Below are 288,358 nucleotides of genomic sequence, written 5' to 3'. Positions count from 1 at the left end.
TAGTGAAGGGCTTCTTTTACACTGCTGTATTCTGCAACAGCACTGTGTGTTAATTATTTTAGAATAACTGAAATAGGCATTATAATGTGGTGCCAACACATTACAAATTTCATATGTGTATCCTGACACATTTGATATGATGTATTGTCACTGTCCATTTTATTTATTTATATTTTATTTTATATTTGCTGTGTAGATAGATTCCTGCTTGCCCTCAATCATGCTCTGTGTTGCGGTCTCCTCTAAAAGAGGTGCAGGCCAGCTGAGGTTACCTACTGTTAAATTAAACCTATTCATGCATCCCCGTCGAGGTCAACCATAGTGCTGGCCACATTTGTGCTGCACCTCTCATATGTTTCCCAAGGTTCAACTCAACCAGACTGGAAAACTCAGTGTGTTGCAGAATCAAGATTGCTGAATCTTTACCCTGCTTTTGAAGTTTGGCCTCGTGAAGGTCGTGACCCTAAGACCCACTCGACCACTGTTCTCTAAGAACATATTTTTCCACCGCATGCCACAACATTCCAGCTGGAGCCACAAAAGGAGCGTGGCTTTACAGAAACACTGTTGTCCCAAGTGTTTTACGCCTTTTCAATGCCAATAACATTGGGCTGCTAAAATAAGACGTTCTGAGGAGTGTAAGTTGACAGTGCTCCAAAAAATCTCAGCCTTTATTGCGTGGGGATTACTGTGGCTGACAAACCTATGAGTCTGTGAGACGTTCACCATCGCATTAACAATGTAAGAGCTTTTCACTTAAAGTTCTTGTGGTGTAAAACATACTGGTATCATCTGTGAAAGTGGGTACAGGAGAGAGAAATTGGGGTCGGAGAGTAAGGGAGCAAGAAATTAGATTCTTCTGATAGGCAGCCATGTAAGCCAAAACAAAAGGTTCTCTCTTTCTTTTGTAAAATGTCACTGTTAAAAACAGTGAAAATGGCTCATTCTCATGTCTGACTTGTGTGTCGTTGTGTGTCGAACCTAAGAATGCTAAACATGGCTAAACCCCAGCAACTACGCTACTCAGAAAATGGGTTGGACTCCTTTATTCTGGTGCTTCCTTCTTTGCTGCTGCTGCTGTAGATTGTTTCTTTGGCCTGAATAAGAGGTGGACTCCCTCCTTGGAGAGATGAGAGGCAGAAAATCCCATTCATCAAAGTCCCCCCACCTCCACTAGCACCTCCACCCACATTAGAGGTGAAAGAAACTTGGCAGCTCCCCTCTCAGCGCTGCCTCTGCTGGTTACATCATCGGTGGCCCACAATACAGTGCTCACACAATCGGTTTGCCCTACACGATGCCCTCTTACGCGTACATGCTCACACATGGGCATTTTTTTTGGATTTAGGTGGATGGATCTGGTCGCAGAGTGGAAAAAGACCAGCCAGCTTTTGCTCTTTGAAGTACGACGGCCTTTTTAATACATTTACTCATTTATTTATATCACAGGCATTGTAATGTAATGTAATGTAATGTAATGTAACAGGCACATGGCCGCCATTCTCAGAGGCTATATCCATAGCCGCATCTTCAGTCAGTCACGTGGACTGTTTCAGATGCACATTAACCTGAAGGCTCAACCAAATCTCGCTTCCGATCCATTTTGTGCTCAGCGAGCAGAGAAGATGGAACTGCAGAGGCTGAAAAATCTGACCTTTATCACATACAGATCTTGGAGTTTGTTCTACACTGTTAGCACTGGATGGAAAACAAGAGTCATAGCTCACCCTTCTTTTGAACTTCTTGCCTGGTAATGTAAATCCTGACCTTTCTCAGACAGTTGTGCATGTGCGTGTGTGTGTTTTTGTTTTTCTGAAAAGGTTACCGATATAGCAGGAATGACAAGCAACTTCAATTCACAAACATAGTTTCATAAACATAGTTTGTTGAGTTAATTTTGTTGATTGCTAAACTTGGCAAACTGCTGGTGAAGTTCAGAACATACCCTTGCATTTAGTTGCAAATGCAAAGTTGATTTTATCCTGGCCAGTGTCTCTAATGTATCCACATTTTATGAGGCTGAAATGGGGCATTCAGGTACTGCGTACCCTTGGAAATGCATTACGTTTTTGAGCACAAAACGGTTGGAAAAATCCTAATTCTGCTCTGTGAGATCTGTGTCAGAACCAATGACCTCACTTCCTCAAAAACATTGCAGTGAGGCTGAGAAAGAGAAAGCCCTTGTTTCCTGTTGTAATGGCCCATAAAATGTCTAATATGCTATTGTCTGTGTCCCACCTCTACTGCCAGCAGTATTGTGCATTTTTGTTACTGCTGCAGGCTCTCTTCTGGAGATAAATGTTAATGGACTAAGCTGTTCTACTCCAGACGTGCTCCTGACACACTTTGCTAATCAAGTCCGCCACAGTGCCCAGGTGTGAATGGGTTCCACCTGAAATACATGGAGAAGCCACTGACATTGAACTGGTACTCAGTGAATAGTTAGTAATGGGAGAGTGAGGCTTCATTAACTCGTGTTGGTGGAGCTACCGTGCTCTGTGAATCACTTCACGTGAACCAATCAAATTACTGTAGCACAGAGGATTTGTTGAAGTTGGTGAGACACTGGAAAAACAGACAGCTCTGAACATTTAGGGGTTTATTTAGGTCTCACTAGTTTCTGATGCTAGTGGAGGCCATAGTATTCTCAGACCGAAAGAGGCGATATGCCATAGTCTCATTGGACCAGAGGATATATTTGCCTTCCCTTATTAGGGGAACCTTTTTCTCTGATCATCCTAATAATTGATGCTTGTTTTTAAAGGGGACATTAAGCAGTGGTAATATGACTCTGGTTCATTTGCTTTTTACTTTAGGTACTGTAAGATATGGCCCTGCATTCTAATCTGAAAGTGACTTGTATTTGCTAGAAAAGTAAACTAAGATTCTACCGGAGTCCGCAGTCAGCAGTGACCATTGTATCATTAAATCAGATGAAGCGCAGATGAAGGGGTCATTGATGAACATGATTTCTTTTTTGGACCACAGGTGGACTTTTCAGAGCAGCCAGCCAGTGGTGCAGAAGAGAGAATTTGTGAGAACTAATAAGCTTTGTTCAGTAATTCTCATTTGAGCATCCTGGAGCAATACAAAAGGACCCTCCTTGGGTTCTATGTTTTGTTGTTTCCTCATGATTCCTCGTTGAGCTCATTGAAAGTCAGCAATTCTGGTAAGAGGAATAGCTTGAGTGGCAGAGACAAACCATACTATATTTATCTTGCAAATACGGACCAATTTCAGATATGAATGCAGTGCCATATCTTACCTAAGGTAAAAAGGAAACTAACCAGAGTCATATGTCCCCTTTAAACCTCTGCAGTTGCAGCATATGCTACATTGTCTCCTTAATGTTGGTCTGGGTTTCTGTTTTCCCAGCCACAGGGGGCTTCAACATTTACCTTTTACCTGAAGCTTGCCACAGACTTGATCACCATGTCTAAAAGGCGGAGCCAAAAAAAAACAGAAATAAAAGAAGGGGAGTGATGGGCAAGTAACTGAATACGATTTGCAGTAGCCAAGATATGACTCCTACCCCCAAAAGAAACAAAATTCATGACGGGCACTTTAGTGCTGACTGTTAGCACAGTCTTGGCACACTATAGTATAGACATTGCAGGATTTAACCCGGGCAATGCCATAAGCCGCCTATTACCAGGAGTCTGCAGCAGTGGGCTATAACTGTCATGGTCCAGCCAGGTGTATATAAATGAGCAAAGGCTACTGCTGAATGAGCTCATCGCAGCAGCGTGCCAGGCATGCGCAGGATTCTCCCTGGCATCTCTCACTAAGTGTGAGACGTGCGTCTCCCATCACCAAAACCACTCCTGTAGTACTGTGTGGGAAATAGTCGCTAGTTTACAGAAATGCATCTGGGCAATGCCTGTGCTTTAGCTGAGGTGCTTCTTACATGGACGTGGGCAGCGCAACAGTGGGATGAGAAGGACACTTGAGAATGACAGTGGAATGGTCTATTTACTGTTTGAAAGTACAGTATTATCCAAGCATGGACACAAAAATTCAGTGACAGACAGCAGTAAAATAATAAAAATGTTCTTTCAATATTGATGTTCCTAGCTCCTTGCTGAGTTGCCTTCAAAGTGTCAAAACCAGCAGCCCCCTGTACAAAGATCGTACCCAACAAAAGAGAAACTCTTTGCGCCACCATGTTTTTCTTTCTGAAGTGTTACTGTGAAATATGACTCATCCTAATTGACTTTTAAATTAAACCCTTTCAGTGCCGCAACATGCTGTTTTCAATGTGGGCTGTTGATTTAATTGATTGCATAATGTAACAGAGAATACAAGCCAGCTTGTTTTACATTATCTCGACGTCTTCCTTTGATTTTCTAGTTATGGAGCACAAAGGGACAGTTTCAGCAATACACAGAAATGCTAATCATTGAGTATCTCCAAAGAGAGAATTTAGAAATTCTCTATTTTTCAGAGCATTCCACTTATGACTTTAAGAATGTTAAAGTGATGTTAAATGAAAAAATACGGAAGGTAATCTGGTTGTGTGTGACAACTGACAAGGCAAGGGGGTGAAACAATCCATGAATGAATCTGTCCTTGCCCCTCACTGCTTGGAAATCCTCTGTGGCTCTGCCTGTCTATTAATCTGAGCCTGAGCATGCTGGGATTTCAGGCCTCTGCAGGTGGAGGAGCTAGGCCTAAAAAATCAATTTTTACCATCTCCCACAGCAAGGCTTCTGAAAGCAGACCTCCACGCCGTTCTTTCTTCCCCATCAAGCTCAATATTTTCATTAGAGCAGAAGAAGCTTCCACTGTGACTAATGCGACTGGCGAGCATAAAAAATGTATAGATCCATTTCCGATATTCCACCGTTTAAGCGGAAATCAAATATTCAGACAGTGATGTTTCTCCAAGTGAAGTATTGTTTCTGGTCGCTTCAGCTTAAAATCCCTCACTGTTCTCCAAAGTGCATGGGGGTGAAGTCATTATTTTCATGGCCTAGAACAGCATTTTGGCTGTGTGTGCATTATTTCGCCATCCTACATGCAGCGCTCAGCGTGGCCCTGAAATGAGCTTCGTTTTCCCATGGAGAACACGGCACGTTTCCGTGGTACATGCATCACACATGCATTATGCAAAGTACCTGGGGATTCCTGTATTAACCTGTATAGCATGTGTATAGAAAATAGCCTATATCTATCATACTGTAAAGTATATTGAAGTAAATGGCTTGTTACATAAGGTATAGTGTTGGCAAACTCATTACAGTTTAATGATGAATTAATTAAATCCCAGCTTGGCTACTATATATCAAACAAATTAAATCAATTATTCTCTAAATGCAGAACTATACTATACTCAAGGGAATGATTTCAGATTGTAGAGTTGAAGTTTACTCTGAGTAACAGGGTCAAACATCAGATGTAAGCTTCAACTGCATGTTTGTAGACAATGTAAGTGCCTTGTCCTTGTTTAAAGTAGACTGAATTGAACTGGGCCTGTTTTTCAAGAGAATGTTGAAAAGCAGCATGCACGTTTTACTCCTGTGCACATACAAGGAGAAAAATGACCTGAAGTCATTTCTCTTTTGAGCGTCATTCAGAATTGAGGACCGTGCTCACACAGCATCTGACCTCCAAACCCCCACCTGCAAATCCTCACGTCACCCAGGCTGACCGCCCCCACCCCACACACCATCCTGCCAGGAAACGAGCTCTGATCTTCCCTCGGTCAGTCGGACAGAGGGAGGGAGCCAGAGAGGATAAAAGCAGTAGGGTGCAGAGGCCTGAATTCACCCTCTCCTCCGCACCCCCCACCGTCTCCCTTTCCCCGCCAGTTCCTTCCTGCCCGAGTCGCAGGTTCCGCCTCCTCCCCCAGAACAGGCACAGGCGGGTCATTGTGAGAGGGAGGGAGAGCCGGACTGGCACAGACTGACAGATTGATTCTGAGGCTGAAAACAAGCGGGGCTTTCTCTCCCCCTCTCCCTCTCTCCTCCTCTCCTCCGCTCTCCCTGCATTGAAATTCAGGAGTGTAGGGCGCGGGGGCCTGGTGCTGCGGAAGCGCGTAGCCTGCTCCGTGTGAAATGCCGTCGCTCCACGCTCTCTTTTCCCTGCTCGGTGAGGTGACAGCCCGTTAGACGGTACATGTTTATCCTGATAATGACAGCAAATGAGCACGAGGTTAAAGCAGTGAGTCATTGTTTATTTTTGAAATTATTTATGCCTTCGCACTCCTCAGTAAAGCTCATGTGAATGCCGGCTGAAGCAGAACATCACTGTCTTGGGGTGTCTTCATCTTGGCTACGTAAACCACTCTTTAGTGTTTTTTACCTTTGTCATCACAGACCATAACTGTAGCTGAAAATTGATTAATTTAACTACTGCTGGGAACTTTAATGTTGAAGGATAAAGAGAAGGTAACTCATCCCCTTCTGTGATTTGCAGAAATCTGAAGATTGGCAAAGTCCAATGTGTGTGATTTAGGGCCCTGGGGGAGGGGTGCACGTGGCAGTTAGCTGTTAGGTACAGGGGACTGTCGAATGGGCGTAAGAAGATATAACCTTAGTAGAGCCGTTAACTGTTTTAATCAATTAACTATAGAGTTCAGATCATATGTCTTGTATATGTCTCTGCTTTGGTATGTAAAACATATTTTTGCTTGGGAATACATTACGAAAAAATAAATTCGACTTCAAATGCATGACAATATCTAGTCAGGCGTGTTTCGTATTGCAAATAGCTACAGTGTTCTGGCTCCACTGCATTCATGCATGAAGCTGGTTCCTGTGTTCAGAGTGCGTTCACCAGAGAAAGTTTTTTTTGTAGTGTCAGCAGTCGTTTTTTGGGAGTGGAAGGAAGGCAAGCTAGCTTTGGAGGAGAGTGCATGCTGTCCGAAATTGTGAGTGGAACTAAAACAGTTGGACATCCCAAATTGAGAGAAAAGGGAGAGCTGGGGTCCTTGATGGTTATAAAGGAATGCTCTGATCTGGTTCAAGCAAAACAGGTGCTGTTAGGGGTGTATGACAGTGGATAGAATATCAGCAATAGGCCGGATATTTTACATAATTCATCTAACTATATGTCTTAAATCAATGCACTCATTTTATTTATGAAATGTAACAAATTAGAAAACAGAAAACTACATTTATGTACAGCTAAGCAAATTTCCTTTTCCTCGTTTTCTCCATCAAAATGTGATGACTCTAACCTATTTGTAAGTCACACATTTTAAATGGTACAGAAAATGCAAATTGGCATTCTAATGCCGTTTGTGCAAATCTGGTATTGTTACTGATAATTTGATATGCTAAATATTTCCTTAATAAAGTCGCTGTGGTATTGAAGCGTGAAATGGCCTTAAAACCCCAGGTTCCTCTTAGCCATTTCTGGTTTCCCCCTTCCTGTAATTAACTGGCAATTTGATTAATTCATTCATTTTTTTCCATACATTCCAGAGCCTCTCTTTAAAGAACAATGTCCAATTAAAAGGCATGTGTCTTCATACCATGCTGAGCGGTGCGTGTCGACAGATTCCGTTTCTCTTTTCCCTGGTGGTTAATAATATGGTGGTTTAAATTCATCTGTCCCCGCTGATGGATAGCGGAGTGGGCAAAAGAGCCGTGTTGAGAGAAGCAGAAAGGAGGTCGAGGAATGATGGAGGTTTCTCTTCTGGCTTAATATGAAAGAAATGGGATATGTTGCCTCTGTCAGAACCCTTTGCTGGCGTGGCGGGTTTGCAGATAGCCCATCTGCTGTTCTTGGCTGTAGGTGGGGACTGTGACCAAGGCCTTCTACAAGCTGCTGGATGTAGTTCATATATGAAAACAGGAAGGAGAGGAGTCTGTTTTTCCCTTCTAAAAAGAACACGACTAGATTACCCCAAACTCAGCAACACAGGGCATGACATCACAATTAACCTATAGGTAACATATGATGGGTAACTAGGGAAAATAGTTATAATAATAATACCCCCAAACAGATCTGGCATTACTTCCTACTTAGATTCTTAGGTGTTCCACAAAGACTGTTACTGACACAGAAGTAAAATGAAAATATGGGGCAGCGATAATGAATGCGTTTGCATCTGAAGCCGATTCATCTGACAATGCTTAGACCAGATGCTATTAGCCCCCCTTTGCTGCCCTCTCCTCCTGGTTTAATTACCAATCATCCCAAGGTGATCGTTTCAGTACATCCACAACTTGTGCTTATTTCAAACTCAAACTGCAGTCCCCTTGAGATGTCTATTAAAAGGAATTATGGGCTTCTGATCAGAGTAAGGTACAAATTGCCTCAGGAGAACAATGGGACCATCCAGACAAGTTTGTGTACTGCAGTGGAAAACTGAGGAGAGAGTGGATTATTTTGTGATATAAGGGGATTTCGTGGAAGGCTCTGCAAATTATTTTATGTTTTGCTGTATTGCTGAATTCCAAGGCCATGTGAAGACACCACTTTATTCTTAGATTTGAAGGTGCAGGTGAAAAGAGGGACAAAGCAAATAAAAGCCATAAATATATTTAATCATATACCAGGTATAACCAAAGGTATATGGACACCTGACATCCAACATATCATCCAAAATTATGGGCATTAATATGGAGTTGGTCCACCCTTATATAATATGGAGTTGGTCCGCCCTGCCATAACAACCTCTATTTTTCTGGAAAGGCTTTAATACTAGATGTTGGAGTGTTGCTGCCGGGATTTGCTTCCATTCAGCCAGAAGAGTATTAGCGAGGTCGGGCACTGATTGGGGAATTAGGCCTGGCTCGCAGTTGGCTTTCCAGCTGATCTCAAAGGTGTTGGATGGGGTTGAGGTCAGGGCTCTGTGTGGGCCAGTCAAGTTCTTCCACATTGTTCTCAACAAAACCATTTCTATATGGACATCGCTGTGTGCCTGGGGGCATTGTCATGCTGAAACAGGAAAAGGCCTTCCCCAGACTGTTGAGGAAGCACAGAATCATCTAGAATGTGGTTGCATCCTGTAGCATTAAGATTTGCCTTCACTGGTGCCTAGCGTAGACCATGAAGAAAAATCCTAGACTAAGGGGTGTCCAGATACTTTTGGTCATATAGTGTATTTAACCTTCAGAAAAAAATGGCACGATTGAAACAGCTGCGAAGGTTTTTATGAAGAGATCCGAACCATTCTGATTTATAAAGCAGAGCAGGGAAATCCTCCATGAGTGTTCTTGCGAAACACTGATACCCCCCCCCAAACTCCCTTGGAGAGCTAGTGATTGCTTGGTCTTCTCAGCATGGTGACAGCATGGCAGTGCCTGCTTTTTTTCCAATAGACAGGAGACTGGCAAAGGATTGTGGGAAAAAGGGCCCAGCCCTTGGGTGGGAGGGATAAGAGCAGCAGATGGGTTACCAGCAGCAGGTCCAGCGGCACCTCCCCACAATGCGAAGTGTGGACTTTAAAAAGCTGCCTTGCACAGCCCTGCTCAGCAGAGCTGACAGACTCTTTCACATCGTCAGGTTAAAATGGGGTTGATCTTGCAGAAATGAAGGAGCGATATCACAGCGCTCACACGTGAAACACGCGTGGTCCTCTCACATAGCTCCGCTTGCTGACAGGCCTCCACACAGCAGAGGTAAACAGACAGTGTTATCGAATACGTAGTGCTGTCCATATGTGTGTGTGTGTGTGTGTGCGCGTGCATGTGTGTGTCTGAGAGAGATAAAGAGAAAGAAACAGAGGTACATCAATAGGTACTGCCTTAGCAAATGCTAATGTTTTCATAAGTATATCATTTTAAAATGTATAAAAGATTCCGGAAAAACATTGAAATTATTAAAGTAATTTTGGACATTTAACAGGTGATTCGTATGAAGTATTTGCTATTGAATGCAGTCTGAAAAGTCACCTAAACCCCACAATTGCGCAACAGAAATTTCCATTTATCTGTAATCGTTCTTGAGTGAAGTTCTTCTCACACCAAAAGATTTGAATCAAGTTCAGCCACAGAACACTTTAGTCTTAAATGTTGAGCAACACATTTGAGTTACAAGTTACTTTTTTCACAATCCTTTTGGCTCTTATCGCCAACCAGTCTGTAGGACGGCCAAATTTGCCAAGGGTGACGCATGTTCTACGCCCACTGGTGAGACTGCACAGAGTGAGGGTGGTGGAAACAGGTGGGGGAAGCACTCACTGAACGCGTCCAACAGAAAACAACATCTCAGGCTCTGCTCTCACTCTCTCTCTGCGTTTTTTCTGGTATTGATTTGAATCATCAAAATGCCAACTCATTGTCAATCTCTGAATACAGCCAATACTATTACTAACTGTAGAGAAATACTGCTGCCTTTTGCAAGAAAATAAGCACACTGCTATTTTTAATAGCTTTAGTCCCACATTTTTTTCTATTCTGTGGCTATACCGTAAAGCAGGAAGTAGCATCCAGACTCCAAATCTCCCTCCCTAGGCAACCCAAAGGCCTGTCCCCCTATGGGACTCCCAGGCCACAGTGACCCCTGTCACAATCAGAATTCAATCATGGGCCGTGAGGTACGTCACTGTCCAGAGAGCCCATACAGACTTCCATCCATCCATCCATCATCCAACTCAGTTATTCCTGGTCAGGATCGCAGAGCGGCTGGAGCCTACCCCAGCATGCCTTGGGCAAGAGGCAGGAATACACCCTGGACAGGTCACCTATCCATCCCAGGGCACACACACACACCATTCACAGACACTCATACCTACAGGAAATTTAGTCTCCAGTTAGCCTAACCTGCATGCCTTTGGACTGTGGGAGGAAACCCACACGGAAACAAGGAGAACATGCAAACTTCACACAGAAAGGCCCCGGCCGGGGTGTGAACCTGGGCCCTTCTCCATACAGCACAGTGATGTATGCACAGGCACCTTTTAGCTTCTTTCTTTTGAGGCGCTGATTTTGAGCCAGAATAGCAAAGGAAAGACTGGTGTTACTGTGGCCCCCCGGGGAACGGAAGCACCTGGCCATTTTCCCTAAATCCCCAGGAGTGTGCCTCGCTGTTGTGTGAGCCCCTGGTGAGTTTGCATCCACGCGCGTGCAAGCTGTGCCTTGCCGCGTGCTTTTGCAAGCTCGGAATCAACTGACCTGCCACTCGGGGAGGGATCAGCGTTGGTTAGTGTGGAAACTCTGTGGTTCCGAGAGGTGTGAGGACCATCCTCAGCTCTCTCTGGAGCAGTTGGACGCAGTGGGCGTGAGTGAGAGTGCAGAGACTGTTGTCTAACTATGCTGTGCTTTTGACTTTTGTGCTGTGTTCTATTTTTTTATCCGCATGTATTTTACAGAGGTGTGCAGTTTAATGTTTTTGATGCTTGAACCTTTGGGTAGAACATGTAGCCACCAACCATTTTCAGTGTATTGCAAAAATGTTTTGATATTGTCCCATTTATTATTATTATTATCCCATTATTTGTGCCTCTGATAAATATAAGGCCATCTGTTCAACATACAACAGTTATAGAACAGGTCTTGCCACCCTATTCTTTTTTTCTAAACAGATTTTTTGAATGTTAACCAAATGAATCTGACCTGATTATATTCAGCAGTAAAGATCTATTATATAAAAGTTTATCTCAGGGTAAACACAAATGTGTTAATGTGAATAAAGAGATGTTTAGTATTTATCACCTTATGAACAGTAACTAAAACCCTTCCATTCAAGAAAGACCATCAGTCAAATCATGTGCTTTACAAGGTGTGAAAACGACTCATTTTATCAGGAGACCTGATGCTTACTGGCAGATGCTCTTAAAAAAGCCACAGGATTAACACCTGCCAGTTAACGGCCTCCATTGTGGCTCAGTACCGGCATGGAGCCCTACAGTTTCCCCTTCCTGTCCAGTTCCTGTCCTGCAGTATTCAAGAAAGGGAAGAAAAAACCCTATTTAACCTTGAATGCTGCAGTCTTGGACAAGAGGTTCCTCTTTATGCAAAGGAACAGCTGATTAAGAAAAATAAACAGAGCTGCATTCACAGTTACTTGCAGAGAGAGAGAGAGACAGATGCAATCAGATTTTGCATTATTTATTTAATTTGTTTATCAAATACCATCAATCACTTTGGCTTAGAGCTTACATGTCTAATATGTTATCCTTTCTGTGCAGTTGGCTGGCAACAAGACATTTTATTGATTTAAGTACTTGCAATGAGTGAGACAACTGCAGTGCCCCACACCTGATTTGAACCTGTAACCTTCTGGGCACAAATTCAGTTTTTTAAGTCAGTAGCTTTTACACTGCTTTTTTTTTTTTCTTTTTTTTTTTTTTACAGAATATAGACTAACTTCTGAATATTACTTAGAACAGGCAAGGAGATGGCAAATGCTAATTAGCATTGAGAACCATCCAAAAAGCCCCAAGTATTATTGCATCAATGTAACCAGCAACTTCATTAGGGCACAAGCGATATTTTCTTGGCCGAGAAATTGGATGCCAGCTTGTTCCCAGCACACACATCACTGATATTTCATGGTAGTTTCTCAGAAGTTACTCTTCTACAGTTCTCGCCTGTCTGAAGACATCTCAAATAGAGCTGTTGCGGACGGTTTATAATGGATCTGTAATGCATATTTTTCGTGAAACAAGAGTTTGGCAAGATTTTTGGTACAAAAAACATTGGAGGATATCTGCACATTATTTGCAGACAAAATGTAGACACACATGCAAAAGCCAGCATCTTTCCTTACCCTCAATCAGGTAAAAACATTTGTCTTCTTGTTCAGAAATCAGGGTTCATTCACTTAATTATTTATTTATTATGCACATACGTTTTGCCACAGGCATTTCTTTAGTCATATAAAGGAATTCTTGAGACCTTCGGTAAAATATGACAAAAGCACCTATGTGTTGGTGGGATTCTGTCAGCAGGAAGACTTTCATATAATTTTTCCATTTTCAAGAATGGAGTATTTGAGCCTAAGTGGGCCCAAAATGCAATCCCTAAAACATTCAACGTCTAGATTATGTATAGAATCTAACAGCTCTTTGCTCCTGACACAAATTCTAGAAGACTTGTAAAGAACAGTCTGGTTCTTGTGTTTGGTCCACAGAGTAACTGAATTGATATTATGTTTCCCTGGATATTCGGTGGCTGCACTGGAGAGAGGAGACGGCACATAATTCTATACCTTGTTGGTGGGGCAGCAGTGAGCTTCAGCAGAAGTTACCTAATATGCAACCTGGCTCAGAAATAGTTTTCACCAACTGATGGCAGTAAACCTTGATGTGAAGTCAAATGCTGCTCCATCCTTGCTAGTCTCAAGCTGCTTTCATAATTCTCCAGCACACACGCAACACCTATGTGAATATCACTGAAGGCCCTTTGAAAGGCAGGGCTGTTCATCGATGAAATGCTCTCTGGAGAGATTGCGGAAAGGCAGGCAGATGGCTCTCCCTGTTTTAAACATTTCAGCAGAGATGCTTTATGCTAAGTGAGGCCAATTAGTGCTGAGTCAGCTAATGGAACAGTGGCAGATAGAGGTCAAACTGTGGGCGTCGCATGTTTATGTATGTCTCCTGGCTGCTGCAGGAGATGACAAAAAAGGTTCTTGAATGCATTTTGGCAGTTCTCTTGGTTTGCATTCCTTACTATCAGGCGTGCTAGAACCTGGGTGAAATCTTGGACTTGTAGATTCACCATTCTTGTCAATTCATGGTACCACGTTGCCTGCATAGTGAGCATCAGTTAACCCCGATGGACGTCATAGAAATACCATCAAATTAAGTTTCTGAGAGTAACAAAATTTGATGTGCCCAGGCTGAATGTCCACATAAAAAAAAAAATCCTGTTTTTTAAGAGGAAGAATTGTGTGTTCCGAGGTAGGCTGGGGTTCTGGTCCACTCACATGGCAGAATCTCATCGTGCATGAAGAAGATGCTGTGACCTGGGAGCCTTCCAGATAATAACCTCTCAGAAAGCCCAGCACCGCTGGCAACAATAATAGAAAACTACAAGGAAATATAGCTAATTATATTGCTCCCATTTATCCCAGGTTTGAGTCTGAACAAATAAAACCCCTCTGATGCACCAGGGTGGCCACCTGAAAGGCCCAGGTGTCCGCTGAGTGCTTTGTGGGGTATTTATTCTCTCCCTGAGAAGCAGCGCTGCACGGCAGCGAGTGTAATGTGAATTTATGCCACCCCACGTGTGCCTGGCACCAAGGTCAGCCATAGCGCAGCTTGCGGGCCCCAGAACAACAGCAGCCTGTTGTGTTTTGCTTACCAGCATCATTTTCTTTTTCTTTTTTCTTGCTCGTCTTTGCACGTGAATTTCTGTACTTACAGTAGACAGGGGGGAGGGTATGTCATGAAGTAAAAAATGCTTTGCTTTAGTTTCTGCTGCTGATTTGGTTAACTTCCTGTTGAGGGCACACCCAGGCTGGCACTGAGAACAAGCAGCAGCAAATTGGCATTCCTGAAATCATAAGCTAACACCCTTGGTTTGTACATGTCGAGATTAAACATTAGTTAACTGAGCTGGTCATGGTTGAGGGGTTCAGGGTTTTAAAACTGCACTCAGAGAGTGCACTTGCTGATCTTTTTTTTCAGGAACTGATTGAATTGTGTTGAGGGAAACTGTGTGCAGAATGGCAAAGCCCCAGCCCCGCAGTCATAGTCAAGCTGGTAGTCAGAGTGAATGTCTCCCCTCAGAATGGCTGAGGTCACATGCTCAGAGCAAACCACATGACTGGATGAGAGAGTGTGAATTCTATATTAAGAATGCACTGTACAGATAATGGCTTTGAGTTTGAATCATTACCTATCTGATGTAATAATGTATTACATTATTACAGAATAATATTAATGCTTCCTGTGTCCCAGTGATTCACTCATAAGAGAAAGACAGAGAGAGGCCAGTTAAATGAGATATTTGATCCCAAAGAAAGAAATTACCCTAAACAATTCACCTCTAAAATGTGCTTTGTGCAGTTCTGTGAGCATGTAGGTTGCAATGATCACTTTCTTATGCTGCAGTCTGGAATGTTCCATCACAACTGTCTTGTTGTGATAACACCTGACTAACAGACGTTTTTTTCCCCCCCACTGAGTCACTGATGCTCATGTTACGTCACCAGAGGGTGACCTGTATACGTTTAGAAATTTGACTGGAAAGACAAGAAAGGATTCACTTCAAGGGCCCTAGCTGCAGCCTCTGCTCCACAAAGCATGCCATTTCCACTGCAGGTGGTCCTGCAAGACCACAGCCCGAGCAGAAACACCACTGCCATCGCAACGCTATCGCCAGCTGAAGAAACAAGCACCAGGGGGCCGCATAGTACAGAGAATCATGTACATTTACAGTAACCTGGTGATCGGTCAATGTAGATTCATAATGATTTTAGCCATTTCCGATGTACAAACAAACAGTGCATTTGGGGAGTTACAGCACTGTGAATGTAGTGGAATGAGGTCCTGCTGGGTGGGAAAGTTGTGATGGATGGCAAGGCTCTGGCCGCTGGTCACACAGCCCCAGCTGAGGCTTAATGAGGACGCGGTGTCTCTGCGTTTCGCTGATTTTGGGGCTTGCAGTGCATGAAGCCTGACGAGGTTTCAAGACAAGGCTACGTTCCAGCTCTCGGCTTTTCATAGCCCACAAAATACTCAGCTACTGCAAAGACAGAACCCTCTGGAGCATTGGGCACAAAATGTGTGTGTGTGTGTGTGTGCGCGTGTTTTTTATTAAACAGTACAGTGATGCTCGGTGATAGTAACCTTAAGGAGCGGCTCAGGGAGACAATACTCTCATAACATTTTGTTTGCTTGATCAAAATTGCTATAATTGGACCAGGTTATTTTACAGAGCATTTTCCTGTATCTTTCCCTTATATGGTTCCACCCTCCTGGTTTTTGCTGTCATTCTTTTCCCTGGACTACAGTGGCACAACACCACATACTGTATTTTTGCTTAGCCTGCACCACGGCTGTTGACCTCATTGTGAAAAAACTTTAGCATGCCCTGCCCTCAATATACAAAGTTGATATATTATTCATTTAAGACGGTGGCATTAATTTCCAGTTTACCCAATGGAAAAATGATGTGCACAGTTTAACATCTGTGACATTCTTGTTTCTTTCTCTGAATTATGAATAGGACCCAGAGGTGTTTTAAACATGGCTTATGAGGCTGTAACCCTGTCCCCGTTTCTACCAGCGCCCACGGCGTGTGGTTTGGAGGTAATCGTGTTTAGTCGGGCAGCGTGCATTGACCACTTCCTGCGACTTTACTTTAGTCTGGATGCTCGAGCGACAACTACTGACTAAAGTTTCCGTTCCACAGCTCCCCACTCCTCGCTCTGCCCACTCGCTGTTTCAATGGAGGCAGCCAATGAGCTTGCAGCCTCTGATAGTGGTGTTGTACTGGAAGGTCTTGCCCTCCTCTAGCATGATGACTGTCAGATAAATTGTACAGTAACCACCATTTCATTGATTTGGATTTAACTAACTCTTCACATTTTATCTTTGCTGGCTTCTATGCTGTAGTGAGATTATTATTATTAATAATGAATTGTTCATTTCGCAGTTCATTTTGTTGTCTGCAGAGACATTATCGTTTTTTCCTCTTGTATTTCAGGCCACACAGGGACAGTCCTCTGCACTGCATCGCCCTCATCTGCGGGACTATGGACTAGAGAGAGCGCCCTGACGTCAGAGACAGCCATGCCTGCGCGGAGGCAGCTCACAACCCCTCAGTGAATAAAGGGAACGTAAGTGCTCTGTCCTCTGTCCTCACAATCCCCATCAGCCCTGTGGGAGAAGAGTGACCTGGAAACCATGCTCCCAAAATCTGGAGAAGATAATGTTCTCCTTCATCACTTACTGTATATCAGTCAGCGTGGACTGTCTTTCAAATATGATATATATATATTATATTGTACTCTATGCTTGCTATATTTTATCTATTTTATTTCATTATGCTTGGAAAATGCTTTGAGTTCAACTAGCCTTCTTTTTAATTATTATTTTATTCGTTTTTTAATTTTTTGTTTTAATTATATGTTTTTATTATATTCTTTTTTTCACATTTTTAATGTTTTTTATATATTTTATTTTGTCACTATGCTTACTAAAGCTATTGTTATTAATATATCTAAAGCATTGATAGTAGTGGTGTAGTTCACTATAGTAAACATCTCTTCAAAAGCACACTGCTCTTTCAGGAGAGGGGGGGCTGACGTTTTGTTTTTGTGTTTTTACGGGGAAATCAGTAGGGGGTTCCCCACCACTGTCAGACCGTGTGAGGTGAACTGCAATGACTGTCTAATGCTGAATTAACTCATTTTAGGAGGGTCAGGAAGTCCTCAAATAAATAACACTTTTTTGACATTTATTTGGCAAAAAAAACATGTTGCAATACCCTTCCCTGGTTACTTTTTAAAAGTCACCACATGTCTCAGTGCATGCAAACGCCCAGCAGCGATCTTCCTAGCGGTTTCTTGCGTGGCCCGGGCTAGCCCGACCGCCCGCCCGCCCGCCCGCCCCGGACCGGTCAGCTTGCAGTTACGGCCCCGGTGATCAAGGCCAAATGAACGACCACAGCGCGCCCATTGATTGATGAGTGGGAACAGCGAGATGCTCAATTATGGATCAGCTCTGCACTGCAGACTCTAAGAACTTTTGTAATTGTTATCACATGGGGGGCTCTCCTGAGGCTTTCCAGCGCACGCGGCCGAGCGAACACAGCGCCAGCGCCTGCCCCTGACTCGCCCTTTTATCATCTTTTCTGTTGTGATCTTCTAATCTTCTTACGCATGCCTTTTCTCTTTTGGGCCGCTAGCTTTTTTTCTAGCTGACCAGGCGGAACAGGCAGCTTGTTATTGAGTTACTCTTCCTCGGCAGAGCCAGTTTCGACGCACCCCCCGCTCTGGTCTGTGCCGTTGACACTGCAAAGGTCTTGCCGTGGAAAACGGAAGAACTGCTTTCTTTGTCGCTGGTGTGCAGCCAGGCCATATTAAATGAGAGGAGGCCTGGCTTCCTTGGAAATTAACGCTAATACGTGGGACGCTGCTTTAGCCCGTTCTTAGCATATGCCATTGGCAATACGCACGACTCAAAGGAATCTCTGAGTCATGCCACTGCAACCTCTCACAAATGCACACCCTTTGGGCTACTGGAAAACGGCTTGAATTAAGCGCTGCCTTTGAGTGACTAACAGTTTCTGCAATGTTTGCCACCTCTGCTGCCATGGAACATGATTCAAATTAAGATGAGCCTTGCTAGCATTACATGGCTGGACCCAGACTTTTCTATGTCTATTTGATGAGAGATGTACCTGTTGTTAGGAAGAGCCAGGGGTAATAAATCTCTGTCTCATCCCTTTGCTATCTTCAAGAAATATGGGTAGGTCTCTGTGGGATTATACATTTGTGAGATCCCAAACCAGGGAAAATGTAATATTTTTTCCCATAATGCAAAGTCCCCATTTCAGACACTCATTAAGGAGTTATTTTTAGGGGAAAACGGGTTTTCCTGACACTGCTCTCTTGTTCCTGTAATGCTGCAGTGAGCTCTTCAAAAACTAGGTTAAAATATGATAAATGGGACAATAACTTTAAAAAACTCAACAAAAAAAAAAGAAAAGCAAAGCCATATTGAATCCCCTCTGACTCTAATCCTGTGACTTATCCCTGCAGCTTTACATAAAGTGTCGCTTTGACCATGTCTGTAATGGTCAGAGTGCGTCCACTCCTCCATTTCTTATGGCAAAGATACGATGCGCCCCAGCAACACAATGTTAACAAATGCTAACTACCTGCAGTATGTAGGTCACCTAAACCTGATTGGTGTTTTCATATGAAGAGAATTATACATGTAATATCTTTTTTGTTCAGAACAGAGATATTTATCTTGCTGCTAAATGAAGACAGAGTTTGCTTATAAATGATACTAGCCAATGTGTGATATGTGGCTTTGTCTTATGTTTTATTTATTTATTTATTTATTTGGGGGGTGTTTGATCTGATAGCTGTATGCTACAGAGTAATACAGTGGTACGCTTCCACTTTATAAAGACAGCTACAGGTAGCTGTGAATATTTGTGATCAGATCAAGCACATCAAAGTGGTCTCTTTTCTTGTCCGTTGGATTTGAGGAATGGGTCACCACAGTGTCTTGTCACGTTGGTTGTCCTCAGCAGACTGTCTCAGGATTTGACCCTGGAGTCTTACTGTTAGAAATGTTGTCCAGCTGTTGATTCCCTGATCCAGAGTCATCAAAAAGCCACATCTGACCTGAATCTCACTTGGGTCAAAACCAAGAGTAGTTTACACAAGCTTTTACTGGACCTTGTGTCCATTAGCACAGCTGGATATATACTCTAGCAATTTAGTTTATGTGCCATGTCAGAGGGTCCAACAGCTGTGCCTTCCCAGGGACTCAAACCTGCAGGCCCAGACCCACTGCACAGCGCTACTGCCCGCTTGGCCAATGTAAGTAACTGCAGTAATCAGTTCCCCCGCACGTATCGTCAGGCAGATAAATGTATCCGGCCCATCAGACTTCAAGGGATTCCTGCGATGGTGAGCACTCAGCTTGTGAGCGGGAACCGCTAATGTGCCAGTGATTAAATTTGTGCTGATTTGGATTGGAGTGCCAGAGAGATGTGCGTTTGGACGGGGAGAGCCCGGGCAGGACGGGGTGGTGGGGGGGGGATGCTGTGCCAGGATTCCAGGCCGGTTTGAGAGAGCTGTTTCGTGTCTGAGGGCAGTAAAGGCCTCCAGATCGCCGTGTACCCTGCCGAGCTGCGGCCCGCCAGCCGCCATCGCTCTGGTGCGGCGGAGCAGAAACCGCGGCTCCGGTCCTGCAGGAGCAGCCAGTGTGTTTCAGGCATTCCTCTCACGCCCCTGTTCCTTCTGGATAAGCGACGGCCAAACTGCAGGAACGGTTGCGTGACTCTGGAACAGAATTTGCGTGACCTTTTGTTTGTTAAAATGGGTCAGGCTTGGTCCGTAACGCATAGATAAGAGGCAGATATTCAGCCCTCATGCCCTCTGGGGGAAGGGTAGAGCGGACTGCACAGTCAGGGCGCGGGCAGTGCGAGACAGCACTGTGTGCCACCCAGGAAGTGAGACGAGCAGCGTGGCTGGTGGCTGCAGCTGATTGGAGGTCATTAGTGTGCCGGCGCTGTCGGCAGTATGCAAATGGGGAGAGGAACAGAGGCACGGGGGGGTGATAGGAGGTGTGCAAGGGCATGCTGCACTGCACTGTCTGCCTCCTGACTGGGCCTCCCAGTCACACTCTTTCTCTCTCTCTCTCTCTCACATAAATTTGTTTCGGTTTATCTGTCAGAGAATCTTTCATTCTCTCACTCTCTTTTTGCAGAATTATCAAGGTGCCTCTCTCTCTCGCTCTCCTTGCAGCTGTCTGTTTCTTCTCATTAATCTCACTCTCTTCCTCCCTTTCTCTCTCTCTCTCTCTTTGTTTTTTTTTCTCTGCGTGTCTGGTCAGCTCAGGTACATTCTGCATGCAGGTAAAAAATAGTCATTGTTGCCAGTGTTGTAAATGTGGATGAAACAGTGCACGTTTTGAACAATGTGAATGTGCTCAATTAGGTACACACGTGATATCTAGCCATTAATGGGCCTGTACTCATTTGTTTGGTGAGCGGGAGCTCTGCTGTTATAGCACACGAGGTGCCGCAGGAGACATCTTCATAGCGTTTCATGTTTATCCCATTCTTTGCATCCACAGAGGCTCCATTGACCTCTGGGCACAGTGGGCTGAGGGTGTCTTTGTGCATAAGGGACAATAACTGTCCTTTTCTTGGCGACATTGTAGTTTCAGCAGCCACAGAAACTGAACAGTACGGTTCTCCAGCCCTACCAGGAATACCAAATGGTTGCAAGCGGGTGTCAGAGGCCCCCGAGGGCAAGCTAAATCCAGGGCTGTAGCAGGCGGAGACCTGATTGGTGGAATACTGGCGGAGAACATTCTGAATGTGGGGTACGAGGGTGAAAGCCACTGGGGTTGACTATGGGAGGAAAATGAGTCATTTTCCAGCTCAAACTGACATGCTATATATTATAAGGTATGATTCATCAGTGAACAGCCCCGAATGCACTTGAGATAATCTAACAGTTTTCTTTGATATTTAGCTAGTGCATTGTGCTTTTCAGTCCCTTTTGTTGTGGATTGTGGTTTGCTGCGTGGGTGTGCGTGTGCATGTGTGTGTGTTTGTGTGCAGGTGTTGGTGTGTTTGACTGTTTAATTGCGCAGTTGACCATCTCTCCTGCCCTCCTCTCTTTGCAGATGATCCAGTAAAAGCCTGGCGACCACAGAGGCTACGGCTGCTCACTGGGCAGCATATCCACATGGTCACATGACTCTGGACATGGACGCGGTCCTGTCAGACTTTGTTCGGTCCACAGGGGCAGAACCTGGTCTGGCAAGAGACCTGCTGGAAGGTAAGAGTGAGAATCCGCCTCATCTCTCGATGTCCACTTCAGCCGATGTATGGTGAGCATTCTGGTGCATCACTCAGATGGGCGTTATGCATAGTGGCGGTATAGGCTAGGTTAGCCCCCTCCCCCCTTCACTGTGGTTAAAAATTGTGATAGGTTTATATATAAATTCAGTCTGTTGTTATCATGAATCCAGTCTGGGGTCCAGACAGATTGGACCAGTCATTTGCGGGAGTTCAATGTCTCCCCCCCACCCCATAATAACTCATGACAACGGCATAACCTGTCCTGTTTCCTGGCCAGCCGCAGTTTGTTTTCCATTGTTTGTTCGTATTACACCTCTGCCTTACAGTCTGATGTGGTGATTAGCATTCAATAAGATACAGCACCTCGGGGAGGTAGACATAAGAGTTTCGATGAGACCAATTAGGCGAGTAAGCGGGGGTGGGGCTTGAGCAAGGGGGCGAGGCTTACGTGTTAGCATGATCTCTCTTGCACCTCTCAGCCATTCACTGGCTTGTTTCACCGACACGCAGAATGAGGACTGTGCAGCACTCTCCATTTAAGAGCACGTTAGGGACAAGCGCAGCAGCGGACGAGCACGTCTGCACTCGCCGAGGGCCTCTAATCTCACGGCATTACCACATTAAGCTGACACCAGAGTCCAATTTAGTCTGGAAAACAGGCACGGGGGACCAAAGGGGCTCATATTTTTACTTGAAAATCGCCTGCTGTACATTGCCTCTCTCTCTGCCTGCAAACCGTCATCAGCTGTGCCTTCTAAGCTCTGTTGCAGGAGGAAGCGTGCACATGAGTATAATAGCCTGTTGTCTGCCTGTGCCAGGACACTCGTGACTCTTAATCCCAGTCTTTTATCAAATGCACCATAATAATGAAGAACAGGAAGAGGAAGTCCTTGTCTTGTCTGTACGAACTGTACCTACGTGTTGTCGTGTTTGACATTACATTGATGAGACAAATGGCAGAACAGAACAGCGTACCAGCTCATAAATACTGGTAGTCAGGGCCACCGTTGTCATGGCTGTGGGTAGGAAGTGGCTTTCCACAGCTCTTCCTGTGGTGCTAGGCTACGTCCGCCTGGGCCTGCCTGCACTTTGAGGGGCCTGCCTAGCTTACGCACGACCCTCCTCCGTCGCCAAGGGGCACCCCTGTTCCCAATTCCAGCACTAATTTAGGATCAGGGCCCCTCCCAGTACACTCATAAGGCCGCTCACCCCATAAAACACACAGAAAGCCTAACTGCGGGTGATTACAGTCACCAGTATTCCACTTTGCACATTCCTACATGTTGACCATATTCATTGGATTTACAGCAGCTTATGTTTTTCACATTGTCTTCCTACGTTGGGCAGCACGACGGCACAGTAGTTAGCAAGGGGGAGGTTTTGGGTTGGAGTCTCGACCAACCCCGATCCTCTCTACATGGAGTTTGCATGTTCTCCCCATGTTGCCATGGGTTTCCTCCCACAGATATGCAGCTTGGGACTATGCAGGGTGTCATTGTAAATGAGAATTTTTTTCTCAATTGACCCTCCTGGTTAAATAAAGGTCTATTACATTCGTAATAGTAAATACTGATTGAAGCAATTCCAGCTGGGTACCTGCTTTAGTGGGTATGTGGAAAGTGCCCTGCTGCCTGGCATTCAAAGTCCATAAGTACAATCACAGTCCTTTATAGCCACTGTTTCTGCATTGTGGGCCCAGCACCATCAGGCCTTTCAGCAGTGCTTTTACACAGCGGCCATTCCACGTGCTGCCCATACCCGTACCCGTACCCGTACCCGTACCCGCCCCCGGTCCGCGCGCGCGAGAGCTTCCCTGTAAATAGGCAAGCGCACAGAATGGCGGCGTGAAAGAGCTTTCACTGAACAGCTGCGCCAGCCGGACTGCTCCAGAGCAGTTATGGATGAGCACCGGTCGTCCACTAACGGGGTTTTAACGGGCCCTCTCCGCGGGCATGTCGCCGTGCGCTCTGCGGACATGTCGCCATACGCTCCGACACTCCATGCGCGAGGAAGAGGAGAGAGAGCCGCTTCTGCCTTAATGAAACCTGCTCGCTTACATTGTAAGGAGAGAATGAGCTCAAGATGGTGGACTTTGTCTCTAACGCCAAGCTGTGCTCACACATTAAGGGGTGAAGACACCATGCTTCCCAGCCCAGGCGGGTCTGGTGAAAATTCTGGTGCGCAAAACAGAAATAAGTGCAGATTAATTTATTTTATTTTTTTATTTTATTTTATTTTTTTAAACTGGAAATGTATTGTCCTTTCAATAAGGGGAAAAAAGAGATTTCAGAGCAATGCCTTTGTTGTTCAGCTGAAGACGCACACTGACGAGGCCATTATTTCAAACTTCATTCCCCTCTGCCATGCACCTTTCAAAATCAAAACAGGAATGTTTTTAATAAAGAGTACCCCGCAGACTGCTTTAAAAAATCTCGGCACCCTTAGATATCATATCCTTGGGATTCTAATTTAGATTCCATATGAAATACTCAACAGTTTTCACTTTGCGGTTATGTAACGTACTGTAGCCCACAAGGCTGGTGAAAAAAACAAGAACTAGGCTGCTTCCAGGAAAGCAAAAGCCGATTTATTGTTATCATCAAACGCACATGTTCATAAAGTCTGCAGAAGGGAAATATACTCCCAACATTCTGTTTCTTATTTTTCCCTCCTGAATTTTTACATGGGAGTTTTCTTTACATGTATGAGGCTGTGAAGTCTCTGGTAATAATGGCTGTGATGGGGCTCAAACCTGCAGTAGTAGTAGAAGCAGGCTGTGAACAAAGGACTGGAAGCTACGCTGGCAGCAACATTTGGGATGACAGACACATTTATGCAATAGAACTGAAATTGCTCATCAGACTGGGATTGTACTGTGCCTGCAGCAGGCAAGGTGCTTTTTCCTGACTGGTGTAAATCATGGCAGGCCGGGGGGGGGGGGGGACCGGCCACTGAGGGGCCTCTCCACGCGACGGGTCAAAATTCGGTGACCGGGCGGCTGCTTGTCCACCTCCCGCTGAGAAGAATTCTCAAGGTCGCGGAGCGGAGCTACGCCCCGCGGCTTTAACAGGGATTTATTTTGTTTGCATGACCGCTACGCGACCTCTGCTACACGCACGCCTGGTGTGCCCGGGGGAGGGCGGGTTCTTCATGAACCCCAACATGGGTGGAACTACCTTATCGGTGACTTGCCGTCTTGAACCAATTGCAAGCACTCCTGCTACGGACAGCACAACTCTTTTGATCGGTTGATCCGAGATGGTGCGCAGTTTCAAGAACCCGCAGTCGTCTCTCACCCCATGTGCTGTCTGTGTGCCTATGCAGGTCGGCACTCCCTTTCATAAAGCTGTGAGCCGCCCGGAGTCCACCAGCAGTGCTGTACTGACTCCACATTCACACAAAGCGCAGAACTGGTTGTGTATGCTGCACTGCTTCCTGTTGATGGCGCTCGCAGGCAGACGAGAGAACACTGGCTTCGCCCCAGCACATGATTCACTCCACTAGCCCCACCCACACCCCACTACACACCCCAATTACAGCCCCCTCACAGCGTCCCAAGTGGTCGGTGACCTGGTCCTAAATGTCTCACAGAGCCTTCAGAATGTGACGGGGAGGGGGGGCCGGGACGTGCAGGCTGGCTCGTTGCCAGGTGGGCGTGGAAGGTGTTTTGCTGCTCGCGTGCGGCGCTACAGCGGTTGAGCTCCCGGGCGGTTTTGGTCTCGTATCCAGGGCCGGCTGATTGATGAATGGTGTCTGTGGCTGGAGGGGCCGGGATCCCTTTGGCGTGGATCAGCATGGCGCTGTCTTCCCGCTGGGGTTTCTCCTCCTCAGGTTCGGAGCTCGGGCCCTGAGCCACACTGCTGGCTCTGCAGCTCGCTGCTGAACGCTGAACAGTGCTGCTTGACATCTGGGGTGTTACACTTCAAATGCACACGCTCGCACCATCAGTGCTAAGAAGCCTCATTCTCTGCTGATGCTCTTCAGAAAAAAATCAAGTTCATCTGTCCAGACGGTTCTCTCAGATAATTGTTCAGGGAACTGCCCTGGGAGCCCTCTTGTGGTTATAGAATGTAACTGACACAGGGGTTGACAAGCTCACTCATGGATTAGGCTATCTCCTGGAAAAGCACACACAGCCAAAACAGTGGGATTTGCATAGCAATCACAGAGGGCACTTGCAGGCAGGAAGCTACTTGGTTTTGAGTTTGTGCACCTCTGAAATCTATACGTACAGTGGCATCATTTTCCAAATCCCATTTGTAATGTCCATGCAAAAAAAGCAGGGTGGATATGATGTAAATCAGGTTCATAAGTACTCCAGCTGATTGACAAAAGGCCTTTTATAGCAATGCTATTAACAAAAAATCATGAGCTTCAAAACCTGTTGTTGATTCACAGCAGGTGGTGGCCTGTACAAAGCTAGCATACTGTGGAAATGTGCCGCTGACTGGGGCCGCTGCAAGTGCTGAAAGCACTGTCAACAAATCTGGGTGGGTTTAACAGACTCAAACCGGTGGGGGAATTAGAGCCACGCTCATTCCACAGACCTGTCAAGGACACTCATCACGGTGGCCATGGCAACTGCCACTGTGTCAGGCTCAGTACGAGGAAGAGATAGGGCCAGTTTGAATTCAGAAATCGACACCACATTCTCTTTTATTCATTTTTTTGTGCATAAGGATTCATTCAGATGAAATGATTCAATTATCCATCAGCATGACTGAGCAAGCATGGCTCAAGTGCTGTCCAACACACCTGGATCAGTGCTCTTTTTTTGCCCAGACAAAAATAAAAAGTATTTTCAGATAAAGGGGTTATAGTACAAAGTTCTATAATTTTAACTGACAAAAGCTTTGTATCGTTGGCTAGGTATTTGTGTAGCAATAAATAAAATAGTCAGAAAGAGCTTGTAATTGTCATTTTCAGTTTGGTGTGAGAGCCTTTGAATGTGTCAAAGTAAAATCGATGGACTAAGAAACTGTTCGTGCTGTGCATACTTGTGGACACTGATTGGAAATAGGAAATGCTTGCTTTAATCTGGCACAGATAGTGTGTGTCAGATTTGTACAGAGCAGCCATTGGATTAAAGCGTTAATTGCATTTCAGATTTGGCCCGCTAAATGACGCGGTAATCAATGTAGTGGATACGATTTGCATCGATTTGTTCAGAGGTACTGCCGCGCGTGATCTGAGGTTTCGCAGTCTGAGTGTGGTAGCATACGCTGCCTCTGGTGGGGGGGGGGGGGTGGATCTGATGTCGAACAAAGCAAGGACAGGATGAGAAAACTGGCACGAATGGCAAAAACAGGAGGGGAGGATAAGAGCTGTGTTCGCTCCCAGCTAAAGGGAGGGGGGCATTTCGAAAGTTCCTGAAAGTTCAGGACCTGTCGTCCATTTGTTCTGGCAGGATGATGCCGTGGTGATGCTCACCTCAGTCACATGATGCAGAGCGTGAAAACGCCAATTCAACACACATCCTATTTCCTCACTTCCTGTGATCCACCCACACAGTAGCCATTTAATTGTGACTTTTGATTCCATCATTTAATTTAGCAGCATTTACAGATAGTTGCTTTTCAGTAATTAGACTGCGCGCACACACACACACACACACACACAAAGTTGTCATTGTAATGCATAGGTGTTCGTGTGTGGGCGTTAATGTGCGTACTTGTGTCTGCAGTAAGTGTGGTACGTGTGAACATGTGTGTGTGTGTCTCTGTGTACTGTACAGTATGTCTCCCTCAGCTCTGATCCTACCAGTCTCAGTGGTGATATCCCCCATCATAACTCACCACTTAAAGAAGCAAACATACGTAAAAGCCCTAAATACAACAATGCACCGAGTGAGGCACTACGTCTGTACGCCCAGAGGTAATATTATTGTTGGGAAGCTGACATAATGTCTCAGCTCTTTTTTGTCTACGCTAGTTATACATCCAGCTTCCTGCCAACTGTGTACAGGAAAGCTGGCGACTGATAATTACTGCAGTCAGCAAACTGAGGAGCCTTTAGGGTAAGCCCCACTGATGGAGAGCTGGAGACAAACCAGACGCCACCCTCCCATTCTCCATTCACCAGCCAGCTCACACTCCGTCAACAGCACTGTGGAAATAAAGCGCGTCACCAACAGCCTAATCCCGCAAATCAATTCGATGTGAAGCAGAGTAAGGCTTTACCGTAAGTGTGACATTAGGAAAACATGCGTAACTGCCCCTTATTTAGCTTGATCGCCACTTTCGTCATCTGAAATGATGGCAGCCTTTTGTTCATTCAAATCTTATTGGCTAGTGCTTACCCACCTGTCAATCACATTTTATACTACTAATACTTTCAATGCGAATATATATCTTATTTCATTATACATGAAACTATTAATGGGAGTTTTGCCTGGTGCAGTGAGGGGAAGAGTGAGAATCTGGTGAACCAGGCTGATCTCAGGTCTCATGGACAGATAAAGAGGCTGATCTCTGGTCAGTGGTGATGGTGGGTCTCATGACCAGATGTAGTGGGGGTGGCTGATCTCAGGTCAGTGGTGATGGTGGATCTCATAGATAGATGCAGTGAGGGTGACTGATCTCAGGTCAGTGGTGAGGGAGAGCAGATGGCAGCTGGAGGAGCCCTGAGGCAGTGGTCATGTCCTGTTTGAGGAGCTGTCACTCTCCCAGAGCTCAGTGCAGTAATCTCCTCCCCCCTCACTGTGAATGATAAAGGCCAGGCTCATTAACTGTCTACAAGTGTGGTCATAAACACTTCTGCTTTAGACCTGTTGCCAGTGTGTGATTAGATGTGTGTGTGTGTATGTATTTGGGTATATGTACATATGTGCATGTGTAGACATGTGTGTATGCATAAATATGTTTGCATTTCCCAACGCAAAAGTATACACATGCACATACGAGTGTATACATGTGTGCATGTCTGCATGTGTGTATATCTTTATGTATTCCACTGTAACTGAGTGAATGTGTAAAGGCTTGTTGTCCGGATGCATGTGCGATGGGTGAATGTGTGAGCTTGTTTGTGTGCGAGTCGCAATATGACATAGTATATGAGTCATGGGTGGCTGCAGGCTCAAATCCTGGGTGAGGCACTGCTAATGCCATAGTGCCCGTCAGTGACACCCTTTACTCCAAACACTTTATTAAATATCCAGCTGTATAACTGAGTAATGTGTAAAAACAGTGGACTTAGTTTGGCTACCCTGGACGACAGTGCCGACTGAGCAAATAAGCAATGTGAAAGCTATAGGAAAGACATGCCATCTAGTGGCCGTAAACAGTGCTTGCATTCGCCCCAGTCTTCGGGCCCTTCACTGTGGGGATGTGGGACCCGCTTGTCATAAATGAATCGGAAATATCTGATAGAAACAGTTTTTCTATACTTCTGTCACTACCAACTCTTACAACCATCACATATGCCTAAATTTGGGGTCGAAAAAATCTCAAACTGCAGTGGAAGGATTCAGAATTTCATTCACATTTTTCCATACCATACAGATTTCAGATATTATTTTCTTCAAAGGGATTCACAGACATACGTGGTGCTTCACGGAAGATTTTATGCATTCTCACTGCACTTCAGGAAATCAATGGTTTGGCTACTGTTGTACTATATAGTGAATCTGTTTTCAGAATTCTCACTCTCCCTCTCTGTACAGATTAGATACAATCTATACAGCACGACAGAAAGCTGCATCTTTCCTCCTCACGCCTTTCCTTTGTGTCACTGTGGAATTGTATTTGGCTTAGTGTGTGGGAGGAGTGAAAAGGACAAGCACAGATGCTAGCATCCCATTTTTACAGCATAAAATGCAAAAAGTAAAATGGTTTCCTGGTGGTTCAATGGGAGAAGTTGTTGTTGGCTAATGATGTTCTGATATGAGTGTGCAAACGGGCAGCCAGAAAACAATCGCACCTCGCGAGGGTGACAGTGGCGAGGCCTGCTAGGCTTGCATTATGTGCTGACTGGGGGAGGAGCTGCTTTGTGGCCATTTTAGTCATATATGGGCCTACTTTTACCACCATGAGCAGGAAGTTTTTAACTCAGAAATATTGCAACTAATTGCCTGTTTGCTGGCTTGTCTTTTATATCTGTCTGTGAACAGCTTTTCTGCTTCAGCCAGAGTATCAACAACAGAAAGGATGTTATTTCACTGTTCAGTTTCCTGCTGTTTGTTTCTAATCAGATTGCTTCGCAGGTAGAATATCTCCTGACCACTTTCACAAGGTGTTTTAAACCAGGTTTACGCAGATCACCATGCAGCATGACTTAATGTTATACAATACGTGTGCTTAGCTGTGTTATAAATCCAGTTTTCATTTAGTCGACTTTTGTCAGAACTGAAAATGGATGGCATCCAGAGGCCAACCCTAAGCTTATTTGGGGTGTTCTTTTCTGTGAGCGTAGTGACGGCTTGGTAAAAGACTTCTGCAGTGCTCTGCTTCAGTCACATTCGGGGCAGTAGGCTAGCAGGGTGCTAGTTGCATAAGAGCACACCGCAAGCTCTGGACAGCTAATGGTGGTGAAGAAAGGTTTGCTGATCCTGACACCTTTTACCTGCATTTTACCTGTTCTGTCAGTGTCTTCATTGTTTTACCTGCGTTGTAACTGTTTTCATTGTTTTAGCTGTGTGTTACCTGTGTTTTAATAATTTTACCTGTATTTTACCTGTGTTACCTGTGTTTTTCTTGTGCAGGTAAAAACTGGGATGTGAGCGCGGCTCTCAGTGACTTTGAGCAGCTCCGGCAGGTTCATACAGCCAACCTGCCACAGGTCTTCAACGAGGGCCGCTACTACAAGCCCCCTGAGCGGGATACGCCCCAACACCTGGCCAAGGTGGAGCGTCCGTGCCAGAGGCAGGAGGACAATGCTCAAGGTAGTGCACCTGCGCTTCGGTCAGTTCCTTCCCCACAGCTCTGTATCCGCGTTTTATTTTCCTCCAATGATGACAACATGGTGTTATTGGGTCTGCTGACCGGTCGGTCGTTGCAATGTCCTCGATCAGCAGCAGAATGCATCTTTGCTGCTTCTGACGCGAGCATTTCGGCACGTTCCTCTCCTCCCTCCAGAGAAGCGCCTGTCGCGGGGCATCTCCCACGCCAGCTCGGCCATCGTGTCCCTGGCGCGCTCGCACGTGGCCAGCGAGTGCAACAGCGAGCAGCTGCCCCTGGAGATGCCCATCTACACCTTCCAGCTGCCCGACCTCAGCGTGTACAGCGAGGACTTCCGCTGCTTCATCGAGAGGGACCTCATCGAGCAGTCCACCATGGTGGCCCTGGAGCAGGCCGGTGAGCACCGACCGCTTCCGGAAGAATCGCTCTCCTCCTTCCCGTCTGTGCGCTGCCTCTGGGCCACGCCCATCCTCACCGTGTGCGGTGCACGTCACATTGCTGGTGACATCCACTGATTAACACAGCCATGATTGTGTCATGTGCTCATACATTTAAACAGTATGCTGAGACCATGAGCGCTCTAACCAACTGTGCAGGCGATGAATAAGGCATGGAAGCCAACCATACGGACACATTATATTTAATTACATTTTAATTTATGTTAAAAAGATTACAACAAATAAACAGATAAATAAATAAATGAATAAATAAAGCAGTAATAAAACAATTAAAACATTAATCAAAACAATTACATTCAAAATCAATACAATTTAATATTTGGGTCTGAAAGTGTTTTGAAGTCCAGTTTTACATTTATTTATTTTTTCCAAATTGTTCCAAATATGAGGGGCACAAAGCAGTCTGTCCTAGGTCAGACTTTTTCTTGGCGACCTGGAGTATAAGCCAGTCTTGTGAGCGTGTGTGATAATTTCAATTCAGAAATGAAGATAGATAAGCTGGTGGCCTACCCTGCAGGGCTTTATAGATGAAAACAGCAGTGCTGACAATGTCTCACAGACAGAGAGGGCCAGCCAACCTTTTCATAAAGACGACAGTGATGTGTGCCAGATTTATCACCTGTAATGAATCTTACAGCTGAGTGGTAAATGGTACCTAGAGGTTTAACGGTGGTAATGAATGCATGCCTGTAAATGTCTCCATATTCTAACACAGAGAGAAAAAACTGTCTCAATTACTCTCTTTCTGAAATGTGTGTTAACATGCAGCGCTTGTGTTTCCGCCTGCAGCAATCCTAGCATTTCTGTTATGAGAAACCAAAAGAGTGTGACAGACCAAACCAAGCTTCCCAGATTTCCTTTTGATATGATAATGGAGGCGAATAGCGCTTTCTCAAACCAAGGAGGTGTTGAGTGAATCCCGGCCAAGGTATTTTCTGTGGAGTTTTCTAGCTCACCCCATATCCACATGGGTTTCCTCCAGGTACTCCGTTACTCAATGTGTGAGTGAATGGTGTGTGGGCCCTACAATGGATTGGTGACCTGTCCAGGGTGTATTCCTTCCTTTTACCCAGTGCATACTGGGATAGGCTTCAGCCTTGACAAGGAGTAAGCAGTTTACAAAATGGATGGATGATAATGGAGCCCATTACACTAGCAGTATATCTGCATGGGTGCGGTCTCAGGGGTCTTTGAAGGCATTAGATGATGCTTAAGAGAGACTTTTAAACGTGGCCTTTGCAGAGCTTTTAGCACCCAGCGTCACATTTCCAGTCTCTTCTTGTTTGAACAGGCAGTTTAGGCCACAGGCTACATGACTGTTTCACATCCCTTCCCCAGGACTTCAGCAGTAAGCATCTGCTTCCATTTGTAAGAGGCATCGCTCCCTTTATGCGCTTCCATGTTCCATCAATCCCCCTCCGCAGAGGGACGTGGGGCTAATGTGACTCAGCTCACAAATAAGCTTAGGCCCAATCTCTTCATTTGTCAAAACAAGCAGTCAAAGCAGCAACACTCGGAGCTGGTTCTTCCAGTGACATTTCACAGATTAAGATGGGAATTAAAAAGGCTTTTCGATTGGGCATAAGGAATCACGTCAGTTAGCAAATAACAAACGCTCATTAGTTCAGCTGCGTTTTTGCAGCCAAGGGAGTTGCGTCTGCCCTACAGTGTACACAATCACATGTCTTGCATTCATGAAGGCCCTGCAAATTATTCCACCTTATTTTACCATGATTTAAAGTTTATTTGAAATATGCAGCACAAACTGTATTGAATATTTAAAGAATGATCTGAATGCACTGGATGAGGTTTGGCTACTTTATTGAACACAAAAAAATTTAATAAAATAAGGGGGTTGGGTCCAGAGTCAGAGTCTGACAGTACGCCACATCACCACAAAAATGGAAAAGTAAATTCATTTATTGAAGGTAGGCTACACTTGAGATATTTAACTTAACGGTAGCACCTTATGAGTTTGGGAAGAACATTCATGAGTTGTACCACATGAAGAACCAGTTCTAAACTCTACGAGAAGTGGAATCACAAGAAGGTTCCAGTCGACCAGAGGCTGGCCAAGTAGGCTACAGCATATTGAGTCTAATCAAACGCATGCGGTACATTATCCCTAAAATGTCACTCACCCCTCTAGCACACAGGGCATACCTGTAAGTGCATAACCCTTCATCACATGCAGCCAAAGTTATTACTTAGCCCATAACCCATAACAGCCACTCCACCCCAACAACCAAACATTACTTACACAATTACACTCAAAATACATTTCAGATTCACCACCCCATCCTCCCAGGTTACAATACCCTCTCGTGGGGCTCAGGTGTGTGTAAGTTCCACTACTGATGAGTACACCATCACAAATGCTTAATAGTCCATGCAAAGCAAGACATGCACTTCCATCAGTCAGAAGGGTAAACAGCTAAAGCACCAAGGAACATAAGTTACCTGAAATACCTATATATATATTTTTTTTTTTTAAACCCACTAACTGCATGTTAGTCTCCAGACTAGTCTTACAGCCCTTGAGAGGCCCTAGGCACCTCCTTCATTTATGCTGACTGTTGTTCAGGAGATTTGCAGAACTCCCACTGCACATATTTCTGCTCATCTTCCCCAGCTATATTCCTCCGTTAGACCCATCACCAGACCCACCAAAATCTCACCCCGCAGGTGTGTGTGAATAAGCGTCATAAGTCACATGCTCCCTCAAACTCGGGAGTATCATAAACGATAAAAACTGCTGCTTTACATTTGGAACAAACCATGTTTACGGTTACATGCTTCCCTATAACAAAGCATAGCATTTTCACAAATGTTAAGAAACTGAATATAAATGTGTTTCATTGTACCGAGCAGGTCGGTTTCACACAATATCTTCAAGATATCAGAGAATATCCTAGAGCTTGAAAAAAAAAGACATTAAGTTAAAACGAGAAAGGGGATCTTTGTCCCAGCAGACATCCAGAAGCATACAGCTGTCCTTTTGCGTTAACAGTAAGCTCATTAAGCTTCAATATGATTTTTCACTAAGCATTAGGTTTACAGTGTGTAAAACCGCTCTCCATAGGCAGGCACAGTTGGGGGGCAGTATTGGCTGTCTGAAGGCCCGCTTTGGTATTAACCTGGTGTGCCGACTATGACCCAGTGTCAGCAGTGTTCTGGCCCATAGCCCGCACAGTGCGAGGTGGCTGGTTTTCATGTTTGTGTGACGGGTTGGGCAGTTTGTGCTTTGTCCACCCCTGCTCTGTAACATGCCCAGGCTTTCCCGCTCCGCTGCATTCCCAGCATGCTCTCCCAGAGGCAGCCCCTCTCAGAGCACATGGGTAAATGATTAATAGCCTGGCAGATAGCTCCAGGAAGCAGGTTTTACATCAGCCTTAATAAAAGACCTTTTACTGGTCCAGTTCTTTCCCTGAAGGGCACTTTATCGTACAGAGGCAGAGCCTTGAGCACAAGGTACATCCTAACCCATTTCACGCTCATTCTTCTTTCTCTGAGCAGTGAGCAGCATACAGGGAGAGAGCAAATGCTGACAAAGCTCAATGCTTTCGCCCCATTTTCAGGTCGACTGAACTGGTGGTCCACCATGTGTACCAGCTGCAAGCGTCTTCTTCCACTGGCCACCACGGGGGACGGGAACTGCCTACTGCACGCTGCATCCTTGGGTGAGCCTCATCAGGCGCTGCAAACACCGGGCTGGACAGAGCAGAGCAGGGAGCCTGGTCCCAGAGGCAGACATAGGGAGAAACGGTCCCTCTAGTGCTGAGAGCAGCTTACTGAAGCCTGTCCTTCGTGATTATTCAGCTCAAGATGAATACCTCAAGATTAATGCTAAAAGGTGTATGAGGTTTTGGGAGACCAAATGCAACTGAACAGCGATTCTTTAAGCCATTCACCTGAGGTAGAATAACCACTAATTCTCGAAAGAGACAAGGACAGGGGGGGAAAAAAAGAACGAAAAGAAAAACAATACTCCTAAGGGAGAGTATCCCAAAGAAAAGCTCTAAACAACCCGCGTACTGGGTAAAAAACAAAAGCTTAAGGAGTATGAACTTTCTGAAAATAAAACAGCCTGTGCAGAAAACGGGGTAACTCAAAGAAAACAGACCTCGAACCGAGGCTGAAAAAGTAACACTAAAATAAGAATTCTGAGTTTAGGTTGTGGCACTAACTTGTTGCCAACAACCAATTAAGCTAAAGACTGTTGTGCTAATTTTATAGCCACAACAATCCAATATCGCAAACTTTTAATCCTATACCTTTACCACACTTGACAGATTACCGGCTCTCGTGTAACGTAGCACTGAAGCAAAGTTTATCGGCTTGCTGGGGGGTTTAAATAGAAACCCAACAGGTGCAAATTGTAAAAAGAGATTTGCACGCGTATAATTCAATCAAGGAAATGAAGAAAACTTAATCGACGTAATAACTGAAGAAAAGGCGCATAAAAAAACCAATGGCCGTAATAACTGAAGAAAAGGCGCATAAAAAAACCAATGGCCGTAATGAACGAAAGAATGACGCAGATGGAACAGAAATTGTGTTATCATCCAAAACCATGCGTGTGTGTGTGTGTGTGTGTTTGCAGGGATGTGGGGTTTCCATGACCGGGACCTGGTTCTGAGGAAGTCTCTGTATGCGATGATGAAGAGTGGGGCAGAGAGAGAGGCTCTGAAGAGGAGGTGGAGATGGCAGCAGACCCAGCAGAACAAGGAGGTCAGCATCCTTCCCCACCCACACAGCCTCTCACCTGCCTGCCAGACACCCACACTGCGCTTACACACCTACTGTAAACAAACACACCTACACAGCCCATTGCCCATCCACATCCCTGAAAAACAGCAGGCAGGAGCATCACGACAGACATTGCGGAGCGTAATACTCATGTTCTTGTAAGTCGTCACACCAGAAATTGTGGAGTCCAGTTAAAATCATTCCAAAGCAAGTTTTATAATTCATGCCACACTTACCACAGACATGTCAGGAGCTCAGCACCTTGGGCTCCGGGCTTCCTGAGTGTGAGTTCTGGAGAGGCTTTATGGCTGGGCGCTAATGGAGCTGTGAGACAGCCATTATGCTGCACGGGAGACAGTGAATGCAGCTTGTGAGGAGTTATGGCTTTGCGAGTGCTGTGATGCAAGCCAGGGTCAGCTTGGGGGAACGGTCCTCCCTCAGGAATGAAACCCTCTTCCCCTCACGCCCTGCTCTGCCGCGCCCTGTTTCGCCCTGCCCCGCTACGACGGACTCCCCTCCAGCCCCTGAGGCACCTGTGGAACAATCCAGCAGAGCAGCCAGGAACGCCACTCTGGCACCTGCAGTGGTGTGTGCATGAGAGCGAGAGAGGGGTCCATTCACGGGGATGCTCAGGAAGCATAGCATTCAGTTCAGCTGCTTGTGGAGCTGGCAGTCATATCAGTTGTCACAAGACACACTGCACCCGTACAGCAAGTGTGCACATCAGAAGACAAGCTCAGAGAGGTGGAAAAAATGGGGAAAAAGTGTTTCAGGCCATATGTGTGCAGATGCTACCATTGCTGTGGTGTGTACTGATTTCCTGTGTGTGTGTGTGTGTGTGTGTGTGTGTGTGTGTGTGTGAGTGAGTATAATGGCTGTCTGTGCAATGAAAGACAGTGTGTGTGAACCAGGGATAGGGATAGTGTGTTGATGTGTATGTGAGAGTGTAAGTGTGCAAGCCTGCAGACCTGTGTGAAAGTGCGTGTATATGTGTAACGTCTCTCTCTCTGTGCAGTCAGGGCTGGTGTACACGGAGGAGGAGTGGGAGAGGGAGTGGAACGACCTTCTGAAACTGGCGTCCAGTGAGCCACGCACACACTTCAGCAAGAACGGCAATGCCAGTGGGGGGTGAGTAACTCTTGTTTGTGTCCAACACAGCCACGCCACCAAAACAGCACACTTCAAATCCGCACTGCCTTCAGCAGCCAAGCCAATACTCACTCTTTGACTCTGGATACACCACGGGCCAGGCACAAAAGAAGGAAGAGAAGAACAGCAGTGGAAACACAAGGAGAGTAAGAAAGCTGTGCCGTGGAGGGGAGTGTGGGTGTGGGCTGGGCCTGGGTGACTTGGGGCCTGGGTATTTATTCAGCACTCTGTTTGAATTGAGAGAAAGATGAGGAGAGGGTTAAGGTTCGGAGCATGGTTGTGATCAATTGCTGCTTTTACAGTGTGTGTACGTAAGAGAGCGAGAGAGAAAATGACTCCTTTAGATCATGCCTGTGTTCAATAGCGTGCTTCTCTCAGTTGGGTTGTCAGAGGCAGAGTACAACCAGCCCCCAGCATCTGCTCCAGCACCACTAGGCTCCAGACTGGAGTGTATCACTGAGTTTATTTTAAGTCAATGGTGGCTAACAGCACAGGGCGAGGGGGTTAGGTGTTTGGAGTCAGAGAACTCAATTAATCCCCTGACCTTTTCATGGAACTCATTAATAACAGGGACCCTGTTGTCCTACTCAACCCCCACCTCCATCCCTTATGTTGCTCTAGCCAACTTTTCATGCAGAAAGGACTAGCACATTTGGTAAAATGGAGATTCACCTGTGTGAAAATAACCATGTGATCATTCTGATAACCTTGTCAGCGGTTTGGCGTTTGCTTGCAAGGATAGTGTGAAGAAGGCCAGCAGGTCAGCGAGTCTTGGGAGGAGTAGCAGTACTGTTTAAATTTCATTTCATGGACATGATATACAGGAGAGGTCTGTGTCAGTGTACATTCTGCCGCGCTTACAAATGACCTCATATCTCAGGTCAAAAGATAAAGGAATGGAAACCATAACCTCTTCCGCTGCAGTTTCCTCCACCTCGCTGCAAATCTCGAGCGCACTGCGAAACGTGCAGCGGTTACAGTCTTTCTGGCCTCTGTGGCAAAGCGCTCAACTGAATCTGCTTCTCAGAGGAAACAGCTGGGTGTGTCTATACCAGAACTGAGCTCACCACTGCAGTACGTTGCATTTGCTTCCTGTTTACTGGAAACGTCTAATTAATGCTGCGCTATGATTCGATAAACAGCCTAGCCCCAATGGTAACGATGTGATAAACTAGTCGTGATTTGTCAGAACAGCCCTCTGTGCCATTAGAGGGAAGTTTTCAGCAGAAGAAAATTACCGTTATAGCACACTTCCCTAAACTGTAACCGCATAAAGTGAAACCCAGTCGCCAGGCAACCCATTGACGATGTGTCTGTGTGTAACTGCTGTCTGCCAAACATCCTGGTGTGTCACATCTACTGGGACCACACCACCTAACACCCACACACTGTCTGAAGCCTGCATGTGCAAGCACAAACCCCCTTGTCACAGTAGTCTAATCAAATTCCACACTCACTTCAATGACTGAAGGCAGATGTATTCACACCAGAATTTATCCCCTACTCAAAAACAGCCCAGCAATTCACTGACCGTGGCCAGGGAATTTTCAATACCCTGTGCTTTCGGCATCGGCAGGTTTACACTGGAATCAAATCGAAACTCTGACCCACTTACTAATTACAAATGTTTGGGATTTGTAGTTGATCATTAGGGCACCAAGAGTTTCATCAAGCGTTTAATCTAAAAGTGGATTAAGATGCTCAACCTGAATTATTCAGTTGTACTGTGCTTACAGAGAGTTACCCAGCACATGACTGCAAATGTTTTCCCTCAAATCTTTCAGTTCTTCAAAGGCAGTCTTTTAAACAATAAATGTCTACTGGTATTAATTCATAGAAAATATTATAACTATATACTAGAAATTTTAGTACCATTTATTTAAATAAATATATTACATACGTATATGTAATTATTTTGCTGCTTTAATCTGATGGCCTTTTAAAACTATCCATTTAACTCCTTCCTAAGGTCATCTTGCCAGAGACAACATTCATTTGGGTTACCATGGATCACCATGGTGATTTTCACACTTTCTCGGTTTTATGTGCTATTTGCACAAGAGGCATTGAAGAAACACAATGAGCAAAGTATTAAATATGTCCGTTCTGTATTTTTGGAGAAATATGCGTTTTAAATTCATCGTCCTATTTTCAACCGGTTGAGAAAGTTGTCATTTTGCTACGTCACTAATACAGTAACCACTCCCATTTCCACGCCCCGTAAAGAAATCTGACAGGACACACCGTTCTGCTGTTCAGACAATGCAAATATTTGACTAACGTTAGGTTCACTTAAATTAGAGTGCCTTTAGATTATTTCTGGTTATATTCATTTAGCTAGCTAGCTAACGTTAGCTAGCTAGGAGGTTTGCTTTCATAAGGCAATGTTATCGATAACGTTAGCTTGCTAGTTTGCTTTTATGAGGACGTTAGAGTTGTGCTTTTATCTTAACTTGGCTAGCTAGATAGCAAAAATTATAATTGGATATAAGTCAACGTCCTTACCTTAGCTATCTACCGATACTTGATATACTAGGCCTACTAAGCTAGCTAGCTTGTGAAAATTCAGTCTCCCAAAGAGAGCGCGTATCATGAGAGTAGCTATGGTAACGGGGCACGGTCTGTCAATCATAGCTAACTGACAGTTCTCATTACCACGCCCTGACGGTTCGGGTGAATTTTTATCGTGGGAAATTTAGGCTTAGAAAAATACGTTTTTAAGTACATTGAAATGACTGAAGAATAAAAACATTATGCACATTTGTTTTGTTGTTGCCTGAAGACAACTGGGAAGTGTCACGTTCAACCACCATGGTACTCCTTTAAAAAGAATTGAGTGCTGTTGGTAGGGTGCTATGTTCCTCCTCTGTCCTCGGCCCCGTGCTATGCCCCTCCCTTGTGCTATGCTCGTTCCTTGTGTTATGCCCCTCCCTTGTGCTGTGCTCCTCCCCCTGTGCTATGTCCCTCGCCTGTGTTGTGCTCCTCCCTAGCACTGCTCATCCCCCTGTGCTATTCTTCTCCCCCATGCTCTCCTCCTCCTCTGTTCTAAGGTCTGCTCCCATTTTGTGCTCCTCCCCTTTGCAGGAGTTGAGTTGTCAGCGCTTTGTTGCATGGTCCTGGTCAGCGAAAAGCCCGTACACAGGGCTAAAGAAGAACTGGCATATTAAAAAGCTCTTAATTAGCATTGATTTGGCATGCAGGCTGTGTGCGTGAGAAGACTTCATTGTTGTATTTCCCTGGTGGGTAGGCAGCCCCGGCTGGGCTGTGGCACGCTCCACCGGCCTCCGGGAAAAAAGCGGCAAATTGCTTTTGTGCCTGGCACCGCGAGCCGGCAGAAATGACTGCACACATCTGCGGCTACGGTGCGAGCACAGCGGCACGCGGGGGGCTCACAAAGGCAGCGAGGGGAGCCTGAGTCAGACACGCGTATCCGCTCACCAGCCGTGAAAGGAACAGAGCTCCCTGCCCCCTCCCTGGCCATGAGGAGACGAGCCCCAGGGCCAGCCGTGGCTGAGAGGGTCCAGACAGAGCAGTCCTCAGTCAGTCAGCCTGAGGAGAGAAGGGCCGCATGGTGGTTCCTGCTACGCTAGCCGCGTTTCCACCGCAGGAACTATACCCCGGAACTAGGAACCTTTTGAGGAACTCGGTGCGTTTCCACCGCAGGAACTAGTGTCTAAATTTAGTTCTGGGGGCTTTGTTTTACCCCCCAAAACGTTCCTGCTCGGGGGGTAGTACTTTCCGAAAGTACAGGAACCTTTTGGGTGGAGCTTGCAGCGCTGAACATTTCTGATTGGTCGAGTACTCGTAGCATTTGTGTTGTATTTATTTTCCGCCATTACCCGCCATGTTTGAAAATATGCAGCGGCAAACCAATTTATTTTCATAATAACTTCAAATCAAACTTGTATGTTATGCGGCGCAGTAGCCTACTTTTGGTTATAGCCTGTCAACGTCTTGGAATTATAACGTGTGCTCTTCTGTTTTTTTCTTGCTTTAGTATTCGTTTTATAAAATGCTAAGCATTCGTGCTGGGACAGCATATTACGTAGGCTACCAAAACATTCATTAATTCGGTTGCTGAATATTTTCTTCCGGATTTTCTTTGTTAGCCCGTTGTAATTGACTCAAAACGTTTGATACAGTTATGTGAGGTATGCGGTAGTTCTGCATAATTAACATTGGTGATACAGTACAAGCAAACTGGAAATCACCTTCCGCACTTTTTATCCGGGTAAAATAACAGGTTAATTCTAGTAATCTTCTCTTTAGCTTTTTCAGACTGCCGTAATTTTACTCAATTTTACTGCCATTTGTCAATTCCACGAAAAGACCAGGAAGACTCATTTATGGTGCATGGTTCGCATCTGGAGGGCACACTTCGCTGCTCGGCTAGCAGTAACTTCGAAGGAAAGCAAACGGTGGCTGTACCAAATTTACATTTTCACGCAAGTCCGAGTTTTCGTTCTATTCTTGTCATTTTGCGATTAGCCTATATGGAATTGACGACGAGAAAGTAATAAAACAGCAAATTGTTTACAACGTGTGCATGTTTTCTGCTGTTAATGAATGTGTTTGAGAGGATATATGAAAATCAATAAATACAAAAGTAACCATATATAGTCATTGTTGGTAACCCGTTGTATATAAGTGGAATAAACCCCTCCGGGCTGTCCCGGTTATTAGAAAATAATGTAGGCTACTTCGGTGGTAGTATGGGGTTACAGAAGAAATCATATGACAGATGGACCGACGACAACATCAGTGGGCTAATTTGCCTAATCTTCGCGGTACTTTAGACCCCGGTGGAAACGCAGACAACCATTGGCTGAAGGAACCTTTTAGTTCCTGGTAAAGTAGTTCCTGGGACTGAAAGTTCCGGGTAATTTTGGTGGAAACGCGGCTTAAATAAATCTCAGAAAATCCTGCTTTTTGATCCACCCAAGCATTTATAAATCTGCTTCACAGCAAATCTGACTGTGTGTAAACATATGTACCTTTCCTGCAGTTTTCTTCTATACTAATGGAGCTAAATCAATGCCAGCTTTTATTTACTCTGGATAATTCTTCCCAGGCTGGGGGATATGCTGGATTTACAGGTGCTGTTGAAAAGTATTTGCCCCCTTCTTGATTGCCTCTATTATTGAAATTGTCATACTGAATGACTTCAGATCATTAAAAAATGTAATATTAGACAAAGGGAACCTAAATAAGTATAAAACACTAAAAACATAAAACACAATTTTATATCAGTCTTTCACATCGCTGTGGATAAATTTCTGCCCACTCTTCTTTGCACAACTGCTTCAGTCACTCAGATGTGGACTTTCTTCCAGCAATTCAGAAGTAGACATTCATATAGTTGTTGTCCAGGTCCTGAGGCAAAGCATCCCCACGCCATCTTACTACCACCACCATGTTTGACTGTTGGTGTGATGTCCATGCTGTGAAATTCTGTATTTGCTTTACACCCAACATAATTGGGCCCATGTTGTCCAAGAAGTTGAACTTTCGACTCACCTGTCCATGGAAAATAATCCCGAAAAGCTTTGGGATCATCTTGGTGCTTTTTTGCAAATGTGAGATGAGCATTGATGTTTCTCTTGGTTAGCAGTGGTTTCCACTTTGCTATTCTCCCAAGAATCCCTTTATTGCCCAGTCTCTTTCTTATTATTGAGTTATGAACACTGTCCTTAACTGAGGCTAGAGAGGCCTGCAGTTCTTTGGATGTTCTTCTGGGATCTTTTGTGACTTCCTGGATGAGTTGTCGCTGTGCACCTGGAGAGATTTTGGTAGGTCAGCCACTCTGGGGAAGATTCACCACTATTCCAGTTGTTCTCCATTTGGAGACTGTGGTTCGGTGGAGTCCCAAAGCCTCTAAAAAAGCTTTGTAATCCTTTCCAGACTGAAATCCTTTTTTTCTCATCTCTTCTGGAATCTCCTTTGATCGTGGTATAGTGTGCTTGTAGAAACTTTGTGGTGACTACATCACTCTGATGGTAAGGTTCAATATGAGTGAATATGTTTCCTACAGTGTGGATAACTCGGAGGACCCGGTTTATGAGAGCTTGGAGGAGTTCCATGTGTTCGTTCTGGCCCACGTCCTGCGCAGGCCCATTGTGGTGGTGGCTGACACCATGCTCCGAGACTCCGGTGGAGAGGGTAAGCACAGGCCAGCATCTCAGTACTCACCTACTGAGTGTGCTCCCTCTAGTGGTTTGGAGGAATAACAGATCTCTGTATACTCAGACTGGGGTACATGTTTAATTTAATGGTTGCCTGCACATGAACTGCCAGTGTAATTTACATTTTATGTTGAAGACTGAAACTGTACCCAGTCATTCCAAAGACACATAATCAACAATTGGCAGTGGTCAGTGCCAATAACAGTTGTTATTATTCCTGAATAGTGTGCTTGATGTGCATTGTTTTTGTTTTAAAGGAATGTACATATATATATTTACTATCTAAGAATTTTGGGAAACACTGTGTTGTGTCTCCTAATAATTCAATGGAAGCAGATATTAAAAGCACATCAGCTTGTAACTGCCTTCCCAAGTCCCATGATCAGAGTCATCATACTCCAGCTGGATGGCAGAAGGGTTCATCCTCGCCACACAATTTCAGCACAGCAGTTCCCACTAGATGGAGAAGGCAGCATTCGGAGCTGAGTTTTGTAGCTGGTATAATGGCTGTGGTGCAGGGTAATTCCCTTTCCTGCCCTACAGTCCCGCTCTAATCAGGCCAGCACAAGCTGGCGCCAGCCACAGCTATGGCCTGGTGCAGCGAGACCGCTTTCCCAAAGAGCCACACGTAGCGCATGGCGTCCCACTGAATGCTGCTGTCTGCCCAGATCCAGACGAGCGTCTGCGGACCGAGGCAGAGCTTGTCCCCCAGTCGCTAGGCTCTCCCCCTGGGTGCTCACTGTGAACAGTGATGGGGAGGGCCGGGTTCAGTTCCGGTCTTACCTTCTCAGTGTTTAGCAGCAGATGGAGTGTTGTTACACAGCTTGCCAACTTCACTAAAAAAGCCTCACTACGAATATCCACCTGGAACACAAAATCAAGGCTGTCTTGAGAATTGGGGTTGTTATTGTTCTTGTGCATTATTTTATTTAAGCTGCGTTTCATTCTTTATGTGTCATTTAAGAGGAGTTTGGTTTTTATACTGCAGCGTTTGCTCCTATACCATTTGGAGGCCTGTACCTGCCACTGGAGGTTCCCCCCAACCGCTGCCACTGCTCTCCTCTGGTCCTGGCCTATGACCAGGCCCACTTTTCCGCCTTGGTGTCCATGGAGCAGAAGGACCAGCAAAGAGAACAAGGTATGTACTGAACAATGAGAGCACAGGCCCAGGTACTCTTTCACCAATTGCAACACAGAACAAGCCAGGTACAAGCTGGACCCATTTCAGCAAAAAGAAAGGTACAGTCTGTACAGTCAAGGCACATTAGAGAGTATGAACAGGCTAATCACAGCACAGAGTAAATTACTGAGTGTGCCAAACAACAGCAAAGAACAAATTACTGAGTGTGCCCAACAACCCAAGAACAAGCTGTGGACTGACTAGTAAAAATATAGTGCTAAGTATAATGTATAACTGCCCAGTCAGAGCACAGAGAAAAATACCAACTGACTAATCAGAGCAGAGAGCAAAGTATAGAGTGCTCAATCAGAGTGAAAAGCTGGAGCCAGACAGAAGCAGATATACATGGCAGAGTGAAGTTTGAAAAGGACCAGTCTTGGCACAGATGTCCAGAATACTGCTGAAGCATATAGATCAGCTCTGTTTGTGTACAGGAGATGTGATGGAAACTAAAGATTCACAGGTCTAACAGACTCAGAGGGCTGAGAGTGGCACACAGACGCAGCTCAAACACACATCTACCAAAACCAGATTTTCAGATCTGTTCCCTAATTACCTAATAAGGTGATAATTTAGGAAAGGCAGTCAACGAACATGTGACTGGTAGTCCAGTCTCCATGTAGCCTAGAAACAGTTATCTAAAGGAGTTCCCGCTTTAAGCACGGTGAATGAGCAGAGGCTTTCTGGCACGCCTCTTCCTGCCGCTGGCCAATAGGAGTCCCCTGAGGTCAGCCCAGGGCCCCGGTTGCCAATGTGGGCAGTGCTCCAAACCCTCCACCCGGTGTTCTCAGGACAACCCGGTCTGGGTCGGCTCCATTCCCGATAGCGTCTGTCAAGTTACCGCCAAAGCCACAACGGCCAACAGCTTAAGGGCTATGAGAGGAAATCCGAAAGGGGCTGAAGAATGGATTTCCCTTACAGGCAAAGTCATCTGCATGCCATCATGTCACAGCACTTCGGGGACAAATGATAACCGCTTCATTCAACAGAGCGCGGCCCTCCCCGCATGACACAGCGTGGGTAATGTGAGCGCTTTGGGCACAGGCGCTGCCATCAAGGCCCAGATTAGCAGGCAGCATTGTCCATCCACTTCTTCTGGGTTTAAACAGAGACCTCCTGAACTGACGGCTGTCAGCTGCGACAGCACAACATTCTGACTCCTCTCTGAGGCGCAGGCAGCAGTGAGATTATTTCCCCAATATATATTAGCGTATCAGGAGCCACTGTGCTTTGGAATTAAGCGCCGATTGAATTATGAGCGTCAGAGTCAGCTTGCCTTGGCTCCATCAATAGATAACAGTGCAAAACAGACAGATTGGTTTGTTTCTCTGCGTACAGGGCAGCTATGTGTCACTGCAGTAAAGAAACTCATTTTTAACTAGAGTACAGATTCCCATCCCTGACACTGTGCTGCTGTGTTATTAAAAATGTTCTTCATATCTAACATGTCTGCATGGATGATATGTGAGCCATTGTGGAGAGTTTCTTCTTTTAAGTAATATAAAGTGATCTGTAGTCATCTCTCTGTTTAAGAGTTTGAGAGCCCGGGTTTTTTTCCATGGGATGGTGTTACACCCCCAGCTGTGCTGCTTCCAGGGGGCGTTTTGGAGGGGTGTGTAATAAACTGGATTGTCTCTTGGTGGTAGCACCTTAAAGCTAAGCAGCACAGCATCATACTGATTACAGGCCCTGAGTCAACTAGAACTCCTCCGTTAGGTGGGTGGAGATCTTGTGTATGCACACATGAACAAACACACGCACATGCACTTATACAAGTACACACTCACACACCCAACCACCCCCCCCCTCCCATTCTGAACAGGTTTCAGGGAAGTAGGCGCACTCTGCCACTGCTAATTACAGCTAACTGGGCACCGCCTGCTCTGTCAGGCCACAGCTGGGCCACACCCCTTCTCCTACCCCTGACCAGCCTGTTCCCCTTCTCTCTGTGCACCGGATGACCCGGAAGGTTCCGGAAGGCTCTAACTGTTTGTGCTTTCGCATGTGTGTGGGTTTGCGTGTCTGAGCCTATGCATGTGTGGGGTTTTATGTGCATGTGTGCACCTGTGTTTGTATGTGTGTATACAGTATGTGATTATGTGCCAACTACTGGGCTTAAAGATGCCGCCAGGTGTTTGATATATGGAACTTAAACCACAGTGACATCTCACTGCTGGAATCCACATTCCAGTTATATTAGCTCAGTTTATTTTATGTGGTAAAAACAGTATAACAGGAAAAAGGTTGGCTAGGTATAGAGTCAGGCGAACTGCAAAGTTTGCTTTAATAGCACACAGCTCGTTTGATGGAGCAAAAAGGTTTAAAATATAGATTATAGCTTTTTTCACTGGTATCACATTTCTACAGTCCCCCAGAGTATGTGCACTGTTTAGACTACGCACCTTCTTCCGCCTAACATACACACAAACGCAAACACACACACACACACAGACTGACGAACGCTCTCTCTACCTGAATGACCTGGCTTTCTGGTGGAACGGGAGGAGAGCTGGTTTCAGTATGCTTGTTTTTGCTGCTGTGGTTTAAGCATGAGGAGAGTTGGGCCAAGTAAATGTCTAGAATTATTTTTAGGTCTACTTCCACTTTTAAAAAGACCTCCGTGGGTTTTCACTGAGCTCACATAATGGCCCTTTCAACCTTGTATAAAAGAGCCATTTTTACACAGTAGCACTTCAACACTTACCAAATTTAGTAAAAAATGTAACTGTACGTTGTATTAAAACAGATGTTCCCAAACTTTCATCTCAAGGTCTCCTAACATGTGCACCCTGTGACCCATGATACTTTATGCAACACCCACAACAGGCTGCAATTCAGTGACTATTTAACGCACATATAAATGAATGCCATTATGTCATGGATCCATGTTTTGTACAATATAAATATTTAGTGACCACAATCATCGCAATATTAGAAAGGATGTGTAAACCCAGTATTTGTTAAAATTTTCTGAAAGTCGAAAACATAAAATACATACTATATGGAAATATAAACAAAATATGTTTACAAAAAGTTTTACCATTTTCAGGCATTACAGATATCTAGGGGTCCCTGGACTTCAATGTGAGAACCCCTGTTATAAAAACATGAAAATGTATTCAATTATGTTAAATACCCCTTTAAATACTGTGCATACATATGTGGACTCTCCTGGATATTAACCTTGATATCTTCCAAACAGACGAGGGCACTGGTACTAAACGAGTCATTATGTGTTCAAAGCAAGCCTTCAGGCTGCTTCAAGCTGAGGAGCTGAAGCTGAAGTAAACCCCTATCACTGAGGAGAATGTCATGTTGGCTGATATCCACCAGTGGGCGCCACTGTCTAGAGTTACATGAAACGGGCAGTGCCCGCCAATGTGCTCTGCCTTGGTGCAATGTCAAATCTAAAAAGATTTTTATAACATACATTTTCAATATTTTTTATTACCTGCTTAATATTAGTTAACTCCAAATGCATGTACAATTTATGGTTTATTAAGCAATGTCACGTTATTTAGCACTGCAAGGGGGAGCTGTGGATAGTGTAGTATGAAACAATGAGGATGTGCGAAATAACTGCCATCTGCATTATTGTCAGGGAGAAGAAGTGTTCTTTATTTTTAGGGCAGTTGCCAGTGCTAACAGGTTGTGGTGGTATCTGTACCTTTACCCTAATTTTAGCTTAGTTCTCCTTTTTAAAAGCCCCTGTGCAAAACTGTGGTGTGTACCATGGGTCAGTGGTATGTAAACCTTCAATACCAGAGCTGTAAGAGGATTAGAAAACTTCACGGTGATCAAAGCACATATAATCGTTTAAGGCTGCCTATGTATGAATTGTCTTTATCAAGAGAGTAATAAAGAGAAGCAAGGCTCAATAAATGAACCTTGTGTGCCTGGACAGTCTGTGTGCGTGTGTGTGTGTGTGTGTGTGTGTGTGTGTGATTGTGTTTGTGTGTGTGTGTGTGTGCCTGTCTGTTCTTATGTGGGTGTGTAAGTGCGTGTGTGTGGGTGCGGGTGCGGTCGCGCTGTGCGCCTGGGTCTTTTCCTCTGTGGAGTTATTGTGTATTGTCTAAGAAGCTTGCTATGGCAACTGCTCTTCAGGACTGGATGGCGTGTGAGTGTGCTGATCACTGCGCTGGCAGCCGCGCTTTGTTTTGTCTGTCTGGTCCTGTGACCAACACAATCAATCGACCAGGAATGCCTGAGTTCCTCCTGCCGTCTTTACCTCAGAAACTGGAAGTGGTGCTTGTGACGACATGCCAGAGCAAGATGAGACTGGTTTACCCCTATCAATTCAGCTCTGCCTTTTATTCCTCCTCAAAACCCCTCCCCCCACCACACAGAGTCCCCTCGCCTCCCTGTATCAGTTCTTCCTCAGTCCCACCCCCTGGCCTTTCCAAACAAGCCGTCCAAGTCACAACTGGCACCCCTGCCGCATTTCTGGGGGGGGCCTGTGATGTCACGGGCTATGCTAATTCCACTGGGGAAGGTCATCCGAGGACAGCAGCGCGTGTCTGCCAACGCGCAGCGCGAATGTGGAGCTCCCAGGTTCCCGCCAATCCGAGCGCGGGAGGCAGCCGGAGCGGGGCGTGCGCGGCGGGTTTGGGTCCGCGAGGAGCTCGAGACAGCTGCAGTGTGGGAGAGCGGTGTCTGATTCAGACCTCCGCCAGCGCAGCGCGGCGCGGCGCAGGGGGAAACACGCTCCCGTCAAACCCCCGCGGCCCTCGCTGCCACGCTCCCGCACACCTGTCTGAGGCTTTGTGTGCTCACACACCTCTGCCCGTCGCCTGGCGCTCCCCGGCGCCTTTGTTTGCTCAAGCCCAGCTTAGCTCCCTGCTGAAAGGCACAAGCCTGTACCCACCCCGGTGCTAGCACAGCACTTTCAGGATGCGATGTTAGGGTGGGGTGGGGGGGGTGTATTTTTGGTAGCGTAAGTTCTCATTTGTTCTCTGGACAGATAGATTCCAGGAAACCAAAATCAAAGTGCGGAAAGCAAGCAGGTATGTGACCTCTTCCCCTGGAGGACATTCGTGCCAGTGGCCAGACCTCTGTACTTTTATTGGTTACATGTATTGCCCACTTCAAAATGCATCTTCAGCAGAATGAAGTGAAAATGTGTTCCTTGTGTTGACTGCGTTTAGGCAGTAGGCATGTTTATTCACCTTTCCAGTCGAAGCCCGGGTCTTTTTTTTGTGGTTTAACTTACACAAACACGTAGAAAGGATTCCAGTCTTTGATTTTAACGGCTGGAGCTGGCATGTTTTTTTCTTTTTTATACTGGGTAGTAGTTAGGTTACCTTCTCAGTGCCTACCCTCTCTGCAACTCTGATGGCTTTTCTGTGTCTAGGATAGATGGAAAAGCACTGCGATCAGTTTAAATTTGTGGCAACGAGTTTTTAAAGATGGGCTCAACAGGGGGCTGGTGATGACATCACTGGTGCTGCAGTACCGCTGGGTATTCTATTGTTTTCCCTAAGGGCTTAGTTGCTGATTTTAAAGGAGATGCCAAGCCCTTTTTAATGAGTAGCCTCTCTGAAATCAGCTGGAGTGGGATGCTGGATAACCATCAATTGATCATTCAGTCGAATTCGACGCACTATTGTCCTCTAAACCAAGACATCACTTCAGAGCATGTATTACAGACAGAATGCTAAACGATACTAAATGGAAATAGAAAAGAAAGTACGCAGCAATACAGTGACTCACAGAACTAATCACAAAAGTGCTACATAGTGATTAAAAGGAACAGACGTGTCTAGAATAATCTGACCTTAGATTTTCCTGTTGGAGGTACATTATGACTTTGCATTATCAACACACACACACACACAGTTTAAGAAAACCACCACCTTGAACTTCATCTGTTGAAGTGTTCCCTTAGTTAAAGTATTATATAATAGTTAAACTATAATACAGTTAAAATGGCTTATTTCATTTGACTGCTCATCTCATTTGGCAAGACTGCAATTAGGTTTTAGTGCACACTCACACACACACACACACACACACACACATGCTCTCTCCCTCACACAGAGAAACAGTAATCATTAGAGCTCAGCATAGACTGTGAGCACACATTGAGTGCCTCGGTACATTGTGTACCCCGGAGAGAGCGGGTGCTGCTGGCAGGGCCCCGAGCAGCGAAGACTGCCTGTACCCACAGTTCCAGACAGCCAAGGCTGGATCGTCCCCCATTGTCTCCCAGCCCAGCTGACATGTGGGAGGCCCTCTCCTCTCTCTCTGTGAAAGAGTCTTTTAGTGGATTAAAGCAGCAGGTATTCTCATACTCTGTTTTGGAACGAGGATGTCAGCCAAACCACACAAGAAGCAACAACCCATATCATATCGTGTTGGGAGTTTTCTTTTACTTGTTTTGTTGTTGACTTATTTTGAGCTATCAGATTTGAGCTGTGTGTGCGTGCTGTATGTCTATGTGTGTCTGGGTGTGTGTTTGTTTGTGAGTGTATGTGTGTGTGTGTGTGAGTCTGTGTGTTAATGTGTGTACAAGTGTGTGTGAGACAGAGAGTGTGTGTGAGCGTGTGTGCATGTGTGCGTGTGTGTTTGTGAGGGTGTGAGTGTATGTGTGTATGCGTGAGTGTGTGCGTGTGTATGTGAGTGTGTGTGTGAGTGTGTGTGTATGTGTGAGCTCAGATTAATACAGATGATCCTGTCCCTTACATTGTATTCCAGCTGTCATCCCTCTGACTGACTCTGAACACAAGCTGCTGTCCCTTCACTTTGCTGTGGACCCAGGGAAGGACTGGGAGTGGGGGAGGGATGATAATGACAATGCCAAGCTTGCCAAGTAAGTCCTGCTGATCCTCTACACACTGTACCCACAACCCCCATCCACTCCCCTATCCTCCACTTTCCCCTATCATCTATTCACTATCCATTACCCCTATTCTCTATTCACTATCCACTACCCCTATCCTCTATTCACTATCCACTACCCCTATCCTCCACTATCCCCTATCCTCTATTCACCATCCACTACCCCTATCCTCCACTATCCCCTATCCTCTGTTCACTATCCACTACCCATATCCTCTCTTTACTATCCACTATCCCTATCCTCTATTTACTATCCACTACCCCTATCCTCTATTCACTATCCACTACCCCATCCTCTATTCACTATCCACTACCCCTATCCTCCACTATCATCTGTTCTCTTCCCACTATCCTCTGTTCACTATCCTCTATTCTCTACACACTGTACTCTACTCTCTGCCTGCTAGCCCTCAAGCCTGTCCCCTGCTCTGTGGATGGAGGGCAGCGTGCTGCTGTGTACTCTCTAACGTCAGGTGGTTCAGTCACACAGGGGACAGGACCAAAGAGCCCCATTCAGTGTCGACAGCAGATCCTCCTGAACCCCGTCTGCCTCCTAAACGCCCATAAACACCCACATGCTCACACAGGCAGAGGAAATGAGGGCCAGACGCCCAGATTCTGCATCCTTCAGTCCGTCTGTTACCCAAGTAGTTTGTGTAGAACACCTCCCCCAGACCCCCAATTAAAATGCTCACCCTTCAGACTATGCCAGTATGAGCCTACTGTGAGATGCCTGTATATGCCATGAGCAGACAGGGGTTTGGAGAGTCAGAGTTGCTTGGACACTTTGAAGAGTAGGTTTTTTGGCTTTTTTTTTTTTCAAAATTCTTAGTATTTCCAAGTGTTCTAGGAATCAACAGCAACAGTACTGATTGTTACATCAGCATTAGAACATTCTAATCACATATTTGGGATAAGGTGTGATACTTGCAAAGCTTTTTTTCTGTAATGAAATTAATAGAAAAGCTGAAGAGGAGGAAGGGGGAGGGTGTAGGAACAGTACACTCACTTGAGTGTCAGTGTTAAAACAAGGCCTGTAAAACCTCATCTGCCACGCACATTAGAGTAAAGCAGTTCTGCTCACATGACTCATGTGAAAGCCTCTGTACGTGGCAATTATGTGGGTTTAATTTTATTTTTAACTCTGAGACAAAAACAGCTGTATATGAGGGTATGTCAGATGCAAATGAGCAGGAAGACACCTGTAGAGTCACTCCTGCAGGGGGGTGGGGGGTGTGGGGGGGGATGTCTGGGGATGGACCTGTAGTGGATCTGTGTGTTCCAGAGTGTGTTCAGGCACAGGACACAGAAAGCACTGCATAGATTTTCTGCTGTTGGGAATGAAATCAAATTTCAATATTGTGGTGTGCTGATGCTCTCTCCCCTTTGTTTCAGTCTCATCCTGTCCTTGGAAGCCAAACTCAACCTTCTGCACAACTACATGAATGTAACATGGATTCGAATCCCATCGGAAACAAGGGTACATATTTTTTTTTACATCCCTTAAGGAAAAAGCTGTCTTGTGCTGGCTGTATTTGGCCTGTGTTACCCATTAGTCACAGTTTAACAATCTTGTAGTATGTATTTTTTGTTTGTTAGTGTGGGAATACTGTGAAATATCTGAAATTTATAATGGGAGAGATATTTTGAATATTTCATGACTAATTGCTCTTATAATTAGTCTGTACATGAATTCTTATTCTGTATTAAATATACCTCCCCACTACAGCGTATTTTAAAAACTTTATTTAGCTGTTTTCTTTAGAAGGGTAGATTTTAATGACTAGACAAAACCTACTTATAGATATTATATCACATATCACGAGTGAAAAGTCAACATACATAAAGATATATGAAGTGTGGCAAGCTCATTATAATAAATTACATATTACTTTAGAAACATTTATTTTTCTGCTGGGTTTGGCAGCTGAGTCTCTATACATGCGATTCAGGCAGCTGTATTATTTCTATTGCTCCCTTTCTTTCTTTCTTTCTTTCTTTCTCTCTCTTGCTCCCTCTTCCTCTCTCACTCTCTCTCACTCCCTCCCTCCCTCTCTCTCTCTCTCTCTCTCCGTCTCTCTCTCAGGCCCCTCTGGCTCAGCCTGAGTCTCCCACGGCGTCGGCAGGAGAGGACGTGCAGTCCCTGGCTGACTCCATGGACTCAGACCGTGAGTCCGTCTGCAGCAACTCCAATGTCAACGGCGGCAAGCCGGGCAAGGAGAAGGACAAGGACAAGCAGCGCAAGGACAAGAACCGCACGGACTCCGTGGCCAACAAGCTGGGGACCCTCAGCAAGTCCCTGGGGATCAAGCTGAAGAAGAACATGGGGGGCCTGGGGGGGCTGGTCCATGGGAAGATCAGCAGATCCAACTCGGGCAGCGGCGAGAAGGTCAAGAAGAAGGACTCCAAAACCCGCAAGGGGAGCAAGGAGGAGTCGGGGCAGTCTGCCAGCACGTCTTCATCGGAGAAGGCCACAAGCCCTTCCCCCACGGACAGGGCGTCAGGCTCCTCCCCCGTGGACAAGCAGGGCGGCTCGGGCAAGGCGTCGGGCGACAAGGCGACGGACCAGTGGAAATACAGCACGGACGTCAAGCTGAGCCTCAACATCCTGCGGGCGGCCATGCAGGGCGAGAGGAAGTTCATCTTCGCCGGTCTGCTGCTGACCAGCCACCGACACCAGTTCCACGAGGAGATGATCAGCTTCTACCTGAGCAGCGCCCAGGAGCGCTTCAGCGCAGAGCAGGACCAGAAGAGGAAGGAGGCGGAGAAGAAGCCCCCAGCCAATGGGACGACCCTGAAGAAGCCCGAGCAGGAGAGCGCCATCCAAAAGGAGCGGTCGGAGAGGTCAGACAGCTCCCCCAATGAGGGCTGCTCCCCGGTCCTGCACCAAAGCCATAACTCCCAGCTGGCCCTGAAGATCCAGGAGAGGCAGAGCCCCACGCCCGCCCCCTTCTCCTCCCCAAGCAATGGTGCTAAGAGGGCGGGGCCCGTCCCCGTGTCCGCCCACTATAGCCATACCCCGCCCATTCAGAGGCAGAGCGTCATTCACTTGCGAGACGTCAACCTGCAGTCGTCCAACTTCCAGGATGATCCCTACAAGCCCGCGGTGGGCACCCTAAAGACCTGCGCCACCTACCCCCAGCAGAACCGCTCCCTGTCCTCCCAGAGCTACAGCCCCGCCCGCATGTCGGGGGTCCGCACCGCCGAGACGGCCGAGTCCCTGTCCTACAACATGCCCGGGGAGCACAAGTCGCACACCTACACCAACGGCTTCAACGCCAGCGACGTCCGGGACTGCCTGGCGTTCGCCGACGAGGACTCCCCCCGGGGGTGGCTGAGCCACGACAAAACCAAAGGCCGCAGCGCCCTCTACTGCCCGCAGCAGAAGCGCTGCAGGAGGGAGAACTGCTCCTTCTACGGGCGGCCCGAAACGGAGAACTACTGCTCCTACTGCTACAGGGAGGAGCTGAAGCGCAGGGAGAGGGAGAGACCTGGATAGCCCACGCTGCCTTGCCAGCCGGAGAGAGGCTAACCAGCTGGCCCTCAGCAACCATCGCAGATGTCCTCGGAGAGAGAAACAAAAAGACGACCATCTTCGCTCCACGAATAACCAGATAACTGCAAAGCATAGACCAGAACAAATTTCCTACTCCTGTTTAAGAGCAGTTTTGCTTTTATTATTGTTACCTTTCTCTCAATATCGAAAGGTCAATGTTACTTGATAACAAGGGCGGGGCAGACTGAAATCAGCCCACAGCTTTGGCCACAGGTTTTTCACTACCCATCACCACATTTTTACCTGAATGCAGTTGTTTAAGTGGTTGGAGAGCTCAGTTCTTTGCTGGTTGCCCTTAAGCCATATTGCAAAATCATAACGTTGTAGGAAAGATCAAATGATGAAGCATATGCACGGCTTCTCACGGGTCAAAATAAAGAGAAAGTTCTAATCAAATGAAATGCAATACTGTACAGACCAGACCTTAAAGTCTCCAAATAGAAAAATATTGCTCCCCTGTTTGTCCAAAAAATGTTACACAGAGGCAAATGCACAGGCAATGAGTGACATTAAAAAAGCAATAAGTTTATCGATGTCAGCAAACTTTTTCTAAATTTGTCTATGCATTTGCGCAATTGGGTGTTTTTTCTCCTTGATTAAGGGATTTGAATCACAGCCTCTAACTGGCTTCGTTAAAATGTCTTATGAATCTTCTGCAGAAGATGCAAGTCTGTTGGAATGAAAGTCAAAGCCATTTAGTTTCTTGTTTGTGGGTTAACATCCCATAGCTCAGTACTGTGGGCCATATTCGAGTAGAGGACTTTGTGGTGAAAGGTATATGTGATGTAATAAGATGTCTTCCTCACTCACTAGCATTCACACGCTGGCATTAATCTACAATGGCACAGTTCCCGCTTATCAAGCCAAAATTATTTTGACAGGAAAAATATGATGTGCCAAAAACACCAACCAAAAATAAACAGGCAGACAAAAAGAATGTCCTCCATCGTTCTCAGGTACTCAAAACTGAGAAGCAGCTTCCTTGGAAAATGAATATAACTGACTGAATCAGTGAAGTCGGAATGACCACGGAAAGCCGAAATGATTAAATAAATAAAGATTTCCACCTCATTCCCTCTGCCCACTGTAGACACACCGTAGTACATTCCGTCCGCCATCGCTCGGACGTCAGAGTCAGGGATGATCGCCATTCATTGGCAGTCTTTCGCTGTGCCATTCACCGTTCACTGCTTTCGCTGACGTAAAAAACAAGGCCTGGGCCCAAACGGCATGCAGGGACGAGCAGCCGTTTCACCGGCCCCGACCTGTGATGAAATCTGTTCATCTCTTTCCCCGTTTCAGTTTTTCAGTCAGCTGAAGCCTGTGAATTATGTGGGTGCATTTCAGAGGAGATAAGTCTCCCAACACCACAAACTTGTCATATCACTTGCCTATCCTCAATGAAAAAGCGAACCGTGTTTGATTTGAATACCTTGTTGTTTATCAAAACAGTAATCACTGTAAAATAGCATTCCATATTTGCACTGTTGTGTTTGTACTTGTAATATGCTTGAGTGCCATGCTGCCCTTAACCGCCTGTCTTTTGGCCAAAGATGTGGGCTGTGTTTTCAGTTTGTTTCCATGTTTCTACTCGACAGGTCGTATGTAACAGGTTCATGGACTCTCACCATTAGAAATGTAAAATATTATTTTGTATTCATTTGACAGTTTTACACTACTTTAAATTATTAATTTGCACATTAGGTACCAATGTAAATAGCAAAAGGAAAAAGAACAAAAAAGATTAGTTTATTGTTAAAAAAAAAAGAGCGGTGTTGTGTGTTTTTGTTTGTGGACTACAGAATGTGACTCTACAGTGCATTTGGGAGTTTACAAGCCAAGGGTCAATTGTAACATAGAAAATTATTTTTATATTCTTTTCACAGAATTCCATGAGGCAATATTTAGTGTTTTTTTATTATGGACACATTTGCCACTTTGGTTGGTTCCTTTAATTGCTGGGTTTGTGAGGAAAAGAACCTTCAGGAAAACTGAGCTTTATGAAAGCTTAGAGTTTTCAGGTTTACTGTCTCAGTATGAATGCTGTTTAAGTTGCTGATAGACCTTCATACAATACATTTGCTTTTATTAGCTCTTTTCCCTATCCCTATTTTTTCCCTTTCTGCAACTGCAACTGTACTAAACATCATGTAGCAGATTATAAAAGAAATACTCAAGGTAGGAATTCAGCTATATCTGTGAGCACCTCTGGAAAAATGAGGCATGTGGTCAAAAATGTGATCATAGAACTTAATCCGGACTGTGATAGATCATTTATTGATATCAATTGATTATTCTTTTAAAACATTAAGAGCCGCTTTGTATATTACACGGCAAAATGTAAAATTGAGTAACAGCCGCAATCCACAGAATTAAGGCTTCAGGTGTTTCATATTTTCATCAGAAGTTAGATTTACCTTATCACACATTAAATATGGCCTTTCACATTCTTTCTTTAACAGGTCTTGTTAAGCGTACATTTCATGTAAGTTGGCTCACAATACCAGCCCACGATCCCCCTTTAATTGGCCTGTTCTCTTGCAGAATGTTCCCACGAACAGCATTTCCCAAAGTGCATTGGATTTCGACTGAGTTCAGGACAGACAACTTCACAACCTTCCCCACTATCCCATGTCTTTTTTTTATCAATCAAAGACTGAAAAACCTAACCAAAGGGTGAATGCCTTAACATAAAAAAACTTTTCAAAACTAACTTTCTTTATGACTCACTGACATGAAAAGGAATTTTATTCTGAACATTTTGGTACCATACATGGAAATATAAGGAACGTGGGAACCAACAATGTATCTTCTCACGGCTGTTGATATCTGGAATTTGTCATCTCAAAAATGCCATTTTTGATCAGAACTAGCTGCACCTCATTTTGCTGGAACTGGTCACAGTTATATATAGAACTAATTTAATCCGCTGAGATCCTCCAACATGGAGCAGTAGTGGTGGTATATCACATTATGTACAACTGCAGAGTCACTAAACACACAGCTAATTAACATAATTTCTACTGTACATTATATACAGCACAGTGCCTGCATTTCAATGTTAAAAGCAGATCAGGGTGGAAGTGCTTACTTTCTCTGAAGTGTTCCACATGAAAACTGCACAACACTGACAAAACCACTACATCAGCCTTCATAAATGCTTACACAAGCCAGTATCAACTGGAATACGATGCTGTACAGTATGACCCTATCCATATCATAAATTCCATCACTCCTATATTATGTTTCCTTCTGAAATGTTAAGGCTATATAAGTTTGCATTCATGTTTATAAACACTTGTATGCTGTGCTTATTCAGGTGTTTTTTGGTTCTAAGGTGTTGTGTATCTTTTATGTTGGACCTGTTATTGGTTGTGATGACTGTAGGTCTTTGCATTTTATGAGGAACACCTCAGAGCTCTCCCATGGGTCTCCTGTCCTCTCCAACAACTGGCTGCATTTCACATCAACCTTCAGGTCTTTGAGTCGCAATAAAATACCTTTGTACGAATCTGTGGCTATAGACTGCCATATATATGTAGCCTATGGATATATATAGTGTCTGTAGCCAAGCCTTCATGGTAGTAAAGTTGAGAGGCATCATTTTATAAGTCAAGGAAAGCACTTGTGGGATTTGCAAACTCTGCAAAAATTACCAACTGCAGTCTCCTGAATGATAAAATCAGCAACTGCAGGCTCCATGGTATATATCACTGAACCGCTCTTGTTGCAGTAATGTGCGCCCCTTTATTTGTCTCCTCTTATAGCCAAATACCGAATCCTCTGGACAATCTGCCAACACAGAAAAAAGTAGTGCTCCAATGATATGCTGATTGTTTCTGATAACTGTTTGTTATATTATTGGTTATTCGCTTACACTAGTTTTTATAGTTACGAAATAAGAGTAGCCTATTTTTAAAATGAGGCTACTGTAATTTAAATACATGACCACAATAAATAAAGGATTCTTAATTTCTTAAAATTTGTAGTTTCACATCACTTTTAAATTTCACAAGCAGTTCCAAGCTCGAAATAAGCATTCATACCACAGAGATTCTATAGTACTTTTACTTCTTCAAAACAAAACGTGATGCATCCCAGGTGCAATTTTAGTCCTCCAGTTCAAGGCCTTAAATAAATATGTCAATGCATTTATGAAAGAGTGCTCACTGTATGAAAGCATTTAAATAAGTGCAATGTATTAATGAGGTTGAGCCACACTCAAAACTGTCTTAGAGCCAGGCCATTCCAAGTGAAACAGTTAACTACAATACATAGTCACATCTGTATATTGTTGAATATAACTGGTTTTCCCAAATGGTATGACCCACACATACAGAGATAGCCAGAGAAAGATGTTCAAAAAATATGTGATCTGGTATATCTTTATAAACAAAATAGTATTTCTGGTCAAATTCATTTTTATTTTAGTTGCAATACTGCTGCTGACCAGGTATGAATGGACATGGTAGTTATTTGGCTGAAAAGCCCTAATAGTGTCATGAAAATCATTTCCTGTAATTGCATTTTTCCTTCCAGTAAAAACTCCAAGAATTTTCCTGTCATGCAATAGCCCGGCTCCAAGAATTATGGCTGTCGCGGGTAAGTTAACATATTCAGAGTTGCATTGCTGTGTATTTTGGGAATGAGTTCATAATTTGACAGAGGCCCTCCTAGTCCCACCCTCCGGCTATCCCTCCCTGCACCTCGTGGTACTCCCCAGCTGAGGAGATATCGGTTCAAGAGGCCTGTGGGCTTTCTCAGCGGAAAGGGAAGATAGTATCTCTATCCTGAGATTACCTCACAGCTAATGGATAAACCCCGAAAATCTGGGGTCCCAGGAGAGGGGGCAGTAAGAGAGAAATGCCCCTCAGGCACAGAATGATGTGAGCGAGTGAACAATTGAAAACGGCTGATGCTGCTGCAACCAAAGCAGCGCTTGGGAAGGTTGCCAAAGCGAAATGGATTGTTCTGTGACAAACTATTCACTTTTTCTCCTCCAGTCGTCTATTTTAACACATATCTAAATAATGCTTCAAATTTCATTTTGTGTTTCCAAAATGAAGCCCTGGGGGAAGCATTTTGGTTGGATGCAGCAAGTGTACTTCAAGTCCACAGCCTACGCAAGAGAGATCCATCAATGTTCCTTAAGGCCAGGTATATAGATTCCTGTATGTGACTGTTTGCTCTCTAGTAAAAATCTGCCAGCGCCTTTGGGTGTTGTTACACCATTCCTATGGATTAGTGTAAAGGGGCTGATAAATAATTCAGGGTCAAGAATCTCAATGAAGCACAATGCTGGATTGAGAGCACAGCCTATCTACACCTACTCAAACAGTGCATACAAGTTTTTGCGTGATTCATGAAGTTATAGCCTTTTCACAATGGGCTTTGCGGTATGAATGGTCTCAGACTGGCTTGTAAATTCTTAGAGCTAAAAACTGAAAAAAGGCCACGTGCCACTATATTAAGAACATATGTATACATTTAATGATTTCTCCTTGACCTGTGAACCTTACAGGGATGCAGTATTCACAAAAGTACATTACTTTGACAAGGAAGTGAGCTTCAAAAACGCAGCCTGGTTTAGGCTGCTTGGGTGTACACCAGCACAGCCATACCAGTGCAGAGCTGAGAGTCACCAAGTTCACAACCCAAACTCACTTTGTACAGCGGCTGCTGTCTCACCCAGCCTGAACCCTGACTCGAAACACGAGAGCACAGTGTAGCGGACACAAGGCTGCAGTTGCAACCCCCCCCACCAGCCCCCCCATCACCCCCCCCCCCAGCCCCCCTGGCTCGACCTCCCCTCCCTCAAAGACAATGGCTCCCATTCTGTCTGCACACAGAGCCCAGTCTCTGCTGCCAGGCAGCCGGTGCAATAGCAGCCCGTCCCACGCACTGCACCCCGCTGCATCCGCACCTTCGCCCACACAGGAGAGCTGCAGAGCACGCATCTCCAGTTCACGTCTCCACCACACAAAAACCTGGGATATAAATAATCAGTGAGTTCAGTACTTCAGTCCTAAGGCCTTTCAATGTCCTGCATAGTTGTCAGCGCATCTATGAAGGAAGTTCCCACACAGTCGTAATCATTTTTATGAGGTTCTGTCGCACTAAAACATCCTTAGGAGTCCCTTAGGAGTCAAGACATCTTCAAGTGAAACAGCTAAACTGCAGGTCATATTCTCCTATTGGTATGTTACCAGAAACTGTGATTGTCACAAAGGTAAAGACGCAGTGCTCACCCAGGGAGAGAGGGGGAGAAGGGAAGGTAAGACAAGGGGGAGACTAAAAGAAGTGGTAAAGGTGTTTAGCACAGGGGCTTAGCAGGTAGCGAGGCAGCAAGATAATGGATCAGGTAAATGCGCAACAGCAGTTTAGTTTTGTTGAACTGGACAGACCTACGATGAAAAAAGCAGGATCCCTCTAAGTGGGGTTTAGAGCTCTAAGTCACACACACACATGCAAACATACTCCTGTAAACGCATATAGGATGCATAAAATAAGCCCACACAGACACTTGCAAACTCTAGTACACACATAAATATATACAACATCTAACGTATATGTCCACAGGGAAAGAGGGAGGGAGAGAGAGAGGGAGGGAGGGAGAGAGATAGATGTGCAAGTACCTATGCGCTGAAATGACGTGCAGCCTTGCTTCCCTGTTCCGACTTGCATGTCAATAATTTCCCCGATGACGGCACTTTCTAAAAACCACTAATTAATGTCTCACCTTTCACGTAATTTCAACAGCAGCAGCTACAGCTCTCAATAGTACTTCTAGCTCTCAGTTTTACTAGCTCTCAGATTTGGAGAAACAGCAAACAGCAAAGTCTTTCGATTAATTTTTGCTTAGGTTTATGACTAATTTGTAGACACTTCCAGATTCGAATGAAATCTAGCACGAAACAGGACGTATAGATAAAATGCATCATGATTTGTATTAATATTCATATAAACAAAAACTAGGCCTACATGTAAGCAACCATATCTATCTACTGCAGAAAAAACTGATCATGACAATTCATAAATAATGTGATGCCATATTTAAAAACCCTACGTCATGGTAGCACACCATCTGAGAATGAAGCACGACATTGTCGGGGATAAACCACGTGTTGATTTTCAATAGGTTTAATTGAGGTTGTTAAAATTTGAGACCTCTAGCCAGGGTAAGGCCTAACCTCGGAGAGCGTGTTAGTGCTGAGACTGCTCTTTGTGGACCCGCGCTGGAGAGAGAAATCCCGTCTACAGAGACGAGCTTTGTTCCCTGGTGCCAGGCTCTACACTCGGAGCACATCCAGTTCCACAAGAGCGTGAAGCGTTCGCCTAACCGACGAAGAGTGGGAGGGGCTGGACAGCTTTCGCTGGGGAAACCAAGGGAGAAGGAATTGCACACGTTGTACCTGCCCGCGCCGCCTATTCCGTCTTGCTATTGCTATTTCCAGGAAAACCAGTATGCGCAATAGCAGTCAAGGGTCGAACCGCCTACAGATAGCGGCTCAGGAGCGGGTCAGAGAATACCGGCACTCAGCCCACGGAAAAGCACCCAGAACAGACGGTCACGACCACGGCTCCCTTGACATAATCCTCTGTCGTGCTGTTTGCATTTTCTGAGAAGTACTCTTTGTTCTACGTGGGCGTCTTGTTATCAACATGCGCGTGCACGCACGCACGCACGCATCCCCCCTTGTACAGTGTTCAGACACAAGTGAATACACAGACTCATGCGCAAAAAAAAATCTGTTTAATTATGTCCTCCTACAGAATAAAAAATAACTGACTTTTAATGAAACGTAGAGGCCGTTTGGAATGATACATTTTAGAAGTTATCATTGAAATATTCCTAACTGTAACCACCTCCCTCAAATAAATAAATAAATAAATAAATAATATCTCAATTAACAGCCAAAAATGCTTCCACCCACAAAAGTGAGGTAGTTCCAAGATGTTCTAAATTCTATAATGTTATTTCCCCTCCAGTTGCTGTCTGCAAATGCATCATTCATTTATCATTGATGACTGATATGATATTGGGTTTCACTTTGATTTGCATCAAGAGAAAGCATACATTTTTTTTTTACTGTGTGTGTCTGTAGATGAGTATGTCTGTGTGTGATAGATGCTTGGTGTGTATGTGTACATGCATGTGTGGTGTGGGTGTGTGTGTGTGTGTGTGTGTGTGTATTTCTTGGTGTGATGTGGAAAGGACAGAAAGGACAGAAGACATGTCCACAAGTTCTGCTCTATACGACTAACACCAACACCCTTTGTACGGTTCAATGTGTACTCTAAATTGTTTTAAAAAATACAACTGTTCCCAGTACACTACTTCTACACCATATCCCGTGAGTTTGAATTACTATGGCAACAAGACACAATTTATGCCTGCTGCTCTAAAGGCAATGCAGTCAGGTTTTTAAAAACACAGAGAGGATGCTCCACCCCAGAGGTATTTGTGTGTCTATATCAATGATTCATAGAATGATTACAGATACAGTATGTAAATCAATCATCTGAAAACAAATGGATATGGTCACAACACAATACCAATAAATCGGAATGACTGTGATACTGTACAACTGTCATGATGACATGACAACAGAATATGTCTTAATCAGTTTGTATCATTTGAAGTAAATGATGCCATTGTCATGAGAGATAGACTATTAGAAAGGACTCAATGAACAGACGATACAGTGAGATCTTTGTTTCAGCAAGTGATCTCATTGTATAGTTGAAGGGGGAAAGGTTATCTAGTGGGAGTGCCAGTGAACAAAAGATAGTTATCCTGGTGCTTTATAGATATTGTCATCACACTCTACACATTTTCACAGCAAGAGGGTGGTTCTGATGTTGCATCTTGAATAGCCGCCTAATGATTACATTTTAAGGCAAGCATTTAAAAGATGTTAGTGCTTGTTTTAAAAGACCCCAGAATGGTTGGTTCCATGTTATTAAAATAAAGGATTTTGAAACTATTAACATATAGATTTATACAGTAACAGTTTCATACAGTTTTAACAGCAGTGTCCAAAAATAGGGTTGTGAAAAATAACCAGTACCCACAACCATTCCTGACACCCTTTGTCACTTCTGAAGCCACCAGCTCTGTAATGAAGCAGAACTGCTATAGCAGAGCTTTTCCATTAAACAGTGCACAAAGATAGTGAGAAAATGTGCTTTAAGGGAAAAGTGACTGCTGGATGTGTGAAGTGTTCATGAAACTGTGAAAGCGTGTGCCCTGTGAAAGTACTAGGCTGGGTGTAGAGTGGTACTAAATGCCCACCTTGCAGGGTAGCGTCTAACTGGTTTCAGCATCACTCAGAGAGGGAGCGTTTCAGTTGGCAAGACTGCCCCCATATCATCTGCCATGAGCGACTTCTCCAATACGTCAATTAAAGAAGCGGGAACTGGCAGCCTGCTTCTGTTCTGGGGACTCATTTCTAAAAATGTCTGAACTTCACGGTGAGAAATCAGATCATATCCACGTAGTCTTTAGATAATTTTCCAAGTTGTAGTTGCATTTCATTAATAAGAACAACAGACCACAAAGCTTCTTAGATTGGTTTAAAGTGGCATATCTTACACACCTGCGATGTATACCTCTCAAATGAAATTATATTTCAAGTCATTTGAACTTGATTTACAATTAAAATTGTGAATGTAGCTAATAAAAGCCCTTTTTCTCGAAATATGATGATGATGTTGATGATGATGACGACGATGATGATTATTATTATTATTATTATTATTATTATTATTATTGTGGAGAGTAGCCCTGATGTGCTTCTTAAAAGGCGGTCTGTGCCAAAAAGCAGAGTGAAATTCTCTGAGGTGGTGAATAAGCAGCCCCGGTGCCACGCACGCCCTGGCAGTGCCAGCGCCGATAGTGTGCTTGACATGGACGCCTGGCATGTGGGCGGTTTGGACTGGCACAGAGGAGAGGCTGCGGACTGATAAGCAGCCAGAGTGTAGAGAACACCGGGCTTCTCTCGCTCTATTTATAGGGCCCTGTTCCTTCCTGCTTCACTCAGGAGCGAATGATTCAAGTTCAGGAAGGATGGGTCTGTCTGTAGGTGGTGAGGACAGAGACACTCTCTATCTTTAGCATGTAAAGAGGGAGAGGGGTATGTTTTTCATTTTTTAAGAGAAGCTGCTGTGCATAATTTTCATCCTGCGTGTATAAATTTTCTCTTTTGTGAGGTAAAACACTCCCTCTCTACTGAAAGGTAATAGAAAGGATAGTTCCCTTTCAAATTTAAATGAAGAGCTAACATCATCGCCTAATTCTCCCCCAGTTGTCGTATAAGAGCGGTACATAACGCTAAGGAGCTGTTCTCCAGGGTCTATGACATCATGCCTGATTGCTGCACACAGTGATTTTATCTGTAACCACCCAGTAACATAATAAGCACTGGGAAATCCTAGTAATGCTGGTGTGTTTTTGCATTTTAGAAATAACTGCTGATTCGAACGCTACAGAGAGTTCAAGCAATGCAACAGCTGCAATCAAACATTCCAAAGACATGTCACGCTGACATAGCACAGACAAGGCTGTCTGTATTTAAAGCCTTAAGCCCAATCGCAGACAGAACAACAAGGGAAATACCGAGAAAGGCTGGCTTTTCCACAGGAAAAAGATAAAGAACAAGATCAGTTCTAAAGCACTCGCACATGTACTGTCATTCCAGAAGTGACAAAACCTGAAATCTAGAAAGCATTAAAAAAAAGAAACCTGGAAGCCATTCAAATAGATTAGCAATGCATTTGTCATATGACAAAGTATTATGAGGTACAGACTACAAATAACAAATAAGCAAATTCAGTACAAATGCAGGACAGGGCCATCATAATTGCAGTTCCCAAGTATAACAATTTCTGTGCAATTCAAAATAACGTTACTGGCAAGAAGGTGTGCAAGGGGAACCTCAGATCTTAAGTCAGATTAGAGAAGACCCAAAGGGGATGAACTCAAGTGCACGAGAGGCCTCTACAAGGCACAAAATACGTGCGGCACAAATGTCATTAACCAGAGGTAACAGAGAATTTCTTCCAAAAGAATCAACAAATGCCCACTTTATTGTACTTGCTGTTTATGTTATCAGTTCCAGTGAATATTTGAGTTGGTGAATGAGAACAGTGCATACTTCCTACAGAAGACACAGGTGACGGGTGTGTCGTGCAGAGACTTGGGCCCAAGTCTGCCTCTCAGGTTCCCTGGAGAAGTTTAGGTCATTGGCTTTGTTAAAAGACACAGGATAGCTCAGATTATACAACCTTGTGGAGAACTGCCAGTGCTTGCTGATGGGTAGAGACTGGAGAACAGCCCTTTATCCCAGTGCAATATCAGTGGCAGAAGTAGTAACACTGCCAGTAGAAGTAACTGTATCAGTAACAATAACAGCAGCAATAACCATGGCGATACTGAATGTAGTAACAGTAAAACTGTAACAGTAGAGATGGCTAGCATATACAGTGCAGGTAGCTGCAGTAACAGTAACTAGAAACCACTGTAACACTGAGTAGCAGTAGAAATAGCGTTAGAGCAGAAGAGATGTAGTAATATAATAGTAGTGGTAACATCACCATTAGGAATCACTTCAATAGCAGCAGTAATATTGAATAACAGTAGTGGCAAGAGTAGCAACGGTGTAACAGTTGCAGCAGCAGTAGCAGGGGAAACTGATTTATACATTTGGTCCCATAAAATGGGGGCTGCACTGCAATTCCTATGTTTCATATGGATGTGAACACCATCAAATTAAAGCTGATATTCTGAACTTAATCCTCAAATAGTTTCATTCCAAATTCAAGGTGCTCGAGTACAGAGCCAAAACAACGTTTATTTTGTCACTGTCCAGATATTTATGGACTGCACTATATTATGATGCACCACTGCACCTGTTGCTGCTAGCCTTGGACAACGTGACAGACATTCTGTTTGCCCTGAGAACAAGCCGGTCTTTTCTGGTTGTGTGCAGACTGGCCCTGCTAATCACGGTGTATTGTGCAGTTGATAGTGTTCCTGTAAGGCAGTGAGTGTACGCAGAGTTCAAGCGGTGTGTGTTGTTGGAATAAAGAGTTCCAGCTCAGGATGGCCGGAGGGCTGCAGGTAGGAAATGCTTGGCAGATATGGGGGGGTGGGGGGGGGTGGGGGGGGGGGGGAGAACACTGCCCAGAAGTAATGGAGGGGCTTCCAGGGAGAGCGGGAGGCTGAGGCGGTGTGGGTTGCTGAGAAAAACTGCTTGCACGTCTTTTAAACCAGTGCATGGTGTTCTTCAGAGGGATCGCAACATTTCATCAAACACATCATTCCACAACATACTCTCTTTTTCATGTTGTGAAAGAAAATAGATTTTCTTGCACAACATAAAACCCAACACAATAAAATCGCATTCTAAACCCCTCCTTTTTAGTCACTAATTTTCCATCCCTCCACTACCATCCCAGGACAGCATGACTTTGCTCTACCCCAACACACACCCTGTAGACTTAAACACCGCCCACCATTCACCATACCTCAGTTTTGCACTAAAATGATCAACACCTACATCCGTGAATAATTGCTGTAATATTAAAGTGAAACCTAGTTAGTGGCCAAAGAATCAAACAAACGCAGTGAACCACAACACGATGAAAAATGAGTTGCTTATTTATGAATTTATTTCCAAATGTAAACTTCACTAATTCATGCATACAAGTTAAGACAACGTTCAATATTTTACAATTTTGTTAATTTTTGTATTTGCATAGGACATAGTCACAATATATTGTCTAAACGAGTAAAAAATAATGTCATAAAAAGACACAGCAGAGCAACAATAGACCAGCACATTAATATCTGCAGAATATATGGAACTGTACAACTGCAATACTTTGAACGTAGTGATTTGGTTGATTGTGAAAAATATGATACAACTGCACCTTTGATGTGGTTGTGGAAAAAATAAGGAACTGGCCAAAGTTCATCAAACGTTATCAAACAAAGCAGGTAACACAGGTGCTAACAGAGAGAGAGCAGCACCATCGAGTCACTGAAACAGGCATTGCATGGCGGTGTACAAAAAAGAGAGATTTAGTAGGAAGGCAAGTTTTGTTCACAAGGAGGACACATGTTTTTGTATCATTAAAAGTCTATGATGAAGGTAGTACGATTTAAACCAACCTCAACCCCCCAGTGCTGGAGAGCCACAGCGTCATCTCCAGTGCTTTCATATTAAACTGAACAAACTCAGCCGAACCAATGAACCAGGTGAGCTGACCTCACTATGTAATCACTCAATTTGATTTCAATCAAGTGTTGAGTAGCAATAAAAACCATCAGACCTTGTGGCTCTCCAAGACTGGGGCTGGGGAGCTCTGGTTCAAAGGTGACTGAAGGATAGATGATTCATACCTAAATAACTGAGGACATACTGCCATCAAAAATGTTTGCTACAAATGACTGCATGACATGTCCTATAGAAAAAGGACGGCATGTAGATGACAAAATGTAAATATGAAACCACTGAAAAAAAAACAGAAAGCAGAAGAACGTGTATACCTTGCCCTTTCTTTGAACAGATGAAAATGAGCTGTAAATCAGCATTAAGCCAAAAGTAAGGTTTAACTTGAGCAACACCTATATTTACTCAGTAAAGAATTTCTCATTTGTTTGGTACAGGGAATGGGAATCATAGAGGTTACTTTCAACAGGTCAAGCCAAGAAGTGAGAATTTGTTCACCTGCGTGCATTAGGCCATGCAGAGAATGAAACAACTGCGCAAAGGAGCGCAAGGGCCACAGGTCCCCAGCTATCTTCTGTGACAAAGGAACACAGTGCCTTCTGAATGAGGTGTGCAATGACCGCGTACACTCAATTACACTTGCGTGAACTCAATGAGGTAGAGGCCTATGCCTCAATGTATTTCTTTTATCACTGGACTAAAACCTGCAAGCCCTTCACTAATCTGTGAACAAATACATACTGATAATGAAAGCCACAAAATAGCTGAGGTCCAGTTTTAAGCAGAACATGGTGTTAAAAAGTAATTATGGGCATTCTTTTGCACAAAAGCACAGGACAGCATTCATATTTCCATTGAAATTTGGCCCATGGAGAAAATGTAGCTGCAGAACACAAGGCTATCCCCCTATCGGAAGAAAAACACCCGCATTATCAGAAAAGATGGGACAGAGTAGATAGCATGGGACATCAATCTACATGGAGAAGAGACAGGGTATCCAATTGCTGTGCAAAGTTTTGTGGCAATCATCAAGGGACAAACAGATATAAAGTCCTATTTCAACATTCATCCATTCCTGAAGCCTTTGGTAAAAACTCCTGACAGGGGCGAGGCCATGTGGCAAGTGCCAAGTGTGGCCTGTCACTCAGCCCGGCTACTGACGCACGGCATCCATTTCAGTCACTTTCACACCCGCAGAACAGGCTTCGCCTGATAGGTCCTGTTGTCACAGCGAGCCAGTGCGCCCTGTCACCATTCCTCTCACAACCATAAGCAACTGCGGTAATGCAAATTCTGATGGGAAGAAAGGTTTTCAAAGAAGTTTCATTCGATACACTGACATGTCAAACCAGAAAGCAGCTTTCCTAATTCCCTTTTTTGGCAGGATTTGGGGGTGGAGTTTGTTTGAACATGACAGTATGTCATATGGTTTGTTTGTACTGTATGTTTGCTTTTTTTTAGTCAAAGGACCAGCCTACAAATCATAAACAATGATATTTCTGGGAAATATACGTACATACAAGAAAGAAGCTACCTAACTGGAAAACAAATTAAAAAGAAAAAAAGCAGAACATGTAAAGGACTAGTACCCAGTCTATCTCTTATTCACAAGATGTTAAAATAAATGAATCACAGTCAAAATACAGTACAAGTAAAAAATAAATAGATAATATTCAAATGAAGGTCCAATACATTGGTTTGATGCAAAGCAGCAAATATGTCAAAAGCAACCGCAATCCTTTGGAGCAAAGTGGCCATTTTCTTGCAATATAGAGCGCATTTATATTTTATATGAAAGATTTGCTACACCTGACTGCATTACATATTATTCCTACACAAAATAAAAGTTTTCAAGATGACAAAAATAAAACACTAATACAAAGCATTTGGAAATGCAAGAATTAAAACTATACTTTCTTTAGTTAGATAACAATAAATCAGTTAATTAGCTAATATCAAGCCAATAGCAAAGAGTATGAACGTAAAAATACTTGCATATTCAATACACAAAAACTTAATTTTCATTCAATCCTGTACATATACATAGAAACATGTTATATATATATATATATATATAATCACACATACAAAACTATACATTTGTTTTGTAATGTCTTCAGATATATGGAATCTGTCTGTTCATTGTCACTTTAATGGAATGATCACTCTATGCCTTTATTGTCACACAAGTCAAAGTTCAATCACACAGAGCCTGTGTCCACACATCATTCGCAGTTCATCCCCAACATAGCCTTTATAAACAGTCATTAATAAGATTTCGTCAACATGGCTAATGACAAAAATCATAATAACACAACTTAACATCAAAAAACAGATCAACCCAGGGGACAGACAGACAGACCTATAAAAATGAATCAAAGCAAAATGTACATGCATGTATAAAATACATCCCCCCTCCCCAAAAAAGAGTAGCATTGAGTTTGCTAAATCTAGTATGCCCCCCCCCCCCCCTTGTAGTTTACAAAATAATTAAGTCAGTTATCTGAGCACCCTAAATGGTTACATTTCAAATTTATTTTTTTTATTTGGAGTTTTGTTCCAAACAGTCTTGGAAAAATGTTTGCTGGCCTGTTTAAATGTGTATTATGATGATATAGATTTTGTTCCCCATCTCCTACGCTAAAACTCATCAAAATTTCTACCTTGTAAGTTTCTCTAAGCCGGCATGGAGCAACGTCTTGAATTTCAGAGAGATGAGCTATCTAGATGGAAAACCTACGTCACAATGCTGTGGTCTCTATGGTCATGCGACTTTCAAAATGAAACAGAGAAAAAGCACAAAGCCTTTAAATGGTGAAATGCACCTTTAGAAAATTTGGGTGAATTCCCTTTTTAACTTAACCTCCTCTGTTCTTTCCCAGCAGCAGATGCTGCAGGGTTTCATAGAAGTAGAGTTTACATTTAAACTCTGGAAACAAACAGCATTCAGTGTCTTGAAGTGAATGAAATACATTTATCTTATCTCAGTATTTTAGATATACTTTGCGTCTAATGCAAGAAAATTATCTGCACTTTCTAGCCAAAAACCGGAAAAAGCAACACACAAAATTAAAATATAGACAAAACAAATAAAATAACATATTAATGACAATAAATGAAATAATAACAATAATAATTTCATGTGACCTGAAAACAGAAAAAAGTATCTGAAAATCACCCCAAAATAGCATGGATTTAAAAAAATGAATATACCCACTATTCATTAAAATACTCGCCAATGTTGATTTGTTAGCCAAGTGTACAATAAACACTTGTATCGCAACCAGACAGATCCCAGTTTTTCTATAGCCTCTTTCATATTTCAAAACTCAGGTAGATCTGGTACAGTAAAAAAAAAAAAAAAAACAATAAATGAAAAAAACACAGGTGCATGAATGATTCAAACAGTCAACAGTTCTCTGATAACATGAATGAAATCAATATGATTCCAGGATCTATTAGAAGAGACTAATCACCCAAAACACAACCCTGTCAAGTGAAATATGTCCTCTGTGAATGCTTAACGTGTATTTACACCTGTTTTCTGAGCGGGAAACCCTGAAGTGCTGGCATGTAAAACTACTGAAGATCTGACTCTGAGGTCAGGCAGTAGCCAGTTACTGTATATATGTCTATGACTGTACCTGCCCTGTGTCCATTTAAAAGCACAGGCCGACAGGTTCTGCAGATGAAATAGCATCTACGTGGGGAATGTGTGACCATACGGGGGTGTGGAGAGGTGATATCCAGTTGAGAGAAAGAGACCAGGTATGGACACTGTCTCAGGGACTGAGGTGATGCCACAGATATTCTATTCATTGCACCAGATTTCCAGCTCTGAGGTTCTCAACATTGAGAATTCTGATTCACCAGTTTGCTAGGGGTGTGGTCGGGAGGAATACCTGGGGTTGGTAAATACAATATCTGTGGTGAGGTGGAGGACAGCTTCCTGCGTGTCTGCTCCTACTGACCGGCAGTAAGGGGACAGACTGAGGGAACCACAGGAGAGCTGCCCGTGACAGACTTTGCACTGCATGTGCAATTTAACCGAGATAAGCAACTGAAAAAAAATAAAAACAGAGGTAGGGACATGCAACTGTCCGAGTACGCCCTACCGAAATCAGCCCTGAGGTAAATGTGTCTTTTATGGATTCAAATGAAACAAGAAGCAGCCTGCACACTCAAGCAGCTCCCATGATTCTGGATTATGAAATGAGTAAATTACACTCTGAAGATGTGGAATACTCAAACAAACAAAAAAAAAAAAAAACACTGAAAAAAAGGAACTAAAATGAGTGGTCCTGCTTAGGCCTTTTCTGTACACAAGCGTTGTTCTACACTGCATGCTCTAATAACTCAAACGTGTGTACTCGCGGAGTGCCGCGTGGCGTGATGCGGCACGGCTTCGAAGCAGTACGGCAAGTGGGACTGGCGAGTGTGCCGTTAAAAAATGCCTTTCAAAAACTGAAGGGGGGGGGGGTGGGGAAGCGGCTCCGTTTTAGAACTCAAAGCATCGCGTTGCAGTCTGGATCCTGTTTAACGGAATAGGAGTTATAGAGGAACTGCGTTATATGTGGTTAACTGCACAAATACTGCTGCAGTGGGGCAGTATATTTTTATGAAGGGTGTTTTCTTTACGGGGCGGGGGAAAAAGCTTGATTATGTGCCCTATTTTCGGTGGCTGGGAAAGGGGGACTAACATTTGCAGGGAAACGGGGTCGGGAGGGGGTTTGGGGGAGACAAGGCTGGCCATTCACAGAAGTACACCTGCTTCCTTCTCCCCCACCCCCCCCCGAATAATGCCCCCCTCCCACTGCAGCTGGGCTCCAGTCCCAGCGCGGGATGTTCCTCTGCAGGGGCAGGGTGCAGAGAGCGGCTCTCGAACCCGGGGACCCGCCGGGAGACCCAAAAGCAGGCGAGACGTGCACAGGCTTGAGGACAGACATTCATTTTTTATTTTTTATTTTTACATTTTGACGGCATTGGTGTCTCATGTCTCAAAGCCAGTGCTTAATCTGTTCAGCTTTTTTCCTGAAGGGCCTTGAGCTAGCCAGGCCTGGGTCTGTGGAGAGGACCGCCATTTTCCACACACAGCGAATGTAAACTTCGCCCGCATTTCCCTTTTTTAATCCAGTTGGATGAGGTTTGTTTGAGAGCAAAAGCTTTTTGCTAGGGTGGTATGAACCCCGTTTGTAGAGAGGAAGGAGTCTGAAAGTGGCTGTCTAATGTATTCCGCGGCGCGATTAAAGTTTTACGAGGGCCTCCCCAATAAACAGGAGACAGACGGCCCCCTGTCCATCCGTCACGGAGGTACCATGGCGCTGCGGTAACCGCTATCAACCATTCAACCAAAATGGACAACATCAATCACACCAAATAAGGGAGGCGCCTCCCCTGATATTGCCTGGGTAACAGTAGGAGGTGCTGCACCACATATTGGACCAGCTGACAGTGGTTGTGAAGCTCTGCTCGGTGGGGAACGTGCTACTTGACGGACGAGGAGCATGTTTTGGTTTTTTTTTTCTCACCGAACAACAGCAGGGGTGAATACCAGCATCCCGCGCAGGGGGGACCCCCACTCCGGGAGGTCCGCTGTGTGCCCCAACCCCAATCCCAGTCCCGACCGGGTGGGGCTTGCGCTTTCCTTTTGTCTGTTACAGACAAGGGGCGTGTCCCACGGCGTTTCCATGGGATCGGGCGACCCCGATAAAGCAGGGCCCTTTTATCTGGGTCCGCCCGTCTCAGACCCGCAGCCCTGCCCCGCGCAGATAGGCGCGTAATTTGGGCGACTGCGGTGTACGCGGCAGGTTTCACTGAGCCGGGACAGCAGCAGGCGGGACCCAGCTCAGGCCCGGCCTCAGCGCAGCATTGGGCACACGCACCCTCCCTACCAACGCAGGGCATGGCGGAGTCAGGAAGGACCCCGTTCCCTTTGAAACGCTAAAGCACTTCTGAGTGGAAGCTGTGCTCGCTGAAATGTGCTTTCAAAAGTTGTCGAAATTTTGTCTGGTTTACCATTTTGTTGAAATGAAAAGCAAACGACGACAGGCGTGGATGTTCCTGCGTGTCATTTCCAGTCAAATAAACATTCAAAGAGTGGTCTTAGTCTGACTTACATCCTAGAGTGGAGCAGGGAAAAAAGTAAATAAAAAAACATAAAACCATGGTTTTAAATGAACGTTAATCCAGTGCTAGTTTCCCTCCCCCGGCATGAAAACTAACAAAATAAATGCAGAGTGCAAATCCTGTTCGAATGTAAGGCTGTATGTCTTCGTTGTGTTCATTCTTTCAAGCTAAGGAGGCCATCCCTGAGCAGGGTGCAAAATTCAACTGCGTTGAATTTCAGAGTAAAGTGATGTTTGTATTGTGCAGTCAAGTTAAGTAGTTAAGAAAACAACTGTACTGAGATCCTGAGGTGTGGATGAGAACCCCCCATCCCCCGTTTCATTTTAAATAAAGGTGAAGAATAATATCACTTGCATACCTGCAATTTTTTTTCTGATCTGGGTAGTTTAAATGATAGAAAGGAAAATTAAATAAAAATGCAATGGACAACCAGGTAGTCAGCCAGAAGCTATATAAAAATTACAGACATATTGTACACTATGCAAATATTGCCATTTGTGAAAGGCTTGTTTTTTCGTATTCAGAGTTGCACAAGAGATTGCACTACAATACGTATGTATGTACAGTTCAGTACAGTACAGCAAGCAGGGGAGGAGCTAGAAGGGGCGTGGAGAACTGTGCAACACAAGAGTCGGGAGGAGAGGCCGGGGCAGGACGGGGCGGGGCTTAAGGCGAGCTGGCGGGGCTGAGGGCGGGGCTGGAGGCGTCGGAGCGGCTGTAGTCGCTGAGGGAGCCGGTGCGCGTGCCCGCGCCGCCGTGGGGCCGCTTCAGCATGCCGGGCTGGAAGTCGGAGTGGCGGCGGGCGTGCTTGGTCAGGTGGTCGCTGCGCATGAAGCGCTTGTCGCAGAGAGGGCAGCCGAACTTCTTCTCCCCGGTGTGGGTGCGGTAGTGGCGGGCCAGCTCGTCCGAGCGCGCAAACTTCTTGTTGCAGTCGGGCCAGGTGCAGGGGAAGGGACGCTCGCCTGTGACACGGGGACAGCAGCCAGGTCAGACACAGCGCTCACACGGCACTCAAACAGGACATGTCCGCACTGGCAGAGGACAGATTAACACTGTCAGTGTCGATGCCTCTCCTGTCTGTGTTCATATATCCTTTGCCAGAAGTGCAGACAACCCTGACATGAATCATCAGTGAAATAACATCAGCAGCACTCTCCTAAGGTCAATGTTGCAATGCTGCTCCCAGTCGCTCTCACTCAGAGACTATTACCTGAAGAACACAAAACTTAAGACACAGGGCAAGACTGAGTGCCGTTTCTATGGCAGCTCTCGGCTCATATACAAATACACTGTGTGGCTGGGGTTTCGATTCTGCCATTTGTCATTTCTGTACTGCGATCCTATCTCGATCTGTAACTCTCTCGCTTTCCCCGTCTTAATGAAGTGAAAAAGTTGGACCGTATGCTCTCTCTTTAAAAAAATACATAAGTTCAGAAACAGACAATAGTCAGTGCATACCCTTTAGGAGGTAGAACAGGCAGGCAAAAAAATGTTGATCCTCATAGGGTGAGCTGGTGCTGACTGAGGTCAAACAGCCCCCCTCTGCCATCTTGCTGACTGTCACTCAAGTAAATGCAATGTGAAAGCACAGAAACCAACTCCAGAGATCTCATCTCACTTGCAAACCGGTACGCGCCCCATTTACGTTTCAGAGAAAGCCGCAGCTGAATGAAAGCTGGCGCCCAACCAAAACTGGCCCTCCAGTAATTTCTCTCAACAAAAAAAAAAGGTTGATGTGCCACCGTAACAGCGGAGATGCCTTTGTTTTCCTCTCCATTCACAGAGACACTTGCGCCCACAATGCGTTTTGTCGAATTAGCAGGACGCCTTTTTGTTTCGCGAGCTGAAAGGTGTTGTTCAAACAAGGGGGCCTTAAAAAGCTTTTAAATCTTTTCTGCGGGAAACGTCAGCTAACAGGATGGAGAGGGCCGCGGCAGCCGACCCCGCTGAGCCTTTCGCAAACGCTTCCTCAGCGGCATCGTCACACACGACCACTGCCTGGGTTAAGGAGGTGCACATGCCGGTGTGCTCTGAACCCTGTGTGACCCCCCCAACTCCCTCTTAAAATAATGCACACGTGGACTTTCACAGCCAGTTCATACCAGATACCCGTCCCTCAGTCTCTAACGATCACCTCGGTGACCACAGAGCTGTACAGAGGACTCCCTGCCAAGAATTACTTATCAGCCAAGACAGTGCAGTGCAGTACCTAGAGTGACTGTTTCCTGACCTGTATACGGGTCCCCCATGTGGGCAAGCATTCGATCCCCTGCTAAGGCACCTTTTGAGCTGTAATCCCTTCTCCATCTGTTACCCACTTTGCTTTCTAAATGTTTGAATGAAGTAAAAAAAAAACGGACTGGAGGGTAGACTGAACGAACTGTCTGGCTGGCCATTAAAAAAAAGAATTCATTATCACATTCACAGGATGCTTTCTGACAATGACCGCTCAGAGGTGACCTATGACCTCTGGCTGACACAACGGCAATGACCTAAGGCACCAAGGCTCAGAGTCAGCAGCTAAGCAAAACAGGCACCACCTCCGCACAGGCATAAAAGATTTGCAAGCCCTCCATTTTTATGGGTCACTGGTGAGAGAGAGGTGACCTTCTCTCAGGCTCCAAGGGCTTAAATGGGGCGCCATTTTCACTGGTGAAAAGCCCATGGCAGCCGGTGAAGATATCTACTGCATATTGCTCGGCCCTGGAGGGCTTTTGACTGTGATTGGCCCGGGGAGAAGGGAGGACAGCCAATAGAGTGACAGGATAGAGAGGTCAGTGCGTGTGACACGCCACAGCCGGGGCTTGGAAAACTGGCCAGAGAGAGAGAGGCAGGATGAGCAGGGACGCCCGCCGCTGCTTCTCATTGCCAAAGCAGCTCTCCTCAAACCGCAGAGGTTTCCGGAAAAACCACACTACGCTACAGTCATCTCTGTCAGGAGGCCAGACGCACGGGTTCATTAGCCTGGTTCTGCAAAAGGCAGCCATCTTTCACAGCTCCCTTCCCCTGTTCCACCATACAGTATAAGCATCTGCGATTGAGTGCATGAGAAATTACCCCCTACCCTCTCCATGAAAGCCATAAAAGTGGTTGTGGCGCAAATCCACCCATAACCAGCTGTTACAATATATCTTGGTGTGGCTCTCTCATTGTGCGCTCTTTGTGTGAAAACAGAGTCTAAATCGAACATTGCGCATACGGCGGCAAAACACGCCCAAAACGGTTTTCCTTTTTGTTTCCCCTTCAGTCATACTCCGCCCGACAACAAGAGGCACCATTACACACTAAACAACATCCCCACTTCCCGGAGTGTTTCTGTTGTGCAACACCAATGATACAGGCTCATGTTTTTAAAAATGTTTTTTCACACAGGTCAGCGCCTGTCTGACATTTGATATATAAAATGGATAAATAAAAAAACTGGTCTCAAAAAAAAAAACATTTTTGACTAATCTGTTGTTAAACTGTAAGCAACAGGCTAGCCAGATGCATACAGGAGCATTTTGGACTGCCCTTTGCCTCCCCTGTCTGCCTTCCCTGAAGACCCCGGTAGGGAAAAAATCCCTTCTGCTGTCTGGAACACACACATGAAACCAAGTCACAGAGGAGGGGAAAACATGCTCCTTTACAGAGGTCCCTCCCCTCCCCCTCTCCATTGCTAGGATACAAAGCCAGTGTAATCAGCAGGCAAAGCAAGTCCAGACTCCCACAGTCTGTATGTGCACTGAGCCAGCCTCACCTACAGACAGCCACAGAGGAGATAGCACTGCTCCCTTTGGATCTGTACGGATCTGTACGCACATGCACACACACACACACACACACGCACACACACGCACACACGCGCACACACGCACACACGCACACACGCACACACACGCACACAAAAAGATACATCCTAACCTATCCCTGACCGGCATACAAATACACGCATACATAGACGCACAGACATACAGACATTTGCACACACAGAGATACACAGCACATACACGCATTCACTCACAAAGGAACTACCCAAACCACGCACAGCACAGTACATACTGTACATACAGGCACAGAGATGCACACACATACACACACTCAGAAAAACATACACGCAACAGTCCAAACAAACACAGAGGGTCATGTATGTTTGTTCCCATTTAAACATCCTGGACCTGATCTATAAATACACAACGCGGAACACATCAGATTATTATCCTAAGGGAGGAAGGACTATAGGCCTCATCGTTGTTTTCTTCATGGCTTTTTAAAGTGGATTTATTTTTCAGCGGGAACCTGATCCTGATCGGAGCTCAGCGGCTGATTAATAAAAGAAGGAGCCCGTGGTGGGCGGTGGCCCCGCTGAGAGAGCGGCGGGTTCGAGTGAAACGTAGCCTTTACTTAACCGCACGCTGGGAGGCCTGACAGCTGAGCCATCCCATCCAGCACCATCAATATTTCACAGGGCACCAGAGGGGACTGGGGCAGCACGTGGCGCTGGCTACAGAGACACACCTCGACACGCAGCCTCTAAAAACCGCCGGGGTGTATATCAGGCAGAGGAATCCATCTGAGAACAGACCGGAGTGAGCACATATGTGAAGTCTGCTGCCCTCCTGCATAATAATTTAGACAGACCTTATCAGATAACGAGCCCTATTACGCAGACAAGGTGCGAACCGTCAGACGCATCCGCTAACCTACGGAGGCGGGGCATTAAGGCGCGTCTAACTCAGTTTCGGTAAACTGTAGCACTCGCGCAGTCGCAGCGCAGTCGAAGGTTGGCGTAAGGGAAATAAATTACGTGGCTGTGGTGGAGGTTTGGTTTCAGTGTCTCCAATCAGATCGGTTTTTTTCTTTCCCTTCAGTGCTGCTTCATAAAGGCCATAGGCCAGCAGGCTGCTTGATCCTGCCTGATGCACTTGTCATTTGACTTTATAGACTTTATAGTAGTACAAATTGTTTATACACTGTACTACACTTTGGATGCACCACAGAAATTAAGAGATACAATACATACTCCATGCTTCAGTTCTGTTTTATTGAGGCACTTGTGATGCTCCACAGCCTCAATGGGTCCACCACAGTCAACCAAACCCGTAAGAAATCTGAAGTAGCAACTCAGTTATGCATTATTAATATAAAGGTCTGGTACACAAAAGGTAGCACTAAACCATATAAATCATTTTCCTTTTACAAGAAATCAAGTTAAACTAAGCAGGTCCTGGTTTTGGTTATACACTTTGTTGTACGTCGCTCTGGATAAGAGTGTCTGCCAAATGCCTGTAATGTAATGTAATGTAACCTAAAGGCTATACAAAGGGGGCATATTTCAGAAGTATTTCTAAAGAACAATATTCATAAAAATAAAGTGTTTGATATAAAGAATTGAGTTGTAGTGAAATATAAGATGTGCTTAAAAAAATGTGCTTAATAAACTGCGCAGTTTATGAACAGCACCCACGAAGCAATGCTGCACAGTCGACGCCCTCAAATGTACCCAAGAGGGAAAAAAACACAAATAATTACCCAGATGCTGATAATAAATATGAAACAGAATAGAGGAAGCATGTTATAGACACCAAGCTCGTGTTTTTACTGACACACCCCCAATTGCACCACGCAAACCCCTGTTGACGCAAATGGGTCTGTAGACCACAAAACTACAAAACGTGGGAAAAAAAAATTTGCACAGGACGAAAGAGCAATTCCACTCGCACCCAGGAGCATTTGTGCTGCTGGTGTCGCCAAAATAGGGCCCGTCGTTCCTGTTTTAAAATGCTCAGCTAAGTGTGGTGTGCTTCAAAACAAGGTCAAACACAGCACGGATGACTGGTGAATAGGAGTAAGCTATCTGAGGGGGGAGGGGGGAGCTGGTCATGTGGTTAGTTCCAGAAACGTGCGCACGCGCACACGCACACAGCGATGCGTCAGCACAGGGGGGGTGGGGAAGGGCGTGCGAGCTTCGAAATGGGGGACCACTATCCGTGCAAGGCCCCCTGCTCCAGGCCCACATCACCTGTTAGCCTCCCCCCTCAAAAATGACCCCCAACAAAACAACAAAAAATTTGATTATGGACCCCAAATACTAATTGCATAAAAAGCAGGTTTTTAGTTCTGCAACATGGAGGAGGTTATCTGGCTCAGTTTGTTTGTTCTGGAGGGAGTGGAACAGAGGTGCGGTGGTGATGTGTGTAACCGCCACACCGCAGACCACTGTCTCTGCAGCTGATTTACGGCAGGAAATGTCCGCCCTCCGTTTTTACACCATGTTCTTAGGCGCGTCGCGCGCACTCGGTCAAAACTGCACGTGTGCTGTGAGGTCACAGCCTGGGCGGTGATGTCAGCACCGCAGGGGGAAGGGCAGGCTCTCTCAGGAGTGGACGGTGCGCCGTGCGCGGCTGGCCCTTCTCGGACTGGGAGGAGTAATTAAGGAGGCTTCGGATTGCCGCTGTGACCTACTTACCCCGATCGGCGGTAACGGGAGGCCGGTATACTGTAACGTGCTCGCGGCCCAAAAGCCAGCACCTTCTTCAGGAGCCGTGCGATTATGTCACAGCTAGTTAGGTTATGTAAGCACTCCGGTTTTGTGCCACTGGGTCACTGAGCAAAATCCCTCCCCAAATCTCTCTCTCTCTCTCTCTCTCCCTCTCTCCCTCTCTCTCTCTCTCTATCAGTCTCTCCCTCCCTCTCTCTCTGTCTGTCAGTCTCTCTCTCTCAGATCAGGGTGTTAGTCAGATTAAGATGGAGGTAAAATGTGCAGCAGGATGAAATCTGAGACAGTGTGAGACCACAGAGGCGCTCGGGCCACCGCGGAAGCGATCGCGGCCAAATCGCTCTTCCATCTGGCCGAGCCGGGAGCCGGGAGCCGGGAGCCGGGAGCCGGGGGGCGTGGCGTCACCACCTGTTTGGGGCAGAACATTCACCAGTCCTCCTTGACGGGCAGGAGCGGCAGCCAATCCCCACATGCTTCTGCTGCACTCAAGCCTGTGGCGAGAAGCTTATGTAAAAACCTATTAAAACAGCGGGCACAAACGGGCGGGGCACAGATGATAAGCCCTAAAAGATACTGTAACCCCACTGGTCAATCCGAGAGAGAGATGGGCAGAGTCACATGTGGCCCAATTTAACTGCCCAAGAAGGGCGTTGACACAGGGAATCACTTTAAATCAAGCACACAACTGCTTGCAATCAATTTAGGTTTGGCTCTGGCCATCCCAACAACAATTAATGTATACTCAAGATGAAGTGTGTGTGTGTGGGTGCGTGTGTGTGCGTGCATGCGTGCGTGCGTGCATGTATGTATATATGGGGGATGGATGGGTGGGTGGGTCAGGGGGCTGACTCATCACAAGACTGTAATTTACTTCCTACTGCTGAAGTTTACGGCTCTGGCCACGAGCCAATCACAGGCCGGATGTGGGTTTCTACTGTGGGTAATGAGAAGACACTGACGCGCTGCCTGGGCAGGCTTTTCATTATGCTAATCACTTAAACAGTATTTACTCCATGACTTCACTGCAGAAACTGTGGAAACACTGCCCCTGCTTTTCAGAAACAAACATACAGAGCTAGGTTAAAGGGGCATAAAAATAGAGAGAGAGAGAGAGAGAGAAAGAAAGAAAGAAGGAAGCATCTAGATAGATTTTCTGGAGTTCTGTCTAATTTCGCCACTGACTGATAAGCTACACTCATGCTTACACCACGCAGTCTGGAGGCTAACCACGGTTTTGTGAGGGAACGCCATGTGCGAGAATCTGATGAGCTGTCTGTGCGTTGGTGTGAAGAGGCGACCAGAATGGCCTCTCTGCTCATTATAAACCCTTCTGTCCCAGTACAGGGCTGATGGGATACAAAAGCTTTACAAACCCCGACGTAGGGTGAAGCTGAAAATGGGCGTCAATCACTACTGTGTGACCAATCAAAAGACAGCTCTCCGTAGGAAAGAAAGCTAACCCTGTAGCTTCACACAGGAGTGCATGAGGGACGTGAATTTCCATAAAGAGGGAAAAAGGTCTAGGAATCTTCATGCTAAAGAGAAAGAAAACAGATACTGCTAACAGCCCCCACCCACCATATAAGCAAACGGAGAGACCTCCTTGAGGTCTCTGTTGTTCCAGCATCCAGAGACAGGGAGATGGGTGAGGAGAGGCCAGTCAGGCTGAGATTAAAAGAGTGCCTATGGCAGTAAAACACACACGGCACCTCTGACCCGTGTGTGTGTGACATCATCCGTGCACGCTGACGCAAGTGCGTGAGAGAAGCATAGTGCAGAGTTCAGTCAAAACCCTCTGCAGCCCTCTGTGGTGAAGCACATCTGTGCGTGTGAGCACATGAATGTACACGTGTGTGGTTGCGTATACGAACGCATGAGTATGTGCCTGTATTTGTGCGTGTGTGTGTTTAAGTGCCAGTTCGTGCATGTATGTGTGTGTGTATGTGTGTGTGCATACATGTGTGTGTATGTGTGTTTATGTGCTTGTGTGTGTGTGTGTGTGTGCGTGAATGTGTGTGTGTGTGTGCGCACATGCACATCAGTGTGTTAGGGTACATCACACCATCACACCCCCAGCAAAGGCTGCTACATCAAACGAACAGTCAGAGTGGTCACATGCCCCCCCGCTGAGCGTGCCACGCCCTCGGCAGGGTCCTCTGCAGGGCCAGATCAGCCTGCCGTGACAAACAAAACACCCCCACCCCCCCAGCCCCAGCAGCAGGCAGGGAGGGGCCCACACCTTGCATCAGACTTCAGATTCCTTATGGAAATAAATCTGCTTTTACTAGACAGCCTGCAGAGAACTGCGCTGTGTGCACAGCCTTAACTGAAAACGCTCGAAGCCTGATCTCACTGCAGGGAGAATGTGGTCTCTTATTTATTTTTCAAACTCCTTCTGTTTTTTTCACTGTGGTTATCTGAGGACACAAAGACAGCTGAAGCCGTTGGAGCGTTCATGACTTCTGCGAAGAGCAGGCGTGAAGCGGTATCTCAGCATGTGTGACTCTCTGAAACTCCCACCCTAATTTGGTTCTCAAGACCTCTGTTGAGAAAAAAAACAAACCAAAAAAAGCACGCAGAACACGTTCTGAATTTTCAACCTACACCTAAAACGACCCTGCCTCTCTGTGGAGCTAAGTATGATGATATGAAAATGATTTCAGCTCAAAATCGCGACTCCACCCCCTCTGACACAGCCCAGCCTGAGATCTCTGCACACCATCTCCACAGTGACTGGCAGCACCGAGGGCGGAGCTTTCACCTCTGAATGAGAAATCGAAGCGTCCCCCCTCCCCCATGTCCTCCTCCTCCTCCTCCTCCTCCTCCGCTTCCCCCATCTGCTGAATGTGTCTTTTCTTCATCTGTGCGCCTGGCTATGAGCGGCTCAGGGACAAGACAGCGCAGGCTGTCCGCTTCATTACATAAGAGAGATAAACACACATGCGTGCACACACACACGCACATGCAAACACACACACACACACACACACAGACGCACACACGCTTCCGTTTCTGACACCAGGTCTGAGGAGATGTACGCTCGTTTCTTGCGCTAGCTGGGCGGCGGGTGCACAGAGGGCAGAGCAGCCTTACTTCATTCACAAAGTGCCCCTGCAGCAGAGGTCAGCGTTCAGCATGCTAATCCTGCACAGGCAGCTGAGCAAACGACCTACATCAGCCGAGGGCAGCCCTGTTTATCCCAGCAACGCGTCCCCACAAAACACGCACGCACACACATGCACACAAGCATGCACACGCACACACAGACACACATACACACGCACGTACACACGCACAGACACACACACACACTCCATTCCACGCTCCTCGTTCCCACAGCAGGGCCGGGGAGCGCAGAAGTGTTCGCTCTGCTGTTCTGCATGAGAGGCTCAGGGGTGGTGCTCGTGGCATGGGGGGGGGGTTAACACACCATCTCCAGATCCCCCTCTTCCTGCCCACGGTAACTGACACCCTCCCAACCGCCGGAACGGCGAGGCCTTCCAAAGCTAAGAGCCGCCAACCGTCGTGCCATTATTTTTCTGACCCGCAGTGGGCCAAAGAGCTGGGGGGACGGGGTGGAGACAGAGCTGCTTTCATTAAACTGAAGCAGACCTTCAACGCGTGAGATCTATTGTGTACGAAAGGCAGTCGCACGTAGTCCCGTACCAGACTCTACCTCTGGGCTGACAGGCTACTTTCAGAGGTACAGCAAAAGCCTTTACATCTTTCTTTCACGCACGACAATCACAACTGAACCAGCTATCTATAGTTATTATATTATACTGTCTGTAGATACTATATGTATTTACACAGACATAGAGATATATATTTTATTGAGGAGGGGAAGAATAGAAGGGGGCAAGTGTGCCTCTTCACAGACAAAATTTTACAGGATACATCTGTCATTCCAGGAAAGAAGCTGTCTGTGCCCAACAAGATGCCGTCCTCCCCCACCTCGTCACTGAAATTCTGACTGCAAGCCGAAAACGGGACGAACGGGGAGGGAACACCGTGGAAACGACCCCCAAAGGAGAAGGAACCGGAAAAAGTGTTCAACACTGATGGCTGGTCAGGAACTCACAGAGAGGAACCATTCAGCCACACTGGACAAGCAGAGCAGGAAAGGAGCAATGACCCTAATTTATTTACAAAACACAAACATTTATTACAACCCATTACACAAATTCACTTCTGCATTAGCCACGCGTTGCCACTGTACAAACGACCAAAGCCTAGCAGGTTTGGGTAAAAACTGTCGCTTGCTCTTCAGTTAACTATTATATTTTTCATTTTTATTTAATTTTTAAAAACGTATATCGTTCAATGACGTAGTTGAACGGGTATCTTCTTCCAAGGCAACTGGCTACATAGAACACAGGACATGTACAACTACATGCTTGTGCGATATTGACAGAGTCCTTGACAATCCAACAGCTCTGAACCAAAGCTAGAACGTTCTGTGCTGTTATTTACAGCTAGCTGACACAGCTAACAAGACACCGCAGCTGGCTTGTGTTTGTGGTATGCAGCATAACATTAATATACACTTTAAACATAATTAGTCAAATGAGTTATGAAAAATAATCCAAATTTAATATAAATTGCAAATTACAAATCTAACATCTTTTGATTTTGACAAATCAAAAAAAAAAAAAAAGGTTTTTTGGGTGCCAAATAAAAAAAGGGCAAAATATTTTTTTGGGATAAATTTACATTTCCTCACTCAGCTACTTTATGATGTTTCACTTTCCCCACGCTTATATATTTTTCCAAGACCACCACTGTCCAGCAAGGTTAGGCCAGAACGAGTGCTCGGTAGGTAAACGGAGCAAGAAAGGAATGCCTATTAAGGTATATGCAGGTGAACCAATATACAGTAGAAACATTTATGGAGGCAGCTTGCCAAAGGTTAATCTGTACAAGGATTACAAGGACCTGACCCAGGGGAAAGAGCACACGCTGACCTTGGGGCCTCAGACGCCTGCACAATGTTCTAGGATCAGTCATGAACTGGACCAAGGGGGACAGCTGTGGACCGCCATCCCCACTATCTCTGGCAATGGGAAGAGAGAGGCAGAGGGACTACATGTGCCAAGGCCCAAAAATAACAGAGCCATGTGGGAAGGAAAACCTCTGAGCAGAAATATTTGGTGACTGAAGGGAGCCCCTCTCAGTTTTAAAATAAATCAAACCCCTTTTTTGGAATGGTGACATTTTTTACTTTAAAGGCTTTCACTCTGAATATGTGATTCCTCACTTGATTGTAAAGTTGGATACACTAAACGGCAATAGGCATAGTGACATCCCTTTGAGAAGGGGGGGGGGGGGTAATGTGTATGAGGGGACAGTAGGGGGTACTTACGGTACAATTCCAAAGGACCCCACTGGAAGACAAAGACTGGGACGATAAAGACAATAAATGTAACAGACTGTGAAATATGTCATTACAGCCTTTGTCTACTGTACGTGTGGAAATGTAGCGGCTCCCAGTCACGATTAGAGGCAAAGTTTAGTCCCTCTTTAGGCTGGGGGGAGGGCAGACTTTCTCTTTGTGTTAGCCGAGCTGTGGGAGACTGCGAGGGCTAGCGAGGCTCACTGTGAAAAGGATGTGACTTAATGAGCTCGTCAAAGGGCCACTCGTGTAGCCTGAGCTGCCAGCTTACATTACCAGTGCCATGGTATGTGTGGAACCACACATCACCCCCGCGCTTGTATGGTGGATTTAAGCCCCATTAGGAGAAAAACCCTGTTACGGACAAAGGCGTTTGGACGAAAACACCTCACGCAACAGTAGTTCCGCAGCCCAGATTTTTTTTTATTTTTTTAAATGACACCAACAGTGAGCACCTTCTGATGAGGCACACTTTTTACAATAGCCAGGCTCCAGAGAGCGGCCTAAAAAAAACTCATCTGAAAAAACAAAAGGACACTTCTAAACAGCACCTAAAAAGGTCGCCTTCTCCTTGTGTTTAAACCCTTCAGTTTACGAAGCGGGTCCCGTTCTTGACACATACTTCCTAGTCCCAGCAGACGACAAGCTACAGCACTTATACAAGCTACAGTGCTTATCCAAGCTACAGTGCTTATCCAATCCTGCGCATCAACTCGTGACTTTATGTCCCCCGTTTTCCATCAGCTTAGCACAAGAGCGTTGAGTCCGGGGGGAACCGCACCTCCCTTTCCTGGAGATCAGACAAAGCTGTCTGGTAACCTTAGACCCGAACCTGCCGCAAGCAGCCGGAGCCGAAACAGAACACGGCATAATGAGCAATTTGTATTCAGCAGGAGTTGAGATCCCCTGTCTGCCGTGCGTGACTCCTCCTCCCAGCCCGTACCCTTCCTGCTTCAGTGTCACAATAAAAACATAAAAGAAGGCCCCAGGAGTTTACCCACCCTCATTTTATGACACATAAGGTGTCTGCTTTTGGCTGCAGTATCATCTGTTCTGGAGCCTCACTGTTCCCAATGACTGGAAAGATGGAAAAAAAGAAAAAACAACAAAGGAAAACATTTCTGTCATCGAGCTGTTCGGTCTACTCCCTCAGCGAAAATTAAGAACTGAGACGCAAACATTGTTAGCAGTCAGCCATTATGTACGTAAAAAGCAAAACGGTTTCGTAAACAAATCAGCCAAGGTGCTCTGAAATCTAAACAAGCCACACTGTATTTGTTCGATGATAAGGCTTCGCATGAGTTTATGTAACTGTGAGCCTCCGACACCAAGAGACGAGGAAAAAAGGAGCTTTGAATAGAAGCAGAAATTGAGACGGAGGGGAGACACACTGCCGACAGGCTCCGATTACTGAACACGGATCACGTTTGGGCAATGATGACCATTAGATAACAGAGACATCTCGCCACTACCCACAGGGCCAGCAACACCGCCAAAAATATATGTCAATATAAATGTCACAAGAAACACAAAACTTTTTGCTAGTCTGATGAGTTTATGAGAGCATTACGGATATCTTCTGTAACAGCATGTCTTGTGACACACATTACAGTAATCCCTCACAGTCAAGTTGAGGGTTAAAGTGAAGTTAGGACACGAGGAAGGATCTTCAAAAATAATTTGGAGAAAGTGCTGATTCCAAACTTCGGCCGAACTTCACCACTGTTCTGTAGGTACTGATGCTAAATTTCAGACTCTGCCACAAGAGTTTGCTATTAAATTTGAGCTGTCAATCAGGTAACTCCACTGTAACTGGGGGGGGGGGTGCAATCACTTTCTGCTTTCTACCCAAGTCATTTTTTGAATGAATAATAGAACTGTACAATGGTAGAATAATTTGTAGATGCATTACAAATAAACAGCACTTGTATTTCTAATTAAATTGCACCACTTCTGGAAGCAGATAGATCTGTGTGTCTTCTTCTGAGGCTCAATGCCAAGAAGAAAAAAAAAGCATTCGTAACCACCTCCATTACTCGATTAGGCCTTGAGGGAGCGTGTGTGGATCTTATGCTAATCGCTGCTGCGGAATCACCCCGGGCGGTTACGGGGGTACGCCGGGGTGGCCACGCCTCTGTTTCTACAGCTTTGGAACGAGCTGAGGCCAAAATCTCCATTCCTTGTTTTCCTAGTCTCTGCGGCTCCAAAGAGGACTGAATGCAGTAAAGTCCAGAGAACCCCATTAGCATCTTAGGAAAAGCCAGCTTGGCCTAAATGCCCCTTTGATTAATTCCCATGTAAAGCCCTGTTACTTGTGAGGCCGCAGGTCCTCGCCGTGGACCCAGTGCTGGCCACGGGCCTCCATGAGCAGCTCATCTCGACCCGCGCCTCTATACCAAAGACCCATCCTCCCACTGGTTGCGGGGTTGAGCGGCACAGCTAGCTGCTGATGCAACTCAGCCCAAGCCCAGCCTTAACGGTGACTATTTAAACAGAGAGGAGAGTATATCTGAAGCTAAAGAATACGGTTTGGGAGTTTCAGATGCACACTAAGAGGTTTGATTCTTAATTCAAAATTTTGAGTTTCATTCTCTCTTTTGTATTAACTACGTAATCTCTTTCTATCTCAACCTTCCCAAAGAGTTTTTCTTGATTTGTTCAGTTTGGCATGAGAGATGTCTGCATTGCCAAAGATAGTTAAAGCTGCTGAGTAAGTGATTCTGACTTTCAACACTGGAACAAAGTCAGTTTCTTCTTTCTGCTTGTTTCCCTTTTGATCCTGAGAAAGCGTTGGCCGACTCCCACGATCACCCTGCCCCCCCCCCCCTTCCCCCCCACCCCCCACCCTTTTGTGTGCACAGCAATGCCTCTGGGCTGTTTTGACTACGTATGACATACATATTCAGTTACTCAGGCAGACAGTAATTATTACTTTCTAGCAATTCCAAAGCCAGATACCCTTTCTCAAAAAATTCCATTTTGCCAGACCTTGTGACACTTTTATAACTCTCCTATCAATTTTTACTCTCTGGTCCAGCCTACCCAGCTGCCCAAAAAATGCCAGGACATGCAGAGCACGGGGATTGATTCAGATTAGCACAAAGGCAAGTGTTTAGTTGGCACATGCACCTTAAACAGTACTGATAATCTACATTTGCAAAAAGTGGAAAAACATTTCCAGGGCAGAACATCTGACACCTTGTTGTCTCTTTGTATTCCATCTATCTTATTTAAATAAGAAATACAAGCACTTAAAATAATAAATTCTGTAAAATATCACTGCTTTTCAATCCGCATCAATTCTTAACAACCAACATGCATATGACTTATGAGCATAAATACACAATGAAGCAATCAGTATAGTTGAGCCAATGAGTGCAATAACCTCCACAGTGCATGCACACAGCAAAAAAACAAAGAAGAAATGCAGCAGTCGGTGTCATATTGGTAAAAGGAGACTGACATCTACAACGAACCAATCACAGAAAATACAGGACATGCATCCACATTTAGGAGGTTATGCCCAAAAGCAGCAAAAAAAAGTGCATAAGTCTGTTAAAGTAAAGGTCTTGGTCTCATTTACTTTCTTTCCGGATTTGATTTACAGTTCTTCTGGGAATCTGCATGTAAGCCATCAGATATGGCATGATTGTGCATGCAGTAAGGGGGTGGGGAAGCAATTACAGTTAGTTCAATGTGATACTATTCAAAGAACCTATAGTCAAAACAGGTGATTATCCATGGTTTGGCATTCCGCTCATTTTTCTGGGTCAAGGCTTTGCTGCCCCAGTCTGAAGCGGTATAGACACACCGTGGCAGAGCCCTCTGCACTCACACAGTGCTATGCAGACTGCGATCCAACACAGTTCCCCTGGTTTCCACTGCATTGAGACAAAATGATATACAGCAGGGAGTCAAGTGAGGACTCACAGTTCTCCTGGCTCTGGAGTCAGTTTTTTTGAAAAACACAGCGCTCCCTCCTCGGGTCGGATAGCGCCGTATAACCGGGGATGGTGATCGGTTCGCTCTTTGCTCAGCTAGTAGAGACTGGGGGAAAATGTGCTGAGTGCTGAGGAAAGCAAGCCGAGGACAGAGCGCAGGTTGGCGGGGCTGTCGCTGAACTCAAATGACCCACATTCTCTGATTACCCAAACAAATGAGACGGAGAACTCATTATTCAACCAGTTGTGGAGGGCAGGGGTGCAGCCCAATCAAATGCGAGGAGTGGGCAAAAAAATAAAAATGAAAACAGTGAGACGACTGGAGCCTTTGGCTTTCTATTCACAGAGTCGCGTGTCCTCAGGTGAGATGCCAATGCGACAGCTGTTTAAAGGCTACGCCCGCAGGAAACAAGAGCCTTGCTACGTAAGGAGGGTGGAGCAAAAAGCTGTTTCATTTCAGCAAGATACTGTCATTATAGCTGAACCTATTCTCCAAAATATATATTTTTAAAGGAGATTAGGTACAAAATTTCACACCCCTTTTACAAATTATGATGTCTGTAAAATTCAGTAAGATGCACACATCTACATTCAGAGACTTCAGAAATATTAAGAGCATCAAAATATAGACCGTTTACATGCAACGTGTGCAAAGCATTAATCTGTAAATACTGACTTTTCCCTCGGGCCACAAAAATATTGAGCCATAATGAATAAAATTCTACAACTACACACACCGTCTACAATGAATGTAACCCACATAAGAGAAAATCATCCAGGCATGTTCAGAACTGTAATTAAAAACGTATATTTTTCGGAGTGAAAAGGAGAATAGACATGGCTCCACAGAGCTAGGAACAATAACCCAAGCCATTTTATGAATAAATAATAAACATTTTGATGTTCTGGTTATAACAATTGCATGTATAATTATATGTGTATAATATTTACTCTTAAATTTAGGATGTTGGGTGGTTTGTAGTCTATGGACTTTCATAAAAAGTAATCATAAAAAGTCATTAATAAATAGAACTTTTTGTCCCTCCATTTACTGCTTATTGTAAATGGTGACTGAAGTGCACAGCACAGTAGATAATATTACAAGCAATTTCTAGGAGGTAACCTGCATTTGAACAATCCTGCTTTTCTTCCAGGTAATTACTTCAGTGCCATCTATAGCAGCAGTCAAATAATTAGTCACAATGCTAACAAGATTAAAATTAAAACAAGACCGTGAAACAGCAGTATTTCCCCCACAGAAGTAAAGGATTTCCATGGTTTGAGTGGGACCGTGCATCACTAACTGCTGCAGGAGATGCTTGTTGTTGGATAGGGGTGGAGCTTGGAGACTAAAGACGTTTTCACAAAGCAGCACTGCGGCATTCATTTCGTTCAGACCCACACAATACTGTCTTTGGAAACGTAGGATCTAAAGATGGTCTTTCTCTTATTATTTTTTCACCCCATCGACATCACATTGGACTGCCTGCACGTACACCCTTTTCTTCCTTTCTGAGCTCAGCTAGCTGCGTCTGTTGCTAGCCAGATCAGCTGGCAGTCTGCTCTGGTGGGGGTGTGGCACGTCACAACAAAGAGCAAAAGAGTCAGAGATGGGCAACTGCAGAAGTCTTACCGACCCCCACTTTTCCTATATACTGAAGAGCTATTTCTACAGTTCCAGAGGATTATAAAACGGTTACCATTCTACCGAAATATTAACAGATGTATTGTATTCGCCAATCGCCGTTCCCCTGCAGGGTAACGCCGCTTACGTCTTGCTAGTTTCGAGAAGTTGTGGTATTCAGGTTTGCGTCTTGTTGTCGTTTTATTCACTGTAAATTATATTAATTTCACGCCATGGTTTATTTTACCTGCGCTCGAGTTCAAGTGAGGAATTGCGATATTGTCGAGCACTTTCGACTTGTTTGAGAGCAACGTCACGTGTAAACGTTACACGCGCAACATAGCAGCTTGTTTTTCCACCGCATTTTCGCAGGAGCCGGGCGTCAGGCGCCCTGATACAAGCCGATGAGGTTCGGATGTCGAAGTAGAAAGGACATGGACAAACTGGGAGTATATAGACCAAAAAACTGTTTTATTTTTTATTTTATTTTTATTCAGGCATTGCTATACTATTGGCTAGAAACGATAAATGGATTTTACAAAACCGCCAACCTCTGAACTTTACTATATTTCAGTTGCGTGTAAGCAGTAGCCTAAGACCCAAACGCTTCGCTAAACCGTTAATTAAAATGTGTGTATATATACCCGTATATTTGCACGCGTATATTTGCACGCAGATAACCAGTAGTGCCTTTGTTCAACTACTACTAGAATTCACAAGTGGGTGGAGTTCTGTTCTGCACATTGTAGCCTACATTAATGTTGACTTTGTTTTTTCCCCCCCTTCATCACACAGTAAGAATCCACATACGTATGAAAATAATTTATATTTCATCGCCCTCGTTGTACTTTATTCTGGGATTAGCAAACGCTCTGCATAAAAATGAACTGACCTGTGTGTGTCCTTAGATGGGCTTTGAGATGGGACGATTTGCCATAAACTTTTTCGCAACCTGAATAGTGGCATTTGTGCTTTTTCTGGGGAGATTCGTGTTCAATTCGACCCCTCACACGTTTGCCTCTTTGTTTGGGACCCGCTTCGACGTTGACGGTGGTAGGTGTGGCAGAGTTTCCGTCCTCTCTTGAAGGGGTCGGTGGTTTATTCTCCTCTGCCTGGTTGGCAAAACTGGTAGGGTTTTGCTGGTTGAAATCTGCTAAAATTCTGGCCACGACGAAAATAGAGGGATTGTCTTTCACCAGAGTCTCTTTAGTCTCCTCTCCGTTTCGCGGGGCAGACGCAGTTTCTGGTTTAATCTCTCGGTTCCCTTTGGGATCGTGGACAATGGCACGACTGGACATTGACACAAGGCACTCTGCAGCAAAGTGATCCATTTCGTTAAAGAGATTGCCCCTGCGTTTCTTCGTGACATTCAAAAAATGACTGCTCGGTTTAAAAAAAATACCGATCCCCCGTGGCTCTCCCTTTTTATGATGCTGATGTGGAGGTAGCTGGATGTCACATTAGAGAAAACTCACTTTATGAGCTTACCGGCTTTTCAGCGAAAATAACATCCTGGTCGCAAAACCATTTGAATCGAAACGCAAATACATTAGACAACACGTTCCCTCGCACTACATAAGCTTTGATTATGATAAAACGCCAGTAAAATTAACAATCATTAAAAATAAAACTCCCATCGTTGCTTCTATCCTCTTCCCTGCATAGTGACAGTATACTGTTCTCTTATTAGTGCTGTTTCTATCCACGCTGGGGGCGTGTCTGCCTGGAACATTGGGCGGTGTAGTCACTGGAGCCGCATGTTCATTGGATACCCTGTGTCCCAAAGTGCCTCTTTTCTGCTTCTTTCAAAACTTTCAGATACAAAGTTGAGTAACGCATTTCAGGGCTGGGTGCGCACAGCTTTACACCTCCGAAAGTAAAAATAATTTCACAAATAACGGCGTGTTCTCCAGCAAATGTGAGCGAGGGGGTGGTGTCATGTTCAGAGTATGATCCTTCTGCCTGGTGTTATAAAGCAGACGGAATTAATGGATAATTTGCAGAACATCCAAAATCAGCAAACACCACACAAGCTTCAAGAAGGGGGGGGAGATAACAATAATAACAGTTCTTTAAACAAAATCTAAATTGTTACCTTAAATATGGCCTGCGATCACGTAAAGTTCGGATGTTGGTTAAATAGTAAAATGTATTACGGATATGGCCTAAATTTGCAAATAGTCTTTTGCTTCCGAGTGTTAGCCTACCCCTGACACGTAGATACAGTCCTGAACAGACAGAAGGCCTACACCTTTAAATCCTCCTCCCCAGGGGTTTCAAGGTTGAAGCCAACTGGCTATGTGCCAGCCAGCCATGTGCGTGTTGAGTAGTCCGCAACTATTTGCCCACTTGCACAGCTTAGTGACACTTTGGGCGCGGAAGTCCACGCTATCAGATATGAAATGACAAAGAGGTCCTTGTCAGTGTAGTGACAACAGATTCTTGGTACTGTGGAGCTGCCCCCCACCCCCTCCCATCTGACAAAACAAGTTAAACCTAATAATTGTTTTGCTATCACCACACAAGTTTCAAACCCAATGTTTGTGGGCTATATTTGATAGATAATTAACATTATTTAGGCCTAGTTGCATGCAACCATCAAATTAACTTCTTCAGTCCTTGGTCTTATTCACAAAAGCCCAGCCTAAATAGTCTGGTAATGAATGAGGTGACGACTGTTCCACACTAATTTGTCTGTATTCTCTTTGCTCACGGGAATCGAGGGTCCATTGTTTTTGATCTTTAAACTGCTAATAGAACAAAACAGCATTTATATCACACTAAAGGCTCAAAAACCTCTCAATGGAAATAAAGTTTACCAATTTCATATTTGCACGTGTACTGCAGTGGTCTTTGGAACACAAAAGCATATCTTTGTTGATAATATGAGATACAGAAATAGGGTTTTCTTAAACATACAATAAAAAGGAAGTGCAGTAAGTCTCAATGAGCCAGCCATCATTTTTCACTAGATAGCGACTGCTATTTGTTGTTAAATAAAATCCTATGTCATGGTTATTTCAATGCATTATGCAATTTAAGCAAATTATGCAAATAATTACAGGAATAAACAAGAATAATAGGTGTTCTCATAGTGGGACAAAAACATTGAATTCTGCATGAACAACCAGAGAACAGCACAGCCTGTTTATGCATGTGGGTGTACCTTACACACTCAAGGCATGTAAACATAATGTGGGAAGAGATTCATAAAGAATCGCACATTATGCAAAAAGATATGAATAATTTGACTACCTCCCTGCTGTTATCTAATTTGGATGCATATATATTTGCATATTAAATCGGTCATCAGACGAAGTAACTCTCCCAGGAATTTGGAATGACTGATTGCCATCAGATTCTTTTGGCACATATTTCCAAGACAGAAGCATATGCCTGCATCCTGTAGAGGGAATTACCCTTATAAGACCATAATGAATTAACACTACGCAATAACAGTGATGTTAGGACAGACTGAGCGGTTTAGCACTCAAAGCTATTCAATTTGCAGGAATCAAAGCAAGCCTGCTTTGCTCAATAATCAATGACTAAAGAAAAAGATTGATAAAAATGTCTTTAATACTTATTTGTAATTGTTATTGTCATTTTGGTTGCAACCAAATAATCACCCAAAGGGAACGACATAGTCCAAAGTGAAATATCACATCCAAAATGTGCTAACAGTTAACAAAACAGAGTCAGCAGCACTATACAAAAATGTACTTCTGTTGCTACACCACAATGCTGTTGATTCAATGAACTGAACAGTATGTTGGGCCTGTTGAAGCGCTCCAGCGGGGGTGGGTACATTTTCCAAATGTAAATGGTGCGCAAATTTGAACACATAAAAAAAAGTTTGAAATGTAGTGTGTCTCAATGTAACCTACATCCTGATTATTTTCTCATATAAATCTTGACTTAGAGAGATAATACGTATTGTGCCTTCAATAGAGGTGTGTTCCATGTGTGTCTGTAGCTCATGTGGTTGTTCAAGGGAGAGTGCGTGGAAAGAAAAATGCTGTGCTCCAATTTGCCCTTTCCCCGAGTACAGTATGGCACCGAAGCCTAAAGGTTTTTAGTGGTGAAAGGTATTTGTGTCCTTGCTTCATAACATGTTTGAGAAGGGAGAGTTCCTCGTTCAAGTACAGCACAATCTTGACAGCTTGGTCCAGCTGGCACAGCGGCATGCGCTCAAGGCCATGTTACGAAAAGGACGTGCAGTGGGAGGGGACGCACTTCGATCTCGGGGTTTCTTTGGCTCGCGTGGAAACCAGGGGGCTTGGAAATGGCCACCTCGGCTGGGGAAAACGGTCTTTCCCAAGGCTGCAGCTGTTTGTGGGGTCAGCGAGAACAGGTGTGGGGAATGTAAGATGCAAACATCGATAGCAACTTCTTTGCATTTGCATTTATTTTTTTAAAAGATTGCTAGACATATTTCAATGAAGTTGCTAAAAGCAGCTGTGTTTGTTGGCACATGATATATGTGGCATGACTCAGGGAGGACGTTTCTAACCTCACCTAATTTTCTTGGATGTGAACCCATTGCTCTAGGCGCAGTACATTAACAGTGTAACAGCACATGAAGTGTGGGGGCAGAGCCCTGCAGTGGCATTTTGCAATCAGTTGTTAAACAACAGGGAACGCGGTCCCTGGAAAGCAAGTGTATAGTGCAAATATTGGATGGGGGGGAGGAGTACATCTGTACAATTTTAGCTGCTGTCCTTCAAGTCCCAGGTCTACAATGTTCCCCCACCTGGTGAAAGAAAAAAGGTCACTGAAGGCGCTCTAAGCTGACCACATAGGCTGAAAGAGGATGTTCCTCTGTTCCTCAGAGATCTTGCAAAAGCAGGACTGGGAGATAAAAAAAAACAAACAAAGAAAAAGTGATGTATGGAAGCAGCTCGGAGGAGTTCATAAACCCAGGAGATTTGCTTTTGTTGGTGTAGTTTGGTTTTCCAGCTTAATTAAAAACCTTGGTGCATTTTAAGAGGCAGTGACTCCGTCAGCAGAAAACAAGAAGAAACATAAAAAATGCTGCAATGATGAGACCAGACCATTTATAGCCTGTCTTAGCTCGTTATCCTGCCTGTTTCTCAAATAACGAAGCTAGGCCTTATTTGTGTAGTAGTTTTTATGCATTAAAAACAATAACTACAGCAGTAAAACAAAGCAAGAACCCTTTATAAGTTAGACATTTATAGATAAATGGTAACAAATCAGATTAAGTTGACAACATACTGTATCTGTCTGAGTGAATCTATATTAGCATCCAGCTGGGTCTGGAAAGATCCAAGGGCTTCTTACCCAACTGCTATATGCATTAATAAAAGCAGCATGATGAAACTGGTTCTTGCGCCAGTCAGAATTTTGATTTTCCTCAGGTGCCCTTTGGTTCCGTTTCTGTAGCTATTTTAAATTGCGTCCATAGCCCATATTATAACAGATTGCTGGACATGGGCTCCAAAGAGGTGCACTCCATTGAGGCTGTGGGTAACACAGTGCTGACTGTGGCCGGGAATTTCGATGCACAATTGGCTATAATATTGACTGGCAATGGAGAGTTTTATTTTTAGCTAGTAGCATATGCCCCACTGTTCATTACTCAATAGCACCTCTGGCCAACTGGCTGTCTTGTCTGTGTGGCAGATGCGCAGCCCTCTAGTGCTACAGCTACACAACTCAGCTGGTGGAGTGAAAACAAGGGGAAGCTGACTACACACAATCATTTGTAGCTGTTTTAGAAATGCTGTTCAAAAGTTCCTTAGTCTTCCACGGGTCCAGAATAAGAAAGCAGTTCACAGAGTAAAAACAACAACCGAAGGGGCGCGTCTGCCAGGCTTCTCTTTAATGAAACTGTGGGCCATTTTTGCATTGTTGTCATTTTTTCTGTTCTTTTATTATCCACAAACCCCTTTAGTTGCCGGCACCTATTTTGATCATGTCTGACAGGGTCTCTTCTGTACAGTCTTTCAGATGACTGCTAAGAATACCCTAATTGCCACGCGGTACAATCTTTGTGCTCTTCGTGAGAGCGAGAGAAGGCAGAAGAAGAAAAAATCAAATGGAAACCAAGCTGTTTTTCACTGCTTGTGGTTTGGCTTTGTTCTTTTGACTCAGAATAAGCAAATGTTTCATTTCCCATCATTGGCCGCTAAGAGAAAGACCTCTGCTGTGTCTCAGGTGAAGCACATCACAACCAAACTGCACTACTACTTAACCACACATCCTGCAAACAAACAGACTTCCTCAACGGCAGCCTTGGCGCAGAATAGGAAAACATGTCATGAAAATTCAGCTGTGACATTTTTGATACCATTTACTGGCTATTTTAAACTGATGTACAAAGATGAATTCAGTGATTTCGTTTTCTTTCTTTCTTTCTTTCTTTCTTTCTTTCTTTCTTTCTCATGAACCTGAAAAGTATGTGATGAGTACAGATTTATGCATAAATGTCATAAAGTGACACATTCTGAGATCTCAAGCTGAGCAAATCATCACGCGATGAAGCGCTGAGATGAAGAGAACGAAACCTGGGGTGTTCGCTTCCAGTTGGCCTCAGAAGTTACCTGCGCTCTGGGGAATCTGCTTCTCCAGGTGCTGATTTCAAGGGTGAAAACCCCACCAGGATTCCCAGAGGAATTCACACAGCTGTGTGCAGTTATGATTCAAATATGACTCAAACCTCAGTCTTACAAAGGGAAGCAAGAGGCAACGTTGCCTACAGGAGGTGTCCAAACACCTGCACAACATGGGTCAGAGAAGGCCAAACGAGCATGGTAGACTCTGCTGTATAGATCTGAAAGAAAGACACTTTCCAACAGTTCAGTCAGTCTAACAATACAGAGACCAAGCGTGGCAAGAGTTTGTTCCAAGATGGTATTAAAACTTTAGGTTATGTTGCTTTTTTAAAAAATAGATAACTACATGGCGCAGCCTGACACAGTGCTCCTGACAAAATGGATATGCAGACAGGTCGACCATCATAACAAGATATCCAAACCCACTGGAGCGTGTTTTTGCATCCTCTCCTTTTCTTATCAGGGTCCAAACTGTCACACTGGTCTGAGGATAACACCGTGTTCAAGGTAATCCTCTTACCTTTAACTATTGGCAGGTCTTGAGAGTGGTGTTTCAAAGTGAAATAAACAAGTTCAAACTGCATGTTTTCCAACAAATGTTTGGCCTCTAGCCACCTGTGGACTGAGCATTCACGTGCTTCAATGTGATTCACATCCTTATCACCATCTTCTGTGACCCTGTTGCAATAGCTATGAAACACACACACACACACACACATTACTGCACTAATTATCCAGGAAGTTTCCTAAGTAGGCACAGCTATTGTACGTCACATTCAGGGACTTCACTTGAACTGCTTTGGGACATACAGCCAGCTTTATTAATGCTTATATAAAAGCAACAGGGTATTGTTTCCAGGGTTGGGATGGATGCAAATATTTTTATATAATTAAAGTTTATAATAAATGAATAAAGTTCATTATAAATAAATACAGTTCTGTATAAACACCTTCCACAGTGGACTTTATTGTCTGAGGCACAGAAAGGTGTAGCACAGAGGAAATGAGCTGAAAACATCTATTAGCAGAAAACACTGAGTGGTTCAGATTCGTTGGGCTATTTTGGGCAGTGCTGCACCTATCCGCGGTCGCTGCAGGCTTTGTCTCTTGTCACAGCTCAAAGCCCACGCCACATGCTGGCTTTGTCTCAGTCGCACAATGGCGCTAAAAAAAAAAAAGAAAAGGCAAATAAAGCAAAATGCAGGTTGGCCGTTTTCACGTGCTCAGCCCTCGACCGGGGGGCCTCTCTATTCAGACGGCGGTGGTGGTCGCAGGCCCCCGGGGGCGGAGCTGGGAAGGGGGTGACCGTTGAGAAGACCGGCCTCTGACAGGCTCCATTCACTGGCACAGTGTGACCCAGAGGCCCGTGCTAACCTGGGACGGCCCTCCCAACCTCGCACCCCTCGGCCCCCTTCAAATGTCCGATGCACTTACGCAGCTAGCGCGCTAATGAATCGGTGTCCAGCTGCCTTAGCACTTAGCGGCCTTGCCCATGCCCATTCATTTCCACAGAGCTGCCGCCTCTCAGCAGGGCCCACCCCCCTCCAGCGTGGTCTCCTTGGCGCAGTTTTTAATAAGGGGCTACATGACCCTGCTGCGGCTTATTTGTCAGGTCGCCACTAATCACCGTCGCCGAGGGGGTGTTCTCCTCGGGCTGTCGCTCGGACACTATCGCTTCCACCGCCGCGTGCGCAGCAGCGGACGGCGGTCCCACCCGAGCTGGGAAAGCGCGTGGACTGGCCTCTTTAGATTACCCAGCATCCTGAGTGCTGGAGCGGGAGATGAAGCTGTCGCAGGGTGAGAGCTACAAGTGGTAATGCACACACGTGCAAACACATGCACATCGACTGATCTCTATTAACACTGTTCTTTAGTCCAGTGTTATGCCAATCCCTATCGACAACTGAAAGCTACAGTATTAATGCTGTGCATTATTATTAGAATTATTTTTATTTTGATATTGTTTTCCCTCCAAATGACAAGATACATGTAAAAATATGCTCCATGGGAGCCAAAAGAATAAATGCATAGGTTCAGTAGAACATCCGTATCAAAGAAACAGTCTAATATATTGTGGTCAAAGGGAGGGGGGTGGGTGGCAAACATCACGATCGCTGCTCGGCGCTCTCTGGAATGGATTGCCCCAGGTGTGGGAAGCTGGCCGTTGCACCAAACTGATAATGTCATCATGTGCTTGCCTCTTCCCCCTGATGTGGACCTGTCAAAAGCCCAGGGAAGAGCCACGAGCGCGCTCTGTGGACCCCTGGCCGCCTGAGTGCGGCGGCACCAGAATCACCAGCTTCCACCACGGAGGAAGCTCCGCTGAGGTGACCGGCTGAGACCCGGAGGACACGGCTGGGCACAAATGACCCCATCTCTAAACTTACAGTACTACAAAACGCATTAGCTACAAAGAGCTTTTTCAGCCTCCGCCTTGAGACTGTTCAGTCTCACTGCCCAGCAATTTCAAGCACTCTGTTACTGCACACAATCACAAAACAAATCTTTGAGACTTGATCAGTTTTGTGACTGAAACGGCACTGCTGTCAGACTGAGCGCTGGTATCTTCCTGTTTCTGCAGCGCTGTATCGATCTTCAGTGTGTACACATGGTCAGGACCCCACCCTGTTTGGTCTGAAAATAAAATGGTCGCAAACTGTGATTTTGATTTGCCAAAGTAAAATGCGTTGCTGCTTAGATCTTCATAGAAAATCTAAGAACTGGATTACCAGCTGGTAACATCTATGGGTATTTGTAATTTCTAGGGTATTTTACCATCTGATGTTCTTTTAAAGTTTCACAAGATGCCAATGAACAGGATGTAAGGCTATGATAAAATCTTGAAGGAAAAAACTTGCAGCACTTCATTCTAGGAGTTATATTTGTGACTCCTTTTCCATTTGTATTTCCAGAACTGTAGAAACCCATGCCTGGGACATCAGTCTCCCACAGAAGGAGATATTTTGGCTTCCCGCTCACAACTGAGAAAGTGCTTATGTGCCCGTGTTAATGGAGGCATTACATCCAGCTGTATATACCCTTAGGTCTGAATTAGCCAAAAACAGATCCAATCCAAATCTCTAAAGGATAAAATGAATAATTGCAAAATAAAAATGACTACAGCCCAGAGAAACACTGCAATCTTAACCACTTGCAACATGTTGATGTATATAAATGCAAAAAAAAAACACAAAGATTCTAATGGTGCTGGAGTCTACTGTCTTCTGACAAATTTTATAGTGAATTAAGTAACAATAAACCTACTACTTATTGATGCAAGTACTTTTAGCTTTCAAAATGAGAGGAAAAAAATCAATAAGATATGCACACACATCCTTACAACCACCTGCTACTGTGTTTTAGTCTAATGTTTATGGCAACTGCTGTCTACAACTGAATGCTACTGTATTAGTGCAGGAGGATGTGAAATATTATTACTACATCTCCAACTATTTCTTTATTTATTTATGTAGTTATTATACTCTCATCCCTCCAGATTGACTTCAAGACTGTCATGGCAAGATGCATGTAGAAACATGTGAGAGCTACAAGAACAAAGACAGGAACAGAGCAACAAGTTACACATCAGTGAGAAAAGGCTAAAACAGTGCTATGCATAAGTATTCAACTGAAAGCCATTGGAAAGGTACCACAGTCCTTCAGTTGTTTAAAATCGACTTAATTCAATTTGTATGAGTAGGGGGAAAGTCCTTATTGCACAGAGAAACATCAAATCAACCCACCATTTTTTACAGATAAATTAACCAGTACTCACACTTCTCCAGCTTCTCCTTAGTTGTATCAGATCACATATAAACATCATTTGTGGACCACTTCAATGTATAAACTTTTAAAAACAGTAGCTTTTATTTGAGTTAGCAGGCATGCAATGTTACATAAGATGTGTAAAAAGAAGACAATACCTCAATGTTGCAGCTAATTCCTGCACAAGAATGACATCTGGCTCAACTACACCTTACACTATAGTTTAGTTTGAGATCAGAGCACTTGCTTGACCTGACCTCAGAATTCCACGGCAATAATGATAACTATATTGCAATGGAGAGCAGTCTTGCCAGTTGTCCATGTACAGAAAGGCACAGGTGCATGTCAGGCTGTGGACGTCAAGTTGGTGCACGATGGACTCTCTGCCACTTTAGATAAAATTCAAACTACATTTGCAATTTTTCAGAGGGAGCTGAATCTTTTTTGTAGCCTTTTCTGCATTAACACGGAGGAAACCTGCCAGTTGGAAACATTAAGGTATCTCCAGCTGTGATTTAGGACTTCCTGGGGATGTTGAGCGCTGTGGGTTTTTTTTTTCCCCCACTTTTTTTGGAGTTCATATCCAGACCCAAACCGTCTTCTTTTCTATCCAAAAACCTTAGAATAGCAACTTGGCTGTCTGACTATAAGCTTCTAGCTAGATGATCTCATTGGAAAGACCTGAAATTTAGGGATAATTTGTCTTGCCCTGAAGTGGTGCCTTGTTTTTTTATTGTTATGTTTGATTCTTGAGTTTACTGATGTTTAGAACAAACATACTGTGCAATGCATGTGGACGGAGAGAGAAATTTATCTCTATAAAATATATAAAGCCTATATATCAAAATTTAACCAGGAGTAAGTTTAAATAACGAAAAATGTATACTGAAAAAATCTGAGTGCATACAATTAACCTAATTATATTTGCAATTGTTTCATTTATTTCTCCACATTCGGTCAGCTCAGCATATTAAAAAACTTCACATACTTCTACAAGGACACTGTAGAAGCTGGCTGAAGCTAAATGCGAAGCAAAGGTTAAAATGTAACAAACAAATAATTTTCTAACACTTGTTGTGGAGGCCTGCCCCTGGGCTCTTTACACCCTCTTTTGTGTGGTTGTTTTGATCCGCGTGCACAGAGTGCAACTCAGTTCGAAAGTGGGCGTTACCATTCGGCTGCAGTATGCTCGACAATAGCATTTACCGACACTGGCGCGAGCATGAAAATGAACTTATAGCGAACTTGAACTTGGAGACTCCGATGCATAAGCTGTAACAGCAAACATAAAGAAATAACAGAATATCTACATTGATCACAATAACACTGCGAAGGGAGACCGCGTATTATTTCTCCTCAAATGACCCCACTGCCGAATACGGAACATCCAGTCCCTGTGATATTAATAGCGCCGCCTGCGTCACCAAATTGTGCCAGACTGCTTTTCTACACACGCGATGTAACTACAACACAGCCAAGCAGCGCACACTTAGTCAACGGTAAACACGGTTGCACAACACTTGTCAGCTGTCACCTAAGCGAGCTGCAGTGATCTGACTCATTTCACTGGAACACATAGACAGGGTTATCGTAGCCTATCATTGCGGGCAGACTCACCAAAACGTGCTTAATGCTTCAATCGAGCGTTTTATAATTGTTTTTAACGTCGTTTATAAACGTACAGACAACATTTATGGCTAACTGTTATATCACACAAGTTCCTTCAATACAATTCAGAGATTAAGGGGACAAAGGGCAACTGTTAGGTTTTTTTTTTCTTTATGCATGGACAGTTTTTTGGCACAACTTGCACACCTCAGTGATTTAGCCTATTGTTTTATCTGTAATGTCATTTTCCTTCATAGTATCTCACTCACAATCAAACCAGAATACCTCATAATCACAATCATCTGACGTTAAACTCAGGTTCTATTTAAAACCCTGGCTCCTGTATTTACCAGGCTGCTTTTCGATGGAGTGTCACACCATGCACATACATGGCCTTGTGTTAACTTTGTTACTTCCTACAGTTTTCCCCTCAGCTTGGAGTGGGGCAGCGGGCTGTAGCAGCTCACAGGGAGCTGGGGTTGTGTGAGGACTTGGCCCAGTCCTGAGGGGGAGGGGAAGAAGAGGTTGGGCTGAATTGTGATCGCTGGGTTCAGAGGCAGAACCAAAGGGTGGGGAAGTGTGGTTTCTCTCTGAGCTCTCATACACACAAAACAACCGGGCTAAGAACGATGTTAAGGAAATTCATTCTCCTATACTGCTACACAGGCAAGGACTTTTATGCTTTGTGGAGCATGTGCCACCTGCATAAATTCCGCATCTGCCACAGAAAAGGGAAGTTGCGAGAGCGGTGCGAACATGAGATTCAGAGTTTCACCAATGGCTGGCAGAGGTGCAGCAGGACAACGCAGCTAAAACAGAGCTGCCACGCTTGAGACTTGTATGCTGATACTGAAGACGGTAGATGTCCAGATGACCATGGATTAACAGCACGAAGAGACCCCAGAAATTAACAGGTTAACAAAGCTTTGAAGAACAGTTTGACTTTCTGCAGTTCTGCTTTAACGTTTTATTTGTGCAAAGCACTGATTTCACGGGCAGAATACCAACAGCAAGGCTGGAGAGCGACAGAGACAGACAAAGAGAGAGGAAGAGAGAGAGAGAGAGAAAAACAGCAAGAGATTTGGATCAGCCTCATCGTGACAAAGCTGGCTGGGACACGGCATGCATTAGGAAGCCTCTTTTACTTGGAAAAGTGCTGACGTGACCCAGGAATGTACAAGAGCAGCGACCTGGTTTGGCAGACAACTCTGAACATGACAAGGTTAAGACACAGGTCAATACACATCTCGTTGTGTTAACAGTTTTTTTAGAGCCTTTCACTGTTGAAATCTGACATTGCATGCGAGCTGTGGTCAGATAAAGGAACAAAGAATGAGTGTGCACACATGACAGAACCACAGTCTAGGCAGCCCAACTATCAACTATCAGTCACGTGATCTTTTATGAAATGATGTTTCGGTAAACATTTTCCCCTCCCTAAGATTAACGGGATTTTCCTTTTGAAAACAGATAGTAAACCCAAAGTAAAGTGAGCAGCAGAGCAGAGGCATATATCACCACCATCGTTTTAGTGAATCAAACTCAGGAGAAACTGAACAAACTTCCACAATAAGCTTCTTGAAGCACAGCTCGCGTTTTAATGAATTAGCGAGTGGGCTGCGGAGTAGGACGTGGGAAAGACCTTTGGTTGAACGTGGGCTGGCTTTTATAAGAAGATGCTGCCGCAGAACAATGCTGCTGCCGGGAGGGAGAAGGGCCTGTTGTTCCGCCGTGTGAGTCACGCCGCTGAAGAACAGCGTGAACTGCCAGCTCCCATAATGGCCTGGCCTCTTCACGTCACGCCCATCTAGGCCATATCCTGTCAAATCACTGCTGCTCATCTGCCCAGCAGATACATAATACTGAATGTAAATAGCAGGATGTTACTCATAATTCAGACAATTTGAATGAAGTATTTGGTTTAAGGTAACAACAGCAGTGCCCTGTTTGGGGGGTAAAGTGGAGGTCCCCATCCCGGATTCAGACATGCACCCCCCCCCCCCTCTTATTTCAAACCTGGTTCCACTGTGCCACGGCACACACAGCGGGACCCATCTATCCCCACAGCACAGTCTCTCCTGTGCCGGCCCAGCCGGTTTCACACGCCACTTCCAGACGACGGGCACCATGCAAATTACAGTCCGAACCAGACACACCCACCCACAGTTACAAGCAGGAATTAACCCTGTAACAGCTGGGGCAGGAAGACTTGACTGTCTTCACTGCAAACATCTGAATCAATGAGCTTTAAATGAACGAGGAGTGACTAGCGTGTTACTCAGAAAGAAAAGAGGGTGAGGGGCACTGCTATACACACTGAGATCGCCTCAGGCTCTTTCTCTTGTCTTTAGTGTTTCTAGCCAGAAACCATAGAGGTGGTGAGTAATTTCTCTGTCACGAAACAAAACTGCCAAGAGAAGTTTTGTACAATGCCCAACACTACCATCACTTCACACACAGGCGGAGCGTGTATGGAAATGTGGACCAACTGAAATCACATGACCAAGATGTAATCTCATGCACACAAAGGGGTTGTGGGTGTGTGCAATAAACTGGCAAAATATACTTAAAAAAAAAAAAAGTCACTGAGTCACTAGGAAAATTCCAGAGGGATTGCAGATGGGGATTTTGGGTCACATGTGCGCTCATGAATTACATGGGCCACACAAAGCTGTGACTATCCTCCCATCCACCAGTGTGCCGAGAGAAAGAGCATTATTAACATACAGCAGATTTCCCCCACGCTGCCGTCCTTGCTTAATAAACATATATTTATTAGAATTATAATCATCATACATCTACAACTACCCACAAAGCCAAGATTAAAGGTTAATTTATGCCTGTTTTCAGACAGCAGTTTACAGGAAGCCAGATGCCATAAAACAAATTAATCATTTTTTTCAACTTTTATTCAAGAAACGCATTTCATGCCACATTTAACAAAACATACAAGTGGTAACAATGTTGCTAAGGGAATCCTGGCTAACAAAAGTGCTATGCCTCAATGTCATCAGCAGCCCACATTTTCTGACCAATTAGGGGAAGGTGACATACACAAAGAGTGGTTGAAGTAACCCTGTCCAATTAGGTCCATAAAATGACCCAGCAAGCCACAGGTTGTTCCCAGACAGGGATAATGACAGGTCTGAGCAGAGTCTCTGCGAAATGGGAGCGCCCTAGGAACGCCACCCCACGCCCCTCCTCTGCGGTGTGTCTCCATGTTCGTCTGTGTCAGGGGCCCCATGACACCTGTCCTCGGTGTAGCACCACCCAGCAGAGGACTCTGTCTGCATCTGCAGCGCCAAGAGGTCGGCATTTACAGTAAATATCTTCCAGTCGCCGGTGGCAACGATGCAAAAATGCAACGAAACAGGTTACTCTGCACACATATGTTTTTCAGAGATTAGAGAACCATGGGGACCAGAATGTGCAAAAGAGGATTAAGAACAGCAAGCAGCATAGTCCTGTTTTTGTACTGTAAGACCAAGTCACAATTGCCAATATGACTACATGATAAGACCTCCAAATGACCGCTCCATTCTTCCAACCAGAATGGGGAAATACCCAGCGTAACTGAAGTTCCATTCTACATAACACTATAGTCTTGCTGCTAAGTGCTGCACACCACAGTACACAATCCTGCTGGAAAAACATCACAGAGCAAGGGTAACAGTCAACGGTGTACTCCTCCCAAGTGCATGAAACATCAGCAAAAAAGAAAACTAACAACCTCATATTGTTGACCTCGAGTGGCCTGAGCTGCTACAGCAAGTTTTTAGCCTGAGCCAATTACCCCGTCCTCTCTCCCAGATCAGCAGGGGCTCGGTTCCCACTCACCATCTGTGCTTTTGGATTAGCCCAACCTTGCTAGCTATTTAAAATGGCCACAGATAAGGCCTCATCAGTAAATCTGAGGTAGCTATCATCAGCAGGATTATACTGATTTTACTAGACTGTGCTCCCCTGAAGGGGTCAAGGACTTTACGGAGTCTTGTCTCGTCAACCGCCAAGGTAACAGGGCCCGCCTCACTCATGGAATTTGGTCTCCTCATGAGGGGCCTAACGAAGCCAGCATCACCGCCAAGATGGGGGCTTTGTTTTCCTCCTAATTTGAGAGAGCTCCCGTGGAGTGCGACCAGCTCTCGTGATTGGATGCCCCCGCTGAGGAATTAAGACCACGGGGTCTCGGGTTTCAGAGTGACAGACGGGCTGTCAGCGGCTGGGCTGGAGATTACATTCAGAACCTGCACTCATCTGCATTTATCGATCTCTCTCTAGCGCCTGAGGAACCCAGGCCTTTCCACACCGTCGAAAAGGGGATGTTCTTTTTGAAACGTGGCACACAGATCCCACGTGCTAAATCACAGAACCAGGACAGACGCCAATGGCCAAAATAATTTAAAATGTGTTTTGACACGTCCAAGACAAAACGGAAACCATTTTAGTTTATAGCCATCTATATTGCTGGAGCGGGTGAAAGGTTGACTGGAATTTTCACAGCTGGTGCGACTGATCTCAGAGTCTGTATGGCGGATTGTGAAAATCCTTCATAAGAAACCTCACCTGGGAAAATGTGACCTTTGGCATTGTTCCAGTAGACTGTGGAATGGAATTCAATATAGATTTTGAAACTGACACCAAACTGTTATGATGTGAATGAAACAAACACGTCTCAGGCAGCTGAAGCATACAGCTAATGTTTCACCACTGACCTGTGTTGAAGTGAAAAGATTCAGGGCAATTAAATAATGTTTTTTTTTGCCAAGGGCGGTGGTGCGTGAATCACCAGCTCATTTTAAGGAAGTGAATCTTAGACAGATGTGGTAGTGCCACACAGAAACACATGAATCTACATTTTGTCTTTTTTTCAAAAAATAAACATTTGTATCTTTACAGCTTAACAATACTGCTGAAACTCCATGAGTCAGGGGTGGAGCTCATGTGATAAACAGCAATTGGCACCACACCCCAAATTTTGTGAGGGACTATTGCTGATGTCTGTGCAGAGTAGCAGCCATGCCACAGAGCTGGACCTTATATAGAACCTGTACAGTAATTGAGCTCTGCAATCCTAATTATATGTTTCATAAGCGTGTTTTACAACCTCTACCTATCCATCAATCCCCCAAACAATGCAGGCTTTCATTATTTCAAAACTGTGTTTATACTGCATATATACCATCACAGTTGACAATTAGCACACCCTCAACATGTCTGGAAAATATTAGTGAGAAGAAGAAAAAAAAAAAAAAAAGAAGAAAAAACTCCTGAATTAGTCACAGATATTTCAGGCAATGAATGGAACTTGGGACAGGATTCTCTAAAACTCCCTATTTTAAAGTATACCTAGGGCAATTACCTGAAAAAATATGAGCAATTTAGCATATAATTACTATTTCTCACATGTTAAACTGGAGCCCATGGTGTAATTAAAGCACACTAGTTTTCTTTTAGCACCAGTCTACACTTAAAAACATGGACTGGAAAATGTATAACAAATTGTACAGATACACACAGAGAATGAAAATTGACAGCACTCTTTAACAGTTTCTTGTGAGTTTATCTTTAGATGGGTTCAAATTTGGAATGTCATTTGGAATGTCTGTTCATATCTGTATGATTGTCTCATCACTGCAACAACTTTCATCAATTTGCAAGTGCACACATTTTTCAATTCTCAAAGAACTTGCTGCTGGTCACTACTTGTTCAGTATACCAGCTGAACTGTAGTTCTTGCATTTGAGGAGTATGCTTCCTGCATAGCTAACCTAGACAGACTGAAGATGCCAAACTAAAGGGGGATGAGGACAATCCCAATGACTTATACCTTCCTCCGTGGGCAATGCTACAACTGATTACGCGCCAGCCCAGAGGACTGCCAACCGCAGTAAGCCACGGCCAGGACCCCATGCCAGATCGTGTGGCACATAAATCCCATTTTTCAGCAGGATGTGCCACACGGCAGCCTCCCAGGAACACCCTTATGTTCATACTGAGTATCGGCTTAGAGTGTTCAAGCTGGTATTTAATGCTTGCCATGCTTATAGAAATAGTTTGGGTCTAACGTACATGGAGACACATGGAGTCCCTGCACATTTTTAACAACTGAATACAAATAAGCCTCTCTTCATAGAGTTTTAAGGACCAAATATTCAATTACGCTAATGGAATGTTTGGCTTATTGTTTCCCTTCCGTTGTTCTGAAACTCAGGCTGGGGAACTTAAAAAAAAAATTGACACCATTTGCTGAATTCAGAGATCACTAACCATAACTCACGAAACTGAGTTTGTGACAACTGTAATGCTTACTTAACGATGAAAGTTGACTGATTACAGGCCACTGGTTTGCCATTTATTATTTATTTACTGACTGTAAACACTGTATATAGGATATTTATAAGGCTCACCCTATATAGCCTCTAAATTCTTCTTGCTATGTATGCTGATGAAATCCACCAGCTCAGCCAAACCATCAATGCTTTATACCATTAACAACTGTGACCTCAGTGAAATATATGTTTACAAGACTGTTTTGTTTTCTGCAATGGTGTATTTTTGCAACTGTGTTTTCAGCTCAATTTTGCACATCCTGCTGTGGGATGAGCATCACTTATTCCAGTTTTACGACATTAAAAGAATAAGAAAGGCATCCAATTGTTATATACGTATTAAAAGCTTCATAAAGGAAGCCATCAAGCATGGGGTTCACAGTTGGAGAGCCAGCTGAAAGTCTGGTGCTTATAAAAAGACACATATATAACAGCAATAACATGACCAACAAAATATTAACATCTTCTTTGTCAAACTCACTTTTTTTCTTTCTGTGGTTGTTAAACTCAAAGGCATTTTAATAAGCTTGGTTTTGTACTGAAATGAGCTTTAAAGGGGATTTTGGTCTGGTTTCTAGAGCCAATCACACTCTTTGTCTCTATTTTGTTTCATATGTTCCCTCTATGGAATATTCCAAGCATTTCAAATGAGCCTTTGATTTTCCATATCTCCATGATGTTACAGAAACACCCATAAAACGTCTGTCAGGATCATGGAGAATGTATGGGCTGAACAGCATTCTACGGCTTGTGAGAAAACACTCAAATATTGACTGCTCTGATAATCGTGCACAGCAGTCTAATGGGGGGCATGGGGGACAAGCCCATTGATTTTGTGTAATAATTGCATCATATGTAGAAATTAATTGTGATATATTGAATTGGGGGTGGGGTCGACTGGGGAGAGAGTGGGCAGGGGGCAGGGGGCAGGGCCCGGGAGTAACTGCTGTGCGTCTGAAGGACACGGGCTGGATGCCAAAAGCCTGAGTGGTGGCATTCTGGGCCAGAGTTTGGGTCTGTTATGTTTTACAGCTGTTCTAGCACAGATCTGCAGGAGCGAGGTGCTGAATGTTCTGATAATGCTGTGCAGAGGGGACAGGACAGTGTCTCCTCTTCCCTTCTCCACTGACTGCTCAGACGGGACTGTACCAGGGGCTGGGAGGCAAAGTTTCAATGTAAACAATAATAAACACTGTAAACACAACTACCAAAGACAATATGGCTGAGATTTGAGGCTGCCTATTAATTCCAGGAAATCCAGTCCTCTATCACTGCAAACAAACAGAAGGGCCTTCAGGAACCCAGCAAGCTCTGTTTTCAGAAAAGATGAGAAAAGAACACATATACAAAAACGCACTGGAAACTGAAGCCTTTGTTTTCAGCAACGTCAGGTCCCACATCTGTTTTTCCTGAAAGGACTCTTTAGTTTTGATGACAGTTTTGGTCAGTTTACACAGCTGACAGAGAATCAGGCAATTCTAAACCCCCTTCAGCACAAGAGTCAAACAAGCCCAGTTGCATTGTGGGATTTTTTCCCTTCCCCCTCCATGTGTACTTTCTCCTGTGAAGAAAGCAGAGGAGCGTGAACTTCACATAATGCTAAAAGCTTCAGGAACTTCATTTCACGGGGAATTGAGCAGCATTTAGGCTTTTCGCACTAGAGAAGTCACTCATCCTGAAGTCAGCTTTTTGCCAAAGCAATAATTTCAAGGCCATCTTTCTTCCAACAAGTGCTTGACCTGAACAACAAATAGTTTATTTCCTTGCTTTATAGATTATTCTAATAGTCCTGTAATTTGATTTGTGCACTGACTTGTAGCTAAAGCATCTAAACTAGTAGCCAATGTCCACAACTGTCCCATAAGTATCACATCAAAAAATACTACAAATGACAGTTCAGCCTTTCTTGCCTGCATGCCTGTAAGTGCATTTTCTGAAAACTGAGGGGGAAGGGGAGGGGAACACATGCACCATGACAACCCCAAAAATTTAGCTGGAGTACGTCCAGAGTGTGGATTCGAGGAATGGCTGTACCCGGGAGGACAGGTTTCTAAGAATTGGTCCATCCCCTCTGGCAGCAATCCCTGAAGTGGGCTGGGCTTGCCTTGGATGGTTAGCAACAAACCCCACCCCCCAAGTTAGCCCCACCCTAACTGTGGCTTTGCAGTCTGCTGAGCGCGCTCAAAGTGCTTCTTCAGCCCCACCCCCCAGAGACACTGAGGGAAAAGTAAAAGCAGAAAATGTTTCCAAAAATTTTAAAGTCCTGAGATTCTCCTTCTGAATACACACAGACGCGTGTGCGTGTGTGTGAGTTTTTTTTTACTAACTCAGTAAGTCTTCCTTAATGCTGCCTTCAAGGCAGCATTGTGTGGTTACATAAAGAATATAGTCTAAAACTGAGCCAAGACTCCATCTGATAGAAGCAATTCTCAAAGGCATGCTCAGAGTAATTATGCCCCTTGGTCAACATGTACCCCCGAGAAAACGAGATAATGACTCGGGCATTCTCTGGAAGTTTCATTTATGCAGGAAACCACACGATTATGGAACCCCTGCCTTAACAGTCAATTTCACTGCCAAGCCTGGACTTGCAACGTCGCAGACGGCGTCCACAGACGGCCATTACAAGAGCTCTCTTCTGCCATGAGACATTTCATGAGGCATTCGCTGTTTCTCATTTTTCTTGGCAAACAGAAAAACCACCAGGCACAAGGAGAGTCAGAAATACTTTACAAAATGCATTTCATGAATGAATAATCAGCCTCACACGAAAAGGCAATGCAGGCATATTTGATTTACCAACTATGGAAAACAACCCATATATATATAAATATTTGCAAGAGTATGTGAAATAAAATCCAATATTTTCTCCCACATATTCCTACTTAACTGTAAATGTATTCTGACGTAAAGCTTTAATTGTGATAAAAATGAATAAAATATTTACAGTAGACGTAGTATAAAGTCAGGAAATCTCTCATAGTTTTAAAGCATGTTTTTAACCAAAACAAAAGCAACCCTCAAAAAGCAGTGCCAGCAGTAGGTTACTGCCCTCAGATTGTACTCAAATTTGTGGTGTGTTTATTTGCAACATGAGAAGCAAGCCTTACGTGAACTCATTTCAACGGAATTGGTGGTACATACCAGGTCAGTACAGTAACCTCACCTGCTTCAAGCACACGAGACACACTTAATAAACCTGTATACCCAAGGAGATTCCCTCTGTCTCGTTAAAACACCCACACACATACGTGCACACAGGTGCAAACACACACATACAGACACACAAACACACACACACACACTGACATATATGCCCACTTTTAAACTGCTCTTATCATTAATAAAACTAAACATTATAGTGCATAGACTACAATCGAGAAAGTAGGTGCATTAAATCGAATAAGCACCCAGCTTTGACCATTCCATTGTCCTGCGACAACAAGTTGTCTTTATTGTTGGCATCTCAATTGCAGTTGACATCCCTGTCTCTTTTTCTTCAACAACTTCGCTGGAATCTCTCTTTTCTGTGATAATTTTCTCTCTCCATCTCTGAACTCACTGAACTTGAGGCACCGGTTAAAGGGTTTCTGTCTTCTTTTTCTCTCTCTCCCTCCCCATATGAGCTACACAGGAAAATCCCAGAATGCACTGAACTCCAACATGTCCAAACATGCCCCCTATCAGACCATCTGTGAAGAATAGAGCAGCTTCAACATCCCCTCTCACCATGATTCCTGTCACATTTAACTGAGGCCTATTCCACACTACACACAGTATATACTGTACACAAATACACAAAACCACTGCATACAAAAAACCAACTTCTACAAGCAGTAGAAATACACACTACACACAAACACACATACTGGCTGAACACACTATATGCATACACACAGTCATTTTTTCAAGAAAGGTCATTTAGGGTAGCAATAAATAAAACAAGCCTTGGTCACTGCACAAAAAACTTCATATCTGAAATGTATAATAAGCACAAATGAACTGTCACTCATCGATTGAATGATTATACATATTGATGGTTATATCTATTGATTGATTACGGTCTGAAATATCAACATAGCAGCCAGCAAACCAGCTAGCTCCTGTATATATTACAATATACTAACGTAATTTGCATAATAAAACTTTGAACACCAGGGGGGTTCTTGCAGTACACTAGTGGTCCACAGAGTTTTAGAAAGTCTGTGCAAAGAAAATAGATAATGCATGCACTGGCTTTGATGCCCTATATTACATCCTTGATAAAAACAGGAGGAACAACCTGCTACAGATGTATTCATTCTATTCGTACAAATCCTTGTCATTTGTACGAATAGAATGGGGTTTTGATGCAGGTTTACCACACTCATTGGGCTCCTGTTGGTGGACTCCAGTATACCTGAACATCCTCTTCCCAGGTGTACTTTCAATCGGCCCCCATGGCAACCTAGAGGTCACACTTTGGTGGTGCAGGGGCTTATAGCATCATTGTTGATGGCCATTGCTGTTGGATGGTGATGGTACAAAGGATGATGGTATTCAGCTTCCCTCTTCCCAAAACATAACTCTAAAGAGACTTGGTGTTTAAAGGCCGAAGTGTTCACTTGTCAGCACCACATCTGTATCTATACACAAGACCGTCTGAGAATTAAGTTTCTATTAAAAGTGAGACTCCCACAGCAGATTTTCAAAAGGTGCCACTTAAGTTTGAACAAAGGAGGACTTCAACGTCTGAAATCCCTGGTTTGAATGAAACCCTTGGACGGGATTCCAAGTTCTCCATATTTAGATCGCACCCTCCCCAGGATAACATATGCAACTCATTTCATTTCAGACTGCCTGCCAGCTGGTTTCTCACCTGCTTTTCCTAAAGGTTTAGATCAAGAAACTTCACAAAGGAAAAGCATTTGCAAATCACCTATACACTGCATGCTTATGAACTTTGGATGAAGAAGAACTACATCAGTAACAATAGCAGGGTGTAATGTGAAGCTGAAACGCCCACTCATTAGTGCAAGAATCAAGTGGTGACAGTGTCAGCCCCACACACGTGCCAATGCATAAGTGGTGTCACCCACAGAGGCTGGGTATTCCTCGTTTCGTTGCACAACAGCAACTTTCTTGGTCACGTGCTTTCTCAGTCTCTCTGCGTCACCTGCAAAGTCCACCGGTGCAAAGACGGCACAGCTCAGCAGGTGATCTGCAGGTGCGGGCGAAAGAATCGGCGGCCTACGGCAAAGGACGTACGCACTGCCGCCCAGACTTCACATTCAGGATGTCACAGAGATTAGACAGGCCTGCGGTTCTATTTGGCCAGTCCAAACTGGGGAATAAAGTCAAAATAGGAATGAAAACTTTAATAAATTTTTTAAAAGAATAAGAACGTATATCATGCAGTCTCTTTCAAGGCTCCAAACTAATTTTACAGTGAAAGAACACCTGCAGAGCAAGTGAGAGCATGAATGTATGAGGCTGCCTGTTCACTCTCATTCACCTTTACCACCTTTACCACCAGCATTTCCACCGCACTCACAGCCAGCAGACCAGCGCAAGCTCAAGCCTGAATGAAATGAAATTAATATCTCACTTGTGCAGTGACTGGTCAGCACTGAATATCTACAGCATTCAATATCTGCTGTTGTGGTGCCTGCAGTTATTCTCCCTCTGTGCTGCGTGCCACAGTGGCTGTGGAGATTTATGTCTGGCAAATGAATGAATGTGAATGCAGGCAGGAGGCTGGAGGGCACGGCTCGGCTCTCAGTAAGGAGCCAGAGGGGTAGGCGCAGAGCGGGGCGCTGTCCAAACCTCAGCCCGTTATCTTCTTTAATGAAGGCGCTAATCTTGTGGAGACAGGGGCGTGTCCCCCGCTGCTGCTGTCACGGAGAGACCAACAAAGATGGTTTGCCCTCAGATAGCAAGGCCAGGCTGAAGGCCCTACCAGCCTGTTTCAGTGCAGTGACAATGCGGAGGGCGTGGTCGGGTCAATACCTCATCTGCAGCTTAGTGACTGTACAGTACAGATCAGCCCTGCGATTGGGGAAGGTTGCACATTCAAACAGGTGTGGTGTGTTCCTGAAATCATGCTGGGTGAGGTTATCTAAATCTAAACTGCTTTCGGGAATAAAACGATAAAGTAATCTATGAGCTGTGTAATTCACCCAGACTTATAGGGGATCTGTTGCGCAAACGGCTGTACATGGCTAGATGTGAAAACACTACTGCTCTCCAGTGCACTGTACCATCACCTCTGATTCTAAATATGATAACCTGCCTCGCTGTATTTATGAGATTAAAGAGCAGCACTTTCTTTCCATGTGATCTCGTCCCGTATGTGTTCTGTGCTGAGAATGGGCTTGGTTTGGTCCCAGGGCTTGTTCCTGGCTTATAAGGCATTGGAACCTCCAGCTGCCAAGCCAAAAGACCCAGGAAAAAAATCAGCATGTGACCACTACACACGGGATTCTGGGTATTACTTCATTGTCCCCTCAGAGAGGTAATCATTCAGTAACTAATGTGCTGACTCATATTTCAGTTTATATGAACCCATCTAACACTAAGAGAAAATAAGATTGAGCTCATCTAAAACCTGCTTTTGAATGTGCATGCGTGTGCTAGTGTACTCCTTATGCCCACAGTGTTGTATGGATTATGAATGACCAGTTCCAAGCAATCGCCCACTTCTGGCAGCCAAAGCTTTATGTGGGCGCCCTCTAGTGTCCAAAAACACAAACTGAAGGTAATTGAATGATTTAACATGGAATTAATTGAAGATAGTCCTATGTTAACTGCTTAATGATTAAAGAATAAGGGAACAGTAAAATAAGATACTCACAGTGCCAGTGATAAAAAATAATGTAATTAAGGGAGGAAAAAAATTGGGTATTGTATCAAAAAACATCAAAAAACCTGGATATTGAGCCCATAAATAGCAACTGCACCTTCTTTTTAACCCTACAAACACAACATAGCTTCCTCCCCTTCATGTTGTAATATAAATACTGGTGTCACATTAGCACAAAATCAAGTAAAATTCCATTAAGTACTCACTCACTAGAACATTTACAGAATAAAATCATTGCCAAATACAAAACATATAATACTTATGCATACAGACACACACACACACACACACATCACCCTGCACTGGGATGGAAGTACTCGATTTGCTTGGACCAGAAGTTAGAGTACACCTTATAGGAAACCCTGCTTTTGAATAAAGGTGTCGGTGCATCATGTTTACTTACACATTTTCAGCAGGTCATTACTTTCTAAAAAGTTTCAATAATGGTTATATAATGAACATTTTAAGCTGAAATTCTAGCACTGCTGAAAAGTAATACAGAAGCGAATATTGTATTTTTCAACTTAAGAGTTGAGAATAAAAACAGCAAAAAGAAGGAATACTACACAGATTAAAATAAGTCCTTTCTGTGGCATATCGAGGCTGGTATCTTTACTTTGACTGGGGTAATAGTGTGGTCATAACTGAGTATGCATGCTGATGCAACCACACAAAGCAATAGCAGAACAGACAGACATGTCAGTGAGCTCTGTCCTGCTTCTTCAGGGAGAAAGTGCATTTTTTTTGGGCGCATCCCGCCCAGTGAAACGCACATTAATCTAGCGCTACGGCCAGCAGCCTGCTGCAGCCTGGCGCGGCCCGTGGTCATCGGTCTGAGAGCTCATTAAAGCTGCGTCTGCTTACGAGCTGGAATTAGGCATTATGCATTCTTAGGGACAGACAACGCAGAGCCTCCTCCCTGCTGCGGGACAGCGCGAGACAGGGGCGATCACAGGAAGAGGACACAGGACGCCCCGCGCTCGCACAAACACCCCATCTTCAGGTGGGCCCCACTCCCCCCGTCGCCAGGTCAAGACCTGAGCAGGTAACGCTTTCGTCTCAACTCCCTGACACTCCACACAGAGAACAGAGCAAGCCGTTCTCTTTTTGAAGGGTCCTCTTTATCTATAGTGATGATGAAATCAATGGACCGGGAGGCATCATTACAGCGCGCTCCCTTGGCACAGTCAATGAATATACTTATGTACTTATGTTTCAGCAAATGAGTAGCAGAACTGAATTAAAAAACAGCCAAGTGTGATGCAATGCACAGTTGACGCTTACAAACCTAAAGGCAGATTTCTGCAAAAGCTTGTCAGCAATTTACTGTTTAATCCATTCCTGTTTCACATGATTATATTAGGTGTTTGCTAAAAAAAAAAAAAGTAAAATATTGTTCTTCAGTACATTACTACTCAGTGATTCACAGTAGTAGCTGTCCTGTTCAGATGTATGCACTTTATTAAAATCATTGTTGAGGAGCTCTTTTAAATCAGGCCTAAATGCTGGGACTGACTATGCGAATGAGAGGATTAAAATACGCATGACTGGCAGGTGGAGAATATCTGTCGTTTCCTCCCAGCCTTGAAAGGAGTCATGAGCAGATTCAGCTTCATGGTCTCAGGACACACGGGCGGCATTTGTGTGTTTGTGTGTACGCATGTGTGTGAATACGAGATGATGGCAGTACCCATGGGCATCTGCAACATAGTCATGTGTAGTTCAAACTGCTGTCTGTCTGTCTGCCTGTCTGTCTGTCTGTCTGTCTGCCTGTCTGTACCTGACCTCGGTTACTTTCGGAATTCTTTTATCAAGCCTGTATGGTGCTTTTCCTGGACTGTGAGTTACAAACGTAAGAGAGCGAAAGCAAATCCATACACATTATTGTACAATGATGAGAATGCAACAAAGCTGAAGTGACAATTAATCAGTCTCTTACTGTTATGTGCCACTGAGGTTAGATGGATCTGGGCCTGCAACCCCCGACCCGAGTCTGCGTGCTCAGGACTGCTTTTTAGCAGGTCAGTTTCGGGGTCCCACCGCTGCCCACTCCCTTCCACAGAGCTGTTTTCTCACAGTGCAGTCAACTGCTTTCTCATGTGAGCGAGTGTGTGAGAGAGCTGTAAGAGGGGTTTACTTTGCTGGATGACTGGACGTCTTTGTGTGGAGGGGATTAGCTTTAATTTGATCCTCTTATTTCTAGGTCAAGAGGGACTGTGCTTGCCTTTGTTAAAGCGATTGCCTCGATCCATGCGTTAGCAGGATCCATATTTAATTCTGCATTCCTGGTGTTGTTCGAAACATTTAAGATGTAAGCTTGGTAAAACTCAAGGATAGCCATATACGTTAGAGGCATAGAACCATTTACCATGTTTGTGTAACCAGGTTTAACACAACCAGGCTTGTAATTATAATTAAGACCCAAAATATAATGTAATATGTGATGTAATAACAAATAATAATTAAATAATATAACCTAATGAAGGGACACAAAATGAATTGCAGCATGATTACTGACAATACTAAATAGGGACCAATATTTCAGGAGCCTGTTCCCCTGTGAAACATTTTACACATATGCCACATTCACTAAAGCATTATAAATTCCAGTCGCAGAAATTAACACATTGTAGCCCCTTTCTCCTATTCTAATAAGAACACATTCTGTGTTGGCCTAAAAGTCATTTTAATTTTCATAACTATGAGACATAGTATTTAAAAAAATATTTTCAAATTTATTAGTGAGCAATATATTCTGAAAAATACAGCCTCACTCCCAGCAGCATATTCAGTTTTAAACATAATTATATCACATAACAACCACCAGAGGGGGCAGCTAGAGTTTCAGTTATACCTCATTCATGAGATTATACTGTTACACGTGCAAAGCGTTTAAAACAGAGAAAAATGTATTTAGCAAATTATACTTCTGGGGGGGTCCGATTACATTTGGTGCAGAAAAGACAATACATATTTCAGCTGCGTCTGTACTACAAAAAAGCATATCATTTCTTATTTTAACCTAGAAAGAAATAAGTTAATAGTATGCCTTTTTATTTGCTTCCCTCATAGTGCAATATAAACTTAATAATAGACTGTTCTGTTTGGGTTTAAGTACACTTTAAGGAATTCCTTCAAAACAGACGTTGCCTATGTACTGATGACTTTCTATGCAACTAATCAGTTATAAAACAGAAATTATATAATTTAAACCTGTACATCCCCTTCCTTTTAGCCATTCCCTTCAACAAGCCTTTAGTCTGACTGCACTTGTGTTACGGGGGAAAAGGTGAAAAACATGTGGACAGTGGTGATAAGTCCTTGTCTTGTGTTATGTTGTGTTGTGACCTTTACACTCAGCTGCAGCAGACACACAGCAGATGCCTGATGGTGACAGAAGTCATCGTTACATGATAAGGCCCTGACCAAAACCCTCCCTCTGTGGGTGAATCGAAGGCCGGTTATGTGCTCTCCCGAGTGCTGCTGGTTCTAGCCAGCTCTGCCGAGGTCAGGATGCACGGCCAACGTATGCAACTTTAACACAAACTTATCTTTGGCGAGAACAGAATGTCTTCTAGGAGTTCCGTGGGAGAAACCCACTTCACAGCCCTTTCGGGCGCTGGTGGGTGGTCGGCCTGTTGAAGTCAGTCCAAGAAGGACAAATATAGCACTCTTTCATTTACCCGACGCCCCACAGCCAGATGCATTCCAGCCACATTCTCTGAAGTCGTAAGGGGAATCAGACAGTGCGCTGTTTCAGAGAAATTAGAGGGGTGTGAACTTGGCGAACCTCACACCACCGCGGCTAGCCATCGCCGCGGCAGTTCAGCACCGGGCCACGCTCTCCCCTCAGATCAGGTACCCTGCTAACGGCACGGACCCTGGGATCCAGGTGTGCCCACCTGGGAGCTAGCAGTGTTAGTCTGTAGTCACACCTCAGCAATGGGACTCAGCTACGATCACTTTATCCGCCTCATCCGAAACATCTCCATTCTCAGCCTCCCTGCCCTGGCCCATAATGCCTTCAAGAACCTTTCACACTCAACTTGCCTGTCCCCATTCGCTCCGCTTGCTTTAAAACCTTTTTTTAAATTTATATATATATTTCGGGCCATGGTGTTCTGCACCACAGTGGATTTACCTTCAATCACCATTTATCAAATCTCCATCCATTAAAAAGCAGAGCTGTCAGGAGCCGTGCGCATTAATCCTGATTATAGCAGGCGAGAGAGAGCAAAGGGGGTCTATGTGTCAAGCGAGAAGTCGAGTGATTTTCATCCCAGCCGAGCATCTCTCCGTCTCTCGCTCGCTCTGTCTCTTCAGCAGACAGCACCAGCAGCAGAGGAGGAGAGGAAAGAGGGATATGACCTCACTTTCTTCGCAACTTCTCCTCGCTTTTTTGGAAGGCTTGCTCTCGCTCCCGTGACCTTTCTGTCTTTCTTTTGCGTTATTTCTGAATTTTTTAATTTTTTTAATTTTGGGGAGGGAGCGTGTGTCCCCACCCGACCCCCCACCCAGGGGAACCCTGCCGGTTCTGCAGATGCGGCGTGCTTCTCCGTGACGCTTCACCAGGGGGTCATACATGGAGGGCAGGGGCTTCGGGACCAGGAAAGGGACAGGCTCCTTCAAACGCGCCTCCATCAAGAGAACCGTTTCCGGGTCGCAGAAGGTAGGCTGAGCGTGCTGGGGCTGAGCGTGCTGGGGCTGAGCGTGCTGGGGCTGAGCGCGCTGGGGCTGAGCGTGCTGGGGCTGAGCGTGCTGGGGCTGAGCGTGCTGGGGCTGAGCGCGCTGGGGCTGAGCGCTGGGTGAGCTGGGGCTGAGCGGCTGGGGCTGAGCGTGGGCTGAGCGGCTGGGGCTGAGCGTGCTGGGGCTGGAGCGTGCTGGGGCTGAGCGGGGCTGGGGCTGAGCGTGCTGGGGCTGAGCGTGCTGGGGCTGAGCGCGCTGGGGCTGAGCGTGCTGGGGCTGAGCGCGCTGGGGCTGAGCGCGCTGGGGCTGAGCGCGCTGGGGCTGAGCGTGCTGGGGCTGAGCGCGCTGGGGCTGAGCGTGCTGGGGCTGAGCGCGCTGGGGCTGAGCGCGCTGGGGCTGCGCTGGAGGAAGCGCTGGAGGAAGCGCTGGGGCCGGGCTGCGGTCGCAGCATGGGGGGCTGGGGGGCTTGTCTGGGCTCTTTGGACCTAGATCATCTTCAGGGAGTCTTTCACAGCAGCCACAGGTAGCCTTCAGAGTAATGCCAGTACAATTATCCTGCCAGTACAGTGTCATTGGTGGTGGGGAGTGGTATGTGTGTGTGGTGCATACGATTTGGTCAGTTCTAACACTGCTTAACTTCAACCAAAATATTTCAGGTTGTTTTGACTTTCTGTTCTTATGATTTATCTTATATGTTTTTTTCACACACACACACACCACACACACACACACACACACACACACACACACACACTAAGTCATGTATAGTAAGTAATGAAGGATGCAGACTTGCATATATCTGCCATCAAAGTTTATACAGGCTGTGGATTCCATGGGTGCCTACGCCAGATTAAATAATTGAGCTACTTCCTTCTAGAATGTACGATTTTAAATTCACTCAGCACCATCCTGGCGCCCTTTAGATTTGGAGAATCTTTCAGGTCAGAGAGCTGTTGAACAGGGACATTATTGTCCCGAGTTCTGGGGAGTTCAGGTAAACCACAAAGTAAAGTTTGGCTTACTGACATGAAATGGACGTAAGCAAACATCAAATAGATACAAAAACACATTTAAACAAATAGAAAAAGGCCCTGTACTGGCCACTGGAAAAACCAAAACAGTTTCAGCTGTAACCTGACCATAACTCTGACTGCTGTCCTTGCATCTAAAACACCTTCTTATGCCGTTAAACATTTAAGCTGAAAGTAAACATGTGGAGGATTAACCTCTGAAGAGGTCATATAACCAGGCAAATATCTGATTGTCTGAATGGAACAACAAAGGACACAGCTCATAAAGGCTGCACATAAGTGGCTGCTGATTGGCTTGCGCCCTGCTGCACCACAGGGACACATAATTGGCCGCAGTGTCGACCATGGAAGGTCTAATAATGAACCTCAGGGCTGTGGCAAGTAAGGGCAGGGTGTATAGCTCAGGGAAAGGTTGTAGTTAATGTAACAAAGTGGGTAGGTTGCTATGATTATGGATGACCTCTAGGTCTCAGACAGAAAAACTGGTAACACGACCTGGTTCCTTATACAAGGAAGCTTCTGATTCCTTAAAAAAAAAAAAGTTCTATAAGGATACATAGCACAGAATATATTACTTAAAAAATACTTTTAATGCTTTCAAAAATTTTGCTTATGCTTTCCACGCTCAGTCATGCTGGAAGTACACTGTCCATTTCAACCCTGGTTGCTGATTCAAGATAAGAATGCCCTCTCCTCTAAAGCAGAGCATGTCAGCCGCCACTTAGCCTATATCGCACAGCTACTCATAGGCTGAGACCCACGAACATGAGTCAGAGGAAGACACTTCATGTGCATTTGTCTGTTGCAGCTCAACAGACAAATGCACCGGTGCCTGATCAAGCAGCCGGAGGCACTAGTGAGCAACTGGCAGAAACCCTCTCATCCCTTGGCGAGGCTAGAGCCAATTGTACATTGCCCTGTGGACACCAGGCCATGGGGCCCGTACATGTAGGATACAGTGTGAGAAACGCAGCAGCCCCTTAAGATGTCATGTTAACATCAAAGGATCACTTCCATGTCGATGAATAGCATCAATAAAATATCTTGCATATTATGTTTTTCTGAGCCTTTGTCAAAAGTTGTTAGTTTTTATATTGCCGTCAGAAAAGTGAAGGATAGCTTTCACTTGAAGTGGTTTGGAACCTGTACCACATTGTTTATGCCTCTGTAACAAACTCTGTAGGCAATATGGCGACACCGGTCTCAGTAGTACCTGTCTATGTAACATTACAGGGGGAGGGAAGCCTATGCGATGAGCGGTCACTGCGACCGGGTTAGTGCCTGAGACCGTAACGGGGGGGGGGACCCGCGTGCCGGGGGCAGCGGTGACGGCCTGAAGGCAGCCCTATGTGAGGGTACGAGTGGGCCATGCTGGGCCCCGTTAATCTGGCATAATGGCCCCAGTATGCGCTCCAGCAGCTGCTTCAGATTAACGCAGTAGTTTTCATTCCTTCCCAAATCTGCTTTCACATGATTAACACACTAATGTACGCATATACCCTACTTACAGACCAGAAGAGGAGGGAAATGGCGTGAGGAAGGCCGTGAGACCTGGGAAAGATTTGGCTGATCGCCAAAAGAACAGTTTTGATATTCACTTGAGTGCCACTGGAATAGTTAATCAAATCGCATTACTGACAAATAACTGATTCTTTATCATTATCCAATGTTACTGGGGAACTTATGGGTAACAGATACATACTGTAACATTAGGGAGTATGCTGAAGTGTGACAAACCTTTTGTCATTAATAAAGCAGTAAATCATTTTTGAGCAGATTTTATATTTTAAAATTAAAATATTTTAATTCTGGTACTGATCAGGGCAATTCAATATATATCTTTCAGTGTTTATGGTGCTACTTACTGTTATACTGCAGTCAGTATACTTAAATGCAATGGAGCTGAAACCATACTGTGGTATGAATGAATCCAGACACTAAAATGACAGACTTCACTAAGACACAAACAACATAAAATATATATTACAGCTACATTTAGATTACAGGCTGAAGTGGCCTAAAACAATTTTTTTTGTCTACATGTGACATAGATCTGATTTTCTGCTGCTCTGTGTGAAAACAAAATCTGATCGTTCCATATCAGCTATGGGCCATTTCCATATGTGGTCCTAGACTGGATACATATCAGATCTGTGGCCATGTGACAGTTGTGAGAACTGTCATATCAGAATTCATGTATTTTTTCAAACTTCACACTTCACTGCGCAGCTGCAGATCACTATCGTCATCACTCCACTTCCTCCACCTTCTCACCCTCATCCTCAACAGCAATTGAAGCATCATCCCACCTCCACAGCAAATAATCTTGGGCCATGTTCGGAACATCTTACGTGCCTTCTATTGAGTGTACGAGTTGTATCTATACAACCTGTACACAACTTGTATACTTAATAGTCAGCAAGTAGGCTGTTTCAGACACAGCCTTAATCTATGCTCGCGCCGCTATTACTTTTGTTTCCATGATGGACTGTCTCACAAATATTATGTTGTTCGCGGGTTCTTTCAGGGCAGAGGTCTGTTCACACTTGCGTCAGATACTGGTCACTTGCAAACGTGAACGTGAACGTGAACAGTCAATGCAAAAAGATCTGAGGCCTCAAGCATAGAATTTTCATGGGTTTCCTACTAAAATGTATCGTTGTGTGCACTCATGATTTATAAAATGTGCGTGCGAATGAAATAAGTTTCGTGAATCAAACATTTGCGCATTTCATTTCTAAATCAAGATTTTCCTAAAAGTTTGCACACGTGAACAAGCTTTACAATTCCATCCAGTGTAATCCCTCAATTATCCTTATATGGTAACTTAGTACATCTTATTTCACCATTTAAATCGCTTGGAAATGGCAGTAAAATGCTGCTAAATAATGTAATTGAAACATGAAAAAGAAAATGTATCTTATGCCTGCAATACAGCTGAACAGCCAACAAGAAATAGTTTGTACACATGCTTTGGAGCTTGCTTAGAGGAACGCACATTTTCACAACAATTTCAAGGTTCATAAACCTCAATGTTGTCACGGATTTCGGTGTGGGCACAATTTACGATCAAATCTGTGCATACGACCATTTTATGCAGGAGGCCCCAGAACAAAGCAAAAAATGTGAATTGAGTATTAATATGAATTTAGCCTTAGAAAGCATATCCTGGAGCCAACGCCCCCCACCCTCCTCCCATTTTGTACTTTGTTTATAATTGATCTGACCCTCCATTTGGGATCTGGCCACAGAGACTGAAAACTTAATCCATGTGCCAGCCTGTGAGTTTCATAACACCTAATCCCAGCTTTTGATAAAATCAGCCCGCTATTTGAATTTGAGTTCCAGGAGTCTAGTAAAAGAGTGGAAACTAATGCAATTCATTTTTTCTGTTTGCACCGCTAAATTTAATCCTGTTGTTTTTTCGGTTTTTGTTTTTTTAATCCGTAATAATTTTATAGATTCCATCTCTGGCACTGGGTCTTAGTGTGCTATCAGGACTGGTCTGCAGACACAGACAACCATGGGTCTCAGAGTAACCTATCCCTTCTGTGCAACCTTTGTGTTAAATCTGAAACCTCTTCCTTGTGCTAATGAGCACAACCCCGCCAGCATAAGACACTATTAAAATGATTTACAACACCGCCGTAGGGTTGCGGTGAATCACAATGCTTTAGGTTTTACAACATTTTTTAGCCATCCCTCCCCTGCCCCAAACCACAGCTTTCCAGCTACACTGAAGATAGGTCAGTATCATGCTCATTGTGTACTTGTTTCCCCAGGGAAAAATGTTTCAAGGATGTGTTAGGGACTCAACAAAATCACAAAAGTAAACAATCCACAACATTAAAAAAAAAATTTTAAAGGCTATTTGGCTAGCTGGTAAACAGTTGGGACCTTTCTTGGGATTAAATTTCAGGATATGAGAGTAAAGAGTTTCCTATTTTTTACATCCAGTGAGTGAATGTCACTATCAGCCAAAATTTGGGGGAGAAAGTAGGAATCCTTACTCCCAGTCACCAGGCATAATTAATCAATAATATTTGTGTCCATGGTCTGTGTGCCTGCACACACAGCTCTATCCCTCTCCCCGGCTCTCAGCTCGCCATGTGCACATGTGGAAAACCCATAAAGCATAATTACAGCTTTTCTGGCGGGATATTGCCATTACTGTATTTAGCCTAGCCGCCTGTCTGTGTGTCGAAGGCACCGGCCCAAATCTGTCTAGGAACGAGCGTGTCTGGATCGCGGCGTTCTTTGGAAAAAGCAGCTAGAAAGTGAGCGTCAGTTCACCTGCTCTGCTGGCCAGACTCTAAAACTGGGGCAAATGACAGATGGACTCCTATCCTCACATTAGAGAGGGAAGCTGCTATCACTCCCTCCCTTCCTAAACTGCTCACTACCTCTGCCTTTGATTCACATTGGACTCTGTGATTGGAGGACTGGACTGCATGCCAGAAACCTGGGTTTACCTTTCCTTTTTTTATGTGGAGATACAGGATTGTAGCAAATGGCTTCAAACACAGGCTGTTACCAAACTGTTGCTCAAAATCATTTTACTCTCTACCTTGAATGACTGTTTTTATAAAAGATACAATGAAACAAAAAGCATAGGCTAACCAGAGTCAACTGGCATGACATCAATCTTTCCTTTTCCAGCCATTTAACAGGCTGCATTCATTCTCGTATACAAATATAGCACATATAGATATACATAGACATACAAAGCTCCACATTACCTGCTTTTATCGGAACGTGATGCATTTCTCTGTTAAATTTGGCACAGTAAAACTACACATGGCAATGCTCCAAAACCTATGTTGTCTGTAATTTGGTTACTTAAGCATAAGTGCATGTCCACCCAATATTCCTTCACTTTTAAAGTGGATTTGATCCTCGGGTTGCTGTTTGCATCACTGTTGCCATCCGTTTTTTTAGAGTCTGTGCAGGGCCTAATGATCTAATGATGCATTTACTTTTAACTTGCCACCAATATAAGTTTTTTAATTACTGTGTTTATTTTTTTTATTTGTTGTGCAGGTTCCAGAGAATTATTATTATTTCAATATTTTCACACTACTCTTTGTCTCTCTGGATAAAAGTGGCTGCCAAATGACTGTAATGTAAATGTAATATATACAAAAATACCTAAACATCAGATAGCTCTATAGTGCTTTATTTTAATAACATTTTCTTATGGTATGCCCCATGCGCACACGTACGCACGCATGCGCGCGCACACACACACACACAGACACACACTCTTTAAAAGCACAGATCTTATGACTCTTTCCAATCTCAGGGCTAATCAATGGCATGTTGTTCTCATGTGATGGCTAACTGGATTTGCATAGCTGGGAGGACAATCAGCCTTTTGAGAAATGAGCTGACAGGAAAACAGCTATATAAAGTGAACCTCTCAAAGTAAAAAAAATTACATTTGGGACTGAAACACTGCTTCATCTGCTGTCTCTCAAACATTCCACGAAGGGTAAAACTAGGCAGCAACACACGAACAACCTTTCCACCTTTCAACTCAACAGTTTCTTGTTGCCTCCAAAGTTACCTATTTCTAATGAGTCAGTGTGGGGGCAAATATCCAGCATTCTGCATGCAAAAACAAAAAAGCTCTCCATTTTGCTCCTTGTCTCCTTTTGTTAGCATCTAACCCCATGCATTCAGTTCAGCCACTCAGCCGAGCAGATTCAATTAGCAACACCTTTTATCTTCACTCCTGGTGACATCACATTCCACATACTTTACCAACGTCAGTCTTGATCAAATTCAGTTATGTTGAACTTTGATCAGGTAGTCAATAACAAGCTAGATTCTCTCTCTCCTCATCTGCAGTCCTAAGCCCATAAAAGACATATGGAGGTATAGGAAAACAAAGTGTGTAGTTGGATGTATGAAGCATTTTTGTATTGACTTCATAATGTCTATTTAATCTGGGGATGCATTTGGTATGGCCAACTAAAATACTTTCAATCCATTAATGCTTATTCAGTTGTTTCAGCTGAGATATGCATTGTCTGCTGATGCATAACTGTAAAATAATGGCTGGGTGAAATAATGATAGATCTTTCATATTTCCACCATGCTAGCAAGGCTGCTTCTAGAAAACGTCACTTGACATGTTTGTCTGATGCAGAGTCAGTGTAAAATCCAGTCACGCAATGCTAACAGCTGGACAGCTTGTTGACCGCTGTTCAATGGCCAATGTGGCAAGATCGTTTTTTTTGTTTGCCAACATATGCAGCAGCAGCTGAGGTCATGTGGTCATTGCGCCATCACTGTGGGCTGTGTGTTGTGAGGAGATGAGCTGGATTTGAGCTTTGAATGTTGGCTGACTGCGCTCCCGGCTACACAAATGCGATTATGTGATGTTTTTCCACTGTTGTAGTCTGTGCTGGCGTTGTCCATTTCAACAAGGCGTGGCAGACATGTTACAGAGTACAAGAAAGGCAACGTACTGCATTGTTTTAAAAAAAAATGACAACATGACCTCACGTTCTAAAAAGACTGTTTTCCCGTCCCTCCAATGTTCCATTTCATCAGATTAAAGGGCTCAAAAATCTGTACAGAAAACTATATCCCAAATGTGGCAATAACTCAATATGAAGATGTTCTTGAGCTCCTTCAAAATGAATGTGCCAGGATCAGCCTTTTCAACCCAAGGGAAACCTCGGTGATTTTAGGTGAATGGATTTAGTTCCAGAATCTGTTTTCAGGAAACACTGTATATAAAAATGAGAATGTACTACTTTTCCAAATCTAAAATGTATACTATCTCTCACAATTTTGTCAATTTTAATTGTGTTTATTTTCCTAAATTTGATAACTTGACAATTCCACAATATATATGATTAAGCACAGTTGTGAGGGGAAACATGTTGACCTGACTGTGTGTTAGCATCAGGGTATAAGAGTATACTGCAAGGTGCAAGCAATGATGTTGGCCCACCGTGTCTGCTGCTAACAGACTGAAAGCTGAAGGATCAGCAGATTATAACCATGTGATTTCCAGACAGAGGGGAGACTTAAGGGCACTTTGGGATTGTGCAGCTGAAAGGGTCAGGTGACCAAAAACAGTGCTCTCTTTAGTGAGAGACACGCTGCTATGCATTAGCATTCACAATTAAATGTAAAAGTGCATGTTAGAAACCCATATATTCTTTTTAAATACAACAAGGTAAAATGGCGTAAGACCTTAAGGCAATTAATAGAGTAGTGGTAGACATTTTTTGTCATTGTGAAGATTTTCCACTTGTTTATCAAAATGTATATGATGTCAAAACTTTTCAGTGCGATGTCTACAGTGGGAATTTCAAAATGAGTGTCGATGGAAAAAAATAATTCTTTAATTAGCAGTCAATGATCTGTTTTTTGAAAATCCAGCAGACAAAAATCCCATTTTATTCTAATCATTTTACAGCAATATTTTGTGAACAAATATTTTTTTCCTAAAATTCAGTATAGAGCTGGATTTTATTAAATTGGCGGTATTTACTGAACTGCAACTGAAACTGCAATGGAAATTGGCTGTAATTCACATTAATTTGCTTAGAGAAACTAAATCAGATTTCCACCATATTTGAGTACTTCAGAATATTTTAGGGATTTTGAGTTACTTATGGAATCTTGGAACAAGGCGGTTCCTTCACTTGCTGGATTTGGACTTTAGTCTCTGAGGATAATTAGTTAAAGTAAGCAGCTGTAAGTACGTCAGCGGCTTTTCATTTCTACATCTGTAATTAGCAGCAGCCCCTGTGGCACAGGGCATGGGGGGAACAGGGAGGGGGGGGACCCCCCATAGCCCCCTCTCAAGCTGTTCCAGCCATCCCATATTTGCCATAGTGGTACACAGCTAGGAGGCCAGCAAAGATGCGTCACGGTAAAACGGATGAGCCCTCTGCCACTTTCCAAACTGTGACTTAAAGCCAGTCAATTCGGGAAGCCTGGACATGGTAAATACTGAGAGGATCGCTGCTGGAGGGTAGAATTAATCTGTTTATGCCTGTAACAAAGACATCAACATTCAGGTGTATTTCCAGGGCTCAAAGAGGCCATGTGGCTGCTTTCAGATTATGCTATAGTCCAACCTGTACTGCATGCCCCAGTCTCCATAAGAGGCCTGTTAATGTCTCTGTGGCTGTGTGCACTTGCTTATAATGGCTGGATTTGTAAGCTCTTTATTTGTGTGCATTACAAGAAACTGAGGCCTGGATTCAATTAACATTGTCACTCACAGTTAAACGCAATCACTAAAATGAACCAAATTGTGATTATTTACGAGTCAACGTATTTGTGAGGTCAAACACTCATTTAATCCAGGTCCAAATATAGTTTCCTGATTAGGAATTACATTTCCTGGGTGCCTGGCCTGTCACTAAACTCTCGATCAATTTATATTCTGCTCAATTTTTCCCAGCTTTAAGCTCCCAGTTAAAAATCTAACTGAACAATATTTTTTGATAATTTTTTTACTTAAGAGCAAAGGCAAAATTCACACCCACGTACACTTCTAATAATTAACTTCCTGTTTACACTCTCGCTATGCCGATAACCACTGTATACAGTGAATTGGACTCAGTTGGCGGTATTCCCGTTAAAATTTAAGCCTCCCCAGCATGATCTCTGGGACGGAGCCAAATCCATGACACAAGACTGCATTCACAGATGATCAAATACGCGAAACACCACGCTGTATCCAACTCTGGGGTTTCTTAAATAAACATCAACAATTGCTGAGCTTCCTTACCTCTGAACTTCTACAGCTGTATTCAATTACACTGAGGTACTTCCTAACAGGGCTCAGTATGTGCTTCATATCTCACCAATTATTCAATAGCGAGTAGGCCGAATCATTGAATTGGGTATAAAGATTCAGTCAAACACCCCTTACACTTACACACTCCTGCACCAATCATTTTGGGCCTGGTTCTCTGGTACGTTCTTCCGCTTCACAGGGAATTGTACAATAGGATTCAATTAATTAATCTTTGCTAAGTCCTTGTAAAATCCTGGAAGGATAAGCTGGAATCTTAACATGGCACACCGTGTGCAAGTAAATCTTATTTTTGTAGCTCAGGGGCAGGTGTACTGAAGAGACTGTCTGGGTTCCTTACAGTCTGCTACACACCCGACTCCGGATGATTTTCCGGCACAGGGACGACTAACTCCTCACGCAAAACTAATCCCACCGGCCACGGACGCTGGCGTGGAACAAAGCGGCCGGCGTTTGAAGTTCCCCCTAACGCTGCATGCGAAGGGGAAAAGCCGGCCCAGAAAAGTGGCTTCAAAAGGGGTTGTGGCTCCGCTGCCTCCAACTGTCTGTCTGGACCATAAAAGGAAGACTTTGGAAAGCAAGCTTCGCCTTTAACTCTTTTCCTTGCCAGTGTGTTTGCTTTTGGACGGCTGGTGGATAAACACTGACTCACAGCCATCTTCCACCTGGACAAAGGCAAAGACTTTCCAATGACACATATAAACATGTGCAGCGCCCTCTTCATCTCTTCACACCCTGACATAAAACATTACATAAGTGGAAGCTGACAGACAGTGGGCAATTAAATTAATTGTTGTTTTGGTCAAAAAAGCAGTGCCAGTCTGGATTAAACAACATTTGTGATTATCTTTGACTAACTATTCAATGCAAATGTCAATTTTTCCCTTCATAATTGCATTTTTTATACAGTATCAGCATTTACTGGTCAGTAAAAAGTTGAGGAAATACAATGATTGAAGGTTGTAATGTATTAATTTTGCAAATGAGGCGATTTGTTTTAACAATACCTGCCTGACATTTACCACATTTAAACCAGGTTAAAAAGCCCATCTGTGCTCACGCAATTCAGAAAATCAATCAATATATTCAGCTGAATCTGAATCTTTGAATCAGGCTGCATGTTGCACAGACACGTCCAGAGTGTTTGAGAAGCACTCAGTAACGTTGCGGCGGAAAACGAAGGCAGGGAGCGCCTATACCGCCGAAGGAATCCAAGCAGCGTAACACGAAGCGCATCGGGTTTAGCTTCCTGTCACATCACCAAACACTGGCCCTGAGTTAAGAGCTGCTGTAATGCTAAACAGCGTAGCAGGCTAAATGCCTTTCTCCACTGCAGTTACGCTTCATTTCAAACTAGCCTTTCCCCATTCTTCAGCTGAGAGAGATACTGTAGAGGGAGTAGACAGTATTCAAGCAAGAAACAAAAAATGATTCCTTTCCTCATAGAGAGAAGTTAGAGGTTCACTAGATATGTCCGACATATTTTTGGTCAGTGGCATACAGAATTTATTCAGAGGTACAATCATTTGCAAGTCCAGGAGACCATTCGTGTTCAGCCCAGGTTGACTTCAGTTGAAAAGATTTTCTTGGCTATTGAATGTCTATTACAGGGAAAAAAGATTAACCAGAATTAGGGTGGATGACCTTGCCTCCAACTGGAGCCCCCGTCATTTCTTAACAAGGAGCCTTTCAAAAGAATGTCTGTGTCCAATTGTTTCAATTATGCAAATGGGCACTGAAATTGAAGCAGCGGGAGGGGGGGGCACTCTCAAATTAAAAGTTGGAGCTTTCATTCTTTCTGGGTGCATTGGCACCCCCCTTTTTTGGAAATTTTGTTTCTTCCTCTGCCTCCACCGGCTGGCAATACCCGCATTCTCTTCCTCCATCTCAGCCTTCATCGCGTACAACTGGACTCTCGTCGTGGCTGTGGGAAATAAGCGCTAAGGAAAAAGCTCAAAGAGCTGGAGACTGTGGAGGCGGGGGTGGAAGTGGAGGGTGGGTGCTATCAGAGTAGATTTGTTGTGCCTTGTTCCAGGGCTGAAAACACCCAGTGGTCATGGAGAAGGGTCATGAGACTCCCAAAAGGATTACCCTGAACTGGAGTCATGAGACCCGGCCGAACAAAGGCCCTGCTCACATGCTCATCATATGAACCGCTCCCCATAAAGTGATGAGCTTTCCTGTGCTGTGAGCTTCATTGCGCTGGGCGGACTGGAGGAGAGCAGGAGGGAGAGGGAGAGGGGCGTCCCCGGGACCGGCCTCGGAGAGAGCCTTTTTCAGCTCCCGCCTGCCTGCCTGCTTCTTCAGGTGCTCTCCAGGTAGGACAGAACACACACACACACAGGCTCACGTCTGCTGGAGCTTTCTGTGGTGGAGGCTGCACTGTTCAGGGGACATACTGATGCAGCCAATTAGGAGTGGAGGATCACTAAATGCGGGCTATCGGGGGAATGTTCATTCTTTCCCACAACCTTCATTTATATGCTGGTTAGAGTATTATATAGCTAATTCAACAGCCAAAATTTTTTTTTTTTTTTTAATCATTCAATTATGCACAAGACATTTGTTGTGATTGTTCATTTTCCGTTAGTTATTCTTCACCACAGGTATTCAGAAACGTCTGCTAATAGCCTAGTTTGACAGATAAAACAATATTCAGGGTGTTTCTTCGTTTTCTTTGTCCTGTGGTAAATTGTTCTGTTCCGTAAAATATTTTTGCCAGGAAAAAAAAATGGTGACTGAAAAAATCATATTAGCGATTAGGAATCAGGCACCATGGAACAATCCAGGATATTTCAGAACGGTTTCTTTAAAATATTGCTCCCTAAAAGTTATGAAGCTAACTGCATGCAATATGAGAATATGAATTCTCATTGAAAAGTTGTAGAAAAGTTTTAAATGACACATTTTTGTCATTTACCACACCATTCCAAAGAGAACAGAAACCTGTCATGTCGGCGTCATCAGATCAGTTTGGTTGGTGAACAGGTAGAAGACAGGGGCAGGCGTGTGGGAGTAAGGGTTTGAAACCTGGACTCTGACAGATCAAATCCTGGGAGGCGCACCACCCTTAATCTGTACAGCAACACACTTGACTGCCAACATAAACAGTCACAGAAAAGGTCCAGCTAGAAAACTAGCCAACATGATGAATTTAATGTATGTCTGCCTGCAAAGCAAATGAGAGCACAATAACTGTAGAGCACTGTATCTTCACGAACATAAAGTCGTTTATCAGGGTTCAAAAGACCACAGAAGTACTTTTACTTGCACTTAACATTGATAGTTTTTAAATCTCATAAGGCAGCTGAGAGTTCAGGTACATGTTTGTTACAATCCTAGAAAAGTTTGAAAAATGTTTTTGGCTGGAATAAGCCCAACTCACCCAATGAAATGAGGGCATTACTTCTGCAGTTCTGATAATGTGAGGAAGTAGTGCACCCTGTACTCATTATACTTTTCAGGCTACTTTTGGGGGCTGGGGGTGTGCAGGTGGGTGTGTGGGTGCGTGTGGGGAGTGGGGGTTCCAGCATTTTCTCATGCCTTTTCCAGTTCTCTTTGTGTCAACCGTGTCAGAACATCCAGAACAGGCTAAACTTCAAACGCCTCGGTTTTAATTAGGACCTAAAAGCCCAGACAGACATTGTTTTGAAAAGATATTTTTGGTCCAGCACTGGAACAGGGTCAAAAACCCCCCATACTAGACAACCTTGTGCGTTGTTACCACAGTTCTAGGACAGAGGACATAGAGAAGGGTATTGAGTGTTGTGATCCTAGGTTTACTGGAGCTAAACACTCAGTACAAAAAACTTGTTGTTATTGTTGAACGAACAAAACTGGACTTTTTTTTTATTTCTGTCTGTTACCATCCCCTTAGTTTAGATCCAATTAAATGTTCATGTTTGTAATGTTTATGTTTATGAAAAAGACAACAGCTTCAGATGTGATGTTGGCTATTCGTCAACCCTGAAGTCTGAGAGAGAGAGAGAGAGAGAGAGAGAGAGAGAGAGAGAGAGAGCTTTCATAGCGAGTGCAGTGTTAATCGCCATGGTATAATAGTGTAAGTCATTAAAAGTATCAGGCTTTGCACACACATTTCCACTGGCATGTACTGGAGCATCCTTAGGCATGCAGGCAGGGTCTCCACTTTAGCATTTAGGAGGGATTACGATCTGGCTCAGGGTAAGAGGATTTGCTCCATGAAGGACACTGAAACTTGGGTGTTTGCACGACTAAAAGCAGAATTTCTTGCAGTAATTAATGTCACACATATGTGCATGTGTATCCTGAAGGGGAATGGAAGCAGGATCAGTGACTGTCCAATGCACACGCCTGCTGCAGCAGCTGTAAACTGGCTTACAGTGGGAGCGCAAAAAAGCCTTTCAGTGCATTTATTTGTCAGGCACTTCCTTGTGGTCCTGTCTTTATTGGCACAGTACTTTCTTTATCTTAAGAGAGAGAAAAAAGAGCAAAAACGGCATTGTGCCGTATCTTGTGCTGAGCTTCACGGTACACCCATGCTCCGTGAGCTGTTCCTAAAAACCTATAGTTACAGGCCTTATTCTGTGAAACCCTGCAAGCGGTATGAACAGAATATTTTATACTTTTAGAGGTAAACCTGTGGGGCTGTCAAACACCCAGTTATTTCAGTTAAATTTAAAAAGGAAAAAAAACCAGGGCCAGGATTTAATCAATTGGGATTTAATCAGGACGAACCTTAACTTTGTCTTTCAATTAAATGCAGTAATTTAATTAATGCAATAACGGGGCGACATAGCTCAGGAGGTAAGACCGATTGTCTGGCAGTCGGAGGGTTGCCGGTTCAAACCCCGCTCTGGGCGTGTCGAAGTGTCCTTGAGCAAGACACCTAACCCCTAACTGCTCTGGCGAATGAGAGGCATCAATTGTAAAGCGCTTTGGATAAAAGCGCTATATAAATGCAGTCCATTTACCATTAATTAGTTTTTTTCATTCAGGTTTTAGTTTTCTCCGGTAAGAAGAGACACACTCACATGCAAGTTAACGACAAATATTGATTGAATGCTCAAGGTCTCAGAAGCTTACTTAAATTTGTTGGGCCACTGTCTTGTCCACGAGCAGGGCTTACTAATGTGGTGTTTTTCAGAGTACAGAATGCATTTCTCTAATGAAGAACACTGATAACTACCACAGATCTTCACTTAATTCCTTGTTTTGCCTTTTATTTGTTTTGTAGGCCCAGAAAGCCTGGATAGAGAAAACCTTTCAGAAAAGAGAATGTATTCAGATAATACCCAGCAAAGAACCAAACAAGTAAGTGGAGATATGGGCTGATGTGAATATATTAAATTATATATACAATTATTTATTGTGTTTTGTATATTGTAAATCTACAATACACAATAAATAATGCTCTGTCTGTAAAAGCAAGGAAAATTCCCCACAAAAAGATGTCAAATACCAAATTTCACTATTGTAAGTGAGTTTAAGCAGAAGGAACAGGTAAGTGTTGCAGAGGTACGCTACAGTGAAAGGAAAAGGATCATGGCTTTAAACTGCCTTAACAAGCATCTGAAGCGAAGCTTGGCATTCAAACATCCTGATCACGTATCATTCCCCATTGCTGCATCTGAAACTGAACGTGATGAATGAGGCGTGATCACATGACTCTTTAGGGCTGTGCCACGGATCGCTCCGTTGCCGGGCATGTGGTGGAGGGCTGCCAGTTGGCGTGGTTTTTTGCTTGAGGGCCAAAGCACCATTGATGACTTGTGATTGGAGGAGAAAACCCCTGCTGACTGGAGGAGAGCAGGGACAACCGACGGCCTACATGCAGACACAAAAAAGGCCACGCCCCCGTTTTCTTCTCCCACTGCCGCAGAGCCTCACTAATTGAGTCTCAATAAATGCCATTTTTTGTCTGTTCTTTTTCCCCTTAATTGCGCTTTTCTTTTTCTGAGCAGACTCACTAGTGTCCAAGTCTGTCTGGAATGAGATAGTGTCCAGGCTTCTGTTCAGTGTTGCATTTGTTTGAATGAACAATGAGCATTGATGACATCACCATGCACCCGAGCCAGCAAAATCAAGAATAGATACATTACAAACACATCTACCAGCAAGTTTATTGTTGCATGTCTTCTGCACGTAGGCCGTTGCCTGTCCCTGCTTCTCCAATCGGAAGATGCTATTTTTTTCCAAAGCCACATCCCCTCCATTTTCTTCACACTCTCCCTGGTCACTGCTGCTGCACTCACTGTTCTAGTCTGTGTGTTTTGTTTTTATTCATTTTTGTCTCTTTCCTCCCGATCCCTTCCCCTGCAGGTGCAGCTGTGGGCAGATAGTGACCCAGCACCCTGCCATACCCTCCGCTGCCACCATAAACAAGGGAGCGGAGGAAAACGCCCAGATTGTGCCGCTGGACGTCCCACAGGAGAGATGGTCAGTTCTCAAGCACACGAGGGCCTCTCCGACCGACGCCTACGGTATCATCGAGTTTGGGGGCGGAGGCCACGTCAACAAAGCCATGGTAGGGACTTACAGGGGTAAACCCCAAACAACATGCACCTTTCGGACACCTGACTGCATCAAGGTGTCACACCTGAAAATGTCGGTGACAAATGAAACAAGGTCATATTATCTTTAGATTTCTACTTCTTTACATTAAAATGAGTGGCTTGGGGCTGCCAAGTAGCTAGACCTGGTAAAGTTTTTTGACGTAGAGATGTGCCCAGAGGTCTGGTATGGAATGCACACAGGGCAGTGTGTTGTTGGCCAAAGCGCCATCCTGGGAGTGAGGGTTTCAGTGAGCAGAGTTCTCCCTGATTCACTGCACAATCTACACCTCTGGTCAATAGGGCACCTGCAGACTGACTGCACCAAAGCGAATGTGTGCGCACTGAAAACACCCAGCCCTGATGCTGCAGGCTACATTTACACAGATCTTTCTAACACATCTCAGAGTGTATTTCCTGTGCATCACATCCCACCTGTGAGAAGCATGGCAGCTGTCAGAAACATCAAACAGTTTAACATCATACAAACTTTAGGAATGTCATGAATACCTAAATTCAACCAAACGGTCTTGTCACTCTGTCGCACCTCAGCATATGTTCACAGGTGCTCTTTCTTCGCCTCTCTCTCTCACAGTACATCAGGGTGACGTATGACTCCAAGCCAGACAACCTGCTGCACCTGATGGTGAGGGAGTGGCAGCTGGAGCTGCCCACACTGCTCATATCCGTCCACGGTGGCCTGCAGAACTTCGACATGCAGCCCAAGCTCAAGCAGGTGTTCGGGAAGGGCCTGATCAAGGCCGCCGTCACCACAGGGGCCTGGATCTTCACCGGGGGAGTCAGTAACGGTATGCGCCTTTTGCGCCGGGATGCATGCCCGTCGTATCTGTTCTAAGGTTGATGAAAAAGGCATGTTGCAAAGGACGCTATGAGAAATGCAGGCTACTACAGATGCACGCTCCTTCCACAACACCCACAAATGCAGACCTGGCTCTCTGCTGTGAAATGGACACCTCTAGAGTTTCCTGTCATCATTAACTATAACCGTTGCTCTCTGGAGAAGCCCATACCCTCTCATAGGATATTCGTACATTTATAATCGCTCACAGAAGGAAAGCCGGTATATGGATTAGGCACACCACCCTGTGATGCTATTAATAGATTACATGTAATACTTTATATATGTATAATCAGAAGCAGAAGTGCTTTAGCCAGAGGGAAATAAAATGGATGGACAGATTTTAGAGGGAGATTAGTACTGTAACCAACTGAACCATGTGTGAGAAGCTGAACTTTCCAAACTGAACGTGAGTCTTACCATGCTAGTTGGAATTATTCCATTGACAAACCTTGGTCTCAGGTCAGATAAGGAATATACACACAATGCTAATATACACACTCTACATCTTCTTTAAAAATGTGATTGGATTAAAATTGAAAAGAATAGTAAAAGATGGAAATAAAATGTTTTCCACATTGCCTTTAGACGAATAAAGAGATTCTCCAGATAAACGACTGGTAAAATAACCCAAGGCACTACTTTTTATGTGATGTGAAAACCCTCATTTAATATGAATAATAATACTGCACTTCCTTTATAAAAAGGCAATAAAGGCTTTTGCTTCATTACACACAAAAAAAATCCACAAAATGATTTGACTTTGATCTGTCAGGATCAACGACTTGCAAACTTGTCAAAGCTTACTTTCTGTCTGTCCACCACAGGGGTTGTCCGTCATGTTGGAGATGCCTTGAAAGACCACTCCTCTAAGTCCCGAGGGAAGGTCTGTGCCATAGGAATTGCACCATGGGGAATTGTGGAGAACAAAGAGGACCTCATTGGTAGAGATGTAAGTTCAAAGTGGAGCTTAATGTCATATGAACAGTCCACTAAGACAGTTCCAAAGTAAGACTTCTATTAATCATCATTCATTTGAGTAGAACTTAAGACACAATGATAGCTACACATGCATATTGCTATACTATAGACCTTGCTTGAAAGGAGCACTCAGTCAGCATATCAATGCTCTGACCCACAGATGGCTGAGGGTGAACTGGTGACCCAAATGGCCACATTTAATTCAGCAACAGTGCAGAGACAGTCTCATCTGACTACATAGTCCGTGTGCATGCTTGTTGTTTTTGCCTTCGGAAGATCAGGTTCTGAACTTCTGAGGTCCACCAACAGGTAACGAAGCCCTACCAGACCATGTCCAACCCCCTGAGCAAGCTGTCAGTGCTCAACAGCAGTCACTCCCACTTCATCCTGTCTGACAACGGAACCTGTGGGAAGTACGGCGCCGAGGTCAAACTGCGCCGACAGCTGGAGAAGCATATCTCCCTGCAGAAGATCAACACCCGTAGGTGGCCATTCTTCATTATTTTACATAGCACAGTTATGTGTTGTGATATTGTGGTAAAAATAAAATCTCCCAAAAAGTCTTGTTCAAAGTCCTTGTTCATGTCCCATGTCACCTGAAGTCATGTACCATGTGACCTGTGGGTTTCCCTTTGTCATCCTATGCCTGGAGCTAGCAATAAGGCAGGGACAGCAAAGGGATGCTCAGCTGTCACCACTGACGTCGCAGCGCCCCCCCCCCCCCCATTTCCCATGACCTATACCTAACATAGGGTAGAAACAGAAATGTCCACAGAAATAATTCATAACAGTATCCCAAGTTAAAAGACTTGGCATTTCCATTTTTATGCAATGAAATGTCGTTGTCTGTTATTTAAATTTGATTTGAGTTTGGGCATGTGGCTCCTAATACTGGTCAATGGTGCATATCTTAATCTCTTAATAAGAGTTAAGAAACACTGTCATAGAGCACAGGGGTTCCTCAGATTATGCAGCAGTGTTTGAGCATGGCTTCTCTTACTTATATATACATGTGTGTGTATGTGTGTGTATGTGTATGTGCATGCCTATGTGGGTTGGTGTGCATGTGTGTGCATGTGCACATGTATATCCCTGTTAGGCCTGGGTCAGGGCGTCCCAGTGGTGTGTCTGATAGTGGAGGGGGGCCCCAATGTAATCTCCATCGTGCTGGAGAGCCTCCGGGAGCAGCCTCCCGTCCCGGTGGTGGTCTGCGATGGGAGCGGCCGCGCCTCCGACATCGTCTCCTTCGCACACAAATACTCGGAGGAAGGCGGGTAAGAACGAAACGGCCACCGAACCCGCTTCGCCACCCGCGCCAAAAATATGGTGCGCGGTTCAACCTGAAGGGTTCCCATCATAGGTTAAGTAAATGGTTCCATTCTTCGTCTTCTTTTTCTCCATTGCTCAGGCTGGTGACTGAAAGCGTGAAAGATCAGCTCCTGGTCACCATTCAGAAGACGTTCAACTACAGCCGCAACCAGGCCCAGCAGGTCTTCCTGATGGTCATGGAATGCATGAAGAAGAGAGAACTTGTAAGTAGCAGGGGAAGAACGTACCAGCAGAGACATCCTTAGCCCCTCAGCCAGTGGTCTCAGTCAAAGATAAACTCTAGATTAGGCCAGCTTTAGTCATACAAAGAGGAGATAAGTCAGTGCAGGACCCTGATAATAGCGTATGTTGCCGGCAAAGCCTTTCAAGGATACTGAGGTAAGCATTCAAGTGTTATATTATAACAAAATTATGTAAATGTATTCCCGAATTAAAAAATAAGAGAAAATGTGGACAGAGCAGGGGAATGGGGGGAAGGCTGCTGTTAATATTAATATCTTTTTTTAGGCCTTATTATACAAATATTGTTGAAATACACTGATTACAAGGAAACTAATTTCAATAAACATGCTTTTTAATGATCCACTTTCGCCTGCATTTTCATTCATGTGTCATTTGTCCCTTTGTGAACTCAATGTGTAATTCCAGCCCCTCCCCTTTCTCTACACTATGTACAGAAACGCCATGAATGTCATTTTCATACGCTGTTACATCCAACCATCGCCCACCTTACAGGGCTCTCACCCATGTGTACCCCATCCTCTGTTTAAATGTTTAAATACACAAAGAGAAAAATTACATGGCAACAAAAGTTATTTGTCTGTTGATTTTATATAGAACAATTCCCAACGTCATCTCATTTGTCTCCATTTCCAAATACCATCCGAATAACCTATCTGCTCTTCTGATCTGACTGCCAGTTCCTCCACAGACAGCTCATATAAACGGCGTCATTTACTACACTTAACCAAAAGAACCCTCATGTAATCTTCATGGATTTAATGCTCATGAGCGATAAAAATAAAGCCTAAGCATCTTCACAGTTATCAGATTACAGCTTCTGCCCTGCAGCCTTTTTTTTCAGAGTACGGAGGCTTGACTCCATAGGTTGAAATTACCACATTCCTACAAACAAGTCACAGATTTTCAGCCCAGGAAGTGATGGTGATTAGTAGCTTTAAAAGCCCCTTCGGCAGTAATCTCAGACCCAACGCATTTGGGCTACAGAGGTCAGGGTGAGCCCACCGGCCCAAGTGCCCCGTCTTTCCTGCGGTTCTGCCCCGGGAAGGAATTATGGGTCATCCCGTCGCCACGGCCTCTGTCACACAGATGGAGGGAGCAATATTGCTCTTTCCTCCTCTAATGCACCCACTCCACTCCTCTGCTTTAATTCTTCTGACATGGCTCACCCGGAGGGATATCATTAATCTTAGCGTTTGTATCTATCGTGCATTAGAATATTTAATGCCTGGGATGCCGCATTATTTTAGATAAACGAGATTTGCTGACATGACCCATTTAAACTGCTGAAATGTCACCGGTACTGCCGGCTCTCCCAGGGTCCTTCTTTTATGGCCAGATTCTGCAGTTTGTTTCCAGGGGAAACTTTGGCTTCCACCCCTGTGTAGAATGCATGCAATTTGACTGCATTATGGACTGAAGGCAACAACAGATGGCTAGCTAGGGTCACCTAGGGATAATGTATGGACATATGCACACCTTGTCCATCATTGATAATTAGATGTGTTATATTCTGGACATGTACACCTATTTTTACATTAGCAATGTATTATCCCTATGTCTTCCAACGTGTAAAAATAGGTTAACATCTAGTTATCAAGCTGCTGATTGGTCTATGACACTTTCTTTAGTTACAAGACAAATCGTTGTTGGTCAACTAATGGGCATTCTGGGTCAATTAATGGGCATTCTGTGCCTTCCTGGTGATACCAGATTTTGTATTCCTGAGGGTTACACTGATGATCTAGACTTCTGCAAGTCGCTCTGGATAAGAGCGTCTGCTTATCAATTGCAATTTAATGCATTATCGCAGTTGGCAAACTGCAATTTGAGTAGCGGTGTTACCTAAAATAATGCCCCTGCTCCCTGAATATACCCAGGTGATATAAGAACAAATAGCTGAGAATAAGGTAATAGCAAGTAGCAGCAGCCCACCTTTTGAATTAACAAATGCATTTCAGTAGTTGTGGAACAGCTATCTCGGTGAGAAATTAGGAAATGGGCGGACTCTTCATGAAGTCTCTATCTTTTCATTCATTCTCAATTGCTGAAAAGCTGGTACATAGTGATGCTACAGTTTCACAATACCTCACAATCCCTCAACACACAGAGTGTCTTCATTCACAGAGGGCCTATGTTTCCCATAAACCACCCTTCCCCCGCTGGGGCTCATTTTCCTCTAAACGAAATCACGCAACAGATTAATGTTTTGGCTCTGCGTTGAGTTTGGAATGGTTCTAAAGGACAGACGCAGCCAAAAAGCCCGCTGAGCTCATTATCGCAAAGAACACCGTGAGCACGAGTGTCCAGTCCCCCGTGCCGTGAGGGCCCTCATTATCAACGGCTCTCAAGATGGCCTCAGCCATCTGAGGCATACGGCCTGCGCCCAGCGCCATGGTAACCGCATTACCAGCAACTGCAGAACATGTGACATTGGATCTGCCGTAATTGCATTTGCTGCGGTCCGTCTGCAACAAGAGCTGCACTGTTGCTGCCTTAGAAAAAAAATTAAGTTGTAAGTCTGGTGAAATGTGAAATTGTTTGTGTGTGCTCACGCATGTCTATATATCGGGAATGTCTTCTCTCAAATGCCATTTCTGACACAAATGTGTTCAGGGCAGCTCATTTTCTTGTGGTGGGACACAGGCACCAAATCTGATCCATAACAGATTTGGTGCATTGCTTTATGTAATCTCTTGCATAGTTTCTGGATGATCTTTTTTACACAGCTGGGTATGTGCTAAAGTGATCTAGGCTACATACTATATCTGTCTTACTTGAGGGTACAGAAACAGTGATTAATTGTTATCATGGGATCAAAACTGTACTGCTTTGATCCCACTGTACTGTACAAAACTGAAACAGCCATGGGAGCACGTTCATTCATTACTTCATTTACTCACTCAAACACATTCATTCTGCTGTTATTGATGTATGTGACAATTAAAGTGAAAATTCCTCCACTGAAGGAAAACACAAAACCCCCCAAATGACAAAAGCCCATCACCTCACACGTTAAGTCCTGTCCACTTCCCCAATTCATATACGTGGTATTTTTCACCTGTTAATATCTCTTGTAGAAACTGGTGGCTTCTTTTCTCCTCTCTGATCCAGATAACAGTGTTTCGCATGGGGTCCGAAGGACAGCAGGACATTGAGATGGCCATACTGACAGCTCTGCTTAAAGGTATACCCTACTGCTGTGTAACACTGCACAGTACCATGACTCACACAAAATCTTTTACGGCCAGGGGGGTGCTTATCCTGTTAAAGCTACGGGTTCCAAAGAGTGAAAGTGCTCCACGGTCTGCACATGCAGTCTGCGTGGGCTAGCTGTGCCTGTAGAGCACTCCTCCACCTCAATGACTGCACTTGTATGTCTGAACCCTGCCATACTGACGGAGGTCATTACAATGACGAGGCAAGCCTAAGAGTGCACTTGGGTGTTCTAACCGGAGAGGACCAGCTGTGGATCCTCCATTGTGTGACATGGGGGTGGCCCGTTTGTTTACAGGCACCAACGCCTCGGCGCCTGACCAGCTGAGCCTGGCGCTGGCCTGGAACAGGGTGGACATCGCCCGCAGCCAGATCTTTGTCTACGGGCTCCACTGGCCTGTAAGTGCAGCCCCCTGCAGCTCCACTTCACCCGCGCAAACACCTTCACCTTCCGTAACATCTCACAGACAGAAAACACTTGAGATGATAAAAACCCTCGCAAGACTGGACTTTATTATGCAAGTAAATGTCAAGCATTATGTATCTGCCACGTGGGTAGGTCAAATATTTATTAATTCATAAAAAGGAAATGAAAACCAAAATGGTCAACCAAATCTGGGAATGTCAAGAACTGCCAAATTGAACCTCCTCATTCATGTGCCTTCAACTAAACTCACACCCCTGGCATGATCGTCCAAATTTTTTCCCTGAATTTTAAGCCAGAAAGCTGAAGCAATAGTCCTGGTTTGCAGAAGGCACTAGATGATTTAGTTTTTTTTACGAGGACCTAAAATATTTGTTATGTAACAGTTGACAGAAAATGCACCCTTAAATCTGTCTGGGAGTTTTGAACCTCAGTGCCCTCCATTTTAATCCACTTCTAATGCAGGAACAATCCAATACCAAACAGTTAATTTCTCTTTCTTTTTTGTATGGTGACTGGTTTTAGGTTGCACGTAAAAGCACCATGCGTCAATGCTCTGTGCTTGGCTGTGTGTGTGTGTGTGTGTGTGTGTGAGCGGGCAGTTTTGTCATAATCTCAATCTGGCAGTGCAGACAAGGAGATACGGCCTACCGATTAAGCTGAGCACACAGGTACCCATTTGATAATAGGAGAGCACAGAAAACATAAAACTGCTATTCTGAATCCTGCTTATTCAACCTAACACTGCCACAAAGTCTAAATCCCCACAAAAATTCACAAATGTCGAGAGGAGTTAACATGTGCTGGGAGGCATGGAATATTTCCAGAGACACTCATCTCCAAGAAACACACTGCTGGATCCTTAAGGAACCCTCCTCAGCACATTCTCCCCTCTCCTCCCCTGCCCTTTCTGCCTCGCAGCCCGCAGGCAGCCTGTCCTCTGCCATTTCCACCAAGGAGAAGCCCAAAAGCCCAACCAATGCCTCCCGGAACAAGGCCAAGACCCGGGGCAAGAAGGGGAGGGGAGCAAAAGCCAAGCCTGAGCCACCGGAAGAGACTGACCCCAGGAAGCTGGAGCTAATGAACTGGGTGAGTACCTCTGGACACTCACCACATTACTGTATGTAGATGTATATCTGTACGTACGTATCAGTGTTTCCCAACTAGCGTGTCGTCAGGGGAGGGAGGTGTGCCATGCGAGAAATCTTTTTTTTGTTCAAGAATTAAAAGTTGAAATGAATTTAACACAATTTATGAAAAAAAAATCTTTTCATAAAAGCCAAAATAAATTTCATTAAAATACATACTGCTTAATTAAAACATGCCACATAAACATCAGTAAGTCACTCACTTTTCAGAGTGGTGTGCCATAAGACTATAAAATTGTGAAGTGTGCAGCAGAAGGAAAAAGGTTGGGAATCACTGGTATATACTATTTATATACAGTATATACATATAAATACATATGTACACACTCACAAACACGCATGTGTGCGTCTTATTTCTCCATTTACACAACTGAGAGAGAGAGATTGACTGTCGGCAATAATGGCGAACACACAGGTTTTCTAGCAGTCAGTCACATCACATTCAGTCAACGCTGCTGTCGGGCTGATTTAGGGAAGGTCGTGGGGTGAGCTGCACTGGGTCCTGAGCTCTCTCTGGCTACCACAGGTGAACTCCTTGGAGCAGGCCATGATGGACGCGCTGGTGCTAGACAGGGTGGACTTCGTCAAGCTGCTGATCGAAAACGGAGTGAATATCCACCACTTTCTCACCATCCCCCGACTCGAGGAGCTGTACAACACGGTGTGTCTGAATAATACCTCAGTGACTGTTAACACAAGCTAACCAGCCCTCCAATTAAGTCTCTGTGTGTGTCAGTGTTTATATTACATGATATATATGAGCAATTAGGCAGATAGGTGTACTGAGCAGATCAGAAAACAGGGGAAAAGTCATCATATTGGTCAAGTGGTACTGTGGTTTAGATTAGGCTTTCTATACAAATTATAACCCTCTCAACAATAAACATGGCCAAGCAGAACACTGAGACTCCCAATGATAACAAATACGTGAGCAAAGACTGGTATCACGTGGTCCATTTCCAAGAAAATTTCCCAACAAGAAGACATCAAAAATATACACAGTGTTCAAAAATGCATTCACGCATCCCCTCTGTGAATACAATGAATAACCCACATGGGGAAGAACCAGGCAACCCTAAACCTAACCCAGCATACCAGGAGAAACACACAAAACACACGTTTTCTCTGAAAATATCAGCGACTAGCATGTGCTATGCTCATAATGAGGACAAATGGCATAACAAACACAGGTGTCCACATGAGCTATCCCGACCAAAATGTCTGAAATTTGTACCTTCACTTTTGCACTGTTTCATATACCAGTTTGGGGTTTGATTGATGGGGCATCCTCATCTCAACACAAGCTTCCCTGCACAGCTTTTCTGACTTGTGCTCCTTCTCTCTCTCTCTTCCAGAGGCTGGGGCCGACTAACACCTTACATTTCGTAGTCAGAGACGTCAAAAAGGTGAGCTGATGCATCCTTCTCAGGAAAACCTCCATGCAAACTGACAACTCTGCTACATTTTCACTCATTAAGATATAACACTACCAAGATTACAATAATAATTACTACTTATCATAGTACTATCATAGTATAGTAATATCTATCCATTTGATATTTGCCCTCGTTGGGGGCAACATAAAGAGATCTGCAAGTTACAGACAGGTCACAGGCTGCCCCACACTAATACACAGCAGACACAACAGAACCCACATGTTGCAGCTGGACACCCACAATGCACCTTGCTGCCTGTTCCAAAAATATCCGGCAGTACTCTCTGTCTGTCAGAGCACTCTCAATGCTTTGATAGTCAAAGAAAATCAATCATATCCTCAAGCTAAGATGCAGATAAGGGATTTTTAGGAGCATTAAGCCGATAAAAGATGTGATGTTGCAGGGAAACCTCCCCCCCGATTATCAAATCACCCTGATCGACATTGGGCTGGTGCTGGAGTTCCTTATGGGCGGGGCTTATCGCTGCAAATACACAAGGAAGAGCTTCCGCGCACTCTACAATTACCTGTATGGCCTGAAACGGGTGAGTGGAGCCTTCTCACGCAAAGCTCTTGGTACAATTTTTATTATAAAATCAGTAATTCTGTATAACATGCTGGATTGAAGATTGTGTTAATTTTCCTCTCTCGTCCATTTGCAGCCAAAGGCTCTCAAACTCTTGGGAATGGAGGTAAGCACCTAGGGTACTTCTTCCCCCAGTAAACACCATTTCTGTATTTCCTGACCTCTATACAGTACAAATGAGCACAAAAATCAAAACTTCAATAAAAAAGCAAAGCTGAAAACCTTTCAAAAGCAAAGCTGGTGTGCGTGTGTGTGTGTCTGCGTATGTGTGTCTGCGTGGTGCACAGAGTAATTATTTGATTCAGTTTGTATGCAATAATGCACACTCTAATCTCGCCCTAAAAATGTAGTAGTTTGTTGACAATTTGTTCCACATTAAAGGTATAGAACTGTGGACAATACATTGTTGACTGCATTCAGTTGACTGTAAGGCACAGTGTATAAGGTACCATAGAAATATCTCTAATTAAAATACAACTTGGCTTGGATTAAAGCTCCATAGAAGAGTACATTCCTGTCAGTACTTCTGGGATGGAGATGCATTTTCCACAGTGTCAGCCTCTGTTACTCTTTCTATCGGCCCTTCAGCAATGAATAACTGCCAATCTTTCACCAGGATGATGAGCCACGCCCGAAGGGCAAGAAGAAGATGAAGAAGAAGAAGGAGGAGGAGATCGACGTGGACGTGGACGACCCCGAGGTCAGCCGGTTCCAGTACCCTTTCCACGAGCTGATGGTGTGGGCGGTGCTGATGAAGCGCCAGAAGATGGCGCTCTTCTTGTGGCAGAGGGGGGAGGAGGCCATGGCCAAGGCCCTGGTGGCCTGCAAGCTGTACAAAGCCATGGCTCACGAGTCCTCTGAGAGCGAGCTGGTGGACGACATCTCCCAGGACCTGGACAACAACTCCAAGTGAGTAGCCCCCCCCCACCCCCCTGCCTGGTAAACGAGCACTTTCTCGAGTTCATTAACAAACAAATGCAAAAACAGGAATATCTAATGACAAAAACTGAGCATTCAGCCAATCGATATGTATGAGCAAAAACAAAAAGTACGACAACATAGTACAACACTAGCAAAACAATATTACAATAAAAATGTGCTAATGGAGTTTGAATAATTAGTATACATTATATAAAATGTACATTTTGGTCACAATGCAGATGTGCCCATGTAAAAAATGTATACTTCTACTGAAGTATAATTATGTAAGCTTTAATTATACCTCAAGCATTCTAAAGTACAAAATAGGATATCATAAGTACACTCCATCGTAGTGTTTTTCTCCATGGTTGGAAATATGGTCATGATCTGTTCTTACCCTTCTGAACTTTATACTTTAAGGAATGTTGGTAGCTGAATTTTGCTTTTTGTGCTGCAGGGAGTTTGGGCAGCTGGCTTATGAGCTACTGGACCAGTCCTATAAGCACGACGAGCAGGTGGCCATGAAGCTGCTGACGTACGAGCTGACGAACTGGAGCAACTCCACCTGCCTAAAGCTCGCCGTAGCTGCCAAACACCGCGACTTCATCGCCCACACCTGCAGCCAGATGCTGCTCACCGACATGTGGATGGGCTGCCTGAGAGTGGGCAAGAGCCCGGGCTTCAAGGTACAGCCTCAGACATGCTTTAGCTGACTTCGCCCATGACAGGAAGTAGGAAGTCATAAAAGCAGGGCCAATCAGCTGACTCCGCCCATGAAAAGAAGTAGGAAGTCAGCAAAGCAGGGCCAATCGGCTGGCTCCACCAATGACAGGAAGCAGGAAGAGCCAGCTCTCCCAGTGTCACTACGCAAACCTTCATGCCTGCATAAACACTTGTGATTGTTGCTAAAATGCTGCATTCTGAAGCCTGACAGAGTAGCCCACATAAGGCCTAACAGACTGAACCGAAGCACTGTGCCCTCTCACTGAGCAGTGTTCCCTACTCCCTGCAGGTGATTCTTGGCATCATTTTCCCACCCTCGATTCTGCTCTTGGATTTCCGGATCGGAGAGGACATGTCATACCAAGGTTCTGCTGAAAACGAAGCGGGAAAAGAAAAGGAGGACGACACCAAATCCAGCAAGGTGCCGTACCCACCGACAGTTCTCATCACAAAACGCAGGACACAGTGTCCCGCTGCCAGACACAGAGTCCTGCTGTCAGACACAGACTCTCTCTAACGGAACGCGGCCAGTTAAGCAGCAGCACATGGTGCTTTAACGTGCCCCTGTGCTGTGGCATCAGCCACGCGTGGTTGGGCATCACCCTGGCAGCAAGGCTTTGACTAATCACTAATCCTTACTGAATACAGCCAGCATTCTGAACAACTTATCTCCTCTTTAACAAATAAAAATACCATTTCTTTATTCTAAAAATAAGAAAATGTGACCAAAGGGCCCTTGCATGTCCAAGGGAAAATAAAAATGCAACGGGGAATAGCATTGGGCAATTCGCAAATCTTTCAAATGAACAAACTCACGCAATGCCATTAGCACGTAGCGCACATTCTGAGCGGTGGAATAGCTAGGTTATCTCAAGCAAATACATTTTACGCAATACCAAAGCTAGTTATGTAATAAGTGGTAAAATTATTTCACAAACACCACTATGTGTAGATAGAGAGATAGTAGGATGGAGGGTGGGGGACTTATAACTTCAGCACCCTGGGGTCAACTGGGCTCGACCCAGTCGTGACTATACCTACCATGTTTTTCAGGATGGTGCTGCTGACACCGTGTCCAGGAAAGGTGATGAAGAGGAAGGTAGCAACATTAGGAAAATTCCCATCGGGATGAAGATATATGAATTCTATAACGCGCCTTTCACCAAGTTCTGGTTCAACACTGTAAGTGAACTGTAATAGTGACTCAGAATTACTTTTTTGTGTGTACATTAAACCTACAATGTTTATGTGGACTGATGAAGTCAGTGTAATTATTCCATTGAATGTTCATCATGATTCAAAATGTTCCTCAAAAATGGCTAGTAAAGCTCTTACCGTGTCTTCCATCAGGTCTCCATAACTGGTGATCTTGATGAGTCATTTTGAGATGTCTCTTTCCCTGGGCAGATTTCATACCTCATGTACCTGATGATGTACAACTATGTCATTCTGGTCAAGTTGGAGCGCTGGCCCACCCTCCAAGAGTGGACAGTCATCTCCTACATCTTCACCCTGGGGCTGGAGAAAGTCAGACAGGTATAGATGATTACCTCAAAATCAATCAGTCGTCATTTCAAATCAGTGAATGGATGAATGAAGGATACTGCTTGAGAGTAATCCGATGGAGCCAGAATTTATCGCCTTTCTTTTCATATTTTTCTTTTTAATTATAACTGATACAGTAGTAAACATCCAAATTTCAGAGAGCGCATGAAATGCTTCCAGGAATAATGTCACCACTGTTATCTATTGGGTGTTGATGTGTGACTGAATTGCCAAAAATACATCACATGGTCACATGGAAGCTGTGTGACCCTGCTGCTGATTGCCTGTCAACTCCCAATAGATAACAGTGGTGAAAATTTTCTCCTGGAAGCATTTCACTTGGCCTCTGAAGTTTAGATGTCTGCTATCGCATCAGGAAGAAATGCAATACGCCACATGGTGGCGATGACCGTTACTGCATGCAATAATTATCCACGCAGTGTATCGCCCAGCTCTAGCATGTGCTGATTTCGGGTCTGCACCACGCGGTGAATCTGGGGCTTCGTCACGTGCACGCTGGGTCACGGTTTCTCCGGCTCCTCAGATCCTGATGTCGGAGCCAGGAAAGCTGAGGCAGAAGATAAATGTGTGGCTGCAGGAGTACTGGAACATCACTGACCTGGTGGCCATCTCCACCTTCATGATGGGCTTCCTGCTCCGCTTGCAGAGCGAGCCGTACATGGGTTATGGCCGTGTCATCTACTGCGTCGACATCATCTTCTGGTACATCCGCGTGCTCGATATCTTCGGAGTCAACAAGTACCTGGGCCCCTATGTCATGATGATTGGGAAAATGGTGAGGGTTATGACTGCTGTGCTGTACTTAGTTTTTCACAGATGACCATCCTGCCATACACCAAGCTGATCAGTATTCTGTACTTTGTGTCTCACAGATGATTGACATGCCATACATTGCAACTCATAGATTGATCTGCTATACTTTGACTCATACATTACTGATGTGCAGTACTTTGTGAATTAGATGACTGATGTGCTCTACTTTTGGGTCTCACAGATGATTGACATGCTGTACTTCGTGACTTACAGATGATCGACATGTTGTACTTTGTGGTGATCATGCTGGTGGTGCTGATGAGCTTCGGCGTGGCCCGGCAAGCCATTCTACACCCCGACGAAGAGCCAACATGGCGCCTGGCACGGAACATCTTCTACATGCCCTACTGGATGATCTATGGAGAGGTGTTTGCGGATTCCATAGACCGTAAGACTAGAATTCATAGTAAGACTCTGTTTCCTGTTTCAAGGGCGGATGATCAGTTCCCAGTTTCTCACGACAATGACTCTTTCCCAGCAGCCATCTAGACCTGTCTCTCCCAGTTTGTCCTGAATACTTCCCAACCTCATATCCAATTCCGATTTGTCACACTGTCTCCTGTTCACTCAGCTCCCTCTAGTGGTTAACCTGTGCACACACACATTGAGTTTTACAACAAAAAATGCATAAGCAAAGAATAAGATTGAATGAGGTTTCCCGTGGTTGCATTTAGTAGAGACATATCATTAAATATGCCAGTGTTAATCAAGAAAACATATTTAGAAAAATGTTCAGAAGTTCATAAACACTGTTTTTGAAGAAATGGTCAAAATATCCTTAAATTGTATTTCTTGTTTCTCTTAAATCCATGCTCCATTATACTACTGCTGTATGCCAAATGTCCTTTGTCAGTCAGTCACCCACATTCATATAATACTGACTGAGACTATAGTGCTATATTTGGTACTAAATCGTAAGGGCAACAGAGTCTAGAATCTAATGATTACATTGTCAGTTTTTGTAAAACGACAGCAGTTTTAATGTTTTAAAAGGTAGCCACAGCATTGGCATATCTTTCATTTAAAGTAAAAATGTCAGTGATAGAATCATCGTGAAGTTCAAATTTCACAGCATTTATGAGTACACAAAGCCAAGTATTTCAGCGTAACTTACTTATATTTTGCATTTAGAAGCTAACTGCAGGTAATTCAAGACTTTCTGTCAGGTCACTCATGTTATATTATATCAGTCTTATCCAGAGGACCTTACAAAGATTACATTTTCACATACAATGAACACAGCTATATATTCTTCCTAAAGCAATCTGGGCTAATTACCTTGTTCAAAAGTGCAATGGTAGTGTCGGAATCAAACCCCACAACCTCTGAGTTACAAGCCAAGTTCCCTAACTATTATACCAAACTTCATTCTGATTTGTACTGCATTTCCCAACATTCTGTAGAGTAAACCTGAATGATATACTCTTTAATTATCATTCCTACTCTTGGGTTTGGCTAAAATGCTGTCACAGAATGTAGAGAGTGAACTTTGTCACTAAGGGGACTAAACCGAGAATCTCCCAAATCTTCCAAGGATCATCCGCCTGCTAGTATTCTCAGGTGTATTCTTACTGTGCCCCCTTCTGTCACAAGCCAGGGACTGAACCTGAACTTATGCATCCCATCGCCTCATAAATATCCTCAGGCCCACCCAGGTCCTGGAGGGGCACAGATAACACTGGTTTTTGTGACAATCTCTTAAATACACAACTGTATCATTCAATGGAATATCAATGGAGTTATCTCATCTTAATGGTAAACAACTGGGTATCACAAGGCCACCGGTGTTAATTGAGGATCATAACGGATCTAATTAAGTAGTTTAAAGCTCATACAGTGTTCAGTTATGAATACCAGGAACATCTTCACCCACTCCTCCTTTAATGCAACTGATCCATACGCACCATGATACAGGGCCTGTTCACGTATGTCGATCATCTGTAAGTCACCAATGAACAGTTGAACATATGAACTGATTGCATACAATCTGGTTGTGTCTGTGCTATAATGTTTTTTTTCCCCCTGCAAAAATAGAAATACAGGGGGAAAAAAACACAATACCTAAATTCTCAAAAACTGAAATTGTGTCAAAAATTCCAAAAAGTGAACTATCCCTTTAAGCCAGTCAGATATGGTTCCTTAGGCTGAAGTTGCAAAAGTGCCACCTAGCAAAGTTTTTGCATCTAGAAGTTGCCAGTTGTCAATGATGCATCTTTCTTCTAATTGGTGCTAGCTCTCCTGTGGCACACGGTGTGGTTTATGTTCATTGCCTGTGGGTTACTATGCGGAGGCAAAGCTCCATGCATAGGTGCAGGTGGCGTAGAACTGAAGCACAAACATAATGTAATTGCTAGCTACTAAAATAGCAGAAAAGAAGGGTAAAGACAAAGATAGTGCACAACTATTTACAATTTTACATTGATTATGCACTAGTGCACAGTATAATGTACAGTACAGTATATGAACCTAGCATGTGATACATGCAATATAGACAAAATGTCTTCCTTGTGACAGGAAATGAGTTTTCTTTTTCTTTGTTTTGCTTGATATTTGGCTGCTATTTATCTTGTAATTCTCTGTGTCCCTTCTTGAACATCCCTGAACCTCTGGACATGCCTGTAGTCTACGCAATGGAGATCAACCGTAAGTAAGAACACATTAGCCTGCTGTATTTGTTTCTTTTCTTTTTTGATTTGTCTTGTTTCATCGCAGGTTTGTTTATTCTGGTTTTTGTTTTTGTTATACCCCTCCTTCTCAGAGGCTTCAGCACATTCAATTTATGTAAATAAAATGTTACCTCAGGGGTGGGAGAGATAAAAAGTAAACTATGACAACTCTTATTACATACTTGACTGCTTGTGTAAAGAATCCTAGCTGGGTATACCAATTTCAATCTTATAAGTTTGATATGGCATCTGTGGCAATCTTCACATGCAGTATATTACTAGGTCTCACACAATACATAATATGGCTATTTACTGTGAATAAATAATATCTGATAAAGAGAAACTGTATACAATGATGAAGTCAGCGTGCCCGTGTTGGCACAGTTCCGGTACTTTGCAGAGGAATAATAAGTATTTTGGCTGATTTGGCAGCTCCTTGTGGGGACAATTTGTATGATGAAGATGGGAAGAAGCTGCCTCCCTGCATTCCTGGGGCCTGGCTCACCCCTGCCATCATGGCCTGCTACTTACTGGTCGCAAACATCCTTCTAGTAAATTTACTCATCGCCGTGTTCAAGTAAGTGATCCATTGCTGGCCTGCAAGGCACACTAAGTGATACAGAAACCAAGGTCCAAAACTGTCACAACACCATGCCTGACTACAGCACTGAGTTAAGATGGCTACCTGCACAGTTATTCTCATTAGGGGCGACATAGCTCTGGAGGTAAGAGCGGTTGTCTGGCAGTCAGAGGGTTGCCGGTTCGATCCCCCGCCCTGGGCATGTCGAAGTGTCCCTGAGCAAGACACCTAACCCCTAATTGCTCAGGTGAATGCGAGGCATCAATTGTAAAGCGCTTTAGATAAAAGCGCTATATAAATGCAGTCCATTTACCATTTACCATTATCAGCTTGACCAACACAGCCCAGCTTGGACCAACAATAAACCATAATTATCAAGTTTGGAATTTGTGCTGGTCTATGCTGTTTTTTTAAAGATGGGTACACTGTTAATCTATACAAACCCCCGATAACTCACCATAACTGCGTTGAGGACATCTTTGACGAAGGTATAACGGATTGATTTAACGTCTCCTTTCTGACAGCAACACCTTCTTCGAAGTCAAATCCATTTCCAACCAAGTGTGGAAATTCCAGCGATACCAGCTTATCATGACGTTCCACGACCGCCCGGTCCTCCCGCCACCGTTCATCATTTTCAGCCACATGTACATCCTTTTCAAACGCATATGGTGGCGCTGCAAAAAACGGGATGGGGACCCAGACGAGCGTGATCGCGGATTGAGTGAGTTAGAGACCGATTCTGAATTTAGACTACTACAATGAGGAAAACAAACATTACAGGACTGCTTATCCAGCCGCGTTGCTGCAAAAGTCGATTTTAATTTCAATATGCTAACTACTGGTTTTTTCCACAGAACTCAGATTGACGGCAGAGGAGCTAAAGAGTTTGTATGAGTTTGAAGAGCAGTGTTTGGAGGAATATTTTCGCGAAAAGGAAGATGAGCAGCAGTCCTCCAATGACGAACGTATTCGGGTTACGTCTGAAAGGTCATTTTTCTCATTTTCATTGAGCTTTTCACTACTAAAGCTATTTTCATAACAAATGACAGATTTGTTATGATACAATCCTTCACACAAAAGGAAAACAGCATGATCGTACTTTTGTAGCTCCTGTAAACAGGACTACCACCTGCTCTTCGAAAGGTGCATTCTGGGAATTAATCTGATTGAAATAATGAGTTTGCGTAGGTCATAATTCCCTGAAGTAGCGATTCATGTTACTAATATACAAACGGACTTATATTTGTATTCCTCATGATATATTTAATTGTGAAAGTATCTAGTTGTTAGATTGCTTGTTTAATCGAATTCTATTGTGTATTTTTTTTTCAGTAGCTAGTCTTTCAAATTGTAATGCTTTAGTCCATGTCATCTTTAGCAATTCAAAAGTTCATTTCATTTGAAAAGAAAATCATGGTAATCACCATAATCACCACCAAAAAAAGTACCACTTGTTGTCCTTGCTTATGTTGTTATATCCTTTGTCTGTGTGCTCCCTCCAGGGTGGAGAATATGTCAATGCGTCTGGAGGAGGTGAACGAGAGGGAGCACTCCATGAAAGCATCCCTGCAGACGGTGGACCTGAGGCTGATGCAGCTGGAGGAGTTCTCCGGTCGAATGATGAATGCTCTGGAGAAGCTTGCGGGGGTGGACCAGACGGACCTGTGCCGGACACGCTCTGGGGCGTCATCTTGCGACCACGCCACCCTACAGCGGCACAGCAGCATCAACAGCGCTGACGGTTACAGCCTCTACCGCTACCACCTGGACCTGGATGACCGGGCGGGAGAAGACGAGGACAAGAAGATCCAACTGACCTCGGAGCGAAAGAGCAGCTTCCGCCGCGCCCCCAGCGAGTACGGACAGACCTTGGACGTGGTTGCCCCTGGAGAAAGGAGAGTCCCCAGCTCTCCTTGTGTGGACATCCTGATCTCCCCGTGTGATCAGGACACAGGCAAGAACGGGGACGACCCGAATGCTCAGGCATCAAAACCAGAAGAGGCTGCCTCGCCGAAGGGCCAAGATGCACTTGACATGGTGCTCGCAGTCAGAGGCGGGGCCTTGGAAAAAGCCAAGCTGCAGGCTGCCATCTCGTACCCACTAGAGAAGTCAAAGGCTCTGAAGCACTACCCCTCTGAGGCTGCTGGCGCAGACCTGTCTTCGGCAGGCGTCGCGGCCAAGAGTGCCATCGTCTTCACGCCGGCCGAGGGTACGGATGAGGGCTGTTGGGCCAAAGACTACAGTGCCCTAATGGAGCATGCGGCCAAGTCTCCAGCTGTGGGCCAGTGGACAGCGTGTTTCGAATATAAAGTCCACCCCGCCCTCTTCGGCCACCAGCCAAAAGTGTCTGTGGTGAGGCCTCCGGAAGAGCCTCCCGCCACAACCAAGCCAGCAGAGCCGAACACAGAGGGCCAGGGGAACACGGAGGAAGGCACAGAGAAGAGAAGAGAAAGTGAAGACCAGGCCAAGGACAGGAAGAGCCAGCTAGATCCAGAGCGGAAAGGTAGTACACGCCAGGGAAGAACAGACGGGGAAGTGAAAGTGAACATCAGAGCAGAGCACCGGGGGAGAACAATGAGTGAAGACAAAGGCAAAGAGCCGGTGACGTGGAGGATAGACCCTGACCACCTGTTTGTGGCCGAGGACAGGATTTACCCGTCTATGAGGTCTAAAAGTTTGAATGTCAACCCCCGCAAGCTCAAAGCACAGGGGGACAGCGTGGAGAAGCCTAAAGCCAGCAGCAGCGTGAGGGACATCATGGCGGCGTACGAGACCTCGGCAAATCGGCTTAAGGTGGAGAAAAAGGCGAGTCCTGACATGAGGACCACAGATGAAACAGACTGCTGACAAAGGCCTCCAAACCCTTTAGGTGGCCGAGAGTGAAGCCATGAGTCTCCACTGTACATTGAAAGAGAAACTGATAGTCATTTTATTTGCCCCTCCCAAAATATCAGTGGTGTTCCTAGTAATTGGTGCCTCAAAGGTAGAGAGGACATGAAAGTGTCTTTCATATATGATCAGTAGTTCAAAATTCCAAAATGAAATTTGATCCTCCCCCGTCCCCTCCAAGACAAGGAAGTGAATGCTCTTTAAGCAACAATTGTTTAACATAAACTGAACAAGCAAAACTCAGGCATTAAAATGTGTATTTGGGCTGATGGGTGAAGTGGAGGGGGAGGGAAGTATGGAATACTGAAAACATAAAATTGTTGAATCCATCTAATGTTTAAAAGACAATCACAGTTTTTCATAATTAATCCCAAAACGGATTACTCAAAATGCCCTGATTGTGTGCAGATCTCCATTTTACTATGTATAATAACTATGTGTTAAACAACCAAAAACACTGATTTGTTCAATATTAACACTAGTCTGTTCATTTACAGCCTTTCTAATTGTGTCCACCTACAATAGAGACCACTGGGAAAGCAATGTCTAAAGCAGGTAAACTTTTAAAGTTGTGCTCTTAGCACAATTGGCAACCAGTTGGTGAAGTAAAAAGGGGAAGGACTTCTGTAGCAAAAATAATTTCATTGGAAAATAAATGTGCAAACAAGGCTTACTTGTACAATTTTTACATACTTTTAGGGAACTGAGAATTTAAAACCTGATTACAATGCCAACCTATTATGACATTTAAAAAAAAATAATAGCACAAGAACAAGGTTTCAGCATTACCAATAAAGACTCCACCAAAACAAGATTTATTTAGCAATTTTTATTTTAGTTGAATATTGTAAGAAAAAAAACCCTGAGAAACTATTAGTTTTTCAAAAAAACAAGATATCTGCATCACCAGTATGATTAATAAAACCCCCACCAAATAAGGTTTCTTATGTAATCTTTATTTTAGTTGAATGTTGTAAGAAAAAAACCCAGAAAAACAAAGCCAACATTCCTTGTAACATGTTACAACTGCAACCATGTCAATGCATGAAAAACACATTAACCAAACATTAAACAGTGTCTGCTCAATATTAAGGACACATATAACAATGCTTTTCAGATCTTAGATGGCTAAATCTGTTCAATGGAGTGCCATCACTGTTACATTATCAGAATTGTGCTTTGGCACTGTATGAATATATAGTTGATATGTAGATGCACACATATAAAAATTATGGTCCCATGAACATAATAACAAAATGTTATTTTCAGCAATTTGATATATGGGGTAAAAAAGCACACCGGCATAAATTAAATGCAATTCAAGCTATCAGTAGGACATTTAACATAACAGGCCTCAGTCTGCGACTCATTTGCCAAGGGGCTCAGACCCACACCATTCTGTTTTTGAGTGAACTGTACAAGTGGTTTCCCCCTAAGCACAATCATGGCCACATGTGTGACACTGAAATGCCACTTGTGTTAAAGAAAAACTCTTAGACTAACAGCCAACACACAGAAAATAAAGTGCAGCTGAAGAGAGAAAGCTGCTGCAGCAGATGTTTTGTAAACAATATATTATATAATAACTGCTTTTTATGAAAACATAATTATAAAAATGAGAAAAAAGCATGTAGCCAGATCGTTCCCGGTCTACACAAACAACATTAAAAATATTATGTATGTTAATATAAAACTAAAAAAATAATACGGTTAAACAGTGGTATTACATTTCAGTTGTTTAGTTTACAGGAAATTCAAGCATGCAGTAAGTGGTTTTCCTATGGTTTTCCCCTTTCACTCTCTCTCTCACACACATACACACACACACACTCTCTATATACCACATACACATTGCAGAATACCCCTTTTCTGTCCTCAGTGATAGGAAAGTGTACGAGTCCAGTTTTAGTATACATAAAAAAATAACAATTATGAAGAACATTAATACACAATGGTCACAGCAGTCTTATTGTGCTGCTGTGTCTATAAGCACTTGTATGGAGACCTGCTCTCAATTCCTGTCTCAGGACTGACCCCTGACCTTTGACCAATGACACACAGCATCACATGACCCACAGTCCCAGGTCAAAGCCATTACCAGTGGCTAGAAGGCAGGGACCTTCTGCTGACTGCTGACAGCAAAACGCACGTCACATCAGTCACGCCTTAACACATCGAGTATAGACAAACACCCGTCCACTTTAAATAAACACACAGAAAGCAAAGTTCTGAGAAGAGATTTAAAACTTGAATGTAAGGGCTGCATCTTGCCATCTAACCTTCTTGCCAGTTAACTCTGTGTTTAGTTTTCACATGCTTTGGTGTGTTGCCAGTATCTAAGGTGCAGGGATATTTATGGTCTGGAAGACTTGAGCCTAAGCAGTGTATTGCACGTTTGCAGTTCCTGCAACATAGTACATCTGCAAAACCCTCACATCTGTGATGTCAAAATTATTCCTAATTTCAAACAAATCTGAAATAAACACACTTCCTTCATTTGGCTTATCCAAATTACATTTTTGCTCAAAGAGCAACGATAACGATTTCCTTCCAGTCCTCTTATGACATCATTTAGCTTCATGTACAATTTATTAGAATATCCTTCCTCTCAACTTCGTCTTAAGGCTAGAGTGCAACAAGCAGACTGCGATTTTCAACAGCATATTATCCAGTAAAAGATGCAAACTGTCTCTTTTCCTTTTTTTCTTTATATTTCCAGATTTCCTGTGAAACCACACATTAAGGTTAACAAATAACTGGCCTATGATTTCAACACAATATGAAATGACTAAGACATTTTGAACATGTGTAAAAGAAGACACAATAAAGACTATTTGAAAGCCTTTTGAAATAAAGCAACATGAAATTAAGACATCTGTTACTGCACATCAACATGATTTGGTCAGCTTTAGTTTAAAAAATAAAAAGTACAATGCAGGGGCTACACACAAACATGCTTTCACACACACACACACACACACACACAGCCATGCACACCTACAAGCACACACACACACATTCGTAGCAGTATGTTTTGCCCGTTCCTCCTTCTGCTGGGTGTTTGCCTCGTTGGTATAAAATATAAAATCTTCCACCACCCTGTGTCCTTTCCTTTGCTCTGCTCATCGTAGCACAGAAGCCAGGTAGCCGGCAGGCCGTAAAAAGGTGAAAGGCTGTGGCTGATGGGTAACGTGTCCTGCCGTACGGGGGCTGCGCCGCCGTTCCAAATCAGGCCTGTCCCTCGGGCTCGTCCCAGCGGTCCGAAAGGACGCCTTGAGCGTCCTCGTCCCCCCATGCTGGCGGAATGCGCGGTGCTCGGCAACAGTGTTCCTCACAGGCCCAGTGCGATAGCGTGCTTTCACAGAAGCAAGGCGTCGGCCGCGGTGAGGACACGGAACGGCTGGTTTGGGGGCGGGGCTTGGGGAAATGGTGTTTGGGGTGGGGCGGAGGGCGGGGTGGGGGGTAACTGGGGCTCTGTTACAGCAGCGTGCAGCGGAAGAAGCTGCTTTTCTTGGACCGGTTCTCTGAGATTTTAACCGGCCCTCCTCCCCCTGGAGGAGTGTTGTCATTCTAAGAAAGGGAACAGATGTGCAACAAGCCTTAGCAAGAGAACTGCTCCATTCAGTCAAGCAGATTCTACCCCATTACTTTACCAGCATTGAAAAATGCTCATGAGGCCATAAAATCATAAAGAGACATGATCATATGATCAAAAGAGGCTGTTTATGACCAGACCTGTATCAAATAATTGTTAGAAAAGTTTGAATACTTTTAAACAACAGAACAATTTGGAAAACCGGAGTATCCAGACGAAAACACATGGGCACAGGCCGGGATTTGAACCTCACACCTTCCTGCTGTGAGGTCACAGTGCTATCCACTGTACCACCATTATTTTTAAAAATTATTTAATCATAGCTCAGCTTAAGGGTAGCAAATAACCTCCTTCCCATATGTACATAATTTTAACATTTTAATGTACATAATGCAAACTCACCATCTTTCTGTTGAGTCTGGCCATAATATCCTTGCCAAGTGTGAAAAAGGCCTGGAGTGGAGAAAGGAAACGGTGATTTACACTCACTAAGAGGGATCCATTATCACCCACAATGCACCAAAGCTGAAAGGGTTCCATTATCACACATGGCACCCAAAAGTCACAGACTTCATTACCCAACAGCATCTGGGTCAGACTGACACAAATATCCAGCTGAATGACACACGGTAGACTTTAAATTACATTTAAGTCTTCATAGGTGTGAATGAAGGCAAACGCATTGAATGTAAACAAATGTCCTACTATTATATGTTTATCCAGCCGTTACACATTCTGTACAATAATTTGATTGGATAATAGCATATATAATATAAACAGCTGGCTAATATGATATATTTAATCAATGATGAAATAATGGCAAGCGCTGTTTTGTTTCCATGGTTTTTGCTCACCTCTTCCACATTTAAGCTGGATTTTGCACTTGTTTCCAGGAACTTTATTCCATAATCTATTGCTAACTGCAAAAAAACAAAGCACATATAGAAAAGAATAAACAATGCGTTCAGCATAGCTGAAATTACATGCATTTTCATATCCGGTATCAAGTATATCACCAACAATATAGTTTCTTATTAGGAAAAAATAAAAAAATGTCAATAATGAATAAACTAGAATAAGCAGAAGCTGATGAGAAACGTACATTTTGAAAGCAGCGTCATTGTTTATCAGAGCTAGCAGTGTCACAGGTGGAATGCATAATGGTTATGTCAGTGGTTACCTTCTCTCCTCTCTCTCTGGACACTTGTCTCTTTTCGTTCATGTCACATTTGTTCCCCAGGACCATCCTCTCCACATCAGATGAGGCGTGCTAGAAGCGGGAGTAACAGGGAAGAGGCATTACTAAATAAACAATGACATGCAACATCATACGAGATGATTCAACCATGTGTTATTTCAATTCAATTCAATTTTATTTGTATTGCGGTGTTTTATTTTTTACAGATACAGAATCACAAAGATGCTTTACAGAGAAAATAGAATAAGGAAATTTAGGCAAAAGCCAGGTCTGAAAACAAGCAATGAGATTTTTTTTTTGAACTTTCATGTTCTATGCTTTTTGATTTTATTTATACCAAATAAAATTCTGATTTAGCTAGATGCATCTCTGTAATATTGCATGTCTCATTGCTTTGCATGAACAGATCATATAATCTGCACTACACACATGCCCCAGTGTGTGGCAGCAAAATGAATGATATAACTGACTGTAGGGATTCATTTTTCTTCTTTCACCTTAGTTCATTCTAAAGGGTAAAAAGTCTGTTTCCTCCTACAGTAATTCATTGACAGTTTTTGTCGTACACTGCAAAGTGAATGAACCTACCTCACCTGGAGAACCCCTGTTAATTCAAACATTAGTGATGTTTAATTAATACCCAACATTGTGAGTTATGACATTATAACTGTAGTCACTAGCCTGCTTTTGCCAAGAGAAAACAGTAACAGATCATGTTCATCATAACATCAACTCATGATATCATGAGAAATAACCTGGATTCAATCAACACTGCCCGCAAATTTGACCAAATGTTTTGAGGGCAAAATCCAATTGTGTTTGCACTGAACAACTCTTGTATTTATTTGTGAGTCAAGTTACGGACCTATTGTGAATGAATCCAAGGGTTGCGTAGTTAAAGTGTCTCTTACGGATGAGTGCAAAATTCAGACATTGTGAAACAGGCATACCCTTCTCTGTACAGTAACCATGTGAGAGAGCGTGCTCAGACAGCCAATGGGAGATCGGCCTTCAATAGCACTCACCTCCTCGATATTCCGGATCCAGTTCTTGATGTTATCAAAGGACTTCTCGTTTGTGATGTCATACACCAGCATTATGCCCTAAAAGACAGAGGTTGCCAAGGAACACACAGGTCCAAGGTCAGTGAATGTAGTATAAGTATGTAAGTATACCCAGGGCACTCAGTTTCATGACTAATTCATTTGATTTCCCATATTTTCCACAGTAGAATAAAAATTCATAAGAAATGGCAAAAAATTCTGTCCTAAACATTTCTTCAAACTCTCCAGCTCAAATACTGTACGTATACACTGTAGCTCAGGTGTGTGTGTAGACTGGAGCGCAGGTGTGTGTAGATCAGAGTGCAGGTGTGTGTGTAGACTGGAGTGCAGGTGTGTGTGTGTGTGTGTTTGTGTGTAGATCAGAGTGCAGGTGTGTGCGTAGACTGGAGTGCAGGTGTGTGTGTGTGTATATACACTGGAGCACAGGTGTGTGTGTAGAATGGAGTGCATTCTGGGATAAACAGCAAACTGCAGAATATGGCTCTCACCATCGCACCCCTGTAGTACGCTGTGGTGATGGTCCGGAACCTCTCCTGTCCTGCAGTGTCCCTGCAAGAGAGTAACACCTAGTTTACACCCCGACTCTCCCTGTCTCTCTCTCTCACACACACACACACACACACACACTAAACACTCCCCCGGGCTCAGCCGGTGCTGAGAGACAGGGCAGAGGAGCTCATCCATCACGGTTTCCTCCCTCAGTCACACTGCACACATCCAGAATGCAAACCTATAATGATTTCCCATTCTCAGTCACACATCCTGTAAACAACATGGGCATAAACAATCAGCCTGGACGTCATCCCTAATCTGTGTCCATTGTGATACATTTCCTGTGTGTGTGTGTGTGTGTGTGTGTGTTTATATACGTTTATATGTATAGAGGTGGCCACTCCCCACCATCCAAGTCATCTGTTCATCTCCCCAGCCCACGGTCACCCCCCACCAGCCTTCAGTGCAAAGCACTGCTCACTGGCTTCAACCATGCAGCGCTCACTCATAAAACCACCATCTCCAGCTGTCACTCTGAGGAGAGCCGTCATGTGCCGAGAGAGTCTCATTAATCCTCACAGCAGCCGCAGCGCCTTCACATCAGCAACGCCCTGTTAGGCCGCCTGTTCACAGCCAAGTTATTCTACTCACCAGATCTGGAGTTTGATCTTCTTCCCGTTCAGTTCTATCGTTCTGATTTTGAAATCGATCCCTGAAATCAGAAGAAGGGAACACGTTCATGGTTCTGCAAGCCTGTCGACGCACGGAGACTTGCACTAAACAGACACTGAAATAACAGTTCAAGTTCAGAATTCATGAGCTGTGCTTCAATGAGGGAAACCAAGACCTCTACAGCATGTCTATGGTACCTATTCTGTCTTGGAGTCTAGGAGGGTTTACAGCACTTTAAAATGCGCAGCCTTCAGTATAGTCTCAATCGTTCCTGCAAAGCTGCTGAAACAGTCGAGGTTCGATCGAAGCCAGGCCCTGAATGACAGTAAGTCAAAGCTCAGCCCTTTGGAACAGCTTCTGACTGAGACCTGACCCCAGAGATGCTATTCAGCGCAGCTAATGAGATGCTTTCTACTGCCCTCTAACTCTACTGAGAACACCACTGCATACATTAAGAGGAACATAGTATCCTGAGGTATCAGCAGTTTCAAGTGTTACAATACAAATGGCTGTTTGTTAGGCTAATGTTAACGTTACACTAATTTATTATGAACAGGCCTTCTGTGTCTTCTTGATCATACTGTACTTTTGTATTCCTAAGAGTAACACTGATGTTCTCCACTCTGTAAGTTACTCTGGATAAGTGATTGCAATGTAATGTAAAAAGCATATCACAGAATAGCTTATTTTATTTTTACATGCTCTTTTTCATTTCCTGTCATTAGGGAAAGAAACACATCCTGTAAGTGCCCAGTGTTTCAGTAGCTGCTTTTCGCATAAACAAACAGACAAAAGAGAAACTTACACAGACAGACAGTGGCTTCTGATCAACAGCAAACACAAATATGGTACAGACAGAAGATCAAAGAATCATAGCAGTTACTGAATTAAACCGTAAACAAGTGACAGTGTGCATCAATGGGCAATCACAAGCATTAAATGGCAACATACTACAACTGCAAACACATTAACAATATTCATGGGTAATGACACCTGAATTCCCGAATCCACAAGTGACGGTAGAGATTATTTGAATTATCTGAAACGAGAGCCATCATACTGTGTCAAATGTGCACTTCGCAGTAAAGCTGCATTTTGTGCCACCCTGTTCGACACTCAAACAATCAATCACCCGTCACTCGGTGCCGCATAACAGTGTGTAACATTGCCAGTGCAGGGAAAAGCATTGAATAGCATGACGGCTCTTTCTCAGTGACAGAAATGCATCAGGGGAATATTATGCACAGTGAGGTGTGACTGGAGAGCCACAATCCCTGCTGATTTGCTAAGGTCTCTTTAAATAGTAAGAAGCTCAGCACCTTGAGTGTACTGTACTGCCCCTGAATAAATTACAACCAGCAACTGGGCCTTTAATAAATCACAGGGACATTAGCACAGATTCAGTATGCAGCGGCCCCCAGCCCTCCGCCCCCACCAGTGCTCTACACTCACCTGCGGGGGCAGGGCAGATGGAGGCGGGAACCAGGCTGACAGTCACATTCATCCGTCCCAGAACACCTCTTTGGGCGGGATCAGAGACCGCCAGTCTGGGCATAGGGCCTCGCTCTGCAGCTGCTCATGCTTATGAACGCGGTATTCCACCAGTGCATATTTATCTGTCTGTCGATCTACTATATATATCCATCTATCTATTTCTCTCTCTCTCAGCATTATTCAGCATTGTCCTCTGTGTCACAGGTACAGTGTCAAATACAAGGACACTAGGCACACTGAATATAAATGCACTCATTTGCACCTGTTAGTGTATAAATCAGCTTTCTATTTTACTTAATAAACCCTCAATGTGTTCAAATTAGTGGCCCCATATAACTATTTCAAGCCCTCATATTTTCCCCTTTTTTACCAAATCCTCTGTAAGGGGTCTCTGCAATGAAGAGGACACAAAGGTCACGAAGTGGATGGATTTCATTGATATTTTCTTTCAAACAACCAATGTGAAGATACTTTGTGCTGTCAAAAAAAAACCTCCAGGGCAACACCGCCAGCGAGCACAGTGGAGCGGGGCTCTGGACCAGGCTGGGCCGTCTCGATGGCTGGTTCCAGCCACGGCACTCCCTGTCACAATGAACGGCATGCACGCGGGCGAGCTGGAGCTTTCGGTTAGCTAACAGAGCTCCTGCTGCAGGCAGCCCCGGAGCTGGAGGCTGACAGGAAGTGGCCAGCTCTGCTGCAGCTCCTGCGAGCAGACCTACGTCAGAGGCCCACCATTTCCGCTGCGCGCTACACGCAAGTGTCGCTCACGGGCCCCGAGAGGGTGAGTCACATTCCCTCATCCCTCCTGCCGTCTGTCTTCACTGCTGCTGACATCACAAACTCTGAGTGGGTAAAAGGTCGCTGAACCACAGCAGCGATGCAAGAAATCGTCCTGGGGTGACCCTCTCATGCTGGAGAAAGGCCAACTGAGGAGGCTTCACTCATAGACTCTGATAGGGTTGTACGTAAAGACCTTGTTATCACCTGGAAAACTCTACAACCATATCAAAGTGGACAGAGAAAACAGTCCTAGTCTTCCTAGAGAGTCTTAGAGAGGCCGAGGCTGGCAGGACTCAACCCACAAGCCCTCAAAGCTCTGTGCAGAAATATGGGAAAAGCATCACTAAATATTTATGAGAATGTCAAGGATGGCGCTGACACAGCTGCCTTACGGAGGGACGACATTTTACGAATTCTTGCTGTTGACAAAGGGAGAATTCAGAGCTGAGAATCCACTCCACAACGGGAGAAATCCGATGGCCACGATCCGGCTGCCCAACCCTGGTGCAAACCGGCGCAGAGAACGAGAGAGGGCCATGTCACCACGCCATCGGCTCCGCCCCTCCCTGCCTCTGCGCTCGCATGCCTGAACCAGGAAGCAGCACTGAGGAGAAGCCTACAGTGTGGCTGGGCTCAGGGGTCAATGACCTCGCTCTCATATGAGAGGAAGTGGTGCCGTCTTACTGTTAAACACAGTGGAATGCAGGCCCCCAACACAGTAACAAACACACACACACACAAACGGCACACCCCAGTCACGAGACGTGGTCAGGGCTTCTGACAGAACGGTCTCTGTTCAGTCAGGTTACTGCGGCAGGTCCTGGCACTGGCAAGGGGGCGTGGCTACCTCAACTGTAGCCAATGCTCCACCATGACTGTGGATGTGATATGTCAGCAAAGATTCCCCCCCACTCACATCATAGGGGATCATAAGATTCTGCATCATAAGGGATCTTGGGCATGTGGGTGCTCACACTTTTTCATCAATATCCAAAACTTCAGGTGACTCAGCTGTCTGGTCCATTTTAATACGAAATTTAGGAATGTTGAAGAACTCTATGTATCGCTATGATTTCGTCCTCAGTATGCAGTCATTATAACAATGCCAAATCAAATTTGTGCGTAGTGGCGCAAATGTAAACGAATACTCTTTGTTGACATAGCAGAACATTTAGGACTCTGCTATGCATCTAGGTATAATTTCTCAGGATTTTTCTAAACCTGTAAACACTACTTGAAGGCTTAAATATCTGCACATGTAAGAAAGGACCTGAGGGGAAATGGCTTGGCAGGAAGCCATGGCATTCTGAAACCGCTATGAGATCGAAAGTCACCAGGCCGGAATTTCATTTTCCACTTCGCCATCCTCCACTGGGTGTGCTGTGACTGTTTCAGAAACCGTTTTAACTGCTGTGGAGGGAAAGTCCCACAGCAGATGTCACACTACAGATAACTCCAGCACCACAAGAGTATTTCCCAGGACTTCTAAGGACAAGGCTTTTCTGACCATCCAATGACATCTCCATAGCCATGGACATGCTCGAAAAGCTGCCATTCACAAATTCAGGCTCTTCAGTGTTAGTGTGGGCATGGCGTAGGCTAACAGCATTGCCCCTTTATGGTTTATTCAACAATTAAGACTGCAAACTTTAAATGCAATTAAGCAAATGACAAATAATCCTACTCCTTTTCAGAGCAGGACATCAGACAGTATATGTCACTGAAATTAATAAAGAAACTCCAAGTGGATAATTCTATGAAGATCAACGGGTCATGCTCAAGAGCAAGACTGTACACTGGGTTTTTTTTTTTTAACAATTAGCATTTGAAATGTGAATTTGTATCAGCATAAAGTTAGTTAAAAAATCTGAAAACCCCAGAACTGATTTCCTAGCAAAAGAATTAATTAAATTTACGGCTCCTTCGTGGTTACAGCACCTTGGTAGAGCCTGTTCAAACCTGTTTGTTTTTCACTGCTACAGAAAGAGCACAGACTGAATTAAGGCTATGGATTCAGGCCTTTATTCAGCAGGGTTGGCTCAATGCACCACATCTATACAGGAGAGTCTCCAACTCTGGCCTGCTGTAACCTGGCAACGCTGTAACGGGACTCACTACATGCGCTAAACGAGCGGGTCAACGACAAACAGACGCTTCTGACTGTGGGTCTAGGAAGACACTTGTGACACTGACAAAGAACAATACAACTGTGTGAAGTCTGATATCCAGGAAAGACAGCAGGCCCCCGGGCACTGGAGAAGTGACTCATGCACTCACTGTTTAAAAGAAATCAGGTCGGGACGGGGGAGGGAGTGTATTGCAATGTTACGCAACTGAATTCACATGAAAAGACAAACAAGAAAAAACCCCTTCCTGCCACTCAGGGCAACAATAAAAATCTTTCAAAATAAGTTTTCTTGGCCACGCCCTGGATACACCCAATACATTTTCATCTGATTGTGCTGAATTATTAAGGAGGGATGTAGACAAAAAGAGGAATGTGTCAACCATGTGATCCTGCTACGGCAAATATCTGACATTGCCCTCTTCACTGCATATCCTCCCAAGCTACATTTCCTTTTTATCTCCTCACAAAGCAAAGCCCTGACTCTCCTAGCACTAACTTAGAATACAAGTGGCCTGTTTATCAGAAAGAATGTGGGTTCTACCCTAGGCAGTAATATGTAAAATGTTCTTGCCAAATTGTCCATGTGATAACTGATATTGGCTGATGTATCTATCATTACTATCTCTCAGCATATTGCTGTTGGCGTCATCCCAAAAAAACGTACCATAGGCGTATTGGCCTGTATAGCCTAGCCTATATCCAGGGTGAGATTTTCCAAGTAATTTCTTCATGTAGCTAATGCTGTATGAAATCTGAAAGAACTGCATTTATGTTTCTCAATCCTAATTAAAATTAAAATTAAAATTAAAACCCATATTAGCCACATTCATGTTCACATTGCGCATCGTGGTAGCATACTATTTTCTGGCAGAGCAGTTAGGCCTAAAATTTTACCATCAGGTCAAAAAAGTACTCTTCACCATTGCAAACAAAAAGAGCTAAGAGCACAAACAAAGCCAGCTTCCTGACACTATAGCTGCAAACAAACTTATCAACTGAGAAAAGTCCATTTTTCATTTTGTTTGATATTGTTTTCAGAGCAGATTCAGCATATGACAGTAAAGCCCAAAAAATGCTTATGCAGGGATGCATCATACTGTATACTGCAACTGGCAGTAAATTTGAGCATGCCTCTCAAAGTGCTGAAGCAGAAACATACTTTTTGTATGAACGCCAGAACAAGAAAGTAAATGTGCAATCACTGACATGTGAATCAGTTCTTTCATGTTAAGTACAACACTATCTCGCTAGTTAGTCTAATTACAGATGGATGTTGTTTACAAATCACCAAGATGCTACTTAGCACAACCCATCTAAATTTTGCCAAACACAACAGGGCTCTTAAACTGCTGCCAAACTGGCATGAGCCATTCCAAACAGGCCAAGCACAGACACTGGTGTGCACCCGACTAAATCCTCCAATTTCTAAAGAGCCACGTTTAATTGGAATACTGGAACAAAATCAAGTATTAAATAAACTATCGCTGAGATGGGATATTAATTAGTCTAAAATGGTAGAGGTTAGCCCACAACACAAACAGCAATTAGCCATTTGCGCAAACCAAACAGAAATATTTCAATATGATTGCTGGTTCTTATATAAGCAAGCTAGGGTCTCTAGTACTAGCGCATGCAAAATCAAACACTCCACTGATGTTCCTTTCACAGAAATGAACTCAAAACAGCTTGGCCAGTCCCGGGTCACTAATTAGCTAGGCAAATAACAGCACTGCTCATCTGGTATCTCTTACCAGTACTCGCTGTATGGTTTCAAAAAGGACAACAACCTGAAAGCCCTTTTTCAGAAGCATAACTTGGCCACCATTTGGATGGCACAGCCTTTAACCACTTCCACCTCCTCTGTATTTCAGCAGCATTGCAGTATTAAATGCTAATCATTTACCGTGAGTAAATCCTACACTATATAACCCACAGACAGACAGTACAGTTAGGGGACACAAGAACACCCCAAAGAATAAGTCTTAAATATTCTTTGTGTTATCTTCACTGCTATTAATGACTAATGATTAATCTGACATAATAGCATCACTAGCCTAAATACTTTTGTTATCAAATTATTCATGGGATATATGCCTATTTGAATCCTCTGTCTTGATCATGTGTGTCCTGAGATTCTTTAATGGCTAAAGAAAGGAAGAACTAACAGTCAGGCTCTCCAGAATGGCTTTGCTAAAACTGGTAAAGCTGATGGATCCTGATATAAACCAGCACAGCCTTCGGTTATATGCTTGGCTCCAGCTCATAAATCCTATAAATCCAAGCAAGAGCTGAAAAAGGTGAAGGGAAGTCTAATTCGGACTCTTGTTCGTGCTGTATTCATAGTAGAGAAAGCCTGTCTTAGCCCTGGCCAGAATTCCCATGCAAACTCCCCCATTTTCATCTAAACACCTTACCTCAGAGAAATAAATCAATCTTTTTTGTTTTTGCTCTGATGTGACAGGACAATAGCAGGAACCTGCTGCACTCTGCATGTATTTTTATGCTGGAGTTTATGTTACAAGCATGTGCAACCCTCTTGATCCTGGGGTCAAAATTGCATGCGAGTAAAATAGGCTGAAACGGAAATGTGGTTATAGAACATGTTATACTAATTTTGGATTTGGAGATAGCAATTGCGGACCCATCTGGTGCCCCCGGGGGAGAACCACCTATGTCACCGCCGACTAGTCCAGCTAATATGTATAACAAGCCTGCTAAAGAAAGTCCAACCCACAACATGTTCAGATTCACACCTACACTTGTCATCTTCTTGTCTTTCTAGTCAATGTGTCCAGAAACTCCCACAAGGGTGTGTTAGGCAGTTAAAACCTCATGCCTTAAAAAATGTGTATGTTGCACATCACCAAGATCATGACAAAATCATACAAACACATAAATTAATTAAAAAATATATGAATAGCGTTTCAATTTTATTTTAGCTAATTTCAGATACAGGCCCAGATGTAGTATTTGGGCAACACAACGCATTTTCAACAGTAACCAGGCTTGATGATGATTCCAAAGGCTCTGATGAGGTGACATGTCCTCATCTCACTGCTACATGCACAATCCTCCATACTGGCTACTGCAAAGTGCACAGGCAGAACTGCCGGCAGCATCTGCCATCAAATCCATTGGGCCCTGCACGCACAGTACTGGTCTCCCTGACGTCCACAGCATATTAATGACTGTGGTTTGGGGCTCAGAGGAACAGAACAGCGTCTATTTTAGCGTGGTGGTTGTCTGCTCTCAGTACACAGAAGCTCAACCCACTTCAGTGTGGTGACAAGAAGGGCTCTGTCCTCCTATTTTGTGCCTAATTTTTAAGCATTTATAATTACTGTTTGCACTTTTTACTGTTTTTGTTTTGGGAGCGAGGGATTGCCAGCAGTTCTGCCATCACTACATTTGGATGCCCACCCAACTAGAGGGACCAGGAAACAAATGCCTTCTTATTGTGAACATGTTACAATGACCCAAAGCAATATAAGATTAATATTCTTAAGATGACTATCTTTTACATTAATTTCAAACCCCATCAAAAGACTGTTTCAATGTTAATCTAGTGTGCACTTCTGTTTTAAATTTTAATATGCACTTATTGGCAAATTAAATCCATTCAAAACTACCAAAAACAGGACAACTACCCTGTCATATCTATGCAGAGCGGACTCCAGTTAAGGCCAGGCCTACATTAACAAAATGTGTTTGATGATGTGGTTTCATCAGATACTTTCTCAATGCGGTCAAGTAGCAGGAGTCTATTATTATCTGCTGAATAAAATATCACAATAAATGTAGGACTTTTCAGTTGCCAAAAAATTCCATCCTTTAGTGATCACTTGACTGGACAAATATCAATCACAAAGCTGACGTTTGGAATATTTGAAAATAAAGCATGCAAGTTATTTAACTTCCATTGAGATTGCTGTAGCCACAAGAAATAAACAACATATTTTCCTAATATTAATGTGTGCGCTCTCTCTCTCTCACAAACACGCGCGCGCACACACTATTCTATGACAGGTGCATGACAGGCAGTTAAACTTAGTCTCAATGACGGCTGCCATATATAGCGTACCCAACTAGGCAAAAAGTCTCTAAACTCCGTGTCGATCAACACTTCACTCCTCACGAACTAATGTCCGAGTCCCTTCCTTTTTCAGTAAGGTTTTGTGTTTGAAAGCAAACACTGGCAGCGGATGAATAAAACACAATTTTAAATATATTTATTAAAAACTAATAAATATAGGCTAATTTGGATACAGAATTGTTTTTCCACATGCTTCCGTTAAAAGGACAACCTGTTACCTACCATAGGAGACTAGCAAGCCATTTATGTGGCCGTGCACTACTGATCCCAGTCTATACGTATAGCTAGTCAGTGAGAATCAAAATCAGCTTGACAGCGAGCTACAATACAATGATCCGTTTCTTTTTCAAAGAAACTTAGCGAGCTAGCTGATGATACCAGAAGTAAGCCATTTCCTGTCTCATTCAGTAAAATGTGCTCGAGTTTCTAGGCCTTTTCCTGTGCAAGTGCCCCCATACTGCCTTGTCTGTTTTCAGAGTAACTAAATTACCATCCACACCCCCCTTCCCAGAAAAAAGAAAGAAGAACCCGGTTAAACTGACCTATTGTGGATATAAAGGTTGTGTTGAACGCGTCTTCGCTGAACCTGAAAAGTAGACAGGTCTTACCCACACCGCTGTCTCCTATGAGCAATAGTTTAAATAAATAATCGTACGTTTTCGCCATTTTTCCCGTTGGTGTTCCCTCTTCTTTTATAAATGACAATGTACCAACAAGCGGACTAGCCTCTACTCGGTACTTCTAACTGTATCCATACAGTGATGGGAAGAGAGGGCGTGAGTGTGATGACGTCAATAACAGAGCACACGTAGGATTGTGGTCAGTGTAGTTTTTTAAGATGTCTGTTATTTATTCGATTTCACGGGAAACAATTTATACAACTTTTCAAAGTACAATGTACTGAAAAGGTGCAGGTACGAGAGAAGGTATTCTACCGCTGCGACCGAAACTTGTGATTCATTTTCTACAAGAGCCACAATTAAAGCTATATCCAAAAGGCCGAGGTAGAAATGTTTTTCATTGTGCAGAAAAACAAAATGATTCGTAACGTCTGTGTACAAAGCTAAATAGCTAAAAACAAACTTAACTAAATTTATACAAAGACGACCTCTATAAATGTTAGCTTTTTTAAAATAAATGTTACTTTAGCTAAATTGCTCTCTAGTACCATCTAATGCCGCCGAATACATTCAACTTAACATGAGGAAAATGACCCAGACGTACAGTAGCTAGTTACAACTTAGAATCAAGTTTATTTTACTTAATAATGAATAAAATTCATCAAATTTATGTGGATAGTTAACGTTAGCTGTAGCTCAGATCAATTTCGCATTAACATTGGTATCGTTTGACGCAAATGACGTTCTATTCCAGGAAGCGGAAGTGTTGAATGTGACGATTTTAGGTTGTCTTCAGGGTTGCCAGGTTATTGTAAATGTTAAAAATTATTGAAGTTTAAAGCGGTGCATGTCTGACAACCTGTCAGATATATTGTAATTTGCATTGTAATGTAAAAGTGTGTAGTGGTCATGCTGGGTTGCATTTCTGATAATAATTTGCCTGTAATTCAAGTTGGTTTATATGCTTTGTTGATGCCGCTGAGCTTCCTGGTCAGCATTGTTTTCAGCATAGTGTGTAGATAAGGGGAAACCTGAATTTGTTGTGGTATCAAATGTTTACACGGTGTGTAGTTTTATGGTCTGGATAAAAGGCTTTGGCTTAAAATGTTTATTACCGGTGTCTAAAAGATGTGGGAGTACATTTTGTTTTTCATATGAATACACAACGTGGGCTTCATTTTTAGGAATCTTCAAATTGTTTCAGAAATATATTTAGTGTTATCATACCGAGGCCTTTGAATGCAATGTTACTGCAGTAATAATAAAGCAGGTGTGTTTCCCAACCTGTCCAATACAGGCTACTCAATGCTGGCAATGCTACGAGAAAGCGATGTTGAAGTGTAATCCTGATGTAAATCAATCTGGCAACCTCAGTACAGCTCCTTTGAACCAATCAGTCTCGCGAGCGTCTATGCAAGGAACATCGTTAAGTCAGTGAAAATGCCTGTAAGTCAATAATAAACATATTGTTTGTCGATATAGTCGAAATATCAGAACCTGAAATTGATTGATTTATATCTATTCATATTAAATTGTCAATGATTTTACTTTTTCTGATTACCAATGTACGCACGTGTTCTGAAGTTTTTTCTTTTCTTTTTTGGAAGACACATGGCGCTCTTACTTGTCTTGCATGGGTAGCCATAATAAAAATTGGGCCTAGCTAGTTAGCTGCCGTTCAAAGTTCTGTGATTAAATCATCGCCCGCTATTCGTTGCATTGGCTATGTTTCGCTAGTCTTGTGATTTACAATATTAGCAGGTTGATTTTGTTGTTGTGATTTAGCTAATAGTTTGCTAGTAGATATTGTCATTGCGTCAGTACGTTTTAAAGCTTGTATGTTACATTACTTGGCTAAGTGGTCACGAGTTGTCTAGTGAAAGCAACTTGGCTAATAAGAAATATATGCTGTTGTTTTAATCAGACAACCATTGTGTAATTTAATGGCGTTGGCTATTTATAACGACATGCAACTAGCTAGAGATTTAAGAACTCGATGGCTACTTGCCAGTGAATATTAGCAAACTAGCTAGCTAATAGTATCTAAGCTAACTGTGGGGGTGTGTATCGTTTTTCGCACGTTGATAGCTTATCGTTAGTTAACAATTGACCAACTAGCTATCTCTTATTTAGACACGTAGATAAAACATTTTTTAAAACTATTTTTATAAATTTAAAATGTAAATATATTAATGTTTACCTCCAGGGACATGGTGAAATGAATGGATTTAAAGCTTGCCATATGGCATTTCTGGGTTTTTTACTAAACTCCCTCCTTTGTTTCAGCTCGCAAAGGATCTTCTCCATCCTTCTCATGAACTTGAGAAAAGACAGCACAAGAAAAAAAGACTGGTTCAGAGCCCCAATTCTTACTTCATGGATGTCAAATGCCCAGGTAACCCGTGTGGCTATCCCCACACTGAATTCCATGGTGTGTGTTTGCTGTCCTGTATGACTCTGTCTGTGACACACTTGTATTTGTTTCTCAGGCTGCTACAAGATCACCACTGTATTCAGCCATGCCCAGACTGTGGTTCTGTGTGTGGGATGTTCAACAGTGCTTTGCCAGCCAACTGGGGGAAAAGCCAGACTCACAGAGGGTAGGTGGAGGGATTTCAGCAGCACAGATTATGTCCACTACTGCTGTAGGAAAGAAGAATGCTTAAAGATGTTAGTGGCTTAAATAATGTGATGCAATGATTTAGAATGTCACATGGTCATCTTTTGGCTGTGTGAAGGCCTCATTAAAATCGAGCGCATTTTCACAATTTTATGTAGTAATGAAAAATGCATTCAGTACTCATTCTTGGGGCATAGGAATAATTATCTGATACTGCTTTTATGTCTTTGGAATACCTGCATGGAGTATTTTTGCTCCATTGGCATTGAATTACTATAACATAATGCCGTTAATCAATTAACTTGGTGTAATTGGTAGATTTTAAAGTGGTACAGACAAAAGGGGCCCTACCCAGTACTAGATAGGTATAACGAATACAGTGGGCAGTGAGTGTAGGTTGGGATGTAGGGTGAGTGTATGTCTTTGAGATTTTTCATATATTGGGCCACCAACTTCAGAGAGAATTCATAGGTAGAACTTTAAATTCACATGTATCTGTTATTTAAGTAGAACCTAAATGACAGCAAATGCTATATTAGTTTTCATGTCAGAATAATACCTGACTGCTATATCAGAAATATCCTGTAAACATGCCTTTCATACAGGCTTTCCAAGTGTTTTTGCAATTTATTTAAAGTGGGAAATAAGTTATTGTTTTCAATTTAATTTCAGGTTGCTCTTTTAGAAGAAAGCAGCACTAAAGGGGATTGAAATGGAATGGCCATGATGAATGCGAAGAAGTGATTCAGACCACTGATCAATGCCTTAAACTTTTCATTGATTCCAATGAATGAAGCTTGGAAAATTAATCAACTTCTGAATGGTACATGGCAAGTTTTTTCTGTTGTGTAACCTGTTCAGTTTTCTGAAATAAAGTCTTATACATGATGCAGGAAATAAGTGTTACATGATTTTATTGACATGATTTGTAATTGTAAGTAGGCCTAATATATGCATATACAGTATGAGTGCAGTTGAGTGCAGTGCTCCCTGCCACAGACACATCATTGAGTCTCAGAAATTAATGGCATTCGCTTCTATATTATCTTGTTGGTATAGGCCAAAGATACTCAAATCTGGCCCCAAGGTCGGCAGTAGTTTTGGTTCTCTTCTGCCTGATAGTCAGTAGTCCAATAATGTCAGTGATTGGCCAGAGGTACACTCACTTTGAGCATCCAAAAGGATCAACATGATTTAACGCAAGTATGACTTTGCAACTGTAACTTGCATCCATGCCAGTGTATATTTAACACTCCACAGACAATGTAGTTCAATAGAAGATTTAGTGAAGATTAGAGGAGAGGCATGCAGTATCGCCTAGTTAAGACAACCCTGAGGCTGTGGACACTTGGCATGCTAGAAGGAACCACGACTGTCTTAAGCCTACCCTTCCCCAGACAGGACGACACTGTTTCACGCTGCTGTGGATTCCCAGTCATAGTTGGCTAATAACACAGCCACGTCCGGAATCTGCAACTATTAAGGCCTTTAGTTTGTCGTGGATTGCTATCATCATGTACTTTTTACCAGACAACTCAATCGAATGAGCTAAGGTGGAGCATGGATTTTATTTCTTCAATTGACGGGGGAAGGTTTAGTTGTCATATTGGGAATTTTATCAGGTTGACTTAGAACCACTTACTAAATGCCTTGGAATCCTAAATTGGTCGAATCAGATTTACACTGTGTCCTACAACGAAGTATCCCCAATGCTTTAATTGAGAATTTCTTTTCAACTTGGCCTAAGGCCTGCTGGCTCACCAACACCACCTTAAGTAGCTATTTATATTTTCACAGATCTCCCATCCAAGCACTAAAGAAGTGCTGCCCTGCTTAGCTTCTACCTTTGGATGAGAAGGTTATCTTGTCGTATGACCATCTTGTTGTATGCTAAAGCACCTTCAAGCTTCTCTGAAAGTAAACTTAAATTTGCACTTTTTTTTTTTTAGAGAATCAAAGCAACCTTGCTAGTATACAAAATTATTTATTTCAGAAAAATCAAGTTACCTTCACAGAAAGCATAGGTGAAAAATTCTCTATTCAGTTCAATGGCCTTTTTTAACCAAACAAAGGTGGAGGGGAAAAAATAAAGCAATTCACATGAAGCGTGTGCCTATTTTGTTCACATCCACTGCCATTAAGCAGAAAGAAAACATTAACAGGTAACATATAACAGATGATTCATACACACAGAAAATCATGTCCCCATGTTTATACACCAATCGTTGCAAGGAGAAAGGGGGTCACATTCACTGCGTCTGGCATTGCACCCCACCCCTGGGGCTTTCGTCCTCCTCATAGACCTCCGTGTTGTATCTACGTTGCTGGGAGTGCAAATCCAGGTCACTCAAGTCTACTTCCTCCATGTCATCAGTGATCATTACCTCATCTCTGGGAGGGAGCAGGGCCTCCAGCTGAGGGAGCATGTGATCAGGGAGCCAGCCTTTCTCTGGGAACTCCACCTGAGAAGAGACCGCCAGGACAGAGGATAAGCAACAGCCCCGAACTTGACTGAATAATCTGCTGACTTGGCTGTGGCTAACTGGAAAGCAGATTTAAAAAGCCATTTCTTTCAGCAGTGAGCTTGTCATAAGAAAAGGGAGACTATAAACTTACCACAAACTGAATGATGAGTTGTCCTCTCTCATAAGGGTCTCTGTACAAGGGCATACCTTCATTTTGGACACATTTGATGTCATTGTGCTTTACTACAAGCCCTGCAACAATAGAATGGTGATATACTTGTGTACATAGTAAAGCTGGATCTTAGAACAGAAAGGTTGTGAGCACCTAATTGAAATGGGCATCTAATACAGGGAGGCTTAGTCAAACCAATTTCACTAAAACCCTCCCTGTATTAGACTAAGGATGAGTTTGCAGTTTACCTGGTGGTGAGGTAATGATGAGCATTCTGTTGTCTAAAGTGCGAATAGTCTTTCTGAACCCACAGAGTGCTTCGACCAGCTTGATCTCCATCTTCATGAGGAGGTTGTCTTCCTGTCTCTGGAACACTGGATGGTCCTTCTGGTCCAGGACAATTATGACATCGCCAGGTTCCAGCCCAGGCTCCTGGTCACCCTCCCCATGGAATGTAATCTTCTGCCCATCTTTCATGCCTTTACATTGAAGTCATGCATTGCACTTTGTTAGTGAACCAACCCATGCACACCATAAAAAGCTGAGAATGAGAGAGCTAAATATATTCAGGCAAGAGCATTTACCACTGGGACTTGTAGAATTACACAAAAATTTTGATTTACAGTAAAATCTCTCAAGCTCATTGCTACAAATATACAAGTTGGGTCTGATCGATTTGGTGTAGAGCACGACTTTAACAGGAACTGCCAGGATAACCTACACACCTTTGTCAATGTGGACTTCCAGGATCTTCTTCTTGCGTTCCACTTTGTGACCATTGCAGTTCTTACATCGGTCTTTCGAGTTGAACCTCTCGCCTTGGCCCTGGCAGTCCGCACACATGCTCTGGATTTGCTGTATCATGCCCGGCCCGATCTGCTGCACCTGTATCTGAACACCCCTCCCTTTGCAGTTTGAGCACTTTTCCAATGCTCCTTTCTTTCCTCCGTAACCTACAGCGAAACGTTGGAGGCTTTTAGTCCTGGCCTTCATCAGAATAATAGACAGCTGTTCATCTCTCCATCCAACTAGATACCAGTTTACTGTATATAACAAATAGAGGGTACTTCAGGACATGTAAAAAGTATTTGGGTTTTGACCCTTGTGGGAAAACATGCAAATGAAGGGATATACCTGGGTGTGGCAGTTTTCGTATGATACAAAAAAATGATTTTTGGGCATTCAGTATTTTATTTTTTGGTTTTAGATGGCAAAGGACTCAGTCTAGCTATACATAGCCACCTTTTTTGAATACTGATCTGCTTAATCTGTAATATTTATTTCTGTAATTATAACGTATTTAAAGATTTCACATGTTTAAGACCCAGTTAGAGCTTTAATTTGAAACTGTTGCAATTTAACAAATCTATCATTTACTAGCTTATTTTGAAACTACTATAAGCAGGCGTAATACACACTTGATCAGAACCAAGCTGACCATCATAAATACTTGTATTGTCACAAACTCCAGATTCCATTTCATTGAAGGTACATTAAGGACAAGACGCTTGACCTAAAATGAAATACCAGACTACAGTTGCAATATACAGTGGACTGTATTGGTGGTTTTTTTCTTCTTCTTTGTCTGTTTGTTACAAGCAATTTATGCAATTGCAATAATGCACTAGACTGAACTTCTCTTTGGGGAGATGAAAAAAACATGAATAAACTCTAAAGTTTTTGAATAAACTCTAAGGGAAAAAAATAGGAAAATATGGCACATACCATCACATTTTTCACAGATTACATTCTTCTGAAGGCCCAGTTTTCGGGTTGCGCCACTGTACATCTCTTCCAGTGTAACAGAAAGTTGATGGACAACATTCTTCCCTAAAAAGGACAACAACAAAAAAGCAAAAAATTACTCAAACTGAAAGTGATAGGAGAAGTCACTCATTAACTTTAATTGAAGGAATAATTTAGTATAAGTACTCAGTCATAAATAATGATTTCTGCCTGATATCTAATATTTTGTGGTATTACCTCAGTAACAGACTGAGATGTTGAGCACCTGAATATAATGTCCAGGACTAAATGCTAGCAGTATCCAGCAGAATCAGTATCAGATGATAATCTATAATTATAACAAACTGTAAAATATGAGGGATTGAAGCCAGGGGTTGCCTTACCTCTCCTTTCCCTCTGCATTCTGCTACCACCCCCGAAAAACATGTTAAAAATGTCCATAGGGGAGGAAAACGATTGGCCTCCCATCCCTCCTTCTTTGATGGCTTGTTCCCCTCCACGATCATACAAGTCTCTCTTCTTTGGGTCGGACAGAACCTCATAGGCTTGAGAAATCAGCTTGAACTGTAGAAATTAAACAATATTAAATTACATTACATTACATTACAGGCATTTAGCAGACGCTCTTATCCAGAGCTGCAAAAGAAACACACTAGAGTGAGTAAAGATCGTAGTGCCAGAAGTGACCACATCGATCAGACTCCAACCCTGTAGAGTAACCTGTTCAGCAAACAACAATCCTACCAAGTACAAACTAGCACTGGAATCACATTTGCCTAATCAGACAAAAACAATCCTGCCAAATAAACTAACGTAATCATATTACCCTAACTAGGTACATTGAGCATTAAATGTCAACACAATGAACTGTTTATAAATTAATCCCTTACAAATTGCGATTTTAACTTTCGGAAATTGACAGTTCGATGATCCTAGTTCCAGATCATTCCAGAAGCCGTTCTCGCTGTGTTGTAAATCGAGCAGGCTGTGTCTAGGCATCCACCCCGTTCAACACAATCAGACGTGACTTACTTTCTCTCCTTCGTTGGGGTTCTTGTCAGGATGATATTTCAAAGCAAGTTTTCGGTATGCCTTCTTAATTTCATCCAACGAGGCTTCTGGTTTTACGCCAAGAAGGTCGTAGTAACCGGTTTCCCGAACCATCTCGACTACAGCAGCTATAGACAAACGACACAAATAAACAAATTGCCAAAACGAATTAGTTAATTCGATCAATCGGATGACAGCTGTTTGTACAAAAGACAACATAACAGCTATCTAGTAACCTAGCCGTGTGGCCATCTATTTTATTCCACGATTAAGTTCACGTTACGAAACATATGGACTGAAGCTTCAGTGTCACTGTCTTTAAAACACCTAGAAAGAAAGGTAGAACTGACATTTAAACTAGCAAGACTTGGAGCTTAACTTTCCTTTGATCCATGACATTCAGCTATTGAAGATAATATATATATGTAATACAAAGACGTCAAGGTACAGTAACGTTACCTTTTCAACAAAAGAATTACCGACAACTCCTTGTCTTACACGCTAGACGTTCGTGGGCTGGAATCTCTCTCGGCTTTAACAGCCGCTTACTATTTATACAGCGTCGAGACGCAGAACTTTCTGGAGCGTTTATGCAGCCCGTGACGATAGAAAATTCTCTCGATTATTCCGGAAAAATTATGCAATTCTAGGAAGTTCCTCAAGGCTGTGAGCTATTCTCTAGCGAATGGGCCGAATTCTTGAAAACGCCGTAAATGCCAACTAGGGTACTATAATATCGTTTCTACAACCGCATTTTCAAAACGCCTAATAGGCTACATGGCTTACTATGGATATGTCATGATGCCCGATAGGTCGAAAAACAAGTGAAACTAAGCAAAACATCCACTTTTTATTACAGAGGTTGAAATTAATTTTGTTGGTTGCTTGCACCACCCTGATGAAAATTCAATTTTATATAGTCAGCTAGTCCACCAGTTTGACCTGAAAATTTTTTAGCTGAAATGTCTTGCTGGGCAGAAAAAATAATTATATGTTTGTGTTTAATTGACAGTATTCACTGTCAATTAGGTTACTGTGTGCTGTCAAACAAGTTAACCTGTTTCATATATTTTCTTGCAGCATGCCCCAATCTCCAGCACTATTTATAAGGTCAGTAAATGTAACATCTAATCACTCAGTCTGGCTTTGGAAAGTAGGGGGAGACAGTCCAGTGGAGTCTTAGGAGGGAATCTGTTGTCTTTCTGTGCAATTTTACAGTGTTGATGGACAAATAAACCTCAGATATTTTTCACCATCCCACCTTTGAGAGCTTCTTGTGACTATATGATTCTGTGTTTTTTCGTATTGCCAATTGTGAGACAATGTATATTTTTTGGGTTGCCATTTAATGGCATAGTACTGAAGTAGTATTGATATACTAAGACAGATGGCAATATCCAATCATATGAATTCCTCCAGTGGGAAGGGTACAAGTTAGAGTAAATGTTTTCATATGGTAGTGCAGAAACAATGATTTAATCTTTGTGTGAGGATTCACAAAATATATAAATATTTATTTGTTAAATATGTTCCCACAAAGTGCAGTAAATACACCCCAATCTATGCACCAGCCTCTAATTAAGATGTATTTAATGAGCTAGCATTGTTTGATGGATTTCATCACATGTTCTTGGAACCTATAATGCATTTGCATTTGAAAGGGGGCTTTGGACTCATTAACATGCCATACATGTTCTCAACTTTAAAAAAGAAAACTGTGTGTATAACTAGCAGGATTCTGTGGCTCTTATAAATAGGAACAACAGGATATAGAAATGACCTTACTGCATATAGCTCAGTAGCTTGTGTGCTTTTTGAAAACCTTTGAACTGCCCGTCATGTCTGAACATTAGTGAATGTTATTGTACCCCAAGTTCTATTATTCCCTGTTGCTTTTTGAATTGCAGCCACTCTTGGTGCCTCAAGCAGTCTCAGGGGGCAGGCTTTTCACTGCTGCTACTTAGCCTACTGCCTGAAGTTGTTCCATGGTAGTATTCATTTAGTAGCCAGCATGTCCTACAGTGATGAGATAACCAGAGCTGCTGATTACAACGAAAACCACCAAGACCATGCCAAAAACGCAGAGAGCAGGTAGGGAATTATGAATGGATGCATATCAATGGCTCATCTGGTCTCTCTTTGTCAGTTGTGTTGCGGCTCCACAACAGCCCGTTGTGCGTTTTTGCCTGGTGGTGAACGGCATGGAATAGATGGAACACAATGCAGCCCTTACCACCAGTAACACTTAATTGTTTTTTTTTTGTTTGTTTTTTTAATAGTTTAAATGTGATATTGGATTTAGTAGTATGGTGTGCAGCAAAGAACTACAGGAATCAAACAGCTGAAAGCAAAGGCCATTGAGGGATGACTGATAACATTTTGCTCTAAGATGGTGATCAGTTTTTCTAGATACAAGAATTTAAATTTAAGATTTCTACATTGTGTAGGAATGGTACTGATTATTGTACCACAACTGGAAACCATGTCCGACTGGAAAATAATTTGTGTATGCTTATTATGTTTCCAAATAAAAGCATTTGTGAAATTTCTGAGAAGCTACTAGGCATAGCACCGATAGGAAGAGCATTACTCTGTAGACACCTCCTCCTGTTTTCAAGGGATTGGGTCACATGACTAGTTAACAAACAAGCAACTAGACTCGGCCTTTTTCCTATTCTAAATGAAAAACGGGCAGTTGTTTGAACAGTGTGTCTTGTGCCATTTGGTGTAATAAAAGAACCTGTCGCTTGGTGCGTAATTTATGTTTGCTGCTTACACACTTTGAATCAGAATGAGAAACGGAAACTCTGTTCAAACTAACTGTCAAGCTTGGCCCTCCTACTTGATTAGTCAATGGATCGGGTCAGATACGCATTTCTGTGCTCAAGCTTATCCGGCTCCTTTAAAATGGAAACAAAAGTTTGCTTTCATTTTGCACTTTGCCTTGCAGGAGCACAACTCTGTGCAAAGGATGAAAAGCCTCAGATTTTTCAAAAAGTTTCCACGACCGCTGGGTATGAGCTGTTCTTTTGCATTCGGCAAGCTCCTCTCTGTAACAAAGCCTTGGGGCTTTAACTGTGTGTAGCTAAAGCCTGACATTGTGTGGAGGGCACAATGGCTGTTGAACCGGGCCATGTGATTTGGTGAAAGAGGCTGCTCTGGCCGCAGCTGGAATGCGAGGTAGAGCGGGCATCCCTCTCTGAGTGTCAGGGTCTTCACCACTGTCTCTGTCCTCGCTGTGTTCCAGTCCGGTGGCCTCAGTGCGAGGGTCCATGACACATCTGAGGAAGGATAGGGACACGCACACCAAGGATGGTAAGACCTTCAAACATAAGAGCAGGCATGATGTGACCGCATTGCATGAAACTGCCTTTTCTGAGTATTCAAACTGCGAAGATGTTCACCTGTATAGATTTAAGGACACAAGTGGGATGGTGTAAAATGTGTCCTGCTAATGGAATATCAGTGGTCTTTGCAACAGGTGTGTGTGTGTGTGTGTTTCTCATTATCACTGCAGGAGATCGGAAAAGGAGCATTGGAGAGGTTTTAGCCAATGCATCACTGGCTCCAGCACAGTCACTTTGGACCACAGAAGCCAGTGGTTATGTCCAGCTGAGGATTGATGAGACCTGTCCTGAGGAACCCATCACGGTCCACCAGATGTTCAAGGCTTCTGTGGAGAAGTATGGTGACTTGTCTGCCTTGGCCACCAAGAAAAAGGACAGATGGGAAAAGATGACTTTTGCAGAATACTATCACACCTGCCGGACAGTTGCCAAGAGTTTTTTAAAGGTACACGAACACAACGCAAACATGAAATGTTAACCTAAAAAAGGATTTCACTACTTCTGTCTCCTAAAGGCAAAATGTCAAAGCAAAGTGGGAAGTTAATCATTATGATTATAGCACTCATTATAGCACTACATACTATGTAACCCTATTAGCTGCATTACAAACTGTAAGTGGTTTCATTGTCCCAGTGACTCTTGTGCCAAGCTTGGTTCTGTTATGTTGTCAAAATGTTAAAATAGTGGTAGCCAAGGAGAAGCAAGAGCATGCATTAGTAGTGCCGCTCTGAGTTTTTACCATGAAGCTTATGTACAGTTGCACTGCATATGAAATATCTTTGATGAAATTGCATCTTGCGTATATTCATTTGTTGGTTTTGCAAAGAGATACACAAGCGTGGGCAGATGTGGCCACGGGTCATTACCACACTATTTTCAGTATTAGTATTCTTTATATATTGTTGAATCTGTAAATATATTACTGAATTGCTTGGGTAAAGATATATACACGTAAAAAGGACAAAATGCTTATATGGTAGAGGAGAAAACGTGAAAGTATTAAAAAAACGCTTGTTTCAAATGTGGACCTGATGGCATACAGGAGCACAGCAGCTATATTATTTTGATAAGATCTGTTATAGTACAGTCCCATTGGAACGCTAATGGCTTAGAGTACTGTAGGACCGAGCCACATAGTCTATAGGGTCATCCATGTAATGTGCCTCATTGTGCAAGGTCATTGGACAACTGCAATCTACCTCTGCCAGCTGTGCACAGTCCGTTGGCTCATTAACTGCACAGGTCAGCTGGTGGATTGCAGAGATGAAGGGACGAGCAGCTGGCAGAACGTGGTTTAAAGGCTAGTGTGCACTCTCCCAAATTTACGAGTGCTCTGTAGCAATGTGACAGCCTTATAATTACCATTATTTGTCCAAAACCAGAGAGTAAAGGAAAATAGTGGGATGAGAGTCAATGTGGTTGTTAATCATCTTGATTTACAACGTGCTCTTTCATAGGATCTTAGTATATGATAACATTGAAAGAACAAAGCAGAACTAAGTTTGAATTTCTCACCTTATGTGTGCAGCTTGGTTTGGAGCGCTTTCACACTGTGGCTATCCTGGGATTCAATTCGGCAGAGTGGTTCTTTTCTGCCATTGGCGCCATATTTGCAGGGTGAGTCTCAATGAGATATTAATGTCCCCAACTGTGGGGAAACTGGGATCACATAGGCTTTTGTTTTATCCAACCACCATGTGCATTTTTCTCAAATATAATCATGCATTGCATTTTCTGGCTATAACTGGGAAAAGATAGCGCATACTTGAATTAGATATGGTATGGACAAAATACATTTCATTTGTTGCAAGAACAGTTCATACTTTCCAACAATTTACATGCAATCTGCTGTGAATTATACATTTACTGATTATCTGTATAAAGAAATATGTATTTTAGCTATTTCTGCCTGTACAAATGATACCTGATGGCGGTATTTTATTTAATGAAACGTAACTATAATGTAAGTGGATATTAAAGAATCAAACACTGCCTTACAACCTGTTTGTTTTTCATGAACCTGCACATTAGAGGAATAATGACAGGAATATATGCCACCAACTCCCCAGAGGCTTGCCTTCATGTGGCCAATGACTCACGGGCAGACATCATTGTGGTGGAAAACCAAAAACAGCTGGACAAAATCTTGCAGGTGATGTGTGTTTTGAGGTACCACCGTGTAGGCTACTGCTTTCTGTGGTGTTACAACTGAAATATCAAAAGGGCCCTGGCTGAAAAAGTATCTCTTCATACTTCAGATACAGAATATGCTGCCTCACTTGAAAGCCATAGTACAGTACCATGGACCTCTGGAGAAGAAATTGCCTAACCTCTATTCAGTGAGTCTGGTACTGTTTACTGAACATTGCTGAACACAACTGAGCATTACTGAACAGAACTGGATACTATGTTAGACAACTGGACAAAATTAACATTGCTGTATATTAATAAACATTGCTTAACATTGACTGAATATTACTGCAGAGTGACATGTAATGCTTGATAGTGGATAAGTAAGTAACTGGTTCCTGTTGTTTTGCCTGGAACAGTGGGAGGAGTTTATGGAGTTAGGACTTCATGTGCCTGACAAAGAATTGGATGATGTCCTTGCTGTCCAAAAAGCCAATCAGTGTTGTGTCCTGATTTACACGTCTGGCACCATGGGAATGCCCAAGGGAGTGATGCTCAGCCATGACAATGTGAGTCTGGGGAGGACTATAGTGATGGTTACAAGGTGATGAATGGAACAATCAGAGTGTTTCCCTTGTTTACTGGTTCCTTGGATTATAAAATATAATTAATATTCAATCTCCTATAAGACATGACTGTGACAAGTTCAGCTACTAGATCCTGAAAAGGAAACTTTTGTAAACACATGTTTTGTTTTGTTTTTTTGGCCGGACCGCAACAGCGAGGCCAGCCCTACAAACGCGAATGTCTGTGACTGAGTGACTGAGTGAGTGGTGAAGTTACGCCATTGGTCGGCCGAGATATGAAGTTACACCATTCGTCGGCCGGATCACGTGTGTTAGATCCAGCCATATACTAGGTTTTAACCTGGTCTTGTTATTTAAAGGGTATTCAGATAATGCTCCATAGACAGCCCTTGCGGCTGAAATATAAATGTTATTTTACTGTATGTATCACTAAGGAGTTATTTAGTAGAATAACACAGGATTACAAAGGTATGCTCCTCTCCCTGCATTATAAACAGATCACATGGACCACCCATCATGCCAGCCGAGCAGGAGACATGCAGCCAGCCGACACCAAGCAGGAATCCCTTGTTAGCTACCTCCCGCTAAGTCACATTGCTGCTCAGATCTACGACTTGTGGACCGGAATTCAGTGGGGGGAGCTGGTTTACTTTGCACAGCCGGATGCTTTAAAGGTACTAGAGCAGAAGCAGTGAAGTCACACTTCCTGTTCACCCTTATTCTGTCTAGTTCCCATTTTAGAACACCTCTCTGGAAAAACAAGATGAGGTCCCATGTATTGTTGCGTTGAAGTTCAGTGTTCATGTGCAGTCTTTTGCCTGCCCAGGGAAGTCTCATAAGCACGTTGAGAGAGGTCAGCCCCACCTCCCATATGGGCGTTCCACGGGTGTGGGAGAAGATGATGGAGAAGATCAGAGAAGGGATCTCACAGAGCGGATATGTGAAGAAGAAACTGGCCACATGGGCAATGTCCGTTAGCCTGGAGGCCAACCAAAACTGGGCCAACAAGTAAGCCCTGCGATGGCTTTTGTTGGATGTGACCTAAGGCTTAGCAAACATCATGAAAAGCATTATAGGGCGACTGGTAGGCTCATTTTGCATTAAATGCAATGTGTGGATGCTCTCCTTGCCAGCTGTGGTGGGCAGCCATGCAGGGCTATGCATGATTGGCTATAGTGTCTCCCTGAGAGGTAGAGATTGGAGGGAATGACTGTGTCTCATTGTATAGCAGCAACCCTTATCTGGTGCTCACAATGTGCTTACTCAAACTGCACATGAAGTGTCTTCCTCCAGGTCATTGTGGACTGAGGTGTGACGTGAAGTCAGCAGTGAACATCAGATGTTGTGATGGAGAGTGAATGGTTGCCTGCACTCACCTGAATTGATGGAAGTGGTTCAGCAATGAGCGTGGCTTGTAGATACAATTTGGCATCCCAAATAAAGAAAACAAAGAATTACAGCCCAGGTTTAGTTGGCTGGTTTCCTCATCCTATCCCTATGTTACATAACGTAATAACCACAGTAATTTTGCAGACAGTGTTATCTTGAGTGACTTGCAAAACAAGTATTTTATATATAGATATAGATATATATTGATATATAAAATTAATATATATATTGATGTATATTTTGTTTGTTTGTTGCCAGGAACGAGGATAAACCTTTCCTTTTCCTTCTGGCTGATGGTCTGGTTCTGCAGAAACTGAGGGCTGAACTAGGATTCTCCCGCTGCCTGAAGTTCTTCTCTGGCGCGGCTCCCATTGCCAGAGAGACGGTAGAGTTCTTCCTGGGTCTCAATATCCCGCTATATGAGGCCTATGGCATGAGCGAGAGCACTGGGCCACACTTCATGTCAGGCCCCAAAGCCTACAGACTGCAAAGGTGGGTTCACTGAATTGTTGCATTATCATGACACCCTTAGCCAAAGCAACTTACTGCAGGATATTTACTGAAAAAGTTCAAGTTAAGTACCATGTCCAAGGGTTCTAGAAGGGTATATCTGGGATTTGAACCTGCCTCCCCCCTGTGAGGCCGTATAATGAGCAGTGGTTATATTCCATCTAAGCAATTGACCTGCATTTGCTTGAGGTCACATTAGGATGTGAGTGTAAAGTAACCGATTTGTTGGTTGTACAAAGCTGTGGCAAGGTGGTTCCTGGCTGTAAGTTCAAACTGGCGGACACAGATGCAGTGGGAATTGGGGAAGTGTGCCTGTGGGGCCGGAACATCTTCATGGGCTTCTTGAACATGGAGGACAAGACCAGAGAGACCCTGGATGAACATGGCTGGCTACGCTCAGGGGATCTGGGGAAAGTGGACGAAGACAATTTCCTGTACATCACAGGCCGCATAAAAGGTACAGTAGGCATGCTCTAGACAGCTGGAACACTTGGTTATGGCTTCAAAAAAGTTCTTCTTCTTTCTCCTGCACAAGAGTCTTTTCATTTTTGATAGAAAATTTTGTGTCTGTCCTTTCATGAAGTAATATCACATCGTGGTTGAATGTATCTCCTTTCTTTCCCCTCCCTGTAACATGTACTATGGCTTTGAGTCGCGACAATTTGTCACTGTGTTCTGACTTCACACAGAGCTGATAATCACAGCAGGCGGGGAGAATGTGCCCCCGGTGCCCATAGAAGATGCTGTGAAGAAAGAGTTGCCCATTATCAGCAATGCCATGTTGATCGGGGACAAAAGGAAATTTCTATCCATGCTTCTGACCCTTAAGGTAAATGCCTTAAGGTAAAGGCCTTTGCATAATGCCATCCGGATGGAGACATAGTTTGCTGTGTAAGTGATGTACAACTGAAAAAGCAAATCCTACTAATCTGAAATGTATCTAGAAGTTTTTTTTTGAAGAGGTTATGTTTTTGCATTCATCATGTATGGTTGAAGTGAGAACACATGTGCTTAACTCAATATATTGGTATTTCTTAATGCATTCAGATATTTGAGATATTGTGCTTGATATCCATGTAAAAAAGCTAAAATATGGTCAGAGCTGTGCTGTATATGTGCTTATAATCATTGGATGCTTCCTACCTTATATGCCATGCAGTCAAATGTCTTGATCTAATGTGCTTCCTAAAATGGTTTGTCTTGATACACAAGAGTCACGGTATTTGGTGGATTTATGGAGTAATTGTAAATGTGAAAAAGAACCTATCATTTATTTTTGCTGTGCTCTTCAGGTTTTGGGCCATTTCTGAGAGCGCAAGCCTTTTTAAACACTAATATACAGTAAGCCGTTGTTCAGTGTGCCTGTAATGCAGAGACAATGGAGCCCACAGACGAGCTGAGCCTGGAGGCTGTAGAATACTGCCAGCACCTCGGCAGCCAGGCCACCAAAGTGTCGGACATCGTTGGGGGAAAAGACAAGGAGATCTACCGGTCCATCCAGGAGGGCATTGACCACGTCAACTCCAGGGCCATCTCCAATGCCCAGCGCATTCAAAAGTGGGCCGTGCTGGGGAGAGACTTCTCCATCGCTGGCGGGGAGCTGGGTAATGACTGCTTCAATAGTGTCTAATGCAGGGTGAACAAGGCGGGTGGATCCTCTCAGGATTTCTTGCCAGCTTCTGCATGTTTATTTAATTAGTTCAATCATTTAAAACATTGACATTGTTTTACTGTTATGATGAGTGAACTAGTTAGTAGTAAGCTTATTCATCTGGCATAATTCGAAAAAACAAGAGACACTCACCCTCCAGGATATCGGTTGTGCAAAGCTAATGCACACATTCTAACATTATGTGCCTACAAGAGTCATATATGTGCTTTATCATTATGTGCTGCTGTAGGCTGAATGAGAAGACAGTGATCTCAACTGATGCCACTCTGCCACAGCTTGTGAAAGAATATGAAATACAGTGGAGTCCATTCCTAAGAAATATACAGACAACCATTCTTATTTCTCATTCCAGGCCCCACGATGAAACTACGGCGTAGTGTTGTGCTGGAGATGTATCATAAGGAAATTGAAAGCTTCTACACAGAATGAGTGCTGTGTGGACATCTCGATCACAACTACTTGTTTGAAAGGCATGTGGGCATTTGTCTCTTTAACGTTAATTTAATCATCAGTTTCTATCGTCTCATTGCTGCTCAATACCTTTAAATACTCTGCTGATTTCACCTTTGTAACTTCTTAATGTAATCTGTCATTTTACCTTTTAATCTGTCTTTAATAATAATTAGTGCAAACTAGCATATGTTTGGTTACTGTTTCATTAAAAGCAATTCTTTTTACGCGAAGCCGACATCATTAAAAGTGAAGATATGCATATATTTTTTTGTTTCCCGTTTCTAGAACTAGTTTCCAGAGCTCTTTTGAAAATAATGGCGGAATATTGTATTGTTTTATTGGCACTATTCTGTTTGGAAATAACCAGTCCATAGTGAAAAGTGGAGGACCTGTTATTTATTCAGAGTGGAGACAGACACTCTTGTTTTCAAAAAGCTGAGAAATTTTACATCTGCTGATACAAACACCAAAAGGGCAGTGGAGTAAAGGACAAACTTAGATCGCACAGTTCTTGTGGTGGGAGGTTGGGGACTATCTGGAAAGCCGTGCCATTCCCAATTATCAAACCATCCTAAAATGGACAGTGAGGAACTGAGGCATGCAAAATTAAAAAAAAAAAAAAAAAACAATCAAATTTATCGTCCCTGTGTGGATCACAAAATGCTATTTTTCTGCTTTTAATCCTACAGTAAAGGAGCCCACAAAAGACCAATTTCATTCAAAATATTTTCAACCTTTAATGCACTGTAATGAATTCTGAAACCAGATTAGGTCACATCCACCAATGACTCATCAGCAGATCACAGGAGAACTGTTTAATAAAACAAAATGTATCAGACCGAAGGCCAAAGTCAGTCAATAAACAGAACAGAAGCAGACTTCTTTCTTTTTTTAACAAATAACAATACATCTCACAATCACAGAAACCAAAGGACAGAGTGAGTGAAGAATAAGACAGGTTTGTGTTTTGATTAAAACATTCCGGTGGTCATCCCACAGCTGTCACTCTTTCAGCACATAGATACATACATTATATTTTAATATAATTTATATATACTGTACATATACACATACATACAGTATACGAAGACTAAATATTGTGCGTTAATATAAGAATGATATGAAGCTGTGGTTCAGCCTGGAGCTCAAACAGAAAGGAGGATGTCTTCTATCAGCATCTCCCCTCATTCCAAATCTTGGACCCTTCGGCAGATTTCATTTGTGAACTCCGAGCACTTGGAGTTTCCACCAAGGTCTTTGGTCAGAACCTGGGGGGGGGGAGGGCGGGGAGTGAAAAAGAAAAAATGTTACATCTTTCATGAACACCTGAAAACAATCGTAGGGTGGATCAGTTTGGAAATATTAAGATGTTATACTGTACACTGTGAATACCTTGTTGTTTTCCATTAATATAGACCTTTTATTTATTTATTTAATGCAGTGGGAGATGTTAGTGTTAATATGCTGAAAAAGTTATGATATGAGGATATGATCTTTGTATTAACAGTATGGCTGGTTTCTGGATAAAATGAACAGTATAGAGAACTATATATCTATCCACATGGTCAATAATCTGTGGTATTTTTAATTCTGACATCAAACTGAAGGAATTCACTAGTAACTAACTCACTAGGATGACTTATTCAGAAAAATAATTTATTGTTATTACAGTATTTTAGTGAAACACCAATTTGATTATAATCAGGAAGTATAGCCCTTTGGTCTCCTTATTTCAGGTGGCCCTTACAGTGATGTCACACTGTCAGTGTTTAGACAGAAGGAGTCCCACAGTGGCCAGATCTACCTTCTTGTCTCTGATGGTGTCAAAGCAGGCCGTCTCAATCCTCTTAGCGTAGCCATGCAGACCCATGTGCCGCAGCATCATCACGGCGCTGAGCAGGAGGGCCGTGGGATTGGCCATGTCCATCCCGGCGATGTCCGGGGCAGTCCCGTGGACCTGGCGGGGACCAAGGTGCCGTTTACAGCAATGTTTTGAGTTTTAGACACATTTTAGTCAAGTCAACTGGCATGTACCGAGCATTGGTGTCAGTAGCTGACAGAGAGCACTAATGCACCAGTAAACTATTAAAAAATCTGAAATGACAGTGATTTTTACAACCAGGAAATCCACTGAGGTAAACGATACAGAGCGTGAAGCAATCTATGACATACTGATTCAAATATGGCGACGCCATTGGCTCCAATGTTCCCGCTAGGTGTCACTCCAAGACCGCCAATCAGACCAGCACAGAGATCGCTAAAAACACACAAACAACCATTCATGCATTTATTGCATGCAAGACACAGCTAAAATATAATTTACACGGCTATGAATGCTCAACATACCTCAAAATATCACCGTAGAGATTGGGCATTACCAGCACATCGAACTGTGTGGGATCTTGTACCATCTAAAAAGGAAACACAGTGACATTCAATGTGGAAAGTGAAGAGGGAGACAGGTAAAATGAAACAGAGGCAAATGAGAAGAGATTGCATACATTCAGACACACTGTATCCAGGTACATTTCAGTGAATTTCACATCCTTATGGGTTTCAGCCACCTCCCTGCATTTCTGTAGAAAAAGCCCATCAGACATGCGCCTGAAATAAAGGTGTGGAGAAAAAATTTCATTTTAAGTCTGTTTTCTTTAACATAGTAGCATTCAATTAGGACAATGTACAATGAATTAACAATATATTCTATTTTGGTCACATTGTCTTTCTTTGAGATTCAGTTTCTGCATTCAAAGCCTTTTTATGTATTCTGTAATGACAAATCTACACGTGAAGATCACTGCAAAATAATAACTTAAGTGCGTGATGCAACGGCTTGTGTTGCGCCACCAAATTTTGCGATTGTGCCACCAGTTGAAAAAGTGGCAACAGTGCCACCAGTTGAAAAACCTAGTCTGAAGCCTTGAGTCAGTATTAAACAGCATCACATTTGGGCAGTAAACTGTATTATATTGACACATAACTGTAACAACCTCTGTGCATCAATTATTATACAAACAAAAATGTCAAATGGCTGTAGCTGTAATAGCAATTAAAGATTCAAATTGTACTCAAAAGTTTTTTCCAGAACTTAAGCTGTTTTCTATCAGCCACACAAGACGCTTAACATACAGGTCTGTATTTAAAGGGGTAGTTCACATTCTGGGGTTTACGTGTGTGCAAGTCATTGTACAAGCTGCTCTGGCGTTACTCAAAATTTATTTGACATTTTTTTGCTTTAGATCACAAACCCCCAAATGCCCTACAATGCCCATTGTAAAGCTGACAAGTTGTCAGAAACTTCTCTAAATATCTAAAATATTCTACATCACACATAAGGGTTGGAAGCTGGGCCAAACAAAAACATGCACTAAAGCAATGGTTTCAAAAATCTTTAGGTTTGAAATGAGACTTACATAATGTTGGCTTTGTGGACAGCTGTAACACTGGTTCTTTGGTTATTTTTGGCATATTCAAATGCGTACTCAGCTATACGCCTGCTGGCTTCTTCAGTGATGAGCTTTATGCTTTGTACCACCCCGTCGACAATCTGAAAAGAGGGGGAAAATGGCCACAATTTGGTCCAACTGATTCCTGAATACTATTAAAAATAACAAATATATATCTTTGTAAAACAAGACAATCCGTATAGGGCTCTACACTAACATTTTTTAAAAATTTAGAAGCACATTAATGTATCCCAATTAGAGATGTGCTCCTAAAATACTTTTTTCAGCACACATCAATTTTCAGGAGCAAAAGCTCTTAAAATGGGGATACTGTAGAGCCCTGCCTTACTACTTTGTAGGAGAAAGTGAAAAACAATGGAATTTCATTTATTTAAAATTTCATACATTCGCTATAATAAAGAAAGCACAAAGGCAGCCATAGCCCTTTTATCGCCCTGAGATTCTGTTATGCAGAAAGCGATGTCACAAAAAACAGCAATAAATTAGTAGACCAGTTTTCACACAGGAAAGGAAAGTCAATAAGGGACAATGAGATAAACAGAAGACAATTCAAAAGTCAGGATATTTATGTCAGGAAAAATGGCAGGGGTGGTAAAACCTGGTTTTATTCAGCTTTAGACCACCTTACCTAAGGTAAAAACCTGAAAATGAGCTGTGAGCATTCTGCAGGTCTGCTAGCACTGTGAGAGAGAGAATAAAAGAACAGGAGCATGGCAGGCGTGGCTAGCCTGGAGCGTGAATATTTATACAAGCCAGCCTATGACTCATCAATGCTTTTTACTCACTTGGCAAAACAGTAAAAGAAGTAGAAAACTTATGCTTTTCTAGAATTTAAAAATAGATTTTTTTCTAGGGAAAAAAATGCTGAGAGAGGAGAAAATGAAAAGATGGAAGTATTTTTAATTAAAGTTCTCTGAGACAGTACGCTTCTGCACACTGCTTCCCTGACCAGCAGACATTTGCTAGCGAGGTGCGTACCACATGCTCGATCCCGCTGTACTCGCCCTCCGTGTTCTCGCGGATGGTGACCAGGTCCACGTCCGTGTACGGCGTCTTGTAGCCATCGATGGACACGCACGGACGCACGTTGGCGTAGAGGTCAAAGGTCTTTCTCAGCAGCAGGTTCATTGAGGGGTGACCAGCGGCAATAGGTGTCTTCAAAGGCCCTGTGCACAAAAAGCGTTTGAAAGCCCGGTGGGAGCCTTTGAATGCACAGAGAGTGCAGCCTGAAGGAATGGAAGGTGTGGCTACCTTTCAGCCCAATCTTGCTCCTGTCCATGGATTCTTTCGCTTCAGGTGGGATCATCCACCGTCCGCCGGGACCTTTGATGGCGGTGACATTTCTCTCTTCCCACTGAACAGGAGCCTAGATGAAAGATGACAACATTAGGATTTGTCTTTGTCACTATCTTCATAATTACCATCTAGTAATGTACTTCAACCCCCTCAACCACACTGTAGGGTGGCAGTGTAATATAATGGTTAGGGAACTGGGCATGTAACTCTTTGCAGGTTAGATTCCTAGGCGATGCACTACCATTAAGCAAAGTACCTAAACTGAATTTCTGCATTAAATAGTTAGCTGTACAAACTGATTGTATGTACAAGAATGTAAGCAGTGGAAGTCACTTTGGATAAGAGCATCTGTTAAATACTGCACTGTAATGTAATGCAACTAAGCGCCATTCCTTTACTTTCCCCATTTCTGAGTGTGCACATGTATATAGAAGAGTGACACCAAAGCAGTCTGGCGGAAAAAATTCTTTTTAGCTCACTTTAAGCCACACAAGGGTTCTAACTTGAACGCGCCACACAGTTATGTAAATCAAGTAACAAGCACAATACATTTTCTCAAAACATGGAACAAAATTTAAGGTGCAGACACCTGTGTTTTCAGCTTACTTTTGCAGCATCGAAAATCTTCATGACTGCACCAGAAATTTCTGGACCAATTCCATCTCCAGGGATTAATGTGACCGTCTGTATCTACAGAGCAAAACAGCAAAAAAGAAAACCACTGAAGCACAGAGTCAGTCATAAAGATTCATTTATATGGGTCCAACCTACAACATGAGGCAAAAGGTACCTAAATCAATTAATCTAATCATAGGAAATTTAAGGATGGATTCTACATACTACAGATGGTCAGCTCTGTTTTCTTTACACTGAAAGTTCTGCCTCTACCAAAGAAGCTGATAGAAATTAAAACATTCCAATTTGAAGCATCTGACTAATATTCATGGGGGCATGACCAGGGAAAATACTGGTGGCAGTGAATGTTATACATTAATACTCAATAGAACCAGAAACGCCTGTTACTAAATCATAACCTCCTGCAGTAAGAAGAAAATAAGTGAAACAGGACCTGTTATTTAAGCAGGATTTGTACTTTTTTTTGCTTTATGAGTTTATTTCAGCCTTTTATTTGCACAGCCTTTTCTTCTGAGTAAAATACAGAATCTTTTCTAACAACTCCAGATAACTTGCTAAAAGATGGACACTTGGTGCAGGCCAACTTACCCCTCTGGTTATGGTTCTCATTTGTGGTACCTGGCTCTGTGCGGCCCCCATGACGCGGGACAACTAGAAACAGAAGAATCAGGTGGTTAACATCAGTCGCAGGCCTCAGCTCAAACTTTCACATTGGCAGTTAACAAATTCATAACCATGGATCTGCACAGGAAGCATAATACTGTACTTTATAATGCTCATCTGAAATTGTATGACCTCACCACTTCTGCCATGAATTCCAATGAGTTTGCCACAAGCATTACAAAAGGCCCCAAAAAATTAGCAGGTGGTGTGGTCCTCCTATTCCTCCCCGTACAGGGAGACCGGTCGTTTTAGTCAAACATCCACTGCCTGTTAATCTTGCGGTCAAACTATTGTGACATCAGCTTTGAGTTCAGAGAAGCTGTTTTACATGTGGGGGGGGAAAGAGAGAAATACCACGGCAGAGAAAGTCTGAAGTTTCAGACTTTTATGGGTCAGTCACTTGTAAGCAGGCTCACAACTGACAACGTATTTCTAATATGTTTCGCTTTAATTTGTTTTTCACATTGAAATAAGATTAAAGTCAGAAAGTGTGAGCAGCATAGCCATTTCACGAAGACAAATATGGATGCTGTGCAAATGAAAGCAATGTTTCTTACTGAATGGGGAGTCAATATAAAATGTCATTTGAAATTCTCCAAATCAAAAAAATGGAAATAACAATTTCAGAATCTTCCTGTACCAAAGAAACTGCTGATTTTATAAAAAGTTACGAAACACAAGATTCAAAGAAATGTGGGATTGTGGGGAATTACTGCACTTCAAACCCCGAACTTTGCACTTGTCTTTCCATCGTAAGTTACCCTGAATAAATCGTTCGTTAAATTCCAGTTTAAAAACATGCATTCAGAACATGCAGCCAGGGATGACCAGGGATTAATGTGCACCATGCTCTCCAATCCAATCTTTTGAATATACTTATGATCGATTTCACTGGTTTGATAAGAGGTTGATTACATCTTTATTTGACAACAGAGAAATATTGTGCATTAATCTTTGGTGTAAAATCAAAGGATGAGATAAGCTTATTATGTCACAAGCCCTGATTAGCCATGGATTGCAACCTAAAGTTGCAATACAGTGGACCATGGCAAAGTCACAATGTAAATATAAATACTACCGATCTGTATTGGACCTATGAAAAGTGAATAAGTGTGGTTTTGTGTTCTAAATGAGGACTTGAGTGACTTTTTAATTCCACCATTGAAGAGGCACAACTAAGAATACAACATAATAAATAAATACATAAATAAAAAGCAATTAATGGAAACCGTATCACTTCAGAGCAGTACTCATATATCATGTTTTGCTTGTTGCCTGAACAAATGTAAAGTTGTGTGCCTCTGTGTCGATTTTGACTTGGGTAGCCAAATGTTTTACTCACGCTCCGCCTTTTGTTAAATACCCCATTGCAAAAGGTCAAGTTGAGCTGTATGATTTAAGAACAGCGCTCCGTTCCAACATAGTTTATATGGACTATTACAAAATATTTTCACGTAACAATTACTATCAGAGATCCTGGACATATTCTACTACTTGATACTACAAATGGAGGTCTTCTAGTGCATAAGTCTTATTATAGGCAAGTCAAGAAATAAACGCACGCGGGGCAGTGTTTCAGTTAAATTATGCATTTTTGCATAATTCGTAACAAACATGCAGTGCACCTGAATATAAACTCAAACTGTGGCGTTGCAGACACCTGGTGTTCCAAATGAACACCATCACAACTGTTACAGCTTGGTTAGCTTGCTACGCTAGGTGGGGCATTCGCTGTGTGTTCTGCACCTGCTCTGCTGCTGAAGTGACCTTGGCTTTGCCGTGAAAGGGGATGAGCTAAAGCGACATAAAACGGTTAACTAGCTAGCTTGATTCATTTTCCATGAATAACGAATTAGAAAATGTCAGATCAAACTGCTCAAAATTTCTATTATCATTAAATGGAAAGGCAGCAAAAGCCAATTTAGGCAACATTAGCTAGCTAGCTAACTACTGATAACTAAACGTCAGTCAGGCAAGGTTGCTCTCTGCTAACGAGCTAGTAGCCAGCTATTTTAATTCTTACTTAATCGGTCAGTGATGAATTCTTCTGTTAGACTAACGTTAGCTAGCCGTAACTGCCATTGTCCCAGAAGATTTCAAATCTGTAAAAACAAATGTTTCAGTGCCAGCATATAAAACGTCAATTGATTTGATTCTTGTCAATTGATTCTAACAGGGCAAACGTTGTCCATAGCCCTATACACCCAGCACTCAACATTTTCACTAATGTTACTAGCTCGCCATCTATACAAATGAATACGTTACGTCGTTAGGATAGTGTACCTATTCTTTCATAACGCTAGCTGGTTGTTGCATTCCATCTCCGTTACCACGGCCACACATGTAGACTGCTCCCTAACGTTATGGCTAGCTGTCATCACACTTGTTCCGAGTTTTCCTGACAACGTTCGGCTAGACCTATGAATTTCTCCGATCTGCCAGTAATTGACGTTAATGATCTACTGAAGTTGTCATCAACTTTGTTGCGTACAAGCTAAGTAGTAGCAGGATATTTCTGCGGCAGTAGTGGTAACTGGCTAGCTCTATCCTGGATGAATGAGTGAAGGACACCGGCAGGGAGGCCTTCTTGTGGAATTCCTGACTGCCTCGCTTTCAACAATTTTAGCAAACTACACCCGTAATATAGATCAAGAACCATTCGAGTGGCCATTAAATTCCAGGTTACCCAGTAACACGTGTGCTCCACATGCATGGTTGTCATTGTAAAAGTATTTTACCCATCCCTTACCGTTGACCTTAACGCGTTCCCAGCCATTCTCATAGGTATGTGGTGGGCTTGTCCGGTAATACAATTCACCACAGTGGAAAGCGTCGCAGAGGTTGCTGGTGGGCGGTGATGGACTGCACTACGACTAAAAACAGGGTTGCCATATTATAAAATACAGCTTTTATGTGATTTAAAATCGTAAGAATTGTATTCACAATACAGGAATCTTTTTGCTTAGCAGGGACTTCACAGCGAATCCATAGTTTGACATGTATTTATTACGAACTAAGAATGTCTTGTGGCTTTCCTAGTTATGTCAAAACCAGAAAAATGTTTAACACTTAGATTTGACATACCAGTGGGGTATTTTATAAAGCAGGATAACTAAGTTAAGTGGATAACAGCACTGAGTAAAACCCAGAACAGCTCTTTTTACTTCAGTCCATGTTCCAGATTTGGGAGGATTCTGGGTTTTACTCAGTGCAGGTACCCAGCTAACTCAGTAATGAAACATGGCCCTTGCAGATCTGTTAAGCAGGATCAATGTTGAAGAATGTTCTTATTAAAAGTATAGCTGCTGGCTGCATACCATCTAAGTGGAGCAGCATGTCAGTTTCACTTTTGAGATGGAGAAACCTTTTTTGAGCCTCTGAACACCAAAATGCCTGTGCACATCCCTGCTTCAGGAATTTCTACTGTGTCACAGAATATTTAAAATTTCTATATTCAGAAATTCAGAAATCTGTCCAGACAATCACTGTATTTTCCACTTTTTCCACACATGGGGAATTATCTAGCTTACCTGGCAACCTTACTTGGCAAGAGTTGCTTCCCTCACGCGTGCTAGAGTGATTTCGGCCAATGAACTGATTGCGCCCTGCCTACAGTCTCACTAACTCCACCCAGAGAACTACACCCACAAACTGTGACCGATTTCAGCACTAGTGGATAACGCACTTGCAGCTATCACCTAAAAGGCTGACATCCCCTACTGGTGCGGTGGTGCAGCGTTTGATTTCTCACAGTATGGAGTTCAAAACGTGGATTGGGAAAGACACATGCCAAGTGCTGTTTTCTGGAATCTATTTCCCAAGTTGGTTATATTTGAAGAAGAGAAAAAACAAATTTTAATAAGCAGACGAGTCCCTGCTTACTTCGTAATAAAAAATGGGAAATATCACCCACACTGACTTCAAAATTGGGCATTCCAAATTGACAGAAAATATAATGGGATACAAGGTTGTTTAAAAACATCAATATTTGAGGTCTAATTGAAAACAGTGTTTAATTTAACATTTTACATATTCAGTCAGTATTCAATATGCACAGGTCCAAAACACTTCCTATAACATCTGTATTCTGGGGAAGCCATGACATACACCACATTAGTAAAGTATATATCATCAGTAAAATCATCAATGCAGTTAATAAATACTGACAAACTTTACTTCTGTCCATATATTTAAAACAAACAAAAACATTAATGTACAAGACTGATTCCATATCTATATAGCAGCATAATTTTAAAGGAACACAATTAGCAGTTTTCCTGTGCTTTGCGTGCAACGTAACCGTCATTCTGATATTTTTTAAAAAGGGTACCACACACACCATAGCTGCCAGGACTCAGCAGAAACTGGTGAAAGGGCCCTGCTGAAACATGGAAAGCTTGCAGGTATTATTGCACTGATGATGACAAATCCAAATTCAGCATCGTACAAAAAATGGCATAAGCTTGAATGCCTTCTCACAGACCAGTGTTTTCACACAGCATACTGCTTTGGCTGACTGTTGCTGCTCAGGGTCCTCTCAGTCTGGGTGATCACATTAGCAGCTTTGTGGTTCAGGAGTCGGCATTCACTAAGAATATCTGTGGAGTTAAAAAAAAAGTTTACATGGTTAAGATAAAATCCACATAGAAATATTATTTCTGAAATTATGAAAATGTGATTTTATATATATATATATATATATATATATATATATATATATATATATATATAAATAATATATTATACATATATTACTTAAAATGCATGTTAATGTGAATTTCCTGGACCTTAGTAAAGTATTTGACGTACTCATGTTTATTTTTATTTCACCTTTATTTAACCAGGAAACCCTCATTGAGACCAAATCTCTTTTGCAAGGGGGACCTGACATAAAACACAAAGTTACACAAGACAGTAGACAAACAAGTTAGAAACATCAAATGGGGAATTATTTGAGGAACTCATCTCTATATGCATAACAGAATACTTTGGCATAGCACCAGCGAAGGACAATTTTGGTCAAAAGGCCACCCATCCCTCCCCATCTCTTTGCTCAGCAGTGACCTCTCTTGTTATGCTTGTCATTTTGTTGTGTCAGTTGCATAGTCTTCCAGTTGTGGCCACATTCTTCAGAAATATGCCATACATTATATTCCTTTAACATCTTACCATTGAACTGTTTACAGGCTTCTTCAATGATGGCATTGTTTGATCTCTTTATTTCCCAGAAACCATCTTCAACCCATGGCTTGCACTCAGGCAGTTCTTGCATCTGCCCATTTTTTAACGTGCCAGCTGGGGGAGACAGGGAAGGACATAATAATTTTGCATATTAATATTTATTAGAATGTATTAACCAATTTCCTCAACTACCAGCTATCCTTACATCAAGCACGAGAACCACACATCAAACTTTATCAAAACCATTTTAATTAAGACCTAAAAATGTGCAGACCACCTTTTTTCTGAAGAGGACAAAACATATCACAGTTAAGGGATTGGGTTGTGCATCAGGAATTGTCCACTGAGGTGTGATAAAATGGCACATGAACTACTATACCAACAAGTTAGGGTAACTTCTAAGAAATGGTTAAATATGAATTTATGATTTAGATGTGTGCTTCATTCAGCTGTGACCCTGGCTGCAAGACCTTCAGCACTGAGTGGAACAGAGAGGGTCTGCGGCAATTATACAAAAACATACAACTTTCTACCATTAGCAACTCAGGTATCAAGGACAAAGGAGTCATTTTTCAAAGCCATTTCTCCAAACCTTTAATAGTGTCATCAATGTCTTTGCATAGCTGATATAGATCGCTGCCACGTCCTACCACTCTCTCACCTAAGAAGAACAGAGAGAACAGTCAGGTAAATAACAAAGAAGACAAACTAAAATAAATATCCAGATCAGGGCTTCCACAGCCCAGAGGGCTTTCTGTTCTTCATACTGTACAATGAACAATCCCAGCAGTGGGTAGAGTACTTTAATGGGCTTTATTAAAATAATTTAGCTGGAAGCAGATGAGAGGCTCAGTTGGCACAGATACAGTACCTGCAGGACCAGGATAAAGGGAGCCAGAGTTACAGGATTTTATTTCAGAGACTGAAAGCTGAACATCATAGATGAGTGTTTATTGACAGACAATTTCTTCAATATATGCACACTGCCATTGGTATTCCAGGCTGTTACATGCCATTGCTGCATTCAATCTTCATCTAAACTACTTGTAGGCTATACCTTATATAATCATAGCAATGAAACAATTCAAAGTTCAGTACACTTCTGCTGAGTTCTTAAATCACTTTGTATTAAAATCACAAAGAGTTAAATACACTTACCGTCCACCACCTTCAGGCTTGGCAACATTTCAAGAAGCACATTTCTATATGAAGAGTTTTTGCAAACTAAAAAAGCAAAAAATAAACAAATTACACACATTTCCCAAATCTGACTGAACAATTAATATTGTGGAGGGGTGGTGTGGTTAGGGCACCATCTGTGGGCAGAGAGGGAGTGGTTTAGCTGGCGTTACAACCCCAGGTGTATGCAATGACAATTAATTGCTAACTCTTTATATGCTCTACCTGCAGTGAGACCGGGGCCTGGAATGAGAGATGCGCGTGGGAGCGACGTCTCAGCTAATCCCCATTCTTATTGTGTGTGGTTTGTTTTGTTTGTGTTTCCGTGTTTTGTGTGAGTGCACAATAAAGCAGTAGTGCGTCTAAGAACAACGGATTGTGTGGTTTGTGGGGAGAAGGACCGGAGAACTTGTTACAATAAGAAATGGCACTCTTACAGACACAATTGCCACAGCATGTGTCACAGATTACATTCACGTGTAATGATTCATAAAATGCCCTAAAATCTTATTTTAAAAATGACAGTAAATAAACAAAATTGTATAAGCAAGATTAATTAAATTCCCTTCAGTGCACAAAATGCCTGAATTGAAATTTTGGCAAGGGAAAACTGTACATGCACAAACCGCTCACTGGGATTTGTGTAGTTATAGGTGTTGTCCTTCAGACGTATGCTTTCGATTTTTCTTAGGGACTGCAGACACTGGAGGTTTTCAATACTGTAGACAAGTCACAGGCAAACAAAATAAATCATACACCTTTTCTGTTACAATGCAGGTAATGAGCAATATTGCATGCTCATAAAAATGGAGGAAATTATATCAATTTATACTAATGCAACTGCTCAGAAAAACAAGTATTATAACGTATTTTTTCCCCAAAACATAATTCAATTATTCATATCCTTGTTTTCAGTTTCCTCCCTTTGAATGGATAACAAAAGTCAGTCTTCTAGTGTATTTTAGGGTGTCAGCACTGCTTGAGAAAATAGACATTACCTGCTAATAAGGTTACCAGCAACATTGAGGCTCTGTAGACTGTCACAATTACAAATGGGTTCTGTAAGCAAAAATTTTAAATGCCTATTATTCAAATTCAAATTCTAGTAAAATCAAATAAAATACACATTTCTGAATGCACACTGCATATAAAAAAAGTCAAATAAAACCAAAACACGCGTGCTTATTACAATATTTTTCACTAAATTTTCCTGAACACAAAAATACCATATTAGCCTAATTGCAACCAAAACTATTTAATGACATAGCAAGTATGATACTACAAATGTTGTACAGTTCAGGATCTTTTAACTTTAGATATTTGAGCATTCTTTCTTACCTAAATTTGAAATCCGATTAGAAGACAGATTAAGCACTAGAAGCAATCTGAGAGAGGCCAGAGGAGTTAAATTTGTGATGTTATTCCCTGAAAGGTCCAGTCTCTCCAGGTTTTTGCATTCTCCTACACATCCAAGATCAAATATGCCTGATAAAATATAAAAATATAGAGGAGGACACTGTGTGTTTGAACTTCAGCCAACTGGGCAATGGGAGTTGCACAATAATCTTACATATTAAATTTGATTAAAGACTTACCAAGACTTCTGAGTTTAAGGATCAAGATTGACTCCAACTCAAATTCCCCTGCTGTTGACTTCAACAGTGCAGGTGTAATTTTTGTAAAGTCTGAATCTGCAAGACACAGGAGAGAGGGTGGGTGAGGCTGTGGCAAGTTTCAGTCTGTCCTTTATTCATCAGCATCTGAGCATTATGGTGGCAAAACTCAAAAGGATGAAGACAAGACCATGCACTCACACAAGAAAAAGGCACTCGCATGTGTGAGTGTTCTCTCCACACAAATAAAATGTACTCACGTACAGTGTTAACTCATGCATGACTGAAGTCAGTCTGAAGTAAGCAAACTGTGTGCTCTAAAAGTCTTTTTTCCCCCCTGCACTCAAATTTAATTTCATTTTGACAGGTGGGGGGCTGTCTTAACAAAGGACTTTTGTGTCTAACAATTTCATTGGTTACTGCCTGTGTCTGAAACACTGTTGTCACAGCAGGGCGTGGCAGATCCTGTTATTTCACCAATATAGCAGAATTCACCTTTAGTCTCCACTCCAGGTAAGACATCACAATGCAGTCCTCGCATTTTTCTTCCATGACTAGATTAAGGAGCTAAAGGGAAGTTCCTCCCCTCAGCTTCAGGATTATGTACTTCAGCGATTGTTTCCGATTGTTTCCAGTGAAATATAATTGTGCATATCTATCTCCATTGGAGAAATAATTTGATACGCTTTATTTGATCGGATATACCAGCAGACAGACAGATTCAATACGCCATCCCTTAGAGTGCCACAAGATGGTGGCAGAAAGTGGTGACATTCACATTCTGAGACTGACAGCATTGACAGCAATGTTAAACAATCAAATTGCTTATGAGGGCAGTTGATCAGATCACCACACCTTGCCCTGTCACCACCACCAGTTATGCAATGAAACTTCTGAGCAATGAAATTATGCCAGACCCCTGTTCCATCCTGTCAATGGATTTATAACCCAGTATGGACCGGTATTTAGAGGAGAAACGCAGTGTTTATCCAAACAGGCATACAAGCCAGCCACTATATGCATATACTGGTAATGGGTCAATGTGTGGTCACATTCAAGGCATCAGGCATCATGATCTCTTTTCATAGATTGTTTGGACTAGCCTAATTTTATTTGCATTCAATAATGAGCATCCAGCACATCTCTGATTACCAGCCAGTCACAACAGAGTTCTGGACACGGTCAGTAACCAATGAGAGATCTTTGGATACAAAACCCCCCGCCCCTAAAAACTAAAAAAGTACAAAAGACAGAGCATACAGAACTGTAGTTTTGCTCGCAAAGACTATGCGTATTTCACTCGCGTGGAGAGAATATTTGTGGGAGTACCTTCACTGTTGGGGAATTTTTGCGACTGCTGCGCGCCTTTTGGTGACATGGAGAGAATTTTGCGCACGAGTGATTTTGTTAACATGCAATGCCTCGTTTTCGTGCTCGCGAGTTTTGTCACTTGATTTTCCACCATAAAAAATGCCACACAGTCTGACTCATAAGTGCAGCAGAACAGTACATTCTGATTCCCCCAAGCCTCTGCACACTCCTCTTATGAATGCTGCAATACATCCAGAGTAAGTATCTAAACAGAAGCCAGTACACTTATAAACACACTATACAAATCTTATGATTTCTACTGTATCCAGGTGCTATGATTCCATTTGGGGCTACTGACATTGATCACTGCAGCTGGGTTGCTATTGTATTTTTCTAACAGCCCTTGATAAGAGGGAGAATCAAGAAGAGTTCACGTTTCTCAGCTCACGTGTCTCAAAAGCCACCTTTGGAGCACTTAAGTTTCTTTGCTGCGTTGTCAGTCTCACAAACTGTTAACCAGATTAACTTTGTTTTCTGACACTAACTTTAACCGTGCATAGCGTCATGCAGAATCACTTTGCGTAGGTTGGGAAGAGATGATGTTGACGTACAGGGAACCCTAAACACTGTTTGCACACGAGTCGATTCTTGTCACTCATAAACGCATCTTCTAAATCACTTAATGTATCTAAACCTCATGAATATTGTGCAATGTAATATAGTGTTCTATTCTTAATTCAAAAAGTTATTCAACCCATATGCAGGGGCACGTCCACACTTTGTTGCTGCAATTTGCTCACCTTCGTGCACGTTGTAATTACCTAGCAAGCTGGTCGAACAGTTCATTACACATATAGATGTAGCTCTTGCGTTTGTTGAAATGTTTATCAATTTCATTTTCTGTATAACTCCTAAATGTCTTTGAAATCAGCAAAATTTACGATATCAATTCACAACGACCCCATATCAGTTGATGCTTCTCTGCCGAGTTAATCATGGCCACAGCTCACTAGCCGGGTAAGCTAGATAGCTCCCTAACGGTAGCCAGCTAGCAGCACTAATCCAACCATCATCCGATCTTCTGCCCGATAAAGTCTAACGTTAGCTGATCGTCTTTGATTTATGTTGACTAGTCGTTCTGGCATTTTCTGCAACTTGTCGCTGGCTAGCAACAGTTTACTGAAAAATACCTTGCTGCAGTACTTACCTTGGTCTTTCTCTCTTTTCTTGGCAGCCATCCTTTGTTAAATCTCGACTCTAGACTAGTAATGTTACCGTTTGCTATCAAACTATGCCATCTACTTTAGGTAACGCATTTACTTCCATATGTATCTGAGCCGTCGACAATTTAGCTACCTATCTTGTAACCGTTAAGTCGCTAGCCGACTGTGAAAAAATAATGGCTCGAGTAGCTGCTAACGTGTTAGCCAACTTAGCTAGCAGGTTCTTGAAAGCAAACTCACGTTATGCTTGACACTGCCCGACTAAATTAATTGGACACTGTTTACATTGAAATATGCTTGGTAAACAAAAAGATGTGTATTATAATAAATAAGTTATGCCAAACACAAAAATAACGAAATAATACAGTTTGACAATTTAACAAAACTATCTGACATTTTATTAGTACGCCAACAATTCACCCGGAAATCAGTTTCGTTGCATTTCTGCGTAATCGTCGGTTACTAGGATATCGTCAAGGATACTGGTCAATTTCGCGCAAAGCATCGCAGAAGGATTTGCAGCATAGACGGTCGACTCACCACAAAATGTGCTGTTTAATGTATCTAGGATACTAAATTGAAACTATTTGCTGCGTTGGTTACATTGTAAATCGTAAAATTAATTATACTTTGACACATGACAGTGGACGAAATCCATGCGTAAATTCATTCGGTGTGCTGGTCTCATGTAAGATTAAATTCCAACAGGACATTCGCATACATTTCAATTTTGGAAGAACGTCCTCCGGTATAGGAATGCCATCTCTTCAATGAACTCTCAGGTGTTGTGCTACTTGTGTCCTCTTTCACCACCGCCACCCCAACAAATAGTCACCCCAATACATTGCTCTGTTAATTTATTACTTCCAGGCAGGATTAGATTTATTTCGCCTGTTTGTCCCAAGGTGAATTATTTAATTGATTCAGAAACATATACCTCCAGCTTTACAGTTTTAGGCGATTACAGAGAAAGCCAGTTTCTCCCGAACGCGCTTTTGGCATGAGGCATGGTTACAGTTTTTCTAATGATTAAACCCACAGTTGTCTTCTCCAGTATCAATGCTTATGGCTATTAGATTAAGACATTTGTGCAAATTAATTTAGTCCAATCTGGACAAACATTAGGCTAAAGCTCCAAACAAAACTACAGAGCACATGGCCAGATGCGCACATTTCATGAATGGCCAGGCAGATCCTTACAGATTACACATGAATATCTGTTAAGCTAGAAAATGCTAATATAGGCTGTGGTCTGGGTGTTTTAGGCTACTTCATTGATATGACATTAATGCGACGTCAAAATCTGACGTCAAATAATGATCAGTAGGCCTGTATTTAATCCATAAATGCGTCAGTAGGCTACAACATTTACTTGAAGTCAGAACTGGCACGTTCGCACAGTTAATGGCAGCTATTACATCCAATGTCGTCCGTTGGAAGGGTGGTGGGCCGAGGTAAACATCTTCCTTGCCGTATTGTTCTAAAAGGACAGAGAAACGTCAGGTCGTGCTCAGTGGAAGTAAACAGAAGGCCAGACGGCTTGGACGTTCAAATCTCAAATTTCACTCGCACCCTTGAATAGAAGGTAGCATAAAGGTAGCAAAATTGTATACATTCATCATTTGCAGGCCTATAAACAACAATCTGTTAATCAACAGGCTGGTTGTCGAATAATTAAATGATGCAACTCGAAACAGCAAGCGCATCGATTCTCATTGTCTTTGAGGGTGTTAGGTTAAATATTTCGATGGAAAGAAAATGAAAGGTAGTAGTCGACCATAATCATAGGTGTTCAGATCACAGAATGTTGTGTATTTAGATGAGACAGCTCATCACTGGTAGTAATCTTTGGCTCGGGTAGATTCACTGCAAGCGCCGCCTAGTGGATATCCAGATAGCGCCTGAAGTAGGCTTTCACTCTCAGTGGATAAACGTATCGCAACAGTGGACAGCAGTCAGTGCTGAAACAATTTTCACTGAAAGGACTTCATGAGCTTATAATACCTTGGATGCAACCGAGAGATACTCTGACGATTTTGGAACGGATTTAGTGCCAGGACAGATTGCACATGCAAAGATTTCGTTTTGTCTGATGATTTTTCCAGTTTTTATTGTGAACGCCTTCTGCACAAACTGTTCCGGGCTCTAAGTCACCAAGTGGTGGAATTCAATGAGGGGTTGTAATTTTCTCCAGTCCGACCACGCCGTGTACACATGCCCTAAATGCCTACAATAGAAAAAACGTCTCGAACTTCCAATGTGATGCATCTGCATAAGAGAAAAATTACTCGATTAAGATGGGTAATAAGCAAACGATATTTACTGATGAACAGCTAGACGCCTATCAGGTAAGTACTGCTTAAATGGTTACATTTTAAGATTGCATTTTCTAAATATTTACCTCATTGGCTTTCAATGCTGTTAAATATCGGTGCCCTTTTCATTGAATCTTGTTATTTTGCAATACTATAGAATCATATGGATTGCCCGTTTGGACGTCCGACGGACAGAAATTATCAAGAAATTTTACATTATGGCTGAGGGCTGTTATTAATCCAGTTAAATTTATTGTTTTACTCGACTGAAATAAATCGTTATGTGACGCGGAAACACGGATCCAATTGGATTCATCATGTTTGTCAAGTGGGCTTTCATGATCAACCAAGAACTCTCCAAGCATATTTATTTAGTGTTACACGCGCTTCTGAATTATACCCTTATTACAACATATTTGCAGAATTTACTGACGGCGTTACAATTTTGTTTCGGTGATTATGCATTTCGAAATATGATCACTTGTCAAGATTTGAGGTTTTTTGTCGTCAGGAATTAGAGGCAGGAGATAGGGTATACAAATGTAACGCTTCACAATTTTTAAAGTATCAAAATCATGTTCGATACGTTAGTGCAACACATAGACTCACGTTTGCAAAAATAAATGGTTATTTTTTTAAAATTCAAAAAGTGTATACAATATGGAAGGAGGCCATTTTCACTTACAGTGCTAAAAACATCATTACGTTCAGGTGAACTTTGAATGTCATCTTCGCTTTAGGCGATTTGGAAGAATCAGTTTTAACCTCCGTTATCCAGTTACAGTTTGGCTGTATTATTTGTTAAATAAAAACCATATAATTTATTGAATACAATAAGACTAAAAGGCAAAGAAAAACTACCAGTTTTCTCTTACAGTACATGAACTGTATTTTACATCCAATTGCTTTTGATTTCTAGTGACTTAGGAATGTCTAAGATTCCAGTCCATAATATTGACCTTCCAAATATATGTAATGATCTACTATGAGCTGCAATTTGTCACCATTTGTAAGTAGGCCTCGTTTTATCCAAAAACCAAGTGAAATGAAATATTTTCTATGGGTCACCCATGAAACCCAATTATGATTGTGTGCTCTCTTCTCTACCATTCACATATGATTTTCTGATAGGGTGGTGGTCCTGCTTCTACTAGTCTTTTGCTTACTGCATGAGTCACCGTTTAATTTGTTTGTATGATGCTGTCCAGATCAATAGGGCCTGGCTACACATCTCTTTAATTCTTCCTGTTTCCTGTCAAAGATAGCAACATAAAAAAATAACACAGAGTGGGTGTTATTCCTGGTGGGCCTTTTCTGATAGATGTGGTCTGAGACATTATTTGATGACTGAGAGAGTTGGATGAATAGCCTGACAGCTGGAAAGGACAATCTTCCTTTGGCCTTCTGCATGGAAATAGCATCTGTTGTTTCTATTGGCTGGGGTATGTAAGGTACCTGTAGCCACAAGATTAAGGTATTTCTACTTGATTTCTCAGTTGCACTAAACATCTGCAGCTCTAAGCATTGCAGCACTTTTTTGTTTGAGTGCTACACTGTGTGTGTGTGTGTGTGAGAGAGAGAGAGAGAGAGAGAGAGAGAGAGAGATAAACTGAGACAGAGATTGAGAGAGATTAAATGCAAAGGAAAATGTGCACATGCTGACTTATTAAAGTTGCAAGCATAGTGTGCCCTGACTGACAACAATGAACAGGTTTGTTACATACAGCACAATTTGCAGGTTTTACCAGAAGGTAAAACTGTTATTTTGTTATTTTATGTTAAAAACGGTAAAACTGTTTAATATAAAGTAAAACCTATTGTACTCATATGTACTTTGTTAGAGTTGAATTAACACTGGACATTCAACTGTGTAGCAAGCTATTTTTCCCTCTGCAATATGTATTTAAGCAAAAAGATTCCATTTTAACATTTGTGTTAATTTGATATTGACTTTGCCATTTTCTGTTTAGTTTTTTAATTGTAATGTATGCTATTGGCCCTTTCATTTAATTTGGCTAAAATGCCAAAGACAATTTTCCATCATAATTGATTGGTCAACAAAATCTTTTTGAATTTCAATGTGGACCTACAGATTTTTACTCATAAAACTGCAAAACTACATTACATACTGTAATGTGTAAATGACTTTGCTGAAAGGTATCATGTAGCACCAGATGGAAATGGTAGTTTGAGCTCTGTTGTTAGGACATTCATTAGGAAATTATCAACATTCAGATTGTCTGCCCTCAAATGGAAAGGTTGCACTTTTCCAGCTGAGTGAGAAGCATGTATTCTTCTCAGTATATAGGAAACCTTATCAGTTTGCATGACCTAAATTGACTTTAGGATCATTTTACCTCTATTAGCATAAACCTCACCACCTACAGCAGTGTCTGATGTGGCAGAGGCAGAGTGTCTCAGTGATTTCTGTTTAACTGAAGGTATCTCAAACCCACATACAGATGGATTTCTTGCACTATTTTGTGCAGCACTCAGCACAATCATGGCATACATGAATACAGGTAATATCTGTTAGTGTTTTATGTTAACTGGAAGGCTGGTTATGATTGATGTCATGCTGGTGGTCTCAGGGATGTTAACTGCCTTAAGTGTGGAGAGAGCCTCTCTCTCATTCTCTTTAACAGCTCTCACTCCACTTACACACTGATGAAGAGCTGTCTTCGTCAGCACAGGCTTTTACAGGCATTTGGAGAAACTTAATAATTTACGCTAAGCAGGTCTGATAGCATGTCTTGAAACGTTACCCTCTTTAGATGAAATGACCAGAGGTTCTTTGTTTACCTGGGGCAGTCTTATGTTGTTTTAGATTAGGGATGTGCATTTTGAATAATTAAAGACTTGAACATTCAGTGACTCGCAAGATCAATGAACCCAGCCATGCTTTTTACCTCTGTAAACACTGAGTAAATGTCCATTTCTTTCAGTGTCAGTGGCCCGATGCAGTGTTGCAGGGATCTGCATTCACTCTCACTTTCAGGCTGGAATATTAATGCTACCATTGACTTGTTTTAGTCAGGTTTCTGAATGGTTCTTTCATTAATATTGCAGAAATCTGCAATTTTCATCCTTTTTTAGAGGCAATGCTGGTCAAAATAATGGATGGTCTTGAGTGAGTTATATTCAATAATTCAGTCTCATTGCAGTTTCATCTTTGACTGCAGTACAATACTACACAGCCAGCTCGTGGTCAATGTAACCCCAAAATGATGGCTAATTGTTGATGGCACCATTCCAAAATGCTGTAAAATTGCACTTTTTAGTAAATCACAACAGAAGTTAAAATTGCTCAATGCGCATTTGAATGACATTAAATGTTAAGTGAAAGCAGACTAATAATATTGACAGTTTGCAATGAGACATGCTTTATATTTGTCTACAGATGACAGTGAAAGTGTAATATCCATCATGATAATGGCAATTAACAAACCATTTGTTTTTGTACTTGATGGTGCATTTTACTGAAAAGTGTTCAGACTAAAGAACTTAAGAACTCTCAGAAAATCTGCGCAACAGGTCAGTGTCACAGTTCGACACATGATATTTTTGAGGTACCTGCTTTTTGATAGCTTGAGATATATACCATAAGCAGACACGTAATTTGCTAAGTAACAAAAACACTAGAGAAATAATGTACAGAACATGATAGTGGAGTGGATTTTCATATGCATTACACACATCTTCGCTTTAAACCTGAGGCACTGCCTAAACAACATTGTTGAAATGAGCTCATTTAACGTAAGAGACAGTGTGGCCTGCAGCCATCCATGGCTATAGCTTTACTGCACACATATCCTTGTGGCAGAGATCCCACAGACTACACATATATGGGATAGAAAACTGCCAGTCCCTGGCATGCCTGGATAGTGAACAGAATCCCATTTGTGAATTGCACATTATGAATGCTCCCTAATCAAAGCCAGACCTGGGCCGGGCTAGTGGAGCGGGAACATTTTGGCCCGCAGCAAGGTTTTACTGCACAGCCATGGCGCTTAAAGCATGAATGAACTGTGGAAGGGAGTCAGTGGTTTGTGCACAATGCTTGGTTGTCACTTGCATGTGATCAAATACAGTGAAGATGTGGGGCGAGGAAACAGCTTTATTCACTGTATCAGTGTGAATGTAAAATATACAACCAGCACTGCATCACACAGCAGACGCCTTTGGTCATTGCTATATGGCATATTTTCCTGAAGACACACATTGCAAAATTCAAGTTGCCTGAGTTACTTGGACAGTTGTTGAGAATTTTTTCCTGAGACAGCAGTCTTAGAATTTTTCATTAATGTGTATTGCCCATCAGAGGCTATAGCACATAAATCTAAGCATGGAAAAAAACAAGGATGTGCATTCTCAGACAGTCATCCGTCATCTCCTGTCACTCGGCTCTGTATTAAACTTGTTTCCTTGACAAGTTTGACACTTTGGATATTTTTCAAAATATGAGTTACTGAAACTTCACAAAGGAAGCATGCCTCACATTTTTTCCTTCGCGGGGTGGTAATTTAACGGATGAAATGCACTTTGTTGAACAATAAGTCTTAGCTGAGATCCCTGTGCTGGCAGGTTCTCACCCATTCACTCGCTCACTCACTTCCTCACACACACTCACAAGCATGTCCAAATATTTCAGCAATGAAATGCAGCAATTTACAGGGCATAATAGCCAATGACCATAAATTCTAAAGCAAGGTCACATCTGTAAGTCACTGTAGATATGGGCATCTGACAAATGGGTGAATAGTAATGCCAATTATGTGGTATGCTTGGACATTTCTCTGTCACCTTGTACCAGAGAAGGCAGTATACATCAGGAATGGTGGAGGCAGTTTGGGGGCTTCTGCTTGGCAGGATGGGCTTTGCATTTACCCCTGGGGAGCAGTGTGCACCCCTCACCTCACCTCAGTTCTGTGGATGTGGCCCCGGCTGACCTCCCCTGCCCCCCGCCTTCTCCCCTTTCCTGTAGCAAGTGGCAGGCGGAGACACCAGAGCATGCCTTCATCTTCACTCCACAGAAATCCGAACTCGGGGTGACACTGCGGTGACCAGTGCGACTCAGTCCACTGCAGTAAAAGTATCTTGTGAATCTGCCAGGAAGAGGAAGGACCAGCTATTTGCTGAACTGATGTTATTTTTGGTTACCAGCTTTACCCCCAATGTGGAATGTCTAATTGTATTTGTGGGTTCGTCTAATCGCAGCAACGGCCTCTGTCAATTTGGGAGAGTAATGCATTTACTGCACCTGAAGAGTATTCTTCATGCGCAGCTCATGTAGAAGGACTCATGTAGACATCCAGTTAGCCAGTCACTGGTGTTCACTGAGACAAGAGCAATCCCATTAACTGATACCTTCTCTTCCAGGGTGATACCAGGGCTTGCGGTGTATCTGCACCTGCACTACAGGAACACTTTGTCTGAGCGGAATAATTCACCTGGCTGCCCCTGCCAGAATTAATTTTGAAAATTCTGCTTGCCATTGCTGAAACTGAAGATGTGCTGCTTTGCTCACCTATTATGACTATTTATGCAGGGGTCAGGTCAGAATCAGAGCTTCGTTTGCTAGAACTTCCTCTCCAGCAGCAGTGGGACCTTCCAGAAATACAAGATCCAGCCCAGACTCCTGTTTAACTATCTGCGGAAGCACAGTTACTGGATGGGTTCATATCACTCAGATTGGCCTATGTGTGTGTGTGGGCGTGTAGTGACTGGATGATTTACAGTGTTCCCCAGACTGGCTGTGATGACAGAAGGTACATCATCTGCCTGATCTGATACACTAAGGGATGGTCAGATGACTTAGAAAAGATCTATACAATAAATCAACCTTCATTCAATATAGCTCCCATATGAATAACATTCCTTTGACAGTGCTTTGTACTACACAATCAAATAACATTTTTTTAAAGCCAATAGACCAACAAGGCCAAGGCCAAAGTAATAGAAATAAAACAGTTGTCAACTGATGCAAACATGATGATTTGAAGAGAACATTAGAATAAATAATTGATGAATCCAAAATGGAAGCAAAAATGACATGAGTCTATGGGAATACCATTTTCCCAAACCACATATGATTAGGAATGAGTCTGAGTGCCAGGTCCAACCACATAAAACATGGCTGAATTGAACAAATGGCTCTTAGTTTAGAAGGAAACAAAAGTTTTTGTACTTTTTTTCCTTTTAAATAATTAAATCACTTCTCCATTCAACAGAAAATGTCAAAAGGAACTGCAGATGAGAGAAGGGTAAAAATTTAGACAAGATGTGCTGTATAGACAGTACCATGGCTAAGTGACCCAACAAAGGTATGCTTAAAAATAACAATGAAAAGAGTTAGGCTTTCCAGTACACATACTACTACTCATCCATTGGTTTGACAACTAAAGCAAAGAAAATCTAAAATGAAAGTCCTTAAGGACTAGTAGAGTTGCTTGCTAAAAGCAGCTGCTGATATGGGGAGCGTAGCATGAGATGGTAGGATCAGTATTGAATATAGACATTCAGTTTCCTGCCGCTTTTAATCTGAACAGGAAGGGTGTCGTGACACCCTGATTGGACAAAAGAACAATACTGCTCTCAATGACTAATTCACTAATTAACATTGTCTCCAAGACACAGATCAAACAGCTGGTCTGCACAGCCCTACAATCAACTACTGAGTCAAAGGGATCTCGCACTGACTGAGCATGAATTTGAGAAGTAACATTGAACTTAGCAAAAATGAAATTATATGCACTGAATGAGACTAACTGGCAAACTCCATAGGATACGGGTGACTGCTACAGGGTGAACTCACATGGTGGCCTGTTCTTGGGCCTAGCTCAAGGCCTCATCCACACCCTTCATCTCTCTCAGCCATTTAAGTAATCCAAGTAAAGCTTCCTTTCTTACAAAACAGTTTACTTAACATCTAGCAACTGGCAAACTGGTATTGTGTATTGTATGGAAGCAGAAAAGCTAACTTACAGTTAAATTTGTGATTCAGTGTACACTGCAGGATTATTGAATGGATATCTACTGTTCTGAATAGCTCTAACCAGCAAGCTGCAGTCAAATATGCTTGTTTTCTTTTTTTGCAGGACTGCACTTTCTTCACGCGGAAAGAGATACTTCGGTGAGTCCTGCTTCTCTTTTTCCAGTGTGCGTGCTGCTGCAGCTCTTGAAATGAAAAAAGAAAAATCTAAAAAGTGTCTCCTGCGTCCATGTTTTTCAAAAGAAAAAAAGGAAAGGGAAAAATGCACTTTTATTTCAGATGGTAGATCTTTGTTGTTTGAGTTGTCTTTTTTGTCCTTGGAACCACATGGTATCATATTTCTCATTTCTCATCATTTGCCTTTCATTATTTTTGTGAGGAATTTACTATCATTTTGTTAGTGGTTGATGCAAACTTTACGTCACTTGCAGTGTGATAAAGCCATAAAACATCTCGATGTTGTGAATTCTGCTGCTTAGTTTGCTTTTCTGTCTCAATAATTTATGTCCTGTTGCATGTATATGAAAAATTTAAATGACCAGTCGTTGTCAAGAAAAGGATGGAAAACATGGCAGAATGTGCAATTATTTCATATGGAGTTGATATGACTCAAACAAGGATAAAATGTGCTCTTTTAAAGTCTATTACACAGTGAAAAAATTTTTATTTATACTAAGAATATTTCTGTATACAGTAGTTGTATCACAAGTTTTATTTTCTGGTGAAAGTAATAATTTTGTTTGTAATAACTTATCTGATGTTATTGATCTGTGTGCATAATCTGTGTTATTTCGACTTTTAGTGCAGCATAAATGATTTATTCAGTTCTGTTGTCTGTCATGTCTGGCTTGTTTCTAAATCTTCATTCATCTACACAAAGTAGAACCTCTGGAGGCCTCCTGTCTTAGAGAGACAGCCACAGTTAAAATGATTTAATCCATTTAAGGGCACACATACTTCTGGGCTACGTCTTGGCAAGTTTTTCCAAATCCAGTGAGACAGTGCAGGGTTTCACCGTCTTGCTACTGGATTCTTGGCGCGAAATAGAACGCAGTCTCAGTAATTGAGAGCAGGAGTACTGTATCTCTTATAGAGATCTGCATAGTTGCCTTGTCTGTGTGGATGCAGCAAAGGAAATGAATGCATCTGTGAAGTCATATTTTTCCCCATCGGTGAATTAGATGCGAGGGACGTAATCATGAGCTGGGTGATTATTGCGGCCTCTCCCGCAGCATCTTCAGCATTAATGAGATGTATCCATCTGCAGGGATAAGATCAGACACACTGTCATTTCCATCAGTGTAACACCTCCATGCCCCTCTACTGTTCACTGACTATTATCAGGATGCTTTTATCTTGCACCCCTCTCCAGAGGACTGTTAAACTGATGCAGCTGATGCAGATGTCTGATTAACCAGTAGGCCACTGCTGAGCAATAAGGGGAGGGAGGCCCTGTCAACTGAAGCCCTCCGTCTCACTGGCACCATGGCCAATTATGCATTGCTCCACATGGCTCCTGGTCACGTTTGGCACAGGAACAGCCAAGATTCATTTTCAGGCAGTGGGCACATCACTGCATTAAGCATAAGATCCTTATCTAGATACTCTACTCCAGAGGCCCAGCTCCTCTTCAATTTGAAGATGTTTGAATAAATGTTTGTAAAAGTAACAAGATGTTTAGGCCATGGTCCTCACCACGGGCAGTTCAAAACTCTTACCGGGAGCTGTTCAAAGCTCTATTTGAGGAACAGCCACCGTTGCATTGACAAATCGAGCAATTCAGAAAGGGCCGCAGGCTTGTACAGAAGCGAGATGGTAGGCTGTATGCAGTAAGTCGCTCGGGACATGGGTGTTGACCTGATGTACTGGGGGGGGGGGGCATGCGCTCCCCCAGCAGTGCTCTAGTCATGCTTGGGTTCACCGCCGCCACGGTCTGCTCGCCACCCCGCTGCTCTTTGCACTAATAACGTCTCTGCAGACAGTATATCTCCCGCCTCTTGCTCCCGCTGCTCTTGTTTCACTTTCCTAGCAATCCAATTCCCTGCGTGGGTACTCTAGCTCTCTCTCGGACAGACTTATAGTAAGCAGTTGTTCCGAATGCAATTAACAACCTTCACGCTCCTGTTGTCCCATTTACATTTGTTTTCTTGGATATATTGGTCTTGGCCAGATCAACCCTGCACTTACTTACAAATGCTTAACATGAGACCTTTCTTGTTAACAGATAATTTTGTGATCTGTTGTTGTTGTAGACCTGGGGTGGGTGAATTTTTTTATTGCTGTTGGTCGAGAGGAATGTTGCCATTACTGTCCCTTTGTGTCGGGAAGTGCAAGATTAGAACAAATATTCTGTTTGTCAAATGTCTGGAATCCCCACAATAACATACTGCTGCCACTTCTGATCTCTCAGCCCAGTACAACCGTGGAAGCCTCCATTGGCCTGTCAGAAAACATTTCACAGTCTCGCCACCACTGCTACACTATAGTTGCTTACACTTGTGGTGACAGGAAGGGTGACAGGAGCTCCCTCTGCTTATAACACAGCAAATGGTGTAACCAGCCCCTGGGTGGTCTTGTGTTATGATACATATATTCTACTTCAAGCTATTGTTACAAGCTCATGCTTTAGTCATGCCAGCAGCCAACTGATAGTCTGCAGAGACAGGATGTTGTTTGCTTTGCCCCTCCAGCTGTTGGGTGACTTAAATTTGAACATCTCCCCACTATATTATTTCTTCCTGTATCAGGCACCCACAGGTTAACAGCTGTCTTGAGGGAGAGAACTCCTGTTTAGTGCTTTTTCTTTCCTGTAGTATTGTGTGGCCTGTAGGGTGTAGTGGTAAGTGGTTTGAAAAAGTGCAGATGCTTCAGTTGCAGTGCTCCTGCACTGTTCCTTGTTTTCTCCCGTTGTGGGGAGAAAAATAAAAAGGTAGAAAAATAAAGAAAACAGTTAAAAATAACCTTTTTGCGTACTGGCACTCCGGGAGCAGCTGCCCTCTGTCAGCTGTATCGTACTCCTGAAGACCATGCATTCCCATTAATGAATATTGATCTTTAATGTCCTCTCCATGATGCACAAGGAAAATACAGTGTAAAGTACACTGAGATTGCTGATAATTGCAACCTCCAGCCCCTACCCCCACCCCCCTTCCCCATGATCGTTAGAATCTTGCTAATCATCGCAGTACATTTCCTATTGCTTTGGGGATTTATTGAATTGATCCTCCCATCCATCACGCTGCCGATCTATTGGTGGTGGTTCATGCATTGTGCAGGGAATATGCTGTGGATCCAAAGCCAGAAGATGTGCATCTGGAGGAGGGGAAGTGGATCTGTGTGGGTGTGTGTGTGTGTGTGTGTGTGTGTGTGTCAGGTGGGAGGGGCAGGGGGGTATAGAAAGATTAGATCCCAGGTTGACACAATTTATGGCACTCTTCCCTCTGTGGGAATGCGATTCCTTTTTTTTTCATTCCAGTGGCTCCATCAAAATCTCCCCTTCTACTAAAGCCAGCCGATAGCAAGCAGTAAAGCGTGTAATTGGCTAAACAGCCCTGGGTATGACATGGCTTCTGTTACAGACCTGTAACTGTTCCCTGGAAATGTTTAAGACCCCACTGCTGCTCCTTAAACCACCCAGATCCCTCTTTGTGAATGAAAGGTGCAGTGTCTTAATCCAGGGCTGCACCATTACATTTCTCAGCATATACCTTTGTCCAGTTTTATATGAGTGTTCATTTCATGTGGCATCCACCTATGCAGGTTCAGTTTCTTTTTTCAGGAACAATGGCAATGCTGTCATTCACCCCCTTTCCAGAGCTCAACTGTACAGGAGGGGTACAGTTGCATAAATATCCAACCCCTCCACTGCCCTAGCTTGAGCCCATACCCACCCACACCCCTCAGTTCCTACAGGTACATGTATGTTAATCAGGCTGCTGATATAGGACCACCTTTAATACTAATAGGTCCATTTCACTGACACTGTGAATCAGTATTAGTTGTTAATTTGTTATAATTTTCTGATATTTTTCAAGAGTCAGCACCTGGACCATAAAAAGGCAAGCTGGTTATGGCTTGCACAGAGAGCAAAGATATGCAGCATGAAAAATTTGACTGACTGCACAACTCGGTCTCTTACTGTGTTGGCGATAACACGCATTGGTTCTGCATATGAGTGCAGGTGCAATACTTTGCTCTATTGCTTTGTATGATTAAAATATGCTCTGATAGATGTTTTAATTCATCAGCTGTATGAGTTTGATGATGATCAGAATTACTTTTGGAATGTATTTCATTATTGCTGTGGGGTGTTGCCAGTGGTTAAAAACACTGCTATGCATTTATATTGGGCTTGTTGTTTAATTAAGATGAAGTAGGCCTATCCTTTAATGTTGTTTTGCTGTCTCTGTGAAGATGGCTCTTAAATCTATTGAGTTGCAATTTTAAAGAACCACATGCAGAGCATCAAGCTATAAAAGACAGTGCTCTCTATAATTATTGGCACCCAAAATGAAAATGCTGGATAAAATTCACTTTATTGTTTAACAAATATTTTCTGTGGTCAGAAATTTGAGAATTATATGATCATATTGTGACATCATTGCTCAGAGAAAAATTTTTTCTTAAGGCAGAATCATTTTTTATGGAAAAGATCTATGTCGCTATTATTAGCACTTCTCCCGTATTGTTTTGTGAGGTGGGAGAACACATAGCGAGGGATTTTAGACCCTTCCTGCATGCAGAATGTCTCCAGAGAGTTCTTGGCTTTCACTTGTGAATACTCCTCTTCAGTTGAACTCACCGGTTTTTAAAGGGTTTAGGTGAGGTGACTGGGATGGTCGTTGCAAAAGCTTGATTCTGTGTCTATTTACTCTTTATTGTGGATTTGAAGGAATGCTTTGGATTATTGCCCAGCTGGAAGATCCATGAACCAGCTTTATCCTCCTGGCAGAGACAGCCAGACTTGACATGATGTCTATGTATCCTAATAAGTTTCCTAGGGACTTTGGATGCTAAACAGACCTGTAGCATCACATGTCCACCACCATATTTTCCTCTTGTTATCCCAAACCCACCTTTGTTGTTTGTGGCCAAAAAGCTCTATTTCTGTCTCATCTGATCATAGGATCTGGTTCCAGTCAAATTTCCAATGGCTTTGAAGTTCAGGTTTATACAGCACATTTCATACACAAGGAATTCCAATGTACTTTATACAAAATGCACATTTGCATATATACATATATAAAATAAAGAAAAAAGAAAAGTTAAAAAGATGCATAAAATATGCATAGGAAAGCAAACACATTTGCATATATACATTTATAAAATAAAGAGAAAAAGAAAAGGGAAAAATACATAAAATATATATGAAATTAGCCAAAAGCCACGGAAAAGAGGAAAGATTTGAGCCCACTCTTACAAATGGGATGAGTTGGAGCCAGTCTAAAGTAGTCCAGAATGTGGGTGCATAATAACCGAAAGCAGCTTCACCAGGTCTAGATTTTACCCTGGGAATGATTAAAATGCCTGTGCCAGATGACCTCGGGGACCTGGTTGGTTCAAAACCCACAAGCAGGTTAGAAATATACAGGCAGGCTATTCAGTGCTTTATAAGCAAGAAGTAAAATCTTCAAATCAATTCTTGAGGCTACAGGAAGCGAGTGCAGTGATCTTCGGACAGGTGTAATGTGATCTATTTTCCCAGTCCCAGACAGAATTCTGGCTGCAGCATTCAGAATGAGCTGGAGTCATCACAGCTTTTTTGGGAAGAGGTGAGAAGAGGCTGTTGCAGTAGTCCGATCTACTGGTAATGAAAGCATGCACCAGTTTCATCAAGTCTGTTTTAATACAACACCTTTTATTTTTTGATACATTTTTAAGGTGATATCTGGCATTTCTTTTTCTTACATTTGTAGCTTGATGACAGTAGAGGCTTTAAATGGGCAAGCATTCCAAGTAACTTGTTGGCATGGAGGTGGTGTCTGACCCCTGGATGCAACCAACTTTTCAACAGTGATCTTTGGAGATTAAAAAAAAAAAAAACTTTTTAGCTCTTAACTTTTCCCTTGTCACTGTGTTCATACTAAATTTACTTGCGTCCTCTTCCAGGCTAGTTAATCACAGCTCCAGTTGTTTTAAACTTCTTAATTATTTCCCTAATAGTGGAGAATTTCAGGCATTTTGTGTTTTTATAGTCATTGCCTGATTTATGAAGGCCAATAAAATTTTGTTTCATTTCATTTGTGTGTTCTCTGACCTTCCCCATGTTGATGGATAACAGAAGGAGTTGTATGTTACCTCATATTGATACCCCACTGAAAAAGGGAGTCAAGTATGACCATTTAAGAGTTCCAAATGAAAAAACAAAGCTGACTATGAATTTATAAAAATAAAATAAAGATATAAATGGCAACATACTTCTATTAGAATTTCTTGGTGTGCCAATAATTGTAATACATTTTTTTTTTTTTGATAAAGAATTTTTTTCTGTGAAAAATCTTTCCTCAAATGAAGGTTAGATTTTTCTCATTGGCTGTGACATTTGCTCATTTTCACCAAGGCTGCCAACAATTCCGGAGGGCACTGTATTTTTTAAAATCTCAGGCTGGCATTTTCATTTGGATTTCTGCTGCAAGTTAATGTAATGCACATGGTGTTGTGATGAATTTTGAAACGGGGAACTGATAAAAAGTGATTACAAGCTGTTAAGCCGCAAAGGATGAAACTCATTACAAATGAACCACTGAGATCAACAAAAACAGTTGGGTGTAACGTGGCATATTTATTGTAGGCTGCAGAGATATACCTGTTCCCTGATAAGGAAATTTTGAAATATTGGTGCACAATATTGGAGTTTTTATGGAGTTTTGCTTAATCTAATCTGTTCATGCACAGTTGTCTCAAATGGAATTATTTTTCATAAAATGTGGCTAGGTTTGCATTCATCAGCATATGATATATGAGGTCAGCGCAAAAAGGTTATTTTGCATGGTGATGAACAGAAACCCTCTGAGTTGCTGTGTCAGACTGTGTAGTGCCCTACAATGGCTACAGTGTGGAAAGTATCAAGGTATTTTCCTGTGCCATGATCATCCTAAACAACATAATATATTCCTCAGCACTCCTAGAAGTGTGAACGACTGACTCTCCATAAATAGTCACGATTTCTAAATGTGAAATTGATTGGCGAGTGTTAATTAACACATGCTGTGATTAAGAAAAGGGGTTATGGCAAAGGAAGAGGAAGGGTAAATATGGATTATGAAAATGTATATAAATTGAAATATTAGTTTCAAACGCCATTTAGCACAACATTCAAGCTGCCAGAATGGATTTTGAACCCATTTGAATGCACGGCACATTAATTCAACATATTAATGATTTTTCTGAATTGATTTATTTCTGTCATAAGTTATATTATAGCTTGGTCTATGCCAGTGCTTTGGGTTCATTCAGCATTGTGTTGTGGAAAAATTCAACAACATGTGAAAGTGCTGCACATACACTGTGCCAGCTGCACCTGTCACTGGCAACCCAGCACAATGGTGCATGATTGGCTATTGCAGGGCCCAGGGAAGGAGAATTTCAGTTGGCAGGATGACCTCATCATGCATGAGTCACTCCTTTGCTTGACTGGGCACTTTACATTACATTACAGGCAGGCATTTGGCAGACGCTCTTATCCAGAGCGACGTACAACACTTACTACCTGTTTGCACATAAAGTGTATTCCTTCCGTGATGCAGCTATTTATTGCAGCTGATCCCAGCTGTAATTGGAAGTACGATTTACCCAGTCAGGAGATCTGGCAAAAGGGTGACAGATTCCTTATTTTCCTGTGCTGTGCAATTTACTGTACTTACCCTCTCCATCTTTCCTCATGTTTACATCCAATTGTATACAACATACCATAAAAGGGTGACACATCCACACTGTGGAGAGAAAAAATTCCCATAAAAACACTAAACAGAATATAACTTAGGAACATTTCTTGAAGACCCCCCTCAAACACTCAAACAACACTAACAACTGCCCTCCCCCCCAACCCAAAAACACCCCACTCCTTTCTCCAAATAAATGTGCTGCTACCGGTCCTGAAACCCTTGAGACCCAGTAATAGCCCACGTTTACACAATGCTGATTCAAATGTACGTACTGTAAAAGATAGAGTTATATTTAAAATTTGCTAGCATTCTGTAGAGAGTGCTGGCACTGGGCAAGATGGAGTGTTTTTCAAGCTAACCACCTATCACTGCTGCTCTGTGTTACATTCCAGTTATCGACTGCAAGAGCCTCCACTCCCTCTTTCCCTGGCTGCTCCATGAGTACAAATAGCCTCAGTCAGAGTTATTGATTCAGTCATATTTTTGGGTTGTGGATCAGAATGAGGACCACATTCGTTATACCAGTAAACCATCAAGAGGTTTTTACAGATTGGTTAAGACTTTTTTTAGACCATTGCTGATCCTGGCTCATTGCAATTACATCACTATTATCTGTGATGCTTTTCAATATCCAACAGATACATTTTTTAAAATATTTAATTTATTGAATTTTATGATTATGTGATGTGAACACAATTTCAGAGATATTATTATCATGTTCCATCACAATACTTCAAACATACAGTAGAGAGATTTTAAATGTTATTGTACTATAGGTTCTATGTAGGTTTTGAGGTTAATATCCAAACAATCCTATATGTGGTCACATATATTTTTCTTATCACATTAGTTTTTTGTTGCCACACCTACATTCGTTTATTGTTGCCACATACACAAGGCAATCAAGAAGCTCATAACCTGGCCAATCAGGGTATGACTTCTAGTTGAGGAAGCTGAATCCAATTTGTGAAATGAGACGACATACATACCTATTATAAAGGGCAGGGTAATGTCACTAAGAAGGTCAGGTACATTGTGCATGCAAATGGCCAGTAGGGGGCATTTCACTGTGCTCTGGTATGATGGTGATGAAGGAACAGTAGGCTGACATAGTTTTAACTTTTTGACTGAAACTTTTAACTTTTTTTGTCACTTGCATGCAAGCAACTGAAACACATACACAAACTAACGAGCTGTAACTTTTATTTACTGCCCAGGAATGATAGTAGGATGATGTATCAAGTGCTGCTGATGGCAGTGGACCAGTAGGGGGCACTCTTCCCTCTGGGCAGAAGTGGAATTAGTGGGGGTGCCATGGGTGCAGCACGCCCATATGAGCAGCCATGGGAGGCCCCCTGAGAGCCCAAACATAGACACTAACTTTGGCCAGTAACATGTTGCAATGTTTACATTAAAACAAATATTTTTCACTCAGAGTTGATGTAGGAGTGTATTATATATTTAAAGTGGACTTGCTCTCATCATGCCTTGTACCCCAGATGCCCACATGCTGGCTGCTCTGCTCTCCTAGAGCAGTACAAACACAGCTGGGAAATGTTAGCACACGGCTCCCTCCCTGCGACCCGGCTAATGGATTCAGTCATATCAGAATGTCCTGCCAAAATCCTCCAGGTCATTGTCCTGCAGTAATGAGGTCCTGTTGCCGGGGAAGTAGAGCATCAGAGCAGATGCATGGAGCTGTGCAACCTCTCTCTGCCCCCAGCTTTGTCTTGGGTATCTACGCAATGAATTTTGTAGTAGTGATGAAACTTGGTGCTTTTAATCTTCTACTGGCAAAAATGACTTGCTTGGTGTGAATGTATGAACTGCAGTAGCTGCATAGCTAACCATTTTTTCCTTAGCAAACATAAACAGCCTGTTTCACTTGCTACTGTCCTCACTCAAACTGCTGAAAAATCACAATGAAAGCAACAAATCGGTCAGGTTGGCTGTGACTTGGCTTTTGAACATGGGATTGTGCCCAAAAGGGCTACCAAAGTCATATAACTCTGCCCTCTTTCTTCCTGGAGGTTTCTCTATCGATCATATTAATACACGGAGGTTTGGACAGCTCAACCACCAAGATGGATTACAGCAGCAGTTGAAATGTCTGGCAAGAGAACGTCCGGACACAATGATTTACTGGCTTTTGTGCTTAACAGAGGACCTGTCTGTGTGTTCTCCTGATAAATTTACTACTATCTCTCTAGAAAGCTCTGCTAAACTGCCATTTTCTTTAAATGCCTAATACCTTCATCAGCCTACATTTCTCTTGTCTCCTTATCATCTATGTTTTTAACCTATTCAAGGAAATATTTACTCTTTTCTTTGTTGAGAATTTTCAGGATTAAACATTTTTAGAGAAAGAGAGAGAGAGAGAGAGATTTTCTCACTCAATTTGTATTGTGTTTAAGGACACATTGAAAGATATTTTAAAGACTCTTTACATGATTCATTATTCATTAAGACTTGACCTGTCTGTAGCTTCTTCTGTGGCCTTGCAAGGGCTCACTTTCCCAGCCAGTCCAGCCAAATATCTGGTTACTGTCACTTTCCCTCGGTGACTGTCACTTTTGCCCGGTGACTGTCAATTTCCCCCGGTAACTGTCACTTTGCCCCGGTAACGGTCACTTTCCCCCGGTAACTGTCACTTTCCCTCAGCAGCTGCTTGCAAATGATGGCAGCCATTTCCACAAGCGTTGATTCCTGAAAAGCACAGCAGCTGCACCCTCTGAGTTAATATGAGGTGTTTCGTGTCACTCATTTGGTGATTGGTTGCAACAGCGGCCAAAGGTGATATTAGTCAAGGAACTATGGTGTGTTTCTTTGCCTGGCTATGATCCATCGCAAATGCTCATGTACCGGAGATGCATAAATAAAACAAATCGCTTGCTTTCCTTTCTAATGCGCTCGACGCATCGGTCTTTGGTTTCAGAATATACCATTAATCGCTGTTATTTGGGGATCGAGTGACTACTTTAAAAAATTAAAACTAGATAAGGGAGAGAACAGGGGAGGATTGGGTTGCAATCAAATGACCTAATTAGGCTAATAAACCAGGCCAGCCCTGGGCTTGGATCTGCTGACCCATGCAGTACCTCCCTCTCACTGAATCACAGAGAAGAATCTTCCAGAAGAAGAATAAAAACAGGATACAATTAAATCTCTTCTCGGGGATGGGGAATACCCAGGGCTGCCATGACTACAGGCCTTTTGGGTTTTACTCTGCTCATCAGAACCATTAGTTGTTTAATTTAATTCCTGATTTGGGCAGATCCCTTTCCCCAGAGCTCCAAGGCAGATGCAGTGCATCAGTCTGTATTAGCACAATCCCTAAGCCTGGTCCTGGAGAGGCAAGGAGTCTGTTGGTTTCTGTTGTTACCCAGCATTTTGTGAATTGAATAAAGCAGTTGATTGCATAGTTAACTCCAACCCAAAAAGAGGACAGGGAGCCAAAGGTCTAAAATCTATGGATCTCTGTGTCCCCAGAGATGGCCAGTGTTCAGTATCTGTATTCGGAAAATTGGGCTTGGAAAATGTGATTTGAAGGCAGCGTAATTCTTTATTACATAAAGTGTCTATAGTGCAGTCATGTCACTTGAGGTTATCAATAGCCTATGACTTCGGGCCTGGCCTATTCAGAAATCATTCCACTCTATTCTGTTATGTGTAAAATACATGACATATTGTCTGAAATACAGTAGAGTGTTCCTGGTTCATTGTCTGAGTATATCAACTTTAAGCTGGCACATGAAAAATTGTATTCATCTTTCATGCATAAGCTTTCACCTTGGACCATAAAAGCATTTACTTAGCCATGTGCAATCTGTGTCTTGGATTTGAGCTTTCCCTAGAATGGAACCGTACGATTGTTTATGTGGAATAAAAAAAGGGCCACTCTTCTGTATAACATACTGTATGTCTCTAGGGGCTGCAATGCTTATGTTCATGTGAAGTTGCCTGATGCATGGTAGCAGTGAGGTCAGCCATGTTGCTCTAGCAGGGTACACAGGGTGGCACTTCAACTAACTGTGTGCTGCCCTTCAGGGCTGTAGGTCACAGTAGATGCTAGAATGGCCAGAATTTGATTCCAGACCACGGTTTGTCATTTGACAACCACCATGGCCTGGCCGGTTTTTATAGACTTTAATATAAATCAGTGATAATCTTCAGTGCGAGTCCTATAGGCCTGCTAAAGTTCTACACAGTCAGAGACTTACTTGCCTACCTTGCGGTTCATTCACTGTGGAGAGACCTCACTCTTCAGTGTCACAACTGCCCTTTTGAGTGTTACTAATGATGAGTTTGTTTCATTATGTCTGATGTCCGAAAGGACGCTAGTTTCGACGGTGCTTACTACTGACTGTCATTTGTGCACTGATCCATCTGTGTTGTATAAGGGCTGACCTTGCTGAACACAGTTTGCCGGTCATACAGTAGCTTTGTTTTGATAGGGAGGCTCCCCACAAACTAATGACAGTCCATTGTTTTACCACTAGATGGCGTAACAATGACTACAGCACCGACCGACTAAAGCATCTCTCAGATTCTGCCTGTTCAGCTTATGCTGATGGGAGGCTAAAGGGAGGCTCACGGATTGCTTACATTGTTTGCTACTTTAAATATAAAATCATTCAGTCAGCATCGCCCAGGTTCCTTGTATCTCAGCCAGGTTTGTGATATAAATCAGCTCCCTGCTGTTTTGTGACTCTGCCGGGGGCAGGAAGAGGAGGAGGGGGGTGGGGGGGGGGGCGCTGGCTCGGTGTAATGAATCCAGAGAGGTGACGCCTCCACAGGGCTCATGACGCACGCTGCCTGGAACGAGTGAGACAATCCTGTACAGGCTGTAAACAGGCTTATGACACTCAAGAGGACAACACCAACCAATGTACAGCTGGCAATACATGGAGGGAATTTTTTATAAAGTCATTAGCACTTCGCCCACCGCTGCCCTGCCACCTGCCAATAAGGGCTGGATTTTATGATGATTAAATAGGTGTTTATATTCTTCTGATGGGGATTTTCAATTAGCCCATTTTCTGTAACCAGTGTTTTCAGGTTTCACAGCTAAAATAGGCTCAGGTCAAAACTGAAGGAAATTACCACGCCATCATCTTGCTTGCGTCACCCTCTGTGACCTTTTTCCTCCACCCCTTTGTAGCTAAGAAAAAGAAAAAGGCCCCGAAGAGGAGATTACTGCCTCAATATACCTGCATTGTTCAGAATGCCAACGTGAAGAGTAGTTTTACCTTTGGGAGGAAAGCATGCCAACTGGCTTTCAAACAAAAAACAAAACCAATCACCAAAGTCATATTTCCTCCAGAACCATTCCCTGCCTCCCCGTCTCAATCTCAACAAGGACAGATACTGTGGAAGGTTTTGAAATCCCACTGCCATTGCTTATATTCCGCTTATAGTCCCTTTATGATCAAGGCAGAGTCAATGACTTTTTTGGTGTTATAATAAAAACCCCATCTTAGTACGAAATAGACTATGTGTGTGTGGGTGGGTTCATCCCATACTGAACTTGCTAGTGAGACCATATTTCCAGTGTCTGGCCTTTGACTGATTTATCACAGTGATAGTATGTTAAAAACAAAATAGCTATTAATGGAAATACTGATATTTATGAAACTAAAGTGTATTGTTCAGACAGTAGAGTCACTGTAATGTCCAACACCAACTCAAATTTTCAAGATTTTCTCCCAAAAACTCATTTAGAAAATGTCCTTCCCTGAATGGCTTCTGATTATGTACAGGCATTTGCTCCACGGAGTTTTTCAAACCCCCTTCATTTGGACGGTAAGGGAGGGGGGGGGGGGCGCAAGAGAAGCACCTCTGTTCAAAGTGTCACAGCACAATCTGTATTTCCTTCATTTCCTTTTTTATGGTTGTGTTGTTAAATACAGCACACAAAATGTCACTCACGTGCAGCCTGGCTGCTGTATTTGGGTCAAAAGAAAATATAAAAAATTTTATATCTTACTTTGTGTGCTTAATTGAGTTCATTACCCCTCCATTTTAATCTTCTGTAACTAGATAACAATACTGTTCAAAGTAATTGGAAATGGTTCAAATTAGTATTTTAGATAGCCATTAAAAGATGACAGAGACTCTGAACACAAAAAGGAAAAGGTTGAGAGGCTTTTTTGGCAGTTGGTCAGTTCGTCCTTCTAATATACTGGGTTTAAGTGCAGTGATGTACCCCCTGTCTAAAGATTCTCCTCCCAGTGTTGCCAGCACCCATTTCCTCTTCCTCCGCAGTTCACTGAGATGACCGAGGATGTTGCAGCAATTATATGGCCTTGCAAATACAATTTCACATTCAAAGATTGGAAGGCAAGAAAAATCTGGGTATGGATTTGGTTTGAGAAGGGTTTAAGGATTTGATAAGGATAAAGGATATCATCTATTAGCAAATGTGCACACCATACAAATAGGGCTTCAGACTTTTCTGTTATGTGGCCCAATGTTAAAAACTGTTTTTTTTTCAAGCAAGCAAATACCTTGCATGTTCAGCGTCATTTCATGTGAAAGGGCTTTCAGCCACAAAAACATCTGACTGAGCGTGACTGTCACTTTTCATGTTCTTTTATATATACAGTATAGTACATAAGCGCATATTCCAAAAAGCACCAAGCCTGTATTGGTTATGTTACTCCTGAGGCTTTTCTGTTCCACAGTCAAACTGTCAATAGGCAATATATTAGGATTTGAACCGCAAAAACTTACAAGGGTTATTTATTCATCGGGACAGTTGCGTTGGGGCGTTATGCTAATGGAGTGCCAAGGCGGCCATTATTTACTGGAGTTATTGGCTGAAATGATGTTTGCCTTTGCTCACCCCTGCCAACACCGGCGGGTCACTTCTTCAATAAACTGTCATGTCTGCTTCCTCCTCCTCTCCGTCCCACTGCCCCCAACTCAAGACGGCCACATTTGAATTAATTGTAGGACTTTGGGAATGCTCTGAATCCAAACTTCTTTTGCTTATCATTTTATAAAAATTAAGTTGGCCTCATGGAAAATTGGTTATTATTACTGGATAATGAATATTATGTATTATATATACAGTGAATGGGTGGAAAATAATGAGCACACACCTAATTTATTATCAGGTCCCATTATAACATTATAACATCTTGAACATTCTGTGCCGGCCGTGCCTAACGCTGCACTTGTGTATTGATCACAGGCATGAATCTGTGGATAGGCCTGTGCTGTGCCAGCATGCCAGATGTTCAATTTACTCACCAATAATCATGGAGGGTGGGGGGCCGCTGCACCAACAGTGATTGAGCTTTTAAGACCCTTTGTTAAAGGTCATCCAGTTGTTAAAACGTTCTCCATAAATTCAGGAGTGTGATTACAATGGTCCGGTGGTGGCACTGATTTAGCTCCAATAGCTGTTATGGTTTCTACTTTATGCATATATAATATGTAATTCATCTACTATTGTTCATGTATTCATTATTATTGTTAATATCGTATTAATCTCATCAGATGGTGGGCAATATTTGCACTGGCACTGTGGTTGACTAATGGCAAAAATGGGCAGAATAATAACAACAGCAACGAAAACTACTACAAAAACAGCTTGTAGTGACAGCTCATGATTTATATGTATGCTAACAGCAAATCAGTCAAGAAGAAGTAAACAGACAGGTAGCTAAGCTCTTGAGCTGTGAAAGCAGAGTGAGATTTTGCTTGTGAGTAGAGAGTGGAGAGGAGCCAGACCTGATGTCACTGACTGACTTGGCAAAGTGACACATCAGGGTTCATTGCGAAGCAGAATTTAACTGAAGTTAATGAGATATAAGGTGCTAATGGCCACTAAAGCCTCTGCTTATTCCTCATCACTAAGCTTCTCCTCTAAGCCACTGTGTCTGTAAGAGCTTTTATTATAGTTTATGTGAAATGTGTCCATATCCAGAGCAGGGTCACAGACCAGCAGGACCACAAAAGGATATTATCAGGTTGGCTAAGCACTCTACTGCTGGCCTGCATTTTACACTGGACTGAACTGGGTGAAACTTTTCTTCACAGGATGAAACTGGGTAAAACTTCTCTTCTTTGGAGGAAAAGACTGTGTGCAGCTTTGGTTTCTGGACCAGCTTGATGATGATGATGACTGAAATTATATTATTATTATTATTATTATTATTATTATTATTTTCTTGCCATGAAATCAACTGTTTTAGGCTTTTACTTTTTTGTGTTGCACTTGTACTTGCACAAGAACATTGTTTTTTTATGTCATGCAAAATGTACATTCATTTAATGCAAAGCATCATGTCACAAATAATGTAGATTTGAATCTAATATATAGTGGCACATTAAAAAAGTATTCAGAAGATTCCAGAAATTAATGGTGCACTTGGGAATAGAATCTGTATGTTAGGTTGAGCTGTGCTTGCATTCAGAGTGACATTATGGCCACTCAGACAGATTGAGTGGTCATAATGCCGAGAGTGGTTTCTGCAGAAAATGTTCTTCCTCTCCATCACCTGTCATGTCATAAAGACCCAGCTGTCTCGTCAGAGGCCTTGGTAGATGAATTCAGTGTTTCAGGCCTTAATAACAGTGCTACCAGTATTCATACGACAAAATAAACAGTAACCAGGGAAACTAATGGAGTCTGCAGCTTTTATGACCTACATAAAACATTCCAAGACCTTGTCTAATGCTGCCCAAGCACATATCGTGGCGCCATTATGCAAGACCAGCAAAGGGGCTTTCACCAATCACTGCAGGCCTATGATTAACTGGGCCCTGCCTGCTGATTCCTGGGGAGGTTGTCCATAACGCCAACCTTGAAGTCCAGACCTCTGTGATCTGTCGGAGGCATACTGCCCTTGTTGAATACCATGATGTGTAAACGATGCTGAGCAAATAACATTGTGTTGCACATGACTGATTATAAGGTGGTTAATTCCATAAAGCAAGACACAGCTAATGACAAAATCAATTGACATTTTGTAGTCATTCTAATTTCTTTACAATATGGGGTAGTATGTATCTGGAAGGGGGTGTGGGTGTTTCTGCAATGACCAATACCTTTTTGCAGGCCAATGCTACCATGGTAACTGTATACATGAAATGAACCGGTATCTACAAGTTATAGTGTCACTGCATAGTGGAATGGATTTTACATTACATTACATTACAGGCATTTGGCAGACGCTCTTATCCAGAGCGACGTACAACAAAGTGTATAACCATAACCAGGAACAAGTATGACGAAACCCCTAGAGAGAAGTACCGGTCCAAGTGCAGGGAACAACCACATAGTTCAACTTGGACCCTGAAGGTTAAACTGATTAACACTAACACAACGAGAACGGCAACAACGCAAATTTGGACCTGATTGGCCCTGGCACAGGTGATGGGTGGAAGTGCATTTACTGCTTGCCCTTGGTGTTACTGTAAGCGACTGCAGCTGTTTGTGTAAATGTTAACGTCGCTAACACGATTTTATATGATGGGTTCCTGTTTACTGCACGCAAATGGGTTGAGTGTTCACACTGTATTGAATCTTAAGAGTGGATACGGCCAATTGCCTTAACACAGGTCCACACACATCATTTATATGGATCTGCCAGGAAAGAGAAGGAATGAAACACAGAGCAGCATTAAAACGGCTGATTTAAGCTCTTGAATTGTGATGTGTGTGTGTGTGTGTGTGTGTAGGGGGGTTACTAATGCATAGTAATTCTTCAAACCACATTTGACCTTCAGCTTGCCAGCATATTTCTGTCATATTCTCTTTCATTATCTTTACAGCTCCTATAGCTTGTGATAATCTTCAGGTAAAGAACAATCACAAGGTTTTTTCACTGACCTTTTAATTTCCCATTTTTTGTTTGAAATGGAAAAGGACCTCTCAATAAATAATTAATTTTTTTGTTGCTTTAGCCTTATGTCTCAGCATTTCTTTTTAAAAGAGCAAACACCAAGGATGCAGACAAGAGAAGATTTTTATTCTCATCCTCTAGGTAATTATTTACTGCAGAGCATGACCCTGGCAGTGGCTCCCTCAGTAGGTCTAGTGTTGCTTTCCTGAATGCTGTCTTGTGAACACATTCCTGAATTACACTGATCTACTCTTTGCATTTGACTCCTGGTTCTACAAGTACTTAAATGACCTACTGTACCTGGCAGTGAAACTCTCATCAATAATTATTTTCTTGACGTTTGGCTTTACTTCATTTGCTTTATAAATACCCCCCCCTGTTTTAAGGTGAACAGGTTTCTGAGAGTCTGGCATAATTAAACAAACAAAAATCTATTTTCATACAATCAGTTTTTTCAATGCATTGTCTTCACTGATGCTTTTATTCATTAACAGTGATAGCAGCTGTTTGTTGCATTGCGTAGCCAGAATCTGGAAACTCATCATCCAATCACTGCTGTCCCTTTAAATGGTTCCTCACTGACACTGTCTTATTACAGTACATGGAAAAAAGTCATTGCTAGCTTGATTTAATTTCACAGTCTAACCTGTGTATTGTTCTGCTTTGTGCTTTTTTGGTCAAGGGTATGCAGTTTCTCTGAAATGGACACCAATGCATTGCTTCTGGTATTTCAACTTACACTTTGCGTTTGTTTTTCATTTTTGAGAGCACAATATAATATTTTTGCTAGCAGTTGTCTACTACAAGTACAAGTCATTTTCAGTGCATGCTTAAATGAGCTAAGTCCAACCGACTCTTCTATATTAGTATCGCAGTAAATTATGAGCCAGCTCCTCCAGGGCAAGTTATCCAAATACACATATTATTGGAGGTGAGTTATTAAGGAATGGTGTATTTTTTTCTCCCGGAGAGGAGGCTAATATCCGTAGACTCACCATTTCCCATCAAACCCTTGGTGTTCATGGCTGTGATGAGTCAGCAGCCTGCTATCACTGTGCCCATTAGTCCGGAAAGTTCCGTGCCTGTTGCTTGGTGGGTGAAAGGATCATGACCTCCTATGTGGCATTTGTTGGGAGGGCTCTGTAGCAGTCGCTAGTTGCTACTACCGGGGGTCTGAGTCAGATTGCAGGTATTATGTGGGGGCCAGCAAACAGGTTCCTTCTCATTTCCTCATAATCCAGCTGTCTCATAGCCAGCCTCACTGCGCAAATATGATCTGAACAGAATAAAGCTGTCCCCTAAATACCATTTACCTGTAATTTCTGTAGGGCTCGACAGAAAATACATAGCCTGTTGCAGTCTCTAATGCTGCAATGCCTGTCTCTGTGCTATAGGTTACATGGAAGATACCATGAACTGGCTCCACATTTAGTACCAATGGACTACACCAATGACCCTGACGTCAAACTGCCCTCAGCGCTCATCGTCAACATGCCGGAACTGAAGGTAATGCTGAAGGGTTTTTACAGTATGCGGATTCTTTCTTGTGACTCCTGCTAACCTTCTCTATGATGGAGGGAGGCTGCAAACTGATGTCTGCTTGTTGGATCCAGGACAGTTTTACTTAATACACTAATGATTTTATTATTTTTTGCCATTTGCAATGAAGAGCTTTTTATGCCAGGGCACATAGCAAAACGTCCAGTGTTAATTCATAGACATGAGTCCAGCTGGGACCGTATTGTATATACTCTGTAAGAGTTGATTTAACAGTAAGCATTTTACTGTGCAGAAACATTGTAGGGAATACATGTGGTGGTGCAACTGTTAGTTCCTGTACAGTGTAATGATTGGCTCAGAGGGCATGAATAGCGTACTGTTGCAAAATAAAATAGTGCACTGCCGGCACTTGGCATGAGCCTCTCCAAGCTAGGCCAGAGTGCAGACTTGCAGGTTCTCAGAGTAGCCAGTAATTGTGAGAGAGCTGGAGATTTGTGGAGGGGGAGGGTTGGGAGGGTTGGGACTCTTTTGCCGTGGCACAAGCATTGGCAGTGCTGAGAATTCATGTGACTTTTGGTTCATTAACACTCCTGTTACTCTGCCAGTGGGCAGGATCACACCTCCTGCTGAATCACCCCTGCCCGTGATTGGTCAGCTTCAGTCTGTTACACATGCAGCTGGGCTCTGTTGTTTGGAGGATCACAGCAGAGGATAGATAGATAGACAGATAGATAGATAAAAACCCCTGCATGTGCAGTGGTGAGTGGGTTACTGCCACTCAGGAGTGTGGACAGGACCATGCACATGTGACTGCGAATGAAAAGCAGAAGCACAGATTGGATTGTCATATGCCCCTGGCTTTAAAATGAAAGCACAACCACAGACTACTGCAGAATTTTAGTTGGCATTTTAGCATTGTTGTTTTGTTCTCATAATTACATGCCTCTTTCCCTAATGCTGCTTTAAGCTACCTTGCTTATTCAAGACTTCCCAAGCAACCCATGCAAAGCTTATTCCTGCTAGTCTGCTTAGTCTTGTTAAATACGTATAAACCTTGGGCTGATGCCGCTTAATGACTGCATTACAGGTAAAGCTGGTACACGACGCAGCTCAGGTCTTCTGATACACTTTTTAGTCAGTATGTGCCAGTGTCGAGCGAATACTTCATTAAAAGCTTAAACAGAAGCCTGCAGACTTCTTTAGAAGGCCTAGAAGGCTTCTGCAGAGATAATGTCAGTGATAGGCTCCTTTCAGAGCGCGGTCCTGATGGATGGCCTTGCCAGTATGTTCTGCAGCATGCTGCATCATCGATACGGGATAGGATCCTCTGATCGATGGCCCAATTACGCCCATGCAAGGAAACAGTCGAGCCTGGCAAAGCATTAAAGTGCATTGAAACTGTACTTATTTCAAAATTATGCTAATTCAACACGTACGGCGGATAATGATGCAGGAGGGTTGCAGAGACGTCCTGCAGCCTCTCTTATACAGAAGGGGTTTAACTGTACGAATATGAGGCACCAGATGCAGACCACTCATGCGGTATCCCTGCATTCTGCAGCTTCTGATAAAGACGGCCATGCTATCAATAATTGAATCATTAATATACTAAGTCACATATTCCCTTTTCAAGGTGCCATTATCTTGGGCTGCTCACTCTGTACGCACTTCCCATTTTACCACCGAATCTTCAATCAAGCAGTCCATGGTTAACCCCTTCAGTTCCAAGGCACACTGGTGTCAGAAGTACAGAAGCATAAGTACAGTGAATGTTCATTTTCAGGCTTTTCAGGTTCAGATGAATCAGGTTTTAATGTTGTCATTCATATTTTGAGAAAGCGCACTACAATTTGATTGAACCTAGCACTTCAAAATGCGCTTGTGAGGTAGGCATATTGCTTTCAGATTTATGGAAGGTGTGCAGCATGTCCACCCACCTCTTAAACAACACAGGAGTCATTCAGAAGTTGGATCCATAAACTAGTTTTATGTCCCTGTGCAGCATCAGATAGCATGAATGACGGTGAAATTGTGTAATAAAGAACCACCCCTACCATCCCCCCTCCACAGGTGAGGAAAATGATGATCTTCTGGTGAGTGAATAGAGATGTGATTGTATTACAGATTACATCTGAGAACAAATTAATGCACAGGGGGCAATCAATTAAAGATTATCCACAGTTCACCATACAATAATCCCCGAACATGCACAATGGACCTAAACTAAATTTCAGTTTCTGGAGTAGATAGTAGATACACATTTGAAAGTGATTCACTGGGTATTTTATAATGAAAGATGAGGAGACATTATTGTCTGGAAACAGCTTAGACATTGGACAGATTCTCAGAACATGCTTTACAGAAGTGTGATGTGTTTTATTCCAAACTCTTGCTATTTAGCCACTTCCCTGTGTCCCATAGTTAATGTGTAAATTTTTGGTTTGATTCACTGTGATTGGTTACAAAAGCTCATGTTATTTTCTGATATGTCCTGAAAACTGGGCTGACTTATTGCTTTGAACTTCACTGCTTTCCTCAGACTTTTTGTAGAGGTATGAGCCTCTCACAAGGTTAGCTGACTCAGAAAAACACTTCCTGTTCATTTTTAGTCACCAAACGCTGACGCTAATGGCTCCTACGAGAGCAACAGCAGGGCACAAACACTTGGACGTCATTTTCTCTCAGAAGCATTTAATCAGTCTTGCCAGTCCTGGAGACCTGGGTCTTCTCTTACGGATGCTTTACGGTATGGGCATGTTACTATATCCTGGACGGACAGCACACAACTACTTTGTACCCTCTACAGTATGAATATATGATGCGCCAAGCACTTCAAAGCTCTTTAAAACAATACATTTAGCATTTGAACCGTGACCCTTGCGGCATGTAGCTCGATATCTAATCTCTTGCCCTTTTATTTTATAGGAATGAATAGGTCTTTAATGGGCATGTTAGCCATGCTGTCTGTGAAAGAACATTGCCCGTGGGGGATGTTACGTTCTCTGCTGCTGAAAGCTAATGCTGCATGAAAGCGTTTTTTACCCTGCCAGGGATTTTTGTTTGCCGCATAATTTCATGGTTGTGTAGCAGCATACGCTTCATTTCTGAGGCAAGGGGTGTGTTGGGACAAGCCAAGGCTTTCTTTTTGTTTAAATATATTATTGAATTGGAGAGATGATAGCATTATTCATAACAGCAAAACTGCCGTAGCAGTGAAGTCATAATTCAAAGGGAAATAATAGGAGGACCATTCATTAGTCTAGGCCAGATAAGTGGGAAGCGATGCCATGTAATGTCCCAATTAAAATTGCATGCATCAAACCCTGATGTCCTGGCTGCCTCCTACTCTGCCAGAGCTTGCCGCTTTCTCTATTAAATGTGTCCAACCAATCAGGACTGCCGGTTAACCGTATGATTCTTCCTGGATGAATTGCTACTGTATTCACATGCCCACTGTGTGAATGGTGCAATAGATTGTTTGACACCCCCCACCCCTAAATTGAATCAGCTAGCTGAAGAGGGTGCTGGGATACGGCGTGTGCTGATGAGCTGCATAAATGATATAAACATTTATGCGGCTCGTGAATCCTGAGAGAGGCAGCCGCAGCGTGCATGTTAACACGCGCGTGTCGCAGTTCCCATTTTTTATATTGCTGCCCTCACAGCACAATTCCATGATGGATTAGAACTTTAACACAATCATCCGTCAACCCCTCCCCTGCGGCTTATGTGTTTAGAAGGACTCGGGGATAATATATTCCCCCAGTAACGCATAATGGAGCCTGCATGTTAAAAATGCTTGGGTGGTTGGGGGTTGGTGAGATTAGGGGGGTTAGGGGATGGGGGTGTGGTACAGTGGTGGAGGAATATAAGCCTCAGCAGAACTGGATGGAACTGAACTGCGACCACTTGAACAAAGATTAATGTCCCCCAACCCCTCATCACCACCACCTTCTATCACCACGGCGATATGCAAATTCCAAATGGCATCATGGGGGACATTAATCACAATCCGTACCTGAGTGATATCTGTGTTAATTAGCTTTTCGCTGGACGAGGAGCAATCCATTGCACTGTTGACATGCCCCTCCGTGTAGCTTGCTTGACTGCAGCATATATATGAACATGGATATGGTCTGTGTGTGTTTTAGGTATTGGTTGATAATGTGTGCAATGTGTGTATTTCCTGTGATTGACTTGCCCCCTACTCCATAAACCCACACAAACACACACATACTGAATAGATGACGTGCAGTTTTGTTGAGAACAACCATATAAGTAAGGACAGTTAGGGTAATTCCAAGGGTCCTGACTGACAGGGGTCCTCAAAATTGTACTTTAATCATGCAGGGATGGGGTTGCTGGCATGGTGGGGCCCAATGTGAGATCTGGGGGCACCCCTGTCTGCTCAAAAGAACACACCAACATCGTCTTTGATCAGCTCACCCTCAGGAACCGTGAGTGAGATCTGTAGCCTTTGAAACACTGCAAACCCTGAAGGCTTTACATTTAAGGTTCAGCTCGAAACAAAAGGGAGCTGTGCTTAGAAATAGTATCTTTGTTTATTTACAGATACTGGGGAATTTCAATGCTGTGTAATACATTAGTGTGGAACTGTGTGAATTGGGAGCTCAATTCACAACTGGAAGTTCATAGGTTATAATCCCACATGGATCAATGCTAGTGTATTTTTGAGCAGGATGCATAACCTGTAAGTTTTGCATATTTTCCTATGTTAGTCTTGTGAAATCTGCTAAGTGACTGAAATCTTGCACAGTATTGTGCTGGTTTATAACTAGTCAAGGGGCAAAGGGCGTGGAGACTCTGTGAGGTTTGTGGAGGTGGTTGGGTTTTCTCAGCCCAAAACAGACTTGGTTAATCTCTTGAAGGAATCAAAATGAACCCAGCACCCAGAAAATAGACTAGACAACTTACATGTCAAAATGAACCCAGCACCCAGAAAATAGACTAGACAACTTACGTGTCAGCCCGCCTTGTATACCACCTATTTGTGTAGGTGTTGCCTAAAATAGAAATTTAACTCACGTAAATCTAAACATGTAAATGCTATTTCATAAAAAACTCAACTTGCAAATGTGAATTCAAATCGAAGAGAATGGATACAGCACCAACTGAACACGTGGGGAAATGCACAATGGATTAAAACATAGATAAATTATCTCTCTCTCTCTCTCTCTCACACACTCTCTCTCTCTCTCTCTCTCCCTCTCTTGCTCTCTCTCTCTCTCTCTCTCTCTCTCTCTGTCTCTCTCACACACTCACACACACACACATACACACACACACATATGCCTCAAACAGCCCACAGGATTCTTGAATTGAACACAGTTGTAATCGTCTCTTTTCCTCTGTTTCACACCCGTATTATTGTACACACATGTTCATTCCCTTCTCTGGATTTCACTGTATAGCCATCATGTTTCAACGGCAATGACACATAGTTTCAGCTCCATTACATATGTTACATAATGATGATAGCACTTGATTACTTGTTGAGGGTTGTATTTGTGCACACCAGTGCGTGACACAGCCTCCTAATTCACTGCATCCAGGAGGCTCTGGCTCCTAACACCGAATCCCTGCTCTCTCCTTGAACCTGCGCTCAGTGGTAATTACACTCCCTAGATTTATGACCGTTGATTGGGTTTTTAGACTGGTGACCACTCCCGGAGAATCTTCACAGCTTTGCTTTATTAGCCCTGTAAAGCAGTCACTAACAGATCAGCTGCTCTAAGGCCTCTCCCCGACTCTTCCTCTTCCTCTTCCTCCTGTGTACTGTTCAGCACATCAGTGAGGCCCTAGGATTGAGACGGGCCTTTCTCTGTTTGATGTGTTCTGCAGGAGAATCCCTTCAGGAGCAGAATTGTGGAGTCCTTTTCTGAGGACGGAGAAGGGAATCTCAGCTTCAACGACTTTGTTGACATGTTCTCTGTGCTCAGCGAAATGGCTCCACGAGAACTTAAGGCCATCTATGCTTTCAAGATATACGGTGAGCTGGTTTCTGTGGTCATATGCTGTAATAATGTGAATTAATAGAAAAACTGGTTGTCTTTAAACAGTTGTTTAAAATGTCTAGCAGCATAACCCCTTCAAGTAGATTAATAGATGCTACTTAATGCTATCTTTGTGCTGATCTCTTGCTTTGATTTCATCAGACTTCAATACAGACAATTTCATCTGCAAGGAGGATCTGGAGAAAACCTTGAACAAGCTGACGAGGGAGGAACTGACGCCAGAGGAGGTGAACTTAGTGTGCGAGAAGGCCATCGAGGAGGCGGATCTGGATGGGGACAGCAAGCTCTCGTTCGCCGACTTTGAAAACATGATTTCCAGGGCTCCTGACTTCTTAAGGTACCAGCTGAAATGGCCCTCATTTCAAACCCCTGTGGCTGAGCAGATTGTTGAGTACATAGTCCACTCACCCTTTCAGGCCTTCCAGCATCTCAGAATCTAAGTTCTGTTTTGCTCTTTGCCCTTCTAAAGTCACCTTTATGTGTCCATTCAATGAGAAAAATGAGAATCATTTCCTGGTTGCAGGTAGCTGAAGATTAAATCAGGTAAGCTGAGCTGGATGGGATGTTTAAATAGTTCTGCGTAATGCTGCTTTTAGTAAGAGATGTATGAAATTCAGCAGGTGAACAGAGCTTGATCAAAGGGAATTTTATGGCAGACCCATCCATCACAGCATTCCTTTTGAAGACCCAGCCCAGCCAGTAGCACCTCGCTAGTAAAAACCCACATCGCTGGAGGGTTGAGTGATGTGGGCGGGGCTATCTGGAACGAACCTGTCAGTCACGGTAGTTGTTTTGAATTGGATTTAAACCCCATTTCACCTTTTTGATTGGCATAATCTGTTTCCTTGCTCACTAGAAGAGACCCCGGGCATCGTTTAAGGTTGATTTATGTTCTGTGTGTGTGCTTGAAGGCTGCATTGCTTACTGACAGAATCCCATGGCATCTTTAGATGGCAGCGCTGTACCCTGCCTAACTCAGTTTTTCACAGCATCTCTTGTATCACAAGCATACCACCCGAACAAATGCAAGGAGCGCTGCAGTTGAAGCACATGCATTCCTCTAATTCCCTTCCCTGCAAGCCAGGGACTATTGTTCACACTACTTGCCACAGAGAACACCTCAGGACAGCTAGCAGTGATTGGATGAAAGCCGCATCTCTCAGTGATGGCAACTGATTGCATGTCTTTGACTGCTGAGGAGATAGGGGATGTTTTATGCAGCAATAACTGGAAGAATTCTCCTGAGATTTCTTCCCAACAGGTATTTATTCTCACTAGTATTTTTTTGTTCCATTCGCTGTTCATTTTTTAGATTCTTTCCAAGTTTTCCTATTTTAATGTAGTCCTATTTTTCTGTAAAGTGTCCTTGTGACAATTGAATAGTTAGTTAATAACAACCAGAGCAGGAATGCAAAGGCCACATTCTGCTAAATTGCCAGTTACATTTTTTTGATAGAGTATATTGGGCTCAGACACAAACTTTGTCCTGCACAGTGACATCTACTCATTCACAGTGAGTGAAAGACTTTCCTAATATTTAATTTGCTGATGATCTCTCTCTGCTCTTGCTAAATAGTCTATGTCTTTAAGTATATGTACTTTCTGTCTTTGGTCACCAGGAGACAGAAAGTACTTTCACCTGAGGACACAGTCTGCGTCTGTTGACAGTTTTTCATTTGGCCAGACTACATCTAGGAAATGTGTTTACTGTGTTCGAGGAAACCTCTCTGCTGTGTTAATCATTATTTACGATAATAATCTAGGCTTCAGAGAACACTCTCGTTGTGCATTGAACACATTGCTTATCATATTTAATCCGTTTATGTATCCTCCTTTAACATCATAGATGCAGAACATTTTATTCTATTTCATGATTCCCATTTATTATAAAACATTAGCAGTTTATGGTGTAATTAATTGGTGGAGTGTTCTTTGTGAGCTGGTTTTATTGTTTTACAGTTAGGATTTTATAAAGTTTCATCAACCTTTATATAACGTTTCATCAACCTTTATTGGACTAGTCCTTTTGCACATCGCCCACCACATTGTAGAACCACATGCCGCTTGCTCGGGACTGTAATTTTGCTGCAGAACACATTTTATGGTGTTTCTGCTCCCTGGGCCACAATTTTACAGAGAGCTAGAGCGTCACAGATGTGCATGTGTCCTGCAGTGGCAATTTGCATGTATGTTGGTGATTCTGTTAGAACTGCAAAAATACCCTTTTATTCTTACTGTGATTTTGAGGAATTCAAGTAAGGGACAATGAGCTTGTAAAGAAAGGGCTTGCTGTTTGAGAATACTGTTTAAAATAGATATACATGAAGTATAGAATATATAAAATATGCTTCTAATATGTATTACATGTATTCTCTTTTTTCTTGGCTGGATATGGAAAGACTTGCTATTTCATGGTTTTGGCAGAAGCAAAGTTCCCAAGATCCTCTGCTGCAACACAGCGTGGCATGTGCGGTCACCGGATCAAAGACCAACCTGAGGGAGAAAATTGTCTTGGAACTCTATTTCACACTGAAGCGTAGCCATTAGCGCAGTGCTTGTAGTTTAATGGGAGCATTAGCACTCTGCGTTGGCACCAGTGGAGTGATCTGTTCTTTGGGACTGGGCACATTTTTCTTCCGGGAAATTGCTTAGTAAATCATTAAAGGCAGTCGGCCTCGTTCCGGCACCAGAGTGGCACATAACGATTTTAAATGGAAAAGCCAAGAAAAGCATGAAATGCCCTGGGAGATTAATCTGCCCGGTGATCTCATAAAGCGCGACAAACTGGACAGCACGAGAGTGATTCAGGAAGCCGTGTGCGGACGCACCGCTAAAGTTCCTCCTCTGCTCCTCCTTCCATACCCCACACAGAACCCATCAATCCCCGCATGCAGACTACACAGGTCCATTCATTGTCAGTAATGGGTCACAGCTATGATGTTTAGCACATATTTAAATGACATGTCGAGGGAAACTAAACTTGCGTTGTCAGGTGCTAAAAAATGGTCTCTCTCCATTCCTACACTGTTCCATAGGAGGTCAAAGATTTTTTTACCATATATCTTCTAGGTATCTTGTGTCCCGTCGCACTGATATTTATAAAATCAACATTATAATGTGAAAATTAGCACTACCTGTGATTTTCCTACAATCCTACTTTTGTTTGAGAGAGACACAGATGCTTTATGTAAAAAAGCTGGCATTAAATAGTTACGGCCAATATAGTTTCCCATACTTGTATTTGTTTCAGTGTAATTCATTTGCCGAACTTCATCAAGAGCCATCTGGTCTTTTTTATGACTTCATCTGAGTTTAATTATTATATATTAAAAATATATTGTTAATGAGGCATATACTGTGTGCTTTTTCATACCAGTTGAACTGCCTATTGAGCATATGGGATTTTGCCATTTAAGAACTATTATTCTCAAAGTGTAAAGAAGCCTTTTCACACGAAGTGTGTGGACAGCTGATTGAATAATCGCGTCACGTCACAAGTGGAGTTTAATATATTCTTTTAGGGGGGACATATCTGAATATCATCTGTTAGAAAATGTTTGAAACATGCTGACATGCCAACATCTCATGTCTATGTTGACATAAAAGGGTTTGCACATGTCTCACAATCTGTCTCCTTTGTCTTCCAGCACCTTCCATATACGAATCTGAGAGGGCTCACAGGAAGGATATCCAGGTGCGGGCCAGTCACATGACGTGACCGGGTCCTCTTGACCTCAGCAGACCGGGACTCCTGCTTTGGCGTGGGCTGATGGCAGAACCCCACCTCGTCTCTGCGGCAGAAGCTGTCTCTCTCTGAGGAGGGCAGGCGTGCTGTTCCCTGGCCAGCGGACCACGGCAGAGAACATGACCCCGCCCCCTCACCGCGCCCCTGACCACACCCTGACTACAGCACAGTGCCTGTCTGCGCTCTCCCTCACCTCTGGGCCGCCTCTGAGGTGCATCCGTGCAAAAACGTAACTCGGCAGTGGCCAATCGTCACATGGGCTCGGATTCCAGAATCTGTTTTTTTTTTTTTTTGTCTTTTTAAAGAAGGAAGCACAGGCCTTTGTGCCATTTCACCGTTTTCCACTGAAAAGGATTTGGGAAATAAACACACAGATAAAATTTGATGCATGCTTTTGTTCTCCCCCTGCCCCAAAGGGTTCTTAAAACTGGTTGAGCTACGATGAGTTAATGGGAAACACAACCTGTGATTTCTGACAAGAGAAAGATGAAACCTGCATTTTGTGTGTTCTTTAGAAAGAACAGAAGAAAGAAAAAGGAAAGAGTGATGTGGGCTTTATGGATACCTCCTGAACAACACTGTCCCACACCTGGGGGGACATTTCTGCACATCTGTGCCTGAACTGTTTGGCTTTTTTTCTTTAGTATTCACTGCAGCGTGTGTCTGTTGCACATTGTAGCTGAGAACTGGACACTCCACATATGACCAGACAGGACGGCTCGTAAACCCGGTGTGCGCCAAGGAAAACAAAATGAAGGGGATAGCAAAAAAAAAGCACAGCACTGGCACCAAGGACACAAAAAAAGATTTCATTTCGTTTAACCGCTATGCAATCTTTCTCCATGAAATGCATGAATGCTTCCGTTTCCCTGCTGCAAATTGCTGTGTCATTTTAATTCCAGTATTGCTAATACTGTATACTGGAGCATGACGACAATCATATCTAACTGTTCTCCAGTTGAAGGAAGGGCTCCCTCATCTCCACTTCATTCACTCACCCAATCATTCAGAAGTCTCCCATCTTTATATTACGCTTTAATAAACTTTTTTCCCGTCTTTAACGTTGAGATGTTACATATACATTGCAGTCCCTAAATACACCTCTTTTCCAGTATTTGATGTGATATAGACCATTTGGCTAAACTTTGAATAAATGAGTTTTCTGTTGCTTATTGACTTAATGAATCTACTTTTGAAAGCAATACATGGTCTCCAGAAATTTCTTTCCTCCTCTGTAAAACAGTTCTCACCATGACACTCACAGGTAACTAACAAGAGATGCTATAGAGATTTTGTTGAACACCTTTGATTCATAATTTCCTTTGCAAAGTCCCTTTGTGCATCAATGATGGAAATGGGTTTGGTTGATTTTTGCATGGTTTGCTGCAGGCCAGAATCAGTCAGACCCCTGTCAGAATATTCTGATTAGTATGCTGTGGACATCTGCGCAAGGCAGTGAGACAGTGACTTGTTTGCTTTCACGCTGATACCAACATAACCATGCAGCAGTAAATGCCATTCCTAGCTGTGTCACAACCAGGCAGTTGTCACATGAGGACATTTCTTAGCTCAGTTAGCCACTATTACCATTAACATTAGCATCTGACAAACTGTGCTTATGAATGTTGATGATACCCAAAACAGTTAATTAAGCAAGAACATATATTAGATAGAAGGTAAATTGATAAAAAATTTGAAAATGAAGTGTGCTTTCTAAGTGCAAAATAAAATGTACATCTCCCTTTAACTTCACTTTCCTTTAAAAATAATGGCCTGAGCGAAAATCAGACTAAGGTACTTTCCCCCTGAATTTTGCTCTCCCTTTTAGATGCAATTGAAAGAAATAAACAAAATGGTTCTCCCTTTCATATAGATTCATGTTGAAGAGAAATATTTTGACCAAATATAATTTACCACTTGGGAAATTCACTAGGCCACTTAACACACCGTGCCAAAAAGAACAGTGACCAGAACTCTGCTCCTGTGAAACGGAGTGGAAATTTCCAGTACATTAACAATTTCATTACACTTTAAAAGCAGAACCAAAATGTAGGTTCCCATGCATGAGTAAATTCTGTGGGATCTATTAAAGAGAGTGCCCTGTGATCATTTAAATCGCCAAACTGCCGAGGGACAGAAGAGTAACAACAAGTGTTCCCCGTGGTACAAACATCAAACATTATGTAATAAAGGTAAAAAGATACATTTGTAATAGTGGCAAAATCTATTTGTATAGATTAGACATGTAGCACATCCCAGGCTTTCAAGTTAATGTGTTATTGTTTGCTGAAATAGAAGACTTACTCTAAGTAAAATATACCAAAGCTAGCATTGTATCCACTTATAGAACTATTTTACAGAACCAGATCGTGTTTAGGGCCTTGATCAAGGACACTTCCGTCCACCATTTGATTCTAAGCCAAATTCCCAAGCCACGTTTTGCTCCTGATGTCGACATTACAGCTGACCTGCCGTTGCTTACAGCACCACCGTGCATGAGTACAGCCAGGCCTCTTGTTAAGGGTTCCTTCTTCTGCTTTTTCTTCTTTTATCCATTAAAGGACTTCATTATTATTCTATTTAACTATTTTTCACCTTTAAATCCTTAGCAACAACTTCTCAACAAATACTATAGCTATTATAAATGTATAAAATACAGCAAAAGCTCCAACATAAATTAAGTATTTCAAACAATAATTAATGTTCCATGTATCTGGTAGAGTTGCCAAAAATCTTTTTTTATCATATATTTTAGTATATATTAGTTTTGTGCAGTAGGTGAAAAATTAAATCTGACCTAGCAGTCATATTGTTGATTCTGACCATACTTAAATAACAGTGTGCATATATTGCATCTCCACTAGGGTTGCCATCATTCACTTGCCCGACAGTATAGAGTGATGCACTCTAAGATGGCCAGATTCAATATTGTGAATGGGGAAAAGCTGATGATATAGTGGACCATGGGGTATTTAATCCTGATTATTTATTGACCTAATTCTGTTTCTGGCACACAGTAACCAGAAAGAAACCCCACATTTATTTGCCAGAGTGCTAACTGCCGGAGAAAGGTGTTGTGTAAGGTAAAAACAATTGTGGGCTGAAATACAGGGCGTCCAAGCTAATGCAGAACTATTGGCAACCCCGCAGGCTATAGTATTCGCTTGCACAGTACCACAGTGGTTTTGCTAAGTGCCACTGAGACTCGCTGAAAATAATTTGAAATCCCTAGTGAATTTTAATGTCATTTCTGTGCCATCTTTTTGACTTTATCAGTTTCCATGTAACGTAGAGCTTCTATATTGGTACAGTGTACAATCCAATTTTGTTAATGGATGTTCTTTTTTATTTTCTTTTTTTAAGAAAATTTGTAAATAGTCTGAATACTGATCAGTCCGTTAAAACAGCGGAACATAAATTTTTGCTGTTCTTGCTGCCTTGCCTTACCATAAAGACTATGGCAAGGAAAAAATACACACAAAAAACTCACACTTCTGTTCACTTTTTTATGGGATTGTTAAATTGAACAGCTGCATACATTGTGCTCGGAGAACAGCTAGTCTGACACAGTAAGAGAGGAACAGCAAAGATTGGTAACCCAAGTAGAATTTCATTTTAGCCACCATATTCCCCTTACCCCAGATGCACCCTTTAATCCCCATACTATTCAAAGCATTCAGCTGAATGTCTCCACTTCGCCTCCTGACAATAAAGATCAGAAAGTGATTATGTCTTTGCACATCCTCTCGTATAACCTGTAATGAGTTTTTAAGCACAGTGTGATCATTACGGGTGAGCTGCATCAGCATCCAGAAGCCTGATTAAGCTCTACACGCTAGGGCCACAGTAAATCTGCTCCCGGGGAAGCCAGAGAAACTGTCCTTGACCATATTAGCGTGAAGATGATTTACACCGCACTCTCATTTAGGGGCCAGGGGTTTGGAGTGGATTTGAAAACACAAAGGATTTTCTGAGGGGTTAGCTAACGCAGGGCCTGGCTGGTCAAGTTTAACTGGGTTCATATACTCCCCCGCCCCCACTCCGTTCTTGTGTAAGGGTTCGTTTTTTGTGTTCAATTAGTAGGTGTTGGCATACAGTGTAGGTTTCAATGAGTGTCAATAAACTGTGTGTGTGTGTATGTGTGTGTGCCAATACAGTACACATGTGTGATTGTGCAAACTGTATGGCAAATTTTTTATTTTATTTTAGCGGGATAGCTTTTATTTTTATTATAACTGGTTGCCCTTTAAGAAGACATCACCATTGTGTGCTTTGGTTTCCAATACTGTCGAAAGCATTAGAAACTGAAGCAAGGCTAATGTACATTGAAAATGTAGGCTATACGCATTGAATTATCTGCGTGCACAAAGTTATGCGTGCATTAGCTTTATGGATCAAGAGTTAGATATCGGCGCGTGAAGGCACAGTAAATTTCCATCAGCAGAAACCTGCACTGTCCGTGAAATTCAGTGATGACATCACAAGTCCATAAAACGCATGCAGGAGGCCATGGGGTATGGATCTGATTTCGAGCGGAACATAGATGGTAAGCGAATTTCCTCAAATTGAAAACGATTTATTGTCAAGGTTATGTAACGTTTGAAATTGCCACTATGGTGTATAATATAAAAGAAAAAGGGCAGAAAAAAACTGAGATCTGACATTTTTTTAAATCTGCAATGTGGTCATTAGGGAAGACAGCCCATACTAATATGCAGTTAATTCATCGTCCTATTACTTCCAGCTCCATTTATGAGAGCTGTATTAAAATCCAGGGGAATATCACGCTGACGCGGCAGCTTTATTAATTACCCTCTTCGCAGAGAACATCTGCTGATTTAGCTAGATTCCAAAAGGGCCGCTTCTGTTTGGACCTGATACTGCCAGGCAGTCGCCTTGGCTGTAAAGCAGCCATAAGAACGTTGATTCACATTATACTGCTTGGCCTGCTATATACTGTAGTTGCGCAACCATGTCACGCCGAGCGGTCCTGGAGATGGCCTCCGTAGTTTCATTGGCTCATTTGATAGAACAAATGCTGCGCCCTTTTAAAGGTTGCGCAATTCCACAGTCCATGTGCCGAACAATTTGATGTTACTGTAGGCGCCAATTTGCCTGCTAGAAGCACTTTTGTTTCCATATGGACCAGTTCTGTTCAATAACGGGCAGATATACAAATGAGCAAGCTGTTGAAATATTTGCCGTCCCATTCTTAAAATTATTTCGTTATTATGTGTTTTTAAATATAACAAGAACAAACCATCAGGCAGATATTGTCAACACTCACAGTTTTAAAAATATCTAGTATAATTCTCTTTTTGTATTATGACCCCAGATGCAGCAAATAAGACCCAATTTATGTCTTATTGAAATAGAAATTTACAGACATGAATGCATGTCTGCTACACCAGGAAATACTACTGGACGTCCACAGAAAATTGTACTGACACTATGGTAGATATTTTTATTATTATTTGCTGAATTACACCATCGCTGATGTTGATGTCTACCTGCTTTATTTATGGCTGCAGCATCCCATAAATACTTGTTTACACATACTGATTTGGTCATTGGTGACATGTTGATAACCTTCTTTAGATGAAGAGGTCCTTGCCTGACAAGATTTTCTGTTTCAGAGTTTGTATATGATAGTGTAAATCATAAGTAGAATCCTTCCGGAGGGAGAGACAGCGCTGTAAATTTTTCCCTCCCAGCAACAATTTATGTACGCATATATGCACACACACATAAACACACACACTTACCTATATGTGTGTGTGTGTGTGTCTGTATATATATTCACCTTATGGAGCTCACTATATATATATGTATATATAATGAGCTCTATAATGTTTGAGACAAAGACATTTTTTTGGCTTTGTACAATGTTATATTTGGAATTTTAAAAAATTCACATACTGTATGGTAAAAGGGTATCACCAGAGAAGATACTCGGCACCTAGTCATGTCTAAGGGGTCACAAACTTCATTACAAAGTGTTGACATTTCTACATGGTGAAATTTCTTCTGTACTCTTCAGAATTCATTCTGCTGCTGCTATTAGCAGTTACATCATCAATGAAGACAAGCGAGCCAGTACCTGTGACAGCCATTCATGCCCAGACCGTAATGAGTCACATCATGCCCTCTTCATTCTAAATATCGTTGATATCCTAGGATAATGCACCATATTAAAGCAATTTATTCCGTTATTCATTGATACCGACTAGAAGTTGGAAAACTTGTCACAATATCAAAGTAAATTTTTTCATCCATGATTACCGTCCTTTATATAAGTCCTCACAGTTTCAGGAGTGAAAAAGCAGGGACTCGTCATCCTTGCCCCCACCCCCAAACTCTCAGCTTGCAGCTTTGCAGCAGCACGGATGGCCATTGATTCGACTGTATGGTGTAATTTAGTGTTTTCATTACCCTCCGCATGGGGCTCTGCATTCAGCTACATGTAGGCTGTGAGAACATGGCGTCCAGGGGGCTGACAGCTGGCGGAGTTATGCCCGCAGACCACAGACCCAGCTGGGCACAATGGTGCAGAGAGGAGCTTCGGGTTCAGGGTTCAGGGGCGCCGTGGGGTGGGGGGTGGGGGGGGGGTGTTTACGATGATTCTAAGCACCCTCACTGACGGGGTCCCTCAAAAAATATAAATAAATTAATAATTTTTTTATATTTTACGTACGTTTGGTTTTAATGATAGCTGACATGAGCTATGGGCTACATGCACAAAAATAGTAAAAAACAATAAAATGCATTTAAAATACCATTTAAACTTGCTCTGCATCACAGCATTATTCAGTGTTAACAGACAGAATTATCCCTTGTGTATGCAAACATGTTCACTGTGCACTGAAATTCCACCATGCAAATTCTCAGCCTTATCTCCACTCTGCTGTTTCAAAGAACATGAAAATGGAAGTTATAGCGTCAGCAGTTTCAAAAAGGGCGGCAGAGGGTTGGATTGCATTTTTTATGTTAGAATTTCTCCCGTCAGTAATGTGTAAGTGGAAAATCATTAGACCTAGAGGAAATTATACTGCAGATCTTTCTCACCCTTTCTCATATAAAATTGGGGAGAGAATTGAAGACATAAGACCACAGAGTTGGCAGTGACCAGCTGTTGAGTTGATGTCTCTGCTTACCATAATTATAGAGAACATAAAGGCTTAATGCAGTCATTTTCTGCTATAATGTTTGTGCTCTACATTAATAGTGGAATTAGGTTATTCACATCCTGATTTTTATGGTGGGGTGGGGAAAAAGTATTTTTTATATCCATCATATATGCAAAGTGCATGTACTGTATGTAAATGCTGTGGCAGAAGAAGATCCTTAATGTTTTCATTTGGCAGTGAAAGACACTGAGGCAGAGAGAGACACCTGGAGACTTGCATTGGCCTACCTCTGTCCCTATGTGACCCCACACCCTGGCACCAGATGGTGAATGTACGTAGGTGGACTGCGTCAGGTTGCCTGATGACAGATGGTCACTTTAATGTTTGGGTGTAGCAATTTAGAAAGCTGTAATCATAAACTACTTTTGATTTCCCGAAAAATAAAAGCTGTGGCATTTTGAGTACTGTAAGCCCTGATGTTAATACTATGTTGTACTATGAGAACTGATGAGGCATCAGTAGTGGAAACAAATTTAAATTTAAAGTTGAAACATCTTTGCATAAATAACTGCTGTTACACAACAGGAATATGAAACCTGACTTCGTCTATGTACTGACGGAAAGAAAATCAGACGGAACACTTATAAGCTGACCTCCATGACATTCAGCAATGCTGATCTTTGTCTTGAGCAACAGCCCAGGTGATCTGAACTGCCAACACTTGCACAACCAAGACTTTCCATTTCTGTTCATACAACATTTTCCATCTCACTTATGTTATTTTAATGAAGACTGTGAGCAAACTAAAGTCTGAAACAAAGTCTGAAAATGTGGTTCACTTATTTCTCTTCTTTCAGTTGTTCAGGTGTTAAGCATCAGGGAGGGATGTAGAACAAACAGAGAGAGAGAAGGCAGAGGCCAAAGTAAAATTCAGGCACACGCACATCAGAAATGACACACAGAGGAGTGTGTGAGGCACACACACATCAGAAATGACACACAGAGGAGTGTGTGAGGCACACACACATCAGAAATGACACACAGAGGAGTGTGTGAGGCACAAACACATCAGAAATGACACACAGAGGAGTGTGTGAGGCACACACACAGCAGAAATGACACACAGAGGAGTGTGTGAGGCACAAACACATCAGAAATGACACACAGAGGAGTGTGTGAGGCACACACACATCAGAAATGACACACAGAGGAGTGTGTGAGGCACACACACATCAGAAATGACACACAGAGGAGTGTGTGAGAACGCTGCACAGAGACTGCATGGCTTTCTCTTCATATAGAGACACATATCTCACCATGGAACTGGCAGTGCAGTCGGCTGCTGTCCGGTAATGGTGAGAGTGAGGTATGATGAATACTGAAGTGGGTGAAGCAGTTGTGTGCTGTCAGTCATTAGCTGAGTAAATCAAAAAGATTTCTGTCTAGAGAAAAAACGACTGTATTAATCAACAAGTGACTGACGATCCATGCAGGAGATTATTTAATGCCATGGGCCTCACAAAACCGCATTCCCTTGTATGTATATATCACACAGTATTGGGGTACTGTGGGCTGATCTCCAGGAAAAGGCAGCACTAGCTGGTGGGGTAAAGCTGTTTTCTCCATGGGCCAAGCACAGATGACAGGATTGTGTTTTAACCCACATGCTTTACTGAGTTAAAAAATAACTATCATGGCTAACACCTTTATGATCACAAAAAGACTGATCATAAATGCACTAAAGGTGTTTTTTTTTAAATTTAATATGATGGGGTTTTCCTCATGGAAAACAGTTACAAAAAAATAAATAATATATTCAAAATGATGAAATTTTCATTGACGAAATACACTGTAACTCAAAAAAGACCATCATTTCACAAAGTAGTTCATTTTATTACAATTGAAAGACAAAATTGAATTCTGTCTACGGTATTTAAATAAATATTTAGAAAGCAATTAATGTAGCTTTTGGCCAAAAAGAAAAAAAACAGAATGGCTAAAAATGATTGTTCAGCCATTACACAATAATGATAGTCCAATGATATCTATATTTAGCTAAATGTACCAAAACCACGTTTGAAAGTTTTATTTTGAGTGAAACCTTAAGGATCGTGGATTAATCGTCATCAAGAACAATTTTATTCTCAGTATAAATAATTAATCCACTCTAAAGAGTGTCCAGCACCAGCAACTCCCTCACATACAGCAAGTTTTCAAGTTTTTTAAGTTTATGAAATAAGTGTGATTAACAACCCAGTGACCAGATAGCTCATATTTTACACTAAATATGACACAAACAAAAATGGCCAGCCTTCACAATACAGCACATTTCTTAAATGAAAAAGTGTCTTTAATTTCCCCAGTTTAAATAAAGTACATACAGTATCTCAGCTATTCGGAGAAGAAATATTAAATAAATATAAAAATAGGAAACAGCTTCACTGGAGACAGTATTTCATCTGCAAGATGGTTTTCTGAAGGGAATCTTATTGTAGTGTCCACCAAAGTTGTGCTTGTTTCCTTATACAGAATGTCGAGGTTTCAGCTGACAGTGAAAGGTAGGGTGACATTGGACTCTATTTTAACGATCTAAGCTCACAGTTTAATGCGCACGCCGCAAGTACTTTTGCTATTTAAACATTAAACAACGTGGGCGCTGGACGGGAAAATGACAACTGCGTCGGTCGGAAAATAGCAAAGACACTTGCGTTGCGCTAGGTACCGCTTTGCGCCGGTTTCCAAATAGAGCCCATAGTGTTCATTTGAATGGGTTCATTCCAAGTGTTTGTCTTCTTCCTGAAACCTTCATTTTTTCTTATGTTCAGGAAAGAATCTTCTCCTTTTGTCATTCTGTGAACAGGTAACAAAACATTTCCATCCTGTTATTTTGAGTTTCCTTCATGCAGACTGATGATGTTTGCACCATCTATTTGTAGTAGCTCACTGTGTTTCATTAAAAAAATCTTTTTGTGACAAATATTAGCTAGTCTTACCTTTGAGCTCCAGTAGGCATCAGCGTGTTTGGGTTGCTGGTCTTTGATTGATTCGTAAAGCCTGCTGTGATCTGCGGAGACCGGCCGGGCGTCTTTCTTGATGCCCTGCTCTGGGATCAGCTCGTAAGTGTTGTCGTGGAAGGGGCTGCTGTTGAAGTCTTTGTCTGGGATGAACTCGTAGGCATTGTCACTGAGCAAGGGGCAGGGGAGGGGCTCACACGGGACCTCAGCGTACGTGCCTTCATCCTGAGGGGGTGTTGAGATGGGGGGGCGACTCTGTGCTCGGCCCTGGGGCTTCCTCTGGCCTTCTCGGGCGTCACGTGGCATGCCAGCCAGCTGGTAAAGAGGGTTGTCGCACGGATTGTCTAAGCTGTCGCTGCTGCCAGCGGATGGTCTGAAGAGAAGCCGCTGGTCTGAGGGAGAGCACGCCTGGACCCCGCCTTTTTTGGAGGTGTTGGGTGAGACTTGTGGGGGGGTGAAAGAAGGGGCGCTCAGCCTGAAGGAGTGTACCTCCCCCGAGTCGCTGTCGAGCAGAGGTAAGGACCTGCTTCTGCAGTTCCCCAGGCTCAGCTCAGAGTACACAATGTCTGGGGCCAGGGAGGCACCGTCCCTGGGCCTGTGCGTCTGCGCTATGGGGCCGGCTACCGGGAGTGACCTGGGCCCGTCCAGCCCTGCATTTTCTGTGGTCGGCGGGGGCTGCTCCCTCTGATCGGCTCGCTGTTTCTGCAGCTGAGCGTACAGGACAGGGCTGCGCCAGGTGCTCGTCTCGTCCAGGGAGCCGCCAAGATGATTTGACTGGAAGGGAGCCCTCCTGGGAAGTGGGGGTGCTGCCTGCACACATGAACATAATGTATTTATTTGTAAATTATGAGTATACTTATCCATGTACATATACACATACTTTCATATGTATGTGTTTGTGTGTGTGTGTGTTGCAACATCTGAATTTGTGACATGAAAGCGTCTATATAAGGAGCAAAGGACTCATTAGATATTAGGCTGCCAGTACCTGAGGGGGGTCGTCCATATCAAGGGATACGGGTGAGTTTGGCCTCCTGTTGTAGTTCTTAGGTGGCAGTGTGGGTGGGTGGCCCTGGGAGTGGTCTGTCCGCTGCTGCCAAAGGCTTCTCACAGCCTCCACACTGACCAGCCTCTCTCTGAGCTTTCCCTGGATCACGTCATAGATCTCACTGGAGGAGCTCTGCAGGGAAAAAGCACAGTCAGTTAGATTAAAGGGAACACTGTAAATGGCACTGCTGCCCAACGTAAGTTTGGAACTGAGGTGGATGGTAGCACTCCTCACCTCTGAGTAGGATGATGTCAGAAACTCGCCGAAGGGCTCGATGGGGCTTGCCCTGTAGTGCTGTATGAGGTCAGTCAGATTCTTGTGAGTCTCAATGTCACCCGAAACAATGAACTGCCCGGCTTTGTTCTGGTTTATGACAAAGTGGCGACATCGATCACGTCCCCTGAAATGAAACAGATGAGACAAAGGTCTGTTAGATTTAAATGTATTCATCTGAAATCTGTTCACATATTTGAAGAGCTCAAAATGTTCAGTAACAGTAGATACATTAGGTCCTTGATATTGCAACAATGGTCATTTACAGTGAATTACAGAGCACAACAAAAGGGACTTTATTGTGTAGCACAACAGCTGCCAAATTCTGGCTGGTCGTGCCTCTTGGCTCCTCATTGGCCCATCTCCGCAGGGCCTTCTATAGGCAGGAACACTGGCTGCCCAGCTTGCACAAAACACTGTTACCACTATTTTACCACCCTCAAACCACAACTGTTCACCTAAGCTGTAAATAGGTCTAATAGATAGCACACAGACATTTTAAATAGTCTTTGACCAGACAAAGCAACCAGAACAAAGTTTCCCCAACCAAAATAATGTTGTTTTTTTTGGTTTCCATTGCCAAAACATGATTTGGCAAAGTGAGCAATACCCACCTGTAGGAGAGGATGTATCCAATGGTTTTGTCACTTAGTCGAATAAGGAAACAACCCAGCGGCTTGTCTGTTAGCTTAGCTTCAGCATCCCTGTTAAAAAAATGACCAGCAGCAGGTGGTTACCACTTGGATGTCACAGTCAGGTCATTCTGGCCGAAGCCTGTTAACTGTGTGTTGTCAGTCAGTCATTTTTTCAGGGTCATTATTCAGACTCTTGTTGCACTGTAGGCAAGAGTATGACTGTGGACTGAGCCACAAACAGGCAAGCAATCTTTTATAGCAGGAACATTTTTCTCTCTAAAATAATTGCTTGCATATCAATTTCCTTAAAAGCCTTATTTTCTCCAGTGCCTCATTGAGAACTGGTTCACTCCACTTAATGCCTAACATGCAGTATGGTTCTTCTAATACATGTTCAATTAGATAAAGGCTCTCGGGGTACCTCTTTAAAAGAATTGTTCCGGGGATTTCTTTAGTTCTCAACTATCATAAGCCATGTATTATTGTTATTGATACAAAATGTTTTCCAGCATACAATTGCCAATTTACATCCCCTAATTAAAAAGATTTTATAAATGGTTTGCTTTATGCCTCATTTTTTCCTGTGAGGCTAACATCAGAAGGTAACCAATGTGTACAAATTGATCCGATGTTTGATATGGAACAGCAACACAAATATGACAAATAAAACTATTTATTTGCTATATACACTCAAAATAAATGTCAAAATATTTAAAGTTATTTTCCAAATAATTGGATAAGATTAAATTGTAGGCTACTCGCTATGACACTGCTCGTACACACACAGCGTGTCCTTCAGAAGGTCTTCAGTTGTGCTTACTTTCTGGTGATGAACCCCTGGAACCAGGCGGGGAAGTTGCCCTCGTGCAGAATGAGGGGGGCCTGCGTCTCGGTGAACCACCTCAGGGCCAGCTCCTCCAGCCTCCCCCCCGTGTTCTCCACTCGCGCTCCATCCGAGCGCTTCTGCTCCATTCTGGCGCGGTCCTGAGAAGAGGGCATTGGTTTTAAACGTGTGCCGCTGAGGTCTGAGACCATGCCGTCCGCCATCCGCTGATTTGCCTATTTTCCGCGAGGCGTCACCCGGTGCGATCAGCCCTCTGAATGGTTCCATTGTTCCCGCTTCTCTGACACATAATCTGACACAGAATTCTCGCACATAATTTATGGCTGCCTCTACCTAATGGCCTGATAGTATCACCTGTGTTTTACATATACTACTTTTCAGTATGTTTTAAACGTGCTTCAAGAAAATCATTGGCTTTTTTTAGCTGTTTTCATTTTCAAATTATACTAAACTAATAACGCATCATGGCAGGACCGATTGACTGGTAGTTACAGTATGCAATATAGACACTGTACAGAGTTTCTTCACGCTGGCCAGTTATCAATACTTTTGGCAGGTTGGTTACTATAATAATATGTAATATGTTCAGCTTTGTTCCCACAATATTTAAACATAAAGATTGCACAATAAGGTCCTCTTAAAAGATGAAACACTATAAAATACGCACTGGCGCAGGTATCTTACCATCCGCCGAAACCTCAAGCAGGTCTGGAATGTATTAGCCCTTTTCCGTTTCTCATCCATTGAGTTTTTCCCAGGGAAGCAACACAGCTGTAGACTGTGCTTATGTGGTCTTAAGCAGGGCCAGCTGTGCCACCAAGTCCCTAAACACAACCAACAGCACAAACTCTCCTTAAATCACAATAAATAAACATATCACAAATCGGGGTCATGAGACGTGTATCACACTGGCTGGGGACCCACAAACCTTTTTGTAATGTCTCATTGTAGCCTACAAGCACATGCACGTACATTGGACCCCAATACCACCACAAAACTAGACACGATTTGGATTGAAGGACAGATGAGGGCTTACTGGCCCAACCAGAAAAGTGGTAGTGGGAATTCCATGTTTTATGATATTTGTTACCGTACAGAAACAGTTTTCCTAAGGGAGATTTTTCTTTCAACAGCCCACAGAAAACACGGGTGTTGCACAAAACAAATATTTTATTATATAATATAAATATACTTATCATTGAATTACAAAAAATACAGTTTACAAAGAGAGTGAGTGACATAGTTTTCTGTGTGAAATTCAAGACAAAGGTAAGTCGACTCAATTCATCAGAATCAGAAGAAAATAATCTGTTTCACCATAAACATTGCCCTAGTGAATTAAATAATTGCTGTTTACATCACTAATAATATGTATTGAAATGTGTATTCTTAAAAAATAAACATACCCCTGACAGACCCCAGAAACATACCTGTGGTGAGGCATTGATGAATACGGTTTGATCGGAGTCTCATTTTGTAGCGATTAAAATAACTGCTTGTCTCTTCATGTATGGCCGCTTCTTCAGATGTAAGGAAGGGCGTTCTGAGGGGGTGCAAAGAACAACTTTGTGTAATATAGACGGGGTGACATTTACTTGTGTTTCCGTTCATTCGGAAAGGTGTTGAGCAACGGAACAAAATATGCTTCCCATTTTCATCAGAAAAAAACCCTGAAGTAAGTAGGGCTCTCACCCAGCAAGAGTTTCCTGAGCATACAGTGAACGGAAAGTAAGTGGTGAAGACAGTGGTGAAGGCACAGCAATCCAAAGCATCACGTGAATTACTGACAGGAAGTCATATAAACGACTTACTGTATGTTGCCATTTATTTTTTCTGTTTAAATGTGATGGTGCTAGATATTTTGTCTTGCGGAAAAAGGTCATTTACAAGACAGTCTGGTACCCCCTGTTTCTTTGGTCTGGTAGCCATTCATGTTACATTTGCAGAAGGCAATGCAATATGTGTTCTGTAGGCTTCACTGTTTTCGTGGAGCCTAGAATCTCTGCAGATATGTCAGAAACATATCTGTGGTTTTATTCCAAGTGTTTGATGGAATTATTAGGCCTACATTAAGTGGTTTAAGTCATTTAGACATTTAGTTGTTGATGCACTCATAATCATCTATGAATTGGAGAAACTAGGAAACCAGACATATGTGTGTGTGTGTGTGTGTGTGTGTGTGTGTGTGATGCCATAGAAATATTTGTTCTGTTTGCATGTGTGGCAAAAAATTATTCAGAAAATACCTTGTTCAGTAACAGTTCTGGTCACCATCACTGTAGTTTGCCATTAAATTATTATTTATTTATTTATTGTTAGTGGGGCTGTTTTACACTTTGAGGGTGGTACAGTGCCTTTGTGTCACAAGAAAAATGACACCTTCAATATTTTATTATAGAAGATTTGAGGATTAAAATGATTAGTTATCAAGATAATGAAGTTTACTGGGCAAGTATAAATTTGAATCAAATGTCTTAAATGTTAAACTATTGGTCATACTATATAATGTGTTGCAGTTAAAATATAATAGGGAAAATGACAAGAAACTATAAAAAAAACATTACTGAATTTGGCAAATGTTGCAATGGAAGAAAGGTAAAATTGAAATATAAAACCATTACGTTGGAGACTGAAACACTGATAACATTGTACATGACTAATGTGTTCTACTGTACAGATCGTATGGAGGCGAGCAGTCCTTTCGTTTTCCCCACGGAGGAGTGAGCCATGCCTGTAACAAGGTTACAAGAAGCCTCAGAAATTCCAGCCATTTACTAGAACTGTATAACGGTTACACGAAACATAAATAATTCAGCCATTTGTATTTTAAAATAGGACACAATCAATTCCATTGATCCCTATATATTTTATTCCACCTCATTTCATATATATACATTAAGATACACTTGCAATGCAGTTTTATTTATGTCAGCAATCATGCTGTTGTCACCCTATTTTATTTTGCCTTCGTGATTTTGGCTAAACAAGGTTGTGGCGGATTGTATAAATTGACTCTGATGTTCAGTATGTACAGGGAAGATGTGACTTTGGGGGTCATTTTAATCCCTTACCTATACAGATTTACCAGGACTGATGATGTCACAAGCTGGACAGAAATTTGTTTTATCTGTATGGATCTGATTCAGAAACAAAAGAGTCAACATTACAGAGAAGAACAACAACAAGTTTTATTAATTACATTAATCAGTAGATAATAATAATGATAAATATTATAAATGTATTTTTAATATTTATAGTATTTATTATGTAGTTATTAATGTAATATTTATATTTATATTTGGATTGTATAATGGGGTTTGTCTCATTTTAGGTTGCATATGATCTTGGGGCATGTGAATACAAAGGTGTATGTCTGAAAGCAATAATTTACATCTGAATCTGAACAAAACCACTATAACTTTATCCTTGGAGCAAATAATTAAATTAGTTTTAAAAAATTATTAGTAAAATAATCTTTACTACAAATACAAAGTCGTCAACCCGTCTGTTTTTATTTTATTTTATTTTTTTAGCATGGACACATTAAGAGATGATATGCGAGAGTAACAATCAGAACTTATTATCCTGTATGCAACAGCAATCATCAGACATATGTCTCCCTTCATGGTCTTGTTGTTACCTACGCTCTCTCTGAGAAGAAGTATTAGCCAGGATGTCTTACTTATTGCGCAGAGGACTTCAATCTGAGAAACTGAACAGTAGGGTGTGTCTAGACCTGTGGGGCTGACATTTACTAAAGGAAATGTCAGAAATCTGCACAGATAACTGATTTTCCGAGTGACGGGGTGAGATAGCCTTAGTGGTTAACAGGTCAGGCTCTCACCAGTGGATTGCAGGCTTCATTCCATGTTAAGGCATCGTGACCCATAAACTTCTGTGAACAGTGAAAGGTGAAAATTACTTCAGAATTAATAAAATTGCACATTTATAGACATCTAACCAATATTTTTCTGCTACTGCCTTGTTTTACATTACTGCACAAATACAAACCAAGTTTACTCATCAGCTGAAGAAGTAAATGAGCAGAGATATGTACTTACGAAGGAAAAATAGCATATTTTATTTGTATAACAAAATATTACAAAGCATTTACTTTGTTATTAAATGAACATGAGCCAAAACAGCTGCTTGTACAGAGTCTGCATGGCTTTATCTGTGAATATGGCCAGTAAAAATGATTCTTTATTTATTCATTTTTAATAAATAAATAAATAAATAAAAACAATTGAGATAACTATTATTTCATTGTGACATTTCGCTGAATTTACATCAAATGTGTTGTCTCTCTGGTGCATGTATTGTGTGCCATCATATCAACATATCACATATGCCATCATTTAAGCATTGGCTATACTGCTTTGTTTAAAACTGTTATCGGCCGATTTTGATACGACCTCAACATTACCATCGATACTTTTTCATTTTGTTTTTCATTATGGAAGCCAGTGTAGGTGAAATGTCAGAGCCGATTGGTTTTGTTCACTTTGATATCGTCGATAATGTGCTTTCAAAGCCGTGGCACGTTGTAGCCAATGCGATTGAAGGTTTTTTCATTTGTGATCGCAGGTGCCGGAGCCGCTGATTTGTGTGCCCTTGGCGGTGTGGTCATGTGCTTCTCATAAGGTCCCTTCCAACAGGCGTGGGGAGACAAAAGACTGAGTCAGCCATCCCCAGAGGGCCTAGTGGGCGTTATCTTCTCAGGCTTTGAGAGCAGCCTCTACAGCGACAGGGAAACAGGTGCTCATGTTACGCAAGATGACAGTCCACTGGGGGTGTTGTCTGACAGCTTAGTCCCAGCCTGCTAATGGAAGAACCTGTGTGAGATGTGACCTGAGTTTCATCCTTCCTCTCGACATCCTTTCAATTCATTTGGGTGTGGGGGGGAGGGGGGGTGGAGATACTTTGATGTGTGCTGCTGCCTGCTTCTCATGTGGTAGTCTGGCTTCACTTTTCTTGAACTGCTTTGGATTTCTAAACACTTAAATAAATAAATAAATAAATAAATAAATAAAAACTTGAGAACAAACATGTCATTCCAGATAATGTAGTGTGGTTCATGTGAGTGCCTAATGGCATAAAACAGGTGCTATGTTCGCTAGGTTTACTGAAAGGAAACAGGAAACACAGGAAGCCAACGTGTTTCCTTTAAGTGTTTGCCCTGTAACATAAACAACATCTTGCTGTAACTATAGCAACTTGGAACAGTCTCTTCAGTTTTACCTTTTGAGTTGCAGTTCATAGAAACACAGTTTTATTTCCCCTGAATATTTTACAAAGGAAGATTTACACTGGCAAAAATTTAAATCTGTTATTTCTCATTTGAGATCTATGTTAAAGGCCCAATGCACAATGACCACCAACATGGGTAGAATGGGTGTCACGCAACCTGAATGATACGTGACTGTCACCAAAACCTACAGGTGACTCACTGGTAAACAGTCTGCCCTTGGAGTGGTCCTTTATGAACAATCATCTCCTTTTTTAGGGCCAGCCCCCAGGGTTCACCCACATGGAGGGAAGGCATACTGTATGGTGGAGGAAACAGCTCGGAAGAAAGGGGAGTCAGAAGACTGCTGTTCTATGGCAATAAATCAAAAAAGGCCCTCCAACCACTCAATGGCATTTTTACAACATTTTTACAGTATGCTGCTCCTGCTTGTCTGGATTACCCGCTCCTAATGGCATAACTACATTAATCACTGAGATATTGAGGACTGTCATGAGTCACCCCCCAATTAGGAACATAAGGATTTCCAAACATCATCCATGATGTTGAACCTTCAGTTGAGTATTGAACCTTGTGTGACCCATTTTTACTCCATGGGTACTGATTATTTTTATGTCCTGTGTCAAGTAAAGATATACATAAAAACAAATCCTGCTTATTGGCTTTTTAATTTTGCCTTACTGAAAATCTTCCATTACAGTAGCCTCCAAATAGTGTCCATCATACAATTAGTCATTTAAAGCAGCAGAGGCTTTTGACTTTGTTTCCTGCAATAGGATGCAGAAATGTGAGACTCATCACCCGGTAGCCAGCAAGGAAAGGAATCATTTTGTCCTGCATTGTAATGTTGATCCCTTGAAATTGAATTTATTATCATTTTAGGAATTTGAGGCAGATTGTTTTTTTTCCAATAATATCCAATTTTTTGTTCTTTGTAAATCCTGTCATTGTCTCTGTGTCCCTGTGGGAATATGGATGGTGAGAGCATGATTTATTTAGAGGCTATTTTCTGAGAATTTCAGGTTTTTTTAACCCTGGAAAGTTCAGGGTTAGGTTTCAGATTTTCACCTTGATATATGAGCAGAAATCCACAGGGCCATTAGTGGTGCAATATTTTATCTCCACTGTACTATAACACTCTAATTCATATTTGTAGTCTGATGCTATTGTTGTATTATGCTATATAGTTGTTATTTTCTTTATAATGTGCCATGTTAAACAAATATAACATATAGCATCAGACACCACGTTATAACAACTGCAGCCACTAAATGCCAGTGATAATTGTATCTTATTATTGCATGTTATCCACTAGGTGACCTTCTGTTCTTGGCTGACAGTCATATCAGGCACACACTATAAATCTACAGAAATTTCTCTATCACTGTGGTCAGGATAGAAACACAACAGTTTGTGACATACTAAATGTCTTGTGTTTAATGAGATTATCATCTGCTAATATTATTATTATTATTATTATTATTATTATTATAATTATTATTATTATTATTATTATTATTATTATTATTATTGTTATTATTATTTGGGCCATTAAATTAGGTGTACTTTCCCTGATTTATTGACATTTAAAACTTCATAGTTGAAAGATAACTCTTACTTACTGTCTTATTTTCGTGAAATACAACCTTGGTATAATTGAGCTTTTTCAATTGAGCCGATGCAACTAGCCTATTTAATGGACTCAACATTTTAATGTGATTCTTGAATGAAAAAACTTCATCAATGAAACTATTTCCATACCGCGATATAGAAGAGTAAAATGGATGACTGAATGTGCTTGATATCAATCGAGTAATAAAATAATACATATTTTTACTGATCGAACTAGATAGTACATTAATGCCACACGCGTCATTAAATTTATATTTTTAACTATATAGCCCAGTGCATAACAAAAGCTTAACATAGAGACGATGTACATAGTTTCATGTGTTTATATATCAGTAATTGTGAAGGAATTGAGGTAGTGTTAAAATATCAGACCTTGATTTTATAGCTCCCCCAAGTGGTAGGTTAAATAGGCTACAAACACGGAATTTACATTTCAGCCTTCATGTCCAACAAACCACGAATTTCATGCTTGTTAAAAAGCTCTGCAGTCCCCACCAGTTCCGCAGATGAGTTATCAACTGGCTTTAATTAAAAAAAAATATTAAAAATACACAGTGTAAAAATGATTTAATATGGCGGCGAAAAAATTTTCTCTGTGGTTTAAAACGTATTTTTTAACACGACTTAAGAAACGCTTACAGATGTAAACACATTACCTACACAAGCAGCTTCTGAAATCGTTTCACTTGACAAACTAATTCAAGTTATTTGACTTTCAGATAGTCAGCAGAAAGTCAGCCGGAAAAAACAGTTGCACGTTTCAGCATCGTTGTCGTTAAATTCAGACCCAATTTCGTCGTACTTTTCTGTAGATAAATGACACACGTTGTAATTCATTAAATAATATATTCAGTGGAAAGCGAGCACTTTCAAGCAAAACGTTTTAATGGACTACAAAAAATGAACTCTGGTAAGTAAAACTACAGTTCCCTTAATTCTTTGCAGCATCACGAGCCTATGAGCGACCAGTCATGCGGATGGAAGCAGTTAACTGTGCATCCACTGTGGCAGAAGAAGAAAGTTTCAAAGAAAAATGCATGGAGGGGATGGGGGAGAGGCAAAACGTCCTCGGGGCTCTAGGATTTTGGCTACCAAGTCCGTCGAGGTGTCCGACTCGGATGAGACGAAGGACCAGGCATCGAAATTATGTGGTTATCTGAACAAACTTGCAAGCAAGGGTCCGCTTAAGGGGTTCAAAACCCGCTGGTTCGTTTACGATCCCCGAAAATGTTATTTGTATTACTTCAAGTCTCCCCAGGACTCGCTGCCGTTGGGATATATTGAAATAGCCGATGCCTGTTTCAGCTATGATGTCGAGGGGGAAGAGGGGCAGTTCGAGATCCACGCTTCTGGAAAAGACTTTCTGCTCAAGGTAACGAACCAAGATGTACCACTAGATTGCACATCTTGCTCATAATCCATGTCTGTACAACTGGCTTGTTGCACATAAGGGTCTTGGCAAAACATTGTTTTACACAAACACAGTACAAAATATATCTTATTTGACACATTGAAAAACATATGTTTGCAGTAATCGAGTCAGAATGTGATCAGCTGTCAGATGCTTTTAACAATTGTGGCAATGAAAACTGCCCCCATAACTGATTTGAGCACAAGTTGTACCTTAGAAACTACTGTTTCAAATCTTAACACACCCCATCACAATTCAAGATAAAAATGAAAGCGTTTCTGGCATAAATATTACTTTTAACATCAGAATATTTGTTAACTAGCACGGCTCATATTGCAGCAAGACGTTTTAGGAAGTAGCCTGCCAGGAGTTTATTTCTTGTGTGGAGTCGCGTTTTCGCTTTGTCCGTTTTTGGGCAGGGACATAAACTTACAGATTTGTGTTCCATGGGCGTTTCTTTAAAGGAGACGACTTGGAAAACGACTTAAACATATGAAAGCTAAAAAAAAGCTTACTTTTTGACACGAATGAATTGTGACCTAGTATAGTATGCTATATGCATAGCCTATTTAGCACCCGCGGTAATCTTAGAATCGGCCGATTTAACATTAAAATTGTGAGGATCATTTTAATTCCAAGGGTACATAGTCGGTCTAATAACGGTGCTTATAACGGTGTGTCCTCATAACACCCAACTGTCAAAGCTGTTTAATTAATGCTTTTTTGAAAGCCAGTCTGTGTATATAATCTGGAACGTTGGACTTATAAGAAAGGTTGCTTTGAAATTCAGTTTTATGTGTTGCAACTGACTTTGCAGAAAGACTATTGCAGACGCAGTGGGACTTTCACATATTTCCCGGACGTTAAAACCAAAATTAATTAATGACACCTTTTCTTCAGTAACGGAACTTGTTTAAGTTGATTCAATTCGTGGCCAAGGTGTGCAATACCGACTTAATGTGTATGATGTGTATTTTGGTCACAGCATTTGAAGTCAAGGTCCGAACACTTTTGCTTATGTCGAACGTCATCATTGAGAGTCATCAGCCCAGCGTAATGCGCAATGACAGTTTGTTAGGCTACTTTGTTGTTAGTGGACACTAGTGGATACAATCCTGTATTATTGCTGTGATTGCAACACACACGCACACGCAAACGCACGCACACACAATGCGACCAGAACCAGAGCAAGTGTCAAACACACTGTTTGCTCACTCTCCATTTCTCTTCCTTCTCTCTCTGTCTGATGATTAACAGGCACCGAACAGGCAGGTGATGCAGTATTGGCTGCAGCAGCTGCAACAGAAGCGATGGGAGTTCTGTAACCTGCGAGGATCCGGACTGCAGGACAGCTGGAGCTCCCCCACCCAGTCCCAGCCACACACAGGCCTGGTGGCCAGAGACGCAGGTAATGACCGGCCGGGTAAAAGCACAGCGTCACCTGTGGCCTTCGCAGTGGGCCTTGGGTGTACAGGCTCCCCTTAACATCCCTAAAGATTAACACGGTTCAGGATTTATCGGTAGTGTTGACGCAATAGTGCTATGTCAGCACTGCAGATAAGTAGCATTATCTTGCAACACTGGGCGTGTGCTGTTGCTTCCCAGGAGCCCCTGGGTCAGTTCCACTTATCTGTTTGGAAATGATTATAGTCAAATGCTTCACAACCCAGATATAATGCATCAAAACCATAGTTCAAAGATTTCCTGTTGTACTGAATCCATTTGATTTTGAGATTATAACTGTGTGCGGATTTCAGAGTATCTCTTTCTGTAAACATGTCTGCAAATAAAGTGATCCTTAATGATATTTATCATTTGACAATTACTCTTATTTTTGCTTAAAAGATTATTGTTAAAGGAGTGAGTAGATTGCATTATGTCTGATATAAATTTTGAAAGGCATACCAATTGATAGGAGGGTGTCTTCTCTACTGAGTAGCATGAATTATGAATTTATCACAGCCATGAACTGGTTCCCACTTGTTTAGGGTCATGGCATGGTTACCTTAAGTGCCTGTTCCTGGTTAATATCTATTGGCTGAGAATGGCTCTTCCTCCTTGCTACTGTGGGAACAAAACCCAGTAGGGCATTTTTTTTGATGCTTCTTCCATTCTTCATTTCACTTATTCTCTGTTCAAGAGTTTGCACAGTTTTAGAGATGCACAGTTTTAGTTATTTCATGCAGAGAAGATACTAGATGTTTTGATAATTGCATGTATATTTATGTGCTATTTTTCCCCTGGCATTGAGTAGAAGTAGTGCTGCACCACTTCTGGATGTATGAGTGCTGCTACTGTATATGCATATAGGTATAATTTTGAAGCAGTTGTGTCTTTTTATGATTAGTTTCTTAATTTTCACAGGTTGCACAAACCAAAAATTAGCCTGGACAAAGTCTAGCTTCGAGAGTGTGGGCTCATGGAATTAAAGAAGCAACAATTACCAGGAAGCACTTGTTGCTTAGCTGTCATCTGCTTCCGAAATGGAAAATTGCCTTTGTTCAGCTAGCTTGTCAACTTTACAACTCAAAATGTGACATTGGCAAAAAACTGACAGAAATAAGAAAATGAGTGTAGTTGTACATGTAACCTACAATGAATTGTCAACAACTACTGAATGAAGTTTCGGTTTTGAATAGAAGACGCACCATTTCTTTGCTTTTAAGCCCCCACCTCCACCCCCACCCCCACCCGTCCGCCACCACCCATCCACAATATTATCATCAGCAATCCCCCTGCATTTATGCGTAGCATTTAGGCTGGCTTGCAACTCACCCTAGGTCATGCTAAGATATGAAGTGGCAAACAAGCCCATAACCTGATACTAGCGTTCATAACCACGAACGCTTGGCCACACACTGCACGCATGGTGTTAATTCCTATGAGATCAGCGTGTGGACCGCTCCCTGTAGAGCATCGCTCAGAAGTTTCTTCCCAGCTCTCTCAGCCACCTGCCTTTCCAGCGTATTTGTGCTCTTCTGGTCCTGCCTGTTTTCTCCATCTTTGTTTACGAATGAGCATGCGCATCTTCAGCAAGACCCCCGTATCTAAGGTGGCTGTGACCTGCAGCCACGATAGTCGCTCTTGTGCGTCTGACAGCTGGCTGGGCCTGGCTGCAGACATTCATTTGCAGACATTTAATTGGGGCATACGGTTTGTTGCTTGTCGTCCTCAGTTTTCAGCTTGTCAAAGGGACGGCTGCTGGTTCAGATTTGAGGTCGCATTTGCTTCTAATTTAGCTCTCTGCCAGAACATTACCATGCCAGGAGTTCCTGTCTGAGCCAAGATTTTTTTTCCCCCACATTTTGCTTTCCTGTAAGTCTGTGGGAATGGAAACATGACATGCACTATGCAAAATATGAGGATTCGCCTGATAGTGAAAGGTAAAGCAGGGCTGAGGCCAAGTTATGGAGCACTGCTGATGGTGATTGGGTTTATGACCGTCTGTTTCAACTCTCCTTCTCTGAGTCAAAGCATTAGGTGAGCTTGCCAGTATTTTGGTCTAGACGGATGAACAGCATTGTTCATGTGGTGGAATATAATTCTGTATTTCAGCTATATCACGTGTAGGTATTGTTTTTGGTATGTGCATATGACATGACATGACTGATATGTACATATTACATGACTCTTTTTTCTCACTATTCTGGCTGCATTTATTGTAAATTGGCTGCTGCTGCTCTTGGCTGTTGTAACTGGTAAAGTACTTATTTCCCCGTTACTACACGTAGAAGGTGTTGTGGACAAAAATACCGTTAAAAAAAAAAAAAACCGTGACATGAACGAAAAAGCTTTCTGCAAATTTTTAGCTTATTGGAAAAAAAACAACTCCTTATATATTCGACAGACAGCTGGGTTGACAGCACTTTAGCATTGCATTTAACCACACACATGGGCAAACTGCAGGGCCCGAAAGTGCAAAGGTGATATCTCACATCAGTACATCTCTGCACCTTGACGTCACTGCTCAACTTTCTGAGTGTGCCTGTGGTTGTTGTGGACGTTCCAGTGTGGTTCTCCACAGCCCTGGTCCCTGGTTAATACCAGCAGCATGTCATTCGGCGAACAGCGACCCAATCTGCTGTCATAGGGACCTACGGCAGGGACTTGCCCGGTCCAGGGTGATGTTTGAAACTTAGCAGGGACTGTATGACTCGGCTGAACAGGCCCACGTAATGAACGGTTATTTCCCGGGGATTGCCTCACCCTCTTTTCCAAATGTTTTGCCAGATATGAGCCAGGGCTGTTCATGAAATCACTGTGCGTAGTGAGTGTGAGAATCGGTGTGTGAGTCAGAGTGAGAGTTGGTGAGAGAGAGGTAGACCGCTTTGAGCATCTATAATTCAGCAGTTTGTGGAGCTTGTAGACTTGATTTGTACTTGGCACCGCTATCCATGCGCTATTCCTGGGACTGAAAATGCTAATTTCTTTGGCAAAGCAGTGGCAAATAAATTCCATGCTTACTGTAAGTTGTACAATATGAATGTTGACGAGCTGGACAAGCTGCACTGACTTACACCCTGTGCTGGTTCCAGATGCCTATTCGCTGGAGAAGCCGTGCAGTAGCATGGAGAGGGTCCGCAGTGACTTTGCCATGGAGACCAATACAGATGGCCTGGTGGGCCTGAACTCTGCCCGTGGCCCCACCCCCCACAACTTTTCCCTCCGGCACTGGGGCACAGAATTGAGGTGAGTCCTGGCGATTAAAATGCTGCATTTACTATTAAAAAGGTATAAGGACAGTCAAAGGGAGGGGCACTCAAAGCTGTCTACACACTAATCTTTGATGGGACATTAATTTATTATCACTGTAAGCATTAAAGGGATTGTTCTCTTACTTAATGGTATTTAAGTATTAGTTTTTTGTTTCTGATCAGACAGTTTTGTGTGCCACGAAGGACAATTCCCATTCTGGAGGAAAGTCTACACACTGGCTTTTCTTCCAACCAGTTACTTTAGTTTTACTTTTCTGACAGCTGTAAAGAAACTATGCGGGTTAACTCCTGTGCTTGAGCTCTGTAAAATATTTACAATACACCTTGGGTATTTTGCTGTAGTTGTTGCTTATACAAATGTATCAAGATATGAAGAGGTATCGAATGTATCAAGAGATTGAGATTCGATTGAGCTAATTAAATAATTACAGGCGGAAGTTGGCACAAAATCCTGAAACGGATTGGCCCTTGTTTTGCGCCCCTGCCATAGATGTTTACGGAGGTTTCTCCTGACCTGCTGGTTTAACAATGAATAGTGAAGGGGCATCAACAGTTTGTGGATTGGCACAAGAAAATGCACTTTAACTAGCTCCACAGCAGCTTGCACAGTGATGTTATGTTTCCAGAGGCTGTATGCTGCTGCGAAATTAGTTTCACTACAGTGGCATTGCACCTGACCTGGGCTTCCATGTGACCCAGGTTTCTGTCACAGTTTAAGTGTTATTCGTCAGGCTGGTTTATATATATCGGCTGTACTGTATGTTTAGAGGATGTCGATATTAGGAATGTGTGTTTTGATTCATTTTTTTGTTTATATGTATGTTTGAATGAGAAAACCCCTGTTGATTGTCCTTCCCAAGTCCTGTTTGAAGTTCCAGCTATTTCACTGCAGAGAGATGTGCATTCACTCACACCTGCAAGGCAGGAAATGCTCAGTATTTATTATCTACTATGTTAGGCAGGCTTCTTAAACACACTTTCATGAAGTGATGATGCGTACGTTTTTAAGATGAACCAGCATTTGAATACGGATCCAAGTAATTAATTTGAGTTCATAATAAATTTGAAAAATTTGTTCTCATTTCATGATTGGTTTCCTTCAAAATTAGGTAGCTGCAGTTTGGATTGAAACTGAACTTTTTCTCACCTGCTTTGTTAGGCGAGAATAGGTCTGCATTGTGTGCTGGCAAAAGCGCTTCCAGACTGCTTCTGCACATCTGGAAGTCTGGAAACATCCGCAGGAGTGACGTAGTGCAGTGGAATGCCAAAGATTTGAGCCTGGCTGGGTGTAAATAAAATTCCAAATAAAGTTCCTAAAGCAGCTGCACAGGACTGTGATGTGAAAACCCTCCAGATCTACTGCAACTGCACAAATCTGCCGGTATTCAGGAGTACCATTTCGTAAACAAACTTAGAGTTTGTCTTGCTTAAAAATAAAAAGCAGAACTGGTCAACTGGAAGTTGCACCAGTCTGAAGAAGTATACAAAATAATTTCCTGCATACAGTAGGCTATGCCTTGAGAAAGCAGATATTACCTTAAATGTAGTGGGGCGTAGAATGCCAAAAAATTTCAACTAATGAATCACCTTCAACCTGTCTTCTCGCAGACAAGGAGATGCCTCCTAATTACCATAAGATAGTGGAGTAAAGAGATCGATTGTGTCTTCAGAGCGGCAAGTCTTATCTATGGAGATGACAGCAAACTATGCTCAAACAGCTGTAACTGTACCCTAAACAGCCCCACTGATTGAAATCATGTTTGGATTGGATGCCTATTGTGTGCTTGAATCACTCAATTGAGCGGAATAGAGGGTGACACATTTCTTCGGTAAATTAATACTGAATGTTGAAACGAGGTCCTACAGCTCCTGAAATTTTAATTGGTTTGTGTACTCCGAGCCACTCTGCTACAACAGGGTTTTTCAAGCAGGACAATGGCCTGGTAATGCACTGTTTCAGAACCAAGTTGAAAGCTCCAACAAGCTTAATGATCACGTCCCGTTTGGAACAAAACCCAACTTGCTGTCATGGCATGCCCAGGGGGCCAGTGCTGGGAACCCCTGGCCCAGACTGACTGTGTGTTCTCTATCTCTCTCCCTCTCTCTACCTCTCTCTCCCCCCCTCCTCTCTCCCTCCCCTCTGTCCTCTTTGGGGCGCTGTCAGGAACTCTGTGTCCCAGCTGCGGCCAGGGCGGGGCGGAGAGGGAAGGCGAAGCGTGTTCTACACAGCCAGCAATGAGGACTGGGAGATGGTGGACCACCCGTCCAAGGACCTGCAGGACCAGATGGCAGACATCTCCAAAAAACCTCATTCTGACACTCATAGACGTGAGGAGCCTTTTTTAGCTTACAGTACCCATGCTTCCATGTACTTCTGTGTTAGATAGCCACTGCATTATAGCCTGTGGTGGTTGCAGGATGCAGTTGCCCATGTGAAGTGGCCACTAGCCTTTTAAAATATGTTCCATTTTCTTTTATTTTCGAGTCCTATTGCTTTAAGAAATTTTCAAATGCAACCCTGCATCGTATCTGTATGTTTTGCTACATTCGTTACATACCATGTTGACCTGCCCCCAGATGACTCTGACATCTCTTATTAAAACTTTGTGTGGAAAACTTTAAAGGCCTCAACAAACAGAAATATATCTCATTATATTGTATCATAAATGATTGTTTCTTTTAACATTATTGGTATATGTAGAAAATACGATGTGAAATCTTTCTGCAGAACAGGAAATAGTCATATTTGTATGGCATGCTGTACATGTGATACTTCCCTATATTTACAAACAGCTGCGCTAGAAAAGGTAAAGTCTGGTGACCTAACCCCAACAACTTTACACTGTTGTGCTCACATTCTTTTGAGGAAGTGAAAAGTTTATTGTCTGTTGAAAAATCAGATGAGCTATAGTAAACAAAAGCCTTTACTGAGCAGCCTAGGTAATGGCCTTATCCAGCAGAGCTCTTCCTTTATATTCCCAGACTTTAGTTATAGTATGAAATGAATCAGAAATGTGGCGTGGATGTTTAATCCACCTGTCTGTCTCTCCTCTCCCCTGTCCTTTGCCCCAGACTCCATTGGCTCTGCGTTCACGTTCGATTTCGGGCGCTCCTCTTCCACCTCCTCCTCCTCGCGCCCCCGGCTGCCCTTCCTGAGGGACATGATGAGCTCCGGCAGGCTGAGCCGGAGCACGGAGACGTCGCCCGTGGAGTGTAACGGGAGCAAGGCGTCCGAGGCCCAGCTGCGGCTGCAGAACCAGGAGGAGGTGCTGGGGAGGCTGCGGGAGGAGCTGGCCAGTCAGAAGGTGCGCCGCAGGGTATCGTGGGTACCCCCCACCCCACCCACGGTGGCCACACATAGATCAGGCCCACCGCATATCTAACGAGGAGGCGGAACGGTATACATCACCCCACAGTGAAGGGCTGCACGTCACCCGGGGCGATTAGCGCGGGAGTGAAGGGCCGCTCTGTCTCGGGGCCTGGCGGCTGTCTGCTGAGGGCCTGATTAGTGAGCGTGGGGGATTTCCTGCAGCCTGGCCCTTTCCCTCTCCCTTCCTCCATGGGGCCAGTCAGTCATTCACACACTGCCGAGGAGAAAGAAGGAAGTGGCAACGTGTCACTTCCCTTCGCAGCTTTCTACTTGCTCCATGTTTACGGTTACGTCTGTTTGCTTGGATGCTGTTTTCTGCTTCAGCTCATGTGTCTTACGCTTGTATTATCAGAACTGTGACATGTCTGTATTCCACATGACCACGCCCTGCCCGCCACAGCCTGACATTCATATTCTCACCGTCAGAGCCATTGCTGAGCCATTACTCACCAAGAGCCTCTCTCAGGGCTCCTGAGCAGATGGGCTTAGTCTCTTAGGCTCTGAGGGTGGCAATATGGACGCCAGGTTGCGATAAGACTGTGACGACTGTCCATAGGGCAGTTGCTGTTAAAAGTCTCCATCCTTTGGCATTGCATAATCCTCATTACTTGTGCGATTTATTCTACAGTGGCTTGCGTTTCTTAATTTTTAACACGGATAACCCAGCTATAACTGGGAGTTTTCAGTATACAACTTCAAGCAATTTCGGGGAAGTACCTTAGGTGGACAGCACAACGGTGGTGGCAGCAGGTGAACATGTCATCCGCCTACTTCAGGTCACAAGAGACGGTGGCTTATTCCTCATTAGCAGAGGGCGGGGAGAGAGGCTCTTGTGACCTCGCTATTTTCCACCTTGTGACTTTCTTTTTTTATTGAGAAGTTCCCCCATGTGCTTACCCCAGCTGTACGCCTGGCCACGTGTATAACACAGATGTCTCAGTTCTCACAAACACACACGCCCCCGCTTGTCTAAAAATAGACATGAAAGAGCGCACGGTGTCGCACTAAATAACTCGTGACATTTCAACTCTTTCTTCACACAATTTAATGCTGCCACATATGAGGCTAGAAATAATTCTCAGCGTCCATGTGCTGAATGCCGGCACCAAACATAAAAAATAAACTGCAGCTGTGGGTGTGTAAAAGCACTCAGGGTGTGCTGTAGATTCAATTTATCTAAACCCTTAGTAAGCACAGTAACATTATGCAAATGGGCACTAAACAATAACAAAATTGCAATGCATGAATCATCAAGCTCATTTTGTAATTTGGATAAGTGAGTGCAGAGATTGAAGTTGGTCCCTTGTGGTACTTGTGGCAGTGCTGTGTTTTCCTGAGCTAGCCCATTAGCCTGGGCCTGATGAATGCCTCGCTGCATGGAAAATGATGCAGGAGCTCATTGGCTGTTAGTTTTACAAAAACTGTGTTGCCTTCATGAGAGCTGTACTTGTCTCCATTGAACTGACTCGGAATTAAATCTGATGTGTCTGAAATTAAATTAGATGGAGTTAACAGGAGTTTGAGTAGACAAAACTCCCGGGCCCTGATTGTGTTTTAGTAGCAGATTATGGAGAATTAGACCTAATAGTTCTCTAGATCGCAGAGCTGTTGTTGCAAATTTCTCCCCTAGTTGAAGTCAGTGGAACAAATTAACCACACTCTGTGGAAAGCATTCAGCTGTCCAGTGAACAAATTGGATTGCTTGGCCGCCTCGTTATGTTTTGTAATGAAATTTGTCTCTGGCAAATCAAAATGCTACAGGATAGCGAGTTACTCAACTTTCTTAAGAGAGATATTCAATTGCTACAGCATTCCCAAAATTTTAGCAATTACTGTTTTTTTATAAAATACTGCTATTGGATTAAACAGTTGATAGATGGAATTGTGTCATGTGTACAGTGCATTTGTTTGTACTGTATCTCAGGCTGTTGAGAGAAGGGACTCCTAAGAAGACATGTCTGGCTTCCTGTTGACGGGAGGAATAGCGATTGAGTCATTTGCTGCTTCTGTCTTCTCGTCTGCGGAGGTTGATCTAAGCAACACAGAGTGGCCCCTGTGGTGCTCACAGGAAGCATCCACACATGCACTGGTCATTTGATGATGACAGTTATGTTGCAGAAGCAGCATTAGGATAAAGACTGCAAGTTGATTAATTCAACAGGTTTCATTCAGTTGGGTCAGTGTCAAGTATAAAAGCAGTCTGTAGCATCTATGTATGCCACAATCATGATCTAAACTGTTGAGTCGGCTTTAAGTTAAATTATAATGAATGCTGGCAAACTAGGATTTTTTCTTATTTTGGTAAGTCCGAATATGCAGTGTGTGTGTGTGTGTGTGTGTGTACACTGCCAGTCTGTATGCCTTATTTAGGTTTTATTTCTTTAGGTCAGCTTTCCCTGAAAATGCATTGTGTCACTGTGCATGTGTGTTTGTATAGGGTCTGTGCATGTGTGTGTGCGTGCGTGCGTGTGCACGCTTGCTGGTCTCACTTAGATGTCGGTAAGGTTTGTTTAGCTGCTGTGTGTGGGGCCTTAAAGTGTTAACCCCAGTAGTCATCATGGTGCTGGTTCTTATGGCCGTCTCCCTTCTCTCTCAGGAGCTGGTGAGGCTCCTGCAGCAGACCCTGCGGAGCTCTCAGACTGAGAGGTGGCCAGCGGCGGGCCCCGAGGGGCCACAGAGCACGTCCCCGCTCCTCAAAGAGAGGGACGGCCAGATCCAGGCCCTCTGCGGGCACATGGAGAAGCTGGCGCTGGAGAAGGAAAACCTGCAGCAGGAACTGAAGACGCTGAAGAACAAGGTGGGGGAGATGAACGAGCAGCTGAGCATGCTCATGGAGACCATCCAGGCCAAGGACGAGGTCATCATCAAACTGTCGCAGCAGCAGGGCGGGGCCGGGGGTGGGGCTGGGGGCAGCGAGGAGGCCAGCCCCACCGAATGCAGCTCGCCGGTCTCTGTCGGCCGGGAGTGTCAGGAGCTGGACAAAATGAAGGTAGAACCTGCAGTGTGTGGCAGCTGCGCTCACTCTTAAGATTTGAATCTGTTCTCTGCATGCACATTCACTGTTCACTGCATGTTCATGCTGCTGATTCAGTCCATTCTTGTCCTCCCACTCCTCTGTGAATACTCTGTTTCCATTCCAGAACTCAAATGAACAATGATAAGCAAATGATATCTGGTACATTTTGGGAGGAATTACAAGACAGTGTTAGACTAAGTAGACTATGAGGAAGCAGCGTCATTCTTTAGAAACTGGGTAACCGGGAATCCCTGGTAACTTGAGTCTTTGTGGCGATTAGCGGTAGCTTTGGCATTGCAAAAAAGGGTAAATACTCGGTGCTAAAATTGTGATATTTCTGCCTGATATTAGGACTGTCTCGAAGGCTACAAGAACCAGAACAAGTTCCTGAATAAAGAGATCTTGGAGCTGACTGTCCTGCGTCGAAATGCGGAGGGGAGAGAGAAGGCCATGGAGGCCAAGGTAATGTCAGCTTCCTCTTAGCGTCCCTCTGGCCTTAGCACAGGAAGTGTACCATGCAAGTAAAGGAAGAAGCTTGTGTGTGTGTGTGTGCATGTCTGTCTGACTGTCTGTCTGTGTAATGAGGCTCACACAATTTTAGCACAAATGAGAGAGATCCTATCATAGTTCTGAGAAGTAAGCACTGCTGAGTCAGCTTTCTTGGAAGGGAAATTCAACTGAATTACTTGTTCTACAATACGATGCACAAAAGTCATTCATGCTGTTAAATACATTTTTTTTTTTTAAACGTGTGTAGTTTTTGTATGTAGTAATGTATTCTGCGACCGGATTGCATATCCAAGGTGATCAGTGCACTACCTTTCCATTTATTGTGTGTCTTTCTATAGCTGGTCCCAATGCTGCATGTGCACATGTTGTATGTGTTGTACGTACACTTATGCAATATTTTGTTAACTTTTTATCCTGCAAGTACACTACTAAATCTCTATTTGCCTTTTTTTATTTTTGTTATTAGTTTCTTTTAGCACGAAAAGTTAAAAAAAATTCTAAATATACATAAGTGGACTTCTACGTTTTAAAAGACGTCATGAAGAGTTGTGCAAAGATGGATCATGCATGACTGCGTCCCTCCCTTGTTCCCAGTACTCTTGCGTTGTAACTCTGTTAACTGTGCGTATCTCCTGTGCTGACAGTACACAGCTCTGGAGGCCAAGCTGTGCCAGGTGGAGAGTAAGTACCTGGTGCTACTGCAGGAGGTGAAGAACCCGGTGTGCTCTTCCTCAGAGCAGAGTCCGGCGCGCGAGGTCATCTCCCGCCTGCTGGAGGACGCCCTGCAGGTGGAAGGCGGGGGCGATGACCAGCAGGAGCAGCAGATCCTCAAGCCCCACCCCGTCAGGTACTGCAGCCCCACCCCCTCGCCCCGACCCCCTGCTAAACCTCCCGCTGACATCACTCTCAAACTTTCATGTGACATCACCCCACCGTGTTCATCACAACTCAGCCAGAGTCTCACACAACATCTCATTCTGTGTCACTCGCCGGACAGTAAATCCAGTGTTTCTACTTGCCAAGTTACTTTGACTCATTATTTAATGTTATGACACCCAAATTTTACCTTTATCATTTCTCTTCAAGTGAGCAGTCCTGTGAGCACATTGAAAGGTGTCTTGCTTGTACCCACTGAAATAATAAATGATAAAGTAACATTTTGGTGTTTCCGAGTGGCTTTTCCACATGGATGTTGTTGGTACGGGGCAGTGTCTGTGCTCTTGTGGATTCTCTTTATTCACCCCCTCCTTCCTCCCGCAGCGAGTACGACGTGTACGGCTTCAAGACCGTCCCGGAGGATGACGAGGAGGAGAGGCTGGTGGCAAAGGTGCGGGCGCTGGACCTGAAGTCCCTGTCCCTGACGGAGCAGGAGGTGTCGGTGGGGGTGAAGTGGGAGAACTACCTGGCGGGGATGGGTACCCGGGACATGGTGCGGTCGCCAGAGCTGAAGGCCCTGGTGCGGAGCGGCGTGCCGCACGAGCACCGCTCCAAGGTGTGGCGCTCGTGTGTGGACTTCCACATCAAGAAGTTCCCGGAGAGCGAAAAGGACAAATACTATGAGAACCTGCTGGGCGTGGCCCGGGAGAAGCAGAACCCCGCCTCCAAGCAGATCGAGCTGGACCTGCTGCGCACGCTGCCCAACAACAAGCACTACTCCTCCCCGGAGTCCCAGGGAATCCACAAACTGAGGAACGTGCTCATGGCCTTTTCATGGAGGAACCCTGACATCGGCTACTGCCAGGGCCTCAACAGGTAGCTCCACGGGCCTCCTCTCCTGCCCACCTGCATTATCTTTATGCTTAGAATCCAGGCCTAAAAATCTGTAATCTAGATTTACAAATAACTTAAACAATCTTTCATCATATACACTGTTTGGTGAGTTCAACAATCTCACAATTAACCTGCCAGACAGTTTTTTCAGAATCCAAAAATTATATTTAAATTACATTTAATCTTAAGGACAAAAGTTGATGAAATCCAGACCTTGGATGATAGACTGTAACAATATGGCACTGTTTTATGCTGTTTCTTGTAGATCTTATGCATATTGTCCTGTACTATTGTAGTAATGCTCATGTACTCCAGGTGAACAATGAGAGAATAATAACCACAGGATGGATATTTATAGGTGCGGTCAGATAGTGGGCGGAGCACCCTGCTGGTTCTTCTCTGAATTATTTACTGTAGAAACTGATGCTGTGGTTCTCTGTCTGCCCTCCAGACTGGCTGCCATCGCTCTCCTCTATCTGGAAGAGGTAGATGCCTTCTGGTGCCTCGTTGTCCTCGTAGAAGTGTTCATGCCGCGAGACTACTACACCAAGACACTGCTCGGGTCACAGGTAAGCCTGCCTACTTGCCTGAATGACTGAGGAGGTGGGCCTCTGTGAGGCCCAGAGATATGCTGTGTCACATGATGATGATCTCATCATCGTTTGACCAAGCGTGCTGTTCAGAGGCATGATCTGTGATTGTCTTCTGTAGCTTAACAGCAGGCCAACATCACGCAAACACATAGACCTGGAGTGTGTCAACACTTGCACGCAGTGTAGGAAGTCCATCTTACGCCACGTTTTCTCTAATGCTGCTCACAACCATTGCATATGTCAGATGTTTATGATGCTTATCTAAACAATAGAAAGGGAACACACAAGTTCATATAATGAGATAATAAAGCGTAACCTTATTTAAGGTGGGAACATTTTATCCAGTTTTATTAACATATACTTTTGGAAATTTTTTTACATTTTTTATTCCTGTTATGATTGGATGAGCACTTTGATGGTGGACTACGTTTATGAGGACTGGGCTGAATGAAGCGTGGAGGTTAGCGGGAGCGCCGCGGTTCTGAGTCTCGCCCTCCATGTATCTCCAGGTTGATCAGCGCGTGTTCAAGGACCTGATGAGCGAGAAGCTCCCTCGTCTCCACAGCCATTTTGAGCTCCACAAAGTGGACTTCTCCCTCATCACCTTCAACTGGTTCCTGGTGGTGTTTGTGGACAGCGTGGTTAGCGACATCCTCTTCAAAATCTGGGACGCCTTTCTGTACGAGGGGCCCAAGGTAAGGCCACAGCTGGATGGACTGAATCTCAAATGCAGGCAGGTCAGAAAGTAGTCTTAGTCTCCTACTGTGTGAAGAGATTCAGGATTATCTGAGTGCTAATATTAGAAACTTTGAAGAAATGTAGCTATACGTATATTCTGGTAAAATGTATCCAGTGAAATGTGAATTTATGCTGCCCCAGGAGAATATAGAATAAAGTAGAATATTAATATTCTTTAAAGTACATCTGCCATGAGCACCTGCTATATTAAAATGTGCTTTACAACAAGGCAGTGCATGGCCCTGGTAATATATGGATAGGTGGGTGGGTCTTCCCTGTGACATTGGCGTTCTCTGGGGTTATATCCCTCTCTCTCACCTCTCACTCTCTCGCTCTAACTGTTACTCACTCTCTTTTGTCTTCCTCAGATCATGTTTCGCTTTGCCCTCGCTCTTTTCAAGTACAAAGAGGAGGAGTTTCTCAAGCTGCAGGACTCCATGGCCATTTTCAAGTACCTCCGCTATTTCACGCACACTATTCTGGATGCGAGGTAAAAAGGCCTTTTCAGGCTCTTTCTGAAAGATACGAATATATCCCTGGTTCATCTGGATATTACATTAATATTGGCAATTGATATTATGCCACATTGAATGCCATACAAATGGTCAAATATTTTACATGTGTGTATTTACAATTTGTAATTAATATTAGCTCATTTGGCTGTCTGTAAAATATAACTATGTATATATGAGCTAGTGATGGATGACTGAGGCTTTTTGAATGGATGGAGCTACAGTGAGCTGTCAGTCACTGACTTGATCTAACCCTGGTTGGATGCAAAGCATTGTGGGACTTGCAGTCACATTCAGGTCAGATGGCTTCCACAAAGGCTTTATCATTGTATCCTTCACTGAAGGAGGCAAACAAGGATGCATCATTTATTAAACAATTCTAGCATTCCCTGGCATGGCATCAAATAGATGAGGGGGCAGGGATGGAGGGAAGGAAGAAAGGAAGGATGTATTTGATGGCAGTCTTTGAAAGCTGCATCATATCTGACCTGTTTGAAACATAAACAGGGGGCTTAACGCTGCACTCTGTCTCCCTCTGCAGGAAGCTGATGAACATAGCCTTCGTGGACATGAACCCCTTCCCCCTCAGGCAAATCCAGAACCGTCGCACCTTCCACCTGGAGCGGGTCCGCCTGGAGCTGACCGAGCTGGAGGCCATTCGCCAGACGTTCCTGAAAGAGCGGGCGACCGACCCTGACGGTCGGACGCTCATCAGCGACGATGAGGAGGACAACTAGCTGAAGATCAGCCACCTCACGGGCCAGCCAGTGGAGAGAGCGCATTTGTCTCTGTGGGTCCAGGGCTGCATTCCCGGGGCTGCATTCCCAGGGTGACTCAGCAGATTCACTACTCTGAGAGACCCTGATATGCTGGACATGTCTTAAGGTGTATTCATGCGAGAGGTATTTGAGCTGGAAATGTTATTCATTCTTGATCTGCAGGCATTTGGCAGATTGTGGTCCGGAGGCCTGCTGTTATTACTGGTATTTTTGACAGATCCATGGATTGTGAGGGCCTGGTATGTTTACTGGTATTTTTAACAGTTCCATCATACCCACTTTTCCTTTTGTTTTACATTCTTAGTGCGTTCATGGTGGGGATTGTTAGGCTGAGAGGGCTGAAAGTAAAATTCCATTGCCATGCAGCTTGTAAATTTTACCAGTGACGTTGGCCCTTCAAGTGATCAAAATCAGTATTTGTACTCACCAACTTTTTTCACTTTTTTATTGTAAAATAAACAGATTCTCATCTGAGTAAACGGAAGCAGGCACGGATTGGTTGCATGCTGTACACATTATTGCAGTGCACAAGCTTCTTTAGATTGCATCAACCTATTTTCTCTTGCTGCGGCTTGTTTCCTCTGCTTTAAATGTACTGTCGCTGCCATGTTTGAGTAGATGGTGTTCACCTCCTCCTTATACCAGACATCGTATACGTGCTCCCCTGAATTACTTGTTCATGGCTGTGGCACCTGGCTAGCTTTACAGCCAAGGTACTGTGTTTTACAGTTTCCTACAGAGAGATGAACCGTGTGGAAGGTTAGACTCAGGCATCATTGTGTACTGTCAGTGTGTTGTCAGTCATTCATGTAGAAGGCTTCCAGGTCCATTAGCTGCTATAGACAGCAGGTTATTAAGGGGATTTTTCCACCTTGCGGTTTGCTCTAGTTTATCCGTCTGGTTGAAGGACATTTCACATAAGGGAAGTTTTTTGTATTATTTTTTTATATATAAAGTCTTAACACCTAGAACTTTTATCCTGCTCTTTACAATAGTCCTTTTGTTTACACTTTATACATTTTACATTCCTTTTATGGCATATCTAATGAATGTTATGATGTCGGGCCCATTTCTAACTTCCAATATCGATCAATCACATTTTCACATAATTATTCATAAATGTGTTGCTGCAATGAATTCTATTGTATTTTGTCGCTGTGGTATTGTCATTACAGTCCTGTATTCTCCTCTGGTCATAATAGCATATTATCAGAATGATGCTGTCTAGTCCAAATGTAAACAATGAAGAATGTTAATCATGGAAGTACTGTGAAGTTTATTTGGAGAGCTGGTCTCTCTGGACCTGAATTGTTAAGTTTGTCCCTTTTTGATAACATGCAGCATTGTTTTTTTCCTGCCATCTCCTTAGCGAGAAAAATAGTTATTGCGAATTGTGGCTTATTTCCCCTTTCAGACCCAAACAATGACAAAATATTAATCAGTGTCCCTTATCTGTAACTTTTCATATTTTTTTCCATGCTGAATTAGAAATCTTTTTTAATTGGCGATACTATATGCTGTAATATTTTCATTGTCAATATGTGACCAACAATGTACAGAAAGAATTATAACATATACTCTGTTAGGGAGCCAGAATGTTTTACTTTTCTTCCAGTTTTTTAGATGTTGCTCTTTTTTTGTAAATCAGCTGGAGATTTTCTGTCACACCGTATTATATTACTCTCTGTTTGAAGTACTGTGTATTATCTGGCATACAAAAAAAATTCAAAACAATCAAGTATAGCCTTTTAAAAAAAAAAAATACTTTTTCTGTTGTTCACTCTTGTATGGAATAAGCTGTAATGGGGAATTCCAGTTATATTTCCTCACCAAATGTATTGCACATAACCCTGCAAATGTTGTGCTCGAGAGATTTAGCATTGACATGGATGGGCACTGTCTTTCTGAAACTTCTGAACTGTCCTGATCGTCATATATGTTATTCTGAATGTTTCTGTTCCCCTGTAGTATTGCAGTATATTTGCTTTATATTCATGTTTTGTATCAAAGGTATGAGTAGTCAATAAACCCTCCTATAGCTGCCAGTGTTGCTTCTTTCCTTTATTTTCCTTTATATTTATTATTGAGTCTATGAACACAATAGGATAGGGTGTGCATTTTCAAGAGGATTCATGGGGTGTCTGTCCACTGTTCTGCTGGGTGAAAAACTGCTCAAATATGTGTCACTGTGAACCATTTTTGTTGTTTAGAACTGGAATGAAACTAAACCGAAGATGGCTGGCAAGGTCATTTTCACTTTATACAGAGGATGAAGTACGGATTCCAAACCATGATACTACATGCAGACTATGCACACTCGCTCTTAAAATATTTTTTATGTGATTCTTAGTGTACTGTGTAAACACATGTATGTCTGTGTGCGTGTGTGTGTGTTCTCTGTTGTATGCATGTCTGTGTGTGTGTTCATGTGTGTGTATGAGAGAGAATACTAAACCTCTTTTTATTGTAATGGAATGGCCTGGCTGGTTGTCAAGGCAACTGGGGAAGAAGGATCAGATAAGCTTCTTGAATGCATGCCAAAGTATGAAAGTGAGGACAGTCACATTCTTACAGGCAAAGCTGATTCTCAAGACAATGCTTCATCTTAATATCTGTCTGCCATTAAATAATTTCAGTGCCTTATGGGTAATTGATCTGTAGTCAACAGTGACATTGTAATGAGAAGGTGAAGAATGAAGGATGACAAAGAGAAGGTGAGGCTGTTATGAAGAAATAAGAGGATCAATGTCCTGTGGAATCACATGACCTGTCTGTGGCTTGCTTGGAGCCGGGCATTGCTCTTTTGTGCCAGTGGCTGAAATCAAAGGGTAAATGAAGCAGGCAGCGACGTGTCCGCAGCAGCCATTCGCCCATTTTAATTCCATAGAACTAAACGGATGAGCTGATGCGTGTAAAGGTACAGCCAGCACAGCTCTTCCTTCTTGCAGTCTGGTGATTATGGCTGCATGCCTATCCGAACACACATGCGCACACACACACTGCTGTTGTAGTCATTGGGGTATTTTCACATCTGTGCTTCAGAAATTCATGAAATTCTTTAAATCCCATCTGGATATTTAAAAAAAGTCAAGTGTGACTGTTCATCTGTGGTCACTCATGACCTGGTGCTACAAATTTTCCAAAAACTGGAGATCTAAAAAAAAGGGTAAAGTGGTCATACCTTTAACCACCTGAAAATTTCACCAGTTCCTTCTTCTCCCAAGGTGCTTTAAAAATCACCTACACCAAATCTCGATGCAGTGAAAAATCTAATTTCCCCTCATTACCAGTAGATGGCAGGAGTATCTCATCAACCACTAACCGCTGTAAAGCCCTAACTCGAGAGAGGCCCAGGATTTTTTGTCCTGGGTGGCTTTGGGTTGCAGTTAATTTTGGATTAGCTGATCCTGAATCAGTGCTCATGGAGCCTGTTTCTTCAAAGCGTCTTCAGCATAGCTCTGTGATAGTAAATTGGCAATATAGCTTTTGCAATGTTCAGAACTGTGCGTACTTAAATTTTTGAAATTGAAAGATGAGTGTCATTTGACCACAATGATGGTCTTCAAAATGGTGTTGGCCAAGGTTGAATCACAGGCATATTAGACTTCCGCACGCCTTTTAGTTTAGAACAGCTATGTTTACTTATGACGTACGAGTGGAGACTCTGGGTGTCCCACGTGGACCAATGTCCCATCTCATCCCATCATGTGACCCTTACGCAACAGTGAGAAGCGTGCTGACAGAACACTTTGACTGCTGCAGCATGACCGGCCCTGATTTCCTTTAAAGAAAATGGTACTATTTCAACAGAAAAGTGATGAAACAAGACGTTACCATGGACAGCTGGTAGACACACCAATATTCCATTATTGCATGGCGTAAACATCCCTAGGAAACGCAAGGACACAGAAGACATTGATGGGTGGAAGAGAGGCAGGGATTTATCCTTTCAGGCTTAGGATACTGCAGAGTGGGAAGTCCCTCATCGTGACAGCACACTTCCATTCTTGGGGAGGTCTTTAATATGTATTGTTCCTACACAGCTCCAAGTCAGCCTGTAATTGGCTGGATCACAGTCACCTGAGATTCCCCCTGGGTTACCTCATCTTCATGAGACAGCACCTCCTGTCTGATTAGAAAAAGCTTACAAATGAGAAAAATTAGCTACAAATGTGAGCGTGAAAGAAAGAAAAAGGCAAAATCGAGGAAAATAGCAAAAG

General features: G+C 43.0%; 12 protein-coding genes and 1 long non-coding RNA gene across 29 annotated transcripts in view; 7 read left to right on the top strand and 6 right to left on the bottom strand.

The window, feature by feature from the left end:
* Positions 1-57,914, top strand: part of LOC135241889 (OTU domain-containing protein 7A-like) — a 71,683-nt gene extending 13,769 nt beyond the window's left edge. The window contains exons 2-13 of the mRNA XM_064312651.1: positions 16,548-16,680; positions 21,221-21,375; positions 30,097-30,276; positions 30,470-30,688; positions 34,329-34,430; positions 35,354-35,481; positions 36,515-36,627; positions 42,680-42,807; positions 43,819-43,968; positions 50,704-50,818; positions 52,243-52,327; positions 52,934-57,914. Coding sequence (XP_064168721.1) covers positions 21,291-21,375; positions 30,097-30,276; positions 30,470-30,688; positions 34,329-34,430; positions 35,354-35,481; positions 36,515-36,627; positions 42,680-42,807; positions 43,819-43,968; positions 50,704-50,818; positions 52,243-52,327; positions 52,934-54,346 — 2,718 coding nt within the window. The 5' untranslated portion in view covers positions 16,548-16,680; positions 21,221-21,290 and the 3' untranslated portion in view covers positions 54,347-57,914. The remainder of the gene's footprint in view (positions 1-16,547; positions 16,681-21,220; positions 21,376-30,096; positions 30,277-30,469; positions 30,689-34,328; positions 34,431-35,353; positions 35,482-36,514; positions 36,628-42,679; positions 42,808-43,818; positions 43,969-50,703; positions 50,819-52,242; positions 52,328-52,933) is intronic.
* Positions 57,915-67,053: 9,139 nt separating this feature from the next.
* On the bottom strand, positions 67,054-92,887 carry LOC135242688 (Krueppel-like factor 13). The gene is made up of 2 exons (XM_064313871.1): positions 92,092-92,887; positions 67,054-74,726 (listed from the first exon to the last, which is right to left on the bottom strand). Exons 1-2 carry the CDS (start codon positions 92,528-92,530, stop codon positions 74,431-74,433), a joined length of 735 nt encoding a protein of 244 aa, XP_064169941.1. The 5' UTR covers positions 92,531-92,887; the 3' UTR covers positions 67,054-74,430.
* A 24,323-nt stretch (positions 92,888-117,210) lies between these two features.
* On the top strand, positions 117,211-158,210 carry LOC135242589 (transient receptor potential cation channel subfamily M member 1-like). 4 transcript variants are annotated; one of them, XM_064313734.1, is made up of 27 exons: positions 117,211-117,365; positions 136,041-136,117; positions 137,126-137,330; positions 137,951-138,164; positions 139,042-139,166; positions 139,505-139,676; positions 140,295-140,469; positions 140,604-140,727; positions 143,879-143,951; positions 144,279-144,379; positions 145,326-145,493; positions 146,079-146,213; positions 146,908-146,958; positions 147,392-147,532; positions 147,650-147,679; positions 148,190-148,482; positions 148,952-149,180; positions 149,507-149,638; positions 150,271-150,399; positions 150,625-150,753; positions 151,307-151,558; positions 151,810-152,002; positions 154,219-154,239; positions 154,695-154,839; positions 155,367-155,566; positions 155,700-155,832; positions 156,348-158,210. In XM_064313734.1, the coding sequence occupies exons 3-27, from the start codon at positions 137,328-137,330 to the stop codon at positions 157,690-157,692; spliced, it is 4,713 nt and encodes a 1,570-aa protein (XP_064169804.1). In that variant the 5' UTR covers positions 117,211-117,365; positions 136,041-136,117; positions 137,126-137,327; the 3' UTR covers positions 157,693-158,210. The 4 variants fall into 4 exon arrangements, with proteins under 4 accessions (XP_064169804.1, XP_064169801.1, XP_064169800.1 ...); XM_064313731.1 differs by lacking the exon at positions 117,211-117,365 and adding an exon at positions 117,531-120,989 and having other exon boundaries at positions 151,810-151,984; XM_064313730.1 differs by lacking the exon at positions 117,211-117,365 and adding an exon at positions 117,531-120,989.
* A 459-nt stretch (positions 158,211-158,669) lies between these two features.
* Positions 158,670-174,031, bottom strand: LOC135242591 (ras-related protein Rab-8B-like). Its single transcript, XM_064313737.1, has 8 exons — positions 173,793-174,031; positions 164,735-164,795; positions 164,080-164,140; positions 163,553-163,630; positions 162,510-162,599; positions 162,184-162,249; positions 161,732-161,782; positions 158,670-161,304 (listed from the first exon to the last, which is right to left on the bottom strand). The coding sequence occupies exons 1-8, from the start codon at positions 173,914-173,916 to the stop codon at positions 161,212-161,214; spliced, it is 624 nt and encodes a 207-aa protein (XP_064169807.1). The 5' UTR covers positions 173,917-174,031; the 3' UTR covers positions 158,670-161,211.
* Positions 174,032-175,156: 1,125 nt separating this feature from the next.
* LOC135242592 (small ribosomal subunit protein eS27-like) lies at positions 175,157-177,390 on the top strand. Of its 4 annotated transcripts, none has more exons than XM_064313740.1 (4): positions 175,157-175,316; positions 176,157-176,265; positions 176,360-176,470; positions 177,163-177,390. In XM_064313740.1, the coding sequence occupies exons 1-4, from the start codon at positions 175,311-175,313 to the stop codon at positions 177,189-177,191; spliced, it is 255 nt and encodes an 84-aa protein (XP_064169810.1). In that variant the 5' UTR covers positions 175,157-175,310; the 3' UTR covers positions 177,192-177,390. The 4 variants fall into 4 exon arrangements, with proteins under 4 accessions (XP_064169810.1, XP_064169809.1, XP_064169808.1 ...); XM_064313739.1 differs by lacking the exon at positions 175,157-175,316 and adding an exon at positions 175,394-175,435; XM_064313738.1 differs by lacking the exon at positions 175,157-175,316 and adding an exon at positions 175,394-175,507.
* Positions 177,391-178,458: 1,068 nt separating this feature from the next.
* On the bottom strand, positions 178,459-182,542 carry LOC135242590 (dnaJ homolog subfamily A member 4-like). The gene is made up of 8 exons (XM_064313736.1): positions 182,383-182,542; positions 181,906-182,051; positions 181,257-181,437; positions 180,853-180,957; positions 179,853-180,080; positions 179,376-179,606; positions 179,107-179,207; positions 178,459-178,952 (listed from the first exon to the last, which is right to left on the bottom strand). Exons 2-8 carry the CDS (start codon positions 182,035-182,037, stop codon positions 178,740-178,742), a joined length of 1,191 nt encoding a protein of 396 aa, XP_064169806.1. The 5' UTR covers positions 182,038-182,051; positions 182,383-182,542; the 3' UTR covers positions 178,459-178,739.
* Positions 182,543-183,832: 1,290 nt separating this feature from the next.
* On the top strand, positions 183,833-192,269 carry acsbg1 (acyl-CoA synthetase bubblegum family member 1). The gene is made up of 14 exons (XM_064312443.1): positions 183,833-184,014; positions 185,171-185,238; positions 185,441-185,715; positions 186,799-186,887; positions 187,302-187,422; positions 187,529-187,609; positions 187,820-187,969; positions 188,485-188,661; positions 188,814-188,995; positions 189,635-189,868; positions 190,126-190,343; positions 190,576-190,715; positions 191,244-191,490; positions 191,911-192,269. Exons 1-14 carry the CDS (start codon positions 183,935-183,937, stop codon positions 191,985-191,987), a joined length of 2,139 nt encoding a protein of 712 aa, XP_064168513.1. The 5' UTR covers positions 183,833-183,934; the 3' UTR covers positions 191,988-192,269.
* A 454-nt stretch (positions 192,270-192,723) lies between these two features.
* Positions 192,724-201,621, bottom strand: idh3a (isocitrate dehydrogenase (NAD(+)) 3 catalytic subunit alpha). Of its 3 annotated transcripts, none has more exons than XM_064312444.1 (12): positions 201,604-201,621; positions 200,823-200,946; positions 197,999-198,061; positions 197,381-197,464; positions 196,730-196,844; positions 196,457-196,644; positions 195,425-195,558; positions 194,513-194,615; positions 194,358-194,422; positions 194,184-194,268; positions 193,816-193,968; positions 192,724-193,279 (listed from the first exon to the last, which is right to left on the bottom strand). In XM_064312444.1, exons 2-12 carry the CDS (start codon positions 200,853-200,855, stop codon positions 193,196-193,198), a joined length of 1,107 nt encoding a protein of 368 aa, XP_064168514.1. In that variant the 5' UTR covers positions 200,856-200,946; positions 201,604-201,621; the 3' UTR covers positions 192,724-193,195. The 3 variants fall into 3 exon arrangements, with proteins under 3 accessions (XP_064168514.1, XP_064168515.1, XP_064168516.1); XM_064312445.1 differs by lacking the exon at positions 201,604-201,621 and adding an exon at positions 200,097-200,175; XM_064312446.1 differs by lacking the exons at positions 200,823-200,946; positions 201,604-201,621 and adding an exon at positions 200,357-200,467.
* Positions 201,622-202,067: 446 nt separating this feature from the next.
* On the bottom strand, positions 202,068-209,014 carry LOC135241780 (leucine-rich repeat-containing protein 61-like). 5 transcript variants are annotated; one of them, XM_064312449.1, is made up of 9 exons: positions 208,565-209,012; positions 206,029-206,124; positions 205,772-205,918; positions 205,432-205,492; positions 205,067-205,152; positions 204,413-204,478; positions 203,847-203,915; positions 203,243-203,368; positions 202,068-202,671 (listed from the first exon to the last, which is right to left on the bottom strand). In XM_064312449.1, the coding sequence occupies exons 1-9, from the start codon at positions 208,593-208,595 to the stop codon at positions 202,565-202,567; spliced, it is 789 nt and encodes a 262-aa protein (XP_064168519.1). In that variant the 5' UTR covers positions 208,596-209,012; the 3' UTR covers positions 202,068-202,564. The 5 variants fall into 5 exon arrangements, with proteins under 5 accessions (XP_064168519.1, XP_064168520.1, XP_064168518.1 ...); XM_064312450.1 differs by having other exon boundaries at positions 206,029-206,118; XM_064312448.1 differs by lacking the exon at positions 208,565-209,012 and adding an exon at positions 208,158-208,354.
* On the top strand, positions 207,347-248,105 carry LOC135241781 (calcium and integrin-binding family member 2-like). Of its 4 annotated transcripts, none has more exons than XM_064312456.1 (6): positions 207,347-207,614; positions 217,993-218,027; positions 237,018-237,129; positions 242,986-243,133; positions 243,300-243,495; positions 246,806-248,105. In XM_064312456.1, the coding sequence occupies exons 3-6, from the start codon at positions 237,061-237,063 to the stop codon at positions 246,825-246,827; spliced, it is 435 nt and encodes a 144-aa protein (XP_064168526.1). In that variant the 5' UTR covers positions 207,347-207,614; positions 217,993-218,027; positions 237,018-237,060; the 3' UTR covers positions 246,828-248,105. The 4 variants fall into 4 exon arrangements, with proteins under 4 accessions (XP_064168526.1, XP_064168523.1, XP_064168524.1 ...); XM_064312453.1 differs by lacking the exon at positions 207,347-207,614 and adding an exon at positions 209,942-210,928; XM_064312454.1 differs by lacking the exon at positions 207,347-207,614 and adding an exon at positions 214,015-217,776.
* A 3,081-nt stretch (positions 248,106-251,186) lies between these two features.
* LOC135242189 (uncharacterized) lies at positions 251,187-265,907 on the top strand. 2 transcript variants are annotated; one of them, XR_010326267.1, is made up of 3 exons: positions 251,187-251,449; positions 264,432-264,602; positions 265,351-265,907. It is a non-coding gene; the product is annotated as an uncharacterized LOC135242189 (long non-coding RNA). The 2 variants fall into 2 exon arrangements; XR_010326266.1 differs by lacking the exon at positions 251,187-251,449 and adding an exon at positions 261,554-261,656.
* sh2d7 (SH2 domain containing 7) lies at positions 255,903-261,558 on the bottom strand. The gene is made up of 8 exons (XM_064313154.1): positions 261,275-261,558; positions 260,529-260,668; positions 259,821-259,984; positions 258,980-259,069; positions 258,327-258,492; positions 258,033-258,224; positions 257,024-257,854; positions 255,903-256,880 (listed from the first exon to the last, which is right to left on the bottom strand). The coding sequence occupies exons 1-8, from the start codon at positions 261,453-261,455 to the stop codon at positions 256,836-256,838; spliced, it is 1,809 nt and encodes a 602-aa protein (XP_064169224.1). The 5' UTR covers positions 261,456-261,558; the 3' UTR covers positions 255,903-256,835.
* Positions 265,908-267,697: 1,790 nt separating the features above from the next.
* Positions 267,698-286,183, top strand: tbc1d2b (TBC1 domain family, member 2B). The gene is made up of 13 exons (XM_064312223.1): positions 267,698-268,096; positions 269,393-269,543; positions 272,671-272,824; positions 275,015-275,178; positions 275,923-276,155; positions 278,817-279,209; positions 279,588-279,698; positions 280,391-280,593; positions 281,007-281,498; positions 281,968-282,085; positions 282,619-282,804; positions 283,216-283,337; positions 283,901-286,183. The coding sequence occupies exons 1-13, from the start codon at positions 267,758-267,760 to the stop codon at positions 284,094-284,096; spliced, it is 2,862 nt and encodes a 953-aa protein (XP_064168293.1). The 5' UTR covers positions 267,698-267,757; the 3' UTR covers positions 284,097-286,183.
* The last annotated feature ends 2,175 nt before the right edge of the window (positions 286,184-288,358 follow it).

The sequence above is a fragment of the Anguilla rostrata genome, chromosome 16, assembly GCF_018555375.3.
Source record: "Anguilla rostrata isolate EN2019 chromosome 16, ASM1855537v3, whole genome shotgun sequence".
In the NCBI taxonomy this organism is placed as follows: domain Eukaryota; kingdom Metazoa; phylum Chordata; class Actinopteri; order Anguilliformes; family Anguillidae; genus Anguilla; species Anguilla rostrata.
This window is presented reverse-complemented; position numbering and strand designations above follow the sequence as displayed.

Bases quoted from the DNA above. Each gene is read 5' to 3' on its own strand.
- LOC135242688 (XM_064313871.1), bottom strand. From the start codon at position 92,530: ATGGATCACTTTGCTGCAGAGTGCCTTGTGTCAATGTCCAGTCGTGCC. The intron at 74,727-92,091 runs GTCAGTTCATTT...CCCGTGTCACAG, and splicing joins CCATCTAAGGACACACACAG to GCGAGCGTCCCTTCCCCTGC.
- LOC135242589 (XM_064313730.1), top strand. From the start codon at position 120,903: ATGGAGGGCAGGGGCTTCGGGACCAGGAAAGGGACAGGCTCCTTCAAA. The intron at 140,728-143,878 runs GTAAGTAGCAGG...TCTCTGATCCAG, and splicing joins GCATGAAGAAGAGAGAACTT to ATAACAGTGTTTCGCATGGG. The intron at 148,483-148,951 runs GTGAGTAGCCCC...TTTGTGCTGCAG, and splicing joins GACCTGGACAACAACTCCAA to GGAGTTTGGGCAGCTGGCTT.
- LOC135242591 (XM_064313737.1), bottom strand. From the start codon at position 173,916: ATGGCGAAAACGTACGATTATTTATTTAAACTATTGCTCATAGGAGAC. The intron at 163,631-164,079 runs GTGAGAGCCATA...TCTGTCTTTTAG, and splicing joins CGTACTACAGGGGTGCGATG to GGCATAATGCTGGTGTATGA. The intron at 162,600-163,552 runs GTGAGTGCTATT...TCCCGCTTCTAG, and splicing joins GGATCCGGAATATCGAGGAG to CACGCCTCATCTGATGTGGA.
- LOC135242592 (XM_064313738.1), top strand. From the start codon at position 175,409: ATGATTTTACTTTTTCTGATTACCAATGTACGCACGTGTTCTGAAGTT. The intron at 175,508-176,156 runs GTAGCCATAATA...CCTTTGTTTCAG, and splicing joins CTCTTACTTGTCTTGCATGG to CTCGCAAAGGATCTTCTCCA. The intron at 176,266-176,359 runs GTAACCCGTGTG...TTTGTTTCTCAG, and splicing joins CATGGATGTCAAATGCCCAG to GCTGCTACAAGATCACCACT.
- LOC135242590 (XM_064313736.1), bottom strand. From the start codon at position 182,037: ATGGTTCGGGAAACCGGTTACTACGACCTTCTTGGCGTAAAACCAGAA. The intron at 180,958-181,256 runs GTAAGGCAACCC...TGTCCTTTTTAG, and splicing joins AATGCAGAGGGAAAGGAGAG to GGAAGAATGTTGTCCATCAA. The intron at 180,081-180,852 runs GTATGTGCCATA...GTTTCGCTGTAG, and splicing joins AATCTGTGAAAAATGTGATG to GTTACGGAGGAAAGAAAGGA.
- acsbg1 (XM_064312443.1), top strand. From the start codon at position 183,935: ATGTCCTACAGTGATGAGATAACCAGAGCTGCTGATTACAACGAAAAC. The intron at 185,239-185,440 runs GTAAGACCTTCA...TTATCACTGCAG, and splicing joins GGACACGCACACCAAGGATG to GAGATCGGAAAAGGAGCATT. The intron at 187,970-188,484 runs GTGAGTCTGGGG...CATTATAAACAG, and splicing joins TGATGCTCAGCCATGACAAT to ATCACATGGACCACCCATCA.
- idh3a (XM_064312444.1), bottom strand. From the start codon at position 200,855: ATGAGAATGGCTGGGAACGCGTTAAGGTCAACG. The intron at 198,062-200,822 runs GTAAGGGATGGG...TTCTGTTTCTAG, and splicing joins GGAACGCGTTAAGGTCAACG to TTGTCCCGCGTCATGGGGGC. The intron at 193,280-193,815 runs GTAGATCTGGCC...CCCCCCCCCCAG, and splicing joins ACACCATCAGAGACAAGAAG to GTTCTGACCAAAGACCTTGG.
- LOC135241780 (XM_064312448.1), bottom strand. From the start codon at position 208,254: ATGAAATTGATAAACATTTCAACAAACGCAAGAGCTACATCTATATGT. The intron at 206,125-208,157 runs GTGAGCAAATTG...TGTGTCTTGCAG, and splicing joins TAATTACAACGTGCACGAAG to ATTCAGACTTTACAAAAATT. The intron at 203,369-203,846 runs GTTTGGAGAAAT...TGTCTCCCCCAG, and splicing joins CATTGATGACACTATTAAAG to CTGGCACGTTAAAAAATGGG.
- LOC135241781 (XM_064312453.1), top strand. From the start codon at position 210,878: ATGGGTAATAAGCAAACGATATTTACTGATGAACAGCTAGACGCCTAT. The intron at 243,134-243,299 runs GTGAGCTGGTTT...TGATTTCATCAG, and splicing joins CTATGCTTTCAAGATATACG to ACTTCAATACAGACAATTTC. The intron at 243,496-246,805 runs GTACCAGCTGAA...TTTGTCTTCCAG, and splicing joins AGGGCTCCTGACTTCTTAAG to CACCTTCCATATACGAATCT.
- sh2d7 (XM_064313154.1), bottom strand. From the start codon at position 261,455: ATGAACGGAAACACAAGTAAATGTCACCCCGTCTATATTACACAAAGT. The intron at 259,070-259,820 runs GTAAGCACAACT...TTTTTTTAACAG, and splicing joins CAGGGGTTCATCACCAGAAA to GGATGCTGAAGCTAAGCTAA. The intron at 258,493-258,979 runs GTGGGTATTGCT...GTTTCATTTCAG, and splicing joins GGATACATCCTCTCCTACAG to GGGACGTGATCGATGTCGCC.
- tbc1d2b (XM_064312223.1), top strand. From the start codon at position 267,758: ATGCATGGAGGGGATGGGGGAGAGGCAAAACGTCCTCGGGGCTCTAGG. The intron at 272,825-275,014 runs GTGAGTCCTGGC...GGGCGCTGTCAG, and splicing joins CACTGGGGCACAGAATTGAG to GAACTCTGTGTCCCAGCTGC. The intron at 281,499-281,967 runs GTAGCTCCACGG...TCTGCCCTCCAG, and splicing joins TACTGCCAGGGCCTCAACAG to ACTGGCTGCCATCGCTCTCC.